Here is a 284,791-nt window from a genome sequence, read left to right as displayed (position 1 = left end):
ATTTATGATTTACCCTCGACGACGCTGTTTCCTGTGTTCCGAGCCACACCCTGCCACACTGCATATTAACTCCCCGTATCGTTCGCTGCCAGTGCTGCAGCATTCCAACAGTCTAAACCTTTGCCAAAGCTACTGCCCCAGCAGAGCGTAACACCTCCATTAACTCTTTCGCAGGGATTAGAGCATGAGATAGTTTCGTGCTGTTTGTATGTGTGTGTGTGAGGAGCCAAAAGGAGCAAGTCGGGAAAAGCAATCCCAAATATCTCCCAGCGTAGCCATATTCGAATGCAGAAATCCGGCAGAATCCTTCGGACTGTCGGTAAGATCCGTATCTCGATGCTGCTGCTGCTGTTGGCTGACCCTTTTCGACTGCACGGTTTGCACGGATGGGAAAACTGGGTGCGTAATAAAGCAATCGTGGTTATGATGATCCCGAAATAAACTACTTAACTCCTGTTTCCAGACAAACGGAACGAAACGATAAACCCCCGTTTGATGGGAATGGTAGCAGTATCGATTATCTTAATGAAATTGTAGCTAAATTGCTGGGCACAGCAGACGTACAGTAATCAACTCAAGTAAAGTACACACACAACATTTGTTCTGGATGCTTCGGTGAGTCTTTATATCATTTGTAAATAATATTTAAGCAATGAGAAAGGGGGTTTAACATTTTTTTCTTTCAAGTGCTGGAGCTGTGATCGGTATCCGTAATCCCCCCTACGGCATGTTGTAGCAAAGGAGAAGTATAAATATGGATAAAGCAAGCAAAAGAGAGAAGCATTTTTAACATTTTGATCGACACAAATTCATATTCGACTATCCGTTATTGATTAATGTAATAATTCTTACAGGTTCCTTGTTAAGTTAAAAAAACTGATATTTTGCTAATTTATCGTTAGCTCATGTATAATTTTCGTAAGCCAATAAAATGTTTGCTTATTTACTAGTTTAAAGCTATCTGCGCCTATTACTATGCAATTATTATGCATCAAGCACTGACTGACAGCTTCATTGCATACCTCTAGGCGCTTACACTTAGGGAGGAACATGGTATTAATCAGACAAAGGAATCTACCGAATATTGGATACTCTTTTTATATGTTTTGCTAGTACTGAATCAAAATATTAGTCCAGAAAAAAGTACGAACTTTTTCCTCGTCCTTAATCCACTTCACATTGGTGTCGAAATCCTTTCGTAAAAAACTTTAAGTACAGCTCGAATTCTTTATTATGTCGGCTGTAACAAAAACCGGGAGTCTGAACATACACTATCCCGCCCTAGGATTTTTTTATTAACATGCACCATCCCATAATACAATCAAAACTCGCAAGCAAAGACCCGCTAGGGAAGATTTAATCACTTGAGACTCCGCCACCATTTCTTCACGTTTTCTACTGCTCTAGTGACAGCTTCTCGTTAGCCTCATCACCCTTTCCCGTTGATCATCAACCGATGATGTAACTTTTTCAAGAGTCTACATGAATTGTTCCCGTTTCACAATGTGCGCGACATGTACCCGCTGTACGATGTTCTCTGCAGCACTTGTCAATTATGCAGACAACAGCGTAGATCCCGAAGCTTGAGAAAACGAGCCATTGCAACGCGACGCAACTCCCGCACCGATGCGACGCTGAACATTCTGCTCCACCCTTTTCTATTATCTCGCACGCACTGCTTCCACGAACATATTTGCGCTTCCTGCTCCGTTGCAGACACATGCCTATTAATACACCAGAAACAACCCTTAAGACACTTGAGGGAGACGGAGAAAGTAAAAAGCGAACCCAAAGAGTGTAAAATGTTGTTTGATAAGAACCAGAAATCAAGCGCTCTAGCACCAGCAGGAACACAAAAAACTGCGTACGATAAAAGTACCGCAAAGAAATGAAATTAAAATGGCGAAAATTACAGCTCCCGGCTCGGCAGGCCGGGGATCGATCCGCGTCGTCTACACTCACACATCGGCTACTTCAATCTGGCTTCAATTATGGTTCTGACAATGTTGATGGTGTATGGTGAAACCACATGTGGAAATCCTTTCGAGGGAAACGCAAAAGAGCCTTTGGTTTTTTCTTCTGCTTACCATCCGGTTCTCAGCCTGTTTAATATCTTTACGAGAAAAATAAGGCAAAAAGTGTCACCTTCGTTTTTGCTCCTTTCTTTTTCTTAATTCGTTTGTTTCTAACTTTTTTCTGCCTTCTGCATTGGTTTTCTTCGTTTTCTTACGGCTTTTCTTACATTTTCTCATTCCATGTTCCAGCCTTTCTTCAACACTTTTGCTTGCTTTCTCCCCACAGCCTCCGTTACTTATTGCATTCCTCTCGTTCGTTCTCTGGTAAACTTTGACAGTTGTTCCATTTATCCTTATACCCGTCGCGCTGTCAACACGCGTTCACCACTTTGCAATATCAACCCGCATTCTGAGACAAGAGCCGAAAAGCCATTCCAACTTTCATGCCAGTTTCGGATGCTGGCTCGTCTACCTCTTCCTGCCCCCATTCAACGCCACATCCCGCCGTGCAATGTATGACAAATTGAGAACATGCTCGAGAAAACTAACTGGGTAAACCTCTGCCGTCACATAAATGTCTTCGACGCCGCGATCCCGGGTAGTAGCCGCCAGCTGTCAGCGATACCAAATGGTAAGTAAAAAAATGGAAGAAAAGAAAGAGCGACGATGGGTGGAAAAAAAAACGCAAGTAAACGAATAAGAAAATGAAATAACCTTACAGCCCACCCTTCTTCACGGACAGCTTGATTCGGCTTGTAAGGTTATGTTGAGGTTTTGTACGGGTACGCCCCCGTGCTTGCCCGGGTGATCTTTGATTCCCATCTACTCGATCCACTCGTCCAGACGGGGTAGAGCAGCACAAGAAACTGCCGGTTCATTCCGTTCCGATCTTTCGGTGAAAGTTTTTGCACCGACACCTCCCAGGGAAACGTGCCCTTCCCCACTAATCGGGCATGTTTCTTGCTTGCCAGACAGCTTTTTTGACGTATTACTGTTTTTTTTTTTTTTTGTTTTGTTTTTTGGCCACAGTTTCTTAACACTGGTGAGCTTTTCTGGGTGCAAACTTCAATTCCGTACCGCGCGTAGGATTGGCTCGCGTAGGAGCTGTACTTGGTCGAAGAAGCGAATAACCTTTGAAAGTATAATTGAATGCTTCCATCAGTTTTAAGGTTTGAAATAAGGATCGATAATTTAGTGTAAATGCCTAAAGGGAGCAGCAAATGTCAGGGTAGAAGGTTAAATTATGTAGCAAGAGCTAGTAGATTATTTCAAACGCCCAATTATCTCCAATTAATCATTCACCTTCTCTCAATCCAAGGATCAAGATGCCTAATTATAGCTATCATATTCAAAAATTCATATTAATTAACTCAACACTTCGTGCTGACGTACAGAAACATAAAATTGTAATGCATTTGCATAAAATTAGGCGTTTTCCTAAGGTTTTCCAAAGCTGTACCGATATCTATGCCATGCACAATTTAACTTCTGTTCCTTTAGATTGTGCAATCTATATGTAATAATAGAAGAAAGAGGTAGAAAGCGGCTCAAAATCTCTATAATTATACAAACAACAACAATCGATTTGTTACGCCTAAAAGTATGCAATAGTTGCAAACAACATTCAACACCATGCCAACAAGATGTCAGGAGATGGTTGAATATTACACTGCTACAAAAAAACACCAACTGCATACCTTCAGGCGTAGCTCAGAGAGGCTCAACCCAAAAGAATAATGTCAAAATCGATAATACACGGTGATGCAAGATCAATTATTCGATTGTGTTGCTTTCAACCTTTTTTCCCAATCGACGAATTCTATTCATCTCAAGGTTGTGTGAAATTCAATGGAACGGAAAACAACACCATCAAATCTTCTGTTTAAAAATCCTAATTGAATCCGGTGAACAAAAGATGTGAAAGTTACCATTCCCGACATCAAACAAGCTGCAGGCGCTATTGTTCACGATTTTTTTTTCCTCTTTCCAAAACGTTAACACGAATCAATTGTACTCACCGTATCGCTTGAAGTGTGGTGCAATCATTTCCGGCGCAACGTTCTTTCAACGATAATGATTTAGCGCCTTTTTTAAAAGCTCTTTTGTGTAAATTTCCATTTCCACCAGTTTGCCCTCTCTCCGATTTTATGTCTAATAATCAAAAGGATCAAAGCAAAGGGCACGAAACCTTCGTTTGATTACCCTTTTCTTCGCCTCACTCACTCACTCACCAGACGAAAAACGGTAAGCAAAATCCACCTTCGAAGCAAACATATTTTCCAGTGCAAGATTGACCAACCTACCCAGCCCGAAGCTGTCGTTGCCGATGTTCGTTGATGCGTGCAGTAATAGCTAACCAGCCAAACACCGGATCCCTTACGGTCCGGTGCGGACCGAACGATCTTGGACGGATTTTATGTATTTGCACCAATTTGTTGCCAAAAAATAAAATACTATCAACCAAGCAGAGTTGCTGTACAAACGGGGTGCACAAACCTTTCGTTTGCAGCGAAAACAGAACAAAAAGCGAGAGCAACCATCGGCCCCGTCCCAGTGAATAGATTCCATTCTGCACCACAACAACAACGCCACACTGCCTTTTCATGACAGTTTCACGTCATGCGGTGCGGGTTTTGTCGGTGAAAGTTTTAACCCCACTCCGTCCGAACGCTCCCGAACGCTTCAAATGACGGTTAATTAATTTTCAACCAACGTGCACGGTGACGTGCAAACCGTGCCATCCTTCACCGGACAGTAGCAGTAGCAGCAACAGCAGTAACAGAAGCAGAAATTGCTTTTTGAAAAAAGGATTTTTATTTTACGTTTTGGTTTTTCTTGATGTGAAGGCTGAAGGCTTGTAATCAGGCGTTTTTTTAAATATAAAGTGTGTCTTCATCCGTTGATCTTAATAGCTATATTCGTTTAACATAACAAAATTGGTAAAATCAAATAAATATATTGTACCAAATACTTATCAGTAAATTATGCTTTAGAAACATTTTTACTATTTCAACGCAAAATAAACCATTCAATATTTTAATCTAGTTACTGGTCTGTAACTGCACAAAAACTGCTAACAATATGGCGAATCATATAATTTTAGGTGGATGGTTCAGGGACCGAGGCTCAAATCCCATCCAGACTGCCTATCCGAAGGGCTCACTACCTTGCTCCTGGTGAAATCAAGTAATAGAAATCCAGAAATGGCAGGCCGACACCCTTCGAGGTTGTGGTGCACAAAAAGCAAGAAGCATAAATTTAGGTGAGGCGTCGATAAAGTAAGTGGCAATGCGTTTAAATAGTTTTTGTTCGACAAAAAATCTTTCTTTTTTTTATAAAACCTTTTGATTTACATTTATTTTATGTTTCTGCTAACTAACTAAAATACTATCTTATTTATGCTGACAGCAAACCCAAATATCAAATGTTGATGGCGTATGAGTTTTCGATGGTTTTCAAAAAGATTCAAGCCATGGCATTCGTGGTATCAGTTCGTAGTTCGAGTAATGGACGTATTTAAAGAAGGATTCAATTTGTTTCAACATTTGTTGTTAAAAAAAACAGTAACAGTGTGTAACAAAAAAGGGAAAATAAAAGATTAATATGAAAGCATAGCAATAACAGACACAAAGGATAATTAAAAAGTAAATGCCTTTTTTTTATTCATAAAGAACGGCCTGGCCGTATTGCTTAAATGCCATATTATAATTATAAATTTTTTATTTAAATATACAAATATTTAATTTATTTGATTTGTTCGAAACATAAAAAACAATAAAGCTCCAAAGCATCAGGTTAATTCAGTGACCACAGTGAATATTTTTTTAATAGCAAAAGCATCAAATTAAGCGTGAGCTCTGACCAAAATTCAAGTACTATAACTCTGTATTCTTATTCAAAAAATAAATTTAAACATAAAACTCAAATCTCTTAAGATTATCCTTTTAAAGACTTGTCTCGATTTTCATCCTCCTTAAAGCACCGTACGCCAACCATCTATCGATTAAACGAATAAAAGCTCGAACGTTCCATGTAGAACATGCTATAATGGTTGGGAAACCACATAAACTACCATTGAGCAAGGTTCCGATGTTTGTTCGTTGGGTTTTTTTTCGGTTCAATTTCCTCAACCGCACGTAACATTTCCACAAGGATATTTAGTTTGCTCTCACGATTTGTTCCACTAGAGAAGCAGACAACAAATCGTATCACCGTACTGGTCAAAGCTGATGGTAGGTGTGATGTTATCAGTGGTTAAAAATGGTATCACGGACGGAATTTGCTTTTTCTTCTTCACCATCGGAGCAGCTTTTCCGTAGTCATTTCCCAACAACTAACCATCATCCCTACACACACACACTCTCTCTCTCGCTCTCTTCACAACCATTTATCTCCTGGAAACCAGCCCTCTTCCTCTCGGCATGTCCCCAACAAGCACACCACCATGATAAACATCCCTAATCAAGTAATAACGACATCACCGCCCGAACGATGAGAACTGAAGCACCCAAAATCACCATTTGCCAAAAATTACATCGTCCCCCCCCCCCTTACCCGGCCAACCCCCCGACCCACCACGGTGCAACTGTGTGGTAAGTCGACCGAGCTGGAACCGAGCACCCGGCCGGAAAACCCGGAGAAGGGAAAATTTATAACGCTCTAATTAACCAAAAACCGGGAACATTCTTGCCCATCCCTGGGTTCGCAGATTCTTTTCATCCTTGTGGTACTGTATTAAGAGGAGGAGGAAAAAGAACCGAAGGAAAGCTGTGAGAGAACAAAAAAATACGGCATGCTCCCTTGTACCTTTTTTTTTCTTGGGTGAGAGAGGTTTGGCTGCAGAGTTTTTTTTTTCCAGCAACTTATCTACACGCAAAGTGATTCTGTATTTATGCGCCCATGACGTTGTTGTTTGGGGCAGCAAAGCAAGGCAAGCGTCGTCTAGAATGTGGCTCGAGCTTTGGGGGTTTTCCACTTAGGCGCTAAATTACATTGCCTTCGTCCAATAGGCTGCGCCCTCCTAACCAACGCCACACAGACCCGAGCGAAAATCGAAGCTCACACATAACAGGGCGAACAAGTTGGATCGCCTTGGTTTTGTCATTTTAATTTCTGCATTTTTGAGTACCCCCACCAGCCGTTGAAGGACGTTGATAGTTAATTACGGCAAGTGTGTTTCCGGGCCACCCGTTCGTCTCACGCACACTGACGATCGTCGGTTTGACAAATTAGCATCATAATGTTTTTTTGCTGTACAAGGAATCAAATTAAGACACCGATTTTGTCACTTTTTGTTGGCCGACAGCGGTAGTTGCAAATCAACAACGATTTCGACCAACAAAAAAAACGAAAAGCCCAGAGTGTCCTGATAGAATATGCTTCCTTTCCCGGTCCAGGAAGACGCAAGGGTTTGGGAATGGATGAGCCGAGGAAAAAAAAGCGATCTTTCTCTCTCTCCTCCCCATCGAAACATGAACCGATCCAAAAGACACCCCCCGAAACGCAAAGAATGTCATCAAACAGCAACAAGAAAAACCGTACACAATTTGTCAAAGCGGCAGAATAAATCACTCGGTTGTAAGCACAAGGCACAAGGAGCGCATCAGAGTGGCTGTTTTTTTATTGTTGGTTCCTTTCCCTCAGCATAACTGATGCCCGTTAATACAAATTTGTTCAGGGTTTTTTTTTTGTTAATACATTCCAGCATGCTAATGCCGTGACAATATGGATTTGGTACAATTTTTCCGAGCTCTTAATTTGTTTTGCCCCGGCGTTTTTTGTTTTCAACCAGTTACATAACTTTTGGCGGGAAGGGGAGGGTGGGGGGGGGGGTTGTTTCGGGAGTCATCTCAACAAAGGATCATTTTCGTTTGAAAAATAACTGCAAAAATAATAAAAGCAAAAAAACGCGCTGTCACGAGTGAGGCACATTTTTCTGAACAGTACTTAATGAATTCTACAAATTGCATTGGAGCATGAAGCATGAACGTTCATAAGCGTACATTTGCAATTAACCAGACCCGTTTACCGGCCACAGTTCGGTGAAGTAGTTGCACCATGTTCACTCGAAAAGCTTCCCCGAAGGTACTTCAGACGCCATAAGTGTTCAACTACTTCCGAGCATTCTGCTCCGACTAAAGCGGTGCAACCGGTGACTTATAATGGATTCATGTTCTACCATCAAACAACAAAACAAACAGCTTTAAATGTCCCCTTCCTAGAAAAACGCCCTTTTATATGGGTGTGAAATGGATTTTATCCCTTAATTAATAAATTTTCCGCAAAATTTCGTTGTGAACGCTAATTATGGTATACTGTTTTTAAGCTAGATTCTTACCTTACCGAAGTGGGCATTACATGGACTGAGTCTTTTTCTTAGCATCTGTGGAAGTGATATGGGCTAAAACCTCGCCAATACCTCTTATTGCAGCTCTTAATTGTGCTCCAAAGTCATTCTTTCCAAACCGATGACTGACGAAGACATGGAGCATCTCCTAAAATATCCTTATCTTCAGCCCTTTTGAGTTAATGTTTCCAGAGATATTCTCCCGAATACTGACCGGGAGATGAGAAGATTCACATTGCGTCAAGGATTCATAGTGGAGTCTAAGTGATCTTAGGGAACATATTTTTGTTTGTCTATGAATATGAATTTTTAACTATGTTATTCACAGCAAATCTCCTAAATCTTTAATCACGTACCCCTCTTGAGAAGTACCCGTCGTCTCTATCGGCGGGTCGTCAAGAATCCCGTCCAAGGTTCTAAATTCAAGGGACCTCACTCAGAGAACTTGTCTTGATTCTGGAACTTTTTTCTAGAAGCATCCTACAGAAATTTTCCGCATCGATCACCTGTCGTTCAATATTGTATTTTTGAACGGCTCGTCAGGTTAATGACAACCTATAGCTGCTCGATGGAGCTACAAACACAAGCTCTACGTTAATCTTGCAGTACAGCTGTCTGCCGTGAAATACAGCAAGAACATGGACCGTGCCTTAACCTTCAATGATGTACCCTTGAGACATTTTCAGGAAGTCCCTCTACTTACATAGTGCTTACCACTGACATACTCCAAAAATATACTTTAGTCTCGTACTTCAACTTTCTCTACTGATCGTATAGACTTTTACAATATTGAATGTTCGATCTGTTTCTAAACGCTCGACATGGCATTATGGCGTCGTGCGTAAAACATAATCCCACACTAATGCCATTTTGCTCGTTAGTCTTCGATAAAACGCAACACACGCAACCGCTTATGTAGGAGTGTTATGCGTCTCATTAAAAAAAACATGTCGTCTCAGTCACACACCTTGTAACCTGCCACCCCTCCCCTTCCACACTTCCATGAATGATATGCAAACACTGCTTGCTAAAATAGGAACACTCGGAAGCACTTTATTGTTCGCTTGCCGGGAAATAGCTCCCCGCGTTATTCAACAGCACACGGTTATCGCGACGCAACATTTCCGTGCCGGAAATTTGATAAACGTTCCAATCTACACGTGCGCACGATGCCGAAGACGGTACAGCAGCGTCAGGCTACAGGGCCAGACGGCAAATATTTTTGCGGAGAAACGGTGTGCGCTGTGCTTTTAATTCCGTGCTACAAATTGAGCGCACCTTAACGGAAACGGGTCTCCACGTTACGAACACACAGAGAGGCACAGTGCCACACCGAGCCACCGAGCAGTGGCTTACATGCAGCCTTTGGTTCCCGTTGGGTGTAAAGCAGGTGGAAAAAGGTGCCACAGAAAAATGGACTAATAAACTTGTCAATCTCGGCTCACGATCGTATCATAATTCAATCAACTCGAAACCCCCACCAACGTGCGGGGTTCTCATTATGCCGGTTCGCTTATCGGTTAAACGAGATCGTGTTGCGGTTGTGCGGGCGATAAACAAAATGAGTCACAAAACCACCGGCCCAAACGTTTACATGGAAACCGTTTGGAGAATTTCCATTTTTTTTACTTCCTTCAAGCAGCTGTTTCCAGCTGGACAATCATTAGCACTTCTCGTCGGTTCGGGTGTTGACAAGAGAGCAATGAAAGGTGCCCAAGCAGGTACCGGGTTTCCGGTGCTGTCGAAATTACCTTCAGGGAAAGGAGCAGTTCAAAGACCGGCCGGCAACAGGAAAGTACCAGTAAGGAAACACATAATTATGGTACGCGTTCGTCTTACGTTTGCTACCACCGAAGGTGCTTGACCATCTTCAAGCGTGGACGCGCCACTCTTATCAGATTTGAACCACTTCCGAGCAGGAGCATATTGTGTCGGAGCTCCCGGGGTCATGGTATACATAAATTGTGTCATTCATAAATTTCTTCCCTCTTCACCGTGTTTGACCCGCGTGTTGGGCTGAGCAATTGGAACCATCTTCGCAGGAAGGATAATTGGTAGCCACGGTAGGGGCGAAGCAAAAAAAGAACCGCCACCCTAGTGAAACTAACTGATAAAAGCCACCATCTTGATGTATGGTGCGACGCTTTCAAAAGGCACCGAAAGACGAATGGGACCCCATGTCTAGCCGGTCTAGCAGCGTCGGCAAGGAAAACCCGCCCATCCTGACAGCTGGAATCCCGCTGTCAGAAAGGCACCCGACCGTGAACGCAACACGCGTTCAGCCGGGCCACTAGCAGCAGATCTTTATCATAATTAGCGAAATATATCAGCAGCTTAGTGCGAGGATTTTGCGTGGAAATTGTCACAATCACTACTACATGGACCTTTTCCCCACAGCTGCCACAGGACTGCAAGAGCAAATGTAGCGGACGGCGAATGGTGGTCTCTCATTGTTGCTCTGTTTTTCCATTGTTGGCGGCGACTCCTAAAAGCGGAGTGACGCTTCTAAGTGTCTACGCGTGTGGAGTTGTGTTCGTGCTAGTGTGAAGCGTAATCCTCTCTAAATTATGGTTATAAATTATTTAACAATTGTCTCACAACCACCGTAAATCCTTACAAATCGTACCCTGGTCACCCAGAAGAAAAAACGGGTACGGGGTGTTTGGTAAATTGTTTAGCACAAAGCACACTTTCAGCACCTTTAATAGCGTCGTCATTAAATGTATAATCAAGTCCTGGATGGGTGGTAGTTTGTCGGGAAAAGGAAAGAAACAGGAAAGAGCTATAAATAAAAAGAGGCCAAAAACATACGGCTAAACACAACACATTAGAAGAAATTCTGAGCCAATTTTTGTTTTGACGATTGCATACATTTAGGCGCAAACTGCTCAATTGTTCTTTAAGCTTTTTTTGGAAAATTTTCCTTCAGCACAGCTAGAATTCCAAACATTAAAGTCAGAACCAATGAAAAGGAAAAATTCAATACCAATTCACAAAACGCACACACACCAAAACAACTGCTACGCTTAAGACTGCCATTTACGATCCACTTCAAAAATGGAAAGCCTCAATGGCAGCAAGACACGGTCGTAAATAGAAAAACAATCCACTGACCAATCTCGACGATTCTCGGTCCCTTTCACCGTGTAGGCTTAGGACTCTTGTCAGAGGGCTTAAGCGTTTGTTGCCCGTCCTAAGACCTTCCCCCTTCGCATACTTTCTATGCCGTTTTATGCCCACACTTCACACGAGCCTCAGTGACTTATGTTTCTGGTTCCTTTGTTTTCCACTTCAACTCGCACCGCTTTTCATGGCCACAAACGATAAAGGAAGAAATATGTGTGTGTGTAAGTGTGTGTGGGGTTCTTTTGAAAAAGAAAGTGTCCCATGTTGTATCGATTTTCCAGATGGGCTTTATCAGTACGGAAGAGTTTTCAAAATATGGATAAAATGGTAAGTACGTAGGAGTTGTTTACGAAAATAAGTTCAATAACTTATTTAACACTGTTTTCTTTTTATGGAATGTTTAGTAAAAATTCTACGACAGATAGCAGCTTATTAAATCCTAATTGCGCCACTTGACTCGCTTTCCACCGATTTCTATTTCTGTTTGCCAGACTACCCATTTCCAAGAACAAAAAGCCCCATTTCGTATCGCCCTGTCTCCCGCTGTCTAAGTGGTATCAACTCGTTCGACTTTGCAGAAATTCCGGGGCGCCATCATTGTTCGAATTGCCGCACGATTCCCGTTTCAATTCCTCGCCCATCACGGCTGAGTGATCCATCAAAATCAAGTGTCTGACGGCGGTCCTCTCAACCGGGAGGATAGAAAATAATGATAGGCTTTCGCTGTGTTCGGCGCCATAACCTCCCGAACTACCCACCCTTTACACTCTGCATACAGGCGTGGACACATTTTTCTCCGAACCTAGCGTACGCCCCGGCACGGTTATTAGCGCTGTCAAGGTGCTGCTTTTTGTGTGCGAAAAACCAACCACGGTGCGCAGCCACGCGCACCGTTCGCTCTGCACATTGCGGGGCTGAGCTTCATTCTAGCGGATTCATTAATGCGCTTAGCAGCCGGGTGACGTGTGACCATTGTGCCAGAAGCGACATTTTGTAATGGAAATTATAGGTAGTGAGCCGTGTCACACGCGTGGTGCACTGTGCACTGACCCACGGAAAACACATTCCGTTTTCCGGGTTAATTTGAAGGGATTCGTTCGAAATCGATGAGGGAGGGGGCTGGCAGCTAAAGTGGTTGTTGCGAGAAAAACACCAGTCATCAGTGTTTCGTTGCGCTCGAGAATGAACTGGTTGGATCGGAAAAGCTTCTTGGAAACAATGCATAAAATACGCTGTTTGCCCTTAAACTTACAGTCTAAGTTCTGTTGAAGGATGGCATGTGTTTTTTCCGCATTAAAAAACGTAGGAAATTCATGTGAAATCAATGAGATGAATATTTAAATTTGGAGGCTTTTCTCGCAAAAAGCATTATCCAAAAATAGAAGGAAGAATGTAAACATCGGATATATTTAAATAGTGAAGAGATAGTAATAAACATATGAAATTCAATCGAATTCAATCTGTGCTGTTTGCTTTAAGAGAGCTAGAGTTAGAGCTGTTTGCTTTAATACTAATAAATCCGCAGTACTCGTTGCGAAAGCTTCACAGTGTGCTTTCAGTGTGGTCAAAAATGGTTTAATAAAGTTGAATGAAATATTTCTTATTATTCAATAAAATCCTCTCCTCATCCCCTCCTCCTAATTCTGAGCAGTCGTTTACCCTTTTATTCATTTAAATGTGGATGATGAATAATTTAATTATTTTAAAATAGATCTTAATGTGTGTGATTTGTATACACGTGCACAATTCAAAAAGCCAGGCTACATGATGCGAGATGCCAAAAAGATTTCGCTAAAAAGGCGGGGGCTATGCGAAATCTATCCATCAAAAAGATTTCGCCTCCCCGAGCTGAAATCTCGGAAAGATTTCGCTTCTCTCTAGCCCTCTCTGTCACTTTCCATGCGTTGCCATGGTAGTTTTCGGTTGAAGAGAGAGATTCGCGGATAGATGAACCGAGATGATTTTGACGGAAAAATTTCGCAAAACTTTCCCTTTTTAGCGAAATCTGTTTCGCATCTCGCATCATGTAGCCTGGCTTAAATGTTTTCAAAAAACTCCCCAAAGTATGCAATCCGCATGGCAAACGTTTGAAATGACAGTTTGCAAAATCGATTTGCTCACACAAATTGATATTGTCGTCGCAAGTCAAAAAACGGTCAAAAGAGCAAAGAACCTGTATTTTATTGTGAACTTGTCACCGTACTAATAAACGCTTTAAACACGATAATTTAATTTCCTATTATCGCTGGCATCATATTTTTATTGCACCCCAAACGATGCAGCTAAACTTCAAAACACATAAGAGGTTAGCAAGCTCTGTTTGATCGTAGTTGTCGTCATGCCTTGCATATGCTCCACCCTAAGCCATCGCACTGTGCACACCATGCAAGACATTGAAAATCAATTTTAACTAAATTCTACATTTTGCAATCTACTCGCAGAAACACGCTTCGCCCAATCATGGAACTCAATTCTTATCCCATTTTTCGACCCATACCCCAACCATACCCCGGTATAAACCACCGATGGACGTGCTGTATGAATCCGGGCATAAAGCACACACCAGCTTCCGTAGCGGTACAACAGCAATACCGCATGATAGAATAAATAAATAAACTTTAAGCGTACGGTGGCACAGCGCCCGACAAACCCCGTTGGTAACACAACGAACGAACGAACGAATAAAAAACTACACATCTTGAGCGATCGGAAATCGTCCGGCTAACGGTGGAAGGAAAATGCCGGAATACTTATGCTATTTCTTTCTTCTTTCTATGCATTCCGCTTTTTTCGGGCATTCTACACCCCCCCCCCCCCCCCCCCCCCCCGGTCGAAGCACACCGGCACCACTTTGGCACGTCAAACCACCCCGCTTCTGGAAGGAAGTATAATATCGAACCCTTATTTATTTTATTGCTGCCCGATCAGATGCAACGGAATTTGCGGTACGTTCGTCGGCCCCGGTATGTATCGTCGAGTCTGGCGTGAGCGCTGTCGATACTTTTGCGAACGGCAACAAGCGTCTCAAGCTCGGCGTGGACATCGGGGCCAAAATATTCGACCCCGTGGGAGTTGCTGTGTGAGACCGGTGCGACCATTCCGGCACACGGAGACCCATGAGACTCTCGGCTCTACTTCATTAGATTCGGTTGTCACCGGTTGTATCCGGATGTGTGGTTGACGGTGATTGTGCAGAATTGTGGCAAATATTTCGTGCTTTAACCCCCTGTGCCACAGACCCTGAGAGACACACACACACACCACTGCACCACACTTTATCGACCGGTGTGTTTAACTCGTTTTCGAACAGACGATCGTTGCACCCGGGACCGTGCGACTGCTGGCCAGGGGTGATGGGTATACACGGTTGATGAGATTTTGGACGACACACGAACAAATTCGACGGTTTGTTCAAACATTAGCGTCCATGGTATGGTGAAGCTTTTAGGAAATGTAAACAATTTGATGGATGCTCTCAGAAGGGAGTTGCATTTTGTGATGTGGTGGTTGGAAGCTTTCTTCAATTTTTATTCCCGAATGTTTAATGTTAATAGTAAGTTTATTGTTTGCTTAACAATTTATTTATTTATTTGTTTTGTGTGGTAAACTATTAAACTAAACATTTATTGTCTCTTCTTCATTTTGATGATCTCCTTAAATTAATTACAAAAGCTTTCCGACATTGTAAACTATTCGTCTGGTTTTTTAATAACTGTCCATTAAAAGAGAACAATAAATCTCAACAATACACGCATGCCAACCTGTAGCTATTTCGTGTTATGTGCTTATAAAATCGAATCGGTGTACAAAACGAATCAAATAAACAGTCATAATAAACCGATCTTTTTACATCGTGCAAGGATACTCGTACCGCACACAGCACACACACTCACCAAAAGCCATATTTTACGACACAAACTACACACGGACCGGGGTTTTAAACTTTCCCTCCCTTCAATCAGCTAATTAAATCGTACGGAAAAGCGGTACTCCGTCTAAAGACGGACACACACGGCACGGCACGCTACGTGACCGTGTCCATCGTGCTGCACCGAAACTGAATCGTCCATTTTACGACGCTCCGTGCACCGGTCCGCGGTCCCAAATCCTATCGAAACCCATAATTAAACCGAATCAACTGAACGTTAACCGAAACCGCAATCGATCGGTACATTAGAGCGAGGCGGGCGGCCACCTGAACGCGATCGAACAACCGCGCCTACCGAGCGGGCCCGATCGTGCGGGAAAATCGTTTTCCACGTACGCCCTTCATTTACCTACCCACCAAACACAAAACTTCACTGTAACTAACGTCCGAAACACGATCCCGTACTGCTGAAGCACATGTGTGCGGTTGAAAGGTAAAGTACCACCACACGCACACACACACACGCTCGTGGAGCCGCGCTTCGAACCCCAAAAACCCAATCGGTTTCGGTATTTTCTAATTAACTTCAAAGTCAATTTATGGACACCGACACCGTCACTTTAACTAGCAACGACAGCTCTCATTTAAACTTCTGCACCTGGTTCTGTGCAGAGCTGGGAAGGCGAAGCAGGATGGACGAGGTGAGCAGTGGGAGTTAAGTAGAGAACCCCCCCCCCCCCCCCTATTCAAAGCGAATCGCAACTGAAAGTGAACTAATCGCACCCGTGTACGTTGTATCGACTTTGACCCACACTAATCGAGCATAATGGGAAGCCTCGCGGCAATGCTAATGAATCGAGGCGGACCGAACGGATGGTAATGTGATGCCGTGTTTCCGGCTGTGTAAAATCCTGCCTGGGTAGGTTGGGGAAGCTGTATTTATCATTCAGCACCATCGGTCTGCTATGAACTGGTTTAATGGGATTCAAATGTTATGTCCAACCGGGCTAACAATTGTAAAATGAAGGCGAAAAAAGCAGGTGTGTCCTTTACGATAAAAGCGGAATTGATTTCCTGTAGCGCCTAAATACATGCAATAAAATGGCAAATCAATCTGCAAAAGGCTAGATCGGAATCACCATCACCAAAAAGGTTCGCTTTTTATAAATTAAATACTTTTGAATGGAGAAAAGTATAACTTTGACCATTAAATTAAAGAAGCACATTATCTTTTATAAATTTTTGACTAGCTTTTTTATCCCTTTCCACCTAACATTTGATGGGAATTGTTTGCTCAATTAGAAGGATAGTCTATTGTCTCATACTTACTCACCTACTTCGAATGACAGCCTTGCCTGCAAAAGCTCTCGATTCGGTGCAGCCATCCGCTAAACAAGAATCCCAGCCACTCTAGCGAACACAGCAAAGCTATCACGCTATCTCAACTCTATTCCTTTTCTATATGTCAACGACTAAAACAAATTGCGGGCTAGGTCGTCCGGTGTCATTTTCATGATGGGATCTCCGTACAGTACAGTTGAGCACGTCATTGTAACATAATCCACACATACGATGAAAAATCCTTCTGAACATCTTCCCTACGAACAAAGCAAAGGCGTCTCAGAGGCGTAAGTGAGCACTAGGAATATAACAGATCTCTATTAAGCCTTATTCTTTTATTTTACCACTTAGGTGAAGTTTTGGATAACTCCGTAAATGTAAACCCTCAAGACTAATTCAATATTTGTTAGTAGCGCCGATCTTTAATAAAAACTAAAAAAAATCCTGTATTGAAATGTTCACTTATGCCGATAAATGAATACATTTCTTTGATGAACAGTATCTTCCTACATTCTTCTCTCATAAATTTATCTATCTATAATTTTGAAGCATAATAATTGAATTTAGTTCACGAATAATAACCAAAATATTATTAAAAAAAATAATTTTCAAACATCTGATCAAGTTTTTCCATACTTTTGATCATCACAAAATGTTAAATAGCGTCAACTCAAGAAACGCTTTCCACCGCAAAACTTTCCATCCATCTCAACCAGTTGGATCTCCGCAGTAAATTATTAACGTTCGCCTGCTTTCAAAACATTGCCATTAAACGCACCACCCATTGCCCACTGCCAGCGCAAGGGGCCACACTTGAGCCGAACATACTCATCACCTGGACCTGAGCGTACGGCGGTCATCAATTGTAATTCACGTTAACACTCGGGAAATTAACCATTAAACATAAGCACGGGTGTACCACACCGGGTGCTTGGTTGGAGGATCGGACGAAAAATAGGGAGGGGGGAGGGGTGTAGGATGTGGGCTATGGGAACGAAAGCCATGCAACGGGAAACATAATTTCCGTCCGACGTGACCAATGATTAGCCGCTGAAAGGCGTACCATGCATAACTCATGCCACAGTTGGCTGTACCAGGATGGTGTGATGAAGAGCGCGATAAATAGTGAGAGAGAGAGAGAGAGAGAGAGAGAGAGAGAGAGGAAGGCCCCGATGATAGGACACATTCAGCGGTGTGGCAGGCAATCATGCCAGTCCCGGAAGTCCGTTCATCAAGATCGTGCCCTTTTCAGTGGGCTAGCTAGGAGACCTTTTAAAGATGAACACATTAAGCGTCGATCCAGCACATTTTAAAGGTGTTCTGTTACATTACACATGAACAAAAAGCATTTCTATGCGATGCTTTCTAATTATGCTTTACAATCGCCAGCATGAAACTCGCCAACATCAAGTTGTTTCTATTTTCCATTCACGTTCAGCTTGCGCGTTGCCTTCTCTACAGTCAAGTTCGTGCTATTATAAACATTTTAAATTACTCCATAAAACGCTACAAAAGCGGCACGGGAAACATGTTTCCTACACACACAAAGTATGCTATTTTTACCAACCAAAGCACAAAACCCAAAACAATACTTAAATACAAGCAATTTTCGTAACAAACGTACGCTGCGTACAAAACCAAACAGCAAACTCACACCACTATCGCACAAAACGAGCTTATGCAGCACATCACACAACAACAGGAACAGGAACACATACAAGCTGGAATCCCCACATTTAAAATAAACACAATAAACAGCGTCAATGTGAGAATCGGGCGGGTTCCGTTCCTAAACTTCAACTCCCCCTGCTCGGTACTCTCACGCGCAAAACACGCGTCAGCATTTCCCGAATTACTAACCCGCTTTTCCGAGCGATTTTCCAGGTGCGTTGCGCAAGAAAAAATAGCCTCACCCCTCCACACACACACACACACACACGTTCATGACCATATCCATTTTATCCAATTGCCTATCAGAATTGCCTTACTTTCCTTTGCTGGCATATCCAATCTGAGGTGGCCATGGTGGTGGATGGAAGGTAACACAAAACAACACGTACTTTAATGGTGGCTCAAAATTTGTCTATCTGAAGGGCTTGTTTCTTTCGTGCTTTTCTCTCTCTCACACACACACACACACCGAAAACAAAAACAAGAGGGGTCAAGTGTTTATTTGTGTTACTCGACAAGCAGTAGGAAGCCACGAATTCGAATTCGCACTGTAACGGAAAACTGGAAAATAAAATCTCCTAACCTTCCTCCCTAATACCCTTGCACGGATGGATGTGTGTATGTGTGGATTGGTACGTGTCGCCGTTGGAATATGGAAGCGTTTGACATCGTTCGTATCGCCTGTCCTCTCACCGTTTTCTGCCTGTAGTAACGTTCGCTCGCAAATTGTTAGCCTTCAACCGCGGCACGTGTCGCTAATGGCCAAACGGTGTCGCAAGGCCACGGGTACACTTGTCATCGGTGTCACCTGGACACGCCTTTACTGAAAGCCACCATTCCCCATCTTCCCACCGACTCCCCCCACCCCTCCTCTTTGGATCGCAAGCTAAAAGGTTAAGCAGCACCAGCGAACGGAAGGATGGTTGCGTGGCGAATATAAAACAAAAAACTCTCTAACAAACATCACTCGCTAGCGTTCTGTGTAGCGGTAGCGAAGGTAAGCCTGGTGACGCTTATCCGACTTCCGGTGATACGTCAGATGTTGTGTTCGTTTGATCAAATGCAATAATTGTCACTCGTGGGTGCATCTGAGTGGTTCCATGAGGCAAGGCAGGTGTACATATTGTGACTAACTCACTGTGAGATGGATATAAATAAACTCCTGTCAAAATTAGCTTAATGGGGAATTATTATTCAATTACAGTGATAAACGATGTTTCGAATATTTTTAAATCGTTTAAACTATTGATATTATTTTTTTTTGTTCTAGAAAATTTAAACGCCTTATTTAATTTTTAAGTAAAAAATTTCTTTTTACAACTTTTTACCAATTTTTTTTTTGAAAAAAAAATCTTTAAATGCTTTTAGATTAGATAGATATTTTCCTTTTTAAGATAGAATAAATAAAATTAAATGAAAAATGTATGTTATTTACAATTAAATAAAAAAATCGTTTCATGCTTGCTTTATCCGTTGTTATTGCGGTTATTAGAAAGCTTAGGATAAAATATTTAGATGATATTTTTGCTCGTTTTAATAAAGTACCAGGCGCCTCCGTCCACATAACAAATCAGAAAATTTAATTATTCTGTCACTGTATAGGCACACAGTAGCTCAAAGCTTTTTGTTGATTTTAACCATCCTTACCCAACAGATAGATAGTGTACATGCCACTTTTTTACATTTTCCACCCTTGCTCGGCTGAGGATCCGTCTTCGTGATCCTGCACAGAGCGAAACCGGTACCGGGAAAGCTGAAAAATAGCTTAAGGGTGCCTGTTGGACGCCGTTTTTTTCTACAAACGATACCAAGCACCATCAATGCTCTCCGTTACTTGATCGGTAACGACAGCCTGCTGCGATTCCACTTCCATCAACCAGCCAGCATCACGTACGCAGCCACACCTAACCTCAAACAAAGTAGTGCTCCCGCATGTAGATTTAGTGTTTGAGATTTTCTTAACGGTGTCCGCAGGCTACTAGCGCTTTAACGGCGACTGTTGCTATGATGATGATGATTACTCACACTCGCGCACACACAGCCACACTCAGGCGCTGCTTTCCACGTGTTTCAATTCCGGCCAATGCATTCATTCACTAACGCGCCAGCTCAACTCTCCCTTCGGGGGTTGCAGTGATTGTAGGGTTAGCATTAAAAAACAAACAAACACACAGCAGCAGCAGCAGCAGCAGCAGTAGCAACAGCCATCCCTTTCGATGTAAGATGTGAGGCGAAGGGGGGTCGTGTGGGGGTTTGCTGCTCGTGGTTCATAAAACACGATTCACAACAATACCGAAAGCAATAAAGATAAGAGCAAAACAGGATGAAAATGCAATAAATAACTTTAAAAGCCACGGCCACGGAAATTTCGACACGGCCACGGATTTCTACCGGGCACACCGGGGTTGAACCCGGTCTGGGGGAGGTAGGTTGTTTCGCTTCCATCGGTTTTTTCCCTACCATTTTTTTTCTTTTCTTGTTTGTTGCTTGCCATTATCATTAGTGTTATTATTGGGCGGCGTATCAGGGTGCTACTTCCTCCGGCAGGAAAACCCACACTGAGCTACTGTTATTGTTGATGCTGCGTAGATCGCTTTATATGTACATATATTTTATTTGGTGCCGCTTTTCCCTGTTTCCTTCCTTTCACACCGCTGCCGAACGTGGCCAGTTGCCGGAGGAAATGGTTGAAGCGATTTCGGTTTCCTTCCCACCCCGTTTTCCGGTTCTCCCCATCCGACTGGACACCTCACACACGTGTCACACGTGCTGTCTTATGCTATTACACCAGCAATGCAAGCAGCCGTCCCGCACCACCGACACCGGCAACCCCGAGAGATGAAAGTAACATTTCAACACTAACCCGGTATTTTCCGGTTTACAGTTTTTGCACATTAAGCTGTCAACCGCTGTCGGGGCTGATGCCACACGGAAAAACAGGCCTAAGAAAAGATGGAAAAAAGCACTCGCAGGAGAGGAACCAAAAAAACGGCACAACGCGGGCCCGCACACCAAAGCATAGTTTGCGTTTAACTGATTTCTCTCCCGGCTGGTGTGATATTCAGCTTTTTTCCCGTTTCCTTTTTTTATTATTATTTTGTCTCTGCGGTACGCTTCCTTACTTTCTTGCCTGTCATGCTGGATGAAAAGACTTTGCCCGACCGGCCCGGACCGGTTGCGAAGCACAGTGTGTCGTCATGGCCCCGAGATAGCGTACCCCGGCCGACAACAACGACGAGGCGTTTGTCAGCGTAAATCTGATTGAATTAAATCCCATAAATTTTCCGTTCAATTTCAGTCACCGGCCCCGACCGGCTGACTAAATCGGATTGATATATGCGTGCGTGTGCATTGTGTTTTATTTACCCTCGTGGCCGTGGAAGGGCAGGCGGGTGGGAGTGTTTTGGGAATTGGGAGATGGGAGGGAAAAAAACAACACAACAGCACAACAGTTTGAGAAGTGTAATGGAAAGGTTGTGCCATCGTCGACCGATACGCTGATCAATTCCATTATCACTACAGCATTCGAGCGACTGGTGAAGAGTACAGCTGGGAGCGTACTGTACGGATGCAGCCAGTTTCGTACCATGAGGTACCAGGCGCCTCCATGCTAAAATGGTTGTCATGTTTTATTCCTTGCACCACCGCTACATACAATCAGGAACGGATTGTGTTGGCTGTCTAGCAAAGGAAAGATCATAAAACGAGCTTATTTTACCTGATCTTCTGATACAAGGTATTCTTACGAAGAGGTACGAGCCAGCTCCATCTTTGGATATTTGCAACAAACTGCTACCGAGCTATTGCGTCAAATTCCATAGGATATTTGTACGGCCAGTTGTATACCACTGAACTTCACCCCGACCTTACTAATTGCCTAATTTCATTTCATATCAATAGTTGGGTATGTAAGTCATGGTCCTAGCTAAGAAAACATTTTGCTTTTTTGAGACGAAAACTTATAAATTCACTTGTTACATTTTGGAAAAATAGACGGCCATCAACCATAACGAAGATACTTAATTACGTATTTTTATTTGTTTGTTTGTTTTTAATATTTATTTATGGTATCATAAGTCTGCCATCTAGCTTACAAATACAACTATAACTTAAACCTAATCACCTTCATATTACAAAACAGTAACTGACTGATACTGATAGCTTGGTAAACTGATAGCTTGTTTACTATCGAAAGCTCAAAGCAAGAGTAGATATGATATTTAATCAAAGTGTTTCACTAGGGTAAGATAAAACACTATTTCTGCATAGAGTTTAACAAACACAAAACTAAAAATACCTATTTTACTTAATCGACTAACAAAACATCAGTGGTAGTGTGAGGTACCAGGCGCCTCCATTGAAAATACATATTTATTTAATTTCTCATTTTTATTCCACGGCAAACCCACATTCAACCACACTAAGGTTGTTTTCTAGTAAATTTTCATTTACTACCCTCGCCAACGCTTCCGCTAATTACATACTTTCAACGATTGAGCACCAGACGTGAGGTACCAGGCGTCTCCATCTACCAAGAAAAATCCTTCATCAAGAAATAACACTGTTTTCCATTTACAATTTTCCAAGTTGAAAAAGCATTTTTTTTACCCTGTGCTTGTGTTTGTATGCTTTCGCTCACTCAAACTAACTTTTCTCGCACGTGTTTCCACTCTCGAACCAATCGTACCCAATTCCCGAAAAGCGAGCCAGATTATCCTGTAAACAAGAAGCCTCCTTGAGGAAAAGAAAAACGTTTCACAATTACTGTGCAAGAAAACATTCTCACCAGTATCGGCTGAAGGAGCGGTGGAGCGGGTGTACTAGTTTATCTACGCCCTAAGTGCCACAGTAAACATCCACATAAGCACACATCAAACAGCAGCGAGGAGCAACGGCAACACAACAGACGTAGCTTAAATTAATTTAAACAAATACAACCACTTCAGCACCACTTCCGCCACCTCCGCCACAAATCGGCTCTGTTTTCGGGAATGTTAGAGGAAGAGGGGAGAGAGGGAGAGGGGGAGAGAGGGAGACAGAGCCTTGAAAGCATGACGGAAGCATCACTTCTTTTGCAACGTCATGCTCCTTTTCGCTGCTGCTGCTGCCTGGTAAGTGACGGCCGTTTGGTACAGGAAAACTCGACCCGAGAACGAGAACGAGTGTGGCCGCTTGTAGTGGCAGTAATGATCGGATTTAGCTACGCCTTTTGCCTATCGAGCGAAGGTAAATGTTTGTGTGAGATTAAATAACACAAACCACTGACGCAAGGATTCACCGATTCCCAGGAGGTATGCACGGGGAATGCTCGACCCCGGCCGCCTTTTGTTTCGGGCTACAGAAGGGCGGGATACCCGGACCGACCTAACCCGGGTCCCACTGGTTCTGCTTAAGCGTGGTCATTTGCGTGGTCCAATCGAGTTGGTCACCCGAGCAAGGTGCGGACCAGGCGGAGCACAAGGCACGGTATGGAAACTGGTAGCTTCTGCTTGCTTGCTGCGTACCGGAATCGGAATGAACGTTGGTTCGCTTCTCAAACTGTCTGTCCAATTATTTCACCATTTGGTCGTGTACCGTGTACGAAGCTAATTTAATTTATTTATAGACAGAATTCATCTCATTGTGTTCTTCGCCCGGTGGTGCCTGTTGCAGCGAGCGAATGCCTTTGCAGCAAAAGAATGGCACAGTGAAAAGACCATCTCCGAAGGGGGAAAGGAAAATTGTTTCACTCAACGTTTAGCTCCGGAATCGATGGATGTACCTGTGCCCGACACGGACGCTGCCTGTTGAAAGATACACTGAATAAACACCAAAACGGATAGCAATGGTACAAGAAAACCCGCTCCAAGGAAGAAGCGGACACCGGAGCGAGCTGTAGAGATTCCTGAGTACGCCGGAAAAGACGTTCGATGCAAATTCGCTTCCGAACGTTTTCTGCCACAGAACGGCGGCAGCGACAAGATAACGGCCGAGAGCAATCGAAAGCCTGATTTCCCTGGAGTTCTTCGGTGGTTCTTTATGCTCGACCCACACCACCAGGCAAGCTTTCTTGCTGGGGCAGCATGGATGAAAGCGCCAGATAAGATCGACCACCAAAAGCACACCTTAGCGTGCTTCCTTTCCATCTTAGGGACCTACCTGACGGGGAAAATGTTTGACGAGCATCGCTCATCACATTCCAACTGGGGCGAGGTCGGGAAATAAAAGGAGAACGGGAAGACGGGAGAGACCGCTCTCGGTCTTGATTCAATCGGTGACCGATTCTATGGGTGCCACTAAGCACTGCACTCGTAATACCTTACCGCGTGGATCGTAGTTTCATCGTTCCGGTCGTACAATCAGGGTACGATGGTACGTCGGTTTTTCCGTCGTATTTGTGGGCGCTCGTGAATTTGCGACCACAAAAGGCAACGGAAACATATTTATTACAACAATAGAATGTGGAATGTGGCACAAGCCGCAAATCGTTTCACAAGCGCTGGCTTAAATGAGCAATTGAAATGATTGATTGCAAGCGATAACATTTTCCTTATATCGTGCTTGAACTCGCTACTCGATACAACGGTAGAAAAAAACATTCTTTTCACCTATAAAACTATACAACTTACTATAAAAAAATGGAAGCATAATTTAAATGCAATCAAAAATGTGATTAGAAGTTTGTGCTTGTGTGAGATTTTTTTTTCCACCTTCTGCTAGATTTTTGCAATCAGCAGCCTCCGTAGCAGGAGGACCAGGATGATATAATTGGAACGTTCGAAACATGCCCCGTTGCTTTGGCGTATCGTGAAGTAGCTTTTAAAATGCTTAATTAGCTTGTCATAACCCGGCCCGCGTCCCATTCATTGCTTAATGTACTTTTTTATCAATCTTCCCCGTTTCCACGTTTCGCCCCGGTTCGGTGTAAGGTTTCGGGGGTAATGGAAAATGGTGGGACAGAAAAAAAAGGCAAACAAACGTTCAAACCGATCCAACCAGATAACGCAACACTTGAGTGTGTGTGTAACCTGTTACCACTCGGCAGGCAGAACGGTTAAGCTCAGTTTACATGGAAGCAGCATCGGAAGGGGGCTCATTTTATTTATCTCATATTATGTCTCGATGTTAAATTATTAAATTGCATATGAAAGGATCGCAAATAAATTAAAATGTTTGCATTTAAAGCAACTGGACAAACTCGGGACGGCAATTATAAGAAAATTATTAGCTCGATTTTTTACATTCAAGAAGCTTTCAACAACCATATTTAATCGCTTGGCGCTTCTCACGTCTTGGATTTCTTGTGAAAACGTTTTGGTTTTCCCTGCTTATCTTCCTCTCCCGTTCTAACCTCCCCTTGAGCTGTTTCCCTCTCTGTGTCTGATAAAATAGGTCTAGGAAAAGTTGTATGTTTCCCTAAAAACATAAAATACAAATCAAAATATTGCTAGCAAACTAAATGGAAACCTTAACACAGTTAGTTGTCTGTTAAGTTCAAACAGTTTTTACTCTTTCTGTCGGACTGTTGCTCTACCGTTTTGTCCTTAGAAAGATTAAAACCTTATCAAACGGATGCTGCTTCGATCGACGACTGGCTCACTGTTAATATAAAAGCTGGGTAAAAGACTCGGGGCCCTGACGAAATTTGTTCTTCAATGCACGATACACGCCTTAATATATGCAATCCGCAGTACACGTTGCGAAACAGCTTCACTGAGTGCTTTCAATGTGGTCAAAAAGGGTTGAACAAAGTCGAATGAAATATTGCTTATTATTCGATTTATACCCCCTTCCCCCTTTTCTGTCCATTCATTTTGGCTTACAGGGGCTACGTACTTATTTTCGGTTACACTAGGACTGGACAATCGGGCTTAAAACACACACACGGCGTTCTCGGACAGTAGCAGGACATTGGTTCAATGATTACTTCCTACCGGGCATAGGTATTTGGAAAAAGAGGAAATATAAACATGTCGCGTTCGGTGTAAATGGTTCTTAAGCATACGAAGAGCTTGTATTCAATACTGATTAAAAAACCCGAAACAAATAAAAACCCGCCAAAGAATTATTGCCATAAAGCAAATCCTTTTTGGGCGAAAATGGTTGTTGACGTTCAACAGCACAATCTATTGAAAACGCTTAATTAGTAGCACTGGTCGAACAACGATCTTTCATTTAACGTAAATGCAAAACAAAATCATGTTTCACCATTCGTAGATAACGGAGCTTTTTCAAGCTGATTGACGAATCAAGTTCATGATGTTTCAATAGGTACTTAAATAAAGAGGCATTTTTTGTTGTTGTTAAAAGAATCCAATATTATTATCCCATTTACAAACCAAACGCAGCGAATCAAAATTACATTCCGCTGTGCGTGTAGTTAAAATTTAATTTCTCTTTGCTCTCAGTCTCTCACATTCTCAGTCTGGCATTTCTATAATTAAAGTTTCACGCAAATGGATTAAGTTAAGAATAACCATTGCTTGATAAAAGTCCTTCTGTAACATCTTTAAAGATACATCATCTGTACAACTTCATGCCACCAAACTGCAGCGTAAACAGTAAACCAGGTGCAACAAAGTAAATACAATTAATATTACGCTCTTTCTTTTGCAAACGTTCGAACGAGGCGATTAAGTTTTATGACCATTAACCACACTAACCACACACCCGGCAGAAAGTGAGATGAAAAGCTTCGAGCACCAACCGAACAGCTCAACCCGAGAGGAGGGAGTGGACCAATTTTCCCAATCCACAATCCACCGTCGGCAAACAAACGCGCAAACTAATGCAAACACTGCCCCCCCGGGGGACGGTTGTCAAGTCGGGCTTCAAACAGAATGGGTGATAAATTTACGGTGGAAATAAAATTGAAGTGAATTAATCAAATGAAGTGACCATTTATTATATACAGCCTTGCGACGCAGCACAGCGCTCGTGTCGGGCGCTTCTGGATGGACGGTGTTGTTGTTTTCAGCTTCACCGGAATTGATCAACCGAACTCGCGGGAATGGTTAATAATTTTATTAATAAACATAAATAGGTTGAATTTAATACCGTACTGCATTCTGAAGACCGTTCTGCATGCTATACAGTCTGGAAATATATTAATAATGATTCCAATGGTAAAACCCATTTAAAATTAAACATTTATTGAAAAACGAGAAATTTTTCCTCTGAAAAATGATTATAAATAATTGATTTTAACCCCGTAATATAAAATTAATATCTAAATAAAACTGTAAAATGACAGTTGAAAACGGGTAAAGGATTACACAAATTACTCAATGGGTATGTGCGGATTGCATACTTTCAGGCTGATTTGTAGTTTACGCCTTAATTCATGCAATACGCTCAACAAGAGAAGTTTGCTTTGAATTTATGATTTTATAAAGCAAATACTGATCAACTAAGCATACAAAAGCTTCTGAAAATATTTGTCATCTTTGCTTCACACTTTTTAAATGCTTTTATCACAAAGCTTTTGCATTCTACCAATGCACCATTTTCTAATGTTGCAACTGGCATTGAAATACAAATAAACTGTGCCATTTCTCTGGCCGACTGAAATTGAAAGCAATATCACTATCTGAGCAAAGCTCGGCTCTGTTGTTCATTACATATCCCAGAGTTTTTGCATCCCTCCTCCGACGCTTATCATCCCAATCGTCAGCCCCTCGATTGTAAAGTGCAATAAAAACTAAACTCACTCCTCAAGTAAGCTGCCCATTGTGCAAATGCCGTTAAAGCGTGAATTGTATCCCGTGTATCCTGTCGCTTTTTTTCTAACCCTCGTTGTGCTTGCTCCCCCTTCTTCTCCTGCCCCGAAATGAAGCATGCTTCGCACACCACACACACACACACACAGCGCGAAGGGTTTTACCAGCAACTTCCTCCGTCTAGCTGTCACCGTCGGGGTTGGCTTGCGCTCTGTGTTGTGCAGGTGTTGTTTACCAAGGAGCCCGTAAATAATACACCAAACAAACGGTGTACGGATTTTGTTGAGGAAAAACTGTTGCTGATGCTGCCACTTCCGGACAGCGCACCACTTGCCGGGTATTCGTTTCTCGTGTGTGTGTGTCTATGAGAGTGTATAGAAAGCAGAAGCATCACCATCACTAAACCGTCCGGCTAGTGTTACACGTGAGCAAAAGCAAAACCGTTAAATCGCAACTTTTTCCTTTCACCATTCAGCCAGCGCGTTGGTCACTCGGTATCTTCTCGTAACAACTTTTCGGCGGAAAACTCAACAACACACACACAACATTTCCATCCATCCACTAACTGCAACAGACAGTGCGATACAATGGCGAGTAAAAGCTTTCGCAGGCAAGCTTGTTGCTGCTGCTGTATCTATGTTCAACTGTTGATGTAGCTAATATCGCTACAGATAAATGAGCATGGTAATGAGACGTTACGGAAGCACTTTTACTTAGAATTACGCTGAGAATTGTAACGCAGCATTGTAACGCATTTTGCTATCAGTTCAATCGTTTCGATCACATTGTCTTTGGTAGCGCTGCAATAAATTCGATAGCAAATGTTCGCCGCCTAAATGTAGGCAACAGTGTAACATTTTATGATTTTGTTTTTCTTTTCAATCTTAAGAGGCGTTAATAGATCACATGAGAAGTCGCTCAGTTGGTAGGGTTGTCTTTGGAAATTGTAGATAAACCCATATTAATTGATCACTTTGTTATTAGTTTAGTAATTTTCTTCAAAGAATTGGAGCTTGGCTGAAAGTATGAACAACTGTTAGACAGGGATTATGTTAGCTTTTTGTTTGGCTAGTTCTATTCACTAGTCATCCCGTAAGTCAGTAACCCTTAAGCGATTTTGAGAATTAGATTGATATGTTTAAAAATTTCATATTGCATACTTTTAGGCGCAAAACTTAGGGCAAATTAGACGATTTTTTTCTCATTTATTGACTTCTTCCTGCTAACGCGTCTTGATCGGCGCTATCTATTAATTAGTAAGATCCATTCGTTTGGAACCCATGGCCGAGGCGCCGATCTTCACACAACAGGACTGGGGTTCAAATCCCATCTAAACCGCCCCTCCCCCCTCGTTCATAGGGCTGACTACTTTAATACGCCTACGAGACGGCACGCTCGAAGTTGCAGTGCCAAGGAAGAAGACGATTAGTATGAGTCTATTTTACGAGAATTTTCAACGAGTATTGCATACTTTTGGGCGCACCTTTAAGACACATCTCACCGATTCATCCTCTGATTGTTTTTAAGTTAACAAAATTTAACCTTGTTTATACATCAATGTACAAAAACTACCCATTAATCTAACAGTTCCATGCAATTTTTAACATCTTTTAGCTACGATAAATAAATAACAGCATTTTAAAAAAATCCCAAAAAATCGAAGTAAAAAATAAATCTCTTTCGCCTCGCTTATGCTCAAAAGTTTACTCTCAAATGTTCGTTTTAAACCAAAAATAAAATAAACTTCACCACTTTTTGCTGCATCCTTTTTTGACGAAATAAATCTTTCCCATCGCACGGAACGGAATCTGTTGCTCGTATAAAACTTTTGCCACTTGTTTCACCTTAGAAAGCGTAAGCTCTCTTTCCCCAGTCTACTCGTTCCGTGTCCCACGCCGTTGTCCTACCCCTTCGGGACGAATAAACGCCAACCAATCTGATCGCAGCGCACACGCTAACTAAACGCCGGTGAAATGTTACGCAAATAATGGTGCAGACTTGGTGAGGCGCGCGGCACAGTAACGAACAACCATTCCCGGACAAAGTAGGCGAGGGGTGAGTGAGCGATGTTTGCGCAGTTTTTTTGTTGTGTTTTAATGTCAACTGCATAGTTTCATTTGCTTTATGCAGCTAGCTGCATACCTGAATAGCACCTCGCAGCAGGGAAGCCTCACAGAATGGTCCCGGATGACTCCCGAAACAATTGCATACGCTTCTCTCGGCACAGCGTTGCTAGCCATTTTTTGTGCGACACTGACCTTCAGCATTTTTATAGCGTTTGTGCACATTCGCTGTCGCCGATTTTAATGCTGCAATTTTCAGAAAAAAAAAGTTAAGCCCAATCTAAACAACGCTATAAAAACTATTAAACTATGCCCCACCAAAAACAAAACGCAAACTTCAAATGGTGAAAGCATTAATCAAATTTCCCTAAATTGTTGCACTTGACGGCACGAAGCATTGACCAAATGAAATCAAATCAAATATACATTCGAATCGGCCCGCTCCCGCTGGGCAACATTTCAATTGCAATGACAGAATGTAAAAAGAAAGAAAACAAACAAAAAGTATCACAGTATAACATATAAAAACAACATAACATCACTCCGTCCTCTGCCCGGAGTCCGGCACGTGCCGCTCCCTACGAGTCTACTTGTGGCAATCTGTCCCTAGAAAAAGGGGGCTCCAGGGTAACATCGATTAAAATCCGAGATTTGATTAATATAAATGTTCTCCCCCTTGATTGATTGCGCCGTGGAGGGTAGGCAATAATACTCTGTACGCTCACACGGCGTGCGCACCCACTGTCGGTCAGTTCATCAATTTAATGCATTGCGAACACGAGCGGCAGTGCAAATATAGGCTATATGAATATGGTTTTACTCGTCGGGGTTTGTAGTGGCGTTGCAGCACAGCTACGGGTGTAAAAGTAAAATCAAAGCTAAACCATTTAGAATGATTGTGAAACGAAGTGCAAAAATAAACTTCAAACGAGAGAGAGAGAGAGTGAGGGAGAGCTGCGAGTAGGCTTACGAACACCTGAAGGTATGCAATCCCTTTTGTTCCTACAGTTGTTGGGCTAGATATGTTGGCATCGGCTACTTGATCAGTTTCCCTACAAATATGATGAAGATGTCAAATAGACATTGCATACCTTTAGGCGTACAAGTCTCATCCTGAGACTGAGCAGTTCTTCAAACACATTATATTAAACGTACTTGCTTTTAAAAGGGAATTAAGAAACATTCCTCAACTTCACCCAATACTGCATACTTTCTTAAGCTTAAGGATTACTTTAAAAAACAACTGCGCCCTGTTCGCCATTTTGCTACATTGCGTTAGAAAAGAAAAACCACATCAAACGTAAGGCTTTACGTGAAAAATGATAATTTAAGACCGAGTCTCGTTTGATTAATGATAATGCTGCATTGTGCTTGTGGCGGAAGACTACACAACCACACAAAAAGCATTAAACCGTCTTATTCTTCACTCAAATGCAAAAGCATTTTGGTTTTACTTTTTTCTCTCCCTACAATTGGAGGACAAAAAAAACAACTGAAAAATCCACCCGCTTCACAATAAGCTTTCGTCACGTAAAGCGCGTACTCATGCACCGCACTGAAAAAAAACGCAGCTTCGATCTCGTCCACTTTCTTCGCAGGTTACTTGCCAAAGCAAGATCGAAATCTCGTTTCACCCTCACTGTTCACCCAGCATCGACCAGCTGCTAGAGCTGGCTTGCAAGAACGGTAACGGTAAAAAATCATAAACGGATGAACGGACACAGTCCGGCTGTCCGTTCACCACCGGACACATCAGTTTATGCATGAAATTATCATATCGTTAGCGAAACGGACCGCAATTGTGCTGCTGTGGTCAGTTCACCGCACCGGTTCGGTTATTCCATCCACCCATCTTTGACTCTCGCTGTGACTAGCCTCACGCCCTCCCACTCCTCCTTCCCCCCCCCACCCCCTACACTGTTCATGTTTAAATGATGATGCTGTTGTACCTACACCTTATGTAGTACCCTGGATGTTCGGACGGACTCGATCATGGTACACGTGTACGATTTGTCCCAGAACGAGGAACTGCGCCCGGCGAGTCGATAAATAGCAGGCGTAACATCAAAACAACAATAACACGGGGCAAAAAAGGAAGAAATCTGTATTCTAACGCACGTACACACAGTGACGGTGGGTGTGATAACGTTTGGGGAGGGGTTCTTTTTTGTGGATCGCACATGGAATAATGAATCCTCCCGGGGTAGCAACGGGTTTCACGAAGGTCGCACGCAGATAGAAGGTTTGTTGGACGGGGCTTACTCTTATAGGGTTCCGTGGTGGGTTTTTCCATGTTTTTTTAGTATTTTAAGAGAGACATTACTAAATTTAAAATGTTTCCATAACTCGAGGTAGCTTTCTCTCAAAAAATTATAGCTGAAAGGACTCTGAAATGTTTCAGCCTGAAAGTATGCAATAGTGTGACACGGCACATCAGTTCTCAACAGAGTCTTGCTCACTTGTATTTCTTCGTTTTTGCTGTTCTTCTTAACTTTTGTATCATTAGAAATCCTAAAAAAAATTCAAAAATATAAAAATAAAACATATAAAATATAAAATACACAAATATTCATTATCGCACAGGTACACATGATCCAAACATATGAAATGACTTTTGCGCCCGATGTGAAGTAATGACATGACGATTTTCCTTCATGCTTGATTGAAAATGCATGATTCTGTAGCAAATGATTGTACCGTTACGTGTGTCACAGTCAAGATATTCGATAAAATTGCAAGTGACATGTGCCAACAGGTATCTGATTATGATTCGTTGATCATTGTAAACCATTTTTCTATGCTTCTGATAAGCTCGGACCCATGATGATGGTTCATCATCAAACACCTTGACGATCATCTTAAAAACGCTCTTTCCTACGGCTTCCGAAGCTTGCCAAATGTTAATACAACATTATTTTATACACTTATTTGGCCAAACAAAATCCTGTAGTGCAGCAAATTTAAGGATAATATGCAGTTTTATAACCAAATTCTAAGCTAAACATTATTGCCACTTTACGAGAGCATGCTGTACATTGCATATCTTTAGGCGTTAGCAAGTTGATTTAAGGCAACATTATGATTTGATTTTTTATTCTATTTTTTCACACAATTTTGATTACAATACTCACACAATTTACTACCTTTATCGCTTTGTTTGGTATACATTTTTTACACACGCAGAATACCGTAGTCTGACGTTAAATCCCACTGAAACAAATCACTTCCCCAAGCAAGTGCTTCGTACACACACAGAAACTATTTATGCGCATACATTGCCCAGAAAATCATTCTCGCACGTGCCTCCATGCCACCTTTACATCTTTATTTCCCTCCTGTTTTCCCTACTCTTTTTTTCTTCTCCAAACGACTTTTCCACTTCAATTGCTCATTGCCGTACCGTTCTACCGGTAGAATGTGATATGTGCCTATCTAAGTCACTACTGATCCTTCTCCTGACCTTTACAAGGTACGTCACAAAACCACCGCACTGCTTTCCATGTGTAATGCATTGTGTTTCTCGCGTGCCCTCTTTCCCTGTACACGTGCTGCTGGCGGTGCGGCACATTTTTATACCATGATGATTTAATTTCATTATAATTTTATGGTAATGATAACAGAATAAATTGTTGTACCTTCCGACCGACTGCGGGTACATACGGTACGGGAAGGCCGAAATGAAAATGAAATGGCCGACAGTAAATGGCCCATTCACGACGTGTTGTTGTTGGCGAGGTCTCCTAACGCGGGATGATAACAGCCGATGATCAAGGCGTGTAACCGTTTACTCGCCTTTGGCTTCCAATCCAAACTAAAAGATGAAACGGTGAATGTGGACAAAAAAATGCACAATCACTTCAAGTGGTCGCAATGAGATGCACACCGCCAAGAGGTACGGATCCTTGCGAACGATGATGATGTGGCTGGCTGTGAAACGGTTCGGCTCACGGCAAATTGTTTGTTGATTGTGCTCCCTGGCTCTTCCCGAGCTTTACCGCATTTGTATACATCTACATTTCAAACAGCCTTACTGAGCTGCGAATAGTTGTTCCAGTGCTTTAGTGGCGCACGCTACACTACCGCAGGCTATCCCACGCCGTAAGTTGCAACTGAATCTTTTACTGACGGCGGTTAATGTGTTCGCGTTTTTATGTGCAACAAAGAAAGTGTTGAGAGAAAAACATGGGCTCACCTTTCCGGGGGTGGAGGAAAGCCGAAAAGCCGGAAGATGAGCTCGGCTACGAGTGTGGTCAGCTTGAACGAGGTGGTTCGGATGAAGTTAGCAGGCAACAATGATTATGCTAATCAACGGGCACTGTACAGTGAGAAGCCATTATCGTTCTGTTTATGTCCCTTTTTTGTTGGTTGTATGAGTATTTCAAGGAAGTAACAGTGGTATGAGCTGTAGAAAGATGTCATTTATGTAAGTGTATTACTTCCTTTAATTCGTCACTGAAAGCGTTGGCTGGAGACGCCTTAAATTATACAGTAGTTTATGTTAAAATTGCTTTTAAATCCTTTTTTATAAGGGTAAAATCATGCAAAAAAACCTATTTTTCTAATAAATACCCCATATACACTAGAAAAGTTGACTTTATAGCCTACAGTTCAATAATATGTGTCTCAGCGACAACTCTGTTCTATCCGAATCTGGAGTAATTTGAAACACTTCGAAGAGTACTAATTGTAAGGTTAAATTTCTTTTTAAGTCTCGTTACATTACATTGAGTCCTTTCCTAACTGTTAATAATAAAAAATAATAAAAAGTATCGATAATGAAGAAGTTTAGCGGAAAACCCTCGGTCAACTCTGCTGATGAGAAAAAAAGAAGCCAGAAATGATGATAGTTTTGCTCAAATAAGGATTTCGTTTTTATACTGCTACATGCTAAGTGTAATAATTTCAAACTTGAATAAATTAAATTATATTTGGGCTATCAGCAAATCAGCAAGCAAGTTCACTCAATGTTTATGTTTGTAATTTACATACCTCAATGTTTTTTCCCCTTAAATTTGTTATCAAAACAGCTTTTCTAACTCATTATGCTGATTTTTCCCCGAAATTAACGTTCCAATTGAATCAATTCTGAGAGTTTTAACGTTTCACATGCAGATGTCGCTAGCATCGCACCCTATATTTAACCCCTGCTGGTATGCAATACGCGATACAAACATAAATCCTCCGCTCAGCATAACGAGCCACGATCGCTACACGCTAAGGTATCACCGCACTGTCAAATCGTACCTGTCGTCCGACTCTACACACCTCGCACACGAAAAGTGACACCCAGCCTGACAGATCTCCGCTTCGTGGCTGCCAACAAATCAACGAACGAAGCGAAAGGAGGTGGTGTTTCGGCAGAGTTGTGTGGTTCGCGTTGGATATTTTATTTGCCGACCGCAAGACCAGCACAGCGAAGGTGTGCTGTGGTTGTCCAGCTAGCCTAGCTCGACAAAACACGTAACGAAAACAGTTTATTTACCGCTGGAAAGTACAACGAAACGCAACACAGAACCGTGCAGGCGAGCCTTGTGCCGAAACCGTGTGCGTGCGCGAGTTTTTGATTTGTGAAAAAAGCCCACCAATTCCCATCGACCTGCATCGCCATGGGAAGTAAGTATCGTGTCGGTTGCCAGTGAAGAATTTTCCGTTTTCCGAACTCGCCACAACACGTTGGCCGTGGTAGTGTAACGAAGAAGAGCGCGTGCATCGAATAATCCCCGCCGTGATAAATCCGTGACAATTTTCACGGCTTTCCCCGGTTTTTTACTTGCCATCTCGCTCGGTGCACGGCGTGATTCGCCGGAGGGTGGGTTCGTGCCATCTCTTTCCCTCGCCGACACAACGTGCAACGGTGGCTGGTGTTGTGTACACGTAGACAGGCAAAAGCTCCAAGTTGGAACTTTCGCCTCCAACGGAACACCGACACTCGGTGCGAGTCGGAATTTGTTCCACTTCCAGCCCACCGTTGTGCCCTCATTTATTTGCCATTCCTTTTTCGCAAATTAAATTTGGAATGTTTTTTTAACCGCAAAAAAAACCCCTTTTCATTCTTTTTGCAGTAAAATTCCTGGAAATAATTAAACCGTTCTGCGGCATACTGCCGGAGATCGCGAAACCCGAACGAAAGATCCAGTTCCGCGAGAAGGTACTATGGACGGCGATCACCCTGTTCATCTTCCTGGTGTGCTGCCAGATCCCGCTGTTCGGTATTATGAGCTCCGACTCGGCCGATCCGTTCTACTGGATACGTGTCATTCTCGCGTCGAACCGTGGCACACTGATGGAGCTCGGCATTTCCCCGATCGTGACGTCCGGTTTGATTATGCAGCTGCTGGCCGGTGCGAAAATCATCGAGGTCGGTGATACGCCCAAGGACCGGGCCCTGTTTAACGGTGCGCAGAAGCTGTTCGGCATGGTGATCACCATCGGGCAGGCGATCGTGTACGTGATGACGGGCATGTACGGTGATCCGGCCGAAATCGGTGCGGGCGTGTGTTTGCTCATCATCATCCAGCTGTTTGTGGCCGGTTTGATTGTGCTGCTGCTCGACGAGCTGCTCCAGAAGGGATACGGACTGGGCAGCGGCATTTCGCTGTTCATTGCCACGAACATTTGCGAAACGATCGTGTGGAAGGCGTTCTCGCCCGCCACCGTCAATACGGGCCGTGGAACCGAGTTCGAGGGTGCCGTCATTGCGTTGTTCCATCTGCTGGCCACGCGCCAGGATAAGGTGCGAGCACTGCGCGAAGCGTTCTACCGCCAGAACCTGCCGAACCTGATGAACCTGCTCGCGACGGTGCTCGTGTTTGCGGTGGTCATATACTTCCAGGGCTTCCGCGTCGATCTACCGATCAAGTCGGCCCGGTACCGTGGCCAGTACAGTAGCTACCCGATCAAGCTGTTCTACACGTCCAACATTCCGATCATTCTGCAGTCGGCCCTCGTGTCCAATCTGTACGTTATCTCGCAGATGTTGGCCGTTAAGTTCCACGGCAACTTCCTAATCAACTTGCTCGGCGTGTGGGCCGATGTGGGCGGCGGTGGTCCGGCTCGCTCGTACCCGATCGGAGGGCTTTGCTACTACCTGTCGCCACCGGAATCGCTAGGCCACATTGTGGCCGATCCGATCCACGCCGTGCTGTACATTGTGTTTATGCTCGGATCGTGCGCATTCTTCTCCAAGACGTGGATCGATGTGTCGGGCAGCTCGGCAAAGGATGTGGCCAAGCAGCTGAAGGAACAGCAGATGGTGATGCGTGGCCATCGGGAGAACTCGATGATTCACGAGCTGAACCGCTACATCCCGACGGCGGCCGCGTTCGGTGGACTGTGCATCGGCGCTCTGTCGGTGTTGGCCGATTTTATGGGTGCGATCGGTTCCGGAACCGGTATTCTGCTGGCCGTCACCATCATCTACCAGTACTTCGAAATCTTCGTCAAGGAGCAGTCCGAGATGGGTGGTATGGGCACGTTACTGTTTTAGAAAGGGTGCTTCCATCCTTCCATCCATCCTCCTTACATCTTCCTTACTTCCCCCGTCCCACCCTCCCCCTTTTTTTCGATTATGTTCCACAGTTTTCTTGTTTTTTGTTGTGACCTTACACATCCCCCCCTCACAAAATCCCTTCCCTCCTACCTGTTTCCTTCCACGGGACAACCATTAATTTAAGCTTATAATTCTCCTTTAGCGGTTTAGCGTTTAAGTGAGAGGCAGGTTTAACTAACAATACTGCTCTGGCGTGGCCAAACGTGGCGTACAGTACAAGACGACACGGCCAGAGTGAGAGAAACGAGAGCGTCGACTGAGCGAGGGTGTACTAGATTGATAAATGATAATAAGAAGAAAAAAAACAGAAGTGCGAAGAAGAAGACGAAGAAAAACGTACGTGTGCGTGTGTGAATATAATGGGTTTTTTTTTTCTTCTGTGAATCACATTCGTTTCCCCCGCTGTGTGTGTCGGTTTTTGTGTTGGTCCAAAAACAAACGAAACAAAAAAAAAACAAATGACACGAAAGAGCGAAACGAAAACATACCTGAAAAGTTTAAATAAATCTTTCATTCACACAATACTCACATGAAACGGTTAAGTAAAAGGGCGCAGCTTTTCTTATAAAGAAAGCGATAGTTCATACAAACAAAACGGAAATCATGTTCCATTCATCAATTTAAGCGATCTTCATTCGGGGTTTTTCTTTTCTCCTGTTGTGTCACACCGAACTACTACTAGCAAGCAATTCGTGCAGGCTGCAGGGACAGGGACATAGACAAAAATAGATAATTATTATTCAGCGACACACGAGACTCGCACTACTCTCTGCTTGGGTGTGTATGGGGTTCAAGGAATAGTTTTGCTTTTTCGTTTTCGTTCACGGTACAAGGGTGGAACGAAAATAGAGGAACACTAGCGAGACGGAGCGCGGATTCTTGATGATGAAACGCGGGAAGTGGGCAGCGCGAGAGAGAGTTTGTGTTTTTCCATGTAGAGGCAAAGCGTTGGAGATGCTGTGTAATCATGTCGACCTCATACTTTTTCACCTTGACTTGTATAAAGTCGCTATATAAAGATTTTTTTTCAGTACAGAATAAACAGACAAGAAGAAAAAGAAACATACACAAAAACATCTTGGTTTATGGTCCGTACCTGAAAGAAAAAGGGAGAAGCCCCCACATCTTATCGCCCTTATCGCTCAGCATGCTGTTAAGCGCCTTGAAATATGTTTTCAGGTTGACACGAGTGACGGTTGAAATTTTAAATAATGCTGGTACTCCCATGATCACCATGTGCCTCAACGAGGAAGGAGATATCCTGTCGGACGAGCGAGAGGTGATCGACAGACACCTGAACGGAGCAGATGCAGGAGACGATGAAGCGTCCTGTGCCGGGAGCACCAGATCCAACCGTCATCGACTTCAAGGCATGCTACGACACAACATCAAGCGGCTGGACGGTTTCCCTGCGAAGCTGGTAGGGCTGTTATGGGTTTACTATGGACGGTGTGCAGTGCAAGGTGAGAGTGTCGAACATGTTGTCGGTATCGTTAGAATCTCATCGGGAGCTGCGGCAAATGGACGAACTCTCCGGTTTACAATTCCTTGGCTTCGGACGATCGGACGGACATCTGCGGCGGTGTGCGAGGTGATAGAGCCCGACTACAACGCACGAAATACGCCATATATCGCACACTGATACGGCCAGTCCAGTCCACTGCGGGCATGAGTCCTGGACTATGTTGGCGGAGGACACCCATGCACTCGCCATTTCCGAGCGACGTATACTACGGACTATCTTTGGCGTACGATAAAGGGAGAATTTTGGAGAAGGAAAATGTACCACGAGCTAGCTGAACTGTTTGACGATGCAGACATCCTGACGGTTGCCACAGCCGGAAGGATACGTGGGTTTGGGCAAAAAACCTACCAGGAAGGTGCTCAGCGAGCTCGTTGGCTTGATCAAGTGGAGTCAGACCTGAGGGAGATCGGATGCAGCCAGGGGGTGGAGGATGGGAACGTGTCCAAACTGGAAACGAATTGGAAACAAGGCCATGACTTTAGGACATGCTCCATAGGAGAAGGCCATGAAAAAAGAAGAAGAATGCTGGTAACGGTCGGATGTTGGACGTCTAAAGGAAAGACCACCTTCTAAACTCTAAAAACTCTAATTCAAAAAAGGATGACCAGCGAGAACAAGCCTCAAGGGACGATTTTCATCCGATAGCCTGCGCGCCTGACTTTGGCAATCTTTTAAGTCGACCAGACCCAGCCACGAACATCGCACCGAGTATGGCGCAGCAATGGGGGCGTTTAAAAAGCGCCTGATGGCGATTCTAGTAAACATCCGCTGTATCATATCCAATCTAGCGTAGTCCAATACAGCACGGCAATACAATGCCTTCAAGCAGAGCAGATCGCGGACCTCAGACGCCATTCGGGTGATGAGGCCCAACAGTTTGTAGGTCCGCCCGAGAACTGGAAGTCTGAAGACGAGAGCACATCAAGATAGAACTTGACATCGTCGGCATACAACAGACATCCTTTGGGAGGGAAAGACCTGATGCAGTCTAAGATGAAAAGAGAGAACAATAAAGGACTTAAGATGCTACCCTGAGGAACCGCTTGACTTGCCTACGAAAGGATCAGTACACCGTCAACCCTTGCCCTTTAAGTGAGGTTCTTCAGAAAGGAACAGAGCCATAGAAGCAGTGGACCATCGAAAGCTTAAGCGTTTAAGCTTATCCAAAAAGCAGTCTATGAGTCCGTGTAAATGACGTCGACCTGACTACCAGCAATCAAGTGCGGAAACACATCAAGCATTAGAGACATAAGATTCGACATGGTTAAAACCATGCTGGGAAGAAAGGATAACCGGATGAGGACTTTACACGTAGCACATCACCCATCATCTTCTCTGTCTATATGGACGTCCATCAAACAAAGGCTTCAGCGGGCTGGGACGTTCGGTGCCACTCTCATGACATGACCAGCACTTCCCCGGAGGCTGGCGAGACTTATGTGCTGTAAGATCCCCGTACAGCTCGTGCATAAAGGGCTTCTAAGCATCGTCCTCTCGAACGCGGCTAAGAGGGTTACATCAGTTTCGGACAGAGCCCATGTCTCCAAGGGCGTATGTTAGTACTGGCGTATGTTAGATAGGTCTATAGTTTGAAATTATACGATAATGACGTCCTTGCTCATCATGACCCTAGTAATGAGCCTAGTGAAGGTCCAGACGTCTGGAGCTGGAATTGATTGTAATTGTTGGGTAATTGTTGCCACATTACCTGGACGTTTCTTCCCAATTGTGACCTTCCGGAATTCAGTGTTCGGACTGGCGATATCGCACCGTAGCATTCATCTAACATTTGTGCTCTCTTCGCTTCACAGTTTGATCATTTCATTTCAGTTTATATTATTTTAATATTTCACTCGTTTGCATCCATTTACAGTGTGACAGTGTTCATCCAAATTTGAAGATACTGCAATCTCGCTAGAGTACAACGTTTGTTCAGCTTGCTTTTTGTCGGTTTTGTTTGTTTGTTTGCTTGTTTTTCCACTATTATACACTACAATTACTAGAGCAAAAAGTACTTATTTTCACATGTGTGTTCGTGAGTATGTTGATGTGTTGTGATCAAATTTGAAGTGCCATTCGAAGGTAGGCTATAGAGCCGGCTGTGGAAGCCTACCAGGGAGACCAGACTGTGTTGTGTTGTGTTTCGATGATGAATGGTTGATGATGATTGATGATGACTGATGATGGTTCTTATGTGTTGCTGTTACTATTTTGTTTTGTTTCTAAAGATATATTTTCTCCTATATTCTCCTTTGTGTTTTATCTTCCTCTCGCACTCGTTTAATTCTTTTAGCCTTTGAGGCTGTTTGTTATCATTTTTTTTTAATGCACACACACACATGTTTGTTTTGTTTTTCTTTTTGTTTCGTTTTGTTTTTTTCCTCCCACCAATTTCACTTCCAATCTAAAACATGTATTTTTCTTCTCTCTTCTCCTTTGTATTGCTTCACTTGTCAAATGCTTTAGCCGCTTCATGTTTATGCGGGTTTTTGCTTTCTCTTTTCTTCCTTTCGCCCTTGCATATTGTTCAAGAAAATACATATTTGTTTTGAACATCTTTAATATAAATTCTGTCAGTGCTTTTCTGTTAGGTTTAGAGTTTTTCATTTTTTGGTTTACTTCAGTGTTACATTGCCTTCAGTTTTCTTACTTTCTTTTCTCCCTTTTTTCTTCCTCCTGGATTTTTGCCAACTCATTTCGCTCGCTGTTTCGAATTCAAAATACACACACACACACACACTTTTTTGTTTTTCTTTTTGAAAGCGAATCGAAATGAAACACTTCTCAATTGACACTTTTTTGCAGGTAAATCGGTTACAGGATTATTACATCTTACAGAAAAGAGAGTATAATGGAGGGTAAATAATATAGCGCTTACAATAGAGTTAGGAAGGATGAAGCAGGGAAATGGGAAAAACAGTAAACACAGTTGTGTAACGGATGTGTAGGGAAAAGAGAATTTCATTTTTGCCCGCATCCACCGCGACCAAAGTCTTTGTGGCGCACACCCCCGTTCTTCTCACTAAATCAATCACCTCAATGTTTTAAATTCTGTAAACTAAATACTTATCTGTTGTTTTTTTCTTTTTTTTTTGTGCTAATCAGTTCAGCTAGGTACGCTCTGCTAAGTTTTGGGGGTAGTTTTCGATCACTCTCGTGCGCCATTTTTTGTCACGTCACACTTAGATAGCTCCTTCACTTACACTACCCTCCCGCTGCTAATGATGATGAACGTCTCGTACTCGGGAGTGTGTTGAGATCTTACAAACACGTGTGTACTAGTGATGTGCAAATTGAGTCAGAATGAGTGAGTGAGTCAAATCTTAGCAATGAATTAGATGATTTAAATCATCACGCCGAGTTACTGCCACTCATTTGTAATTTCACTCTCCGTGCCGACTAACCACTCACTCACTTGCGTTTTAACTCACTCTCGCTATGCATTACACTCACTCGCGAATTAAAGATTGCTCTCTGGCAAATTAAAACACGAGGCCAACATGATTGCAGTAAGTACAATTTACGTTTCAGATAAACATAATGATAAAGCGAGCGAATTAAAACAGTACTGATTACGCAGGGCTAACTACTTTGCTTATGGGGGTAAAATCAAGTCACAGAAAGCCAAAAATATGGCAGGCCGAGACGAGACCTCTCGAGGTTGTAGTGCCAAGGAAGAAGAAGAAGATTGTGTCAAAACGAGGTAAGTGAGTTTAAAACGTAGTAAGTGAGCCGACTAGCCGAGCACGGAGAGTTAAATCATTGCTCGAGATTTAACTCTTGAAGAGTGAGTATAAGATTCAATTCTAACTCATTCACGTTACGGAGAGGCTATTCCCATCACTAGTGTGTGTAGGTGTCCAATCAATCCTGCTCCCGTTTTTGGTAGCCAGTGCCACTCTCTAGCTTTCATCTAGCGTTTGGGGGTAGGGAATTGATCTACTTACTAACAGCGATGCGATTTAGTGACTTCATGTTAGGTTTCGCTAGACAGTCTGCAGAATTCATTTCTCACACAACCCTCTTCTCGCTCGATGTAAAACAACGCTACTTATTTTACAGTAGGAAAGCAGGAGCTTTCCCACAATTTCGAACTAAAAACCGAATTGTAAAAGAAGCGGATCAACTAAAGCAGGAAAACGTATAATACGGTAAATATGAAATGGTTATAGGATCTAATGATATCACTAGTTTAGTATTCGCCAGTCCTAAGCACGGTCAAGGAGCTTCCACGGCTCTTGGCTTTCAAAGCGTCAACGGATCATGCATCGATAAAATAAAATGATTTCGAATCACCAACATAAATTCCATCACTAACCCATCAGTAACAGAATTCCTTGAATTGTCCTCCAAAATGTGTTCACCACGTGGGACGCCACGTTTCACCAATGCATGCTTGATCCTGTTTGGCTCCATATTCCTACGATCGTCTCTCAGTACTCTCTGCCCTTCTGGCTAAGTATCTTTTCCCCTCATACACACCACCATATGTAACTCCGGGCGTACTACGATCACTGTTCAAACTATACACTTACAGGAAACTTAATTGCTACTACTGTTGCTTACTTATCTGTTTAACCAGCTTTTTCGGTCGGTTTTAAAACTACGTTCACGCATAACTCAATATCACTTGCTGCATATACAATGTAAAATAGAAAAATTCAAACAAACTACACACACACGCACACACGCATTCGTATTAGAGTAATTGGGGTGTAAGAAAACTGTGGAAAATCCATCTGTTGAACATCGCTCACATCTACACACGAAACAGTGGGACAGGAAGAGAGAGAGAGAGGCGCTTATTTTGTGTGTGTGTCCCCCATTCCAGGTCTGGAGCTTTTGCTTGATTGCGATTATTTTAGATGATTTGAAACATTCACAGGATTCTGTCTGCTGTTCATTAAAGCCAATACCAAACAAATTTACAATCGAAATCGAAAGCTCCAAACTCGCGGAGGACACGCGACAGACAGGGGGGTTCGCTAATATCTCGTCCTACGAACGTGATTTCGTAGCTGTAAGGATCGGTAGGTTCGTGTGCTTGTATGGAGAAGGATAAAGGATTCCCGGATGGTTAAATATGTATATATGTAAATATATATATAGATATTGCTGAGTAAGGGGTTCTGCAGATGCAGTAAATATGTTGTGTCCTCCCGTGCTTGCTCTCCCCTGTACAAAAGGGGAGCTAAAACGTTAAATGAATCCTATCCTCTCTCTCTCTCTCCCTCTCTCTCGCGCCTTTCTACCTAATCATCTTAGGGAGGTTTTCATGTGGTGTGTGTGTGTCTCGTTCAACGACATACGAAAGGATCTACCAACCCAAAATACCGCTAATTTGCTAAGCGCCTCGGGCGCGCAACGCACTCAATCACGTGTTTTCGCTTAACATCCTAACGCACGAAAAAGCCCCAAAAATGTTCGACATACAATTCAAACCCCAAAAGGGGAAGAGGGTGCAAGCACGCCCGCCCTCCTTAAGTTTGCAGATCGTTCACCGAGGTGACGATGTAGATCGAGCTCACCTTTGCCCGCTGGATCGCGGTGACCGTGTTTTCGCCGAGCATTTTAAACAGTATGTAGCCGATGATGATCGCGAACCCGGCGACCAGGACGCGCACGAACGAGTCTTCGTTCAGCTGGATGATCACCCAAGCGCCCGCACCGGTGATGCACATCAGCGTCACGATGATGATCGTTTTCGCCCAGTGCTGGATCGTGAAACCCTTCTCCCAATCGAGCCTGCAAACAAAGCGGGCAGAACAAGAAAAGAAAACAAACCGTGTCATCAGCAAACAATCCGCACGCGCGCCCACCCCCCTCCCACCTACCTGTTCGATCGCTCGATTTCGTAGGGCGAGTCACACACTTTGCACTTGAGCACCGCGTCACTGTTGGCACAGCTGTCCACCAGCCAGCGGCGCAAACACTCGTGATGCACCGAGCTCACGTCACCGATGCACTTGCACGGTTGGATCAGCGGTTCCGGCTTCTCCGTGTCGTAACAGATCCAGCAATCTTTCTTCGCCAAAAACGATTGTCCCTCTTCCGCGGTGGTCGATGGTTCGGCCGGTGCTTCGGCCGTTCCCGCCGCACACGAGCTGCCCGCAACCGGATCGATTTGGCGCGTGAGCAGCTTGCGCGGGTTCAAGATCCACAGCTGCTCCGGTGCCATCGAGTTCCAGAGGCAGCACGGGAACCAGAGCGCAACGCCGACCTCCGCCAGCCGGAATACGATGTCGTGCCAGTTGCGTGAGTATACCGGTACCCTGGAAAGCGAGTAGATAGAAACGTTACAATGCCTTGCTGATCCTGCTGAAATGGTTGGCGTTGCCAACTCGGGACACTTACTTCTTCTTCCAGAAGTCGCCCAGTGTTTCCGAGGTGAGAAACCCGACGATCACTATCATCATGATCGCCTGGCTGAGCAAACCGAAGCGCGATTGGTGCAGCTGGGAAGCGTTCACATTTTCGCTGTTCGGCACTACGCCAAAGTCATAGACGAAGCCACCGCGCACCTGGGCAATAGAAGAGAGAGAGAGAGAGAGAGAGCAAATGGTTGTGAATCGTATCCAGCATTGATCGTCAACTGATTCACGATCGAAACCACTATCTTCGAACTTACCTTGAAAAACACCTCCACACCGTAGATGAGGAAAAAGATGACCACGATCAGCAGCAGCACCGCGTAGCATCCGTTAAAGAAGGACGTGCTGCGCCCGGTGAACAGATGCGAGTACGCAATCTCCGCCAGAAACAGGCTGTACGGCAGCAGATTAAACGCCAGAAAGCCGAGGAAGCTTTTCGACAGGAACTGCGACCGTTCCCAGCGGATGCCTTGCAGGTGGAAGATCTACGATTGGAAGGAACGAAGCAGAGAGACGATTGATGAACCGCTGGACAATTGACTGTGTGATGGTGCCGGTGGGTTCTTGAAGACTAGCATCTCAATTCCGCGCAATGGTTGGATTGGCAGTCTGGCAAGGGTGCGCTGTGTGCGCTTAGCTAATTTGGATAGAGCTTTTTCAATTAGCACTTCCATCCATGTCCGCCCCGTTTGCACGCCTGCTCTTCCAAGCCGGTGCAAAATCTTCGCCATCATCACGTCAAGGACAGACCCAGCACAATAAAGAAAGCATTATTACCTGCCGCAAATGGTTGCCCCTGCCTATTCGCTCTCTGTACGCTACACTTATTAATGCGAATATTCACAAGACACACGCACGCACACACTGTCCATTTGTGGCGGACAGACCAGCAAACCTATATCCGGTGCGGCCAACTCCCATTCCCCTACAAGAGGGATTTCAACTGAATCTACGGCACACTGGCACGTACCAGACGGCACAAGCGGCGGTAGAACTATCTTGCGAACCGAATGCGACTGCGCCTCCCTGCCGGAGACTACTGAAAGGAAGCTTGGTTGAATAATGCCACCGGACAACACTAATAATGTGCGACATACACGTAAAGCCGCTTTGGCCGGTACTTACAAATATCTACCGGTTATCATCAAACTCATTGGACATTTGAAAATAAGGGGACAGTTAAAAGCTCGTCCCATATTCTCAAGTACACTGTTTTGCTCTAGATGCTTCACAACTATCCCCGTCCCATTCCATCCACTGGGCATCCACTTTAGGGCTATAAAACGACGCCACTCGTTGTACTTGTTGCGGCTGAAATAGACAGGAACGAAACCAACCCAAACACGCGAGTTGTTCATCTGTGGTTCGTGATTTTACGGGGCTTACCGGCGGAACAGTTTGTCCGTAGTAAAATGCATCTTTTACTGCCGTATTGATAGGACGGCCGGCTCTCATCTGTTACGTTGCGAGGGCGATTGGCGAATGGGTATATTAGCAAGCTTAAACAGACACTTCGGGGCCGTCTGATAAAGATCGTACTTGTGTGTACTTTAGTAAAGTGCCCTGAAGGAAGTACTGGGTGACCCAATTACACCGCCTAGAAACATCAATTGAACCTGCTCCATTTTTTTCCCCGTGAACCTGTTTCACGATTGCTCACGTGTTGATGCAGCGGGAGCGCCACACTGTACTTTGGTCTGTGGTAGCTCCCCTAAAGCCGCTAACTATCCCAAAGATGGAGCTGCAGGCCAGCTTATTGGAAGTGCGAATGCTGATTGCGATGGAGCATCCGTTTCGCGCCAAGATATGGAGGAGTGCTTTGGACGGATAGCACGGTGGAACTGTGCTGGATGGATACAGGTGGATCCGAGGAACTACAAACCGTTCGTCCAGTGCACAAAAAGGGAGACAAATCCTGTGCCTGTAATTACCGCGGCATCACATCGCTTCGGGCCTGCGCTAAGGTTTTCGAGCTTGTTGTGTACGAACACCCCTTCTCGCTGCTGCCTCGAACTACCTCAGCACTACTGAACACGGATTCATCCCCAAGCGCTCAACCACCACAGACTTGGTTCAATTTGTCAGCCTATGCCACAGGACCATCGACTTCGGCTCCCGCGGTGGACGCGGTATATACGGACATCAAAGTTGCCTTTGATAGTGTCCCGCATTCCTTGCTACTCGCCAAGCTCTAGGTGTTGGGTACGCCCGTCCAATTGCTGACTTGGATGCGTTTGTATCTCGCCGGCCGATCGTACCGCGTGAAAATGGGACTCCATTTGTCGCGTTGTTTTCCTGCTTCTTCAGGGGTGCATAATGCGAAGCTATTCCTGTCGATCCAAGACCGGTCCAACCAACTCCGCCTTCAAGCTACACTCTGTTCATTCCAATGCTGGTGTTCAGAGAACGGTCTTGAATTGTGTGTTGAGAAGTGTGTTGTCGTAACGTTCACGAGAAAGCGCTGTCCTCTGGTGTACGACTACACATTAAACGGTTCTGCTATTGTCCGCAAATGCTGTGTTAGGGATTTAGGAGTACTCCTCGATGTGATTCTGAGCTTCCACGAACAGCTCGAACACGTCGTCACCAAGGGCAACCAGCTGCTAGGCTTGCTCAAGCAACTTACTCGCGACTTCACGGACCCGGTCTCCATCAAGCCGCTCTACTGCTCCTTGGTTGCTCCTGGAGTATGCCTCCATTGTATGGTGGCCATCTGCTGCTCGGCCCCTAGCCCGTTTGGAATCCGTCCAGCGCAAATTCACCCGGTTTGCATTGCGCTGCTGGAGGGTCCAAATGGACTACGACGCTCGCTGTGCGCTTTTGGGTATCGAGTCGCTGAACCAGCGCACTGGATGCCCAGACTAACTGCAACGCCCAGAGACTATTTGTTGCGAGACTTTTGGACTACCGGATCGACTCCCCAACACTACTCTCTGGGCTCAACTTATACGTTTCAACCAGGCCGCTTCACCCAAGGACGCTGCTTGACGTAGAGGATCTCCGAACCTTGTTTTGGTACCTTTGATCACTTTCTCCGTATGTGCCGTGAATATAATTATATCAGTAATCGTCACCAACCGGACATGTCACGCGCTGCGCTTTTAAATTGTATTTGATATCCGTCCGTCCTTATAACTGTTAAGTGTATTAGCTAACTTAGCTAAGTCTTAGTGTCTTGAATTATAATGACAATAAACAATTAGAACCCGTTCGTCGCTAACCGAGTGGCGGAAATACAGGGTACCCACTCACGCCAACCCGCCGGATGAGACGGCGCGAAATGGAAGGGACGGACAAATTTCGGCTGGGATGGCATTTGGTTCCAGGGTCCACAGCGTTTCTACTGCTGAATGTAACATTGTGGCCAGCGAAGGGACAGGACTTCGCTACTACTCCAGAGGATACGGCGATACGGCAGGTTCATCTTCATCCTGAGAAGGTGAACTGTGGACTCCTTCCTCTCAACGCTTCAACCGCGTAGAGAGAATGCCTCGGACATCGGCTTGGGTCATCAGGTATGTCTCGACAAACCTTAATAGAACGATGGAGTCCAGGCATGTAGGGCGGACCCCAGGCAAAATATGGATGAGGAAACGAGATGCCCCACAGTATCGAAGGACAGCCCTATCTACGGCCTTTCGTCCCTAAGCGGATGAATTCACAGTCTTGCGGATGAGGAGTCTTGCATTTGAATGGCTTCCGAACTGTCCTATCCTTCTGCAAGGACCCGTCCCGTCGTACTATCGCGTGACTCACGGATCACGCTTTTGTTGGTGGATTGGTTTCACCGACCGTCGATTTCGACACGCCAGCAACGAAACCGTGGTGAACGAACTAAGGCACTACTACCAGATTCCCAAGATGAGACGGTTAGTTGAGAAGGTGGCCCGATGCGGCGTGTTCTGCATGATCACGTCGTTCCCTACCGCAGATACACAGAATGGCGCCACTACCGGAACAGGCACACGGTTTACGGGACACGTGAGAGCATTCACATATGTGGGAGTGGATTACTTTGGTCCTCTTTTTGGTTCGCAGAGGCAGGGCCACAGAAAAGCGTTCGGTAGTCCCGTTTCACTTATCCAACCATTAAAGTCATTCATTTGGATGTCGTTAGCAGTCTCTCTAAAGATTCCTTTAGTATGGCGATTAGACGATTTGTGGAAAGAAGGGGCACCCCAGTCAAGTTCTTCAGTGATAACCGAACCAATTTCGTGGGCGCTAGTTAACAGCTCAAGAGGGACATCGACGCGTGCAATGAAGCCCTGGCCACAACCTTCACGAACGCGAATGCTCATGGTGGGACATGGGTGCGGTATTGGAGTGCATGGTGCGTTCGGTGAAGGCAGCTATCGGTACGGTAACGGAGCTCCTTCACGTACCTTCCGCTGGACTCGGCGAATCAGGAAGCCATTACTCCCAACCTTGATGGGTAGCTCGTCGGGCATTGCACAACGACCATCGACGTCAACAAAGTATTGCAGGCAGGACTCCGAAGGAAAGAATACCTTCCGATGTTCCGGCGCGACAATCCAAGTAGTTCGAGCCAGTAAGGGGACTCAGTGACCGGTAAACGCAAGCAGAGCGCATCCGACGGCGTACGAACGGGAGCCTGCTACTAAGTCGAGGAGTAGTGTGCGTGTCCAGGCAGTAGTGCTACTGGCGCACCTTTGTAGTATTTTCTTTTCGTCCCTCTTTCCCCCTACTATCTTATTCGTAGCAGTAAGCTAAACAACTTCATCTTCTCTGCACTATCTTTTTTCAAACCAAAACGTAAGACGTCAGAGCAAGATGGTTACGTTCTAGTAAGAAGCACTCGCTTTGACGTCATTGTGCCTACAAGCGATCAATCCTCTTTTATTCGAGCATTATAAATGAGTATTGCCGTACTGCAATACGACCGTCGAGGTGAAAGAATAAATATGATGTCATTTATATTTCGTTTCACTTACCTCGGCCCACAGGCACACCACGAGCGAGGCGCAGGTCATGACGAGCGGATAGTACAGGGACATCAGATACGACACCCATGCCGGTTGTAATGTTTCCTGTGGGGAATGGTGCAAACGAAAAGGACAAAGGTTTAGCATTCGGAAAGGGGGGAAGGACTGGGGCTTAGCGACTAACCGGCGTGGTAAAGTAAGCGCCACGCAGCACGGCCGCCACAAAGACGAAGAAGTACAGCAGCTTCTGGGTCGTTAGCCGGCAGGCGGCCAAAAAGCTGGGCTGCTTCAGCCGCTGGTACTCCGCGATGATGCATATCATCAGCTGCACCAGCGAGACAAAGCCGACAAAGTAGAATACGGCCGAAATACCTTGCGAAGAAAAGAAAGAAATGGATTATTATTTGGTGTAAGTGAAAGCAGTGTGAGCAGGCAGCTCCGGCGACCCAACTTACCGGCATGGTAGGGCAGATTAAACCCGGAACACTCTTCGCCACTGTAGCGAATTTCGCACAGACACGTACCGTTCAGACAGTCGCCCCGGCCCGAGCATTGTGCCACCGACTCAGGCGAGGTCTCTCCTATCGGGATAGAGGAGCACCCCATTAGGCGTTCGAACCGTGATACCATACTATTACATTAGAAATCTGCAACGGGAGAGAACGCGGTAGCGGGAGAAAGCGATCATTAAACGAAATAGAGACCTTTCTTATTGCGATGGGTTGGAGAACAACAGGTAAACATGACTTCTTTCTACGCAATAATGTTTACGCCCGTTGGTCCCAGCCTGTGAGGGGTCGGAGATGTGTTGCGTGGTGCTATTTTCGTTGTCACACAAGGTCGTGCTAGTTGAACGATCCTCTTTACCCGATGCGGTGTGTTAGGGCAGTTGTCTGGGAGAGTGTCGAAATGTTTCCCCCAACATCAAGCAACCAATAGGCTTTAATAAAACCTTAATTGAACTGATGCGGTTCTAGCAGGTTCTAGCGGTCGTGTAAATAGATATGTTTCATCTAGCGCTACGGGATACAGTTAAGCAGGGTAAACATAAAGTCACCGCCGACGGAGGACCCTTTCGCGCGTCTAACCTTTACAGCAATTTAATAATAGATGATGGGCCACAGTACTGCAGTACGAACGACGACGACGACGACTGGCAAACTGGTAGGGTCATAACAGGGAGTCGAACAGCGCGATATCGAAGCCATAAGCCGCGAGTGGTCCGCACGTGCGGAATCGATTCATCGCCACCAACTACACCACGTGCAGCTAGCCGGGAAAGTGCTAACGAGGCACAAAAGCTAGTGCGGCTTCAATTAAACGAACAACTGACACGTTTAACGTAGCAAAAATTTTATAAAATATTCAACTTGATTAAATATAACTTAATTAATTGCATACGCTGTGCCGAAGAACTTACGTCCCTAACATGTCATCCGATCAATTTAATAACGGTGCACATTTAACCTTTTCCACTCCTTTTCCATCATGTGGTTCACGCAAATTGCATCTCCCTTTCGCTGCACGCAGAGCTGCGCAACATAGGCGGGTCCAATGGTGTAGGGGGAGCAGAGAAAAGTTAGCAATCGCCCACCCCTACCAGCAATTGCAACCCCCACCCATCCATCCATCCATCCATTCCAGTGCTGACCACTTGCTGACTTGCTTCAGTACTTCCTGCTTCGCGAGTGTGTGTGACTAATGGCGAAAAGAAACGCCACGGACGGGTACAATTGCACTCGGCTTCGCGGGTCACACTTAACGACTAGCCTACATTGTTTGTAGTGTTTTGCTGTTATCGTTCCGTTTCTTTTACGCAGCCTCGCACGTCAACTGTGAGTGCGGGTGTACTGGATTGCCCTCCCCCGTCCAGTGCGAGTATACATCCCTTCTTCAGGTGTGTCAAACTCGATCGCTTTCGTTGGAGTTTTGTAAAAAGAGGGTTTAAAAATTAAATTAGTCGCTTCCAAGAACTGAACCGAGTTTAGTTTGGTTTGTGTTGGATGTAAGGACAACTAACTTAGTAATGGCGGGTCAAGACCTTATGAGGTGTAAAACGACTTTAAAAAGAAATTACAAAAATGGATTTTTTTTATGTTCTTTAAGCTAGGATCTTGTCTATAAATAAAAAAACAGATGCCGGATGTGACATTCTGCTAGATCTATCAGCATCATTTGGATCTAAACATCGTCCCACGCCTAAGCCAGCCCCCCGGTAGTATGTGTTTGTACCGGAATCCTCAATCAATTTTCCATGTCTTGTGTTCGACACTTTCACCCAAACATCAGTCTGTTGGATCAAGTGCAGATACGATTTCACAGCAATAATAGCTGAGTTGAAAAAGTCCAACACGGATCCTGAATTAAAGAAGCCCAAATAATCATCCAGACTTTTAGCAATAGCCAATTCGGCTTTGAAAGCATCTTTTCACTAAAGAGAAACCCTCAAACTTTAAATGAGTACTAGATGCAGCAAATCGGCATTGCAACATATTCGGGATTGTTATAAAAAATCCCTAGTCGAAGCCATTCATATCTAAGAAGTAGTTAACAAGCTTTTGACCAGAGGAACAGTGCAATTTATCAATCACATCTCAATTGAAACACCTTTTTCCGATCATTCTGTAGTCAAGATAGAGAATCAACTGATTGTTAAGGCTTCAAACCTTAGCTGAAGACTCTATCTGATTCGGTGGAATGCTTTTTTAGCGTAGAATTCGATTAAAATTGAGATCACCATTTGATCTTTTTTTTTTAATTATAATCTTTCATTCTTCCTGACTCACAAAAAATCAGAAAAAACGCCTCTTATTACAGGCTTTATTGCTGTTTTAAGCATACAGTTAACTCGAGCTTTTCCTTTCAGGCTTATCATTTAATGTTTTTTGTTCGTTTATCCACCACATCCCGTCCAAGCTTGGTAATTGCTTGATAAGAAGATTAGAGCATGATAACAAGGTGCACATTTAGTTTTTTGCATTAAATTTAACAAAATCAAGCATTACGATATGTTCAGTTTAGAATGTAGTTCACAGTACAGGTACGTACAAGGCTGCCTTACCCAGGTTTTCATGGAAAAACCAACGTTGTCCGCTTTTGAGCTCATTCGTCTCGTTGCATGCAACGAGATAGAGAACGCGCGGTGTGACCAAATAGAGCCAGCTCGTTGGCATTGACTTCAATCGACTGTTACTGCTTGAAAGATGTTCAGTAGCAGGTCAAACCTTAGCAATTGCTACGGTTCATTAGAAATCTTTCAATCACCTTAAGTCGTTAAGAAAAGAGTAGTATTGCTATCGCAAAGCTTCTGATAGCAAATAAGAAGGAGTTCTTCCATGTTTGACACTCCTGGTGTACCTATTTTGCGTATCGTACACGGCTGAACGCAAGGTGTCAACCTCGTGCAGGCAACAACAAGGCTGCCATTAAACGGTTAATGGTCAACAGAAATTGCAATGCTACCGTGGAAACCGACAGTCTGTTGGTAATTATTGTGCTACGGTTCGTTATGGAGGCAGTTAAAATAAATAAATAAAAAACACACACACGCACTCTCTGTCGCTTTCAACGGTTATCAGAGTGCATATGGAACAGTAAAAAATGCAACCCACACCAAGTTCATTGACCAGAATCATAGTTTTTTTTGTGACACATCCTGCTAACCAACAAATCAAAAACAGCCCACAATACTAACTAATAGATTTAGAATAAAAGTTGAACAATGTACTAATTTTTGTAACAAATTGCTCTTTCCACGAACAGGGACTGATCTACTTAGATAAACCTAAAACCTAATAAACTCCACCGTATCTCACCGCCCAATGCGCAGATAAAGCACAGATAAACATAATTTCCGCAATATCATTCCAACTTTAACTGCTAGCACGAGCAGCAGCAGCAGCAGCAGCAACAGCAATCCCCATATCTGTGTCCCGCACCAAACGATGATCACAGTTTGGCCGATGATTACCTCTGGAATGTTCACCATATAGGCACGATAAAAATAAACCATTCCCTCGGAACCGCGGTCAGCCTCCCCCACATCGGTTGTTGACGGGGGTGACCTAACCGTTCCGTTCTGATGAGGTTCATTCCCAGTAAAAAAAAAAGATCTACGGTCCCGATTGTGATTTGCATTTGTATATGTTGATCATCGCTTCTGCGAATTCTAGTTGAATATTCTTGAGAATGGGAAATGATTCAGAGACGTATGACAGACAACCCTTCGCGGTCCCTTTCGGTAGGTTTTTTTTCGCTGTCGAAAGGGAGTAAAATTAAAATTGATCGCATTGCTGCAATTGCGCATCGGGTGTGTGCAAGCTAGATGACGCGAGGTGTTAGGTTTAAATTGCTCCAAACCCGGTGATCGTCGCGTATATCACGTGAGGGGGGATGTTCTGAAGGGGGTAGCTCCAAGGGTTTGTGTGTGTGTGTGTGTGTGTGTGTGTGTGGTTACGGGAGGTAATAAACAATAAAACATATTACTCTGCGGGCACGGTTTACCCCGTTCGCGCTCCCTCATTTGCGCACACACAAACATACAGCCTCCTATGTGATCAACAAAGGGGTGGATTTTTGAGCCGAACCACCCCCCAAAGCGGCGGTTGCTACGACACCTTCACCTTCACCGACTGTTGCTGCGTTTGGAGTTGGGTTTTCTCCCTTTACCCCGCACCGCGCCTGTCCGTCATTTGTCATCGTGACGGTCTAATCTGTTTTTGGTTTTGGTCGGCTGCAAGGAACACGCACACACAAACGCGCGTGTCCATATCCACAGCTTACACACATCGTCCGTCGTTCGAGTGGACGGACGTACGTGGATTGCATATCAAATCGAGGGTATATCAATTCTACTCTTGCCGGGCGGCCATTAATCGTGTGGTTCGTGCTTTTCGTGGGTTCAAAATACGTCGGGCTTCCAAGGCGCCGGAAGTAGAGTTTGTACGGAAGTTCATCTCATCAACGTCACCAAATATCCACCAGCCAATGTGTGTACCATACACGCCTGGCAACAGTTTTTACCCCTTGGCACACCTAAAAGCTGATGATGCAAAATTTATTAATTATCATTTAGCAAGTGGAACGGTGTGCTGGCTCAACACTTTCCCTTCCAAATACGAACTATTAATAGAGCTATACTTTTAACCTTTTAGCTTATTCCCATTTGCAAAAATCGCACAATCATTGTGCAAAGTTCAATCCTTCGAGCAAAAATCGAGTGTATCATCGCATCGACCTCCGCGATTGACCCCAAACACTGTACTCCCCGATACCCCCCCTGCTGCATCGATCCATTCACCCCAGTTCCAGCTTTGCACGCACATCCGTCAGCAGCACACATTTTCACTGATAATCGAACCCCACAGAACAGCACCGCAAGCGATGTGGGGTGTGGGGGGGGAGGATTATGGAAATCCTATCCTCCTTCACCAACCACCTACCAGTGTTGGGTTGAGTTTGGTTTCACAGAACAGCATTAACCACCAGACTGGCAGAAGCTATCAAATGCACTCGTATTTTCTTCCACTGGCGAATTTTCCTCAGACACAGACTGGGACTGTGAATTCGACTTTTCACATCCTCTTTGTACCCCCACTGAAAAGCGCATACACACACACGCACACACACACAGTTTCCCCTTTTGAACAATCTCACAAAACAATACACACCGTGCAAATAGGAACACACCGTCATACAACAGAACTGGCCTTCACTGCTGCATTTTCCAACACCTTTTTCACGATGCCACGAATGAACGATGATTCACGACTTATCGGCAGTAGTTGCGCTTTTCACACACACGCACGGTGAAGGGCAAATTTTCAAAACAACCAAAATCGACCAGCAAACTACGGCACCACTGCACGGAGCTAACTTTCGTCAGCAGCCCTTTTTTCTTTATGCTGTGTTTTCTTTGTGTGCGCGGATATTACGCACACCAGCGGATGTTCGGGGCTTTTGCTACGAATACGTATGGGGGATGTCTGTTCTCCGTTGCGGATGAGTTGAGCGTTTGCGTGAGCGTTGGTAAATTGCGTAGCGCTTACCTGCAGCAAGGCATACGCTCGCAGATGGGTGAGAACTAAACCCGGTGGTATACACAACTTTCGGGTAGTTTCATTTTGTTGACAGCTGACGAACAGTCCAGTGGTGCCAGTTTTTTTAAACTTTTTTTCGTCTATTTGCCATTAAAAAAAGGGAAAATCTCGTATTATGTTCGAGGTATTTTTTCTTCTATAGCATCGGAACCTCAAAAGGGGAACTATTTTCGGTCTCTTCGATTTAGTTTGACCCGCAGCTAGGCTGCACATGTTAAATACGAATGACCAAGTCCCTCCATGTTAGCCTTAGTTCTCCTCGTTATTGCCATCCAGTTTGTACAAGAGTATTTTTCAAGCTTTTTTGTTTGAATGATATGAAATTCCGTTCTCTCCTAGCGTAATTTTCAAATTGTTTATACAATATGCCACCTGGGCAATAGTCCCTGTTCACTCGAGTTGCCAAATTGAAACTGTCAAACGTGATTGCAAACGCGCTCGCTCTCTCTCTCTCACTCACTCGTTCACTCTCGCACTACCGTTGACGTTGACACAACTAGCGAAAAAAAACGCAAACGAAACGCGTACGAAAGAGAAGCACGAGCTTGAGTTTGTTGGAAAATCAAACCGAGAGCAGAATCCCAAGCTGACATACCCCTAGGTACTTGGTGCGCACGGAACAAACGGTGGTGAGAAGAAACAGAAAAACATTAAAAAACTGCCCAACAAAAAGGAAATAATCGCTGCAGAAGCGGGCTGCCATAGATTTCCTTCCCCGGACGGCACAAAACGCAAAGTGGGAGAGAGCAGGGAAGGAGCGTTTTCCGTCCTGTCGCTGTGCGCCCCAAAGCGGAGCAAGGTGTCCCTTCATACAGACATATACGCACGCACATACACAAACGCGCATACCCTCCGTGTGACCACCGCTCGCCGTGTGACACGCGTTTGTTTGCATTCGGTTGTACGGACGGAGGCCAGCAAGCAACCAGGAGCCGCGTTAGAACGATGGCCGATCAGACAGAGCTGCGGATGAATCTGGTGGCGATCAAGCGGGTCGACCCGTACGCAAAGGACATCGTCAACTCGTCCGCACACGTCGCGCTGTACGTGTTTAACAATGCCGAGAACGAGTGGGAAAAGACGGACATCGAGGGCGCCCTGTTCATCTACAGCCGCTTCGCCGAACCGTACCACAGCATTTTCATCAACAATCGGCTCAACACCAACTCGCTGGTGGAACCGATCCGCGGCCAGATCGAGCTGCAGTCGAAGCCACCGTTTCTGCTGTACCGGAACGAGCGGTCCCGGATCAGAGGCTTCTGGTTTTACAACAACTCCGAGTGTGATCGCATCGGTGAGGTCATACAGAAGCTTGTGACGGATTGCGGTGATGGTGGTGGCGGTGGACCACCGATGAACGGCGGCGGCGGCGGTGGTGGTGAACCGGCACCGTCTGGCATCTATCCCGGTGCGGGTATGATGAATGGTTCTGGCGGTGCGCCGGAAAACGAAAGCAACAATGTGGACATATTCACGATGCTCACGAAAGCGCAGGAGGATTTCCAAAACAATGCGACCGTCCCGCCTAGCGCGCCGAAAACGATGGAGCAACTTCCGGTGATGAACCATCACTTGGTGATGATGGCCAACCATCCTGGGGCGGGTATAGCGATCCCGCAGCAACAGCATCCACACCATCAGCAGCAACAACAGCAACAGCAGCAGCCAATTACGAACCAGAATGCGCCGCGCAGTGTGGTCAACTTTTTCGCCGCGGCAAAACAGCCGGCCGCTTCGGAGGTGCCACTGTTCAAAACGCTTGCCCCGGTGCACACGCTCGAGCAGATTGAGAAGCAGCATCGTGCCACCACGCCCCAGAAGGAACACCCGAACACCGGTAAGGTGACGCCGGACGTGAGCGAGCTCGAGAATAGCTTCAAGCGGATGGGCATTCCAATCGTGACCGGTGGTGGTGGGAGCAACGGGCCACAGACACCGTCGGCCGGGATGCCCGAGCTCGGCACCTCACCGCTGGCAACGTTTATCAGTGCTGCCAATCTGTCCGCGGCGATGCGCGCCAACCATCATCAGCCGGTCGTACCGAAGACGAAGCTGATCGAAATCAGCGAACTAGAATCCCGACAAAGCGCTCAGCAACAGCAGCAGCAACAGCAAACGCCACTACACGAGCTGCTGAAGAAATCGGATCCGATCGGTGGAAACGGGACGACGGGTGGTGCAACGGTCGTGAAACCGGCCCTCATGCCACCAACCATGTTTAAACCGACGGCGTCGCCCGCTGCGACGCAGGAAGCGCTAAGCAGCCTACTGCTCGGTGCCAGCGGCACTGCGAACCTGAACTCACCAGCCGGTGGTGGTGCAACCAAGCAGCAGCAGCAGCAGCAGGGCAACGGCCAAGGAACACCGGGAGGCCAATCGAAAGCGGGCAGTACACAGGGCAGTACAACGCTAGTCGGTTCCACGGGCAAGCAACGATCGACGGGCAGTAGTAAGCAGCGGGATGGTGCGTCCACTGTGGTCACTCCACCGAAAGCCGGTGCCCCCGGGACGGCAACCTCGAACAAGATGTACGATATACTGTCCGACGCTAAGACGAACAGCAGCAACAGTAACCTGATCAACAACAACAGCAGCGGCACGGCTGCCACCGGTGGCGTGGAACCGCTCACGCAAAACCAGCTCATCCAGGCCGTCAGCTACCTGATGAAGCACGATCCGGACTTTGTGCGGAAGCTGCACGAGGCGTACGTCAAATCCTTCACCGAAATGATATCCAACTAGAGTGGCCGGGCCTGCTGGTTTTGGGTGTGCGTGCGTGTGCGTCCGTGGCGTGTAGGCGCCGCCCTCGGAATATCCCCGACGTGTCTTTCCGCTTCATTATTACGCCTAGCCCGAGGGGGGGGGAACTCTATTCTAGTTGCTAAATTGTTAAGGATCAAAGATAGACAGCAGAACGGACACCAGGCTACTAGATCACGAGCAGAAGGGAGAAAGAGAGCGCTGGCGAGAGAGAGAAAAAGAGAGAGTGATAGAGGGGGATTTTTATTACGTTGCTTTAGATTCAATTTTTTTTCTATCCCATTAGATTTGTTTGCATATTTCATTTGGACTCATTTAATTGTATAAATACCTGTTGTCCCTTCTTTCCAAAATAACCATCGATAAGGAAACCCCAAATTCGCTATTTGTTAGAATTAATAAGAATTATGTTTGATTTGACAGTGTGTGAGAGAGAGAGAGAGAGTAAGAGAGAACCTAAAGCCCTTTAAAGTTAGTCTACTTTAGCATTAAAACCATTAACCGATCCTCGTTACGCTGTCGCCGTGTGGTAAGCTTTTATGGGGTTTTTTTTAAGCTTTCATTCCGGCCACTTCCGGAGCGTATGTAAGTGTCCGTTTTAAATGTATTACAAAAAGGAAGACATGCGAAATGAAATTTGAACTAGCCCAGACAGATTAGAGTGTAGTTTAGTTTAGCAGCTGTACATTAGAAAATCTTTGGAAATTGGAATCATTTTCATGAACCGTTCCCCTCCGCTTTCTTCTCTTATCTCTCCTACGACCTCTCCTCCGCGGAAGCTCAGAAAGCACACACAAACACTACAGCAGCATCAGGGAGTAAAGGTTCAGGCAGCGAATATCCCGTCGATCCCCCGAATCACACCATATAGAGCGTACTCCTCTAAGTTCGCAATCATGATTGTTCTATCCCGGTTTTGCCAGGAAGCTCGTAAAAGTTAGTTGACCGTTAGACCCTCAGGACGATCGAAAGCTGGCGGGGCAAGCAAGAGGGGCCCGGTGGTTTTTATGTAAACACTTCAGCAAACACGATTCGTTACAAATATAAATATATATACATGTATTCGGGGGGGGTACAGAGCGTGTAACCGCAAGCTGGCCACAAACAAACGCACACACACACACGTGTTATGATGGTCTCTTATCTGCAATATGCGTGGCATTTGATGACGTTGCCTTGCCGTTTGTTTTCCCTCCGGACTGCACCGTGTATCCTGATTGATCGGAAAATGTATGAGGACTTGGCAATTTGGATCCTGTAACAGAGCGATCACCGCATACCGATTCCGAATCTATCCATTAAAAGTGGGCGAGAGAGCAATGGTCTGGACTGGACTCAACTAAACCAGCCCCAGCAGCTGGATGTTTAACACCAAAATCGCCAGACTCTCCTTCGAATGTTCCTCTGTCCAACGTACCTGCGCAGCGATCAAATAGCTTCACATACGAAAAGACCATTTGGAAGACAAGATCCTTGGGACAAAATGTTCCTAGGGTAGGTGGGATATCTGAGACGCCTCTTGAATTAGGAGGGCATTTGATAACTGAAGCCACTTCGGCCTCTTTGTATTGGTATCGTAGATGATGTCCTTTTCAGTATGAGGACCTCATCGACCACTAGGTATATTGAAGGTGCAAGGTCACTCGGAGAAAACCAAAGATTTATGTCTCGACAAGTATCCTTTGACGAGGCGATCTTCTACAGGGAGATCAGACATCTCGGACGACCTGGTACCTTTGTACGTCAAGAACATTCGGTTCGGCTAAGTCTCCTGAACAACAACAACGACCTCTTAAGGTCATGCCTGCCATTTCTGGCTTACTTGACCCTATTGATACCGCATTAGTGGGATAGTCAGTCCTCACTACGAGGGGACGGTCCGGATGGGATTTGAATCCCGGTCAGGTGCCTCTGTCGCATCTACCACCACTAGTTTGGTAGTTAAGTTTGCCTTCCCAGATCCTTAGTGAATCGGCTACTCGACAAACTTGGAGCCGGCTTATCTACGGAATATACTTCCACCGGGTCGATCAATCCCATCAATTTACCGGCATCTAGCGTTCTTAACGATGCGGCTGCATCTCCACTTCTACCATCTCTTGATTGATTTTAAGGCCGCCTATGACAGCATAGCCAGCGTAAAACTGTACGACGCAATGAACGCTCTTTTGGAATCCCGGCCAAGCTTACCAGACTTATAAGAACGACAATGGCCAACATCACATGCCAGGTGAAGGTGGATGGAAAACTCTCAGGGCCCTTTGCTACCACCAAGGGCTTGCGTCAGGGAGATGAGCTTGCCTATCTCCGCGACTCGGAGGTGGAAACTTGCGGGACCATCTTCTATAAGTCAATCCAGATCCTGGCATACGCTGATGACATAGACATCATTGGGTTGAGGCTCTCCTATGTGGCAGAAGCTTATCAAAGGATCGAGCGTGCGGCACAGAACCTCGGGTTAGAGATCCGTTGGCGACCGCACCTTCGAAGTCGTCCAAAACTTCACCTATCCGGGGTCAAAAGTCAGCCCACCGACAACAACATTGATGTTGAGCTACGCGCACGGGTGCTGGCTGCCAACCGGTCATACTACAGCCTGAGGAAACTGCCTTTGAGACATGGACTCTGTCCAAAACTGACAAAGCCCTCTTAGCCGCGTTCGAGACGAAGATGCTCGGAAGGATTTTGGCCCAGTATGTGTCGAAGGACAATGATCTCACCATCCGTGCAGCGCATTAGACTCGCCAAGCTCCGGTGGGCTGGTCACGTCATGAGAATGACACCGAACGACCCAGCCCTTAAAGTACTTGTTTGCCGTCCTCTCGGGCAAGTGAGGCTCAACCGATTGACAGATTGGCAGACGAAGGCGCTAACCCGTGAGCGGTATCGAGGATTGTTGCAACAGGCCAAGACCGCAAAGCGATTGTTGCGTCTGATAAGTAAGCGTTCTTTCAATAAAGCCTAGCAGGCCAACAAAAAAACACACACACAATAGGAATGTTTGAATGTTTTGTTCTGTACCATTGTTTCGTTTGTTTTGTTTTTTTTTTTTTACATTATTTCCAACAGTTACGTTCCGCTCTTTCATTCACAGCTTGTTGTTTTCGTATTTCGTACTCCATTTCCCAGCTTTTCCGCGTTTCTTCTTCCTTTTTTGTTGTTGCCTGTTTTGTTCTACCGTTCAACCGTTTATAAACTTTTCTTAGCAAATCCTCTGGTTTTGTTTGTTTTTTTTTTTTGTTGTTGCCACTAATCTCAACGAATTTCATTCTTCCTTCTTCTTCAACATCATCTCCTTTACAGCGTACATATATATATGGTTTTTTTTTGCTTCGCTCTGTATATATATATAATATATCTCTCTTCATTCTTTTACTTGTGTGTTTTTGCTTTTCGTTCGCTCAATCCGCTCTTTACTCGGTCGTTTTACACAGTTACACAATTTCTTACACTGCTTGGTTGGGGGGGGGGGGGGGGTTTGGTTTTACATAAAATCTTGTATATAGTACAACATTGTTTACGATCGGATCGCGCCTTCCTGTCTCTTATACTCTCTGTTTTGCACTGTTGGGGGGGTGGGGCCTTTAAGGAGCGAAAGTAAGTGTGCACTCGTTCGATCGCGTTAAAAATGAAACAGGCGCAGGCCGCAACTAATCGACCAGTCTCACTTTGATCCTTAAAAGCCCTCTCTCCCCGTGATTTAACCTGTGATATCCTCTCGCCACCTCCAATCGCTCAACATTCAGCTAACCCAATTCCCCTTCTACATATTCACACACACACAACCAACCGATCGCACCGAATGTACACAGACACAAATATGCTTCAACAAATTGCAACCTCGCACACAGTTAAATCTCGTGCGTGTGGGGCATTTTAATTATTGTTTAGCTTCCGATCAGCTCTTACCGCTCACATCGAATCCCACCTATAAGACCACCTTGTTCGGCTTCCTGTTTCTTTTCTTCTTAGTTGTTGGGGGTTTTTATTTTTCTTACCGTTTATCCGCCTATGCTTGTTGCTGCTGTGTATAGTATGCTTTCTTTCTTCTTACCGGACTTGTTCTTCCCTCCCCTTTGAGGCTTTGTTTTGTTTTGTTTTTGTTCTGTGTTTGTATCGTAGTAGTGTTGTTAGTGGTAGTAGCAAGTAGTAATTGTGCCTTACTTTTACCTTGTATAACATACATACTTATTTACACATAACACATTCACATAGTTACACAATATTTCCCTTTTCCTCTGTATGCGTGTGTGTGTGTGTGTGTTGTTTATCCTGCTACGACTGCCAGCTTTTCCAGGTTCCAGATGTTCTTCTAGTGCTGCTCCGTATTATAGTTTCTAACGATTTCATCACCATTTTGTCTGTGTTTATGTTCCATTTTTGCCTCGTAGAGTAGCTCAAAGCTAGCTCGCATCCTTTCGGTCCAAGGGGTTCATGCGTGGTTCTGCGGCGAACTGGTTTGGCTTCCCTGTTTTGCTTCTTCCTACACCTTTCAGCCCTTTACCCAGTGTTTGTTCTGGCCGGTGGTTTTGTGATGTTTTCTTTTATGTTAATGAGATGTTTGTGTGTGGTGTAGTATTACTGACTTACTAGTAGTAGCAACATTTATTGTATTAATTTTGTTCCTGCTCCACACGTATGCGCGTGCCCCTATATAAACATCCTTCACAGTTCGCGCGTTCATCAAAATTCAACACATACTAGCATGAAACTGTTAAACGATGTATTTAAACCAAGCATATTTACACACACACACACACCTTCACTCACTCACAGTGTATTAGTTTGTTGTTGTTTCTTCTCTTTCGGCCCATTCGTTTTGTTTTTGGTTAATCATCATGTTCCATATAAAACAGCTACATTTTACACAACAATGAACATTTGTTCTGTACTGCACTGCCGACTGTATGTGTGCTCTTCCCCCTTCACTTAGCTTTTGTGTATGCCTGGTTAGGGTATAAGGGGGTTTGGCTTGGCCGTTTATCATACTGAGGGGGGGGGGGGAAGGGGGTTCAGCTTCCTCCCAACATGGTTCCGTGGTGAGATTTAATCTCGACGAGGGGGCGTCGTGGGTAGTAAGTTGGGTTAGTGAGCTCGAGAGCTACCGGGAGGGCTCTCAAACGGGCACTCTTCGCCGTCCGTGAGTGCGGAGCTACCGGGAGGCATCACATTCTCACATGTTAGTGAGCAGTTGCCCTCTTCCTCTTTAAAAAGAGCTACTTCACCCAACACTAGGGTCTACACTTTTACTATAGCGCATTTGTTTGTATTGTTATATCCACATCCATCCGATACAGGCTGCTGCGGCGTATACTGTGCAGCGGCATATTTGGTCGTCTGTAAGTGTGTGTGTGTTTGTTTCTTTTTTCTCGCTTCCACCGTTTACGTTTTAAAGAAAAGAATTACATGCACAATTGCATTCCTTCGAGACCATAGTATAAGCTCAGCATGAAACACTAGTGTGCAACAACAATAGCATGAAAGGAGCACACACACACAGCGCTTTACACGCTTCAAACCGGAATACTTGCAAAAAGGTGGTGGTGTTGGTGGTGGTTGTACTACAACTACTACGGAACACTTTGGAAACAGAGAGATGTAGAAGCCAGGCTACATGATGCGAGATGCCAAAAAGATTTCGCTAAAAAGGGGGGGATTTGCGAAATTTTTCCGTCAAATTCATTTCGGTTCATCTACCCGCGTTGTTTAGAGCACTATCATGCTATCTCTCTCTCTTCAACCGAAAACTACTATGGCAACGCATGGAAAATGACAGAGAGGGCTCGAGAGAAGCGAAAACTTTCCGAGATTTCAGCTCGAGGAGGCGAAATCTTTTTGACGGATAGATTTCGCATAACCCCCACGTTTTAGCGAAATCTTTTTGGCATCTCGCATCATGTAGCCTGGCTTTAGGAAATGAGAGTGTGTGTGTGTGTGTGCCGAACCGGTTGGCTACTATGGCCAGTAATATTCCGCGAACAACACAATTACGAACACTGCTATTAATAGTACACTTCCCAACATGTAGCATGCCAACAGGGAAAATAAACAAGGTAACGCCACTGTTACAGTCTTTCAAATGCACACACACACACACACATACGCCCCTCTCACGATTTTAAGTATTGCAAATCCACCGGCGGCCGTCCACCAATCCCACAAACCAAAGCACAAATCGATTCGTTTGCAAGAGGTTCGAACCCATCTTGTCTGTACTAATACTTGCGCCTCTGCTGCGCATCACACGGTCGGTGTTTTGCCGCAGTGTGTCAGATAAATGTTAAAGTTTAAAACGCAAACACTCAAACTAAAAAAAAACCCCCCGGTAACACTAGAAACAAAACAAAACAAAAAAACACTCATCGGGGAGTGCTGTGCTGTCGTGGCGGAGGGCATACGCTAGTTAGATAAAAGAAAACGCTAAAAGGTAAAAAAAAACAATACCGCTCGTATGGCACACACAGATTCCTTAAATGCAATCATCCTCAAACCTCCGAAAGTCGACATAAAAAGGATTCGGGTTTGTTGTACGTCTCTGCTCTCTTACTATGAACGCGACACAAGTTCCATCCAGTGGTCCGGGCAAGGATTCCATGTCCTTCCCTTCGAACAGCGGGGGCATATGTGTGCTTGCGAACAACACTGATCGCAATCGCTGCATAGGCTGCTAACGAATGAAGTATCTTCCACAGCCGGGACTGCTACCGTTTGGTCAGTTCGTACTCGGGTAAGGAAACATCGTACGATCTGCAAAAGGAAAACGGGACGGAACCAAAAGGAACCAATTCAGTTAAGGCAGACCAATTTTTCCAACAATCACCCCACACAAAACGTACCTGAGCTGATGCTGTTCTGTTTCGGTTTAGGCGGTAGTTTTGGTGTCGTTTCACCGGGCGAAAAGCGTGGCGAGATGTTTGTACTACAAAAAACCAAGGGATTGTGTGTGATTAGTACACCCGCACTGCATACCTTTAGGCGTTTGAACTTACCTGGCCCTTCGGCAAAGTACATTAGGCTGCTGCTGTGGTGGACCCGAGCTCGGGGAATTCTGTACCGATTTGTTTTTGATCGCCGACGGACTGCTACCGACCGATGTACCGGCAACGGAGGAACCACCGCCAGCATTCATCGTGGTATTGCCCGGACCCGCCCCCAGCACAGTGCCGGCCGCGATCGTCGACAACCCCGACAGCGAGCTCGAGGTGGCAATGTTCGGAATGTTTTCCTTCGCCGCACGATCCATGGCCGAGTTGCGACGCATCATGATCGTGCTGGTGTGCGGCAGCATTAGCAAACGCTGCTCCATACTGCTGCTGCTGCTGCTGGCCGTCGTCCCGGCGCCACCGTGCTGATTGTACTGGTTCAAATTGTCCCTCGTTAGCGTCGACGAGGAGGACGACGATGACGTCGATTCATCCTTCTGCAAACAAAGAAGAAGAAGCGAAATAGAGCATTTCCTCCCTTGCTCAGGGTCACACAGCGTCGCCTCCTGTCTGCACTTACCGCCGCATGCATCGAGGAATGGTTCCAGTTGGTGCCGTCCATTGGGAAACCACCACCAACAGTTGCGCCCGGGCTTTGCGTGTAGTTAAGCAGGAGTGTCGTACCGCTCTGGCCGGCGACACCGAAATGGTAGTGCGACTGGGGGTAAATCCTTGGTGGTATCGGAGGTGGACTAACGTCTCTCGGTGGTAGCTACAAATAGGTTTAAATAATACAATATTATTGCACCAATCAGTACGTACCCCACACAACCATGGTGTTTATGTGCAAATCTTAGAACTCCCTCATCTCTTGCCCAACTCATCTTGCCCAACTTTAACCGATAGCACCAAGCAGAAAGCTACCGTTTCCCTCGCTACTCACCGTCGGAGCATCCGGTGCTTGCCGTATCTGAGACGACTGGGACGATTCGATGGAAGATTCTTTTCGCTTAACCCTAGGAGGTAGTGGTGGCGGCATGGGCGGTAGGACGTTGTGTGTATTTGGTACGTTGACGTGCGGTGAGATCGGGATCGGACCAAAGTCGGCACTGTTCGGCAAGCCGCCACCACCGCCGTCACTAGCGCACTGCTGGCACGGATGGCCGCTGCTGGCGGATGGTGACGCCGCGTTGCTGCTACCGCTGTACTGGTGCGCATGCTGCACATCGACTGTCGCCGCCGTATCGGTGTGATGTTGTGTTGCGGGATGGTGATGGTGATGATGCGGGCAGGGCGGAGTCGTACCCGCGGTGGGATGATTCTGCTGGAGCTGGATTTTGGGACTGGAAGGAAATATGGGCGAATGCTCACAGGACGACGAGCGGCCGGTGGTGGCGTTCGTGGGCGGTGGTGCGCAACCACTATTACTGGTTGCGGAACTGCAGCCTGGGATGGTGTAAGTAAAATCACAGTTTTGATTTCTGCAAAAAGGCGTGACAAAGCGTGAGAAAATGGTGGTTGGAAGTGTAGCTGCTCTCGTGCAGCATCGACGTCGATCGTCGCTACTTACTTGATAGAATTGGATGTATTATGTCTAAAGTTACTGCTAGTACTGTTGACGATGGATGCTGTAGCGTTCGTCGCGCTGGCCAGTGTTGTGCCGGTGGTGCTGCTGCCGCCGACACCCCCCCCGTTAGCCCCCGCCCCCGCGTACTGGGGCGGAGGAGGTGGTGGTGGATGCAATGGTTGTGGTTTGTCAGTCCGTGGGCTGATGGCTGGCGGAATGTCGGGTGGTTGGGTCAGCGCCACCGCCGCAGCAGCGGACTGCTGCTGTTGCACACTGCCATCGTTGTGCGAAATTGAGACAATACTGGCCGCGGACGAGGACGTGACTGAGCTAGCCGTACCGTAGCCCGATGCTGCAGCAACAACACGGTATAGAGCAATTAGATTTCATAACGGAGAAGCAACAACTCGTACAAATCGTCTTACCTTCACTGCTGGAACCACTGTACAGGCTGCCCCCGATGGAGTAGCTCGAGGCCCCGCCGGCCATCCCTCCGGTGCCGCCCGCGGAAGGCACCGTTGAACCGCCAGAAACCGTCGACAGCGTCGACATCGAGGCGGAAGGATAGCGGGGACTGGGCAACAGTTTGCCACCGTTGTAGCTACCGCTGCTTTCCGACAGGCAACCGCTGCCAGCCAGCAGCTGGTTCGTGCTGGTCAGTATAATACTATCCGAGCGGCGCGGTATCTCCGGCGCCATCATCTGGTTGTCGCCGCCGGCCGTCGTCAGGTTCGCTATCGACTGCGAGAAGCTCGGCTGATAGTGGTGCGGCTGGTTGTAATGGGGATGGTGATGGTGGTGCAGGTACGGCGGCTGCTGATGGGGATGGTGGTGCGCACCGTGATGTGAGTACGAACTGCCACCGCTGGTACCTGCTGCTCCGATGGCACCGCCCGGCGGCTGGCTGTGGTAAAAGTTGGTGGATTGCTGCTGCGTAAACTGTTGCTGCATTTGCAGTTGCTGCTGCTGCTGCTGCTGCTGGTAGTACAGCGAGGAGAGCGAGGATGTGCCGGAAGAGGACGAGTGTATGTTGACCGAGGCAAAGATGGAATAGTCGTGCACGGACGAGGACGATGAGGCCGGCGGTGACTGTTCGCCCGTATCGCTATTCGCCAGCAGGGACGTTTTGCTGTACGGCAGCGTGCCCGGCAGCGTCATCGACGAGTTGGCCGAGCTGTTGTTGCGTCTCGACGATGGCTTAATGCCGGGCGACTTCAGTGGAATGTCCGGCCATTTGCGTTGCTGTGGATGGAGGACCCAACGGTATTAGATATTGAAAACAAAAAAACCCCACCCTCAGTCACTTACGAATTTCAAAGGCTGGCGACAATTTTTCGGCTCTATCCGTTTGCTCTCCTCGTACAGATAGTTTTGAATTTCCGTTATGCTCATTCCTTTAAAAGGATCTAAATTTTCTAGAAAATGCTGCACCACGACAGAGGCACAAAGCAAAACCCAATAGTAGATTAGAAAATGCTCAGGGCGTAAATAGGGTTCACCACACAGCCAGACACACGCGGGCACTTACCCTTATGCTAGGATCGACCTTTAAACAGTAAGGTTGATTCTGATATTGCTGTATTTCGCCAGTGATCTCGGCCACGCGTCTGCGCTTGGAGAAGTTGATCAGCTCGGTGTTCGGCAGGAAGTCCGGGTTGCCTTCCTCGATGTGCAGGATGTTGGTGAGGTACATGCCGAAAAATGGCACACAGGGCGGGTTGATCGAGCGCAGCTTCTCCTGGTACTTTTTGAAGTGCGAGTTGTTCAGCTCGCGGCACTCGCCCAACACCTGCTGATGGCGCTTCGGAATGTCCTCCAGCGTGAGCTTGAGCCGGTGGACGGCCGCCCCCTGAAAGGCGGACACGATCGACAGCACGCCGTTGAAGTTGTTCAGATCCTGCAGCACCATCATCACCTCGATCGCGCGGCTTGCCATCGCCACACGCTCTTCGAAGTTTTCTGCCTCGATTATCGATTTCTCGATCCACCGTGTAAACTGCGTGGTAAAAAAAAAAACGAGAAAAGCGATTAGTGATAGTGTCCCTTGTTCAGAGCTCCATTTCTCCGTACGTACATTTGTGGTGTGATGCATTATTTTCAATAAATTAGGACTAGTCGTTTCTTTATCCTTCCCCGTCCACACCGAGCCAACCAGTTCGGAGGGTTTGACCTGCAACAAAAGCGTAGCAAATTTGTGAAGATGAATCCTCCCTTATTCCTGCACGCAAGCTTTGCTTCCACTTACATTCTTGTACATCTCAAACTCCAGCAGCGTCAACTGTCGGGCCAGCTCTAGCGGATGTAGCATCAGCAGGTTAAACTCATTCTCGCTATTCAGCGGCAGATGGTGCTCAATCGCCGGCGGACTGTGACCGAACGCGAACGTTATCTGCCGGTGATTGTCCTCACTTTCGTTCTGCAAAATGGAATCGAAACGAATGATTCACCGCCGAATGGCGAAATCCATTCCCATTCTCCACGCACTGCTTACCTTCCGCTGGACAATCTTCATCACCGAGTCAACCCACTTGCGCATCGATTTGCCGCGCACCGTCTCGAGAAACCGTTCGAGTGACTCGAGCAGCTCGCCGTCCCGCTCAAAGTCGTAAAAATGATGATCGACCCAGTGCCGCAGCACGTTCAGCACGCGAAACTGTACCGGCTGCACGTACTCCTTCTTGTACCGCTTCCAATCCTCCCGCTGGGAGTTCTTGTGGAACTTGTCCGTGTCGCCGGCCGCCTGTTCCTTTTCCGCCGCCGGATCGTACACGACCGCCGGATCGGGAATATCGAACCGTTCGACCAGCAGCTGCAGCAGCTCCTTGGGCGAACAGAACGACCGGTACGTGGTCAGAAACGTGCGCACAAACATTGGATCCGCGTAGATGTGGTACGTCAGGCGCTCGATCAGCTTGCACAGCGTTGCACCCTTAATCAACGGCACACCGGTACCTTCCCGCTCCTCCAGCACAATGTTTGCCGGACTGTCCGGCACGGCAAACTTGTAAATCTCCGGGCTCGGCAGCTTTAGCGGATGCTTCTTCTCGATGTCCAGCAAGATGCTGTCCAGTATGCGCTCCAGCATCGACTTGGTGTTCAGCATGATCAGGTCCGCCATCCAGTCGTTCTTGTGCTGGGCGTTCTTGGTGATAAGTACAACGCTCTGCTGCTCCCGGGGCGAGATCTCGAACGCGTGCTTCAGCTCGTCCGTGTCGGGCCGATCAATGATTTCGACCTTCCGCATGAAGAACCGCTCCTTCTGCCGGTAATCGTAGTTGTTGCCCGGCACGATCTGACGTCTCGCCTTGCACAGCACCAGCAAGCCGTCGAAGAGAAACACCTTCCGCTCGGTCTGGCGCTTGCCGGAGCTTAACTTTGCCAGCGTATCCTCGCGGATAAACTCGTTGCAGCACTGACCCACGTCCTTGTCCCAGTGTTCGACCGTGTTCTGTAGGTCGCGCGTTTTCTCTATCGCTGACTGTCTGCGGGCACGGCTGTTCACGCGGGTAAAGTATTCTCTGCAAATTTTCGGACAAATGTCGAAAGCGAATTTCATCAGTCACAGTTGGACGACTGAGACGCAAACGCCACGGGGGGGCGAATTTAACTCACTTTGGCAGGAGCGATGAAATGCTCTGCAGCTCGCACTGCAGAGGTTTCAGCAAGCCTTGCACCTGCTCGAAGCTCTCCTTGTCCTCCTGCGAGGGACTCAGCTGTAGTAAAACCTTAATATAATCCAAATATAACTGCGCGTGCCCGATAGGCCCTAATAGTAGTTTTGGTAGGTAAAATTTGACCGCCTCCTTGAAACCGTGTCCGGCCGACATCAGTGAACTGGCCTGAAATGGAGGAAGGAAATTGGGTGTCAAACAAATGCTTCTCTTTATCAAGGTTCATTAAGCGCTTTATCAGTTCAGATCGATTACTACTACCTCCGGTCGTGCTAATAAATTGGCTAGTGCTTCCTTTGCAATCACCGATGTAATATCCATTGCATACTTGGCGTACACGTCGAACTCAGCCGCTTCCGCCAGTTCTGTGACGAGTGAAAGTGGTATTGCGTTAAAAACCTGCATCATACTCGCAATCCTCCGATGCCCGCCATTATACATACCTTCAAAACAGCTACCAATACACGGTGGCGTTTGTTCCTGGGACATTTCTATCACATCTTCGAGCGATCCCAGCAACGTCACCGAAACTTCATAAATGTCTATTATGTTGGAAAATATTAAATCCAGCTCCTGGGGGGAAACGGGCGCGTTAGTATCCTCCGTAAGTCGTAAAAGCAACTACCAGGCCATACTCACTTTTGGATCCTTAACTATCTTAACTAGTTCCTCCCGGAATACTCGGATGATCATGTGCAGATCCCGTTGATACTGTTTCTCGTCGTGGATCAGCTCCTTCACGACCTCCTCGTAGCTGAGGCTGGCACGGGGCGTCGGTGGAAGCGGACTCGGTGCCATCGAGTTGGAGCTTTCACCCTGATAGAACATGTCCATCAGTACCTGTGTGGCGGGGGGGGGGGGAGGGATGAAACAAAAAGGCACGGTTACACATTACAAAATCCCCATTTTGCGGACACACTCAAAACAAAAGCCATCCATTTCGTTGGAATTAAGCAACAGGTGATAAGGATCTTACAACACTGTCACTGTGTTTTGTGCACAATTACAGAACGGAAGAACAAATGGGGGATTTTTCTGTTTTAAGTTAATGGCATAGTTGATGGCGGACTTTTGGAAGGATGATACCAGAACCGATTTACATAAAAGAAACGACTTTAAATTCTACAGCTGCAGTGCACAGGCAATTTGATGATCACTAGTGTGGTGAAATAGATACATCAACTGAAATACATCACATTATCTACCTTTAAACACATACAAGTATGCTTGTGCTAACATTCAGGCGCCATACACTTAAAACCAAACAACGAAAAAGTTACGAAAGATGAGAAAATTTTACCAACAGAATTGTACATAGCCATAAACGTCTACGAAACATTGCAATACGGCCTACTTTAATGGAATACAAAACTGAAACAAAACAACAGAAAGCTAGTCCCAACGAAATGGTGTGAACGTTTATATAGAGTTCTAGGTAAGGCGCCATATCTGCGTAAGAATAATGCGGGATATTGTAGACGATCCCTTCTTTTTAAACTGAAATTGGTTGGTACATAGATAAAATAATTATAGGAACAAATGAAGGATCTCATTGAACCTCATCGGAGTGGGAATCCCTTTTGTTTGGTCGGATATGGAAGAAAAGGCAAAACGGGTTTTGATTCGCAAATTTCCTACCAATATAAATAGAAGTAATATAACTTAGGGATATTTTCTACATACAACATTTTGGCTAAGTAGTAGAATAGGCCCACACGCAAGCTTTCGTGGAAGTGCACATATAAATTATTGTTATGAATGCTAACAATTACCATTTTATCTAGTTTTTTGGGCAAAAGTCTGAATAGATGCCCCCCCACTCACGGACACTCATTTTTGAAACTGAAATACCCAAAAGGGTATATTTTTCAGACTTATTACTGTAAGTATTTATTTATTTATTATTTTTAATTATTATACATAATTATAACAACGATTTCTCTCATTTTTGCTTAACTTTTACCTAAATTTAAGGTAACTCAGTAGCGAAAAGTGAGTGCCGTGAGTGGGGGGGCATCTATTCAGACTTTAGCCGTTTTTTAGGCCTTTTAGCAAAATTTTTAACTTTATAGTAAAAATATACTTAAATACAAAATTTATTCATTTTTTTACTTTCAAAAATGATACAAATATATGGACCAGTGATGATTAAAATTATAATTAAACTTATTAAACCGATCGAAAATATTAAATTAAAACTGATAAAATGTATACTGAAAACTTTAACAAACTTTCATGACAACTTATAATAAGTTCTAATATTTTTTTAACTTAATTAACGCTTCATTTAAATATTTAACTTTCATGTCCTAAATACTCATGCACACATTTCACCGTGAACTTGCATGCAGTTGCGAGCCCCGTACAAGCTGTGTGATCCTCTATTCTGCTCCTTAGCCCAATATTTAACACAGCCACTACTCCATATAAGGAAGGCGGTACAATTTAGAAATGAGCACGAATCAAGTGCAGAAATGGTATGTAATTTTAGATCTTTAACTTAAAACGTGGCGTTTTACTACTACTATTACTTATCGTTGAGGGCTTTTAGTTATTTTTAACAGGAAAGACTAACACCCTGAACATGGTGGGACATCACTTAATGTTGTTTACTATGAGCTGCTCCCATTCCTAATCGCTCTGCATGATTAATTAGATTAATTAGATGCAACAATTGCAGTCCACTAGGACGTTTAATAATTGATAATTGATTGTCGAATAAGTGAACATTCTCCGCAGAAGCTCGGTTTCAAATATTTTACCTTCAGTATCTACTATTCCAACACATACATATAGGGGAAGATGTGTATCAACAAATGTCAAAAGATGCACTACTAAGAGGTGGTCTCATGTCGAACCGTATGGCATACGGCCATGAGCCACAAACCAAACCACAGTAACATTTTACAATGGAGATACGAAAAAAAAAAACCGAGATAGAAACTATCGAACGCAAAACATAAAGTGTAACGGAAAACTGACTACCCAATCATCTTTGAGCCAAAACAAAAAATGTACGCAGAAAGTCACTACAGCAGAGACCACCCAGTGGGGGTTGGAAATCTCTCGTTACACTACTACTTACGCTAGAAACACTACTAGGAAAAGATAGTCAAGAACTAGAAAGAGACATATCGACGGCAAAGAAGAAGAAGAAGAAGAGGAAGAAGTAGAAGAAGAAGACGGGGACCAAATAAAATGATTGGTGAGGTGATTGCCAAATGCTGGCATGAATCGAATGTAACAGGAGCAAGGATAAGAGAGGATGAGAGAGAGATACACATGATGAGATTGTTTATTGTATTGCTTTCAGAAAAGCATAACGAATTGTATAGTTATAGCTTAACACAACGGGTTACGGTTGGGTTTCAGGGTGGGTGTCGGGAAAGGAAGGAGAGGAAGTGGATATTAAATTGTAATACATAATAATGAAATTGGACAATCTACGTACCACCTTTTCGTTTTTTGCAGATTTGATTTTTAATTTGAATTTGAAGGATTTTGTGAATTGTGAAACGTGAACGGTTCCCCGTTTCGGTTTTATGTTTGATTTCAGTTTCGGGTGTTTGAAGATTTGAAGATTGATTTTGATTTTTCGCAAAGGTTTTTGATTTTTTGTTTTGGTTTGAGTTTTTGATTTTTGTTTTGTTTTTGGTTTGTTGGGACAGCATGAAAAAAAAACATAAAATAACATTTTTTGTGACATATAGTAAACCGAGACACGAGAGAGCGAGAGAGAGAGAGAGTTTTTGTGATGTGTTGTGAGAAAGGAGTGTTAGTTAAAGTCAGCAAATGTGGCTGATATTTTGGAAATTAAAACCAATTCTGTTGTTTGACGACACAGAAGTAAAACTACATTTGAAAAACGAAAATTTTGGAGCAAATAGAAACAGAATCAATCATAATTTCAAACACACACACACACTGTTAAATGGTTTATAACACAAGAATGATTAGGAAAGAAAAGAAAGGTAGAATCCGTACAATAAGCCGTGAAAAACAAGTGTCAACAAAACTATGCTCTTTGCTATAACAATGCAGCACAAGCAACAAATATGAATCTTCATAACCTCTGTTCGGCCATATCCAACTAAAACCGGTCATCCGACCCTATTATCTTCGGCGAACTCTAATTTAAGCATATTGGAGCTCTATCTCATCTCAACGTCTAGCTTTGCATAACAACAGGCGCATTACTATCGTACAAACAAACACAACGAAATGTGGCCTTTTGGCTTGTAAACTGTGTTCGTGCACTTTCTACTCTAGTATAGCTAAATGATTCCCCAACGTGATCACACCACCATTACAAAGCGCGTGAAGTAATGGTTTGCTTGCCAAACTGTTGATGAACGCTGCAGTGATGTTGATCAGCTGTATTCATCAACAATACACCCAACTGCTACGGATCAATGAACAGGGACATTCACAAACAGTCGCTTCAATCAATTAATACACTATAATATGCCTTTGCTTCTACGTAGCAGCGCTTGCTTTACAAAACAAAACACGAGCAGATGAGTGTAAACTGACACAATCTCCCCCCTTTTTCACCGTAACGCCTATGTATGTACAAATGTGTAAGCAAAGCTAACGAAACCAATGACTATACAATAAGATGCAAAAGCAATTTCTGCGTCGAGTAACTTCCACGGCAGGTAAGTTCCATTAGAGAATTGGTCCAAAAATATTAATCATAACCAATATGTAAACTGATTTTAATTTATTATCTTTCGTTTTGGTTAGAAGTCTAACTAGCTTTGAACGTGAAGCTCGATTGTACAAGTTGCCAATGTGTAACACAATCCAATGAACAAAACCAATTAGAAAGCAAAAACAAAAAAAGAAAACAAACAAATTGTATAACACATTCTAAACTATAAGAAATGGAACCATAACTTGACAAAAAAAGATAGTAGTAAAACCGACATGTGAAATGAAAAGGTAAAAAGGGAAAAGCAAACAACACTAAGCAACAGCGAGAAAGAGAAAATCATAGTGTGTGTGATAGAACGAGATGGAAAGAAAGAGATAGAGAAGGATATAGAGAAAAAGAGAGAGAGCGAGCGAGAGAGAAAAATGCGTGTATAGTTAGGCAGTGTGTGGAAAATGGTTGCAAACCTTGTCAGCGCACATGGCGACCTCGATGTCCTCGCGGGTGATTTCGATATGGCGTATGTTCTTCACATAGTACCCGGCCAGCTTCAGGATGTCGGCGGATATGTACTCGAGAACTGCCACCAGAAACAGCGATACGGAACTGTCGATTTTGTACTGCAGCACCTCCTACAATGGCAGTAGCATTAAAAGTGTTGGATGAAGAGGTCTCGCATCGTAAACAGCGCCTAAATGTAGGCCAATCTGCACACCGTAAACGGGACTTACCTTCTGCAGTAGCGTATGCACACGATCAACTGGTAGCACCGGTTTCTTCTTCTTCGACTTGTCAATCGTTTCGCGTGCCTCTCCTAGTGCCCACCTATCGATCGGGTTCGGAAAGGTACGGCTGATACGTTCCTCCACATCCTGTTGAATGAAGCAAAGCAACAAAAAAAAAGGCAACCAATCAACGACACGTACACACGGACACGACGAACACAAAATTTCACGCCAACTAGGGGGGGGGGGGGGGGGGGAAACAAAAGTCCCAGGATCCGCGTGGCCAGTATGAACAAGCTAGCTTCGCTCTGTGCGGGACGACCCACGGCAAAGATGACTTCTGCCGGCAGTAGTGTACTTTAATCGAGCGGGAATGAAAACAAAAGCCGACACAAGCTCGGCCCGAAGAAGGATGTTTTATGCTACAATGCTATCCACGAGTGTGATGCCGTGCATTGCCCGGAAGGGGTCCCGTATAGTTGAAGATGTGGATGTGGCCTGTCATTCTATTTAGTGGATATGCGCCCCTGTGGGAGTCACCGCGGGACGAGATGAAGTTTTACGCATTCTTCCCCCCCATCCCAACAAACTGAGCACAGCCGGGAGGATGAAAGCAGGAAATGTCAATTAGGACATTCCCAGGCACCAGCAAAACCCACCGGACGACACACGATCGTCCCGCCCGGCTGTACCGGCAACCAGGCTCTTCTTTAAATGTCAATGTGTTACTGTTGCACAATATTGCTGCCTTCTGTCCGTACTCCCGCGCGTACGCTCATCCTCTTCCGTCGGAAACGGGAAGCGCATCTTCGAGGTCGGCAACACCCTGTTGCATCATATGCACACACACAATCCTTCTTCTGGTGGAACATTCTTCATCAGCATCTCACTCGAACCAGCTGGCGGGAGGTAAAAACGGGGGGTGGGTCGCTTTCCCCTTACTTACCATTACCGTGTGCGGCGGTGGCTTCGCACACAGTGTCGCTAACAATCGCAGGCATAGGCTCTCGACGTACAGCAATGCATCCTCCCGGGCCTGCAGCGAAGGATGCACCTGCTCCAGCACCTACGTGAAAATAGGAAAAACACATAAAACAAATAGCTATGTTGAAATCGTAAAACACACACACACACACAAACATATGTAGCGTTGGCGGTTGACTTGCTGGTATCCTGTATCAATCTTTAAATTAATAAAATTAACAGTCATTTTTTATAGTAGTCCAAGAACAGTCTTCTAACTCCTTAATACTTCAAGATAAAAAATCGCAACCATTTTTTTATCATTATTTGAACTTTTGTGTCAGGTAATTTTTGCTAAAGCCTTTAAATAGGCCCAGGATTTGAGAATAATATTTCAACGTTTGGCACGACGGTAGTCAAAGTAAGGCTCCCTTTGACGAAGCCCTCTTAGCCGCGTTCGAGAGAAGGAGATGCTCGGCAGGATTTTTGGCCCCGAATGTGGGGAAGGACAATGGAGGAGCTGCTACAATGACACGAGCTCTACGAGCTGTACGATGGTCTCACCATCCGTGCAGCGCATTAGACTCGCCAGGCTCCGGTGGGCTGGTCACGTCATGAAAATGACACCGGACGACCCAGCCAGTGAAGTCCTTTTAGGCCGTCCACACGGACAGAGGAGGCGTGGTAGGCCCAAATTGAGATGGAGTGATGGCGTTGATGCGTCTGCTAGAACGGCCGGGATAACGGATTGGCAGACGACGGCGCTAACCCGTGAGCGGTATCGAGGATTGTTGCAGTAGGCCAAGACCGCAAAGCGGTTGTAGCGCTTGATATATAAGTAAGTAAGTCAAAGTAAGGATATGTTTTAGCTACAAAATTCCCCTAAAGCATAATAAAATTAAATAACTGCTAGGGGCGATTCGGTGGCCGAGGGGATAACGGCGCCGGTCTTCACATTGCAGGACCGGAGTTCAACTCTCATCCAGAGCTCCCCGTACGCAGGGCTGACTACTTTGCTACGGATATAATCAAGTCACAGAAAGCCAGAAATGGCAGGCCGAGACATCTCGACGTTGTCGTGCCAAAAGCCAGGCTACATGATGCGAGATGCCAAAAAGATTTCGCTAAAAAGGGGAGGATTTGCGAAATTTTTCCGTCAAAATCATCTCGGTTCATCTACCCGCGTTGTTTAGAGCACTATCATGCTATCTCTCTCTTCAACCGAAAACTACTATGGCAACGCATGGAAAATGACAGAGAGGGCTCGAGAGAAGCGAAAACTTTCCGAGATTTCAGCTCGAGGAGGCGAAATCTTTTTGACGGATAGATTTCGCATAACCCCCACTTTTTAGTGAAATCTTTTTGGCATCTCGCATCATGTAGCCTGGCCTCAAGAATGCTATAATGCATGACCCGGTATCAACTTCAATCAAGTATCTGAGCGTTTTAGCAACGAACATATTATGTCCAGGAAAACAGCTAGAACTGACTAAGAACTCCGGATTCATTAGATTTTTCCTAAACTTAAGAAAACGTCCTTTATTATGTTACAAATGCAAATGCAATAAAATAATAGTTCTATATTAATAGTCGGATAGTTGTTACAGCACAACATATGTGGCTCGTACGATAACTCTTTGTCAAAATAATTTGTTTTGAAATTTTCTCATAGTTGTTAAAAAAACAAAACAAGACTTTCCTATTAGAAGACACACTTCGATGAAGCATACAACAATTTAAACCCATTTTCCGGTGTACCGGTAATTGACTTCCAATCAATTATTTCAAGTGCCAATCGCTCGATTGCAAATTAACAAAAACAAAACAAAATCTCTCCACAATTGCATTTCCCGAAAAAAAACCGCTTTCAATCTTTCCCAGTATGGTGGATCGATCGATTAAGCCCATTTTTGTGTTGTTGTTAGTTAGGTAGGAGGTATGCATTTGCACCGATATCATCATCGCCATCGTCGTACCATCAATACGCGCATATCTCCTGAAAACAACGCGGAACGACAATAAACCCCTGGTCGGCACATCGATAAGCCCTTCGGCTCACCTAGCCAGCTAGAACGCGATGGAATCCAGTGGGGGAACTGGAACTGGAAACACATACAAAATCCCCGTGACATATGAATTGCCCGAAATGGGGAAGGATGGTTCGCGCTATCTCCTCTACGCGAAGGGGGCAAAACGTCGATGGATTTTACGGAATCGAAGATAAACACACACAAAAAAAAAAACATAGCGGACCACATTCGCGAGTTTTCGAAAATATATTTTGCAACCGACGACCGGCGTCGAAGTGACGAATGTAGATGATTGCGGAAGAGAGTGAGAAAAAAGTGACAAATACACACATGCAGCAAAATGGTGTGCCCCCAGGAGCACTGATGGCACTGTGACTCAACAATCAATGTTTTTCGAATTGCCAGTGAGTCACGGTGGATTTGAGATAGCACCATCGCGCTCCAATACCTCTCCTCTGCCATCGGCCGTTCATCGTAGGGCTTGTTGTGTGTGTGTGTGTGTCACTTGCCATCATGTTCAATGTTTGGCCGACTGTAATGTAAAGGATTGTTTAGAAGGCATTTCGCTGGTTCTAGCATGTGCTTATGACGCATCGTTTTAGGGGATGATTAGCACTTTCGTTTGGACAATATTCTGATGCATAATGAACGAGGATGGAAGTCACTAAAGTGTTCCCTATCCCGCAGAATGTTTTCAGCTATGAGTTAATAAATTCTAAGCTTCCATTAACAAAAAGCATCGCTAACACTAGCATTTTTCTAGAACTCTTCACCGTTTACAATTTAAATATGACAAATCCCATTTGGAACGACTCATAACGATTAAAGTGTGTGATTACAATCATGCCTAGGCATTGGAATTTCCCGATCTGTTTGGGTTTCTTCCAATCGGTTCAGAATAATCGAAACAAAAACTATTCTACGATGTGCTAATGACTGGAGCGATACCGATACGGCAGAACCGGGGATCAAATCTCATCCGGAACGCCACCCAGTACGCAGGAAACTAGCTACGCGTAAAATCAAGTCACGGAAAGCCAGAAATGGGAGACCCAGACCTTTGAGATTGAGATACGGGCAAGGTTGCTTTCATAAAAACTGCTCATGAACCCACAATCTGACAAGCTTGCCTAGTAAGTTTTGCCAGAATGTCAATGGCAAATAGCACGTGTAAGGTTGAAGGTGGTGGATTGATTGGGTGGACATCTCTCCCAGGAAGGGGAAAACTTCGAGGACTATTTTGTATAGGATATTCCAGACCTTGGTAGGCGCTAATAGCTAACAGATATCCTACCGGTGATTAGGAGCATTATTGTAATGATTGTTAGGCTATCGAACCTATTCCTCATCAGGATTGCCGGACGACGGCAAGGACTTCTGCAGCAGGTTAGCAACAGATTTCAGCGCCAAATAACTATGAAATCTAGTCTTTAAAGGTGGTTTACTTTCTCCTACTTTGGCCCTTCAATATCGAGAGGTCCCTGCCTTCTGTCGTATGCAATCAATTACTTGGCTGTAAACCAATAGTATGCCTTGCCCAAATCACCCATCAACAAAATAATCTCAAGTCTCACGACATCCTTACCTTCCGCAACGATGAGATGAACAAGCCCCTCCATTTGGCCGCATTTTCCGCATTCTCGAAATCGTAATCAGCCGCATCCGTGATCGATACGTGCGAACTGCCAGAGAACATACTTTAGCCTTCGGCACCGATCCAGTGCGTTCGCCCAAGAAGCAGCAGCAACAGACACATATATACTCCCGTGTGTTTTTTGTCGCCTTATTCCAGCACCCGGGTGTGAATTAATGTGTTTATGGGCTTCGGGTGTTTTTTTCACCGCCCCCTTTGAACGGCCACCACGCCTCGTCCACACCTCCGCGGTCTCGTGTGAACCGTTTTGTTGGCTTTTCTGTATTTTGCTGGAGTATATTTTCGATTTCGTTTCTTTCTTTAACTGCTAACACAGGCCAGTAGGCATCGTCGTTGCTATGCCTACAAGTCTTCTTCGCACGACGCACTTGCTTCAATTTCCTGGTAAATGCACACGTTTTCTTCACTTGCTAATCACGCTTGGTGAGATCTTTAGATCAGCCTTTTTTTGCAACAGTGATTTGACATCAGACATTTGTTGTTTTGAACGATTTTTGCTGTTGTAGGAACTGGGTTCACACACAGAACACGAATTTTCATCCGAATGGTCGGATGGTTTTTCCTCTATTGCACTTTACCGTATTCGCAACACACAACGCACACCCACATGCACAATACACGCGCACACACACACGCAATATTCGCTACATACTAGCAGCCACACACACACACACGACACGGTTTTGCACAGGTTAGAAATGACGGTGTGATGTTTCTCGGTGTGAAGTTTTCCGCGGTTCGGTCAAGAAAGAAGACGAAGCCACCACAAGAGCGCGCGCGAGCAGCTCGCTGTTTACACGTGAAGAAGCCGCAACCGGCACTGCTGTAACATGATCACCACCAACATGCAAAACGCAACACAACCGTGCATCGTCGTCATCACCATCCTCTTCATTCGGGGGGGGGGCCGTATCATCCGTGGATGGTGGAACCTGCCCGCTGCACCATTGTCGTCGAGTGCATCGAAGAGGCGACAACACTGACAACACCGTGACTGCTGCTGCTGCTGCTACTGCTAAGCGCCATTAAAACCACGGCTTATTGTTATTGATTGTGGCAGCGATAAACATTTTCTCTGTGGTGGTGATTTTCGCGCGCAGCAAAATGGCATAGAATAGAAAAGAGAACTTTTATTAGTTGCAGAAAAATGGGCTAGGCTAAGGGCCGTTGTTTTGAGCGGTTTATTCGGTTTGAAAAAAAAAAGAAAATATGAGTATTATGGACCCCAGATATCCCACTTCCGACCGTTCTTGCACCGATGTGAAGCAGGACGTATGGATCCTTTAGCATCACATGTCTACTAGATGCCTAGATTGGCCACTTTTCTTGTCTGCCGTCCCAGTACGTCAACGCGGCAAGCCACGAACACAATTGTTTTTGTTTTTAGCCGTTTTTCTCCCGCGGTAACACAATAAAGTGTAGGCGGGTAAATAATAAAGCAAAAGAACAGTGCACGAGAGCGCACGCCGGAGGAAAGCTGCAATCTGCGTTTCGTGGGAGGGGTGAGAAACATAGACAACAAACAACGACAACAACGACCGACGCACTAGCAGCTTTACAGGGTGGTTCATATGAAGATCTAAAACCATATAAACCAAGGCTTACTAGATGTCATAAGCGAAAGATTCGATGAGAGTACTGGTTTTGCAGGGTGAAAGATCTGTGGCGCTACCGAAACCGGTCACCGAAATACTCTGCACGGTCCATTTAATCTCAAATTTACCAAAAAGCGGCTGTTCATTCATTACAAAAAGAGCATGAATCTGTATAGGTCGTAACAAGTTATATTTTAATCAATAATAATAGTGCCTGAAGTGTCATCCTAGAGACCTTCAGCAGAAGTCGACATCCTTGAATTCGTATGCCTTGTAGTTGCTCGATTTTGAATACAATTTGCTTAGCCTAGGCCCTTTCAGGCAGGGATCCCTATTGATGCATCTCATTTGAAACTGAATAAATTAATTATTCGAAAACTGCCAACATTTTAAATTTCTATTAACTTGTAAAGTGTTGTTAGATTTTTTTTAATATTTTCTACACATTTTAACACTACATCTAATCTGGAAAGCGTCAGCTTCGCTCTGAGAACTAAACCGATGCTCATCTCAACCAATGATAGTCGTCTTTGTGTTAACGGTTTATGGTAAACTGCAACAAATGTATAATAATTTGCAACAAGACCATGGTTTACCAAATTACGATTATTTTAGCAGACAATCGTCGTAGGAAAAATGTCACATATGATCCAAATGCGTCGACGTTATAATAGGAAGAGTCTGCAAGCAGTCTCTTTGCAAAATATGCTCAGCAATTTGGATACAGCCTGGAGTTTGTTATAACTGGTTAGCAGTAGGAGTTAGTAGAAAAGAATTTACTTTTTCCAATCAACTTGGAGTAAAAGTTAAGGCCTCATGCTACCAGGTGGAATTTCCAAAAAAAAATTGTATCGAAAGCCAAACATATTGACTTCGGACCATGACCATTCCAACCAAAATCTTTTCAGAAAAGTTAATCTTTTACAAATCTACAAAGGGGACTCCAATTGACTACAGTAAATCTTATCTTCAAAGCGAATAACATTTAAAAAAAAATCTAATTAACTGTGACGTTTGAAATTAGTAGCACTACATGTTATGTCAGCCACCCTTGTACAACACTCTGCCTGTCTGCCTGGTGGCATTGCATTTTTCCCCAGCTGCTCAAAGCAAATGAGAGCAAGTGAGACAGAGGAACAAGGGGACACCAAAATATCATAAAACACACGTGCAAAAACACAACTACACACGCACAACCGTACACTCTTCAGTAGCAAGAGCATCGGGGTTTTGCAATCTTGTCTGCTGCTGCTGCTGTCGGCGATGTTGCTATTGTTGGTTGTTGCTATGGAATTTCCCACACCTTTGCACTTTGTACCTTCGAGCTGCTCCCGTTCTAAGCACAACACTACTTGCGTTGCACTGGAACAACTACTATTTTCTTAGTGATTCTGATAACTTTTAGCTACTTGTTTCGGACACACGCGCATTTATTGTGCGTAAACTTTGTGAGCGCTGTAAGCAATCCTTCGATACTTCTATTTCGCAGTAACTAAAATCACTTCCTATTGCATCGCAATTTGTTGTTGGTGCTATCTGGTACGCAAAAAAGAAGGAAAAAAAACACGACGAGAAGCAGATTTTTTCTCACGGATACGCATCATTAAATGGATGCCCTTATCACGGTCATGGCCCAACACAACAAATAACAATAACAACACCAAACCCGTTACACACACGCACGCATTTTCTGTTTCTTTGCTTCTGTTATGCTCTCTCACACACACATACACACATGTACACCTTCCATTGTGTACTACGCGGAAGATTGTCATCGAAAGTGGGGTTTTTGTGTGTGTGTGTGCGGGAAGGGATAAAGGGACGCGAATTCCGTCATATGACAATATCGGATCTTCCAACCGAGATTTACGGGACCTACAGCCACACACCGTTGCGCCGTGCAAAAGAGGAAGAAAAACAATACACGCAGAGACGACAGATCGGTGCGCGTTCCGGGCCAGACAAAATAATGCCCTCTCGCACACCAACGTACCGACACAAGCGCACGGAAGAACGCACACACTGGCACGCACGCACTCTAATGAAACTTCTAATGCTCTTTCTGTGTTACACAGCATACGGACACACACACACACAGACGCGGGCGCATTAACCCATGTTTTCGGGGGGGAGGTTGTGTTAATCATTGTTCACGAAACGAGACAAAACAAAACGGTACGAGACGATGATGATGATGGTGCAGGCCTCGTATGTCACACACCGCCGTCTTTGCTCATTATTATTTGCTCATTCGCCTCACCTAACCACTCATTGCGAATCACCGAATCGCACACCACTGTACCACACACGGGAGACGATCACATTACCGATGGCTTAAGCAGCAGCTGCTGTAACCCAGACAACACCAGACAGACAAATTTTCCTTCATCTCATAAAAAATGTCTCCTCCGCGCCCTTCTCCCTAGCCCCTATCCTTTTCTCCTCCCACAACCGCCAGTGTCGCCTGGTTGTGTGAGACGTTAGTGAGTAGTAACACAATTAGAAGACGTTGGTTGGCTCACACTCCACCTAGAAATCACCCCCAGACGGAACAAGAACAACAAGAGGAACCGTTTTTCAGCGCTGGACATTGCCGTATGTTTCGATGCCGAACTCCTTTTCGGGGGTTCGCCGAGCCCACCCACCACCATTCGCGCTCTTCCTTCTTTCTTTTTCGCATCTTTGTATTGAAATGATTATTATTATCTACATACACACACGCGCACACATTCGTTCTCACTCCCTTTTTCTCTCTCTCTCACTCTCAAGCTTATAAGTGCACATACGCACGCATACACACAGAGGAGCGCACACTCGATGCATAGAAGAGGTTCGATTCTTTGGCAACACACACATTCGCACAGGCACGCACGCACGCACCTTCTCTTTCACGCATTCCTTCACACACAGGCGCACTCCTGTTTTTCCCTGCTTCGTTCTTTCTTTCTTGCCCCTTTTCTAATGCAAAAGCAAACGTACGGAATCGGTATCGAGGATTCCATCGTTACAAGTGGATATCCTTGCTGGTCCAATCATGCTTCCAACACCATCAAGTACCTCACAGCTTACACGAATAAAAACATCGCATTTTTCCTTTCAATTAACTCGCAACGATGTGAAAAATTGTGTCGCTCTACCGTATGTCTCCAGTGAAAGAAGACAAAAAAAACGGCACAACTCGGCGGCTCTTTTCCTGGAGCTTGGCAATTGTAGTAGGCTTTGAGCCTTCACACGGTCATCTTCATCACGGACACACACACACACCTAGTTTTAATTTACTTCCTATTTTGCTTTTTTGGGGTACGGAATATCTAGTATTTGTACTAAAAAGAGGATTTTTTGAAGGAAAAAGACACACCAACGCATTCACAGCTTCTCGTAAATAACAGCACACATACGTTAGCTCTCGCTCGCTCTCACTCTCTCTCTCTTTCTTTCTCTCTCGAATACACACACGCGCACAACACGCACACACCAGTAGTACGCGGTCGGTAATCGATCAACAGCAACCAACAACACGCAAGGGCACGGTCAATGATAGATTTTCCTTCGACTGACGGAATTTTTCTTCTCGGCTCGCATCTTTCACTATTCACAGCGTTTGCCCCACAAAACAACACTTGCTTGCTACCAACGTTTTGTGTTTGCTGCTTTGTAGCTCGTTAAGCAAATAATGGCTCACACACGCACGCACGCACAATTTCGGCACATTAAACATACCACAAACATCTTCTGTTTTTTAAGATGAAAATAAAGCCCCGTTCTTTTCACCAAAACCTTGCAAATTCTCCGTTTTGCCAAATATCACAGCAGATACAGGGAAAATGCACGGGCCCCAATGCGATTTATTCTTTTTCCCTATCTCTTTCACGCTTTCGTCTACTTCTGCTCTACGCGAGCTAGACGCAGAAGACAGGGAAATTGCCTACTATATGGGCCGCGCCTGTGAGCTGCTGCTGTTGCTATTATTGTTGCTGATGTTTCTTCTGCTGAAGATGATATGGTACCACCGAGAGATGGTGATTTAACACAGCGCAACAGAAAAGTAATACTTCGAATACACTTTCTACCCAGCGACTCTACGTACGTTTAGGTTTTGATGCGTTTTTCTAGCCAATTCCCGTCTTTCTGATGTGATTTTTCGCGTTTTCTATCCCGTGCGTATGACCACCACAGCCAACTTCACTCGAGTTTTGGGGGAGATCAAAACAAAGTGAATGTGGAATAAGGTCGGTGCAGGTACGGACCCAAGTGCTATCAAGGACGTTAGAGTGAGGGTGTGCGTCACGTTTGACAATCACGGTGGAGATGGGGAATTTTACAGGTGTTTTACATGTTTCATGTTTGTGTTGAGTGCTAATAAGTGCTTGAAGTTTGTGTTTAGTGCAAATAGACTATTGTTAACTGATTTTCAGAACAGAAATCGTTTTGTTGAACGTGATTATTAGCATCTTTTCCGCATCTGTGATGGTTGCTAGAAAATTGCAATGACCGAACCTGGCAGTCGCTCAATTACTCGTGCCTGACAAATGTCAAATTTAAAAAATGAAATAAAAAAAATCGTTAAGAAATGTGAATCTGAACAAGCAGGTGCTTCTTTTATCCTGGAATATACTAAAAAGATCTATTAAAATACCAGACGATACATACCGAGCAAAGTGAGTGAATGTTGACTGAGTTAAGTTACAGACTCACATTGAAAACGATTCTAGATATTTATCTACCTGTAGAGGCATCGTGCTACAGACGAGGAGCAATCGATGAAAGATCAATTTGTTATTCAAAAGCATCAACAACCATATTATTTAATTTAAATTTTACTCATTCGCGTTCACATCCAACACCGAGTGGTGATAAAAACAAAATGCTGTCAGTGTGCACACCTCATCTATAGCGTTCGTAGGCGAAACAGTGACGGCTGTGGTGGAATTTCGGGCGAAAACGGCAACGTCAACACAGCACAACCACAACAAACCATTATTGGTTCCCGAGAAAACACGTGCGGAACCGTTGTGTGATTGTTATTTATCGAAACAGAACAATGAACAAACAGAAGCGCAAAGCCCGCGCCAGCCTACCACCAGCGGCAAATGGCAACGATTCCGATGGTTCGGACTACGAAGTGGAATGGCAAGTGAAGCCCACGCCGCCAAAGATCAACAAAGCCGAACTGTATCCGTTGCCGCCGCAGGTTACCAAAAATCTACAAAAGCCGGCACGCGGTGCCCGGAAAGCTTCCATCTCCTCGGAGGAGGATAACGATGATGGAACCGGACAAGGTCTGCCGACACTAACCACCGAACAGATTTCCGGCATCCTGGAAACGATAAAGAACAACAAACGGTTTGTACTGATCGTGAAGAACGTAAATTTCTCCACCACCAAGGAAGAGATTTGGGAACACTTTGATCAAGCCGGCCGTGTGAAGGGTGTCCGCATACCGAAGCATCGTTCGTCCGGGTTCGCGTTTGTGGAGATGGAAAATGCCGATGGGTTTCAGGTAAACCGGTGGCGAAGTCTTGTAGGCCAGCTCCAATATCAACCTGCTAATCATTCATCCCTTAATCCAACAGAAAGCTTTTCTGCTCGATGGTTCCTTTATCGATGGAAGGAAAATCAGCGTAAACCTATCGGAGAGTGGTAACAAAAAGTCCGCTACCCGTATCCAGCTGCTCGAGAAGAAGAATGCCGAAATAATGAAGCTGCGCAAGAAAAATAGGAGAAACGTTGAGGCCGCAGAAATAACGCTCGTGCCCGATGCGAGTTTGCTGGAGAAGAAAGTGCCTCCACCGGACAAATACCTCGACAAACCGAAACGGAAGCAACCGACGAAAAAGGAGCGCAAGGAGCTGAAGCAAAAGACTTCGCTGCGAGCCAAGTTTAAGAATTTAGAAAAGAAAGGAATAAAGGCATAAAGAGATGTCAGGATAAGATATAGAACTGCAGAATATTAATTTTAATTAAAAAAAAGAGAATTTAAATTGATGTCTTCAAGTGTCACCACTGGCTAACCAAGGTATATGCATACATACACCTTGATTATCACCCTTCTTCACCATGTTGCGAAATCTGTCAAACAGCGCCTACTTTATTATTGTTTACAAAGCTCAATACCCCGACGGTGCGTGTCTGGCTGGCTCGGTGTGGCGCATCACACTGCTTTGCCCCGTAATTTCGCAGCTTCTCGGCCATGGTACTCGCAAACTGCATCCGCTTTACTGCTGCAGCAGCCGGCAAGCTTGGGCCACGGGATATATTCGGTAACTTTCGTAACCTAGCAACCGCTAGCACCGTCTCGGCAAGCTCAACCACATCGCCACCGACCCAGGAACAGCCGCGCCGACAGCATGCTTCGTACGGGAAAATGTCCGGCTGGCAGATACACGCGTACGGCGCGCCACAGGAAGAGATACAGTTCAACGATGGCATCAAAATGCCCATCCTGCGGTCGCCCACCCAGCTGCTGGTGAAGGTGAAAGCGTCCTCCGTCAACCCGATCGATGTGGCCATGATCAGTAAGTTCGTTCGTAGTTCATTACCATTTATGTGTAACCGGTTTCTGTCCCCATTTTCCCGCAGACGGATACGGTGCATCGGTGCTGAATGCGATGCGCTGCAAGGACGGTGGAATCGAGTTTCCGCTCGTGCTCGGTCGAGACTTTAGCGGGGAGATTGTACAGAAAGGGTTGGGCATTTCTAGCCGTGAGCTCGAAGTAGGCGATGATGTGTGGGGTGTTGTGCCCGTGCACTTGCAAGGTTGCCATGCCGATTACGTCGTTGTGGAAAAGTATTGTGTGCGTGTTCGTTGTTTGGCCACCGTGGAAAAGCATGGTGTAATTATTCGTTCATTCTTGTAATTTCCCTATTTTCTTCATGCTTTAGCTGTTTAAGAAACCTTCCAACCTAAGCAAAATCGATGCGAGCGCTATACTGTACGCTGGCCTAACGGCCTGGTCGGGTTTGTACATAACGGGCCATCTGGGTGATTTGCTTGGAGCGATTTCACCCGTCGGCGGTGGTGCAGGCAAGAAGGTGCTCGTGCTTGGTGCAGCCGGCGGTGTCGGAACTCTCGCGGTGCAGATGCTGTTGGCGGAGGGTGTGGAAGTGTTTGCCACCTGCTCGCCGGACGCGATGCAAATGGTTCACAATCTGGGAGTGAAATACGTGCTGGACTATACCGATCCTGCGCACGTGCAGAACGTGGCCAGTGTTGGAAGGTACACCGCGGGCGGGGACGGTGTGCTGCGACCGAACAAACTGACGGGCTTCTCTTACCTTTCTTAGGTTCGATATCGTGCTGGATTGCGCCGGAAAAGGCACCGAATACGCGAACGAGGTACCATGGTTGTACGATCAGTACATCACGTTTAATTCGCCCGTACTTAAGAACATCGATGCGGATGGCTTCGCGGCAGGAATGTACCAGAATGCGGTGAATCTCGTGCGTAATAATGCGGCCTCACTTAGCACCCGGCAGGGTTTGGTGAAGTGGGGTTACTTTGTGCCGGCGCCACAAGGTATCGCCTACCTGCAGCGTTTGGCCGAGAAGGGTAAACTGTTGCCGGTGGTCGAGAAAGTGTTCCCGTACACTGGTACGCCCGAAGCGTACGAACGTGTCGCGCAAAAGCATTTACGAGGGAAGGTTGTGATCGATTTCGAGTAGACCGAGACGGCGGGCACCACCGCTTAGAACGATAGACGAACGTAATCCGATCGAAAAGGTAGATAATGAAATATTGTAGCGAATCGTACACATCACGTTGCTACGTGTGATTATACAATGCTAGTAATTAAAGAGAATTCAATTATCTTTCCTCAATTTTTCCTCCGCGACATTCACCACGCAACAAACAAACAAAAGTAAACCGTAACGATCGTTTTGAATTTTATTTGACAGCCAGTTGACAGATGACAGCCGGTTTGGGGCGATGCGGATTGCAGGAAAAAAACAGCAACAAAAAGGGTGTAAATAAACACAACCGTCCCTACGGGCAGGGCAACGAATCGTTTTATCGATTTTATTCCGTAACTGGAAAATCGGCAGCTCGGTTTTTTGGGTGAAAACGCGGCCATGAGTGACGGTGGTGGCAGTGTGAGACAGCGCAAGAAAAGTTCCGGCGATGGCACCGGAAGTCGGCCCCGTAAACCGTAAGCAGAAAAAAAACAACCCAGGGAAAAGGATTATTGGACGTTATTGGATGGAAGAGATCTTTTTTTTTTCTTCCTTCCTCTCTTTAAGGAAATCAACTACCAGTTCCGGCGGTAGTTCGTCGCCCAGCACCGCCCAACAGCATCAGATGTGGGCCCGGATAGTGCTGATGGTGGGCATTGTGGCCATCGTGTACTTTACCACGTTCCGCACGCGGGAGAAAAAGTTTGCCACCCAGCGGGAGGTGCTCGAGCTGCGCACCCAACCGCTCGACTGTTCCCGACCGTATCTGGAGGAAATTTCCAAATTTGCCGGCTGCATCCCGAACCGGTGTGGACGGTTCGTGAGCGACAAGATTGTGTCGCCGGCCGAAGCTGGCATACTGCTCGATCTGGCCCGGGCCGGGTTCGAGCTGGGCCAATCGTCTGGCGGTGCATCCATACTCGACCTTCACTCGGGTGCCCTCTCGAAGGGGACACAGTTTGTGAACGTGTACCGGTTGCCGGAAGCGAAACGACTGTTCACCAATCAACATATCAATGTGTACCGGCACGTAAAAGCCAAAGTACAGCAAGCAGTGGCGGACCATTTCCGACTAAGTGTGGACGCCCTGCACCTTACCCATCCGACCTTCTTCTCGCGGCTGACGAACGCGACCGCCAAAACGATCCACGACGAGTACTGGCACGAGCACGTGGACAAGGAAACGTACAGCTCGTTCCACTTTACCACGCTGCTGTACCTGACCGACTACGGGAAAGATTTCACCGGCGGACGGTTCGTGTTTATCGACAACGAAGGCAAGCACAACCGTACGCTCGTGTACATCGAGCCAAAGCGGGCCCGCGTCAGTGGGTTCACGTCCGGGGCGGAAAATCTGCACCACGTCGAGCAGGTGACCGGTGGCGTACGGTACGCGATCACCATTTCGTTTACCTGCGACCGGGAGATGGCCATGGCGGATCCAAAGTTTGCGCTAGACGACGAGGAGGAGGAGGAGGAGAAGGAGGCGGCGACAGAGAACGGTGGTACGAGGGAGGGTAGGGTGCGCGAGCCCTGAGATAGGGCCGATACTGTGCTCGTTATCCGTACGCTGGAGGAGTTTAGTGCATAGTGGATTGCATTCCAGTCCCCCAAACAAACAAAAATGTTCCTTTTCTTGATTTAACGTATTATTTGCAGTAAAGGCAAGCCGTATTATGCGCCATTGATTTTGTTTTTTAAGTATTGTAACAGTATTTAGTTGTGTTGTGCATTCCGTTTAAAGCCACAGGCCACAGAAACCTCCCAGTAACTGCAAGCAATACGAACTAACGAACAAATGTAACTTTAATTACAAACTTCTCTATAAAACGTGCTGCACTAAACGGTTGCGTGATTAAGTGTAGCATTAATTAGATTGCCATTGCCATTGCTAAAAAGCAAACGAACAAAACAAATATCAAAGAAAATTCAAATAATTAAGTACGTTTAACTGTGCGTTTGCAAAACCCGAACTATGCGCCTGACGCCCCGGGGGTCAGAGTTCCAGAGTAGGGCCACACATCAGGTGTACAAAATAAATACTTTTAACGGTGTGAGAGTTAAAGCTTTTGCGAGTTTTTTTTTTGTTGAATTTAAGCTTAATCGCACACTGATTTGATAAATAGTCCAGTTTGTCCAGCATCCGAAGTCTTCTAGAAAATTTCGCAAGCACTCCCCTATTGAACTCCTCAGTGGCCGTGAATCGTCTAGACGACTACCACCAGAAACGGCTTGACTGAATGGGTTGGTCCGGTGACCGAGGCGATAACGGTGCCGATCTTCACACGGCAGAACCGGGTATCGCGAATCCCATTCGGCGGTGTCCCCGAAAACGCAGGACTGACTATCCAGCTACGGGGAAAATCAAGTCACAGAATGCCAGAAATGGCCAAGGAAGGGGAAGAAGTCTTCAAGGAGGTGTGTTTCAGGAGTGTTTCTTCAAGGAGCCAGAACTAGGTAAGTAAAAGGGTTTAGCGTCCTGAAAACGAGCTAAATTAAATTGAATTAAAATATCTCTCACCTTTCCTTGGAGCCGGCTGCGCAAAACAGAGATTTTCTCGCTTCAAGTTGCTGTCCCCCTCCATCGCGTGTAGAATTTGATCAAACCGGTAGCGATGTAGTCAGTATTCGATTGCTCCGTTCGGTATACTACGCTATACTATTCGGACTGATTCGGAGGACGGGCTTTGGAGTAATTCGCCATCACTTCTCTTCTTCTTCGGTGGCACTACAACCTCGATAGGTCTCGGCCTGCCATTTCTGGATTTCTGTGACTTGATTTTACCCATGGCGAAGTAGTCAACCTAGTGTATGGATAGGATTTGAAGACCGGCGCCGTTGTCGCCTCGGCCACCGGAACCGCCCCCGCTTTCACTTACTTTTGGAGCTTCCGAAATGCTGTGAAACGATGTCATCTTGCTATTCCAATTAAGGTTGGTAGCAGTTTAAGCAACACAACTAAACGTTCAATTACCTCACACACACACATCGAGCGGTGCCGTATGTACATCTCTCTCGTCATTTCCCGGTGTTTACACCATATATTCGAAACTTTGCTCCAAATTTGGTCACATAAGCCACGTGGTTTGCTTACAAAACTGTAACTTGCCTGTCTGTCCCCTCCTCCGCGGGGCGCGCATCATCCCCCATTACAAGCTCTCGAACGCGCTCCTTTTACCTAGCTGCGTCTAGGATGCGCGCTTATACATACGTGTACAGTTAGTATTAGTAGTAGTAGTGGTGAGAGAGTAAAATTAGTTGCTCGCTAAAGTGCGCTGTAAACTGTGTGCGAGAAGAAGAGGAAGTGTTCTCGCGCCTCATACGACGATTGTATAGTGTATAAGTGCAATTTTTGTGCAGACTATCGGTGTGTGTGTGTGTGTGTTTTCTTCACATTTAAGGGTATACAATACACTAGGGAGATATCTCGATTACTGCACGCTGATGAGGCTTCATTCCTTGTGTAATGGCCAGTTGTGCCGTATGGATTTTTATAAATATGTTTGTAAGTTTATATTTATCGGATGTTTAACTTAATTTTTTGGCATCTTCAATGTCGCAGGACAACGACAACAAAAACACCCCAAATTAAGCTAAACATCCAACAGTCCAACAGTCTTAATAGCTAAAACCTGGATGTCCCTTTTTGTTTGCTTGTTCTGTTCCACTTTCTCAACACCTAACCACACAGACCTTCCTCTTCACTTCCCTCCCTACCCTTTTGTCTTTTGAACCTTCTACGTTCCGTCCCTCCAGTGCCAACAGGTTCCACTTCCAGCCGAGAGCAACTAAAAAAGTGCACAATTTCTTTCTCACCGCCCTCTTCGGCGCACAAGAAGCAAATGTCTTAAGCCTTAAAAACAAAAGGAAATCTTATAATTGATCTCTCCTTCCTTAGTGTCATCCTGAGAGATAGGGAGAGAGAGTCGAAGCAAAAAAAACAGAAGCGGTAAGCAGTGACATGGTGTGATGTTTCTGTTAACTATTTTTTAACGTGGTTCACTTCGCATCTGCAGCTGTGCTACAGCTAAACAACCACCCCCCGGTTTTTTTATACGGTTTCTTTCACTAACGCGCTAAAACTGTGTAAACTACACTACTACATCGTCAGAAGTGTTGCATTTTTTAAACGCAAACCCCCGCCCCTTCCCCCCACATCCGCTTACAAATCTAGCTGCCCTTCTGCGGCGCTGCTCTAATAGTCTAATAGCGGGACGAGCCAATCACCCCCCATTCGTTTACTGCTCGTCCTTTGGGAATGTTGTCCTCTTTTTTTGCAATCATATGCCTCAACGCAATGGGAAAATTCAACAGAATTCAAATTCGATAGACAGGTAAATGAGGGTGAGTTTGGGTGTGTGTGTGTGTGTGTATGTACAAAAGAAGCATTATGCATTGTGGTTGTCTTAGCGGAAGAAAGATGTGGTTTTAGGCGCGTACAAGTAATAGGTACGCGGAAGGGGAAATGAAATCACTGGGCAAAAAAAAAAGATCACAAAATTTAGACTGGCTTTCCCTTCTCCTGCTCCTCCTCCTTCCGTTCACCCTATCTCTCTCTCGATCCGTGATCCGTAAGAGTTCAATAAATTACACCACCGTCCGAGGGGGGTCAGGATGTTGTTCCACAGCTCCACAAAAAACACCCCCCTTCCCAAACGGACTAAGAGAGAGAGAGAGAGGGAGCATAATATGAAGTCGGTTATCGTCTTTATCGTCGTCCGTTTAGAACAGCTGCTGCAAAACGGTGGCAATCTGCTTCATCGAATCACCCTTCAGCATCGATCGATGGTCGCCCTTCACGGTGAAAATCTCAACCTTTTGCTGGCAGAGCTGGAAACACAGGGTAGCATTAGCACCGAGAATGGTTGTGAACCACGCCTTCGTCGTATATACTTACATCCGACAGTCCATAGTCACCCTGCAGCTTAGCGTAGTTTTCGGTCGGCTTGACCAGCTTCACCGTTGCCTTTACCTTGGACGACGGTTTGTACATATGGCTGGCAACGATTTTGCCCACGAACGACTTAGCGGTGGTGGCAAGCTGTAAAAAAAGGAAGAAAAACGATCCCAATTATAACCACGCGGCACAGGTAAACGCTGCAAAAATATGGAAACTTACCAGCTGCCGGGAGTACTGCGGATTCTTGGCGTGCACCATCTCCGCACACTTAGCCACCCGGTCGTCCCACGATTTCGCCTCGACCAGCTCCTTCGCCGTACGTCCATAGTCCAATCCACCGCAAACCATCGCGAAGTAGGCCAGCGCGTACGCCTCGTCGACAGCCTGCACAACTTCCCCGTTGGCGTTACGCTGCTTCTGTGCCTCCGTGTACCAGCTCACGTACCGGGGCGATCCGTCCAGCAGCAGCAGCTGACACGCATCACCAGCCTTCTCCAGCTGGACCACCATTTCGTACGCAATCGAGGCACCGAACGAGTAGCCGATGATCGTGTACGGACCGCGCGCCTGCACCGTGCGGATCTGCTTGATGTAGTACGCCGCCAGCAGCTCGAGTGAATCGAGCGGTGCGGCCTCCACGCACTGCAGCCCGTACACCGGCACGGGCAGCGTTTGGGCCAGCGGGATCAAAGCCGTAATGACACCTTCGATTGCGTGCACCGCAAACACCGGTCGTGCCTTGCTGCCGGCCGGTGCAGCCGATTCCAACCGTACCAGGCATTCCTTCGGCATAAGCTCGGCGCTAAACTTGACCTGCGTGCCGTCACCGATCGCATGCTCATCCGTTCGCTTGCCATCGGCACCGCCTGCTGCCACGGGCGATCCTGCACCGCCTGCCGCACCACCGGCCTCTCCACCAGCCGCAGCAGCACCACCCTTCTCGAACGATCGTAGCTTGCCGAACGTTAGCAGCCGGATTTCGGCCGCACTCAGCACCAGATCGAAGCTGCGTTCGAGCGTCTGCTTAATTTCGGCCCCCATCAACGAGTCCATACCCAGATCGGCCAATGTCGCACCGTCCGAAACGTTCTTGGTGTCCTTCAGGCCGAGAATGTTCGCGATGCAGCCGACCAAACTGACGCCACCGGTGTCGGTTTTGCGCTTTTCGGCAATCACCATCGACGCCAGCACCGGGCTCGGTTGCTGCATGAACAGATCCATCGTCTGCAGACAGGACGGCATACGCTGGGGTAGCGTACCACCCACCACCGTATCGTTATCGCCCAAATTCTCCAGCACCAGTCCCGTGTCACCGATCGCGCCCCACTGGATGGCGGTGGCGGGCAGACCGGCAGCATGGCGCGCCTCGCAAATACGTTCCATCGCCGAGTTTGCCAGACCGTAGTTCACCTGGCCCTGGTTCCCGCGCCCGCAGGAAACGCTCGAGAAGCACACAAAGTAGTCCAAATCGGGGCAAAGTTCGCGCGTCGCAGCGTCCAGATTCTTCGTGCCTTCCACCTTCGGTACGCAAACCGCCCGGAAGTCGGCTTCGCTCGAGTTCTCCAGCAGTCCGTCACGCAGCACCGCAGCGAGATTGAACACTCCGCCGACCGGTCCGTGGCGAGCGGCCTCCGTCAACAGCTGCTGGGCGCCCTTCAGCGTCGTCACATCGTTCGTATCGATCACCACCTTCACGCCGCGCTCCGTCCAGCGACGGATCATGAGCGATTGATAGCCCGTCCGGACACCGCTTCGGGACGTCAGTACGATAATCTTGGCGCCACGCGATACCAGCCAGTTGGAAAGCTCCAACCCAAAGCCACCCAGCCCACCGATCAGGATGTACACCTTCTCCGCGTGCATGTACGTGCGTGGGATGGCGTTGATCAGCTTCGGGGCCGGCTTGACAATCTTTGCCTTTTCCTCCTCGCGCACGCGTACCACCACCTTGCCGATGTGTTTGCCCGACGCCATAAAGCGGAACGCCTGCTCCACCTGCTGCTCGGTGAAGACGCTGGTCGGCAGCGGACGAACGGCACCACTCTTGATACCGTCCGCAACCAGCTTCACCACCTCCGCGATCGTCTCGTCGTCACCCTCCATTACGCTGTCGAGCAGAATGCCGTGGAAGGAGGTGTTCCTCAAGAACACGGACATTCCGAGCGGGCTGTTGTTGTTCAGATCGAACTTGCCGATCTCCAGGAAGCGCCCGTTCAATCCCAAACAGCGCACGGAAGCTTGAAGCTTCTCCTCGGCGAGCGAGTTCAGCACCAGATCCACACCACGGCCTTGCGTTTCACGCATAACCAGCTGCTCGAACGAGCAGTCGCGCGAGTTGCCAATGTTTCGGTCCGTCAGCTGCGGGAAGGTGCGCTTCAGGAACTCGCGCTTCTCCTTCGACCCGACCGTCGTGTACACGGTCACGCCGGCTGCCAGGGCCACGGAAATGGCCGCCTGTCCGACACCGCCCGATCCGGCGTGAATCAGGATCGACTCGCCCCGCTTCATCCGGCCGCGCATCACGAGCGCGTAGTACACGGTCGAGTACACGCACGGCACGGTCGACGCCTGCTCCATCGTCCAGCCGTCCGGAATCTCCCAGATCATGTTGCGCTGCGCAACGCAGGTCGTGGCAAGCGACTTGGCCTGCACCATCGCCATGATGCGCCTGCCGTTCGAGTCACGTCCAGCAAACTCCAACCCAAGGATGCAGTCCTGTGTGGCCAAATCACCGGGCAATGCGTCAGCGCCCAGCTTACCGGAGCTAAGCATCACGTCGCGGAAATTGATCGGTGCGTAGTAGACGGTGCACAGCTCCGTACGATCGCTCTTTGCGTTCGTTGCATCGGGCCGTTCGCGAGACAGCGAGCTTTCGATCCACTTCAGACTCGCCAAATCACCCTTCGTTAGGGCGTTTATATACGCGTGCTCGACCGGGAGTGACGGTGCGTTCGACTGGTTGTCCAGACGGAGATGGCGGAATGTGCCCCAGGCAGGGGCGGGCGTCCCGTTCGCCGGACGCAGCACGTTACAGATCAGATCCTTCGCTACCTGCTCCTTGTACAGTGCGCCGGTGAGCGAAAACTTGTCCGCTTTGCGATCCTGGATGAAGAACAGGCGGGCAAACTTCCCCCCCACCTCGTTCTTCACGCAGTTCATCAGTCCTTGCGCTCCGCACAGTTCTTCGCCCTGGCAGACGATGTACACGAACGTGGACGTTTCTTCGGCCTTTGCCAATGCGGCCTTCAACTCCTCCACCCAGCTGAACGAGCGCTCGGTGATGGTAACGAGTACGCTCTTGCGCTGCGCCAAATCACCGACAATCGGGCGCAACAGCACAAACACCTTCTTATCGCACACCTGCGTGCTGATGAGGGTGAACCCTGCCCGCGCAAGCGTTGCCCGCGAGCGCGCATCGAATGTGCTGCGCGATTCTTCCAGCAGCACGAACCCGTCCGACTTGATCGAGTCGCGCAGATTGCACAGAATCGCTTCCGGATCGGCACGCCCGAACGCGTCGTAGCCGATGGCCAGATGACAGTTCTGCTCGATCGGACCGGCCGCCGCGTCCTTGCTCACCACCCGCACGCCCGACTCGCCGTAATGCTGCACCAAGGTGTCCGGCTGGTGGGTGGTGACCACCGCCACATCACTAGCGAGCGTTGGTTCACCCTCGATGATAGCTTGCACCGTACCGGCCATCGTGTTTTCCGGCGACCGTTCGAAGCTTGCCTCCGCCACCTTGATCTTCAGCGCACCGGAACTGTTCTCTATTACCAGATGCACAGCGGCCGTAATGGAGCGCAGGCGGGCCTTCTCACTGTTACCTTCCGCGAGGTCCTTCTCGTTGCTGTTCGGCACAAACACGTACTTCTCGAGTGTCGGTGGTGCTTGCGTACCCTGACGACGGGGAGCCAGTGTAGCGCGCAGTCCACGCATCTCCACACCGCCCGACTTGATAACGTTAATGTCACGGTACATGTACACCGGCAGCGTCCGATCGTCACCGGTCTGCGTAAGATTGCTCACCAGCTCCATGTGACGGGCCGGATTGATTACGATCTTCTCGATGCGCGTCGGTAGATACAGCTCGCGCAGATCCTTTCCGAGAATGCTAAACTGAAGCATCGTGTCCATGAAGCTGACCCAATTATCGCGCCACTGCAGCTCACCGGTAATGGCTCGCGGGTCGCTGCGCGTTACACCACGGAACATATCCGCGTAATCGTAACCGCGCAGACGCAACTCTTTGTAAACGTCGCCCATGTTCAACGGCAAGCCGGACTTGTCCGCCTCCAGCTTGTTGAGCGGCAGCTCTTCCAGTTCGATCTTTTCCGGGATGGTAAGCTTGCCGGATACGGCCAGTGTGCCACCTTCACAAATCTCAAACGCACCGGTACCGTCGAAGAAGTTAATGCCGAACTTGACCGATCCATCCTTCGGCAGGATCGTGGCACGATGGAACACCGCGTTCTCGATCACGACCGGAGTTTTTTCAATGTCCGCTCCCTGCATCTTGGCGTACGTTCGCCAGGCGAGTGTGAGATATCCGGTGGCAGGGAACAGCACACGGCCATCGATCGTGTGTCCGGCCAGGTAGGCATCTTCATCCTTTCCCAGGTTAACGTCGATTATCGTTTCTCCCGATTTATCTGTAGGGCGAGAGTGGGAAGCGAAACAGATTATTATCGTTGGTCGGAAGATTTCGAAGTGCGATTGCTTACTTTCAACGCCAATCCGAGCCAGGAACCAGTTGATCGAATGGTCCCATTTGACCAAAGAATTCAACATAGGCGTACCACGGCCCACTGGATACGTGATCGGACGGTACAGCTTTTGAACTTGTGGCTGAGCACCGGCAGCGTACAATCTGAAGGGGAGGAGAGAAATAAAAAAGGGAAATAGAGTAAGGGACAGTTCTCTTCTCTCTTTAAACGGGGCAGCACACTTACTTGCCAAGGTTGCTCAACAGGAAGATCATGTTGTTCGCATGATCACGCTTCATCAGGCTAAGGTTGGTGGCATCCTTGCCAAGGGCACGCTTCAGGATCGCCTGCAGCAAACCGTGCGGTGCAATCTCGATGCAGATCGCATTGGCCGGCACGTGCTTCAGCCCTTCGGCAAACAACACCGGCGACAGCAGATTGTTCACGTGGTACGCCGACGACGATTGCTGCGCCAACGGCGTTGGCCACGATTCCTCCGGAATGCTCGTACTGATCCAGCGCGGCGTACGGTTCTTCGGGTTGGGAATGATCTTGTCCAGCGATTTGCGTAGCTTCGGCGCTGCATCGGCAATGTACCGGCTGTGGAACGCAATGCCGGAAGATTTCACACCCTTCGCGAAGATGCCTTGTGCGTTCAGATCGGCGATAACCTTGCCCACGGAGCTCACCGGACCGGAAATCGTAACACTGTCCGCGCTATTGTGACACGCGGGTATCACATCCTTCGGAAGCTTCTGCTTACATTCCTCCCACGAAAGGCCAACCGCTGCCATCTGGCCAGCAATTAGGTCCGTATCGAGGATGCTACGACCACGCCAGTACGCGGCCAGCACGGTCTGTTCCGGCGTGAAGCATCCGTCGGCATACGCACAGCCCAGCTCACCGACGGAATGGCCCACCATACCGTCCGGCGTGATTCCAACGTGCGTGAGCACATCGGTAAGCGCTACCTGCACGGCCGCAATCGAAATGAACGAGTTCAGGATGTTATCGAACTTGGTCTCGTCACTCTTCGTCAGTACATCGATCAGATCGACACCTTCCGGACGGAGCGCTTCCGCACAGCGGTAGATGCTACTCTGGAACACCTCCAGCTGCATCAAATCCTTCGCCATGCTGGCCCACTGCGAACCCATGCCAGAGTAGATGAACCAAACCGGACGCTTATCGTCCACGTTCACTTCCGACACCTCACGCACAGTCTGTGCCTGGGCATCGCCGCCACCGGCCACCACCGTGTATCCTCGGTGGTTGTGCAGCGGAATGTTGCGGCTGTGGATTTCGTTCACGATGCCCACAAACTCTTCGTCGTCCTTGCTTACTGCCGCCTGGTCGAGGAACGATTCCACCGCTTCCGGCGTCCGGCCAGACGCAACCATCAGCTTCGGGAACCCGTCGTCCTTCGGGCTGATCGGTTTCGGTTTCGGGTTCGACTTCAGGATTACGTGCGCATTCGCTCCACCGAACCCGAACGAGTTCAGCCCAATGATGCCACCGTTCCACGGCAGATTACGATCCACCACCTTTAGCCGCCCGTCCAGCAGACCGTACAGGTCCGGGTTCGGGTTTTTGTAGTGCAAATTGCCCGGAATGACGCCCTCCTCCATCGCGATCAGAATCTTCGCAATCGAGCAAACGCCCGACGCTGGTTCCGAGTGGCCCATGTTCGATTTCACCGACCCGATCAGCAGTGGCGTTTTGCGATCCTTGCAGAAAAAGTCCGTAATCGCGTTCACCTCCTGCGGATCGCCCACCTTCGTGCCGGTACCGTGCGCTTCCACGTACACTACGTCGGCCGGGTTCAGCCCAATCTCGTCGTACGTTTCCTTGATCAGTCGCTTCTGCATCTCGCCGATCGGGTACGTGATGCCCTGCTCCTTGAACCCGTCCGTGTTTGTCCGCACGTTCAGCACGCTCGCGTAGATACGGCGCGAGTTGGACGCACGCTGCAGGAATGTGACTACGCAACCGTCCGACCGGACGTACCCATTGCCCGACTCATCGAACGCTTTGCACATACCGTCCTTGCTCAGCATGTTCAATCGTTTGAACTGCAAGGACATGGTGGGTTTCAGGATGAGACCACAGCCGGCCACGATCGCGGCATCGCAGTGTCCCGCCTTCATGTCGGCGAACGCCTGCGACAACGCAAACAGCGAGCTGGAGCAGGCGGTATCGACCGCATAACTCGGTCCCTTGAAGTCAAAGGTGTAGGAGATGCGGTTGGCGAACATTGCGCGCGCACACCCGGTGAGACCGTATCCATTCACTAGGTCCGGATCGGCACACCAGTGCTGTTCGGTTTCCGAGTTTGAGCAACCGATGTAAACGCCGGTACGGCTGCCACGGATTTCTTGTGGATTGATGCCTAAATAATGAAAGAGAATGTTTAGAAATGATATACGTGTTCCTTATCAAGTATATCAATGCTAGATGTTAATTGAGTTCAACCGATCCACCCATCTTTTCATCTGGATTTGAAATAGCTATGGCCAAAATAGTCAAGGAATTGCAACTGATCATCTCCAAGATCTATGGGTTTTATCCCTGAACTAAGAAGTTGGAAGGTTGTTTGAGGCAGAACGTCTTGTTAGCGTTCTCTCGATGAAATGAATTGAAAATTTATCAGACTGACACCACCAAACTTAATTGCCAAAGATACAACCCCTTAATCTTGTGACGCAATTTACGGTCAAACGCCACAAAGCTCACTTGTGCTCCTCCGCCAATTCAAAAGCCACACGCGCTTAAATCCGGTACTTCCCGAAGGTACTTTGCTCTTACATCGCAAAGCGCACAAAACGGCGCTCGATACACACCACCGCAAAAATCGACGTAAATGAGCTATTATTTGTTATGGCCAATTGCTGGGGACAAGCCTTGCGCTGCGCCACACCATGTTAGAAGAGTAGCGTAACGAAACGGATACGTTCTTTAAAGCTCGCACCTAGCCACTGTATTGCCTTGAATGGATGTTAGAAAAAGAGCAATTTTACTGCAAAAAAAGCCAACCAGGGTTTGGAGGGAAAAACTGCTTCCCCTCAGGGCGAGAGCTCTTCAAACAGGGTCCGTCCACACAACAAAATGCTGCTGTGTAATTTTGCTCCGTACCTTCAACGAGACGTCCCCATCGATCGTGTACCCAAAGCCAAAGTCAAGAAGCGCGGACCGACGACGTCATCAGACCTGCCCGATCGTTCGATGGGACGAATGGAGTAAAATCAAATAATTCGTTCGTGGTGGGTAATGGCGCAGCGTGTGTGACTCCTCTGTTCCGCGTTGTGCGTCATTTGCGGTCGGTGCAAAAAGAAAGAGACTGTGTAAGTACACCAGGCCTTTTTTTGTCTTATCCTATCGAAAATTGCCAATGATCGTACGATCTGACAAACTTATTTTGCTTATAGGTTGAAGGAACCATCATTAAACGATAGGGGGGAAAAAACGTCCAGAGTATGACATTTCCGAAGGCATTCGGCAGTGCTTGGAGAACAGGTTTTCTGAACGTCTTAATGTACAGATTTGAAGACGCTATTGTTGCGGCAATGCACCATTGCTCTATCACGTCGAACTTACCAGCATCAATGATCGCCTCGTGGGTACACTCCAACAGCATGCGCAGCTGCGGATCCATACATTCAGCCTGCTTTTGGTGAATCTTGAAAAACTCCGCATCCAGATGCTGCAGATCTTCGTCCTTAATTTTACCGATGCGTGTCGGGAGATCGTACAGGCCGGCGGGCCAGCGGCGATCGTCATCGTTTACCATGTCGACGCCCTCCAGCAGGTTGCGCTTAAATTCGGCAATGTCCGAACTTTCCGGCAACCGGCCAGAAAAGCCTGTGATGCAGATTTCATCCACGATGGTGGGCCGGGGGCCGCCGTGGCCACCCACACCAGCGCCTACATCGTAGTGTCCCCCGACGCGGTCCAGGGGGACACTGCGGCGGGTGTCAGAAGCGGTCACGTCCTCGAAGCGGGCCGGCATGTTGCTGTTGTTGCTTTGATTGCGTCGTTGTTTTCGTCTGTTCGAACGTTTGCCGCGCGAAGGAATGGCTGCGCTTCCGCTGCTGACCGCACCCGGAAGCCGGCGTTGATGTGATGCTTTGCGGCCCGGGTTGTGGAAAAACCGGGACCTCTACCACGCACTGGGATGGGACAGCAGTTGAGATTATATTCTGTAAACGGGGAGGAAGAAAAATAAAACCGGTCGTTAGTATCACATTTGAGAAAGAAAGCGACGATAATTAATTGCACGATTTCACCGAAGAAAAGGAAGCCTTAAAAGAACTCCCTCGGGTGGGTGTATAGCAATCAACACGAATCCTTTGCCATGGCAGCGCTGCTAACTAAATTTAAACGATTAGATCATGCTGGGGCATTTGGCGCTATGATGCCATATGGAACGTTGAAGGAATGCGCTTTTATAAGAGTAAATATAATCTCACCCTAGTCTAGCTACGATGCACGCGAGCTCAAATTTAATTCGATTAAACCAATTCAACTAACCAATTATTTACACATTTGAGAATAGTGCAAATGGGCAGCTGGGGGAACTGATTGAGGAAAGTCCTTCCACCAGAACATTGGAAGGATTTTTTCCGCAGCAAACGATTGAGCTTTCTTAAGACAATAAATAATGTTTGTGTGTGTATATCGGCTAAAAAAACCAAAAGATAAGATACCAAAAAGGAAAGTCGGAAATAGGCTTCACTCGTCGATAAAATGTGATAACAAATTGATGCAAAAAATGTTAAAGGTATTATCTATCGACATAACAACCAACAAATCTGTTAAACAAGGCTGGTGGTTATCGGGGAGGCCAATAATACTTTCCACAAAGGGGTCCAATAATAGCAACAGCGATTTTTTTCCCTTGCCCCATGCGATAAGGTTTTAGCCGATTGGTTATTATCATCTTATCTATATCTGTGGGGTGTTGTCTCACGCTATCATGGCAACAACCAGCGGAAGAACGGACGTTGACGTGGACTCAAGACAAGCCCCCAACCCCCGTTGAAATACGTTCGACCGTTTTCCAATCGTTCGGTCAGTCAGTACACGCGCATCGAGTGATACGGCAGTCTCAGAATATTTATTCTCATTTCCATACATGACCGTTCGGGATTGGTTCAATTGACGTAAGAAGCGACAAGCGTTGTCTGGATCTCGGAAGACAAATAGAAAGACATTTCATTTTTTGTACCAATGAGATCCTCTAACATATATTGAGTGGCGTATATACTTCTCGTATGAAAATGACTTTTAAAGTTGTAAAAAAAACTAATAATTATGAAAGATCTTTCAGACATTGGTACCGTTAAAGAAGACATCTCGAAAAAAAACAGGTCAATTCGATACTTCTCCTATTATTAGTACAAAATCTGAGAGACAATAACTGAGAGATGAAAAGCTCTATCCTCAATAATGAATAATCCTCGCGATAGTAAGACATAACTACGAACTGTTCATTAGAGGACCTTCATTAGAGTCCTAAAATTGGAGAATTTGATACCTCCCTGTGAGCGTCAACGACCTAGAATTTCGAAACCCTTCAAGTCGTTAATAGAGATGCGATCTTACTAGTGTCTGATACGCAACTAAGTTTCTTATCGCTTCGAAATCAAGGATTTAGTCACATGCTTTGCTTGAAGTGGATGTTGTTGATGTTGTGGAATTTCTTATGTTCATCTGTAAGATCACATAAGAGTCACAAATAGATGATTTCTTTCGCGAAAAACAGTTTATTGTTACTGCCAACAAAAAAACAATAACAAAACCCCCCAAAAACAACAGCCCACGACGTAACCAGATCATTCGAGTCTGTTTTATCAACGCTGATGTAACACCACGTGCGGCAACCTTTTGTTGTGCCGTCGGATATGCAACGGACCGGGACCAGGGCCATTGGATTTCCCCTTCTCCAGAAACCCGGTTCTCATTGGGAGAAGTTAAGGAAAGTTCAACCCCAACTTCGGCGAAAGGTTTGGTGGGGTTCCGACATCTTTCTCAATAAAAGCCAGCGCATTCGCTAGGCTTTCCTGAGGAATTTTGCACAAAAGCTGACCACCCGAATAGAGGGCAAAATTTCATCGCAATCACATATACACCAAAAATGCTGTGACAAACAATGCAAAGTCTCTGGCGAGCGCGTATGCGACCTAAATAAGGAGCGCATATAAAATTGCAAAACTCCGCTCACCACCCATTAGCGAAGGTCCACAACACAGACCCAGTACCATCGAAAGCAACCCTTCACCGCCAACCGGCAATCCATTACAAGCCGCAGTAGTTACAGGTGTCCAAGCTCAGTTCGCTGCTCACCCTGTGAAAGATATTGGTGCCATCAGCTTTGGAAGACGAAAAACAAAACCGAAACAAACAAACAAACAAAAAAACTCCCCAGAAGGAAGTTGCCTGGTACATCGTTTCACGTCACCCGACGCGAGATCAGGCGATCCCAGTTGCGAAACAGAAATACGCATTAAAAAAAAAAGAAACATCAAAATATCGACTGATCATGACTAGCCAATAGAGGGAATGAGGATGGGGAGTGATAAAAACGCGAAACACGATCCAGAGACAACACCGGGCGGATGTAGGAGAAGATGCACAGCTTCCAAGAAAAAAGTTTGCTGAAGTAAGACAAAAAGCCAATGTGGCAAAAGAATGATGATCGAGGATCGTACAAGACGACACGCTTGATTATGTAGGGGCTTGAACAGTGTACGAGCCGAGCAATGATTTGCTTTTGTGGCTGCTGGGCTCTGTTGTGCTACACAAATCAGCGCATTATTCTCAAGCTGTAGACCACGGGCCGCATATGATCAACCGCTTTATTCCCTTATTGTACACTCATTGACGCGGTACTTTGTAGCGCCAATGTTCGGCCAGGAATACGGAAGCAAACGGGGGGGGGGGGGGGGGGGGGGCGAATTATTTGTGCCGAAGGAACACTGCGCTTACTTGCGATGAAAATGTTGGCTGAAATTTGGAGAATCCTAGCCAGCCTCCTAGCAAGTCCCGAAACTCATGGTGGAGTTAATCATTCGGTGGTTTTCTCGATTCAACTGTCGATTCTTCCAGTGGTGACGTCTTTTTAAATGCCGATTAACGTCAACCGTTGAAGAGATGCGTGATCAGGTCACTCCCTCACGATTATTACCCTCCTCCTCTACATCCCATTTGCAAGGTGTTGATATTTGCTTATCGATTGGAAGAAGGTACAATAAAAACAACAAAAAAAGGTAAAATCGTCAGCACGGGATAACGCAAGCTGCTATCAAATCGACCTCTAGGAGGCTGGTACTCTGGAGGAAGAGGCCTCTCGGTCCGCAGATGAGACCGCGCACAGGGGGGACGGTTGTTTAATGTTTTGCCTCTTTCAAGTTCATGTTTACACTTCCGACTCTCTGACACGCCACCATCATACAAGGTGATGTACGCGGCCAGAAAAAACTGCATGCACCAACGTTGTAACAACGTGCAATCGATGTTAACGTGTACGTTTTCTTCTTCGCCGCCTGCCGTCCGTCACGGTTGTCTAATCATACGCATGGGAACAAAATGTTAACATATTGCTAACGTGAGAATGCCCACGTGGAGTGGTTATCGATTCCAATTACGAGTCGTATAGCTGCGTGAGCTGATTTGATGAGGCCTAAAAAATTACTTTAGAGCACAGTTCAAAAATTTGCAAATAAAATCAGCTGCTGCTCTTTTATAGGTAGCTGATTCCTACTGGCTGCATCGCAACTGATTATAGGTGCGTTATCATGTCTTGTTACAGCTCACAGCTATCGCACCCTGGCCATGGTCGATTCAATATCACAATCCGTTTTGCACTTGGCAACTTCGAAATCAATCCCGTATGATCTCACTTGAAATGGAAAGGCATTGGTGTTTGTGTATAAAATAATATTTTGAACTCCTCTCTAGCTCTTCTTCCCATGTTTGGGACGTTGTTAACCTGTCTATTATCAGACTCTTCTGCTTTCAAGTGCTAATACGCGTGTGTACTCGTTCTGGAGTCGTAGTCAAACTTGAGCAGATGTCGGAACGTTGTGTGCCGAATGCAAATATTGTAACAGTTGTTTTTCTGCCAAAATCGTTCCAAACGACTGCTGCAAGAAGAGATCCAGAGATCAAGGACTTTGCTGTTTGTCCATCAGTCCTCTAGATCCTCCTGTTATAGATCACAGACCGTTTTGCGTTGCTCTCGGTCTCAGTGCACGATAATGTACCTAACGCACTACGAAAATCACCAAGTGCTCGGCAAGAAAACACAACCAAAAGCCCAAAGGATTAACTCACTGCTTATCAAACCAAACACTTGCCGCCTACAGAACGGGAGCTATTATCACACACAATTCTTCCACACACGCACAGTCTCTCTTGTATTTCTGTTCGTTCGTTCGCTTGCACCGAGATGAGGATGAAACACGGGTGCCAAAAAATCTCGTCCGCTACCGAGAACTATGCGGCATCGAATGAGCAGCAGCACCGATCGGGCTGGAAGCCAGATCAAGATCTGCCCCGTTGCAGCGCGAATCTCCACGCAACGCAACGTGGGTTGTCAAGCTTGCTTCCTTCGCTTCACAACACATGTATGCGCTCCCGCTCGCTCGCACTTCACTCCAATGGGGAGCAGCACCACGCAGACGCCACAGTTTCTAACACTACCACCTGAACGCCGTATCTCTCACCTCTCAAACACACTGGCGCAACGGACGATGTGTGCGAAGAATCGGATGATCTCTGGACAAATGCTGAACGCGCGTGTCAATTCGCCGAGTGGTCCGATTAGCTCGGTACTGCTGCTGCAACAACACGGACTCCGCAACAGACGTTAGACGATTTCGGAGGGAAGGCAAAAAAAAATGACACGGAACCGGAGGTCAACTCTGGACCGAACGCGCTGAAGCTTCGCTTTCGACTAGCTTGCGCCCTTCGCCAGTGGGTCCTACTTATGCTGGTTCTACCATCGGCAGGAAGAAGATCCCTGACGTCTTTCCTCCACCCCCCTCTTAGTGCAACCTTATCGCTGGGCCCCGTCTCTGCTGTCCTTTCGCGACCGTTGTTGGGTGGTGTTTGTGAGAGTACGCCTCGAACGGTCTCTTCTGACCGCGTGGAGCCAAACGTTCTCTCCGTCCTTTTGCACATGACATCCTGACCCTTATCAAGAATCACGCACACCCTAGTGATCCGTACGTTTGGTGTAATGCCCTTCTTTCTCCTTTACGGTGTGATGCGATCGGTTGTTGTCAGTTGCCGGTGGTGCATTTGTAGGAGGGTGTGGAGGGTGTCTTACGTGTGTGTTTGTATGTGCGTCGGTAGGCCAAGACGATCGGTGCCACACAGCATCATCAGCTGCTACCATGCTCCCGAACCATCATACCATCTTCTGGCTGGTAATCACGCGATCGGCCATCCTGGGGAGTATTGTGCTTGTTGGGCTAGCATGCATTATTTCATATGCTGTTTCGGGTATGGAAGCCTCATCATTTTGGTGATGATATGTAGTTTTTCTCACAGGGCCCATTAATTTTAACGGCAAGTTGCTGGTTAGTATGATAAACAACACAAATATTTGCATTTCCCTTCGGTACTTTTTTTATTCATCTTCAGCTGGTCCTGTCTTTGTTTGGATCCTTCGGGCTTATCGGGTTACTTTGCAGATGATCTCTGAGCTGTTTGCCAACACAAACGTTTATGACAGAATTTTCCAAAATGAAAACCCTTCAAATTGCAGAGTTTGAAGTTGAATCCTCCATCATGATGATCTTGATCATCAGTTCTTCTAACTATTTTCCGCCTAAAAGTTCTAATTCTGCTTTGGACAAGTCTCCGAGACATTCATGAGGAACATTATTTTTTTCTCTTTAGTCCCAGCTACCTCCATTGCGCCATGTTATTCAAATGTCATTGTTTTGAGGGTTTAAAGATAATCTTATTTGATTTTACGCAGAATTTTATAGCGCCACAAATGAAGTTCACTGCCGAATAGTTTACGAGCGGTACGCATTCGCAAAAGAGCATTAATTACACCCTGTCATTGTCAGATCATTTATCGGACACAGTCTCGTCATGACGTTCGTGCAAGCCCAAGAACACGCTCGTCAGAGATTTAGAAGTGATTAGCGCGACATACTGCAAACGTTGGAAAATTTTCCAATCCAACGCACATTCTCCCATTGCAACGAGATCCAGGGGTGCAACGTATGCACCTCACAAACTTGTACGATTGACAATACATTCACAGATAGAGCTAGGCGATAGGTTGGTTGGCCAGCGCCCTAGGAAATGGAGCAAAATCCTGCATCCCACGCTATTACGGTGACCTTGGCAAAATGACGACAACGGGCAAGGTCCGGCGGGAAGGAATGCGAATAATGATGAAGTTGCACCAGTCGCTGTGACGAGTTGGTGCGTCCGTGTTCTGGCTGTCCTCTTGCTCGGACGATGATGATAATGACGAGGAGGCAGCACTCAGTTACTTACCACCTCGCATCACACACCACGAGCCCACTCTCATGCTCAACGTGTCGAGCGCGTGTTCGGCCAGTGCATTTTTAGCGTGTGCTTCCTCATTTGTAATACTGGCCACGGACCGAAACACTCACACTGCGCCACACATGGCCACCTTGCAAAAGATGACACGCGATCATGCGATGGTTCGTCGTGCGATCATCTCACCGAAAGATGGCCCATCGTTTTTGACATGATGCTAGCGTTATGATGCAACCACAACACGGCTGCACGAATCAAGCAGGCACTGGGCGCAGTAGGTCCATTTCCAGCGTTGCGAGCGTGATGGCAGGGGCTATTGTGTCTACCCACTATCGACGGTGGTTTGTTCCCTTCATAATTCGCAACTTATTATCAGAAAATGGGAAATTGTTTGCTAAATTGCTTTATCAGTGTTTTACAGTACAACAAAACCCCCATTTTGTACTACAATAGTTTACCATCTGGAAGTTGTGAAACTTTTCCCCTCAAACAATCGAACTTTCCAGACGTGTGGTGTGTGAAGAAAAAAAAAATGTGAAAGTGAAAGTTAGCGAAATAAACCAACAACCATAATTCGAGTTTTAGGACACCCGCCTCAGCTGGAGCTGTGACTTGTCTGTGACTTGGTGTGCGTCCGTCATCTAGAAGGTGCCGTTGTGTAGTGACGGAAAAGCAATAGAAAGAAAGAGCAGAGCCCGCAGAATTTCCAACAACCACCAGGAGTGACTCTAACTCCAAGGAAAATCTAAATTCTAACGGAAATTCTAACTCCACACAAATGGGAAAGGCAGCAAATCGATTCCAGTTGCAGAGCGGAAAACAAGCAAATGGGCCACCCCAGCAAGAGGGTGTGGTGGTACACACCGTCCTCCTGGATACGGTGGAAAAAGGGGGGGGGGGGGCTTGGTCGAACTAATTACGGATTTTGCGAAACTGTTGCGGCCTACTTCGCCGATTCCCATTTCCGCCAAGTGCGATCCACTTCCAACAAAGGTGGATGTATTGTGTGATCGCTGGAGGTGAAGAGGAACGGACATGTTGGAACTGAACGGATCCAGCCCGCTTCACAACACACACACACACCTCCCCCCTTCTTCACGCAGTTTTTCGTTCATTCATATGGATGCGTTCGTCCGAGACGTCGTAAAGAGATGGGGCCAATGTTGGAAGCAAACAGAAGAAGACACCCAAAAGCATCATCTCCCCCCCACTCCAAGGTTTTTGGTTGAACGTACGATTGGTAGCGAAAAGGTTAATGACCCCGATTTTTTGTGTGTGTGCCAAAGCAGACAAGGGTGAAATGGAAAATTTGGCAGGTAAGCAACGAAAGCTAAAACTAGAGCGCGGAGGACATATCACGGTGAACATGCGATGGCTACACACACACACACACACACAATCTATTGCCGGGTGTGCGTTGAGGTTATCTTTCTAATGATCTGGGAGTGTGTGGTCGGCACTATAGCGGACATCGATTTTATGCGAATGTTCCAGCAAACGGGTATCCTTCTTTTTTATGCGTTTATAACGATCGATTGGATTATGAAACACAAACACACACACACTACTAGTTCCTCGGTTCACAAACCACCAACATACACACACAAGGGACAGAGGAAAACTAGACGTGGAAAATCGATTTCCAGCTAACAGCCACAAACAGATCCGTTGCATCACGACCCGTGTTTTAGTGAGGTGAAAATAGGAAAACTACACTTACCCTTATTGCTAGGTTGGACCTTGGGGATTTTTGTTTTGATATATCAAAGTCCCTGGTCTGGCTGTTTTGGTTCCAAAAACTTATCACTATTCGTTCCGCACACCGGCACAACTGCACTACAGATGCACTTTTAGAGGGTTTAAGATGGGGATGGGGATGTACGGATGCAGTTCTTAAGTTTATACTGTGAAGAACAATCACCACTTCCGGCAACACTTGAACGGCGCACTAGCAGTAGTAGTAGTCAATTCTGCTCACTCAGCATCACCACCACCGAAGAAACGTCAAAGGCAACTTTGATGATAGCTTCACACGTCACTTCACTTGGTATTGTTTCACTGGGGAATGTGCTTTTTTTAATGGAAAATGTATTCGCTTCTTAGATGATTTTGCACTTGATATCGGATATGGGACTGTGGTTTTGTTGTTGGTCACCTTTGTGATAATGAATTTTCCAGGAATCTCTTCTTCCTTTTTTCTGTTCGGATTCGGTGCGCGTCGTGCTGCAGCACGAGCAGGAGCGTAAGGAAAATGCTTCCGCCGATGGTGAACACTTTTGCTGAAATGCGTTTTTCGCCGTGTGTGAAATATGTTGAGTTTGCAAAACCGCGGCTCTCGGTTGACCCATCCGAAACGGGACCAAAAGGAAAGCCGCACTACTGACGCTCCCGTAGAGTGGGGAAATGCGATCGAAAACTCGAGACGCGCAGTTTGCTCTCTCTCTCTCTCTCTCGCTTGCTCCACCAATATCGTCGGGTGGCCTGTGCGTGTGACGGCGAACGGCTATATCCAGGCGTAAGCGAGATGGCATGAAAACGAAAAGATCGTACGATATGCACTAACACACGCGCACACACGGAGAGAGAAAACATGGGACGCGCGTCTTGTTCGTCGGTTTGCCGGTTGTGTGTACAAAAGGAAGAGAAAAAAAATCCGTTGATTTATCTTTTACAAAGCAGTTGGCGTTAAAAAAGAACTTTTAAAATTATTAAATATAAATTACTTAAGGTCAGCTCGTTTTGGCAATTGTTACGGAGAGAGATAAACAAACGGTGGAACACCGATAAAACGCACGCTTTTCCATCGCCGTGGAGTTAAGAATGGTAAAGCGAGGCATGAATCATATGATGCGCCATGTACGGCCGGCAGCCCATCATCAGCTCAAGGTGAGGGAACACCCCCTAATCGGGCAGTGTGTCGGTCAGGTCAGGTTCCGAAGCAACTGATGTAATCCGGTGACAGTCGCGGTATCACAAACCCCGGGAAGGACACGCTCGACAGGCGTGCAAATTCCAACCGCGGACATTCCATTTAGCGGGACACCGTGAACAATCCCTTCAAGCGTAAACATTTATCATTCGCGATTGCCTAGAAAACAAAAATAAGAAACGCGGTGCGTTGCAATTCCTCTATTCCTTCAAGTAGGCTATCAGTGTGTGACGGGATGCAAACGATATTGTGCGGTTTAGGGCGCGCGAGAGAGAGATAGAGAGCGAGATGGACTCCCCTTTTCCACAGTAAATGACGTAGTGGAGGGTTCCCGGCCTAGCGACCCACGCTTGGCGGATGATTGACACTAGCCGCGAAGAAGAATGGATCGGGAACCCATGAAAGGATGGAGGGGGGAAGAGAAGTCGGTCGAAAGGGTGGAATGAAGTAACGCCGCACGATGTCAGACCACTGCGAGATATCCAATCGGAAGGTAGGCTGGTCTCTCTGTAAATATGCGCGCGATTTTCGCACACCAGCACGCATGACTCAACCGCGGATGAGAGCCCAGACTGCGTTCGCTCTTTCTGTCTGGAGATGTGGCTTTTTATTGCATGAATTTATGCTGGATTCGAATTTCCCCTTCGATAGCCGCTCGATGCCAGCGGTTTGTGCCGGAGGAAATCATATGATTTGGCGAAAGAGAAAGATGATGAAATGGAAGTAACCGCCGGGGACGCACAGACGAATTCCCTGGGGCTGAAATCATTATTTGTTCTCTGTTCGATTTGGGAAACGTTTTGCGTCACTTTTTACGTAGATAAGCTTGACAAATGTAAGCTGTTTTGTATAATGTAGTGTGTTAAGTGTTGACGAAAGTGGGCAATAATCGTCAACCTGTACACCTAACCGGTGCGTTTCACTTTGTTAGTGGGGGGAGTGTGTTTGTGTGAGAGAGAGGGAGAGTAAACAAAAGTTATGTCTCTCATCGATTTTGAAAAGGAGAAAGAGGGAGATGGCTAGAGAGAGAGAACGGCTTTTTCAAGTTCAATGTCGAGCCTGCTGTCTGTAGTACATCTGGAGTATAGGTACCGTTGTTCTTCCAAGTTCCTCCGTATGAACAGTTTGTACCGGTACATATTTAAACAAAATTTATATAATTAGGGCACCATTCTTTAATAACTTATCAGAGGCACTACAAGTGTTTCCAGGTGTTCGAATAACCGTTTGTGTTCCAAGGCCTATATGACTCCCAGTAGTCGAACAGCAAACCAGAAGAATGATGATCCTTCTGGATAATGTTGGGAGCCTCGAGAGCTTTCTCTATCGCCTGGATAGTCCAGAAAGATTATACTGACTGAATCTTCTAACTTCAGAAAATCTTGAACCGGTAAACCCAGCACGAGATGATATTTCTTAATATTGGAGGCCCCTTGGACGACGAGCCTTTCTGGACAAAGCCATCTTTCTAGATCTCTTTATGATCTCTTCATTATTTTTTGGGAGTTTTGCAGGCCTTGACGACATTGGTAAGTTAGCATTACCGGATCACCAAGTCCATCCAATGGAGATAGGTTAAGCTCAAGTTCTTCGACGGAATCCTCATGGCTCATCACCTCTACCTCAGGATATTGCTCCAGAGACTTCAAATCCTCTTGCTCCATATTAATGACCTCGTACTAAATTCTTGAATTGTTTTAATTTTTTCAACAAAATAAAATTCTTTATGTACTATTATAGATCACCGTAAAGTAATAATCAATCAGAAGATATATCACACGCATAATATCTTCCCATCTGCTAGGTTACAAATTTGGTAATATAAATTCCACTGTTTGCCGTTTTACACCGTTGCCCAGCAGGGTTACGAACTCAACCCTAGCGTAAAGTAAACGAAACCCCCAAACAACAACAAAGCGTTCCGTTATCAGCTGTTTCTGCCCTAGCTGAAACTGTACAGTGGGATCCATTTGCGGGACGCGATCGCGTTTACGTGGGATGGTGTTTGCTGCCATATGCTGACGACTCTCTCAATGTGACTTTTACACGTCCGCGAAGGTAAGCTCATCTCAATGGGAGGAAGCATTATGTTTACAGCTACGCCTGTAAATGTACGTCATACGCTAATGTTTAACTATTGCTCCAATATGTTGCCTATGCACGACAGAGTGCATTCGACGCAAAAGACAGCCGCCGGGGAGAGTGAATTCTAACTCAAAGTTCAACGGCTAAGTGAATCGTTTGACTTGACGTCAGTGTAATGGGAAATTGTTGTGGATTACAATTTTGAAATAAATGGTTGCTATGGTTCCGTGGTTTCTAATACTCTCTTCTTGGCCTAACGACCTCTTAGGTCATGCTTGGCGTTTCTGGCTTAGATGGATACTACAGGGAAAACGATCCGGATGGGATTTGAACCCCGGTCCTAGCCGTATGAAGATTGACCCCGTTGTCGCCTCTACCAACGGGCCTGCCCGGTGTAGAATTTCTAAGACCTTCAGGGTAAATAGCTTGTATTTCAACCGACTCACGCTTCTTCGTTCAATTGCAACGCTCTTTCATACTCGGACGGGATGGTTTGTGGCTGGCAAGTATGTTGGCCAATTGCGCTGCGAATCATACGATGGGCGTGCACCATTATCATATTAATCAACGTCTTTAAAAAAGCGAAATGCCACATAATGCCCCTATTAGATGCGCCGAAATTGGCCTGGCTGATCATCTGGAGCCTGCGTGCCGCGAAAGCGCACAATCAGCTGTTGCTGCACTGCCCACACCACCGGGTTTGGATCACACCACCGCCACCGGCGCGAAGAACTGATATGTTGTTTATGTCCTTACCGTGCCGGTTACAAGTTACTAGCCGTCTCCATCGTCTACCGCGGCTCTGGTAATTAAACACACACACCCTGCAGACACAGCAACATACACACGCGCGCGCCAGTGGGCTGTCCTCGCCGACGGACTTGACCTTAGCAACGGCCATAATCAACGCATCGTACCGCCACTGGAAAGCTGTCCTATCAAACGCTTTCCGCCCTGGTTTACTGGTGCGCTTGCGCCAGTTCTTTTGGCTTATCAGTTTGATTCGTAAGACGGGGATTTGCTTTTTCTTTTTCCATCAAGAGGCGCGCATTTGTTTGACCGATAATGGTGCAATATTTTGGGCATCAGATAATTGCACTACAGGGCAATACGTGTATGGGATGGGCGGATGGAGTATGTAAATGGTGGTAATGATTCTGGACATTGCTTCTTGAGCACAAGTCATGCCTCTTCGATTATTAGTTCTTTGGGTAGATGAGGTTTCTTCAACTACGAGGAGTTCAAAGACAAAATCTATTGACGACGTGCAGGTCTTTTGGAGCATAAGGCATGGTGGAAGGTAAGACATAGCGACGTAAGACTATTGAGAAGAGGTGAATTGGTAGAGGCACAAACATACCGTTCCTCTTTGCGCAGAAAAATTTGAACATGATAAATTTAGTAGAAGTAATTAACTTAAGTTCAGTTCTCAGTTCTCAGTTCTATAAGGAGAATAAAGAAAACTTTTCATATTTTCAAGAAAAGTGTTTGATTACCCGAGGATGCCATTACAAGGCCAGCGTGTTCATGATCGTGTAATGAAATATTTCACATTTCAAATGAAACGGGCGTTTCCCGTTCCGTTTGCACTTTCTAGTGTGCAGACCTATAATGAAATATTTCGCTTCAATAGTAATCTTTTAATAGAGCTCTTTTTTATTTCCGTATCACGTTTTGATAACCTATCCAAAAAATTGTTTATTATATTAAATAATTTGTTTTGTTTAACGTCATTTCTGTGGACCATGAGATATCCCACTATCCGCTGGAATGGAATCAAAACAAACATCTCCCTTCACCTGTCAGTGAACAAATGGTTCTATTTTGCTGTTGTTGCAAAACTTTCTTACTCATTGTTTTACGTTGTCGATTGACTCCCACCGATCGCTTGTGTCCCAGATATAGTATCGTGTGCTCGTGTGTGTCCTGTACTAGGAGATTAAGAGATTAAAACACATCGCAATATCTCAGATGACAATTGAGTGGTGGACACTATTCTAAAGGACGATGGTTGATTCGGTAAGGAACGACGAAATGCTGCCTCCTAATCAGTCCCACACCACCGATTCGTCCTTGAGTAACGAAATGCTTTGGTTTTGCCCGTTCCCTCCCCCCTCGGTGCTTCAGCATGACCCCGAGTCTGCAGAATCCTGCAGCTTGACGGAGGATGATGTGGAGCCGAAGCTTAAATATGTTCGCCTATCGAACGACATCAAGAACATTCTCAGCGAGGAAGCGATCAGTTGCATTGCGGTACACCCGAGGGTATGTATGGGGCGACGGGGATTTAGGACGCAATAGAACTTATCCCCTGTTCCCCTTTTCCAGTTTCTCTGCCTCGGCACGCACTGGGGTCGCATACACATGCTAGACCACCAGGGAAACTGTGTGCATACGGTTATCAACGGTAAGGAAAACACGCACATTCTTTCGGTCAACAAAATCTCGGTGGACAGCCGGGGTGAGCAGATAGCGACCTGTTCCGATGATGGGAAAGTGATTATAAGCGGTTTGTACACGGACGAAAACAATCAGGTGCTTTCGACGGGGAAAATCATCAAAGCGGTCGAACTGGATCCGAATCACAATCGTTCCGGTTCGGGTCGAAGATTTATAATAGGTAAGGTGTGGAAGCTTTTTAGCTGAATCGCGATCAAATAGTTTATATTCTTATATTTTTTTTTGCGGTCCACAGGAGATAACAAATTGGTACTGTACGAGAAAACGTTCCTGAAGGGCTTAAAGTCGACCATTCTTAGCGATTCCGAGGGTCAGGTGACGGCGATCAAATGGAACGGACAGTTTGTGGCGTGGGCCAGCTCGCTCGGCATTCACGTGTACGATCTGAACGAGAAGTGCTCACTAGGCTTCATTCAATGGGAGGAACCAAAGGAGTAAGTGAAGGACGATTTGAATTTCGTTCCTCGCAAGTTGCTTATCTACGGATTCAATTACAGCGGAAAATTAACCGATTACCGGTGTAACCTAAACTGGTCCAACGCAACCACGCTACTGATCGGATGGGTTGACACGGTGCGAATATGTGTGATACGAAAACGGAACGCGGTCGAAGTGTCCACCCGAAATCTTCCCGTGCACATAGTCGATCCGAGTAAGTTGGTCGTTTTTACTTTAAAAAACACACAGCTGTATACATTATGTTTCCTCTTTCCCCGGGCTAGTGTCCACCTTCCAGACGGATTTCTTCATCTGTGGTATTGCACCGCTGGAAACGAATCAGCTAGTCGTGTTAGGGTATTCGAAGGAGCGCGATTCCGAAACGAACAAAGCGCTGCGGCCTATTCTGTGCGTGTTGCAGTACAATGCGAGTGATTACATCGAAATCTGCACCGACAGTTTATCGATGCGAGGGTAAGGCATGCGTTTTCTATATTCCTAAACTATGCATTCAATCATTCCGGTTCCCTTAAACACACAACACAGGTACGAGGAGTACAAGTGTGACGACTATCATCTGGACTGTTTGATCGATGAAAACCAGTATTTTATCGTTTCGCCCAAGGACGTGGTGGTGGCCAATCTGTATGAAACTGACGATCGCGTCCAGTGGCTCATAGAGCACGGGTAAGTCCACTCAAGCAGAGCAGCTTTGTTTTGCACTTTTTTTCTTACTATCCTCAACGGTACACACCAGGTTGTTCTTTTGGTACAAATAATTTATTTCACTTGGTTTTAAGTCAACTGGGCACAGCCACGGTGTGCGTGGCGTGGTGGTTAGGCTGCCGTGCGTATTTTGTTTTTTCGTAATTACTATAAATGGCTTAATTCTAATCCTGATCGAGATGCATAAGGCTGCCATAGCTGGTCGGTCCTGCTACTTACAAGTAGCTGCCTCGTACAAATTCGAGATTTCACACACAAGTCCTAGTTGCTCTGAAATATGTGGTTGTCCTTGGCAACCGATTCTGATCACATCCTTCAGCGCTTCTCGTGTGGTGCGTTATGTGGTTGGTGGACCCATGCTTCCCTATACTGCCGTGTTGCAGCACGTGCTCGGTGGCTGCGTCCAATCGTAATAATACTCCCTCGGTAGTGCGCCCGTGGGTTTATCTTCCTCGTGCGTACACATTTCGCCCGCGTAAAGATCACGCATGTGCCGTGCGGTACGTTTGTGCAGCAGCATGTGATAGTCCTTGCAGGCACGCGGCTTCCATGCCGTATCGAATCGAACGTCATGCCGTCGGTGGATGTTGCGGAACGGTGCCAACCACGTCCCGACCGCAATGTCCTCACTCTTGTACATACTCAGCTGGTCGGCGTAGGTAGCGATGTAGGAGACTAATCCCTTCGACAGCACATAACCTCCGCCCAGTGCGTACGGACCGTACCGATCGCACAGGCTGTAGTCTTTCTCCTGCCACGCCCCTTGCTTTTGTATGGTGGCCGCTCCACGGAAATAGCCCCAGTACAGCTCCATTGGGCCTTTGTTCGGGTGTGGCTGCTGCTGCTGCACCTGGTGCAGCTTTTCATAATAGCTCAACAAATCCTCGGCCAACACGTCCAGCTTCACGTACGTATCGTCGTCCAGCTTGGCCAAATATCGAAAGTCATACTTGGCGTCGATCTTCCGCATGCTGTGCAGCAGCTTGCTCGTTAAGTTCGCGTACGAATCCTGCAACGCTTCCAGCTCGAGAATGTCCCCAAACACGCGCTGCTCCTCGTAAATGGCGCGTCGTATATTCTTCGGCTGCCCGTGCATACCGATCGCGAACAGTGGCTTAATCTTGAAATTAATCACCTTAATGTTTTTGATCGGCTTCTGCAGCCACGCTCGATAGTTGGTCAGCAGCGTGCGTTGCACCTCGACCGATTCGTGCTGCAGGTGGCCCCGCTCATTGTACGGTGGAATGTGTATCAGCTCCTCCTGGTAGCTTTCGTTGATCATGCGCGGCCGCAGGTTCAGGTACGTTTCGCGGATCGTCGTCCGGCGTTCAAAGTTTTCGGGCGCTGTCACGATCAGCAGTATGAGAAAGTAGGAATTTTCCGGATCGTACACCCGGCCCACCGGCGCACAGGAGGGGTTAGTGTTGGCAATCAGGGCCGTCACCAGCATGCCGAGCAGGAAGGCACACAGCAGCGGCACAAACCCGACAAAGGTCCGCTTGTGCAGATGATACCGCGTGAGCGCCATTGTGCGACGCAATGACGACATTCGCGTCCGGGTAACCGTGCTTGAACGATTTCCTTCTTCACGCGCGCTAGTACTAACAGCTAAATTTAAACGCGATACGCGGAGTTGCTTGACTGCTGCCACTAGCCGTGATTAAATTGGGACATTTTGCGTTACCTTTACCGTGTAAACGTACGAAGGCGTTTGGTGCAGTTCTTTTGTATTTAATCAAACGGTGCACCGTGTTTGGGTTCGTGAGAACTGAAAAACGGGGCAATATTTTCTCAGCTGTCAAACTGAACGGGCTGCTGTCGTGGTGTGTGTGTCAGCTGATTTGAACAGGTGTAGCTGTGAAATATTTCATCCAGGGGTGCTGCACTGGGGCTGTGTATGGTTGAAATCTTTCCTTTCAAATATTCATAATTTAAAATGATTGCGGAGAACCACGCGGTCTTTCGATGGGTATTATTCACTGAACAATATCCGGTTTTAATGGATTAAAAACCCCCATGACCTTTCACAAATTACCGGCTACGGTATTACTTCAGAAATAAGAGGCAGACTAAGATGACTGCCTATAGTAACATCCAGCCCTTCGAGACGAAATGACCAACGGCTACAGCATAAAGCGCATGGGTCGGTCTTAGTAGAATCCAAAATCGTATTCGTTAATGCGAGTGAGGCAAGATTATTTGTATGATCTCGGTGATGCTCGTCAAGTTTTCCTATTTTTCCTGGAGCTGGAGTTCACGATTTAGAGGAGCATTTTGTGTGCTCCTTACAAAATGTATTGACAACCAATGATTTTCTCCAATGAAAAAAATAATAATAATGTGATATTTTTTTCGGACATGAAAAATATGGCTTGTGGCGCCCAGTACTTGAACGGAGTGAGCAATAACACTCGATCAATATGGTATAAAATGGAGAGATGGAGCCAATAGAAAAGCTTATTTAATTTTATCACCCTCTTTGCTCAGGATGTATTGTACTGCTATTTGCAAATAATCCAGTTAAATTGATGAAAAATCCTTGGTAAATGTTATAAAATTCTCCTCGTTTTGTCCTCCCCCTCCCCACAGCAAATTCGAACAAGCGATGGATGTAATATCGGCGCACGGTGGCAAATACTCGCTCATAACCGTCGCCAGGCTCTACCTGGACCACCTGCTCTCCCTGCAGCAGTTCGACGAAGCGGCCCGGCTCTGCCAGCGTGTGTTCGGCACCGACAAGCAGCTCTGGGAGGAGGAGGTGTACAAATTTGTGAAGGTAAAGCAGCTGCGCTCCGTCAGCAGCTACATTCCGATAACGGACGCATGCAAACTGAACCCACACGTGTACGAGATGGTGCTGTACGAGTATCTGCAGCTCGATCCGAATGGGTTTCTGCAGCTGGTGAAAGAATGGCCCCCGCGTCTGTACAACACGAAAGCGGTAATAAACGCGGTGAACGATCATTTCAACAAGAAGGATGCCAACATACTGCTGGAAGCGCTAGCGATACTGTACACGCACGAGAAAGAGTTTGACCGTGCGCTGACCATGTATTTGAAGTAAGTATCGGAGTGGGCTTTTGGAGGAATGGAAAGATTTCTAATCCAGCTCATTCTCCACGCTTCCTGTACAGACTGCAGCACAAAGATGTGTTTGAGCTGATCACCACCTACAACCTGTACGGCATGGTGAAAGATTGCATCGTGCAGCTGATCGAGCTGGACAGTGAGCGTGCGATCGCGATGCTGCTGAACGATAAAATCCCAGCCGAGGATGTTGTGCGTGAGCTGGAGCAGTGCGAACAGTACCTCTACCGGTACCTCGACGCGTACGATAAGGTGAAAAGCAATGAAAAGTTCCACTGGCGGTTGGTGAATCTGTACGCACGGTACGAGCCGGAAAAGTTGCTCTCCTTCCTGAAGCGCTCCAACAGCTACCCGATCCAGGAAGCGTACGATATTTGCCAGGGGTTGCGATTCTACCCCGAGATGGTGTATCTGCTGGACAAGATGGGTAGCACGCGGGAAGCGCTCACGATCATCATGCACAACCTGCAGGACGTGCAGATGGCGATCGATTTCTGCAAAGAGCATGACGATATGGACCTGTGGAACGATTTGATAAACGAATCGGTCGATAAACCACACGTCATGACGAAGCTGCTGAACGGCATTGCGGGGTTCATCAATCCCGAGCTGCTGGTGGACAAAATCAAGCCGGGCCAGGATATCGAGGGACTGAAGGAGTCGGTCATAAAGATGCTGTGCGGGTACAGTTTGCAGGTGTCGATACAGGAGGGCTGCAATCAGATACTGGGCGCGGACTATTTTGACATGCACGAACGGTTGGTGCGTGTGCAGCAGGGTGCACTGAACGTTACGACCGACCATGTGTGTGGCGTGTGCCGGCGGGATCTTATCGTGAAAGGTAAGGCGTGTAATGTTTTCCATCCCACAATTGTTGTAACACGCTTAATAATATTACCCCCCCTCTTTTTTTTGTCGAATTCGTGATTACAGAGAGCATGAAAACGGATATCGTAATGTTCAACTGTAGACACTACTTCCACGAACCGTGCCTGCTGGACAGCTACAACCTGGAGAGCTGCATAGTTTGTCACTCCAAACAGTTGGGCAGCTCGGGAGCGTTTTGAGGTGAGTGTGTGGGTGGTGCCTCCTCAAGCAGACAAAAACAAAGTACGGAAAGCGAGTTTACAGGACTTTTGTGACCGATCGCCATTTTGTGTCTCGAATTTTATCCTCATCGTTACACCTTATCGTTTTGTGTTTTAAATGCAGTTCCCACATTCGTTTTTAGTTTTAAATTTTATCTGTGTTCTAAACCAAACCAAACAAAACAAAAAACGGTATAATTTGTACAGAATAATTTCAATGTCAGTATGATACGATGTAGCTTAATTACCACCTTACAACACTGTCGCACTGTCTGTTGGTGTATGTGGCGCGCAAACGTATAAGCAAAGCATCATAAAGACGTAAGAAAAGCTTGATAAAAAGAATAGCCTTTACGTTTGTGTATGAAAGAAAAAAAAAACGTTCGCAAGATCAGATGAATGGCGATGGCTCGAACGTGAGTGTAGACAAGCATTAAAAATAAATTCCACCAATTCGCCAAATACTTGACAACAGCGATCGAAAGAACGATGACTGTGTCGACGGTTGCGTTGTTTTGCTGGTGATGTGTTTCTAACCGCGCACCGGGTCACTATCACGGGCGTCTGGCTTCATTGCACGGACCAGCCTCCTCTTATCGCTGGTCCCATTTGGCCCCAAAAGGTGCAATCGTGCGCTTCAACAATCAACCCTCGTGGTACAATGTTTATGATCCTCCTCATCCAAATCTCGCGCTCATTCAACAAGAGAGCACTCACACTTCCATCTCAATTTTCGTCGATAATTAAACCGAAGCGATGGTAATGTGTTGTGTGTGCGTAAAATGTGGGGGCTTGGCCTTTAGCGCTGGCTGTGCGTGTCTAAGTAGCATTAGCGGTACGGCACGGTGGTTGTGAAAGAGAGTGATAGTGCGTAAATGCGCGTGATAACAGCCCCATGCTGTTAGGGGCTCGGTTTTCTATTCAATTAGTACAGTGGGACACTTTAAAATTTTGCCAAAGTTTAAACCGTTTTACGTCAGAGGATCGAATACAATTTGCGTCTGTGTGATTACTCTAAGAGCTGCTTAGAAAATTTCGAAAATGGATCGCCTTGTTTTCTTGGCCTAAGCTGAAGCTGTGAGAGGTAAGATATACCTTTATTTATTTATTTATTTTATTTATTTATAACTACGTATAGTCTGCCTGCTGGCTAAACATACGAACTTATTATCTACTTAAAACATGAGACGAGGAATTAAAGAAACAAAGTGCACGCAAGCACGGGTCGTTACGACCAATCGAGGTACGGAGTCTTGGTATTATTAGAGGCGGACGAATACGAAGGGATCGGTTGGGAACATAGCACGGGATGGAGCAGAGCAGAGAAGGGGCATCAATACAATCGAGCAAGAGGGAGGCGACAAATATTGGTTTGGGACTGGGAACGACGGACCTCAAGCGTGTCCAGACCGAGTAGCTGACACCTAGACTCATAATCGGGCAGGGCGCTAGAGGATCTTCCAAGCATGTTGCCAACCACAAACCTGGTGAAAGATCTCTGCACCCGCTCGATACGTGGACATATGAAACCGAGCCGTAAGAGACCATATTACTGGGATTACTGGGATAAGGATACCCAGCGTTTTCCGGGCTCTAGCAACCGTAGAATCTGTATGGGACGATAAGGTAAGTCCACTATCGAGCCATACCCCCAAGTCCTTGACCAACGAAACTCGGTTGACCAGAACCCGGTCCAGCTCATAGGGATAAAGAAAAGGAGTGCGGGAGCAGGTAAACGAAATGACTTGACACTTTGCCGGACAAATAGTGAGGGAATTACGAGCACACCAATAGGAGAATCGGTCAAGAACATTTTTGCAGACAAACACAATCCGCCACCGACGAGATAGGGAAAAATATTTTCACATCGTCGGCGTAGCAAAGAAAGTGATCATGTGGCAGGACAGTACTAATATCATTAAGAAATAACAAGAACAAGAGATATTGGTAATGTGAAACTACTTTATGTTCTTAGCTTGGTACAGGATTTTCCAACCCGGTGGTCCAATGTCACTATCATTACATGACAAGCCCACCCAAAGCCTAGCGAATCTAATACGCTGCAAGACGGTAAGATCATCGTACAGATCGTCGTGGTAACAGGTCTTACAGGCGTATGTAAGTAAGTAAGGGGCAATAATTACAGATTATTATCCATAACCATTAACCGTCCATCGGTTTGAAAAATATGGCACGGCAGTTTAACGGGGCAGTCCGATGGCCGAAGCAACCGACAGGATCGGGGGTTCAAATCCCATCGAGATCGCCTCACAGAAAGCCGGCATTGGCAGGCTGAGGTTTGAGGCACTTGAGGGTCCGTTTTATCGGTAAGTATGCAGTTTTCATCTAAGAACATTTCCACAACCAATTGTTACTATCATTGATTCCAAAAAAAGCAATGGAGACCGCCGCGCGTTGACTTAATTTTTCAGTGTCCCAGTTTGGACGCGAACTACTGTACGTACGCTGGCTTTCTCGCGATAGAGATCGCGAGCATGTCCGTCCACACGCACACGGTGAGAGCATTCATTTTCTTCGAGCGCCATCCCGATACGCCGTCGGTTCATTCGATCTTTGCCTGCCTTCTACGTCGGTTGGTGTTGTGGTGGTGCCCGGTGTTTCGCGAATCCGCCTAAGAGTTTGGTTTTTAACACCGGAGTACTCTCGTTCCGGATCGTACAGCATCCACCAAAGAAGCATTAACTTTCACTTGATCGTGATCATAGTTACTTTACTACGAGCTTAAAGGTAAGTAAGTGAAGGATTTAACAGTGTAGCAGTCGTACACCAAAATGGCAAGCCGGTCCAATCAACGATGAAGTGTTTTGCGGTCCAGTGCACTTCAGAAGAGCTCCTTAAACTCATTGCTGGCACCGTTGCGCGCGTTGTTTATGCTGTGGCTCCCTAGACTACGTGTCACGGTGGGGGTTTTCTTTTTCTTGATGATGAAGCCTGTTCTCTGTGTTACATAGCAACGCGTTACGGGTCATGTGTACGGGTGGGATATATTTTTAGCGAGCCCGAACAAACAACAAATGTTCGATTAAAGTCCCCGTCGAAACCGGCTTTGTCGATCATTTTGCTTTTTTGTTCCTGGTTTTCCACCTTTCGACTTTCGCGGCAAGAAGAAATGTAAATCAGCTTACCCATACGAGAAAACGTTTCATGCACCTGAAAACATGACATGGGGCCGCAAATTACGTCCCACTGCCGCTTTGACATTGACCGCCCGCTATGACCCCTGCGTGAGCCGAAAAACACCCGATAGGGAAGAACAAACTTCACATCATCACACTCAAGCGCGACACACCAGAGCGTTCTTATCACATGCCAAACACGCCTATCTATTGATGATGAAAACGTCTAAGCCTCACGGAATCTCATCATCTGGCTCGGCGAGTTGTGAAGTGGGCCTTGAGTAATATAATTTATGGCATTATGGGTCTTCCCTACCTTTTACGTACAGCGTCTTCCGGCCCTTCCTTCCGTTACCTTGTGGACTCGGTTTTGTTCAACCCCCAAAAGATGGCCAATCGTATGTAGAATTTGCTGTTGTAAAAGGAAACTTTCTGTAACCCGGCATGCCCCTGTTGAAATGGAATGCTTTCAAGTCTAGCCGTAACGATTGCTGTGTGCTTTTAATTGCATGGATTTATAGTGTCGCAAGTCAGCCCTCTGTACATAGGATGAGTTTCCATGCCAACCACTTTCCCTTTCTTTCGCGGTCCATGTGTATGTAGTAGTAACGATTGCATCTCGCTCCACCGTCTCACGTCACTACCAATGGCATGCGTTCTTGCACAGCCGATCGTTATCATGCTGATAAAAGGCGCTATGGTACAACACAGTACGTCAAACACAAAATGGGACAACGTAAAAGGGACTGCAACTGTCAACTGCTGATAAAATTTGCCTCCACTGTAACAAAGGAAACGTAAATTTTTAATTTATTTGCGTCAACAAGCTCTTCGCTTTGAAAGACTGTATAATTGTTAAATGGTTGAAGCTCTGGAGCATGTGAACGATCAGTTCTTGAGGAATTAGTTTTCATCATATGGATTTGTGGATTTTTAACAATTTTTTGAATGTCCCTAACACATCCTTAGTCGAGTTTTTTTCAAATGTCCCAATCTGTGCTTGTGATACTGTATAAATGTATAAAAAACAAACCTTTTTTAACAATTATCCATAGCTACTCACTGTTATAACGATTCTGACCCTCTGCCCTTCTTAACCACTCATTAACTCCTATCTTCGCTCGTTCTCGTCGGTTAGCTTCCGCTCAAAACATGACCCAGCAAGGCCCAGCGTTCGACTCGAACTGCATGACGCTCACGCGTTTCGTGCTGCAGGAGCAGAAAAAGTACAAACATGCTACCGGCGATCTGTCCCAGCTGCTGAACTGCATCCAGACAGCGATCAAGGCGATCAGTTCCGCCGTACGGAAGGCAGGCATTGCGAAGCTGTAAGTAAAATTAGAAAATGGTCTGTAGTGGAAGAAACAGTTTTTGGTAATCCATTTGCTTCCAATGCTCCACCCTTCCAGACAAGGAATCTCCGGCGATACGAATGTGCAGGGCGAACAGGTGAAAAAGCTGGACGTGCTTTCGAACGAAATTTTCATCAATATGCTCCGATCTTCGTACGCCACCTGTTTGCTGGTGTCGGAGGAGAACGATAATGTGATCGAGATCGAGACGGACAAGCGCGGCAAGTATGTCGTTTCGTTCGATCCGCTCGATGGTTCCTCCAACATCGATTGTCTGGTGTCGATCGGTTCCATTTTTGCCATTACCAAGTGAGTGCGGTTCTCTGGGTTAAGTCGTCGTATCTGTGCCCTAAATAAATATGCTTTTTTTTGGCTTGATTTCTTTTCGCAGACAAGCGAACGAAAGTACGGACCCCTCGGTACAGGATGCACTCCAGCCGGGCAATAAGATTGTGGCCGCCGGTTACGCACTGTACGGATCGGCCACGATGATTGTGATCAGCCTCGGTAACGGTGTGCACGGTTTCATGTACGATCCATCGATCGGCGAGTTCGTGCTGACCGATTACAATATGCGCATTCCCGAGCGGGGCAACATTTACTCGATCAACGAAGGTTACGCGTCGACCTGGGATGAGTCGGTGTTGAACTACGTGAAGGACAAGAAGGATCCGGCCAAGGGCAAACCGTACGGTGCTCGGTACGTGGGCAGCATGGTGGCGGATGTGCATCGAACGATCAAGTACGGTGGTATCTTCATCTATCCGGCAACGGCTGCAGCGAAGAATGGTAAACTGCGCCTGCTGTACGAGTGCAATCCGATGGCGTACCTGGTCACGCAGGCCGGTGGCAAAGCGTACGCTGGCAAGGGTAAGGCGATTCTGGACGTTGTGCCCACGTCCATCCATCAGCGATCACCGATCTACCTTGGTTCGGCGCTCGATGTGGAGGAAGCGATCAGCTACATCAAGTAGGCTTTGTCTCCCCCGGCTGCTTCGGTTTCTCATTGTGCGTGGGTTTGTTCGTTGTCGGTTTTTTTTTTTGTAATAAAATTCCTCCACCAGTATCGGAACGGTAGTGGTCTGTGATATTGCTATTCTTTAGTGGTGTATTAATTCGGGGTCCTTCACCAGACGGCATTTTTAAGGTTAGTTCATGGACACAACTTTATTTACAAAGTTTACATTACCGCGTTCTCTCTCACCTGCTCGGATCTGCTCACCGGCATTTGATCCCTCCCTGTAGTGTATATTCTCAGTAAGCATTGGCTTTGTGTTTTGGAACAAAGTTAAATCCATCTGGAACGGGTCCAAGCAGCATCTCACTGGAATTTAAATTTTGAAATGTTACGTTAATGGAGAGTTTTGGCAGGAGTATTCTACCGCTATATATCACCTTAATTTGACCCAATCGTTACAATTCGCTGATGCCATCAGTGTTTCCAAATCATCCCTTCCGCGATACGCTTCCGGCCGCTCGTTGATGCGTTGCGGGGGCCGTTCCAACAATCCGTACGGTACGTACCGGTACAGGAATGATTGCCACTCGAGCAGAAAGCGTCTCGTCGTCTCCACACCCTTCGTATCGCTGCCCCAATGCTCCAGCCCATAGTTTACGTATCGTTTCAACATCTCGAACCGTTCCCCGCTGGACGGATCGAGCGTTTTACGCTCCTTAATCTCCTGAAACACCCACGGCTTTATGAGCGCTCCACGGCCCACCATCACACCCGCCACGCTGGGACACTTCGAGCGAATCGTTTCATAATCATCGTAGCAAAAAATGTCCCCATTACCAAACACCGGAACCGATTGTGCTTGGCTGGCACACTGCTGCAAATATTCCCAGTCGGCGCGCTTCGTGTACCGCTGCTCCTTCGTACGCCCGTGGATTGTGATCAAACTGGCGCCCCAGCTTTCAAATTTCGGTACCATTTCGTGAGCGATTAGCTTGTTGTTGTAGATGCCGATACGTGTCTTCACGGTAAACTCTTTCCCGTAGTCCGCCAACACCCGGGCACAACTCTGCACCATCACTTGCAACACGTTCTGGCGGCGGAGCAGCGCACTACCCCCACCCTGGTTGAAAATGAGATCGATCGGACAGCCCGTGTTCAGGTCGATAAAGTCTACGTCCGCTTTCTCGGCAATGATTTGCGCGGCACAGGTAACCAGCTTCGAACTGTGACCGCATAGCTGCACCCCGAACAGGTCCTCGCTCGAGTGGCGCTTCGTAAGGGCCCACTCTTGGGTAGCACCGTTTATGATCGGTATGGCACATGCCATCTCACCGCACGTTATATCCACGCCGTACTCTTTGCAGATGCGCCGGAACGGAAGATTCCCGACCGTGGTCAGCGGGCTAAGGTAAAGCTTGTCGCGGAATACGATACGCTTGCGTTCTGCGCTGCGTAGCTTTATCATGTCCTCATCCGTGACGGAACCGGCCGGCTTGCTAGTTGCTTCCGACGGGTTATTGGCCGCTTCGGCCTTTTCCTTTTTGTCCTCGTTTTGAAGTCGCTCAAACTTGCTTACGATCCGGTTCGACAGACTAAAATTATACTTCCTTTTCCGAAGCGTGTGCTGAAGATCTGCAAGAAAGATCGTTTTATTTTGGAAAATGGAATGGAACTGATTGGAATTTGACTCGGTTACACTTACCCGGATTCAACCACGTCGACACAAGCATCGCATTATCGTGCTTATAATCGTCCGGATAAATGTTCCTGCTCTGATCGTCCAGATGCGCCCCGGCAAACCGGCACGTTACGCCAAAGCTGCAATAACCCTTCGTCGTATAGATGTAACACGTGCCATCGATGTCTTTCGGTTTGAGCTGTAAAAACTTTTCCAAATCATGGGAAAAGCGGCAGTTGGCGTTGGTACACTTTTTCGTTGCGTTTTCCCCCACATTTCCATCCAGCAACGATTTGCACAACCTGAGCGCATCCTCCTCCTTGAACGGTACCGTGCGTGATTTATTTTGACCACGATTTTTCTTCTTCTTGCCACCCTGTCCTTCCCCACCCTCGAAGCGACCTTTCTTTTCCGGTGGTTCGGTGGCATCGTTCGTGGTACCATTGGTGTTGTTGTTGGTGGTGGCCGTTTCGTCCTTTTCTACGGGTACATCAGGAACCACGTTTTCCACCGGCTTTTCTACAATGCGCGGTATGATGTATCTACGGAACGGGAAATGGCGCTTATAGGAAAATGAAAGAACATTATGAATGGGTTCAAATACTTACTCCGGCTTAATGTGGCATATTCCATCGTCCATCGTGCGGCCGGAGGGTTTAATTTTTCCACTGCAGTGCAAAAATTTCACAATCTGCCGGCTGTGCAGAGCAATTGTTTTGGTTTGCCTGCTGGTTTGACATTTCTAAACACGTGCTCAAGGTGACTATAGGCCGTGGTGGCAGGTGGTGAAATTGGGAACCGTTGACGTTTCGCAAGGTGACATAAAGGATCGAGTGGTGAATTTCCCAGTTTTAGCACGTTTAGCGCCAACAGTAAACGCGGTTATGCATCTCGCTTGCTCAACAGAAGTTTGCTAGAAGAGGTGAAAGAGAAAAACCTTCAAAACGAAGTTTACTGTATTACCATATGGTGCGATTCGTTGTTTGCACTATTTTTTCAGCAAATCAACACTATTTGGAAGGAGTTTGGAGGAAACAGAAGATTGTACACTCTCCTAGCCCATGAGGGTTAAAACTCACTTCATATTCACCACGCATTCCGCCGGTCTCTATAGTCACCTTGGGCGATCCACAATCTTGAAAGTCATTTTAATAAACCTTATCAAATTCAGGCGGCTTCGGCAAACAGCAGCAAACAATCGCGGAAGGTTCGTCGTGCTTCTTTTTTCCGTTTTGGTATCTTTCTCAAATAAAAAAAAGAAACATCCTGTTGCTGACGATAAGCGAACAAGCGAACGGTACGCCAAGCTATACTCTGTTCTACGTGGAAGTGTTTGCCCGTGCGCTTTATTCTAGTCAAGCATCGAACTGTTGAAGCGGTTTGTTGCAACAACCCCCATCTGTCTGAAGCCTGCTAGTGTCTGTGGGTGCAAAAAAAAAAGTTTGCGCTTCCGGAAAAGCGTATGCACAAATTGGCCACCTCCTCCTTGCTAGTGCGTAGCTGTGCGGTTGCTTTCTCATCACCTCGTTCTTCACTGTTGCAAGTAGCTGGTAGACGGAGCGGTAAGTTGCTCCACCAAGCATAGGGGGGCGGGTGGACCGGGTGCCGGGGCGAACGGGACTTGGTGTACACGTAAGAACACAGAAACTGGGTCTCTAGGTCCCTGGCTCACCGCACTACAGTTGTTGCGGCCTTTGTGTGTGTTTGTGTCTGTGCTTGTTTGTTGTGTGTGTATGTTGTTGTTAGTTACCAACCGGCGCCTACTTTTCCTTACTCTGTTACTAGGTTCGTTGGTTGGTGATGCTGAATTACGAAAGCGAATCAAATTGACGTGCCAAACCCTTTCTGGGCTTCGTTTTAGGTGTATTTTCCACTGTTTTAATCCGCCGCACCAAGTACGGTCGTCTCGCCATGCCCGAAGCAGCTGCTACGTCCGAAACGCAGCGCCGTTTTACCTATCCGGAGGCGCGCCGTGATGAGTCGGTGGTGGAAGAGTTTCACGGTGTGAAGATTGCCGATCCGTACCGCTGGCTGGAGGATCCGGATGCGGCCGAAACGCAGGCGTACGTGGAGAAGCAGAACGAAATCTCCAAACCGTTCCTGGACACGTGTCCCGAGTGGAAGAAGCTGAACGAAAAGCTGCGGAAGCGCTGGAACTATCCGAAGTACTCGTGCCCGTTCAAGCACGGCAACAAGTACTTTTTCTTCATGAACACGGGTCTGCAGAACCAGGAGTGAGTATTCGATCAGGTTGTGTGTGGACTCTTCATCATTCGTCTCTTTATCTCTCTCTTTCTCTCTCTGCCAGTGTGTTGTACGTGCAGGATAAGCTGGATGGTGAACCGAAGGTGTTTCTCGATCCAAACACACTCTCGACCGATGGCACGATCGCGCTGGTAGGTTCACGCTTTTCCGACGACGGTAAACTTTACGCGTACGGGTTGAGCCAGAGCGGTTCCGATTGGACCAAGCTGAAGATTCGTAACGTCGAGACGGGTGAAGATTTCCCGGAAACGATCGAGCACACCAAGTTTGTGACGGCCTCCTGGACGAAGGACAATAAAGGGTTCTTTTATGCGCGCTATCCGGTGGTCGACGGGAAGGCGGACGGATCGGAAACGGCCGCTAATGAGAATCAAAAGCTGTACTACCACCGGGTCGGTGAGTCGCAGGATAAGGATGTGCTGATAGCCGAGTTCCCGGAGGAACCCTCGTGGAGGCTGTAAGTGTTTCGCCGTGGGGCGGTGTAAAGCGCGGGAGGTTAACCGATTTTTCCCCGCAGGATGCCGGAAGTTTCCGATTGCGGTAAATATCTGATGCTGTTCATTATGAAGGGCTGCAAGGACATGCTGCTGTACTTTAGCAATCTGGAGAAGGCGGGAACGCTCGATTCGAAGCTTGACTTTGTGAAGGTGGTCACCGAGTTTGATAGCGATTATGATGTAAGATTACCGTTTTCCACAGAGGGAGAGAGCGAGACAGTAAAGCACTAATCGATGAATTGCCTTCTTCCAGTACGTTACCAACGAAGGTAACATATTTTCGTTCCGCACGAACAAGGGCGCACCGAACTATCGGATCGTAAATATCGATTTCGAGCAGCCCGAGATGGAACACTGGAAAACGCTCGTCCCCGAACATCCGAAGAACGTGCTCGATTGGACGACGTGCGTCAACAAGGATCGGATCGTGCTCGGTTACATCGATGATGTGAAATCGATGCTGGTGGTGCACAGCCTGGCGGACGGTAGCTTCGTTTCCAAGTTCCCACTGGCAATTGGTACCGTGGCCGGGTTCAGTGGCAAGAAGAAGTATTCGGAAATTTTCTACCACTTTGTGTCGTTCCTAACGCCGGGCATTATTTACCATTACGATTTCGCGGGCAAGCAGGCCGATGGAGCGACCGCAATGGAGCCGACCGTCTTCCGGGAGGTGAAGATCGAAGACTTTGACAACAGTCAGTACGTGGTGGAGCAGATCTTTTACCACAGCAAGGATGGCGAAAAGGTGCCAATGTTTATCGTGCAGCGCAAGCAGGAAAGGAAGGAACACAAACCGTGTCTGCTGTACGGGTACGGTGGGTTTAACATTTGCGTGCAGCCATCGTTCAGCATTACGGGGCTGGTGTTTATCGACTCGTTCGACGGTATACTGGCGTACCCGAACATTCGGGGTGGTGGGTAAGTGTTACCGAAAGCTCTTTCGGGACCGATCAATCATTTATGCTCTTCGCTTATGCTTGTGTTTCACAGCGAGTACGGTGAACGGTGGCACAATGCTGGCCGCCTGTTGAAGAAGCAGAATGTGTTTGATGATTTTCAGCACGCCTCGCAGTATTTGGTGGAGCACGGTTACACCACGCACGATAAGATTGCGATCCAGGGTGGTTCGAATGGAGGGTTGCTCGTAGGGGCGTGTATCAACCAGCGTCCGGATCTGTTCGGAGCTGCCATTGCGCAAGTTGGGTATGTAATCCTGAGATTGAGAGGTATTCTTAGCAGTGAATGTAGCTTAGTTTTGCCTCGTAGTTTGCTATGTGAGAGAGTTGCGTTAAAATGCTAAAGAAATCGTGAAGAATTATCTCTCATATCTTTGTTAAAAAGTGCTGTTGCTATTAATTGTAAATGTCAGCTGTCAGCCAACAGATGATAGAGCGTTGGAAATGGAAATCAACGAAAAATCTAATCCAACTTTTCCCACCTTCTACTCCCCACACACACACAGCGTGATGGATATGCTGCGCTTCCACAAATTCACCATCGGACGTGCCTGGGTGTCGGACTACGGCGATATGAACGAGAAGGAGCACTTTGAAAATTTGCTCCGCTACTCACCGCTGCACAACGTGCGCACACCCACCACGGAAAAGGAGCAGTACCCGGCGACGCTCGTGCTGACGGCCGACCACGACGATCGCGTCAGCCCGCTGCACTCGCTCAAGTTCGTTGCCGCCCTGCACCATGCCATCAAAGATTGTGAATACCAAAAAAATCCACTGCTGCTGCGCGTGTACAGCAAGGCGGGCCACGGTATGGGCAAACCGACGGCCAAGAAGATCGAGGAAGCGACCGACATCCTTACCTTCATGTACAAGACGCTCGGGTTGAAGCTTTCGTTTTAAAAGAACCAACCGAACGCGTACAGGAAACACGGATAGTAGCAGCACATGGTAGTTTCAGCCCCTCAACCTTTTATGTGACATTTGTTTAGTTTTGTTTTGTTTGTTTGGTTGGCGCAACAAAATTAACTCTCATCTGCATATTGTAATAATTACTCGATTTTGTTTTGGCTTAAGATGCACTCTTTACAAATAACAAGGCGGCTTCGAGTGCGTGCGTGCGTGTGTGAACGCTTTTGCATCGTTTGTCATCATTAGCGATTGATTTGTGGAGGAAAAAAGGCGAAAAATAAAGTATTGTTTAAAACTGAATTACGAAAGCTACAATTCAATTATTTCATCCATCATATCACCACCCCCCCATTTTTATTTTGTACTTAACCGAACCCTCCGTGCCTGGAGGGTTGAAAGTAGAGCTAGAGAAGGCGCGATTGCGTAAGCACTAAACCAAAAGTTTGTAAAATAAATAAATTAACCAAACCTGGCGACACTGAACTGGCGCGCTTACAACGAGCGAAAATAGTATCAAAAAAATAGGAAACAATGGAAATATGGCACATGCATCCTTTCTACCATGCCTAAAGGTGTGTCTGTAATGAGAAACAAACAAAGAAATGGGAATCTTTTTAATTTAACAATTAAATGATTAAATTATGGTAAGGTTTGTTAGTGTGATGAAAACTGCTAATATGAGTGAAATTATATACAACATTGAGAGAGCTAACGTAATCGCAACAAAAGCTGAGAAGATGCGCTGTATTAGTATCACCAAATGTAGCTATAAAATACAAAACACGCACACTAAAACAATTCCCCCGAAACTATCATTGTGTGCACGCGTTTGTTTTTAATATTTTGAATTTCGCTTGTATTGTTTTCCCTTTATTATATGCATCATTTCCAACGGGTAATCGACCTTCCGCTATCTCCACTTGCCCCCAATTATCCCTCAATATCCGCCGATTGTTGCATTCAGTTCATCCGTAGTTGTATTCTTTCTCCTTCTCCCCCATATATGTATCATTGAATGACGCTTAAACGACAACGCTTGCTCGCCCTCACTTTCGCGACCTAATATGTGTGTTTGATTTTTGCAATCACGCTATATGTATATGTATATATATGCATCAACACGCTTTACGGCTAAATACGTACATGGCTTTAACTGTATCGGTCCTTACGTCAAAGGATTCGAGTGATGGGCTTACAACGATGATGTAGTAGTAGTAGTCGAATGTTTTACACTGTCATCCAACGCACCCAACGTGAACAACTTGAAATCGAACAAACGGTTGAACTTTCTGGTAAAAGAATTGTACGCGGTAAAGAATGAAAAATCAGGCTTTCGTTTTTCTGCAAAATCTCTTCTATTGCTGGGACTAGTTTCCGAGTGTTGTGTTGTAACACATTTTTCATAATATTACGCTTAAACTGTGATAAATTATATATTCCGAACAGTTATGCCACCCAGCAGTCCAATTGGTTCGATTTCAAGGTGTCCGGCATTGCGTTTGAACCACCAGTAGCTACGAGATTGTGATGAGATTGAGCCGTTTTCTTAATAGTTTGGTATATAGTTTGAGTGTGTGTTTGTGTGTACAGAGAGGTTAGTTGCTGTTGCTGCGTTCCGCCACGATTCATTCGGAGGGTTGATAATATTGGCATTTTCTTGCTTGTTACTATGTCCACCGCTAACCGAACGATGGTTACCAACGGAGACAGGATAAACTGACTTGCTTTGATTATTGCATTTTCCACGTTTGGATAAATTATTGCCAGTGGTTTTGTAGTATATTGGTTAAAGATGTTCCCGTGTTGGTTTGCTTTCCTCTGCTCCCGTTTCATCATTATCCATGTATGATCGTCACCATACAGCTACGACGGTTAGTGTGTATTGTGAGTTGTAAAGACGATAAATCTCAACTGTGGAGACGATCATCAGTACACTTCACATTTAACGTGTTTCCCACCGGTTCGGGTGTGTTCGGGGATTTGATTTACATATGGGGGAGTGATTTTGTCTTGGTTTTACTATCTATCTATAGCTGCTTGCCGGTTAAGGTTACGATTTAATATACTTTAGTCTATATACGCGGCCACGGATCGACGAGGTGTCCGGGATGAGGGGGGGGGGGGGGAGGAGAAGGAACAGGTGAATATAATTAATATTTAATTTCTTTTAAAGCCCGATACACGAACTTTAACACGCACACGACGCCCGACGTTGATATTATGTTTTGATTATACAGATGATCCCCGGAATCTACTACATGGGGTGTGGGATTCGAATTTGAAAACAGGCCAAAATTTAAATGCCTACATTAAACAAGAAATTGCTCATGAAATCTCACTCCTGCACGCGGTACACACATCCCGTAAACTACAACGCAGAACAGAATTATTCGGATTGTTATAACCAGCTTTGCCTTTTAACAATACGCGCGCGCGCCTTATTTGTCATTATCGTGTTCGTTTTTTTTTGTGTGGTGTGTAACTGTTTGGATAACGCTTAACTTTCTTACTTTTTGGGAGCTTCGATTGTTTCCTTTCGATGATGATAACTTTACAATAGATGATATATTTATGTTTATGCATATACGTATGTACACACTCTCTAATTAGTGGGTGTGCAGCTGAAATGTGTATGTGTGCCGAGGAAATGCGGGGGGCGGGAACAAGACGGGGCCATATGGACTAAATGCGTTTAACTGCTTTTAACATCGCTTTCCGTTTCGAGCGTTTCTTATTGTACATATCTTATACTTTAGCTTTATATGTAGTTATTGTTGTTTTTTTCGACATATGCTCCCCCCATTTCGACGCCGACGCCTTCTAACACTCGCATATTATTCCTCTTCGCTTAGAATAGAATTTAAATAGATCACAAAATAAGCTTTACAACTTCAATAATTATATAGACAAAAATACCCGTGGGAAACTGAAAAAATATGTTGACAAAACTCCGTTCCGTTTTTTCTTTCCTAGTCGGCTTATGCTCACCGTCTCTCGCCAGACACATATTTATAGGCCCTTTCAACGTAGCTTGTTTTTTTTTCTTTGCAATTCTAAACACAAATCTTACGTTACGGGTTAGGCGGAATTTGTTCCGTTTCTCGTTTAATCAAATCAAACCTCCCTCCTCTGGGGGCTAAGACGTTTGTATTCTCGAACGCACTTTCCTTTTGGATTTCGTTGGATTGATTAAGGCGTTGGAGGAAATGAGGAAAGCAAGTAACGAGAGAGAGAGAGAGAGAAATCTATGCGTGCTACATGAAGTTATAACAATAGCTAGGGATTCAGTAAAGGCAGTTGTGACTTGCTGGGTTTCTGATAGGTCGCTCCTGTCCGCCATTTTTGTTTTATTGTTGCCGGCATGTGGTGCATACAGGGCACGATTATGAAAAGGATCAAAATTATGAATTCGATTATGAAAGGATATTTTTAAAATTAAAATAAAAGCAAATGGAAGCACTGTAGATTAGATTGCAGGGTTTCTCAGGCTAGTTCAACATTGTAACACACACATGTCAGCAGCGTAAAACGCTAATCCGACATCGTATGTAATTCAACCCCGTTAACCCTCTTTTCAACATCGGAAAACAGACTTTCAACTCCGTAAATTCCCGACAATGCAAAATGGCTAGTTGACGGAGCAATCAAGCAGCTTGGTTATAGACTTCCATCTCTGGATTTCTTAGACTTGATTTTTTTTTTCCCCGTAGCTGGATCCTGTAGTCAGACCTGCCTACGGGGAGGCGGTCTGGGTTAAATTTCATCCCCGGTCCTGCCGTGGGAAGACATGCGTCGCAAGCCTCTCGACCACCGGATCACCATTGATTAGAATCAATAACAATCAATTAAAACATTGTGCCAAAAACAGCTTCACCAATTAGCCATTTTCCATTGTTGAGTTGGAATTTTGCGGAGTTGAATGTTTGTTTTCGCGTGTTGAGAAGGGTTAACGAGGTTGAATTGCATATACGGTGTCATACTAGTGTAACAATATTGAAATGGTACGAGGGATAAGATTAATGCAGTGGTTTTCAAAGTTTTCTGACACATTCTCAAACTCGGTTTTTGAATCCACCACACAATTTATTGACGCTGTCCCGTGGTTTAATTTTGGAATTGAACGCTTCTGAACGCTTTTGAAAAGTCGTTTGAAAAGAAACTTTAAAAGCATACTTTTCGAAAAAAAATCGTTTGGAGCCATTTTTCTTAAGTAAAAAATAATATCCTCGAAATAGAACGATGTCAAAAATAGCTAGGAAATAGCTTCAGTAAACTATGGGCCGGATCTCAAACATATCTGGGAAAGCGTCAATAAACTGCCTGAACCGGGATCGACGAGCGGTACCACACACCTAATGGTTCTATGGCTCATTCTGTCTCCCCGTGTCTTTTTGAAGGCCGTGGGTAAAAGAATCAAGTATCGAACGTTCTAACGTGATATAACGCTTACAGCCTAGAGTCTAATTGTTTTTTATGATTTTGATTTCCTCTTTCTATTCGTGCGTATTATCGCGTACTCCGACCGTGGAGTTACGGAGCCTTCCCGAATGAACTAAACTGAAATGGGGAGTTTTTTTGATACATATTTACAGTCTCTCGTTCCGTTGTGTTTTCACCGAGTTTTCCCACTCGGTGGAGGGATCGGTTGTTCGCTTGCTTCACACGTTACACTTTCCGGTCTCACTAATCACCACTGACAAAGTCACCATAGCGAGCCCAGTGCGATACCCGCTTAGTTGTAATCGTAATCTACTTGATATCGTAAATTTTCCTAGCAGAGCAAAACAAATTGGAACGCGATGCGGCAGTTGGTTGGTTTGTTAGTAAGTCCGCGGCCGCCCCCGATACCAAAGCGAACATCCCCCGATATAAGCGCAGATGAGTGACGAATATTTGGTGAATATGGTGGTCCGGTCCCGCGAAAAGTAAGTTTGAGTGAGTTAGAGTAAGATTTTGGTTGCGGTTGGCCACCACCAGACGAAAGACGAATGGATGATAGCGCAAAACGAGAGAGAGAGAGAGAGAGAAAAAGAGAGAAAAACAGAGATGAATCATTTACAGTGAAATTTGTAACAACTACACCAGCAGATGGAGTGCAGCAAAGCAGTTGCAGCTTCAAACCCCTGAATACATGTAAATGGTTAGTGTCGTATGGGAAGGAAAAACGGATCACGCCGTCGACGGGATATTTTAATGAATTGTTACTCGATTATCGATATTTGTAAAGAAACGGTTAATACAAACGTAAAGTTAAAAAGGAAAAAAAAAATTTAAACAAAAAACTTACATATTTCCACAAGACAATAACAATACACCTGGTCCTGAGGTCCTGCGGAAACTCCTTTTTCAAATGACTTAAAAGTAGCAGTCGGTGTTGAATGCAACACAGTGTTTTCGCACTGCACTCTTGCTTTACTTTCCAATATTTGTCTTATTTATTTTTAAATAATAATGCATAATATGTCTGTGTAGTTAACAAAAAATATATATAAATCTTTAATCGTAACGTGTTCGTGGTTCGAGCTAACTTAGTAAGTTTAGTCTGCTACGCCGTAGGGATAATAAATAAAAATCTTTATCAAAAAAAAAGAAGAAAGATGAAAAACAGAAACCAATATCCTTCTGTCTTAATCGTTTAGATTCTAGCGATTACTATTTTCAGTACCCTTTCCCCCTATGATTCTGTCTGCCTTTTAACACATTTGACCCCCTGCGAAACCTATACAATATGACGACGATGAGGACCAAACTCCAATACCACCCGCCGGTTCGAGCTTTTTTATACGAATCGTACAACACACACACTCTCTTACTACTCTTACAGTGTAAATACGAATAAGCTAACTAGTTTAGAGTATCTGGGTGGAGGAGCTACAGGGTTTTTCTGATGGTAATGTGAAAGCATCGATCCTTTTAATATTTTTTTTTTTACCGGATGATACTGTAATTGTAGCCGATGATATTGATGACAGAGTGTGTTAGCGCTGACAGGCCATCTACAATATCATCTGCTACTATTACAATATCATCTGGTAACTGCACAATAAATTGATTCCCTGTCATCTGAGCCCCTTTCCATGTCAACTAGCTTTGTTTGCCATTTGATCTGAGAAGCCTTCGAAAAAGATCGATTCCTTTAAATTATCAACAGAAAAATCCTGTAAATTATACATAGCTTCCCCCATCGCAATTCAAGTATTACTAAAAGCTGCTGAACTTACATATGTATATCTGTGTTATGCTGTTCTTTTGTGGAAGCGCTTATGCCACAACATGAGGTTCTACAGATAATAATTGTACACAACGCAACACCAACTCACACAAGAATGAGTGTGGATTTTTCATCTGGCACTGGCACAATCATCATACCAGAAGAAGACATTTTTATTGCCAATTTTATAACGAAAAATCGTAATAAGAACGTTTCCTTTTATTAGGGAAAGAACGAAATAATTTGTTCGTTGATTGCCAAAAATATCCAAAACCATATTTTATGTTCCAAATGCATAAGGCAGCACATGAATATGCTCGTTATGTGATGTTTGATAGTATAGAAATTTTGCTCACTAAATTGTTTTAATACATTCACATATTTGAACCTTCACCGATGGGGGGGTGAAGGACCCCCATCCTTTTTTAACCGGGTTGCGGTTGGAAGATTACATGTGATGGAGGTGATGGATTAAGAATAATTTCAATGTGCAAACTATAATTAAACTACGTTTTTTCATTCTTCTTCTCTTCAACCAAGTGTCTGTCCGTTTTGAGTCCCTGTCACTGTTTACACACGCATGAAGGTGTTTCGGGTATTTACTGTCTCTGTTGTTCGATTGTAGCGATGAATATAAATAATAAATACATAAACTAAATCACATTGTCAATAACCTATCTACACAGCGCCCGCCTACACTGTACAGTCGCCCACCATAATTCGAGACGACGAATCGATCCAAATAGCGCCAAAATTGTTGCGCTCATCATTCTATTCGAAAAAAGGATGACTTTGTTTATTTTTTTTTTCCACCCCTGTAGATAAGAAGCTTTTCCTCGATGGTAGAGAAAAAAAATGTCCACCCAAAAAAACAACAAAATCCCTAAGGAAAGAAGCAAACATTGCTTAAAGCCGGGACTCAAAACCGATCACTCTCCCCGAGCTTGGCGCAGTGCATTGCGATCGGTTTCGGTGAGTGAACCATTGCTGCTGCCCTCGCTACCGTGACCAGAGGTGGAAGACATGCTCATCCCATTTGTGTCTCCCTCTGCCTCCTCCTCTTCCTCCGCCCCAGCACCTTCACCACTTTGGCGCAGTTGAGTGCGATGGTTTTGGTGCTGGTGGTGGTGGTGGTGGTGATTGTGGTCCGTGGCTATCGATGACGACGACGACCGGATGGAGATAGTGGAAGCAGGTGGTCCCAAACGAGAAGCTGCTGAGACGGCATCTTTCGGCCCTTGATCATCTTGCCCAGTGCCCGAAGAATTGAGCGACGTGGTGCTTTCGCTAATCTTGGTTGATGTGACCCGACGGATCATTACCAGCGGACTGCTGCGGCCACTGCTGATGCCACCGCCACCGATCCCCAACACGGTACTGCTGCCGGCACCACCAACACCACCACCACCACCACCGAGAAGGTGAACCGATTGGTCTATGCTCGAACAGCTGCTGTTCTTAACATAGATCACTTGCTTGTGAAGCTGATGTTGCTGCTGCTGCTGCTGCAGCTGCATATGGTGCTGCTGTTGCTTCCGTTGATTATGCCCCGAAGCGGACGATACCGATGAGGTGGAGGAGGAGTGGTACTGGTACTGGTGATGGAGTTGGTGATGATGAAGCTGGTGGAACTTGTTCGAAAAGCTTACCATTTCCGATGTGAGCGAATTTAGCGCCTTCTCGACAGTGGGCTTGTGGCGATCCCGGTCCGACATCGGAGAGGAATGGCCTGAGAATGCTACGGGGAAGACAAAAATAAAAAAAAAAAACACCAAGTGCGTTAATAAACGGGAATTTCGGGGAGGCGGCAAACCGGCATTTTTTCCAATCTTACTTCCAATATCACCGCTCGAGCTCGAATCCGTAAAGCTGGGCGTTCCTTCAGTCCACGTTGGGGTCGATCCTTCGACCGACGCTAGGGCCCCCCGCGAGCCGTAATTGCTATTGGATGATGATTCGACTGCTAAATGACTTTCTAATCTTATTTCTGATATACTGTTGGCGCACAGAGCGGTTGGTATATTCGATTGGGGTAATTCATTGTAGGCAAGTTCGTAAGGCGCGGATAGAGCATGAAACAGTGCGTGACAGTATGATATGATCGTACGGTGAGGATGACACGGATCGTTAATGAAGTTCGTGATGATGACGGTTATCATGCCAGCCGTCATTTTGTATTCCATTACGGGATAGAGAGAGGGAGAGAGTGAGCGTGCACGTTTAAGAACATCATATCGGTGTTTCGGGTGAGCATCGGGACGAAACATTGTTCGGGCACACAGCACGAGAGACAGAGAGTAAGCGGCATTCACAGGAAGGCATGAAGATGGCAGGCAAAACATAGGCGCCCCCACAGATAGGCGAGCAGACGATATAGAAAGAGAAAATAAAAGAGTGTAAAGAAAAAAGAAAACAAAATTAGTTTCATGTTTTTACGCTCACGTTCGGTTTTGAGTGTGTTTTTTTTATTTATTTAGATCACTTCATGACATATAGGAGTGCCAACTAAAAAGGGGTTAAATGAATTGCTGATGCGAGGTTTATGCTTGCTTCATAAACCAGTAACGGTAGGAATATTATGAGTGATAACTGTCTAGTAAGAAGTGCGATCAGTGGCAGTTGCTAACTCGACAAGACTGCCACAGGACTCAGTCTGAGAATCCAGGTTTGCAAAAATTAGGCCAAGGAAGCTTATAAATGGGAAGCGGTCCGGTGGTAGAGGCGATAACGGCGCCGGTCTTCACACGGCAGGACCGGGGTTTTCAAATCCCATCCAGACCGCCCCTCCGTCTCCGTACGCAGGGCTGACTACTTTGCTACGGGTAAAATTAAGTCACAGAAAGCCAGAAATGGCAGGCCGAGATCTCTCGAGGTTGTAGTACCAAAAAAGAAGAAGAAGAAGCTATATAAATGGCTGATCATGTTATTTCGACGTAGTAATTGAAATTATCAAAAAAAAAAACTCTTCTTCATTTACAGCGTTTTTGTCTTACTGTAATACTCCCAGCCCTGCTGCAGACGTATCTTATCTTGTCTGCACCAATTTGATGGTGGTTGGGTGAAGAAAAATGGGATTCAATACATAAAAATAAGATATAGGCAGTACGAGAGTTTTGTTTTTAGTATTCTCAAGGTACACGGATTCTAATTTATTTTTAATTTACTAATATATCTTGGACAGTTACTACTCAGCATATTATCGACTGTTACTATTACTAGTTTAAAGAGCAATAAACCTCCACAGGCATCGAATACATTTAGACGGGCTTCACAAAGTGAGACGAAAGCCCGCCATACATGTTCGAGAGGAAAGATGGCACGATCGCAACTAGTAGATGCAAGCACGACACAATAGTATTATTGTTCATCGCAAAACACACGGAAATACGCGCAGACAATGACAATGACAAATAATAAGCAGGCATGACAGGAAAGCGAAATGGTGTTAGTTCAATATGATTAGTAACATTAAACAGAGAACGTAGATTAAGGTATAAGGATAACGAGTAAGTGCATGCCCGAACAACAAAAATCGCAAAAAGACTCATGCAATGAAAACATCATTTTAGCCAAATTTTTGACGAACCAAAAACAGGTTCCATGCCATGCCATGCGATTTATTATCTTGATGCCGACATATGCCAATGGTTCGATCGAACGTTCCGACACGGCGCTTTACCACTGCCCAACGAACTAAACCGATGTTTTTTTAAGCGAAATTACTGTTGCCTCAGTGGGAATGTACAAGGTATGGCAGTCGAAAAATGGTTGCGTTATCCACAGAATCCGATCAGTCAGTCGGGAGAATAAGTCTATGAAGGATGTGCCTTTGTATGGCAGCAATTTTAAAGTTTATGGCAGATCAGTGAGACATTTTCATTAATTATGCTTCAAATTCAAATTTTAATTGTATTGATTCCTGTAAGAGATCTCTCCAAGCTCCCCCTAAAAAAGCAACAAGTGTTCGGTTTGGTTCGCTGGGCTGGGTGGCTGGCGTATTCGACGGGACATAAACAAGGAAAGAGAGCATCCATACACGCGTATTATATAAATTTTCTCGGAAGGTGCAGTCGAGTTTTGGAGAGAGGAACAACAAAGAGACGCTCACAAAAAAAAAAAAAACGGAAAACTCAGGGGAAAAAAGGAGAACCGAAAACCGAAAATGCACTCGTGTCGCATCGGTAGACGGCGACCATCATAATATCACAACCACACAGAGGAAGGAACCGTACGATGGGGTGACATACCTTATTGAGTCTTCTTTGTAGTTATCACTGCGACAGGAAGTGCTCCGCCGATCGACGGAGCCGCCGCCGCCGAGGCCGACACCGTCGCCACCACCGTGCCCGTTGCCTCCGATGCCGCTGGCGCCGGCACTGCCGATTCCGCTGCTGCTGCCCGTTTTATCATCCGACGAGTGTCGATGGCTACTGCTACCGTGCTCGGAGATGTCGTCAAAAGCGGGAGGAGGAGTGGAAGAACAGGAAGGAGATGTGCCTAGCCAGATACGAGATACGAAGCGTCTAAGTTGTTTTCGTTTGTTCTTTTCGATTTCAATTTTTTCAGTGTTTCGACAACAGTCGTAGAAAGCTTAATTTGGTCGCATGTGTGTTAAACTAAACCATGGGAATGAAACAAAATAGAAAAATCTTCAAACTACAAAACGGAACGGAAAGTAGTAGTAGTAGTAGTAGTAGTGGTAGTAGCATCGGTATCTGCTTATCCTGCGATCAACCGACCAGACTGGTCGTATGATATGTACTGGTCGGTCGGTAATACACTCGTAGAATTAAAAAGAATTATTTTGTTTCCAAAATAAATGGTCACTAGCACCTCCAATGGAAGTATGTACAAGTCAATTATTAACTTTTTAACAAAATTCGTGGTATTTTAGGATACACAAGGTGATTTTTTGCATGCATATGGCAATATATTGAAAGACAAAATAAAGGCAAATATCAAGTTGGAAAATTTTCAGGAAAGAACTCATTTCAATATACATTTAACACATCCAAATCAGGTTTTTAATAACTTTCAATGTTCCTCAAACAAACACCACGAATTGAGTTAAACGATAACATTAGATTGACAAGGCGAACATTCGACCAAACACGGTTAGCTAGCAAACAAATGCAACCAATTAAAAAATCACCCAAAATCAAAGATCAATTATAGAACCTAGTAATAAGAAGGCAACACAACATCGTCTCAAACAAAAGATTCTAAGGATACTGATAGAGGATTTACAAAAAAAAGGAAGAAGAAGATAACCAATAGTTCAAGCGGAACACCATCATTTACGACAATTTTCGTACCACCAGGTTAGAAGTGATTTTGGGGAAATAAAGTCAACCTGAACCTAAAGATGGCTGCGCGAACCGAAACCAAAATTGTACAACCAAGCTTACAGCAAGCAACGCACGTTCGGATAAGCTTGAAGTGAGACTTGAAATAGAGGATGAGAGATAGAGAAACAGCAAGACAGAGAGCGGAGCGAAAGTAGGGAAATGGGAGCACGGTTTGAAATGACAGTTGAAAACGTTCAAGCGAATGCTACAAAATAAGAAGAGTGGGAGTTCTGGGCAGGATCGGATACAGAAGCGCCGGAACACACCGATGACTTCGATTTTCAAACGAACTCTCCTTCCAGGCTGAACTGCTCCAGGTAGCTTTCCAAGTTGTGGTTTTCGTCCAACGGTAACCCGATCTGTCGAATGATGGAAACTTTCTCCTCCTGCCGCAGAAAGCGAACATCCTGGCCCGCTTCTGTCGACTCTCCGCCATAGTCTACCACACCTTCGATCAACCCGTTGCGGTATGGCGTTTTAGGCTTCAAGCGCGAAAGGAAGCTATCGTTGCGACAGGGAACAATGGGGCGATCTGTGGCCGGCGTTGGTTTATCTGGCGCAGTAACGTGCTCCCGGCGTAACGATCTTCTGGATGGTATGCGATTAAGGCGTTCCTCGTTTTGACGTATTTCTGCTTCGATTTCTTCAATCTTTCGTTGTATCTCGTCCTGATCGATGCGCGAGGAAGGTCGTTTTCCGTGCGTCACCGATCGGGTAAGTTTTGCCTTTGACGTACCTGTTCCTGGTACGGGTTGCGGTTGAGGTTTTACGGCGGGTTCTTCTCTTTGTATAACGGCCCCATTTGGAATTGTCGGTCGCACCACGGTTCTTGGCTTCCGTTCCATCGTAGATCCGGGCGAAGTGTTAAACATTTCCCGACGTGCTTTAACTACATTTTTCAAATTTGCTAACACTAGCTGATCATTCTCGTGCGCGGTAAGATCGTCGTCCTTCTCCAATCGTTCGGCCATGGGAATAAACGTCTGACAGTGTTGGTCGTGTATGGCAGCAGAGCGTGTATTATTATTTTCATCCTCAACTAGCGTCTCTTTAATGATTGGAATTGTTAACGGGACGGTTCTGGTGGTACGAGGCACCATCATCGGACGGCCAGTATCTTTCGACCCACAGTGGCTAGGAACTCTAGAGTACATCGATTCCGATCTTACGACCGTCGTCGTTGCAGTTTGTTCAAAATTTCTTATCATTTGCTGCACCGATGAACCGCTGCCATTGCGACTGGAAAGCCTTTCAAACGTTTTCGACGCTTCCTTCACATTCGATGGAACCGGCACGGAACTGGTGGTCAACGGTTTTCTCTTCACAGCAATCACTTTAGGTATCGTTACGGATTCCTGACCCCTGTCCTCCGGTACTTCACTTGCAACATCATCTGAGAGTATGTCTCCGTTTTCCGACACGCGAAAGTCATTGCTGCTTAGCCAGCTGAGCACTTTGTTCGGTGATGGCACTAGCTGCAGCTCGCTTGCATCATTCTCCTGCAGTGGGCCGAGTGCGGTGGAACGTGCCGAACGTGGCTGACCCGCCCCACCGTCCTTTTTGCCTTCCTTTTGCTCGGATGCCGCTGCGATTCCACCGTGATTGCCACGACCGCGTGGAGACGAGCGTTGTCTCTTACCTGCACGAATTGTGTTCGATTGTTTGTCAAAAGCACGGCGTGAGATCGCTAACGAAAGCTTATATCCTCACGATCGAGATGGAGACCAACGAGAAGACGCCCTTTCTAAGGTACCAAATTGCAAATGTGTAGGATTCAGATGAGAAGGAAGGTTCTTTTTGTTGTTGTTAGACAAGCTAACTTGTACAAGGGTATATCCATATTTGAATGTTGCTTCTCGTTCGCCTCCTTCTAGTGAGTAACAGTACTGTCTGTTCTTTTTCGGAAGCTCTTTTTCTCGTACATCGCTACGTATAAACCAAGCAAACGAGGTCAAGGAAAACAAATGGCACTACCTTTTTGTTACGAAAAATGTTTACGATGTTTCAAACTTCGAACGGGAAAGAAGTTCATCAATATTAAAGTTAAAAAATTAAAACAGAACCTATAACGACACGTTTATGCACACTTTTTTTAAATAAATCGTGTGCTCTAAACCGTACCTTACAAGTAAAATAAAATTGAATGTAAACAATCCAGAAAGATGGAAAAGATAATTTTGCATGCAAATATAGGAGGGAAAGTTGTTATGATTAAAACCAAAATGTTCACGACATTTATCAGTCTTTCATTCCTCGAGAGGTGTGTGTTTCACAGCAGGAAAAAAAAGGTAAAATAAATCGACCAAGAGAGCTAGAAATACAAATATCGGAAGAAGTTCTACCACAACAATCTACTGAAACCTACAAAAATGGGCACACAACAGAACAAAACGACAACGGAAAAAGAGAGGTCCAAACTTAAATGAGCAAAAATTACAAACGACACACACACACACGCACACACCTGCACTGGATCGTCCCCGATGCCCACTGGACTGGCTGGGTAGCGAACCGGAGGTACCACCGGGCCGTCCCGACCCACCCGTCTTGTTGAACTTTGGCGAACCGCGCGGTGGAACCGGTGGCGGAACGCTTTGCTTTACGACGGTCGTTTTCTTTTTTAGCGGTGGCATGTTGGTGGGCGTGACGGACGCACCACCGGCCGCAGCTCGGGTCGCTCCAGAACCAAGACCGCCGGCCACCGGTTTGCCATTACCGCCTGCACCCGCACTGCTACTAGACGTGGTCGTGATCGTTGCCGCCGTATGCACACTCGACGAAGTATCGACATCTGTGTCGCGTGTGGCGAAACGTGTCGAAACATCGTGCAACACAACAACATTTGCAGTGACCATGATTCGGTTGGTACGAATGTTAGTAGTTTTGTTAATCCAAGCCGCAGAATAAGGGAAAATTAGACAAACAGAGAAAATTTGATTATGTTAGCACAGCGATAAGTATGGTTGTTACAAAATGGTAGAGAACATCGAAGCTGCACACTCTACTTGGGCCTTTGGGCGATGCAATAATGGTTATAATACAAGCGACACGTAGCTGCATAAAATATTTCCACGTGCCAATTACCTGATTTGGGAGTCCCCGTAGTCTGCTGATTGAAATGCGTCTGTGACGGGTTGAACTGTTGGTTTTGGTGATGATGCTGATGGGAGCTGCCGGCTACGGCTGCACGGAAGGAGTGTCCACGGAAGGAGAACAAACAAACAAAAAACTTAATTAGCTATCTGCCTTCAAACAAAATGCGTTGCTAAAATGGTGCACAACACACTACTCGGTTTGGAAGCTACTTATTCCAGGTATAGTATCGGAAATTTGAAAAGACGCTCCCTGACAGGAGCGTCCCAATAATGGAGATTAGACGATATTAAGAAGAAAGAAAAAAAGATGATAGTAAACATTAGAAGAGGAAAGAAACTTAAGGTGATAGAGTACACAAACAACGTACACGGAGAGGTAGAAGTAAACCAGTGACACTGATCGATACACTGAGAAATATTTTGTGAGAAGAGTAGGCGTGTAAAGAGAAGACTGACAGAGCACATTGAAACATTACCGGGACAGATAGAGTGTCCTGGGAGGGGGAGGGAGGAGGAAAGAGAAGAGATAGTGAAGATACACGGAATACAAAAAGTCAAGGGACAGACAGACAGAGACAGAGCTTCAAAGGTGAAAGATAGTTTTTTGCGAACGAAGAGACATTTATCACGGGAAACACAGTACGGGGGGATGTGTGTTGCGCATAATGTGAAAAACAGGGTGAACACACGAGTAGGCGTATCGAAGAAAGTTAAGGAAAATTTCCTGCATTTTCTCGCTCATGCTTAAACAAATGGTGTAACCAATAAGCTCAAAAACAAATCAACCCAAAAAATCAAAAACGGATGCTAAATCGCGTTCAACTATTTGCGACAGAAACGGCAGGCGCTAGTAAGAAAACTTTCTTACGGGTTTAAGGGTTTTTCATTTAATGGAAGAAACAACTTTTAATTAATGCTTCAGTTTAATTTAGCCATGATATGCGATGCATTTGAAGATGAGCGAAACGATAATGGGACGTAAAAGTAGCTGATGATGAGGGGGAAGGAGATACAGGGCAAGATACGGTCCGCGCAGATATCGCAATGCATAGCAAAATTCACTTCTATTACACTGGTTTTCATTTGTTACTCTCCAATTTTTTTGTTTGGAAGTTGAGCGAGATCTACATTAACTCTCTGAAGTCATTGAGAGACGCTTTTTAAAGTAAACCTCACTATGAAGCTCTGTCCTCGTGATGTAGTTCTATCTTCAATATGAAGCAATGTCCTATGGAGTTAGGGCGTGAACTATGGAGTTCTATCTTCACTTTTGTTTTACTAGTACGCCCTGCCCTAACATTAAAAATTCTCCTTAGTTTCTACCTTATGAGGTCGCTCTGTCTTAACTTTGAAGCTCTTACCACAAAAAGTAGCTCTGCCTTCATTATGTAACTCTACACTCATAGGATATCCCTACGCATTCTTCTAGTTCTTTACCCTCAGTTAATGTGAAGCGACTGCAATGTCTCACTTCACACATGTTGTAGAATAGCTAAAAAAAGCTCTTAAAAAAACAACTTGACAGTTGGGAAGTTGGGTAGATTGAATTAACCCAACTAATTGGTTATTTGTCCAAATAAACCATTTGGCCGTAACAAAAAAAATAATAGGAGAAGCGTTGTGTTTGCATCGCATATTGATCTGCAACGCTCTTTAAATGGAGGAAAAGAGATAAATACACACGCAAACACAGAATTCGAAGGGGAAAAGAAGGCCGTCGAACATATACATATGTTCAAATCACAACCCCTTGTAAAAGGGGGCCATTAAACGATTTGCGCTTACGGATTTCCTAACTTTATCACAAAACAAAACACAGACAAAGGACACATATACACGGCGAGTTACACGCGAGTACAACAAACGGGAGGATAAATAACGATGTATCGACAACATGGACGGATAGATATGAACGAACACTACTATACAAACCGATATGCAAAATATGGGGAAGTTACAAAAAATACTAAAAAGGGTCTCGAAAATGATATTTTAAACAAAAAAAGAGAACAAAACAAACATAAAATCGTGGAAAATCATGGAGAGAGAGAGAGTGAAAACGAAAAATCGGTAAAACCCAGCATAATTCCCTTCTACCAAAGTTATTCAAAAAGAAAACTTAAAACTAAATTCAAAAACAAAGGGGTAAACACTTACGTTGACTATCTGTTTCTTCATTTTTTGCTCTCTGTGCGGCTTTCGATAAACTTTTTCTCTTGGATGGTGAGTGTTTTAGCGCTTCATTAATGGAAGTTTTTTTTCCATTAAGAGATTATTTTTTGTCATTTGAGCCCGCGAGAAAAAAGAACCGATAAATAAGCGCAACAAACAAGAGAGAGAGAGAGACACACACACGAGAGCGTTGATTCGGTTTTTGGATGGAGAAGAAGTAGTAGAAGATGGCGTAAGGTAGTAGTGGTGATGGTGGTCGAAGGGTGGTTGGTAGTTCGTCAGCGATCGCATATTGGATCGGAAGGTGTTGGTGGTGGTGGTGGTTGAGACGAACGCACGGGTTCGATTGAGATTTGGAGAAGGTAAAGAAAACCAAAAAGAAAAAAAATGGAAAGAAAGAGAGAAAAAAACAAACAATACGATCAAATAGTTGTTAACACTTCCGTCGATATCGATATATGCTTGGAATAGATTAGGAGCCACGCTTCTTCGCCTCGTCTGCTGGCAAGTGATCATAAGTGGTTGAGACTTTGAGTTAAGTAACACGGTAGCACTAAAGAAAGATGGTGGTTTAGCAGCAATCATATAGTAATCCCAAAGCAACACAAACAATTCACTCCTGAGCTAATAGGGGGGTCTCAAAATTAATTCAAACAATTGTTTTTTTTTTTGCATAATAACAAAACAAAACCTTTTGTAATGTATGTAACAAAGATCACGCGTGAGGAAATTCATCATATTGTACAAATAAAAAGGGCTTCAAAACATAACAACTATTCATATCTAGGAATGGTAAGGAAGGAGTAAACTTTTTTTTTTTATTGTTTTTGTGAACTACAGCAAAACAAGTTAAAACCCCCTTTCGATGGTACTTTACATCTTCTTTATGGTTGCAACGTAAGATTAAAAAAAAACCCGCTGCTACTTAACTAAGACTTGATAATGGTTAAAAATAAAAAATAAAATTAGCAAATGTGATCAAGTAAAGAATAACACAATGAATGGACTTGTAGGGTTAGGCGAAGAAACTGCAAAAAAGGTGAAAGCGAAGAAGGCAAAGCTTTGTTTTATTGGAGATGTTTTGTGTTTTAATCAAGCGAATAGGACCAGCCAATAACGATCTTTGTCAATAAGATGTTTTTGAAAATGGATTTATTATTTATGCCCAGGCTAATAAATGAACAGATTTGCTTTTGGGAAGTGTTTTCATAAAGAAAACAAAAATAATAAAAAAATCAATTGGCGTTCGTTAAGTGATAAAGTTACAGGTCATGAAAAAGTATCATAGCTTAATTAAAAAATGGGTGGTAACAGATTAAAAAAAAAAACAATCACACACACGATTGTCTAAATGCGGATGCTAAAACAAAACACATAGAAATACCAAAAAGCGTTAGAAAGACACACACACACAGCGATCGAGTAAGTAAACAACGAAGAAAGGAAAATACTGTAGAATACTGGTTAAAGGTTCAACGCACATTCTCATTCGCATTCAAAGTTTCTGTTGATTAGAACACTACCAGATTAAAAAAAACATTTACTAATATGAAGAGAGTAAGTAACTTTAGAAGGGTAACATTCCCAGCAAAACGATAGAGAGGAAATCGGAAAGTAAACGAAAACCGAAAAGGAAGAGCGGTAGAGCGGAACACAAAAATTGATCAAAAAGTTCAAACAGCGAAAGAGAGCGAGAGGGGGAGAGCGAAAACAGCATTTTAGCATTAGAAAACCCAAGCATAAGGAGGTTACTCCTTAAACTACTGGAAAGCAAAAGAGTAAAAGCGGAACGGAAAAAAAGAGTCACTCGGTTACAGAACCTCTCGGAGAGGCAGAGAAACAAGATCAACACAAACAAACACAATGATTAACACGTAACGTAAACAACAAGGAGAATGATGTTAGATTACCTATGTAGCTGGTGACCAACGTGCGAAATTTTCTATGATTGCCCTTGATCTCGGGCAGATCCACTGGTGTGTTTACATATGTATATATAAATTTGGCGTTAATTGTATTGGTTGTTTTTGTTGTTGTGAAAAAAAGAATTATATTGTAAAATAATTTTTGATTTTTTTGGTGTTTTGACACGGACGGACGGTCACAGTCACGGACGGACGGTCACAGTCACGGACGCATTTTGTACCCAGTTTACCAATGTTTTCGGATTGTATTTTTGTTTTGTTTTGTATTTTGAAGGAACAATTTTAGCGTTGCATGAAATTGCATGTTTTTTTTTGCATACACAATATGTAAGAAAAGAGAGAGAAAGAGAGAGAGATAAGAGAACAAGAAGCAAGAAAAGAAATATAGATCAGAGATTTGATATACATCATCATAATGATAACGTAGGCAATATTCGGTCCATTAATAAACTTTCCTTTCTCTATTCGTTTTTTTTTTTGCTTGAGTACCAGCCAGAGTTTTTGTGTGAGTGTGCATTTTAGTTTAGTTTCGTTAGTAACCGCGCTCCACAACAGTACAATGAGAGAGAGAGAGAGACAGAGAGGATGGGCAAAACATATAGAAATACCTGCAAAACCCCACAACCAAAACACCCCTAAAACGGAGGCATCACACACGAAAAATACGTCACCATAATTCTTGTTCTACCCTTCCCCCGAGTATGGTGCCGAGATAAAAAGTGACGACTGTAGACGCGTTTTACATTTCTAAGTATATAAATGAATGAGAGTTTCGGTATACAAAGGAACGTAGTGACACGCAAAAAAACACGAGTAACACATAGAACCAGGAGAAAAAAAAGAACAAGAAAGAGCGTTAGCATCGTACAAGCTAATTCACAGCTAATGATTTCACTGTCTGCCAAAGAACGATCAACCGGTTTAACGGGTTTGCGCGACGGAGAGCTGGTGTTTTTAGATAGTACATTCAATACATACTGCAGCCGCTACTGATGGGTGGGGTACAGGTTTTTCTTTAATTTTTCAAAATTAGATGGACACTCACAGACACAAAAAAAAACGGGAAAACAAAAACTAGATTAGATTGCACAAATGCAGAATATGTAGTTGTTTTGGTTGCGCTGCTTTCCGAAAAAGAAGAATAGAGTTTAGTAAGAGTTGCGTTTTTGAATAGTTTGTTTTTCTTCCCTAGTTCCGGAAACAGTGTACAATGCTACAACGTTAACGTAAGTACTCATATACATTAGCGTATTATCTCAAGCGCTTGGGGAATGTTTGTGAGCTGTCTCTTTTTCGGTTGTTGTTGTTGATTGGTTGGTATTGGCATAACAAGAGCACAACCGCTTGCTTTTCGTAAAAATCTCGTAAGTTTTGTTTTCCATTCGTATTGCCTTTCGATATTGATTAAAACTCAGCTGTGTTGTTACTTACGTGAAGGAATTTTCTTGAAAACAGTTTTGGCCATGAAATCCTGAAAGCGTTGTGCATAGAAGGAAGGCCGATGCACCGACACGGTATCCTGAAGAAGAAAAAGAAAACGAATTCAAAAATTAAACATGCCTCTCGCGTACTAACGCCGACGCCAACACTTACACCATCGTGAATAATACTTTTCCACGTGTGCTCTAGCTTTTTCCTTAACCGGTACGACTGCAAAATATCAATGATACCGATGAACAGTAATAGCCGTTCGCCCTTCTCACTGCGCGCAGGTATACCACCGGGACTGTGAGAAAGAACAAAAAAACAACGGAAAGTTAATCACACCTGTGTCTGGCGCGAAATGATACACCATCGAATACTCACGGGACATCATCCTCTTCATCGATCGGTTCACTTTCGGCCTGAATACTTTCCATTGCTGTCGAATGCGCAACAAGCCTTTGCCGGTTGATGGACCTGTGGGAACGATGAACGAAGGTGGCGTGGAATAATATGTTAGCGAATTCATACAAATATTTGAAATGCATTTAGCAAACCCATAGCGCATTCGTATGCGACAAATTAACTGAGGCTGAAATACAAATAAAGTAAACCAATCTGTTTTGCTACACTTCCGACTGTTTGATACAGCTTTGAAACATTGTTTTCGAAAACCTTTGTTTCGCTATCTATTTACTGCTGTACATTAGAACACTCTGCATGAGGAAGGTTCAGTAGATATCATTTACCCCACACGCTTGCAACTTAAGCTACGCATATCGATCGATCATACGTTATTGGTGAAGAGTGTTATAAGCCCTTGTTTTCTTCCACACACACACACTGTAGCACCAGGCGTCTCCATCAGATTTTCAAATCTACTGGGCGTCTCCATTAGTTTTATTTGGTATGATCCACCAGGCGTCTCCATCAGAATAGATATGTTAAGAGGAAAAACTATTTATACGACACGGAAACGATACGATTGGATAATGTCTAATGCTAAATTTATACTGTCCACACATCAAGACGGGTCTCATCATACCTAATCAGCATCTTTCCATACGTTGTGTGCCTGTGTACCGGATTAAAAAACAATCCATTATACCGTCAGGAAGATGGAAATTGGGAGAAGAATAAAAACGAAGAACAAGGTGCACCTCGTCAGTAAGTATTTCTTTGCGTTAATTATTATTATCGGTTTTTTTACAACGCCATCCCGGCCATTGTGATACAAAACACGTGTCCAGATTCGTGCTACATCTAACCAAAAAAAGTTTAATTGAAACAGCTAATAGAATAAACAATCGCTCTATTGATGGGATTTGTTTTAGAAAACGAATGAAAATGAATTGGCAAGGAAATGTAATTTGGTTTTATGTTGTTTGTTTTTTGCTTCACTTTACACATCATCATTTACTGCGGTGTATCTGTAGAACAGAAAAGGCCAATTCCAATGAAATGGACAACGAAATTAAGACGATCAAAAATATGCAGGTACGAACAATGGAAGGGGAGAGGGGGGGGGGGGGTGGGCGGTCACAACAAGGCATTTTGTTTCATAAATAAACGATTGTACATTGCAGTGTGGGCACATTATACAGTAGGTTTCGGGGGAACAGAAAAAAAACGAAACGAAAGCCAAACAGGCGACAGAAATGGAAATGGCACATGGGGTATTTAGATGCGATGCAAATATCCTGGGAACTCAAGACATCAAGTGCAGGTGGTGGTTGTTGTTTGGTTTAATTATTTGTGTGTGTGTACGTATGCGAAGAGTGTTTTTTTTTCGTAGACTGTTTTTCTTTACCCATACTGATACAGACCTATCATTTCAACTGTCCTTGAACGCTAAGGTCAGCTATTTCGCTATAAGATCGTGGTGAAAAGTCATGGTCCCAAACCGCTCCCTGAACCGTAAAATGGCGGCCTTTTTGCCAAGCAGATCGTGTCTCGGCAGTATCTCTGCGTACATAATTTTGGGATCTGCCATTGCTCTTTACTATGTACTGTTTATCAACGGAAAAAACAAAAAAAAACATCTTTTTTTAACTTATATCATGCGGTTACCGACCCATTTCTAGTTAACAGATAGAATTTTATGAAGAGCAGGTTTTCACCACGCAGGAATATCTCCTCCAGGGATATCAGTGGTCACTAAGAGACGTTTCCTTGATTAATAATCGTACATAGTCATTGCATACTCCTTTAGATCAACAATGTTTTATGATATAATTTAGATTAAAAAATCTAATATTTAAAACTGGCTTTCTTCTTCTTTCTTGGCACTACAACCTTGAGTGGTCTCGGCCTACCATTCCTGGCTTTCTGTGACTTCATTTTACCCGTAGCAGAGTAGTAAACTCTGCGTACGGGGAGGCGATCTGGGTGGGATTTTAACTCCCATTTAACCCCGGTTCTGCCGTGTGAAGATCAGCACCGCAGTCGCCTCGACCACCGCACCGCCCCAATAACTGACAATTCTTTGTGTACTTCGATTAGTAGGACCTTGATGGTATTCCTGTAAAGTGTTCCTTTGGAAGTGTAGGTGCAAAACATTTTACTATTCTATACATAAACAGCAAAAACAAATCTGCCTAACGAAAATTTTAAATGTCAAACGAGGAGTCGTACACAAATTTGAATACAATTTCCATGGAATCTCGTACATGTAATGCGTTGAGCTGTATTTGTGAAATAACAACTTGAAGCTAAATAATATTGTTGTACTTGAAGCAATTTAAAAAAACTTCATAATTATAACTATTGCCACACACACCACGTGTAAGAGACTGTTACAAAAAAAATAATCCATTTCGAAACCAATTTGTCGCATTTAAAACAATAAGTCATGCTAATATTTCAATTTAATGCGAATAACTTAATACAGAATTATAACGTACAGTACGAAGATTCCAGCTTGTTTAAAACTTAATTTACAATGCGATTGCAAAATTAGATTCGAAACTGCTTCGAAATGCTAAGGAACACACTTTTCTTCTGCGAATTGGATTGTTACTGGTAAGCAAACAGCAGTGAAAGCAATTTTTAAAGTGTAGTACATATGTACAAAAACTATCGCCGAACAGCGGTGCAAAAGAAAAAATACAGAAACAAAATTAATAGCGCAGAACATCAGCTGAAACGGTAGCAAAACCATAAAACACGCACGCCAAAATGTTTTGCGACTAACGTTTTATCACATTCTGATCCGATCTCATCTGCCTTCTTCGCAAGCAAGTATGCATGCATACACACGTTTATCAAAAACAATAACAGGGAAGGAATCATTTATCTTACCTGCTTCTGTTTAGGGCTGTCGTTCGCTGTTCTTCCCGTTCCTGTACCATGTACTGGTCCGCTTCCGGTGCATCTTCGTAGTCCGATTCACCTTCGGATCGTGCCTTGGCCGCCGCCTCCTGCTTCTCCTTTACCGCTAGGTCGAGATTGTGAATGCCAACGAGCAGCGAGTAGTCCATGATTTTAAACGACTCAAGCACCCGACAGTCCCGCTGGATCGTTTTGATCAGTGCACTGTAAGTTTCCGCCTCCAGAAACAACCCGTTCGGGTGATGCTCCATAAAGTCCAGATCCTTGTACGTGGGCGACGATTTCGATCGTTCCGCTTTGTTGGCCTGAAAGCAGTGTGGAAAATGAGAGCTGGTGCGGGCTAACTCTTCGGTTACATTTTAAAGCAGCGAGCGGAACATTCCGTACCTTCCGTTTGTACGTCGAACCCTTGAGATCGTATTTGAGGTGCATCTTTACGTAAGAGGGAAGCAAGTTGTTCATAGCGACTAATCGAACGTTTTTACTATTGCACTGGTAGCAGTACAGGCCGAAAAACTTCGGTAACAGCGTGCGGGGATTTTGATTTAGATTCATATAGTACCTTGAAGGAGAAAAACACATATAATCCATTAAATCCATGCACAGCCCAATTCGTTGCATGCTTGTGCCTACCCTGGTAACAATTTCTGCAAAAACTCTCCCTCTTTGTGTTGCACAGTTTTAATGATAAACTCATCGTCGTCCGTCAGATAGAAGATCGAACCGGACGCACCCGGATTCGACAGTTCCCGCAACGGGGCTGAACACATAGACATCTGTAACGGAAAGGGTTTACATTAGCGCAATCAGCATTCGGCACAGTTTGGACACGCGCCAAATGGGAGCGGGAGCAACTTACCATAAAATCGTCCGGCTGTATGCCGAACAGGTCGCGAAAGTACCGAAACGCAATTGGAGCGTAAATTTTAAACTTAAACTCGCTGTAGTGGTGCGCGGGTGTCATGCTGGAACCTTCCGGTGGGAAGGATATCGTTTCCAGCTCCCAGAAGTCCATCATCAGTAGATCACGCCGCGGTTTCGATGCCAAGCTGCCAACCGTATGCTGGATGCCGAGCTGAATCGAACCCATAATCGTGGTGGTTTGGATCTTCTTGTACGTAATTTCGCCACCCTCGCCAACCCGCCGATGGCCGATTTTGCGCTCCTTGTCCGACTTGGGCCGGTGAGGCCGCGGAGCCAATGACTGTTCGCCGGACATCTGTGAACGGAGGAAATAAAAGAAAAGTGTTAATGTAATGGACGCAAAGTCAAATTATTAGACTAGTAGCAACAAAAATTGGTTCAAAAGTAGAACATATAGAACTGAGCAGCACAGTACATCAAAAACGACTTTGAGCATTAGCGCAAGAGTGTTTACAGTATATGAGTATTCAATTATTGACCAATACAACCAATACCAATACTCAACACGTGTTCATGTTTATCAAGCACCAGGCGCCTCCTTGATTGAATCCTTGGCCCAACTCGTGACTGGTACCGATCCAGATTGATATGACAAATTCCGTTTGTTTTATGTCTTCATTTAACATACTTAAGCATAAGTAGAATTACCATTTAAAGCAAAAAAAAGCTCATAACATTCACCCTTATTTTAAGGGTTTAAGGGCTTTCAAATGGTATCTGATATGGTTTTCGACCTATCACATTTTGTGATAAAGTTTGAACCCCTTTTCATAATTTGGACGCTTGTCTCAAAACCAGTAAGATGTAACAGTTTTTCATATCATAAAAAGCTTAAAGAAGGGATGTATAGATTATTCAATAGTTTTGACCGTCCCGATGTACCCTGGGAACATGCAAGAACATGTGTCGTGCGCGCTTGCTAACGAAGACTAGGGTAGGCGACATCTGGCACATTTTAAAATGTCCTTCAAGGACCACCACCAAGCAGCACCGGTCTCTTGCATAACGAGCGTCTTACAATCGTCCTACTTCAGGGGAAGGTATTAGAAAGCGAAGCATTCAAATGAATGGTACAGCAGAGGAACGGGACAACAATCTCGGCGATAACCATTTAACTTTTCCTCTGTCTTTATACGGTTTTTTTTGTGTCTAACAAAGTGTGCCGCAATTTCTTACGCAGATGACGACACAAGTGGGGGGAAAACAAACGGTGAGCAGGATTACGGGTTTATCGTAAGACAATCTAGCTGCGACACAAACTAATACCTCTTCAAGGACGCTGGCGAGGACATGTGGCGAAACGAGCATAATGAGGCTGGGCAAAGTAGACAACCGTAGCAGTAGTAATACAATTATTTGAAACGTCCCTTTCCTATACGGGTTGGGGGGGACGGGCAGAAAAGCCAGCAGAAACAAGCAATCGTTTTAAATGAGTATTTTATCCAATTTACAAATGAAAATGAAGCGTTTGAAGCTTACGTAAACTGAAATTTAATTCGTTCTCATTTGGAAAAAAATAAATGCTAAATGTATTGTGTAACTGTGTTTACTCGAGAAATTCATTTCTATTCTTTGAACAGTGTAACAAGGCAAAAAAAACAAGTAATTTCCCGGTTGATTAATGCTACTTTTGCAAAGATAAAAGCGTCTATTCCAATCTACGTGAAGCATTATTTCGACCACCAACACACGACATTCAGCGCAGCACGTGTAGCTTGCAAACGATTCGTTGTCTTTTAATTGATGCTTTTTTGTGATTGGAATTTAGATTCATCAAGCCATGTTTTTTACGTCGGTTTGTCTTGCATCCAATTTTTTTTTCAGACTCTCGCGCGCCAATAACCGCCTCGCCGACGACGGTAGCGTACTGATAAGTTAGCTTCAATTCACTTTATCGAAATGCAGATTACATTAATTGAGCTCGATCGAGAGCAAGCCGGGGCGTGGTGGTCAGGGGATGATACATCTACGAAGAAACGAGGGGAGCTAGGACGATCCAAACAATTGTGCGTTATGAATAGGCAATTTATGCTGCAACTCCACAATGCTCCGTAGCAACTGCTCTCTGCATCGGGCCCTTTGCTTTGCGCCGGTTGCGATGCTATTTAAGAAAAGTGGAAGCTACCACCTTTATCTGCGCTCAGTTATCGCATGCTAAGTATGGGGCCGTGTGTACGGTTGCCTGCAGTGTAATGTAGCAAATTTAAAACATCAAAGCCACTGATGAATAATGCAAAGGAAGCAGCCGGTGGGCACACGTGCACGCGACTCGCCAACAATGTATGCTGCTGCTGCGAAAAAAATGGATACAGCGATGCTATTTTTGATACCTGCCAGCAGTACTGTCTGTTTGGTGTTTCATGTTAAGCATAATTGCTGTTTGGTTTAGCAAAAACAAAAAAATACGGTAAATTTGTTTGGCAAAGTAAATTATTTAACTGTGTGTTTAAAATTGAGCATTAATTTACTCGGAAACAAATGTAATGTAGAGACTGTTTGAATATTTGTTGCGCCTATGAGTAGGCAAACCGCAAGCAGTATAAATATTTTAAATATGGTAGTTTGATCAAGATAAGGATTAGTAACTGTAGATCTGCAACATTTAGGTATTTCAGTCGTACTAATAAGGGTTTAATATAAAGCGTTGTACAAGAGATTATTTGACACAATTATTAAGCAGTAATATAAACAAATTCCTCACATAATTACTACTGCACATTACACAATACCAAGTCAAAACCCCAGGCCACGTTGTCAGCAGTGCAAACTGTCCGAACGGATTTCCGACAAATCAAATAAGCCGCATCCGTACCGAGATCATCAAACCTCGATAGTCAATTCTCCATTTTATGACACCTACTCCCATACTGAGCTGTGTTTATTTTATCGATAGTACGTGCACAGCTGAGAATCGAACTGTTCTCGGGCAATAGCTATCCTCGCCTGTTCAGTGCAAATCAGTTGATAAAACATGCACAACTCTAGTGACAGTACCATCATAATGGTCGGTGGCCAACATCCCACCGGGCTGGTCCTGTTGCAACGAAAAAGGCAAAGTAAACGATTTTATGTCGAATTCAGTGCTGTCCGTTAGTGGTCAGCAACATAGCAACAATACGCTCCATGAACACTCTTATCCAACCCGATCCAGCATAGTAGTACGAACTAGCAGCAGTAGTAGTAGTAGTAGTAGTAGTGCCGGTGAATAGCAAATGAAAACTAACCATAGCATCATAATCGATTCAACAATCCACTTCCCCGCAATCGGGGCTCGGGAAGAATCAACAGGATCGAAAAAGCATGAAAAAGCTTTTCCCGCTCTGGACCCGGACACCGTTGCCGATTCGATGCCTGCGAAGGGAGGCAAGAGTTGTGATGCATGCAAACAGAATTCACCCACACAGGCACACAATAAAGATAGGACAGAAAAGGTGTCTGGTTTGGTGGATCCCGAAAGCAAGCAGCGCCAAAACAACACCCCAACCCAGACCTAAATAAATATTGCATGACCATCGACTAGCAGCAGCAGCAGCAGCATAAATGAAATTCACCATCGCCTAACACCCTCATGACCACTGCCGTTCAAAATAGCATAAACCAACAAGTGGTTCACAATGAGGCCGAAATACTCAATATGCGCTCCGGTTGCGTATGCACGTTGTAGTGTATGGGCCGAGGTAGCCGTTCCATTCGTAACGAGCTTTGGTTGATGATGAATTATTGCCAGCCTCAGTACCGCCCCGTCTGTCGTCGGGTTCGAGTGTCCTCGTCGGGAGATTAAATTGAAATTTCATTAAGGTAATTTCTAGTGCGCTTCAATGAGTTCAAACATTTCCGAACGGCTCTAACCGGTGGCCAGCAGTAGGCAGGTGGTTAGACATAATGGATGTATTTTTAGCCCAGGATTTAAAAGTACAAAAATAATACATTAGACTGATGTTTTTTTATAAACCTCCAAAAAGGAAAAAAAGACAAACCCCGCATCAAGCATCTGCGTTTTTTGGATGGTTTGCCAAATAATTTCCCACGCAAGTGTACCGCCCGCGGGCACCGAAACGGCACCGGGAATCGTCAGGTGTGCAGGCAAGCAAGCAAGCAAAAATCAATCCCCTGTAAACATGCTTCAATACCGCGCCAATCAACAACAACAACATCAGCAAACCCTCGTCTAATCCTCCCTTTATTTGGATGTGAAACGGCCGTGCATGAAAGGGCAAGATTTGACGTAGGAAGTTCGATGCACGTTGGGCAAATATTAGGTTTGAGTGATTTTGTGCCCCTTCCCCCATGTGGGAAGTTATGGTAGAACATCGGAAATAGATTAATAGCAGGGATCGTACCGGTGCCCGGATAGGTCAGGGCATACCTGATAACAATCTTGAACGTTTCTGTGTGGTTTCCTGACAACGTTTTATTCGGAATTCGGAAAAGAAGTTTTATACATTACGTTGTGTTTTAAAGGTTACGGTGCATAGTATTCCTGGATTATGTTGTTCAGAATAGTCCTTGATATCATAGCATAGTGAGGAGTATGTTGTCGTGTTCTGAATATAGACACGACATACGATTCAAAACATCCTGGATCTCTGTACAATCTGAATCTTCTAATAACCTGTAGAACATCAAGAACAAACCTCAAAACCATTGATTGCATACATACAGGCGACTCTTATTTAGACACACTATCTAGATTATTTTAGTAGAGTAATCAACTGAATGTTGTTTTCTATTCCCACTCGAAATAACAGTAATTAAAAAGGAAATATTTTAAACCTTGAAGCTAATAAGCACTATTACGTTGGTGGCATTGCACCGTAACGTTTCTCTTGATAGACGAGTAGCATTTGATAGTGTTACTACTGATATCATCATCATCATCATCGCTACACGTTCGCAATCGTTCTGAGGTGTTTACCTACCGGCAAATGTTTAGTTTATTTATTGGAAAGGCACATCTAACCATGGTCACGTTTGCTGTGGCTAGTCAAAGTCGTTGAACCGTAACGGCCTATCACAATCACTTTGCCTAAAAGTTTGGTTAAGTTTAAAGGCCTAACAATTACTGGCATGATAGAAACCCTGTCTTCTGTTAAAAAAAGTCTCATCATTCCAGTTTTTCTTTTTCCCACTTCTATTTACAGTCATAAAAATGCTACTCCACACGCGCGTGTCACGTTTGCGCTTTAGCCTTGCGTAATAAGCAATGTCACATATCTTCACGATTCGCACCACTCTATCCACTTGGTTACTAACACACACACACACACACACACACACTTTCGGAGCCTTCAATCTTTCGGTGCCAATTTTTGCTGCCAAGTCAACGCTTGCCCAGATTCCATTTATTAAGCGAAACTTGTGACACAACGCGACAAGTCGTTCGGGGTCAGACTACGTAGTGCCATATACGCTCAGGAAGGAAGAACTGACGTAGGCTTCTTTAGACCGTGTCCTCTCCCGCTTGCTGACTTTCTTCTAATTCCCCCATTCGAAAACTGATTTAGAAACATCAACTATGTGCGAAGGAACCAACAGCGTACGCTCACATCAAATTCCGGTCACGATCTTGCCTATGCGCCAAACGAGAAGAAGCACAAAATAAAGACGCTACGGTCAATTTTTGGAGTGCTGGCGATGACGCCGGACAGTAAAGCAAAAAAAAAATCACTATCCGATCATGCACAAACATTCCATAAACGCTCCGCGCGTTCGTTCGCCGATGATGAATAAAATGGTAAATAAAAGTTGTGCATGCAATTGGAAACTGCCAACGCCAGCGTTGTGGAACCTGCCTCACTCACCGCTGCGTCTATTTGGATAAACATTTTACAGCCGACCGGTCGCGCGGGTCCTCTCCCGACCAAAATTGCGATTATGTCCATAAAACGATGTTGATGATAAATATTTTTGGATCACAAAATATCGCAAATATGGAGGGAGACGTGCGAAGTGATTGGATGTTGTTGCCAACTGGATTCGAGTGGTGACTCGGTGCTGCTCATCAACAGCTGTGCGCCGGTGAGTGTTGGCTGTGGTGCGGTACTGTGTAACGAACGTTACGTAGTTTAATTATTGTTTTTAACAAGAGTATAAGAGTTAATTATTTGTACAGCCCAATTATTGGTCAGTGATCGTTTCAAAGAGGTAACCTCGCTGAATGTAAAATAAGCACGGTGAGAATTGTGCCAACGTAAAGTTACAGTCCATCATTGGATATTTAAAGGAGGATTTATTATCTCTCAAAAAATACATCAAAGTTGCTTGTAACCTCCAACGCCAACTTCCAATCCTCCTCCAACGCGACGACCCCTAACAGCAGTTGCACTTGACGTTTAACTTCTTGCATCATTGGAATGCCATACCGCGGCGGCTGCTGCTGCCGGTGTTGTACTCAACACGCGTTTGCAAAAGCTGCATTCATTAAATCTTTATCAACGTGAAGCCACTGAGCACCAGTCACCAGCTTTTTTCTGTCTCTCTCTCTCTCTCCGCACCGATATTTCAAATAAGCTATTCCAATGCACGGCCTACCCAAACATGGAACTCACCACCGTAGGTTTGCACGAGGAAATGAGTTATTTATCTTTACCACCGGTTGATTGCACGTCTCACTCCGTCGTTCCCGAGAGATCCGATGATGCATCGATTAAAAAGGTGTGCAAGCTGGCAAATCGTCTTCTGATGCGAGAGATCAGCGAGGCACTACTTACTCTACTGATTTCCCTGATGATAAATGTATCAATTATTCATGAATAATCGCACAGTCCCGGGCGTGTGTTTCGCCCCCCTGTAATCGTTTCCCCACGAGCGAGAAAAATAGATTATTCTTAGCCCGGAATGTGTACTCCATCAGTGATTGCAGTTGAGAACGTTGGATGGATGGAACAGAGTGTGATGGATTTTTGGTAAATCCACCAGCTTTAAATTCGTAATATTGAAGCACAACTTGCCCACTAATCGCTAGCGAATGGGAAAAAGTTTTTGATACAGCCGTTATCTACGACTAAGAAGGTGCGTTGATAGACGACAGCCCGTTGAACGGTGTGATAAGAGGCATCCACACAACACCGCAATGTGGTTTGGTGGATGACTTTGGAACTAAGCAGCTGATGACATTCAATCAACTCTTCCTCCACAAACCTAGCGCATTGAGCAATTGGACGCTAGTTGTGAGGAACGCGAATGCAATCCATCGTTAGGGGGCTCTCTGTCAATATGCAACGTATGTGTGCATTAACAACGAATCACACATCACAAGATCCGTGGGACCAAGTGCAGTCGCGAAACGTTTTTGTTGGCACAAGTTGTGAGTTATTCGCCGTGTCCTCTCTATCGAAGAAGATTGAACAGTAGTCACAGCTAATGTGCAGCTACCGGTAGAGAGGACATTCGATACTTACAGTGTGGAGTGCATGTTTGCTGATCGTTTTTGTATTGTAGAAAAATTAAATCAGTTTTGCAATTGTCAAACCTTTAAATGAGGTATACTAACGCACCCTGGCACAACTTCCGAGTTTTTCTTATTCCTCAGGGACGGCCTGGCCGTATTGCTAACAACCGAACTTTATAGTTGATAAAAAATAAATAACTATATATCACTGCTTCAGTCGCACACAAACCGCGAGATCTAATGCTTTGATTGATTGATGCTTATTGTCACGTCAAAATCATTGCTAGATCGATCGTTACATACAAACCAGCAGTCATACACTGGAGTAATCCTCCCCGATACATTCGCTCGTAGTGCTACAAATCATCGAAATGTGCTATTGCTTTGTACCACACTGTCTCCCCATATTGGACACCTTCGGTAATCGTGTGACCGAACCAACCGGGAACACACGCTGTACGGTTTGTAGCGGAAAGGCAACAACACACACACACACAGCATGGCCATGGAGGTGATGATGACTGCCTTGGAGACGAGTGACAGACAAGCAGTTTGTGTGCGCTTGTTCGTGTGTCGTTCGTGGCCAGCCGCACGGAGAAGTTGGGCCGTCGACGACGGTATGCATAAACCATGCCAAGGTATGGCACCGATCCGTTTGTTGGGCCTTTACTTGCTGAGCTTGCCAGTGTAACGCACCCCCTATTTTCCCCCCCGCTTCCATTCAACGATCATAGATGCTTTAAATGGACAACGTTTGTGCAATCGGTGACCCTCCCTCGGAGTGGGTTTTTCGCGCAAAAAAACTTGCGGGTGCGCATATGGAGATAGAGCACTGATATAGACGAGACCCGCGAGCCGAGTGGTCTGCAGATGTAAGGGGACACAGATCCCAAACATTAGGCAGTAAACTATAGCTGCAGATTGCTGTACAAACACGAACAACACTATCAGTTTTGCAAAGTACACAGTCGTGCAATACTCACAAAGTCTAGCGCCACCAACATCTCCCCTGCTAAATGCATTTCGTATCTCTAGGAATGCTGACCACACTTCAATCCTTTAACTCTGCTGTGCTTTCCAAAACTATTTCGCGAATCCACACTGCTTCAAGTATCAGGTCGTCCGAACCACCGGTAGATGACTGAATCAAGCCCCAAAAATGTGAGGCCACATTTTTATCGTGCATTATATTGGCCTTGTTCAGCCATAGACACCATCAGCGGGCAGTACGGCACCACTACTGCAACAACTCAACAAGTAGCGCGAGAACCCAATTCCTGGCCTCGCTTAATATGGGTGCGCGCGGTACGGTGAGCCAGCCCAGTTCTCCATCAAATCTACGGACACACACTATATCTCACGCGCTGTTGGCCAAACTTGATAAGGCAGCTCGTGACGTCGTGTGGTTGCTGTTGTTGTCAGCACGCCACAGACAGCCGAGCTTTCGTAAAGACCCCGCACGTCTCTCGGTGTAGGTGGATATTTGTGTGATGTCTGCTCCATCTGATGCTAACCGCACCCAAACGGCTACATCTTATCGCCAGGAAGCGAACTATTTGTACCAGCTGGTGCTAATTATGATGTCAATTATGGTGACAATTCGTACACAAGCGCACTTCACTCTGGCAAGATGGAATGTGGAGATAGCAGAATGCATATCTGACCAAAGTGATTCCAAAATATCATTTACTGAGAAAAACAATTCATACTTTCTGGAGACTTGGCTTTGAATTAAAACAACGTCATCTAACCTTTCAAACATCAAGCAAAAAAAAAAAGCAAATCTATAACGCCACCAGTGGACTGGACATTGCCACCCCGATCCCTGGTCTACTCCAATGCGCTTCATCGAACAGCATTAGATTATATGCGGTGCTGCTGCTATTATTAGCAGCAGTTTCAAGTAATAAAAAGAGCTTCAGTTGGAATATTGCCACCACCATACTCCATTAGATCGAACAATCGTTCGTTGTTGTGTTAAAAATGGAAATCAGCTTGTGCCTCAGCAGTTGCTGTTGCACCCTCAGAACAAAGCCGGCCACCGCTAGCGGACGACACATTGGCTGGACCGAAGGGAGACCGATGTCCTTCGGATGGAAAAATTTCATTTTCGTCCTTGCGCGCTTCCACCAACACGGAGAGAGTCGCCATTGTGACCACAATGAATTAAAAATAAATCTGTCACGTATGCACATACAGGGACAATAATCGCCGCTGCCAGCCGGACAGCACAAAGACGCCTCGGGGACAAAAAGTTTCCCTGTTAATATTCCAATGGCGCTAGATGGTTACAAAATTTCAGAATCTGTCTCTCTCGGCTCGATAATGGTATCCCATATCTTGAGGGATGAACGTTGAATCGCAGCAAAGTTATGATAGATGTTTGTTGGCATAGAGCCATGTCTGCATACCAGCTATGATAGCCGAGAGCTTTCACCATACATTTCCATGAGTCATGATTGTTTGCCGTTGGTTAACGCACAGGTGTGATGAGATTGAAGATGAATTGTGCCTTTTCTGCTCCGCCGACCACGCTGTTGGACGTTAGATAAAATGACAAAATCTGATCAAAGTTGTTTTGTCGATAAATCATACAGACAGTCCTGAGTCGTGTATGTGCTTCAAGCAGTTAAAGACAGTTGAAGTTGAAGTTCTAGTCGTGCGTAAGCTTTGTTGCGTAATATGTAAATTTTGTATGCTTAAATGACTAACAATCTTGGTATTAATAAAACTTCAACATATTGAAACAATGTCTTCTGTCTTAATTAACAGTTTCTTGAAGTACTTATATCGTTTATACGATTTTCACACGAGAACCCATCAGAAAAATGCCATTGCAGCTGTTATCAACGTCATATCTCGTCCTTCAACTTGTTTTTTTTTTTGCCTCCAACACAAACGCCAGTGACAGTTCATTTTGCTGCCCTTTTCCACTAAGCATATCCTTCTGTTCCGGCGATGCTGTGGATGCTGTACTTTGGAGACAGGTCTAGAAGAGACAGCTCTACTCTAGGCATTCAAAATAATGACTTTTCCGGGCAACTGCTGTGAAACGGCAGTATCATCACCATCATCATCATCACCGTCCTGCTGCTGCCGCTACTGGTGTGCCTCCTCTCGACCGGATTCGGTTGCGGATCGATGGATGTCAGGGGCACCGGAACAAAATCTTTGCTCTGTTGGCGCCGATCCTAAATGCGGTAAGGTTTGGCGTGCATTGCGTTCATTTCGAACCGAAAATCTTTGGGGAGGGAGAAATTGTTTGAATTGAATTTTGGAAGCCATGCCTTAACGATGATGCTTATGAGGAGGGTACACAAAAAAAGCGAGCAATAAATTTATGTTGTGGCATGCCGCTGAGGAATTCTTGCGATATGGCGATATGAATAAAACACGCATAAAAAATGTATGATGCAGTGCAGTAGGACAGCATGTAACTTATGGCTCATTATACGGAATAGTAAGAAATGACCTTTTAAAATTAAATCGATCGAAAACACCATGGCGTTTCAGTATAAAGCATATTACTTTGAATAAAGGAATTGATCGATGTAAGTATTGATTAAGTGAGCAGCATTACAATAATTTATAATTAAAGACTCTTCATTCAAAAGTCCTCTTCTTCTTCTTTCCTGGCCTAGTGTCCTCTAAGATCATGCCTGCCATTTTTTGCTTACTAGACTTAATGATACCTCGCAGGTTGGATAGTCAGTCCTCGCTATGGACGAACGACCCAGATGGGATTTGAACCACGATCTAGCCGTGTGAAGGCAGAGAAAAAGAAGTTCTTAAAATAACAATTTATAGTTTTTTGCTGATTTAGGCTGATAAGCCCTCAGCTTCCAGAAAGTTTTAATGGACAACACCAAATCATCGATCACAAAACACCTGCCGCTTGCAAACACATTTTAAGCTGATCGCCTCTCGTTTAAGCCCTTAATGCAAAAATTAGTGATACATAATTGCGTATCATAAATTGAAACCATACAAACCCGCAAATCCCACCATATGATTCACGCATCAGAGCGCCAAAGCACAGCTTCATTGCTCACTTTCCCCCAGCGAACGGTTCACACATGAATGGGATGTTTGTGGTGCTGTTGCTGTGACATTTATACATTTATCACTCTGGGGTTAACGCAGATTTGATGGATGACATTAATTATTTGCTTCTCTGGATGATGATGGGGAAGCCAGAAGGTAAGGCCTAAGGAAAACCAAATTCTTTAACCTTGTAACGATCGTTTTTGTGCAAAGAGACACGTGTTGACGGATTAAAGTCATATTCATGTCTCATTACAATCGATGAAATACTTACTACATTTTACTAAATGTTCTAGCGATAATCTAATGATCTGTAGCGAGATAAATTTGTTTAAATAAGACACGGCGTTACCCTACTCAAGCACTACCAAGAACATCTTCAAAGACACACTCGGATGGATCAAGTTTTCACCAGACGAGTTTTAGCTTCATCCTTAACGTCCTTAAGCAGTTTCCACATCGAATCATCTGGGTACTGGCAAACCAAGCGTTAACATTTATCCTACGTGCCAACAAGTGCCGGTGGCGCAACATCAAAAGGACATGGAGAGGTCTCGCCCGAAGAAGAAGCTGAAGCACACATAAAGCAAACGACGTGTTATCTTTCGTTTAGAATAAACGTTTGAACGTTTTGAGCAAAACATATGATTTTATTCCATAGTGCACCCCACAACCACACACACACGTGGATGGTTTTAATTTGTTAGATAAATATGTTCAACATATTCGGTGTGCACTCTCATGCGAGAAGGCAATTGAACCGGACGTATCTTTTGAACGGTTTATCGTTTTGTTCTTTATTGTCCATGGCTGCGTCTTGCGCTGGAGATACTCTAGAGACGCTAGCCCAGGAAGAACAGAGAAAAAAAAGAGAGGTAACAAAGCAAAATCTACCTTAAGAATGGCGAAAAGCCGGGTGCTGCTGTAAAATAGCACTAAACAGGGACGGAAGTATAGAGGCAGGAACCGGTACGAACCGTTTCGAAACGGAACCACCGAATGGAACCACAGCGCGTCTGACTGACAGCAACCTATCCGGAACAGCAAAACCGCGAAAAGCTACCGTTACAAGCCGACCGCCGACCATCCAAAACACCCCGCCGCGTCTTTACACCGTGCTCTTCGTACTCCGCCGAATGCCTCGGAAGCAACCTGTGCAGCCATCGCAGCGTGGAAGGTTTTACAACTTTAGAGTAAATTGTGTTCAAGTGGTAGAAGATTCTGACCGACACACACACACACAGTGGCAAAAGCGCACCGTTCGCAAATTCAGTCCATAATGACGGGGTGAAGGGGGCGTCCCATCATGAACGCGAAATACCCACTGACCCGTGGAAGTGTACGGGATTAGCAATGCTTTAATTGGCTGAAGCTTTTTACGAATTAACAGCAATTCAGTTTGATTTGTTCTTATTAATAAAAGTAAAATTACTGTATTCGCGATTTTTTTCTTTTTGTTTGCTGCCGGCAAACTCCACCAGCTTTCAAAGCTGTTTCTATTTTTAAATTTGCAATATAATGCAATAAAAGGTTGATGATTTCATTCTTACGTGATCGTTTGCCGCGCGGTTTTAATGCCAATTGAAACTCATCCGAGTATCGTCTTTCTCGCCACCCAACAACTCGCTGGACAGTGCTCTGTTTTTTTTCTGTGATCTTTACCGGACTCTGTGTGTTTGGTGGTAACCAGATCAAACCGAATCATGCATGACGGTTGAGTATATCATAACAATATCATGACCGTTAAGGGCAGAAACGATGGCTCGAAAGGAACCGTCTCGAAACAAGGCGATAAGCGCCCATCCGTCTTTTTCTGGTCTGACGTCTGTAAATGAAATCTGGCGGGCAAGGAAACAGCAATCGCGTCTTCTTTTGCACTACTCGACACATTGAGCAGATGAGATATGTGAACTAGTAGGGAGCAGTGATAATAACTGACGATTGCCACAACGTAATATAACTCTTTGCCCTTTCTTTTGACCTTTCTGTCAGAAGAATACTTAATTTTCATTCAAATGTGGTCGGAACTATAAAGCGTTTGTTAAAAAAAACACATGGTGATTGTGGATTGTAAATATTTTGTTTAGTAGAAACGCTTGTTAATATATTACGTTATACAAAATTGATAACCTTTTGGCCGGTTTGCGGTTTGTTACCGCTGTGACTAATCTTAATCAGACTTAGTGGCTCCACACAGAATCAGATCTCCGCAGGGGATTTTAATTGATAATCAATCTTGACGGAAACTTACAGCATTCTTGGTGTAACATTCGTCATTTGCAATGTACTAGAATTATAGCTAGCAATAATAGCCATTTGACCTAATTTTATTACGAAATGAAATATGTTTACATAATTCAATAAATTATAAGGAACTCCTTTCTGGAATGGGAGCCATGTTTACAAAACAAAATTGATTTATTTCAACTGGTTTTAGAACTGACTGCAAGCTAAGGAACTCAAAAAAGTTCACTGAGTAAGTCTAACTTGGGATTTGATTTAGATGATGTATGGTTATGAACCCCGGTCCTGTTGTGTGAAGACCGGCGCCGCTGTCGCGTTGACCACCGGACTGCGCCATGCAACTTAATTACTCCAGTAAAATTATCAGAGTCATGGTACCTGTCTAATAATTGTGTTAATAATTTTTCAAAAATACTTGCGTGTTTGGACAGGGTAGAATAGACATTAAAACTCTACTACATCAAAAATTTGTCGCAAAGCCAAAAAGCAGAGCGAAGTAAAAGCTCTTACGCATCTCCTATGGAACTTCCAGACAGTAGAAGGAAAATATATATCTTAAATCCTTAAAAGCGTCTAACCATTCTTGTTACTTGTACTCAATTTACCCGGAAGACTATCTGGATGGATTATGAACGATTTCCATACAAACCCCGACCCGGATTCAATAGTTGTCTTAAAAGTACTTTTAATAGTATTTTTCTTCTAGTAGAGCAAGATTCTTAAAGAATACTACATCTTGATACAATTTACAAATAGAGATAGAGTTTTTGTTTGTCTAATGTCTCACCGCACTATTCGTCACGCATTGACCCGGCCAAATGCTTTTCGCGTCGAATTGCACGTTTTGCAGCAAACATTCCAACGCACCGTTATCACTCCCACAGCTGTCCGGGTTATCGTGGGCGTACCAGTTAGCTAAATCACACCCATACTAAAACCCACCCTCGGTGCGTTATGATTTGCAAGATCACACACACTCAACCAAATGGTACGCCCGTTGCGATAGAGTACATCCCCTGCTGGTACCCGCTGGACTGGGTAGATGATTGGGGCAAAGAATGTAGTACCACCGCTGTTGCTAGAAACAATCTGTTCCTGCCGTATCACAGCGCTCTTGGAGTGTGCGTGTGACCGTACACGATTCGGGCAGATTGGACCAAGCACACGGAAGCAGGAAAAGATCGCCCTGATGTAACACTTGCCGGGCGGCCAGGATGTGTAGCGAATTCTAGAACAAACTACCACCAAGCCAACAACTTTAATAATTTCATTCCTTGCGGGTTTGCGAGACGAGAAGTTCTGAGTGAAACAAACAACCGAGATTATGTCATGTGACGGGAATCGGTAGTAGAGCTCGGTGAGCCGTCGTTGCTTATCGTTTGCAGCAAATATGTTTCGACTTTTACGACTTGCGTCTTCCAACGACATGCGCCAGGGAGAGGACGCACATAAACTGTATGTGTATTGTCCTTGCGACTGCAGACTGGGTAACCTCTTCGCGGACACCTAAATTGCGTCAGGGAACTTTAAAAAAAAAAATAGCCTTTTATTACCAGCGTCGAAGCCATCTTCGAAGCGCGCGGACATGGTGTACACAACGGTCGGTTACAAATTCGACTTCACTTTTTCGGACCCTGCCGCATCATTATCGCGCCGGGTCCGCTATCTGTTTTATCGTGGTTTATGTGCACACAATTTCCAGTCGCTTGTTTTATACTGGCCAATTTCGGTGGTAATCCACACGCACACTGGTGAACGCACGCCGGGGAAGTTTTATTCCGATGACGCGTGAGAGAAAGAGGCGGTTTGTTGTATGCTCGTTAAATGTTGTGGCTGGATATCCACCCCTCTCTTGAGGAGATATTTGCCGAGCTGGGCTGGAATAACATGGTACTAATGAAATAATTACAAGCTTTAAGATAAAAATTAAATTAAAAATGATTACAAAACTAATCTGTTCTTTAATAGGAATAAAATCGAATGAAACACACAAGATGAAGTAAAATTTAGCAACAAAGGTTTGCTAATGGTTTAACTTATGGCCAACGGTTAAAAATAAACCTCTCAACCCGTGCTGAATAATTTAATCCTCATTTCATCAACTTCAGAAATTCCGAGCAACTCCGTGCTAGTGAGAGCGCTATATTGCTCATTTCCCAAATGTTGTCCTTAAAACCCTAAAGCTCGTTCGCCCCAAAAGGGAAAGGTTCTCAATAAATCTTTCACAGCTCCGTTTACAGGAAGAGAAGGGTGATGAGAACGCAAAGGATGAGCTTGATTTTATCTACTGAACCAAAGAAACTAAAAAACAAAAAAAACACTTTATACAGCCTGCCGCTTGTCACAATGCCCTGTTTCGCAGACCAAAAGTAAAAAAAAAACTGCAGCAGGAGTCACCATAACGCTTTGGGCCTAATATTTAGCCACTTTATGGGGTGCCTTAGTCGTTAAATCTTTGGGTCTTTCGCAAGTATTATTAGGAGGCAAACGAAAAGAAAAACACCGTCCGTGTGCAAATGATGGATTTCCCCAAACCTAGCCAAAGCAGAGAAAGAGAGACCTTTGAAAATGGAGTGGCAGTGCCGGAAGATAGTAAAACAAATGTATACGCGTTTGTGTTATGCTTTAAGGCTTCTCTTCTTCAAAGCATTGTTTTGAATGGCCAATAATGTATGCTATAAAAGTGCGCGTGGTAAAAATATCTCTTTACACCAGGTTGTACGCGGGTTCGGTTACGGTACGTATGTCGTCATTTAGTGGTAAAGTCCAATGGCATCTACAGGCAAACCCAACATAAAACAGCCATTAGAGCATATAAGCGACGGACAGGACTTGAGGAGATGCAGTTTTTTTGTTCTTGCTGTAGTTACCCTTTTTTGTCCCATACTGCCCCCGCTCAAGTGGTAGAAGAAATTGTTTGCACTAATGAGCACAGAAGCAGCCACTTTTCTGAAGCTCTCAAGTGGTCAAGATCCTTGACCGACCATCGGGTACTTGGTGGAGGGCAATTTGAGCAAAAAACTACAGGTACATAAATTAGGATGTTTGCTAAATGTAGCAAATCCAAGTACGGGAGAGGATTTATATAGAATGCATTGCTGTAGTATTCTAGATGATCTGGTGTAGCTTTTAACGAGAGGATTTAGGAAGTCATCTATGTCGAAAGGTCGTACCCGTGAAGAGCTTTTTGGAACTGATTTAGACACCACAGTTTCCACCGGGTAGATAGTGTAATTGATAACGTAATGCTTTTAATAACCCACCCGGTCCGGTTTAAAATCTCCTCTCCTGAATTGTCGTTTCCCATAATCAAATCTTTGAACTGTCTCGTGAGGAACATCAGTACAAAAAAACATAAATAACCTTTATCACTTGCTCATTCAATTAAGATTAAAATATCAGCCTCTTCATTGACGTTATGCTACACACAACAATCGTGATCAATTAGGGGTGATGAAATCGTGACACTATTAGGTGATCAAATCTATCAATCTTGAGTATCATTCAAGCATCAAACCGTTGTCCTAATGGCGCATTCTACCCCTAATTAACGTAGAGCCTCCACGTGAAGAGCGTACTGCACTTCACGACAAAAGAAGCCCCGGTAATAGCACAACAACAACAATATTGAGGAAGAGCTTTTCCTATCAAGAGCTATTTGTTTCTAAGCACTTTAACATGATTATGATAATTTCCGCTTAACTTTAACTCCCTTCCCCCTCTCTCCCTCTCTCTCTCTGCTTTTTTTCTCGCTTTTGTGGCCCATATCACTTGATCGTGGTTCTCACCAGAGCTTAGCATAAAACTATTGTTTTGATTTCCACACACAAACACACCAGAAACCAGTAGCAGCTACGTGAGGTTAAAATCGCAACGCACGCCACCCGTTCCCACACCGTTGGGAAAGGTATCAATGTCCTCGTTGGGTGGTTGGAATTGAGTTAGAAGTTGAAAACCATGATCTCAAATCTTGCAGCAGCAACAACAAGGCAAGCTGTTCTTTTGTAGAATAGTGAAGAAATGCACGGTATGTCGTCAGGCATGAGAACGCTGCTTCCAGTGAGACCAGTCTGTGGGACAACTTATATTTCAGGTTCTCCGACAGCAACTGTGCAGCTTCCTATCTGATCAAAGGTCAGCTAACGCTTCATATACCAATAGAGCGAGAGAGCTAACGAATTCATTGACTTCATTCGCTTGATGGTTGGTGTGTTTAGATAACAGAATGATTAGCCTTTGTCTTGCGTTACCATTTCTACGGTTCTCGAATATTATGAGAACCTTGACCGGTTGTTACAATCAACGGCCATTCATGAAACAAAACGCTAATAGATTCTTCATTTATACACTGGCTGGCGCTGAAGGACGGTTATGATCTTTATTAATATGCTAGCCAATATTATTTGCTTGGACCGAATTTTAAGACCTTTGCACAACTCAGCTTGGAGAATCCAAAGATACCCCGCGGCTGGCGTTCTAAGTTGCCTAAAGTGACCAAATGGCGTGAGTGCGCAACTGGTAGCATTGATCTCCCCCCGGCTATGCTCCCACCATTGTTGCTCCACAGCTAACTGGCCCCACATAGCATTCCATAAATAGCTGTAACGTGAAACGCAGCACACCCTTCCATCTACATCCCCTTATTCGTGCCCCGCCGAAGCGTCTTTTCATCTAGCGGCAGTTCAAAAGTTCGGAACAGATATTAAACGCGCTATTCGGAAGATTTCGCTAAAAAAACCCCGGGTAGGTCGGTCCACAGGCCGCGTTCGCGTTTGATATGAAAGTGATAGTAAGCGGGCGGGTAGTGGCGTGTATTGTTTCGTGACATGACCCACACACACACGACACGTGAGAAATTGAAGGGAGAATGAGGGGGGGGGGGGAGTGCCACCCATTTCTCCTCGCCCAAAAAAGGAAGGGTCCAGAGTCCGGCCTGCAAACAACCGCTGCCATTCGGGGGCACAACCATTCGTTAGCATGCTTTTCGCCGACCGTCTAACAACGACGACCGTCTTCCAAACAGGTGGAGGAGCAGGAGAGAGAGAGAGTGGTCCGCTAACCTTAGCAAGTACAGAGTCCCATAGAAAACAGGGTCATCGTGCTAGTGCTTTCCCGTAACACGACCTTGTCTGCTGCGCGAACAGAACTTATCAAACATACCTAATATGTTGGGAGCTGGAAACGGGCGTACTACTCTCCCGAGCGGAAAGTATATTCCCACCGGAGGTAAACTTTGGCCCTAATGTACTTCCAAAAATTCTAATTCTGTTCACTTTTGCAAAAACAAAGACTGCGATAGAAAGACGAAAGGTTAATGTCCGCCCAGCAGTGCCACCGGTACGTACGTCTGAAGGGATGTTGATAAACTAACCGTGGGGAATAGATCGGAAAACACACATCCCAATCTGTTTCATTATAGCAATACACTTACAAAATTAATCTCGGTGGCTCGATAAAATCGGTAAGGACAATTTTATCGAATGGGTCCAAAATAAATTCGACATGCCGGCGGATAACATCAGCATACTAATGATGTAAGCATAAAGGTAAACTAAACTAATGACGGCCCGTTTCTATCGTGAGCTTTGGGTCGTCTCATCATTCCGGTGAGTGAAGGCACAGTTGGTCGTTTTTTTAATGATTTGTGAACAGGTTTTATAAAAAAAAAATCCTTAATAAACTGCCCAGGCGACTCCTCAGCAGTTATTTGAGACCTTAGCCAAGTCTATCCTAAAAATAAATGATCGCTTTAGTATAGTTGAGCCTGGATAATCAGTTACTTCTCCGTCTTGACGGATAAGGTGGTCCTTCGTTACAGGTTTACCCAAATAAAGACTTTTCGTCGCTATTGAGGTCAGGTACATTAAGCAAATTTTCATCTGACGTTGGCCTCAACTTAAATTGCCATAACTAGTCCAATTTAAATGAAAATAAAATCACTCTTTTTTCAATAATACGCTTTTTACCTAAAATCCTCAATAAACATGATTCCTTAACTCGCTACAATGTCATTCAACTGTGTGGTTTGTAAAAACCTTGTCAAGCTTAAAAGACGTTTACCTTTCTTACTACGCATTCCGATACGGATACGGATCGAATATTTCATCTGGAGCGAGTTTAATTTAATCTTCCCACAACACGTCAGCTAGTGCAAGGACAGGTACACAAGCGTCCAATAACTTACAACTGAATTTTACAAACACAAATTCACCAACCACCTTCTGCTGCCCAAAAGGACACCAGAACCATTAACCTTCTTCCCATTGGTGTAGCGAAATTGCTTTACAAATATTTAGTAGCACTAAATTATGCATCCAGCGTACCAGCAAACTTCATCACGAGCAGCGCGGCCTCTACCGCGGGTAAAGTTCGCACACCTCAACGCTCCGAACTGGTTCTGCCCGTTGGGTCAACGAAGCAACGAAATCGAAATCTTATATGCCCGGTGATTTTATATATTCCCACCGAAGGCCTCCGAACAACCGGTGAGTGTGCCGTCCAGCTTTGGTCATTAAGAAAACGAAAGTGATGTGCGGAAGGTTTGTACCGCAAATATGGGTCAATCAATACGTTCTTCCCGTTCCCGGCTTTCGGGTCGGGGTTTGAGCGTCCTTTTCAGGACGCTTGCTGCCTAACGCCAGGAACGGACCGTTCCTTAGGGCTTCACACACAACACTTCTTTTAATGCCACACGGCGTTCACGTTCATTTGCCCCGTGATCGTAGGAGTGGTGCCCCGGCAGGCATATATTGTGTACGCACGCAAACAGCAAACATAAATTTTGCATATACCATGGTGTTGAAATGGAGGTATGATGACGTGATGGTGAGACGTCCGCCGTTAGCACCATTTAAGTCTTCGCGTCCCCTCATTGTACGAATGAATTAAAACTTACCCCGTCTGCCATGATGAATTTTCCCGGTGTATCTTTGATGAATTTCCCTAGAAAAAAAAAAGAAGAAATGCGATTACAATCAATGTTTGAGGCTGAGACGCTTACTTCAAAGATTTAAAATGCAAGCCCCTAGAGACTTACCATATTCGTCTAGCTCTATTTGCTGATCCTTGCTGCTGCCGGTAAATTCGGAGTTTTTCGTAGATAGGGCCGACTCGACGTCGATCGTATCGATAGCGGCCGTATCCCCGGTAGCCATCGCCGTTGCTTACTACGACCCTTATTTACCACACAAAATTACTTGCTGATGGTGTGTGTGTGTTGGTGTGTTGTATTTGGGGATACGTTTATACTTTTTAACACAGCTACCGAACCAAAACTACGGAAGTGGTTGCTTCCCGGTACTCTGCTAGCAAATGATTCGATCGTTCACTTTTGCTGGCGAATCTCGAATACTCTCACTCACTCACACACACGCACGGGGAAATTACACTAGTCGCAGTGAAATCATGAAATGCACTCTAGGATTGTAAATTTACATGCCGTCGACGTGGAATACTTGATGATTTCCAGTTGCCGGGGTACATTCATTTATCTAGGCTTATAACTTAACAACGGCGTTAACCTTCTGGTACACTAAGGATTAAGTGTAATGCAGCGGCTGCCACTTTTTCATACGTTTCACTTTACACACTTTATACACTCGCAAACGATGACGCCTAATTTCGCTACTACTAAAGACCCCCCGGTTGATGTGCGCCGCCCCCTCGTTTTCCTCTATTTTACACGATTCTACACTATTTTACCCGATCTGAAAGGCGAAGGAAATGTCGGAAAATTATATAAATAAATTGTGTACCTTAGAACAAGGTCAAACTTTTCGAAATTGGCCCGATACGACACGAGCAAAGAGGTGTTTTCCATTCGCTTTTCTTTCCCTATTGATAAGGAACCGATTCGGAAATGTCACATCCAATCCGACTGGCAGGTGATTCTTCCTTGACAAGGGAACTGTTGCCTGGAAAACCCACCTCCCGTACTGGGCAAGAGACTCTGCCACTGTGAGAAAATGTAAATTGATTTCCCTAACAAAAGCACACACACACACACACGGACAACCACGTTCACAATTTTTCACGATTGTGTTCCAAAGCTAGCCCCCACCCGGTTTGGACATAGGATGGAATATTGTAAGCAAATGTAACTATACTTTCTGCCGTTTTGCCGTCGACCGCCGTCGAAGGATTTTCCTGCACGCTCCAGTGGATCGCTTTTCCTCGTGCCGAACAGTGCCGCCGCTGAGGCCGGCCCCAACCCGACCGTGTTATCAGCCTGCTGCTGCTGCTGCCGCTGGGGCTTGGTCCAACAAACGCTTTCTTCCATACAGCAAACGCTGCCGGAAAAGCGAAAACTTCACTTTTTTTCTCTCTTTCGCTAGTTTGTGTGTGTGTGTCTGTGTGTTACATATCGGTTCGCTGTGTACCTTGTTGGTTTCTTATGCGAATTAGTTAGGAGCATAGCACTGCCAGTGGCCAAACACAAGAGCCGGCAGCAGGCGGTTCCCCTTTCTCTTCCCGCGAAAGAAACGCTGGAGGGGAAATCAATAAGTTTTCCGCTCGATATTTTCCACCTTCATCCGCGGGGCGTCCACTGGATGGCTGGGGGTGAGGATTGCGGTTGGCATGTGTTACATGAAACACGGGCGACAAGTGGACGTGTGGGTGTGCACATACATGGCGACAAGGTGTACACTACCGCTCCCGCAGTACATCGGTCAAAGAGCTTGCTGGCATGCTACGAGCGACACACCTTTGCCGTTTTTACGCCCAGCAATTGCAAGGGTGCTTTTCCATTTTCCACACAGTCGCCATAATCATTGGGTGCTGCGATTTTAAACGGAAGGTTGTTCTTAATGCTCGCCAAATGCTAGATGCACATCATTTGCGGTTCCACAGAGGAGTCCAGAAAGTCAGTGCGCGAGTGATGAAAGTGATGGCAAGTTGCAAATTATGTTGGCCCCGATTCGCTGTACGAACCGATGCTTTTTCCTTCCATGCTATCCAATTGCACACACACACACACGCGCGCACACGCACGGACAGTTTTGAATGAATCACGACGGATGGTGGTGGTGCCTGGCAGCAACAATCGAGTGTGCAGCGCCGTAAGTGACGAATTTGGCTCGTTGTGACTGCAATTTTCCCATTTGTCATCAGCGACTGGCCTTTGGGTGTAAGGTGAACAACACCGGTGTGGTGTTGGTGGAATGGTTTTCATTTTCTCACAATCACGAACGGACGGAATGTTATGCCTGGTGGCCCCGAGAGTCACCCCCTTCAAGAGTTGACATTGTGGAACGCACTCGAACGATAATTCTTCACCAATTCTTCACAATCGAAGAGGAAACAGACACAAAGTTACACACCACTGTTTGGATTGCGCTGTCTCGCGGAGAGAAAAATCCGATCACGACGACGACGACGATGACCCAGCCCCGCGACCAGCACAAAACTACACTTAATTCCCGGAATCAATTCCACGGGCACGGGAGGGTTTGTCTCGTGTCAGATTTTCCCCGTCGTGAAGCCGAAACACATTCACACGCACGGGTTTTTGCCTCGGCACGGCACACGGCGCACATCCGAAAAGTGCCTACTACACACCCTAAAAACTACGTTGGCTGCGATGCACGAGCGAACATTGTGAAAATAGGACCCGTCCGTAAAAAAACGTCTCCTTCCTTCGCAGCGGGGACTGAAATTTGCTATCGAATTTCTGTACGCTGGAACAAAGTGTATGGAGCGAAGGTGGCGCCCTGACAGCGCTTTGACAGCAAGCGTTTCGTTCACGGTGTGTATATGACGGTGGCGCAAATCTGACCAAGCGTAGCATTTTGATGAAATGGAAACATATATTTTTTGTAAAAAAACAATGAATTTATGGTAATGTTTGCTATGCTATTTGATAAAAATGCCAACTGGGTGTATATTAACCTTGACATTTAAAAAAATAGTGTTTAAACTTTACTTTTAATGCTGTAAAAATGTGTTAACAGTATTGCTTACTCTTGTAGCCATCGTTTCCATGCTGAAAAATCGATTTGTTATCGTAAATTTATGATACAACAATATAAAATCCCATTTACAGTTTCACACAGGACTAGGAAGCTACCAATTTGGCCAAAATTCAAGCCCTTGCAAATTTCAAATATTTTAACGGTTGGGAGTGCTTGAAAATTAACCAGCATAAATAACAACTCGAGCAAAAACAACAACAACGAACTGCATTCTTAATCGTAAGGCACTATTTATTATGTGTATCATTTTTGTGCAGAAAACAGAGTTCAACAATGCATTGCGAAGTTTGTAAACACACTCACATACACATCATATTACATGCAGGGGGCGTGTTTTTGCCTACTTTCACATCTAATCAATACTAGCGTTCTATATTGGCCTGTGAGGGAGGAACTAGTGGTATACGGTACTGCAGCCTGCGCTTTCTGCTTCCATCCAGTCGCATCAATGCTCTGCAACCACAGCATAGGAATGTGTACGGCGGCTACATACATAACGATAGTGGATTGGTTTCATCAGTGTTAGGTATATAGGAGGGGGGGTCCATAAACAGCCGATTGCGTTATTAAATACATTCTCTACTACATTGTAACATTCACGCTTTTGCCAACAGGTTTCGGTTTTGGTGTCATCCGTTTTATCTAACAACCTCAGAGCGCTGATTCTCGAAACAGCGATTTTGCCTTTTGCTACTGCTACTACTACTACCACTACTAAACTGTTTACAAAGCTGTAACATTCTCACGTTAATTTAAACTATCCCTTTGCTGTAACACGCTTTCAGTCTAATGCACCGATAAACGCTTTCATAAGTTAATAGTACGCAGTGTGGATGTTGTTTAAATAGTGATATATGTCTGGCTGCATATGCGTCCACTACTTTGCATACCACCCAGTTTTATGCACCTATTAGAACACGCTAAAAAGCTATGCATCAACACGGAAAATATACACCTAGGGATAGTAGGGTCTAAAATCACAATTTGAACAATATTGTTGCTGTTGTTTTGTGTTTCGTTTGTCTATCATCGGTTCTCTCTTATCAATCAGAGTTTTACAAAACGTAACCGCTTCCCTCACTCAGTCGCTCAGTTCTATCATGTATCGTACAATATCAATCCTTCTCGTTAAATATTTGTTTGTTCATAATGGCCTTGCCTTGCTGTGGGGGCTACAGGAAATCCTAAAAAAAAAAAAAAACAGCGGACTTGCACACACGCACCAGTTTGTGGATTGGTTTCGAACCAACTAGAAATGGCAGAGAATCTCATCTACATAACCTACTCTACGATTAACAACTAAAATAAAATCAAAGTAAAGGTATCGTGCGCAACTCGCTTATCCCATTTCATGTTCGCGCACCGTCGCGAGCCGTTTCTCACGTCGTCATTTCTGGTGGTGGTGTGGATGATGATGATGATGATTCTGGCGACGCTTTAGCAACGTTAGGCTCGCGTTCGGATCGCTCAGCGAGTACGTTTCCGGCTCAAACACCGGTGGATACTCCATGTTGGGATAGTCTGGAGAGTTGCGTGCGACGGCTACCAGATTGGGACCAAAGTTTGGCATCAGCACGGTGGTGGAAGGTGAGCTGGAATCAGAGTTTGATTGTCCAGATCCGGGCGGCATGGGAGTGCTGCTGTTTGAAGAGCCTCCTTCCATTGAGGGAGGTGCTTGTACCTGGAAAAGAGGTTAATGTATTATTATTCCAGCTACAACGAGCCGGGACCACCAAGCAATCTTTCGAGAGCCTCTCCGGAGCTTGAGAGGCACAGTCATGACCAACAGGTATTCGAAGCCGCTTAGCGTACAGCATAACACGCGAAACAATTAATCCTCTGGAATGCTTTAAACTCTCTAAAAAGACCTCGGTGAGCTGGTCATGTCATGAAAGTGGCACCGAACGACCCAACACACAGTCGATACGTCAACCCGTAAACCCGGCATAGGCGTACGTTTGTCAACGTTTCGTGATTAAGATTGAATCCTTAAGTTGGGCATATAACTACGTCATTATTTCCCCATTTAGCGTACATACCTTCGGGAAGGAAATCGGCGAAAACACCTCATGATCGATCACAGCCGGTGGACTGTCGCTACTGCCATGGGTATGATGGTTCTTGCCAAATATCGCCCGATGCAATCCGGGCGAACCGAGCAGCTTCTTCTCCTTGGCGGTTTTCGTAGATCCGAAGCTAAGCTTCGTAAAATACGAAGCACCCCCATTGCCGCCAGTGCCACCGCTAGCACCCCCGTTCCCCCCGCTAGCACCACCGACACCTCTTTCGGGGGCAGAGTTTTTGCGCATGTTTTGCAGTTTGCTCGAGTTCTCCTTAAAATCCGACGAACTGTTGCACGTGTTGGATTTTTTAATACCACCACCACCACCACCACTCGTGCCACCACCGCTGTTGCTCCCCGCCACTGCCGTCTGCTGAAAGAGCAGCGCGGAATGGTGTTCCAAGGCCGCATTTAGCTCGTTGTTGTTTTTCTTCCCACCAAGCCCACCGACGATCGCGGCGAACGGTGCCAGCGGATGCGCCTGCGGTGGATGGGAAGGTTGATGTTTCAGATTCACGTTCACCAACATCGTACCCGGTGCGGCCGGCTTATCGAGCTGCTTCGTTTTGAGCGATTCCTTATCGTTATTGTTGCTGGTGCCAGCGGCCGCACCGCCGGAACTGCTCGATTGCTTAAACTGGAAGAGCTTCTCACTGCTGGCCTTAATGTTGTCGAGCCGGGCAATGACCGCCTTGTTCTTGCTGCGCTTGAAGCTGTCCCGCAGCGATAGTGAGGCGGACAAACCGCTCGATCGGTGCTGTTCGGGAGCAACGCACGGTCCGGCGGTGCTGAACAACGACGAGGAACTGGTGGCCGATCCGATCACAACCGTGCCTTCCGGGTGGGTTGTTGTATCGCTACCGGATGCTGCAGCCGCCTTCCGATCGGAATTTATCCAATTAAATGTTTTTTTCTTTATCGAACCACCACCACCGCTACCGTTACTGCCACCAGGGCCATTGCCACCGTTTCCATTCGCTCCGTTGCTTCCACTTCCTCCAGCACCACCATTCACACCCGTACCAACCCCGGCAGTCGGTCCAACCACCGTCGGCCGACCCGGTTTGTTGCGCTGATCGAACGCATCATCACCGGAGATCATTTCGTACCCAAAGTCACGCAGCTTTTGTCCCTCCTTGCTGCGCGTGTACAGAATGTCCTCATCGTCCAGCTTGAAACTTTGCGCGTAGTCGGGCGTGATCGGGAGCTGACGGCGTTGTATTTTGTTCACCGCTTCCGGGATGGCAGGCGCTGAAGGACCCGGCTGTTCCGATGCTCCTCCACCACCACCACCACCCATCACCATCATCCGTCCCTTACGGTCATCGAGCTTCTCCACACCGAGACAGACGCGCTTGTTGTACATGTCCTGCGCTTCTTCCGCCTGCTTCTGCAGCATCAGATCCTTCAGCGTGATCATCGACTGCAGATTGCTGTGCGAGTGTGTGCTCGTGTCCCACGTGTTGCCCGCGTGTATCTTTGGCACGGAAAAGTCCATCGCTTTCGACGTTTGAAAGTCAAACTCGACCAGATTCGGGTTCGACGCGTGGATGTAGTTGTGGGGCGAGATACGCTTACTCTTCCGGGTCTGGTTTAGCAGCTGCTCGGTATCGGCGAGCAGTGTCGGCGTTGCCGGTTCCCGGATAACCACCGATGGGGGTGGTGGTGGTGGCGGTGGTGGTGGCGTTGGTGTAGCCGTTCTTGGTGGTGGCTGTGGTGGTGCCGGAACCGGCGGAGTGGCCGTTTTTTCACTCGCACTCGACACAAGCGATAGCATGCTGATGCTAAAATTTTCACCATCGCTACCCGCAGCACCCATCGAAAAGCCGGCAATGGCAGCGGCAGACAGTGGGAAAACTTCCGTCGAGGCGGAAGCCGTCCCGATTTGCAGTCCGCCCGCACCGGGCACTTTGCGATAACTTTTAAACTGTGATGTCGGTACGGGCATCTCGCTCGAGTTGCTCTTCTCCACGTTCCGGTGGGAGGAAAAGAAACCAAAGAATTTGCTACCTTCGCTGGTGGTGCCGCCGCTTGTACTTGACGCCGAATGGGACGTGCCGCCACCTCCGGTTCCATTGCCATTTTTACCACCGCCCGACGATCCGTGGCTTGCATCGGAACCGATTTTGGTGAACTTTTTTAACGAACCAAAGTTTAGATGGTACCGATGGTCCTGCTTCGAGGAGGTCGGTGTTCCATCCGGACCACCGGCCGTACTGCCGTGGGATGATGCTGCTGCTGTACCGGGCCCGGCTTGCGGTGATGGTGTGCACAGCAGATTTAGCTTCGTGGTGCTGTCCATCAGCCCGAGCTCATCGTCTGAACTGTCCGTTTCGGTAAACAGTTCCCGGGAGCTGTGATGGTCGGCTGGCTCGCCCGCTATCAGGCTCGCCGCACCCTTCAGTGTCGCCTGCCGAATGTACTCCATCCACTGGACGAGCGCTTCCTGCGTTTCGGCCGCAAAGTAGAACGTTTTGCTCGGATGGTACACCTTGAAGGCGTGCGGACGCGAATGCACCTCCTTGGCGAGCGAAATCGTAAACCCGGACAGGAATATCATACAGTTCGCTTTCGTCGACTCTTTCCGATTGAACCCGTACAGGGTGGTGTCGATCAGGACGAAGTAGTACTTCGCCCAGTACGACATACCGCTCCGATCTTTCGTGCGACGGTACAGGTGGCCCTGGATGTCACTGACGCAGAGCGTTTTCAGCGAAACTTTGCGGCGTTTCGACAGCAGCGAGTTTTTCTTCTTCAGCGTTAGACTCTTGGTTTTGTTCGGTGTTAGCAGCTCGGAGCTGGTGTCCGTGGGTATGCTCGGTACGGCGGACGAACTAACGGTCGAAGGAATGGAAATGATTTCACTAGAAGGTGTGAGCTTTGTTGGTGGAATCGCTGCCGCTGGCCGGGAAGCCGGAACCGGTGGAATGGCTGTCCGTTCGGCCGGTTTCGGTGGTGTGGTGACGGGCGTTCCCTGTGCCATCGGCGGTGCTAGCGGTTGGGTGCGGTTTTGCTTCAGATCGATCACATTGGCCAGCTTCGACTTGTTCGGGCTGTCCTCGCGGCTGTCGAGCGTGTTGCTGAGCGAGGACACGAACCCGGGTGCCGTTTCGGGCTGATGCACAATTGCCACCACTGTCGCTTTCGATGGTACGGGTGCGACCGGTGTTGGCGGAGGTTTTTCCGGGCCCGGACCGCCGATTGTGTCGAGCGTACGTTTCGGGCGTGGCGGTGGTACCGGTGGTGCTTTAAGCAGATGCTCTTTGCGCGGTTCAATGGCCGGTGGAACATCGGACAGCTCGTCGTCGTAGGCCGGCGTGCTGTAGCTTTTATCCAAGCGACCACGCTTTACCATTTCCCGGTTAACCACAACCGTATTGATTGCTTCTGCCACTTCTGGATCTTTCGCTAGTTGCCGCTGCATTGGAATTGGTTTCGTGGCGGGTGTTGCTATATGGCTTCCAACAACCGGCGTGGAGCTAACAGGGGAAAAAATGGGAAAAAAACATTGGTTAATATTGTTAATTGGTACAAACCTTTTCTGGTGATCATCTTACCTTCCCGAGTGTTGTCCGTTGGTAAGCGAAGATGTGGCTGGCGTCGTACGCGTCGCGAACGATTCAAACCGCTTGACGCGCTCGGTAACGGTCGGTGGACTAACGACTGGCGGCAAATCTTCATCGACGTACGGTATCGGTTCGAACGTTTCCAGCACCGTACTGTCCACCTGGCACGTGTACTTCGTGTCCACATGGCACTGGTCAGCTTTCGAGCTTGACTCAAACCGTACCACCTTCGAAACACCCGCCTTGTACGCTTCACTATCGCCCTGCTCCCTGCTACCACCAACCCCAGTGGGTTTTGCACCCACGATCGACCGATCGTTCGGCGGCACCGCGGCACAACATTCAATCTCCTGCGGAACAATGTCGGGAAGTGAACTTTTCAGCCCACCGAAACTGCTACACTTTGCCGAACCACTGCCCGCCACACCCGACGATCCATCAACGCTACTAGCAGCACCACCTCCGCCTCCAACCAACCCAAGGCACGTGGTCGTTGGTCGTGGCGCCATTTCCAGCCCAAACCCAAACGAAACCGATTTGTCACGCAAACTTTGCAGTTCGCTCGATAGCAACGGTTTCCCTTTGCGCTCCTCCCGCCACGACGAAACACCGACCAAATCTTTAAAGCTCGACAGCGTGTGCCGCCGTTGCAGTACGGCGCGCGGTTTGGGTAGATAGAGCCGGATCTCTTTCTCCGTCTCCTTTACGTCGGTTGGCGTTAGGATATCGCTGCCGTCCGATTCGGAGTCGGATGGAGCGTGCTTTTCCGGGACACGGTCGAGCGGGAGCGAAAAGTCCTGCAGCGCGAACGTGTCGGTAACGCGCGGACTGGGCAAACTTTCGCCCCACCTGTACGGGATGATTCGTTTTTTGCTCGGCAAGCGGTACGGTTTGATGTAGATTTGGCCGTAGATTTTCATATGTTTTGGGCGCTTCTTGAGCGTCAGTAGGACATCTGTAAGAGGAAGAGAAGAACGGTTGTGATTATAAAAGTGTTTTTAAGTCATGATTTTAGCCATTTATTCGATAGAAATGACAGAAAAATGGCAAAAAAACTAATGCAGAAAGGGGCTAGGGAGCAGCACAGGGGTTGCAGCACAGGTACTACGGTGTTGAATACCGCCTACAAGATCTTCTTCCTAATCTTACAAGATCGACTTGTCCCACTCGTCGAAGAGATAGTCGAAAACTATCAGAGGATTCCGAAACGGAAAATCAACCACTGACCAGATCTTGGAGAAGTTGGCGGAGCAGCAGCTCCACTCCTACCATCTCTTCATTGATTGTAAAGCCGCCTATGACAGCATAGTCAGGGTAAAATTGTACGACGCAATGGCCAACATCACATGCCAGGTGAAGGTGGATGGAAAACTCTCAGGGCCCTCTGCTACCACCAAGGGCTTGCGCCAGGGAGATGAGCTTGCCTGTCTCCTTTTCAACCTGGCGCCAGAGAGAGCCATCCGCGATTCGGAGGTGGAAACTTGCGGGACCATCTTCTATAAGTCAATCCAGATCCTGGCATACGCTGATGACATAGACATCATTGGTTTGAGGCTCTCCTATGTAGCAGAAGCTTATCAACGGATCGAGCGTGCGGCACAGAACCTCGGGTTAGAGATCCGTTGGCGACCGCACCTTCGAAGTCGTCCAAAACTTCACCTATCCGGGGTCAAAAGTCAGCCCACCGACAACAACATTGATGTTGAGTTACGCGCAGCTGAACAAACTGCCTCTGAGACATGGACTCTGTCCAAAACTGACAAAGCCCTCTTAGCCGCGTTCGAGAGGAAGATGCTCAGAAGGATTTTTTGCCCCGTATGTGTGGAAGGACAATGGAGGAGCCGCTAAAACGACGAGCTCTACAAGCTGTACGATGATCTCACCATCCGTGCAGCGAATTAGACTCGCCAGGCTCCGGTGGGCTGGTCAAGTCATGTGAATGACACCGGACGACCCAGCCCGTAGAGACCTTTTAGGCCGTCCAAACGGACAGAGGAGGAGTGGTAGGCCCAAATTGAGATGGAGTGATGGCGTTGATGCGTCCGCCAGAATGGTCGGGATAACGGATTGGCATACGACGGCGCTAAACCGTGAGCGGTATCGAGGATTGTTGCAGCAGGCCAAGACCGCAAAGCATATAAATGCATATAAATTATTGTTATGAACCTAAAAATTTGACTATACGGCGTCTAGCCGTCATACTTTAAATAAATAAATATATAAGGCTAAAAATAATATTTTATCTACTTTTTGTACCTTTTAGCAAAATTATAAATTTTTTAGTAAAATTTAAAGTAAAAAAGATTTTTTTTTTCATTTTTTTTACTATAAAAATGATACAAATAGGGATCAGTAATGATTAAAATTATAATTTAACTTATTAAAACCATTAAAAAATTAATAAAAAAATGATAAAATGGCTAATGAATACTTTAACTAACTTTCATGACAACTTATAAGAACTTTTAATATTTTTTTACTTAATTAACGGTTAATTTGAATATTACTTTTATGTCCTAAACACTCATGCACACGTTTCACCGTGAACTTGCAAGTGAACACAGCTTGCATACAGTTGCGCCCCGTACAACTTGTGAGCCTGTTCTACTCCATTCGCCATTATTTTTTGTTTATTCTGCTAGAACGGCTTGGCCGAATTGGGAAACAATTGTATTTATCGTTAAAAAATAAAATCCGAATTTCGTTTTTTTGTTGCCACAGTACACTTCTCCCTTAAGAACTCGTACACAAACCGCAACACAAAACAATAGGATAAACAAAAAACCGAAAAGCGTCCGCCGGAGGAGGAGGATCCGTTCGAAGGCAAATAATGCAATAATTATCCCAAACAGAAGTGGTCCCGAACAGAAGTCCCGATCCTTTCTGCTGCTGCTTTTCGCTGTCTTTTCTCCGTTTACGATCGACTGATCAAACGGCACTCCACACGGAATAGGCTGTGTGGACCCGGTACAGCGATGCAAGCGAAAAGGATAATAAACACACACAAAAACCGAATAACACAAAAGGACAACGCTGCAACGAGCGGAAGAACAAAGCACATATGCCTCTCTACCTACCTGGTGGTGATTCCTGTAGCTGCTGCAGGACCTTCTTGTACTCCCAGCCGACCACAGTCTGGTAGTTGATTTGCACTATTTCATCGCCGTCCTCGACCTTGCCGGAGTTGTGGGCGGGTGAGTTGAACTTTATTTCGGTAATGCTGTTGCCGTCGTCGCCGGTTTGTCGCCGTCGTAGAAATGTTGCGCCAGCATCCGAAGGACATGGAAACGAAGAGAAGGAAGAAAAAAAAACACCCCAAAGAACGGATTAGCAACGGATGACGTATTTTTCGGGAGAGGCATTTGCGCGCCTAATTAGAAAGGAAAAGGCTTTACACGGGCTCCCGGTCGTGTATTGTTTGAAGTGATGGCAAAATAATGTTTCTTTTGGTACCTACCGGTGTACACCGTGGAAGCTTTGCATGATCAGAAAGCCGAGATCCGACTCACGCTTCTTAAGCGTCACAAGATCTAGCGAGGCCGGCTGCAGTATGATAGGATCCATAATATCTTTAATGATGTACTCTCCGATGCTTTCTAACTTTTTGGCGTTTTGCCGGATCTAGACGGAAGACAACAAAAGAGGGGAGGTGCACTAGTTAGTGAATTCCTTCCGTTCGGGATGCTGGGTTTCACTTACCGCCTGTACCGGCATAAGAGAAAATCGATCACGCATCGCAACGGTGGCCACTTCCAGCCCGAACCGCATACACTGTTTACGCAGCTCGTCGAACTTCTGCTGACCTGTAACCGGGTAAACGATAACGCAATTAGGTGCGGTCGAACGAAGCGAAACATTAGCAACGTTTCCCGCTTTCCCCCTTCTACCTTTAAACGGTGCCCGATCGAGCCATTCGATCAGCGCTTTCAGGTGCGTGATCGTGCGTGTAATATCCTTCAGCACCGACGTTTCTAGCTTCTCCTGGTCGGAGAATTCCAACTGTTTGGACAGCGAATGGGCCGCGGTCGCCACATGCAGCGCCAGGAACTGTAGATTTTCCTTATCCAGGTTGTAGTTCTAATAGAAGCAACGGGAAGAAGACACACATGAGGATCAAAAGCTTTATTTGCACGATTTACGTGATTTATCACCGGTTCGATGGTGGTTATTTGCCGGAGGGGCTGAACGACACGAACAAGTTTTTGGTCCCGGGGGCACTTCCGGGCGGTTCTGATGATAAGCAATCGTGCAATAGTGCGTTTGGAGCTAAATAGCCGGCACAGCTAGGCTTCTCTACCACAAAAAAACCGGGACAAACAAACGTGTTCCCGAGAACGCGGAAAAGAGAGAGGTCCGCACAACACGGTCGTTGTTGTTATGTTTGGCCGTGTGAGGTCTGTGTGCATAAGAATGTTCTCTTTTTATCTTTCGTTGCGCAACGAAACACGCTGGAATGAATGTGCGCCGTAGTAGCCGTATGTGCCACCGTGCAATGTGTGTGGCGGTCTCAGGCCGGGTGTTTGGTACTTCATGTTTGTCTTTCCAGAGTCCCCCCCCCCCTCTCAAAACGGGGCGACGATAAAGAACGGAAAAGCGGAAAAAAATGGTTGGCTGCTGACTAATGCTGATGCAAAACTGCAAAGCAAACACACACAGAGCAAGACATAACAAAGTGGTGGAGGTGTGGATGGGCTACAAACACGAGGCACCAGATAAAAACATGATGCAACATGCATGATGCAGCGGATGCCCGAGCGCAACCGTGCATTTCCAGTGGGCAAGCGCACACAGAACGGCGCACAAAGCAAACGGGAAAGGAAGGAGTTTCCCATCCCGGGAAAGCGCAACCGAGCAACAACAAAAAATGGCAAGTGTGCGTGTGTGTGTGTGGCCTATGGGAATGGGTGAGTGTTTTTGATGGGCATCATCACCCGGGAACATGGTGCCGGGAAGGTCAACGGATGAGCGTTCTGTTTTGGGGCAACGAATGCGAATTAAACGGGGTTAGCTCCGGCGAGTGCTAATTGGCATTAGGTTTATCAATGTGTGCCCGTGCCATACATTGTTGTGAGTGGTTGCGGTCCAAGCGGAATACAAACTATCAATCTTCATAATGTTTTCTGTTACGACCAAAAAAAAAGAGACCAAAATGGAACCAATTATGGGGACTTTAACTATAGAAGGTTTTAAAGCATAATTTAGATAATTGATTTGTAATAATACAATACGGCTTCATGCCGTAATACTGGAATTATAAATAAATGATTTGTAATAATCTGTTCGTCAGAATTCTAAGTCGTCTAAGCCTTCTAAACAGAGACTACTGGTATTTACTTCTTCCATCCATCGTCTATCGTGAATGAACATTTTTGTTGTTGGAAAAACGATTGGGTTTAAGACACTTTAAATCCATATGTCTGTTTTCTTCTTCCTTGGCACTACAATCTCGACAGGGTTTGGCCTGTCATTTCTAGCTTTTTGTGACTTGATTTTACCCGTAGCAAAGTAGTCTGTCCTGCGTACGGGAAGGCAGGCTCTGGCTGGGATTTAAACCCCGTTCCTGCCGTGTGAAGACCGGCACCGCTGTCGCCACGGCCATCGGCCGCCCATATGTATAAGAAGAAATATATTTCCTAGTGATCTGCTCAATTATTAATTTTTTTTTTGGGTCATTTCAATTATGTTTGGATAACATTGTACAGCATTAACCGTTGATCAGTCGAGGTGTTACTTTGGAAGATTAGTTTGTGCTCTCCGACCTCTCCAATTGACATACAAAATCCCTCATTTCAATGCAAAGCATTTTTAAACTAAAGGCAAACACTCAAAACGGAATAAATCGGAATGAGTTTGATAGCTTCGTAGGGGGAATAAAAGCTTCTTTGTATCTATTACTTTTAGTCCCTGGGAAGGACCATTGGGCAGCAGTCATAGTCACACCCATTCTGATGGCCGCTGTATCATCATGATGCAAGTTATTCTCTTCCATAATTCAGATAGATTCTTGTCATCCATCCTTTCAGAGACACATAATATACTTGAAATAGTTCTAGTCATAATGGTTGCCAAGACAGAGGGTCAATCGATCCCCTCGAAGTCCCCGATAGAGTTGAAGCTGCAGCTAAAGTTGAATAAGCAAATCCAATGGTGTACGGTGCCTTCGGCGTTCTACGCCATAAAAATTCCGTTGAGAAGTAGGGTAAAAGACTCGAGAAGGCCTCCCCCCTGACAAAATTTGTAAGCCACTGTAGGATTTACGCCTAAATGTATGCAATCCGCAGTACACGTTGCGAAACAGCTTCACAGAGTGCTTTCAATGTGGTCAAAAATGGTTGAATAAAGTCGAATGAAATATTGCTTATTATTCGATTAAAACCCCCTCTCTCTATCTTGACCATTTATATTGGCTTACAGGAGCTACGTACTAATTTTTGGTCACGCTAGAGGTGGCCAATCAGGCTTATAACATACACGGTGTTCCCGGACTGTACACCGAACATTGGTTCGATGGATACTTGTTAACGAGCATAGATATTCAGAAAAGGAGGACAAATAAGAATAATAACATTTCAAATCACTTCTTACAATGCATATTATCATGCTCTTCTCACTGTATGGTAACAGTATTAGGGAACAATGCACAATGTTTATATCAAACGAGTTATGGCCATACAAAAATTCCACTGTGCAATAAAAATGACAGGCCACAGTGCTGCACACTAAAGATTCTAAAAAAAAGCCCCCCTTCTCGAGTCTTTTACCAGAAGTAGTAAATATACCGACTATGTGGATCATGTTTCATTTTACCACACAACTTCCGAACGTAAAAATACAATAGTTGGACAAGCAAAGCGAGCTCAACAGTAACAATAAACAATTTTAAAACATTTGTATTTACGTTCCTCCACCAGTTCGTTGTGATTGCGCCCCTTATTTTTTTTAAGTTTTAACCATAAACATCATTCCCAAAAGGAAGTTTTGTTTCAAAACACATTTTGCTTTAACCCCAAAAGGTGTGTGTGTGTGTGTGTGTGTAACAAGTGTGTCCGCAACAAGTTCAAGCGATGTTAAAACGTATGTTTTAAATTAACGTTTTGTACTCTTTCCAACCCGTAAACAAGCTTATACTTACAAAGTTTTTCAGATTTTCCACCGCCTCCAGCACGATTTCTTGGTGGCCGATCACGTGCATACCGAGCTGCTCGAGCTCGTACGGCCGTATGTTGAGCAGCTGCTTTCCGCCGACCCCATTGTTGGTGAACGATTGCACATAGTGGTACATCGAGTTGTCCAGGCCTTCGAGTTCGAGGGTGGGGCGAGAATGTATGGAAGAAAATAGATTAATGCACCCGATGATCATTTTACTGCTGGCGAAAATAAATGGGATGAGCATGCATAAATCATTAATTGACGGTGGATCTCCCAGCAGCTGTGGTGGTCGGGAGACTGACACTGCCACTGTTGACAGTTTGTCCACTAATTAGAGAACCGGTGCGGCTTCCGTTCGTTTGAGGCGCACCCTCGTTTGTGCAGCCGATTATGGGTTGCGGTTGCGAAAGGTCACTTGAGGATTCTTCTTATCATCTGCCGTGCCGTACCTAAAATTGCTTCACACCCGGCGTAAAGTTGCGTGCAAAAACACACACCCAACACACTGCACTCAACGGAATTGTGCCTGGTGTGTGGGGAACCCCATGCTGACCTTATTGCTTTATGTACGAACATTGATGATACGTGTGAGCGCACGACGAGTATGATGGTGGAATGTGCCACCAGCATTTGCTGAATTGCATTTCGTGCCATTACTTCCGATCGTTCGACCAGTGCGACCTGTAGTGCATTTGGATTTTTTTTTATTAACTTTCTGGTAGATGTTCGATAAGCCTAAAAGTATGCAATCGCTTTACATTCTCTCAATGTTATCCTGCTAAAATTATACAATAAAATAATTGTTCCACCACTAATCACTAGCATCTTGTTAGCCTTACCTTTCAACCAGTCGGTGACCATGTCCGGGCTCCATTCGGCAACGTTTATGTAAGCCATCGTGGGACTGATGATTGAAGAATCGGAAATCTAATCCCGGTATTGGTATATGAAATCTAATCCGCGAGCTCCACACAGTTTGTATCTCCCGTATCCCCGAGGAACCCCCTGCTGGAGATCGAACCACAATCACACAAACACACACACACACGCGATATTGCGACGCGATCAAGGGATAGTTGGCGCGGGTCGGGGCTCTTTTTATTTTTTTTTTACTCTCCCTTTTCCCGTTTTATTCGGTCATCCTATTAGTCATCAAAGCTGCGTACACACACAGCTTCCACCAAACAGCATTAAATTGATGATGCTAATGAACCTGCCCGCTGCCGTACGGAACCACCGCGTCGGAACACTTTTCCGCTTTTTTAATCTAAATCATTCGTTGCATCGCAGCACACACACACACAAACACTCACTTGCTATACACACAAAAATCGGTTCCTAAGTAAGAACCTTCTTTTTTAACTCCGGAACAAGTGTAACGAATTGGGCCCGTCCGTTTTTGCTGTTGTTGCTTTTGCTACATTCTACCCCCACTTGTGCACTGCTTTTCTGCTGGCGTTTGGAGTCCTAAAACTTGCACGCTTTCGAGCAAAACACTTCGAACGCACGCAGTACGACACTTGTACGGGTCACACGGTTGGCACTAACATTCCGCCCGACGGCGGCCAATTTGCGATTGGCGACCAGCTTTTCAGGTCGGGAGGACCGTACGCGGATTCTTTCTTCGTTCTGTGTGATGATGCTTGCGTTCCGATGCCTTCTTTGCTCGGATGCCACCATAACACGGGATGGACATTCCACTACTGTTCTGGCGCGGAGAAAAGTGTTGCAATCTGTGGTTGTTGTTTTGCGTGCGTATCTAGACACTGCAAGATTTATCGATGATTTTCACAATAAAACATTTTTATCGTATATATTGTCTAGTTCTACGCAAGCTATGGCTGAAAATGCGGTTTAAAATCCTCAATTTATTGGATAATCTGTAGCTATTTAACGAATTACAGTCATTGTCAAGCACTAGGTGGATTCGGCAGCGGTTTTATGTCAATCTGTCAGTATGTTGCCATAATTATGGCTATTTGAAGTTAACATCGGCACTTCAATACCCAACTAACAAAAAAATTCTACAAATTATTAAATAAAATAAAGAAAAAGAAAAAACCTTAAAATAAAAAAACGTACAAAGAAAAGCATTATGAACAAAAGAAAAAGTCCCATCATCGTAAATGTGCTTACGAAAGAATCAAAGCGAATAAAATCAATATGAAATGTGGTACTTTAATCTCTGGAAGATTTGACCTCCTTATTAAAATGTCTTTGGCTTTTTGTATATCTCTAGCTTTACAGACAGTCTCACACTCTAGGTAAAGGTTAGGATAGGATTTTACACCTATTTTGTGGATTTACTATCACGAAACCATCGCGATCCATCTCCAATCTGCTGCAAGGTGTATGTATTTAGAAGGTGGATTTTTATCGATTTGACAGGGCGACATTTTAGTCGAGTTATGTCAGAGTTTGTTTACAAAAACATATGGTATGGGGCAACAAACATGAACAAACAGCCTCGATTCTCAATCCCTTGAGCAATTTCGCTAATTTATGGGTCATTTTCGCATATCAAATGTTGTTCCACAGAAGATTGACGATATTTGGTTGCATTTTTCGTCAAAAAATCGCAAGCGATACCACCACCGGCGCCTCCTCCGACGCAGCCATCACTCTTCTCAATACCCTTCCCCTTGATCACCACGGAACTGTTATGTCAGGTCGAGAAATGTCAATTTGCTCTAAACAACTCTACCTTCTATATCCATATACCTTGATCTGCTGATAATTTTGTATCGTCTTCCATTTTTATTGCAGTTACCCGTTGCACAAAACATTACAAACAAATTCCGTGTAATCGCGGCTTAATAACTGTCAAATGGTGTCATTGTTGTTTGTTTTCATTCTTCATTCGTATCACAATAGCGAAAATCGCTTTATTTATAGAACGCAATAAAGCTTCCTAGTTTCAGCTTTTCGGTTCCAATACACAGAAAATAGTCCACATCTGAACCGGTGACGACACACATGCGCCAGTGTACGGGGATGTGCGGTGAATAGGTTAAATATAGCGCAACCGGCTGCATTCTTCCGGTACATTAAAACACAACTATCGGTGCTGTGCGCCCTGCTGCAGGAGCCGAATCGAGGAGTTTCTCCGCTGGTGAACGTGCTTGCAAACATGATTAAACCATACGAAGATCCACCGCTGATCGGGGACTGGTGCCGGGAGAAACGGTTGGGCAATGGAGGTTTCGGTGTGGTCACACTCTGGAGGAACAAGCAGACGCAACAGGCAGTCGGTAGGTGGACGTGAAGCGAATCCCACTGGGGGAGGGGATCCCTTGGAGCAGATCATTTAAAACAGCGTTCTCTCTCTCGCTCTAGCGATAAAGAAATTCCACATTCTACAAGATCGCAGCGAAATCACCGATAAGCACTGCGAGCGATGGCGCAACGAGGTGAAGCTGATGACGGAAACCGTCCAGAATGAAAACATCGTACGGACGGTCAATGTACAGCCGACCTCCTTTATCCAGGAGCTGCTGCGTAGCTCGGCCAATGGGCTGCCGGTACTGTGCATGGAGTACTGTGAGGGTGGTGATTTGCGCCGTGTACTGAACCGGGTGGAAAATTGTTCCGGACTGCGGGAACAGGACGTACGGGATGTGTTGCGCTCGCTGCGTAACGCTGTTGCGTACCTGCACAGTCTAAAAATAACGCACCGGGATATAAAGCCGGAAAATTTGGTGCTTAAGCAGCAGGGCGAACGGTTCATCTATAAGGTAGGTTATCGCTGAGCTAGTGTATGATTAAGTGGTGGTGATGAGGATTATCTGTTTTTTGTTTTCGTCTGCAGCTTACAGATCTCGGGTATGCAAAGGCATTGGACAAGCAGAGCCTTAATGCAAGCCTGGTCGGCACGGTGGAGTACATTGCACCGGATCTGATTTACTGCGATCGGTACAACTGTTCCGTCGACTATTGGTCGATGGGTGTGATTGGGTACGAGATTATCACAGGCGTACGTCCGTTCATACCGCACGCACCGATAACGCGCTGGATGATGCACGTACAGCAGAAAAAATCGGCCGACATTGCGATCACGGAAGACAATCGGGAAAACTACACGTATCACACGGACATATTTCCCGAAAACCACATATCCGACTGTCTGCGCAAGGAGCTGGAGAGCTGGTTCAGGCTGGCGCTTGAGTGGAATCCAAAGAAGCGCGGATACGTCCCGTACACCAAAGCAGAACCATCATTAGCGAACGGAGAAAATGGTACCAAGGGCGTGAAGCAAACCGAGGACAACAAACCTTCGACAGTGTTGAAGATATTTTCCCTGCTCGATCAAATACTGGAAAAGCGAATTTTAGTGCTTTTCTCACTGTACGACTGCCGGTGGATCGATCTCGAGGTAACGCCGGAAACCGGCATGGAAACGTTACGCGACCACGTGTACCGAGTGACCGGCATTCCGGTGGATGATATCGAGTTTGTGCTGCCGCTGGAGCAGAAGCAACCGGCCGTAGGAAACGATACGCGCCCGTACGATCTGTATCTACCGGACTTTTACGGCAAGCCGATGGTGTACGTTGTCCATCGGGGCAGCCGGGACAGCATCGTGCAGCGTGATCTGAAACCACGCATACCGAAAAGTATTACGGACGTGTTTCAGAACATCAAGGTGAAGCTGAAACCGCACATGCTGCGGCAGTTCATTGCCAACTCGTACTACTTCATCGCACAGGAACAGCGGCTGTATGGGCAGGTGCTGGACGGCATCCGGAACTACGGGCTTATGCTGAACGACAACATTGCACGGCGAAAGGATGAAATTGGACGGATGAACAAGATTGTTTACGCGATACTGGGTGGTGTGGAGTATCACAAGCTTACCGTGTGCCATGCGCGGGATGCGCTCAACGTCGAAAAGGTATGTTTTCCACCAAATTTTGGAGGATTTCCAGATATTTTGAAATTGATATTTGAAAAACCATATATTGCAAAGTATGCTATGATTTGGTGAATGTTTTCTATACGGTGTCGTATCCCCGCGAATAGGCAGGGTTCGCTCATTTAATTGTGTAAAACGTCTTAATATTGTTGAATCCTCGATGCGTCTTATTTAAACTGTCCATACATACGTCTGCTATACGTCGTCAAAGGAGGCGTCGAATCAGAATCGAATCAGTTTCAGCGAAATCGTCACACGGAGTGCAAGCACGACTCGCACCTACCTTCTAATCCTTCCTTTTTGCTCCAGCGAATACCATCCGCAACGTTCGAGATGGCGTCCAAGCGGTGGATCGAAAACGGTGCCCGGATCGAGTCGAACGTGCGGAAGCTGGCGGAAATGGCGGACACGATCACGAAGCGGTACGAATCGGTGCTGAAGCGCAGCCGGGATGCACTGCGCCACGCGCTGCTTCATCCCCAGCTGGACCAGCACGATACCTTTGGGTTGCGCAACGTCGAGTGCCGGTACGAGCAGACACGCGCCCGGTTGATGGAGAAAATATTGAACGAAAAATCACACATGGACATGTCGCAGGCCGTGTACGAGTGTCTCAAGCAGCGGGATGTGTTGCTGCGCGAGCTAGCCTTCCTAGAGCTGCAGCAGTAAGTGTGAAGGGGGGCGGAATGGGCGTGACACACATACAATGTTAACTGCAATATGCTTTCTTTTGTAGACAAATTCTTGATGTACGCCGTGAGATACAGGAGATTGAGAAGGTGGTGTGCAAGGTGATTGACGTGACGGAGAAATATAAGCGGGATCTGGCCCGGCTTAAGCTGGAGCATCAGGACGAAGTGTGGAAGATGCTGTCGGATTACGGACGATCGGCGGCTGCTGGGTCGTGCGAAAATGGTGTCGTCCACTTGGATAACATTTTACCCCTGGGAGTGGCGCACACGGATCCACCGGTCATTAACAAACCAAACTTTCTGGTCGGTGGTCCAACGACTCCACAGCTACAGTCCACCGTTTCGAACGAAAGCTTTGATGCGAATCAGGTGTGCTGCCTGGGCTATACTGATCCAAATGTGGAAGATTTGATTGCAGCAAACGAAACGCTGATTCACACGTAAGTATCTTCACGGGGGGCTACAACTTAGCGCTTGCTTCGATGGCTGTTAATGATTGGTTTTTGTTTCTCTCTTACAGCACAACCGATCTGTTGTCCAACAGCTTCTCGTTGTTGAAGTTGGCCGATGGTGCAGAATGAGTGAATCAAATATCTGTTACGGTTAATGATATCATGAACGTGAATTCTTCGCCCGCTCTGGAGGTGTGCCTACTACCATCAACAATTGGTGCTATTGACGGTCGGCCGTCACATGTTTTGTATTACCGGAAATTATTACATTAATAGAATTCTCATATCGTATCGCACAAATAAATATCTCCATTGCTCGTTTGTTAAGTGTGTCTACGTATATTTACATTTCAAACCCATATTACAACAAAAGAGCTACTGGTTGCTGCCCGGTTTGCCTTTTTTCCGGTTTAATTCTATCGCCAATTTCGTTCGCACGCGCACCGTTCACTATGGACTAGGCTGTTTGTTTGTCAAGGCAGTAGCCACATTCTTCTCATCCTTGCCCCACGTCGAAAGGTACTGCATGAGATCGGTCAGTCCCTCGAACTCGGTACGGCTCGTCGGTGGATTGTTCCGCGGTACTCGGGGCAGCACTTTACCGACCGCCTCACGAAATTCTTCCATCTGAAATGTGGAAGTCAATTTTTGGTTTTAAGCTAGCCGGACCTTTGTAATCTAATCGTACTCACATTGTTCGCTCCGCTTAGCTTCCATATGCCGAAGCAAATGGTGCCCGTCCCAAGGATCGCATACAGTGTGCCCCAACCGAGTGCCCGCAGCGCTAAGCTCGTACCGGCCTCATGCAGCGCTATGCTACCGTGCAACCCTTTGTCGAAATATTTCGGGTCCGATTTCTTCGCCGACATGATCGCTTTGCTGAATCCTGCTACCGCTGACGTTGCACCGACTGCTGCCAGAAATGCGCCAGCTGATTTTGGGTTTGTTCGAACGAGACAAGAGGTAAGGAAATGGGATTTTAATAGCATCGGTTACTATGATTTCAGTTCCACTGCCGTGGTTCCTGTGGTTCGGCCAATGGTTACCTCGATAACGAAATTTTCGTTTCTCTTCCGATAGTTCCTCGAGGGGCGGATTTATCCGGCTGGGCTGCTCCACTGTGGATGCCATCTGGGAATGGAAAAAAGCGAATTTTCAACTTAGAATTGATCGGAAACGAGGATTACAGCACAATTATTACTTTGTTTTGAGTAGAATATTTCCGGCAGCACGCAGTACGAAAATTACATGTAAACAAAACAGCAAAATATGCAAGAATCGTTTGACATTTGTTAAGTAGCGTTTACACTGCTACAAACATTTTGTCGACATTGGCATTTATTTGAGGTCAAATAGCAGCGATCTATATTATTGCAGTTGCATGTCGACAAATCCGTTGTTTTAGTATTTTGCGGCAAAGGATAAGTACGTTTGCGACCAAAACTTTTATTTCTAGACGATTTCAATGATTAAAATAAATGTGCTGGATCGTATACGAAAAACAAATTTTTAACACGTTTTGTGCCAGGAATGTTTATTGACAATTCTTTCCCGCGTATAATAAAAGCGATAGAGATATTTAGGAGCAGAAAATCAACAAAACCTTTAAATAGTAGTAACTTCCACAATTATCTACCAGCACCATATTTAAGTGATGCAGCATTGAGCATATTAAAAGCATTTTATCTGGGGTTTCAAAATTGTTTGGCTTGTTGAGCGTCTTTTTTTAAAAAAGAATTTTGTTTTATTTTAGAGAGAAATAATGTAGGATGAACAATAAAATTACAAATATAGTGGAGTTAAATAGTACCGAAGGCGGGCAGAGATCTTCTAAAGTTTTTAGTTTGTAGCTCAGTTAATAGAAAGTGATAAAGACGAATATAACCTTTTCCTTTCTATGGAACCGGTCAGCTGAATGGCAAATTAATATAAATTAAATCGCTGAAACTTGGCCGATCAAGCTCGGAAGTACCTTTCATATGGTAGCCTCATAATACTTTTGCTAAATATTTTTTTTTATACAAAGGAAATCAAATCAGATACGTGCTTTTGTAGCAACACGTATAGCCCACGCCGTGCCACGTGCACATTTAAAAGAAACAACATAATTTTGGGTAAAAAAAACTCCCAAAGCAAAATGCAAGACGACACCCTCTTAAAGTGAACTCTTTAAAGCTTACCGCAAAAATCGATTGTACCTTTCTGTTTTCTAGTAAATATTCTACTAGATAGATTCAGTTCCGAGATATTCCGTTCTCTCGTTCGTTCAGCACCTAGCATAAAGTCACTACCGCCTGTAGAAGTTCCTTCGCCGCCTACAACAATCGCCTCAATTTGCATTTAATTTCATTCCAACAAAATGGTAACGAACCATTGCCGCAGAACTACTGCAGAAACAGGGAAAGGTTCATAATTTCCACCAAGCGAGGACCCGGAACGGTGCAGCGGGAAGCAGAAGCGACGAAAAACACTATTATATTGACGAAATGATGACATACCTAGGTTTGAAGTGTTGGTGCCCATTCGAATGATGACGAATGTGAATGCGCCACACCGCCCTCACATTATTATCACCCACTTTTCCATGGAAATGCCGTTATAATGTCATCTTTATTGTTTTATGCAAATGAGTGTAATAATGTGCTGCTAAGTAAGGCAAGATGGGGAAGGAAGCAAAATGGGGGGAAGCGTTGGGTTTCGATTTAATGAAGCCATGATGCATATTGCGTGAGCTTGTCAGCGGGGAGTTTGTGGGGTTGATAAATTGATAGGATGATAAATTGAGTCTGCTAGAGGAGAAGTTTTTTTGTTAATGTCGCAGTACATAGAGGTCGGTTTATTGAAAGGCCCCCCTGACCGGCGAGGCTCCGAACGGCTGGCTCCTTCCGCTCCTAGGTTGATCCGCCACTGATTGCGACCATTGGCTACAAAGAGACTTCGCCTTCTATTAAACCTTGTCTACCAAGACACCTCGTCGTCTAAGCGATCTCACTGACTAAGGACCTCATCTACCAAGAAACCTCGATGCCTAAAGTATCTCATCCTCCTAAACACTTAATCGTCAAGAGACCTAATGGATTTCACCGACCGTGGTTCCTCGCCTGCCAAAAGATCAAGTCGTCTAAGTGCTATCACCAACCAAAAGACTTCGCCCTCATTATAAATGCCTCTTCGTCCAAAACATTTAATCGTCTGTGGGGCCTCGTCTACCAAGATACATAAGGGATATTACCGACCATGGAACCTCACCTACAAAGATATCTCTTCGTCCATGAATCTAGCAGCTACATTTCCCAAGAATTCTCGCAACTTCGTATCAACTTCGTCCATCAAAAGACCCTATCGTTCAAAGGACCTTACCACCCTCGATGAACCTCGTCATGTAAGGGATATTGTTGTCTAAGATTAGTCAGTTATTAGCAAAATGTTGCAAGTTCCGCCATTGAAGTCTCGATACACCACTGTGGGCGACGTATGAACCATATCAAACAAGCGAAATCAAACTCCATCGAATAATGGGAAAACACGTTCCCGTGATGAGTCTTCCATTCATTGATTGCAACTAACCGTGCACTGCCTGTGTTTGTGTGCGTATGCGGTCTAATTTGAAGTATTCTGTTAACCGAAATTCGCAAACCAGTTCGTTCCCCGTTTTGAACGACTAGTCGGAAGGAATGCAGGGAAAATCATTCATACTTCATTTTGTTTCTGTAGCCGCACACACACACACACACATTCGCGGTACACATCCGTACCGTACCGGAGAATCGTATCAATCCGGTTTTGTTGTGCCTGTGAAGGATTTTCGGAACGCTGTTTGCTCGAATGAAGGAGCTCTATGCACCGTGTATCAGCATTCCGTACATTCGGGCCAATGAGTTCCTCGAAACGATTTATCGATTTCGTCCTGAGGCACACAGATGCGCCCTCGGGCGACTATCCGTTTGGTAGGGAAATGATGGTCAAACAAACATCAACGCATTCGTCCATTTATTCCAATGCACCTTTGGTAGGCTTTAGTCGATGAAAAAATGCATACTTCCCGTCCTGAAGGCACATCCTTGCTAGTTATCCAAAAACCGTCCCCATCATGACACCCCTACCACCAACCAGCCACCAAGAACGATATACTACGGCGCACTGTATTCATCCATAACTTAATCAAAAAATCAACCTCCGCTTGCTTGATTTGCGAAATGCGTAAAGCGAAGTGAGGAGCGAACGAACAGAAAAAAGATACACCCAGATACACACACTACTAAATTACGCACCCTCCCCCCTTGTGTGTGTGTGCACTAAAGAGAATGCATTCACACACGCACACAGAGAAAAGGAAAGCAGCAGCAACTTCTTGCCAGTGCACACAATGCTGCTGAATGGCGCGCATTGTATCGACGGATCATGCGCACCCACACACACATGCAAGCGTGCGCACATTCATTGTTTTGTTGCAAAGCACTATCGCCACAACAATTGCACTTTTCTGTGCAGTCATCGGGGTATGTTAAAGTGAGAGGGGGCTCGTATGATACGAGCTGCCAGAGAGAGAGAGAGAGCCACGGCATCAATCGTGGAAAAACAGTGGGCGTTACCGAATGGGGAAAATCTGCCCTAGGACCGCCCCTTTGTAAACCATACGCGGGCAGCGATTGGATGTGGCGGTTGTGTTTGCTGACGTGACGTCCTTCAAAATGGAGGAGAGCGGGCAGCAATGGGCACACGAGGGAAAACTGGTTTCTTCGTCACACACAACCACACGGGATACACGTTTTCTCTCCACACACACACACGGACGCACGGACGTGAGAGCTTGCTTGGGTTGATGCGTTTCGAAGCGCGAACGTGCCGCTGGGTCGGGTTTGTTTCGGTTTGAACAACGTGCGATGCAGACGGACCGCGTCGTCGAGCTCCTTGTACCAACAACTTCCCGGTGGCGGTGTGCCGTTAGAACAGCCAGCATCAGCCAGTGTGTGAAGCCAGTGTGAAAATCCGTTTTGCAAAACATAGTAAGCGTGTGTGCTGACGTTTGACGTGTTTACTGAGATGCGGTGAATTCATGCCCGCTTTGTCAAATCATCGAGCTGAGTGAATGTGGCTGTGTGTGGCGAAGCGTGTGTTAGCAGCGTTTAAAGCACGTGCGTGTTAAAAGTGCAAACAGAGAAAAAGGTGCGTGTTTGTCCAAAACGTGTTCGGTTGAATTTGACGTAAACAAAAAATTGAAATGGTCTATATTGACAGTGATTGTTCAGTAGGATAAAGGATTATCAGTTCACCCCACAGTGACAGAGAGTGTTCGGAAAGAAAAGCCTTCCCGGCTCTCAATCTCATCCGAGTGATCCGCCGAAAAAACAACGCCCGCGAAGTAAGTGAATTGACCCACGCCCGTTTGACATTTTCATTCCGTGCGTTGGTGGCATTTTCCAAACAAAAAAAAAACAACAACCCACTGCTGAAGGATGTGCGTCGATCAGACGGAATCGACAATCGACTGGTCGTGCTCCCTCTATCTCGTTCCCGCGCCCGTAGACCACTCTACCAAAAATCGATTATTTGCAATTTGCCCTCTGACTTTTGTGGGGCTGGTAGGAGCCGAGAACATCGGCTTCCCTAAAGTACCCGTCACCATCCTCACCATACGTCACAGGGACATTCTTTTATCGCGGGATTGTCTAGATTCTTTAGTGCGGACGAGCGCACCACCTCACTAACTAGTAGTAGTAGTAGTGGGATGACCTTTTACTAAGTACCATATGTGTGTGGGTGTGTAATTTTCGGGGGTGGATGCTTCATGCATGTGTGCGTGTGTGTCTGGGCATGGTTTAAATTGGGCAAATTTGTGCAAACCGCGGGTGGATTCTTGTAGGTGACTAGAAGTTGATCCTCGCTGGCGGGAGACGGTGGACCGAGTTATTTCAAACACGGCTATTCGATTGTGCGGCGTGCCAGATTATTTCGGTCATTTTCGTGTGTGAGATGATTTAGTTGAACTCTTAATGTCTTTGCCGTTTACGGTACCGTACCGACCTGAGGAGTATGACCTGAGCATGGGATGATCTGAGCAAAGGTTGAAGTGTTCCTGGAGACTATTGGACAATTGGCAACTGAATGAGATACATTTGCTATGGCTTTTCTCACTTGCGATAATTGCTGTTTAGGTTTAAAGTCTTTTTTTTGAGTCGGTGGTTAATAATCCGGTTACGGTAGAGTGTACTGAACATCGTCACATGATGCTCCAAACTGTGACCCTCAAAACTCTCCAAAAATGTCTGAGGAAACCTTTTACCTAACCAAACTCAATTTTTTTCTTATTTTTCTTGCGAAAAGCAGTTTTAAAATTGGCCTACAAATGATCGAAAGGAGAATAAATTGAAGAATTATTACTCAAATTACGATATAAAGTAAAGATATGATGAATTTTAAGCATTGTTATGTGAATCATGGGCATCACACCTCTCAGGGGCTTTTGAAAGGTTTTAGTAACGTATTACTACCAATTTGACGGCCGCTGCAGTAAGAGAAGGAGATTATCAGAAAGTTTGAAGATTCCTGACATATGGAGAAGGATATTGGACTGAGTCTCAACCTGCAAGTCAAGGAAGCCCTTAAGGACAGGCCTAGACCTCGTGAGCTTCTAAAATTATTGAAGAGGAGTTTAGTAAATTCCCCTCCCTTTTGGGAGCACATATGGAGCGCACTACAATACTTGATTGGTTAGGCATTATTAGCATTGATTACAGCTTGGCATCCGTTTCACAAACAAACATTCTCTGACAAAAGAACTAGCAGCTACTTCTCTTACACATACTTCGCACGCAAAGTGCGTCGATCGTTACGCTTCAAGTGTTGGCCATTTTTGACAACCATCGCAACCACCGCAACGGGTCGAATGAAGGCCCGGTGCGCGCACCATTGGATTGGGAATTCCAAAATGGCTCGTTTGCTGCATGCCGCCTGTTCTTCCTCAGCTAACGAGTACCGCACACCGGGGTAAGGTGTATCCATTACACATTACCTGCAACTCAGCGGTGGCAGTGCGGTATGTGCGAAATATAACGCGTTCAGTGTAGCGTTACGGGTCCGAAACCGAACCCTTGCAAGGATAGTGCCACCCGCTGAAGGCTAGCTCGGCAAGTTGTCTAGAAAACCGTGAGGCTTTGCGAATGAATTATTGCGTCTTACCACACACACACAGAAGGGCTGAAGCGGATTTTCACAAACAATCAAACCACGCGCCGATGACGCTAAACCGTCAACGAATGCACAACTGCTGCAGTTGCTGGTTGTCCATCAAATGAAGCATGCATTTTTAACCACCGCATAACTATCGCGCTGCACCGCACCTGATGTGGATTGCGAAACACTGCTTTCCTGTCATGTTTATCGCACCGGTTAGCGCAACCCTGGTTGGCTGGTGAAAAGCAATAATGTGCAACCACTGTGCAACGGTCGGGAGCGAGTGCTTTCTCGGAAGTACAAAATGGGGATTCTAGTGCAGTACATTTCCTTGTCTATCACCACGTACGTATATGATGAGATGTAACTACATATGCTGCCCATACATAGAAGTAACCGTATCGCCCTTATAATAAGCTCACATGGTAATGAGCCACGAGACGAGCTTTGGTGATGTGCTGCCGTTTGAGTATCATCTCTCAAAAGGAAATCCGGTACGGCCCTTGAATGGTGAGAGCGAAAAGCGACCGAGCGAACGTTTCACCTCCACGGGAATCATTCCATTGACAGGGCAAAACTTCGAGCAGCCGGAGGTGTGATAAAAGCTATGCAAAAAATAGTCTCCTTTTGCATGATTTTCCACTACAAAAAAGGAGGAAAAAAGGGCAAATGTCTTTGTTAGTAATTTTCTTCCCAGTGTTCAGTCGCTTTGCTTTGTGGCGCATTCGCAATAGATCCGGTGGCCGCTTGCACTTTGCATACTAATTACCTTTCTTTTCATTTCGTTGCTAAGAGCTTGTTTTTCGAGGCGCTAGCATTAAAAGTAAGACAAAGTTGTATGTGGGACAGTTCCCAAGGCAGGGAGAGGCAAGAAGCAGCGGTTTTAATTGTTGTCCTTTTACAGCCGGGAAGGAACGTAATCTTAACTTCACCACCAAATTACGATTTAAGGCTTTATGCTTTGCGGTTTCTTTTACTTTGACTTGATTTTTTGATTTTTGTTGCTGTGATCTTGATGCTCAATAGAGTTGGTGGCAAATGGAGGAATTTGGCATCCTAGATCTAGGATATTTTTCATCAGTTATAGACGGTATTGTACAAGACAATACCAATAATGTGATCAGGAATAGACGTAGTCCTTAGAGAAAAAACCCTCAGCCCTCACGTATGACATGTAGTCAAATCGTCTGTTAAATGATGTGATGATGATCAAATACTGATGTGTATGTAGTCCAGTAAATGTCAACTAAAATTTCTAGGGCCTTAAACTTATTCGTCGTTGTGTGTACCACCTTGATAAGTCTGGACATGGCTGGGCTTTACTGGTTTTCCTGATGTCCTGGGTTTTGTTTTGGCTGTGCAGCCATGTGTCCTTCCTAATCTTCCTTGTATATTGCCTGAATATCTGGTTTAGGCTTAAATCACCTTCTTAAGTTGGGGCTAGGAAGGGTGCAATCAAGTGAGAGTCCGATATAATTTTATGCTAAATATGGGTCTCCTGGGCAAATTTGAATTAATCTTCAGAAAATCGCTTCTCATTAATATGTTTCTTGGTAATAATTGATTGCTTGTTTTAAGGGGCATATCAATTTAAAATAATAAACGATTTAAAAATTAGAAAAGAAAACATTATTTCAAAAAATAAAATTAAATTAAATGAATGATAATAAATTAAAAAAATGTTAAAAACCATAATTTTGTGACCTAAATAAATATAATTAATAAACCCAACATGAAACCATAAAACCAACTAATTCTAAGAGATGCTAGACATTATATTCGCTTCTCTTGAAAATATTCACCACCAGAACCTTCCCGAACCGTATTTTTAACCGCACTGTTTTTTTAAATAACTCTTACCTGTTGAGCCTTTTAAACCCTTGTTTTGTGAATACCATCACGTACCGGTAAGCCATCCTGTACATACTTCGCTTGCTCGCCATGCCACTTGTCCCCGACAGTATCTACCATATCAATCAAAATCTGTTTTGCACGCAAAAAAGTTCCTTTCATCACAGCCACAGATCACTTTCAAATTCGTCGCACAAGAAATGTCGCTAAACATAATTTATGCACTGCAAATCATTTGTCCGCACGGATGAGATGTTGGTGGGGATTGGCAATAAATAAGTAGGTAGCATTTTAATTTTTCAACAACCACTTGGCGGTGGACGTGGTCGTGCGTCGCTGGCTCATATTTTACCCTCACCTGCACGTACTTGCACGGCTGTTACTGAGGCTGATGATGATGATTGCCGACGGTAAAATTTGTCAACCATGGTCGGAATGGGCTAGATGCGTTGCGTTGCACAGCGGAGCAAATAATAAACGGTAGCGTACCACCGAGAGCTCCACGAGACACAGCATCAACCGAGTTTGCTGCATAAATTTGCAACCATTTTGTCGGTTGGTTGTTTGCAGACGCAAAGGGTTGTTTTTGTTGCCCAGATCGGTGGACATTGTTAATCGGTTTTTGCTGTTTCTTGCTGTTGCTTCCTCGTCTAATCGATCGATCGATGCTGGTGAACTCGCGTGTGGGACAAGTGCGTGCCGCGCTGTCAATGAAGCGCATCAAGATGCATTTAGTTACAGGATATAAAACCAATCATTTCTACCTTTCTAATCGATACGGGGCCACACCAGTTTTTTTTTATCATCATCTTCTTTTCTCTCTCTCTTTCTCGCGTTTGCTTGCAGAGCTCCAAAGTTCCACGGGCTGTGTGTGTGTTGTAGAGTACGGTTTTCCATTCGAGGATATCTGTCGACCGGACGGAACGGTCCAGCAGCAGCCAGTTGCAATCGACGGTTGATCCATCAGCAAGTGGCGTACAAAGTGGCGTAATTTGATGCGTTTCGGGCTATTTGCAGTGTAGCTAAAATTAAAGAAATTCAGAAAACCGAATACAGTTCATAAGTAAGTGTTAGCTTAGTAAAAACTGCGCGTGAATAGTGAGGCAACAAACAGTGACACCGTGTATGCTTTGTGATCGTGATCCGTCAGGGGAGGCTTATCGTGTGCTGGGTGCTGGGTTGTGTGCAAAAGTGCGTCTAGAAGGCTCGCTCGGGTGAAGGGCGCGCTAGCGATAGGTTTGATCTTCGACGTCGGCAGAGTGAACATACACACACAGACGACAACCCTTGAGGGTAGTTTCTTGTTCGACCCGTGACAACCGGGCTAATTAGTAGTGGAATTGTGCATTCACCGAGAGCTGTGTGCAGTTGTGGAATAGTTGCTAGCTAGTGTACCTCCGCTCGAGAATCGAGAATGTTGCAGTCCAAGAGAAGCCGTCGGCCTTAGGCTAGCTCATTCTGTATACGTGTATGTGTGTGTGTAAGTGGGCCAGGTGTATAAGTGTATTGTGCCACTCCTAAACTCCTACTCTTTTGGAGAACTACTCGAAGATTCGTCCGAGGTCCTCCCTGGAAAAGAAAAGAAAGAAGGTTCCCAGTGAGTTGATGTGGCGCTAGGTGTCCTGACACCAACACCTTTGTGTTTGTGACAACAGTGTGATCCAGTCTGTGATCTATTCGACCTGCCCGAGAGGTTGTGCTTGACCATCTGTGGTGTGGTACGGCGAGTGTGCTGAGTGCGGTTGGCCGGTTCGAGCGCAATGGCAGTATCCTGCCCGGAAGTTATGTACGGTGCATACTATCCTTATTTGTACGGCCGTGCCGGACCCAGTCGACCATTTTATCAGTATGAAAGGGTAAGTGTAACAGAATCGTTTCATGAGTCACTACTACTATTGTGGGTTGGTTATCATAATAAAATGCAGCCTTGAGTGCATGACAGCTGTCAACGAAATAATGTAGCTGAATAGTGGGAACAATTGACTACGCTTCGATAAACTAGGTTTTTATGTTTCATCTTAAAAAAACTGGTTTTAAACCTTTTCTGCAACGCCCACAACCTGTTTATACTAGCGAGATCATTATTTGCATACTATATCGTGCTAGTCGACATAGTCGACATACAACTGGAAGCGTTTAAAGCAGTTAGTAACAATAACAATTACAACTTACTGAGCACGGCAAATGAAGTTATAAAACCTGTTCCTGATAAAGCAATAGTAATAGTACATTCAAATAATGATTTATTGTTATGGGCGTACCCAGCACACGGCGAATGGTGGCAGCAGATTAGAAACTAATTAATCACCTGCACACCATTTAAAGGTAGGCACTAATTTCACCTCACCGAGGACCGAGGACTGCTGGTAGCTAGCAGTCTTGTTTTGTATGCTTGTAAAGCTGTTTCTTAAAACTTTTCCTTCCCTCCCCGGTTGTGTACCGCCGCCGATAGGTTCGATTTATTTGCTTCTGTAATGTGTGTTCTCCGCGCGCTCAGTCTGCCATGCCTCCACCTTTTCTCTTCCTCAACGACACTACGGCAGGTACAGGTTTTCTTCTTCAGTGAACCTGTTCCGGCTGGTGGCGGTTCCAGTAGCGATATGGAGATGTTTTAAAATCGTAAAGATGCTACCGGAGCGATTAGTCACGACAATGTTGCCAACTCGTTTCCACTGCCGTTGGCTTTGAAACAGTGTCCAGCAGCTTCTGAGCTGCTGAACGCTCAGTTGAGTGTACATTGTCCGTAGACTGCGTAAAAGGAAGTTGAAGGTCTTCCTGGAGGTTGTAGAAAAGCTTTCTGGCAGCTTTTCATAAATCACACAATGACATACTGCCTATGTGACTCAATGTTACAATTACCCAGGAAATATATTGAAATGGTTGTTGAAGAGGTCTTCAAGCGTTCAATGGGGGCGACGCTACATAAATCTTCTAGAACACTTCGAGAAAGTTATGGCCATACCTGACGATTTTGTACCAGTGGAAGTCCAACCCACTGTAGAAGATACGTGACAGGAGATTACATTTCTAAGTACCCACTAGAGAGACCTTGAAATGCAACCAAAGAAAAACCTTCTCATGCTGCTTTCAAGTTGTGCGGTAGAAAAACATAAATTGAAATCTCTGTGAGACCTTGGATAGCCGATCCAATCGTTCCGAAGTCTAGCTGTCTACAAACCAGCTCCAATGTATAGATTGCAAATTTGAAAAAAAGCTCCAACCGTTCCTGAAGCTCCCCTGTTCGAAGGCATGGCAGTGTGTGCAAGGTGCGTTTATCGTTGGGTTTTTCAACGCTCGCGGCTCGCTCTGTCCCTCTGTCCGACCCGATGCGTATAATAACAAACCTGCATTCGTTACGCACCTAAGCTGCCACGCTGGCTCACGCACCCGCAGAAAGCACACGGGCCCCTAGACCTCGTTCAAAGGTGCGTGCAGAAAGTAATGAGCGAACGGGGCTGGTGGGTTGGTTTCAGTGCATACGGTATGTGTTTTTCTTTTTTGTACGTCCCAATCGCTCCCCCCCCCTCGAGGTAGTGCATCGATCGCACTACTAGCGTGGCTATTTATCAGTGCTTCAACAATTCCACCAATGTTGTTTGTTGTTTGTTTTTCACCGTACCTCGCGATGTGCTCGATTGGTGACGCACGGTAGGGCTGCAGCGATTGCGCGTGGTGTTTTTTTTTCTTCTCTCCTTCCATTAGCTAACCGATTTCGGACCGATCATGCCACGGATCGGTTTCGGTAGCCCTCCAGGCGAAGCGCTGGAATGTGTTGTGTGCATTTGGCTAATGAATGATTGGGCGTCTCCATAACAGCGTGTGCGTATTGCATTTTAATTTAAATTAATTTATACTCTGCCCTTCTTCGAACGATTGAACCACGAACGGGCTGGCAGCGGGAGAGATTTATTAAACCTGGGTGGAAAAAAATATAAATGAATGCATCATAGCGTTTGCACAAATGAACACACACACACAAAAAGCAACCAATTTGTTGCACCTGAGAGGATTGCGTTTGGGGGGTGGACAGAGCGACCTCCCTGAAATATACCGACAATTATGTATTTTAATTTATCAAATTTACTGCCTCATTTGGTGGGGTTCGGTGTAGCAATTGCTACAATTTATGTGCCATCGAGCGGGAATTGAAAAAAATCACCACCCCCGGATGGGGAAAGGTTAATTTTACCGAAAGGATCACCGGCGAGAGCTTGTTGATTAAATGAGGAGTTACGAACTCCCGGTGGTGCTTGTGGGGTTAATTCTTTCTGTCAACAGACTGGTACCCAGTAGTCTGGGTAAATCATCACTCAGATTGCCATCACATGGTTCGTTCGTTCGTCCGTCTCGTCTAGGAATTGATTAAATAAATCTACCTTTTTAAATGTATTCCGGCGAAAGTCCATCATTACGGACGATTCTACTAGAGCGATACCTTAGCGCATTAGCGCTTAACACTGCCCTCGTAAGTCGTGAGATTTGATTGATGTTTTCAGCAATGGTTCTCGAACACACGAACCAACCACTCCAACCGAAGAAGGTGCTTTGAAGTTGCAAAACTTCACACGCCTTCACTTCAAACGTTGGCGAGGCAAACGAACGGGCGAAGAAATCGGTCTGCTCCTCAACTGATCCTTTGGGTATGGAAGGAGGCATCTAAGCTTACCCTGGTTGCACGGTAGGCTTGGGCACGGTTAGCACGGCCGCCGGCCACCGAGATGGTATTAATATTTAATGAGAAAATTAATTATTAATTTCACCCAGAACCACGCACAGGAAAACGGCCATTTTGATGTAAGCGCAGCACGGTTCGCAACATCACCGACCGACCGTCCGTGCCCTTGTTGGGGAATATAATTGCACTTGACTTCTCGATAGCTCTGCCCCGTCGGGGACGATGTGTGTGTGTATGTGGCAGGGAATTAATTATGCTCTAATTACGGACCACCGTAATTTCCACGAATCGTGGAACTCGTTGGAGCTAAACACTGTTCGGGAGTCTCAAGCCACCCTTCTTGAGACCCTCGCCAGGAATAGAGTTTTCAAAGGTGCTCCAAGGGAAAAGGGTGGAAGATTTCCCCGACACTCCGCCTAACGTTATATCGCTGACACGCACACGCGGCCATTGTTTGCTAATTTGTCCTAGAACTCACCAGTGGGAAGTGATTAAGTTTTGCGGCCTACAAAGACAGACAGAGAGAGAGAGGGAGAGAGAGAATGTGATAAACATGCAAACTGTCCTGGTAAGACTGGTATCTACGGGTACAGCATACCCATCAATGGCAGGATTGTACGAGGGCTGATAAGACTCCCGGGAACCAGATCCGATGAGTCATTGTAGAAATCATTGAGCAGGACCGACGGATGAAACAGGAATGTTGATGAAGAACGATCGGTACACGGTGGAAGCCCGTGAAACGTTGTGTGGGGTGCTCGGGAAAATGGTGCACTTTTCTTCGTGGCCACACACGTGGAAGCCTGTACGCGCAGCGGAACTTGTATGGCAAACAGCTGAATGAAGAGAAAAACTCGAGCGAGCGAGTGTTTAAAAAACGATTAAATTATTCATTCATTGGCAGAAAACTTGAAGCAAATGGTTTGGAGAGGGTTGCGAAACGAAATACGGGAGGAAATAATTACAAAAGCTAAACATGACATGGGTGGGTAACATGAACGAGGTGCTACTATTTGTGAGACTACGGTACTGCAGCGGGGTTTGCATTTGTAAGTGGAGCGGTTAGTTTTTCTTGTTGGGAAATTTTGTAGTTTACACACGCTGTTTAATACAATACAGGCAGAACAACCGGCACCGTTATAGCCCTGAAAAGATATGAGCAGTACGTTCAGTGTAATGTTTTAGAATTGAAAACATCAAAACTTTGCTTACATTGTATGTTCCGGCTGTAGTGGCGTTTGGATGTTGTGACGAAGGTCGACTATAAACTTAGAATTACAACACTTCCTTTGGAACGTTGCTTATAACGTTAATAATAATTATAATGGTAATAAACACGATAAACACTTATATTTTATTTACACCAGTCCCGACGAATGCCCTGAAATGATGGTTGTCAACACTGAAGTGACAGTATTGATAGGGCTATAACGCTTAGTTGATTGCTTGAACATAACGCTGTCAAAGATCTAAATTTTAGTAAACAAAAGTATTCGTCGTGGTGTTTTGTGTTCTCAATTTCAAAACAAATAACATCTTGTTGAAAAACTGCATAAAAATATATTACAGGATCGAATTTGTAGATAATTCTTCCGAAACCGATTGGTAGGTACGTATTTAGGGTAAAATTCAAATCAAAAATGTCCCTCGCAACCAACCCTAGAGACCAGCTGTAAACACGATGTCCAAAGTACAGTGAAACACATAACTTCAGCTACGGACGGTTTGCAATTCCGCTGACATTCTTTGGAACAATCGTTCGCGCAACATCTGCTGCATGTGCTGCCATTGTTGCAATTTCCTTAGCACACGCGGTATTAGCTCCTTGCGCTTGAAGAAGTTCTCTTCCGGCCCGTCACGTTGCTGCACTCGACTGACCACATCATAATCGGGCTCGTAACCGATCATACGCAGAAAGTGGTCAAACTGAACCGAGCAATAGTTTTGGTAGATCATATCGATCTCAAAGTTACGTCGTTCCTCGGGCGTCATCGTGGCATCCTCGCCGAATGCTAGCCGGAAGATTTCTTCCAATTTTGTGACGTGTGGTTTCTCCACCACGACCGGAACTTCTTTCCGTCGAAGACGCGAGCGGGGTGGCTTAACTTTGTGATCCGGTTTCTTGTACGGAGTGGCTAGTCCACGGCGTAGCTGTACCGCCAGTTGACTAATTCGATGTTCCTCTTCCGCGGCTCGAACCGCTTGAATCATGCGTCTACGCCGGCGGAACCGTACCTTATGCTCGATGGAGTGCAGCAGCGCGGCGGGCATTTGATCGAAATCGGCCAACAGCTGTAGAACCATCTCGAAGATGAAGGCAAAACATGTGACACCGGACAACCGTACCGACGTACCTTCGTCACGTTCCTTGGCCGGTAGTAGCTTGCTGTAAACGACCGTAACCAAACTTTCAATCTCACGGTTTCGTACATTGTGGATGGCATCTTGGAGCGGTCCTTGTACCAACTCGTCGAACAGTTGTTTCAACTCGACGGTACGCCGCTCGTAGAACTTGCGCCTTTCGTCCATGTCCCGAATGAAGCGACGTATGGCTTGAATTTGATTCGCGAAATTTCGTTGCACTTTTTCCGATTCCATTTCCGCGTTTGACTTTACCCAGTTCATCAGATCTAGGCGTGATAGCAGCGTCATGGAGTTGGTGTTTAACTCCGCTACACCGTCCAGCAACTCGGCGGGACTGGTAAACGCTTCATGGACGGGTTTATTTTTCGCTAGGTACTGCTGTTCGAAAAATCTCTTCACCGCCCAGATATCGTTCCCATCGTCGATGTTGCGGATGTTGACCGTATCGCGTCGACTGATCGAAATTGGGTAACTTTCGAGCTGTCCTTCATCGTCCTGATGTATCCAATCGTTGCGTTCGCGCCATTCTTTGGGCATGATGAGGTACAGGAAGTTTTGCAGCTTCAGCCGCTGCACCCAGATGCTCTCGAGCCGTACCACCTGATTCCACAGACTGGTCATCCGGGTTTGAAGTTCTTTGAGGCGAGCCTCCAGCTGGGCAGAGGTTTCAAAGTATGGTTTCACTACATCCAGCACCCTCATCGTTGCACTGAAGCGTTCCTGGCGAATCGTGCGGACCGCTTCCCGAAGTTCGGTACAACGCGCCGCCAGCTGCTGGTAGCAATCGTTCTCGATGTTCTGTTTGCGCGTCTGTCCCACGATATACTCCTGCCGATAGTACGTCTCGAACTGACGGCGTCCCGATTCGCGAAGGTTGTGGATGGCGTCGATACGCATGAAGTTCCGTATCCTTGGCCGGTACGTCAGTTCATTGCGATAGTGTGCATCGAGCTGGGTTGCTAAACGGGATTGGAACTTGGCTGATTTGGTCGGTCCTAGCATTTCCTCGTCGAACGGCAGTTCTTCGACGTGTAACCGTTGCCGCACATCCTGACAGCCACGGGAGCGTGCCGTGTGGAAGCGACTTTTCCTCGCATTACGCTGTGCAATACGATCCGGTGTTGGAACCACGTAAGGATTGCTGTAATCATCCAGTTCTTGCAATTCATGTTGCTCCACGGAACTACTCTTGCGAACCGACTCTTTCGGAGGGGATGTTTCTTCAACCTTTGGAGAAATGTCACGAAAAAACTCTAGCGGAAACTTTCGCCCATTTAGCACGATAAAGCTGCCACTCGCATCACTCAAACAGTCGAGCGTTGAGGTGTCCGATGCTTGGGTTAGATCGGGTTCGGCCGCTTGCTGATGTAACCAATCGTGCTGCAAATTTCGAAAGAAGCCTTCCTGCAGAATGTCCTGATATTTTGCTCTCAATTTTTCTACTCTTTCCCGGAAAGAGTCGACCGAGGGCACTTTTGAGGTGTCGGATCCTTCGGCACCTTCAGAGCTTTCGGTGGAAGACATTTTGCGGCGTGCTGTTGACGTTTTACCACGATTCTGTCAAATCGTGGAGTCATGGATTGCTTTGCATGTTTAGATTTAGTAGTATTCGTTTGAAGTGAACGCGTTTCCATGGTAGTAGCGAACGAAGGAACATGACAGAACAATGTTCTATGGATGGCGTTCGTAAATTACTAGTGCTCAAAGTAATGTCCCGAAAAGGAGTTTAGTCTTGTCTTTTTAACTTACGCTATAAAGAAGTTAACAGTGCCGTCGACTTGTATCCGAGAGGAACATAAGTAAGCATACCAATCAACAAGCGCAAAAATAATTGATCACTCATATCCTCAGGCTCTCTTGGACATGGGCAATGGGATCAGAATAACTCCACCGAGAACCAAATGTTAATAAAGCAATACTTTGTTGCTTACCGCTGCAAGGTTATGGAATTTCAATACTAATTTCCAATGGCGGTGAGTAAAATGGCGAGCCTGTTAGCTCCGGGATCCAGGGCATAAACACTTTATGCTGTTTCACTCACGGAAACCTTCCGCGACGGGGGTTGTCAATCGTGTCAGGCTTGAGTTTGATGAATTACACCTTTTTAGGGAGCACTTGTCGAAGGTGGCATAACTTGCGGTGTATAAAATCGACCCTTTACGGTGCATAAAGCAGTGTGGAATTTATGCAAAAGCTTACCAAACCCCTACGAGTTTCTCCACGGCCACGTACAGTGAAGTTCTCTTCAGTAAAATGGTACGAAAGCAAGCAAGGCATCAAAAGCTAGCATTGCAGACATTTTCACTCAACCGTTTCCGAGCCGAGAGTCTCCCTATTGGCCAGCTTGCAGCAGACAAGTGCATGACCGCTTTTGGGATGGTTGGGCTTAATTAATTAATCAAAATTCTTGATGCCAGCTGCCGCGGACGGATAGTTCGAAGTTCTCGGTGGACCGTTTCCCAGCTATTCGCAGACCGTGGACTGTGAAATTTATATATTTTTTATTACACTTGCCTTGCACAGCATACAGCAGCTCTTGTTGCCCAGGTGTCGTGTAGTGTGATCTCCATTTATGTAGCACTATTGAGATGAATCCGCCGCGTGCAAGTGTCGCGGAGGTGAGTGCTAGCCTATCACCTACTGGTCAAGCTTAGAATTCCATCCTAAGGGTGGAATCGCTTGCCGTGGCGTGGCGATTCCGAGTCACGTTCTGCGAGATATCGCCCCTTCCATCTGCATCGGGGTAAGCGAAACCAGAGACGTGGGTTGTGGTGAGGTGGAGTAGTTTGATCGTTTCATCAATTCAAGGATTGGCACCTGAGTCGTATTTTTATGGTGTCGGGGTCTCTTGCGCCGTGGATTGCTGAAACCGATTCAACGCTCGGGTACAATACGCACCCAGCTCCTTATATGAATTGCAGATCCCACCTCCCACCGAACGTTTGCCGTTGTCCGTCTGGCTGGTGGGTCTGGTGAGGTGTTTGTGGCCGTGTCAGTGCACCTTGTATAGGGCGGTAGCCAGCGGTGGCCGGTGAGTGACAACAGTCCCGTCACGTCAGGTCTCGTTCTCCCGGTGACAAGTGGTCGTGGTTGTAGAAATGGGGAGCCTATCGGAACATTTAATATGTAACATCGTACCTTCCTAGAGCCGTTTACCTAATTGTTATGTTTTATTTATTTATTGTGGAGTCACTTCAAAGCTTTAACAGTCTAGTTTTAGAAGAAAAAAACGTTTATTACTTCGTGCAGAAGAAGCCCTTTTAAAAGTAATTCAAGTCCGAAGTTTCTACGGGCTCTTGTTCTTTAGAACATCAGCGAGAACCACTCACAACCTTGTCGGTCCTTAATGACACTCATGTAAAGAGATATTGATAATTTGTTCCTCGGAGCTCAAGGTTAGGAAATGTACTTGTTAGCTATTAATTGTTCTTGTACGGTGCTCTACCTACTCCGGCGAGGGATGTCAGCGAAAGACCTCTTTTTTCTGCACTGGGACCTCAAAAGCCATGGTATTGTTGTCCTTTTGGGAGATTCGAAGAACCGTGAAGCTGTTCTTTGGACGTGAATGAAGACACTGGCATAACGCAATCAGCAAAAACCATATCGTTGTCGGTGCGTTGTACGGTTCACTCCTTCCGTGGCATACAACCTGTACGCAGGGAAGCTGGCCTGAGTGGCAAGTCGTAAGAAAACCAGTCTCCAGAGAATTCTGACGATATTTTTTCTCTTCCTCGAGAGGGCTGATGCTAAACAGAGTGAGCCACACAAGGTAGTTCCGTCTGATCAGTCAATCAAAAGTTATTGCCTGTGTCTTCAGCTAATATATTCTCTTTCAATGTATTTTAGGGGCAAAAACACACACACTTGGAAGCGATCTCGCAAATGAACACTCGTTGAAAGTATCACCTTTAGAAATGTGTTACAAGCAGCCGGCCTGACTGTGAATGCGTTATCTCTTCTAAATTTGCGAAACCTCAATCAATCGATCAAGTGATATCAATCTTCAAACGAACCTTTCATCGCCAGACGGTTGTGGACGTCCGTTCTTGTGGATATTGCTAGCGCCCGTTTGCATCGAGGCATCGAGGCGTTTGGTGACGCCCCAGTGCGGCTGATGTTACACGTCATCCCGTACGTTCGGGTACCGACGTGGCCCTGTTCGATGGAATAATCAATTCAGCTCAGACGACGCGCGACGCACCAGATGCGGGATGACCAGTTTTTCTTGCGCCGGGGACGGGAAGCTGCATTTCGCGAACGGCGTGCAGCTTGCAGCGATTGTCATCGTTTAATCAAGATAATTGACTAATTGACTGGGTTATCGCAAGATGCGAATCTAATTGAAGAACGCGACACACGGCGTCCCGGGCGGCCGTTCGAACCACAGGCAGAGCACCTACACCGGCCCTGTACCTGGGCCGAGGACAAAACGCGGACGCCTTCGCGGACATAGTAGCGCAGCTACCGAAACAAAACAAAAAACCAATGGTGGATGTGATTAATGGGTTGTATGGGTGCAGGCGAGAAAAAACTAGACACCCCGGGCTTTGGACACCGATATGGCTAGACCGGTGAAAGTCGCGTCTCTCTGTCCAGTTTGGAATCGCATCCCTGGAATCGAGCGGTATCGAGTGGGAATTCGCTTCACTAAATTAACAATCCATCCCGATTGGTCCCTGACGGGCAAACCGACACAGGCTGCCTGGGTCAGTTTTGCGGTGAACCGTCCCATCACTAGTGCGTAGCGAATTAATTGCAGCGTGAGCGTCGTGCTGCTGATATGATTAGTCTGCTACTACCCGGGAAAGACCACCGTGATGTCTCTGGGGGATTATTTTCGAAACAAACAGCTTGGTGTCACACATCGCGCAACGTCAACGGAAGCTTCTGTAAGCGATTGTTCGATTCTCTTTTGCTCATCTTGCGAACTGATTCGTGCTGGACATACTAATTCGAATCGTATCGCACGCAACTGTGTTTCGTTCTGGTTTGTGAAAGTGGTTGTTTGCTTCCATCCACCTGATTGATTGTCATCGACTTTCTTTCATCTTCATCATTCCCAACAAATCTTTAAGCGAGGTAGAAAAATCAAGCACCGGTAGTGCTATAAATCATTTGCCAAAGAAATATTCTAAATTTGGTGCTCTATTTGGGGTATCCCGCCGTGTAAGGAATGCTGCCGGTAAGGAAACCCAACCGATATATAGATCGATCAGTGCAGCAAGGCGTTCGTCTGGGATGTCCAACATTAGATGTCGTGCTGATTTTAAACAAACACCTGCAGAGTTTCATTCCCTGCGTTCGATACCTCGATCGAGCATGATTGATTTTGAGCGCTAGGATTGATGAACGAGCAAGATTAATGTATTCCTGCGTTGGTGTAACTCAATCGCTTGATGTACGATCGGGAAAGACTTGCCGAAGAACTCATTACGCAACATTTAACATCACAGAAAAAAACGATGTAGTTATCATCCCGTCCTAATGGACAAAACAGAGCCTTATCTCGGTCGATCAAAATGCGGCATCGAGTTTCGCATCGATGACGCACTCTCCACACGCTGGTGCATCACGGGGGTGTGCATCGGTATGTGGCATGGAATGCAATTCATAAGATGCTGCACCGCGTGACCAAGCGTGAGTAAGGGAAGCTGAACAGCAAAAAAAAAAAAAAAACTGTAGCACACCAACCCTTTGTCTCCGTTGTCACATCCAAACTTCGCTGTCCACACAGCAACTTGCCATTGGGGAGGGGTTTATGTGACGCTATACCACCTTGAGCAACGCAGCGTGTGTGTGTGCGAGAGCGTTGGTAAGGTTTCAGCGCTTCAGTTATTGATGGTTCGTTGCTTTCCACCTCAGAAGCGCGAGACACTGCTGGAATGCGGTAAAGGTGCCAATGTTCGATGCGCGATACGCGAGTACTGTGCCTGTGCTGCTGAACGTTTGTGGCATCTTAAACTTCCGTTTTGCCGACTCCGTTGCAGCCCCGGTGGAAGTCATCGGGATGCGGGTTTTTATGTTTTTGCTGGCATTTAGAAAATACCCTCATTATGTTGTCATTGGCGGGTAAGGCTAGCGAGACTTGGACCGTTTTTCGGTCCCTTCGGACACGTCACGGATGATTGGGGAACGGGAACAGTTCTAGAAATTACTTTAGACAAGCCGTCATGCACGGACTCTTGAAGCTTGATCGTAACTGCTGCTGGGTAATAATAATTATGGTTTGTTTGCTTTTCTTTCCCCAGTTCAATCAAGATCTTTACTCATCGTCCGGTGTGCCGTTGGCCGCATCGTCTAGCACCTCGGCCGGATCGCACTCACCGTGCAGTCCGCTGCTACCTCCGTCGCTACCGTCGAACGTGGCGGCCGCGGCAGCCGCTGCCCAGTCCAGCTCGGCCCTTACCTCCTCGGCGACGGTTACCTCCGTCAACCAGACCGCCATACCGACCATCCCGCTAGGTGCACTGCAGAGGCACATTACCAAAGAGGAAGACATCAGCACAGCCCGAAGTGACACGGAAGGTAGGTCGATTCGAATTCTAGCCCTCCAGTCAAATTTAGCTCGGAAGACCCATTTCGATACGACCAGCTCAACACAAGGAATCGGTTTAAAAAAGGGAAAAACGAACACACGACCCTTTTAGCAAAACAATTCCCCCCCCCCCCCTCCCCTCCATTGTGCGACGGGTGCATCATTTATTATTTATGATTCGATGATTGATAATGGTCGAAGGACAATTTATTTATTGGTGATTCCTATCCGGTTCGAACAAGGCATTGAAGGTGCAAGTGGTGCGCATCTTTCCCGTGCACCGTGGACGATTCTTCGTGGGCAGCTCTTTTTGCTTGCCACCATCGCGCTGGACGCAGGTGACGACAGGCATGCATGTCGGCCAGCGGGTTTGCCGTTTTTCTTGCGCTAAATATGAATTGTTACGGACTCAACTCGTCCGGCCATGTCACCGGTTTATGTTTGGTGGCTCACGGAGGGATCAAACAGATAAATTATGAACCTGAGCGAACAATAAAGCTGCATTCGTTGTGAGGCATTCAATGTGCGTTTGCTGTAGCAATCGTTTGCCACCTATCGAGAGCTTCTGTTTGCGATTCAGAAGGGAAAACGTTGCGCAGACATATGGTGCACGGTGAAGGAAAGCAATAAAATAATCGCATAGCATAATCGAACTGGGGAAAGAAAACCCAAGTCCACCGTATGAAGAAACTGAAAGTGAGTTTGTGTGGTTGACGACAAACGTCAACCGTACGGACAGGAGGCGGACGGTTTTTTGTTGGCAATGCAATGCAAAGAAAGTGATACTTGCCACTTGTTTTGTATTGGTTTGGCAGATGACAATTGCTGTTGCTGGAGTTGATGGAAGTGGAAAAAGCTCAGGAAAAAAGTGAAATTGGAGAAAAAAAATGAAGTTATGAAGGAGGAGTTGAGGAAGCAAAATAACAGCTGTTTTGGTTGATTTCGTAGCAGAAGCTAATCGATATCGATTTTTGGTATTTCAAACGAACAACTTGACCTTGAGGCACTTTAACCAATATTATCCGGGTGCGGTCCGGTGGCCGAGGCGACAACGGCGCCGGTCTTCACACGGCAGGACCGGCGATCAAGTCCCATCCGGACAGTCGCCTCTGTAGTGAGGATTGACTATATTCAACTACGTGGTATCATTACGCCTAGTAAGCCAGAAATGGCAGGTATATGACCTAAGAGTAAGAGATCGTTACGCCAAGAATAGAGATAAAGAGAGTGAGAGAGAGAGAGAGAGAAACCAACCCAATATTATCCAATATTTCTTGTGGATTCAGCAACGCTTTTATTCCATCTCAATCTTGGAATACCATGGCTTCTCTGGTATGTGGACAGCCTGAAAGGATTTCACAGACTGGGTTGGTTGTCCGATGTCATTTTCATGACATGACAAGCACACCGTGATCATAATGGTCGTAATAGTATAATTACCGTACAGTTCATAGAAGCTTAGTCTTAGAAGAGGCTCTTCCATAGTCCTTGGGCCAACAATCCTTCTGAGCATCTTCCTCTAGAAAATGCTTTTCATCAGGTTTTGACATAGTCTATTCCTCAGAGAATTATGCGAATATGGAGACTAGAAATGTTCTTTACAGTCCCAGCTTATTCCGTTGGAATATGCTTATTGATTTTAGAAATTTTCCCGGAATAGGGTCTTCCATCATTTATCATCTATCCGATATTTCCGGAGAAGAGATCTTCGACCCAGTCAATTGCTTCATCCTATAGGATATCGATTGACTTATAGAAAATGGTCTCTGAATTTTCCATCTCCGAGTCTTGGATGCATCTCTCCAACGCTAGCTTCTTTACCTTCAACCACACTTTTAATTATACTCTTGACGAGCGTGAACAAATTAATGGCAATGATCCGCGCAAAATTAATGCCAGATATCACCTCTTCCTCCAACATTCGGTTTTATTTACAGCTGGATGATTTTCCCAACCCACCTCACTTTGCTTAATTAATTGATGTTTAATGATTCGCTCCCTATCTTCCCCACCACCCGTAGGAACCATATCCGGTGCGCACAACGATAGCTCGTGCTCTTCCGGCCCTGACTCACCGCACAATCTTAACCAGCAGCAGACGGATGCGAGCGGGTTGGCGGCGGCCGCAGCCGTGTCCGGCGGTGGCAGCGGTGAATCGTCCGGCGGCGGCGGCGGCGGTCTAATGGCCGGCGGTGGAAGCGGAAATGGCCGGGCACAGTACGTGTCGGCGACGTGTGTCGTGTTCACGCACTACTCGGGCGATGCTGCGAGCGTGGTGGACGAACACTTTTCTAGGGCGTTAAATTTTAGCGATAAGAATAATAAAGGTAAGTGGTTGCAGTTTGTGTGATTTTCTGACATCAGTCTCCAGCCGACATACCCAACTGCACAAAGTGCCCCACTGTACATCGGGCAGATTGTGTTCTGGTAGGCGCCAGCCGGATATGTGAAACAACACATTCATACCCATTAAACTAACGATGCGATCCCGATCCCGGAGCTTAATTAGCTGTTTATGAGTTTTTATGAGCGCTCCGCACGTTTGTACAGAAGCTGTCGTAAATATTGTGCGTGAGGTTAGCGATGATGCCCGCCGAGGGCAAAAGGCGTCAAAACGACCGTAAATATAAATCACGCCAGCGCCCATAAAAGCCGACACTCACACGGCGGCGTGCATAGCGCGGCGTGTTTGGTGAAGATCGGTTGCACTTCTGGCTGAAGATGTTAAGTTTACTTTCGGAGAATAAGATCGTGTAAAGCAAGGGCACTCGGAAGTTGTCGCAACTGTCGGGAAAGATAACATGGAAACCCCCGGGTGGATGGTTGCTGTTTTTCGTTTTAGGGTTAGCTGCTTGCCGGGCTTCCCTTGGTAGCGGATTCAGTTGGTGGGGTTATGTCACCGTGTCTCGGTGTTACAGCCCTTTAAATGTCATTCCCCGAATCAATCGGGTGCGTGTGTTACGGGCGTGTATAATGGGAAAGATACTTCCATTGGGATGATATGCGAGTGGGGGGGAATCGATAGGAAGAATTTGAACATGACGGAAGATGTCGCGTTGCGGGTTGAGCGCTTTTACTTTATGGTGACGTCTTTATAGGTTTGGTGGTTTTAATACAAACCACAGGCGCTGATTGGGATCGTGTCGAGTTAAGGAGGAATAAGTGAAATGCATAAAGAGGGTTTAGCCAACCAATTCATTTTGTTCAATTACTTGTAAAAAAGGGCTTAGTTTTTCATCACCCATTAAAGACATGTTTTTGGGTGTAATAATGAACCTCTTCAGTATCATTAATGTACTCAATAAATTACAATAAGTGGCATATGATTCAGCACAACTCTGACTTCGATTTGATGATCGGTAGTTGAATCATGCTTTGGAGAATTCCTACCCCAAGATCCTGTCTGATTCCTTTGCGGTTCCGAATGTCCCAAAAATATGCTGGCTGACTAATCGATCGAACTTGGGCTTTCCCTGATCAATACCACACTATTGTCCTCATGTCAGCAAGAACAAAAGATGTTTTCGCTTCTTTGGGTCAAAGGTGGACGTGAGGATCAGGATCGAGGTGCACGGCTCGAAACCGGTATAATATTCTTGGAAAGCAGAGCCCATGCTCACGCACGAACGAAGCACCAAAACGGACGTCCACACGTCTTTATGGCCACAAACTGCTTCCGTACGCAGCCGTAGACAGAAAGGGGGTTTGAACAGCTCGGCGGGGTTCCGCGTTCCAGAACGCGATGACGTCGGGGACGAGTTTATTTGTGTTATTATTTACAACATCGCTTCGCTTATTAGACCACGTCTCAGGCCCAGTTTCTTGGGTCCGCAGGTAAAGACACAAAAGGGTGCATGATTTATTAAGCTACAAATGGGACAATTATGGGTTTTAGTGATGTGTTTACTGAATGTTTATCATACACAAACGGAGTGTCCCGTGGTGTGGTTGAATGTTGCCACAATTATCGTATGCCCTGTGATGATGACTTGCCAAGTGATCTTTGGAGAAGATCGGCGATCTTGTATATATTTTTAAATTTAAATTGTTTTCATCGGAATTAAAAAGGAAATAGAGAAAAAATCTTTTAGAAATAAAAAATATTTTCAAAAGATTCAGTGGACACAGCTCGTTAAATAACTCCAGCGTTCTAATCTCGATAGCTGGACCAAACCCCCTCCAAGGTAATTACTCCAAGCAAATCCATTACAACTTCATTAGCAAATGAAGAAAGTAACCTTACTTTACCGGAAGATTTGCTCGCCATAAAAATTAGTCGGAACTTTAGCTTTTATGATCTCGGAAAGACTTACTGCCCGACCCAAACGCCCATTAAGGAAATGGCCTCCTAAATGAGCAGCAACTTTGCCACCTTCCCGATGACCATTTCTCACGAAGCTGTTCGGTGTAAACAGGTGTGAAACGACAGTCATTTTAAAGTGCAAACGATAAAATTTTATACGGCAGTAGGTTTTATGAAGGTAGCAACAAACCCTGGCCCAAGTACCGGCCCGGAACAATAAAATTGTAACAATTTTTATAGCTCACCTTCCCTATTGTTGTTTCAGTTGCAAACGCAGCCTGAGTGCATTGTGCGGGAAGGTTTTTTGCAGATTATAGATGGTAAAAGATGGACTGAAAAAAAAACCCACAAAGAAATGCATTTTAATTTGAAGTTGTCGAGTTTATGCTTTATCGAGAGACTTTCAAGGGGGGGTGTTGTTGATTATTTTCCACGGCCAATTGATGGTCCCGCGGCGCGCACGAGGGTTTTCCCCATTCGCGTTCAAGTGAGACGATGCGTAGAAAATATTTTAATGGTTGTTTTTACACATGCAAAAATTGGAGGTAGATGGAGGAGGCACAAAGGGTTATGCTTGTATGAGTGATCATAAAAATTAAAATTCTCCATTACCTTTCCGCCGTAACCTGAGTGGCCGTAATGGAGGGTAGATGGAATTCAGTCAAGAGGCTTCATAGACGAGGGGTCCTATAGCGCATGCTTAGTTGTGTAGCAATTTTAATGTTGCCATTTTGATATGTTGAACATCCTTCTCGAATATGGTCAGACATGGGAAGAAAATCTTGGAGAAATTTAGCTGATTTTATAGCACAGCATTCTGTCCTTAACTCCTAGCTGCTATAAAGGGTGCTAAATCGGAGAAGAAATCCCCGTCTATCCACACCCGGGAAATGGTGCCGAGATTTGGCGAAGCTGTGGGATGATGTGCAGATGGCGGTTCCGCACTCCGGCACTACCTCAGACAGCGAAGGAGATTAAATGGCGTCATTTAAATTTAAATTAAGATGATTAATGCCCCCAGTTGTGGTGGAATCATCGCCGGGCCGATGTGTGCCGCGACGCGTATGTTCCTCCCGTGCAGTTCGTTACGTTGTATTAGTTTGGGGAGGATGCTTGTGGGGTCACCCTGTTGGACAGGGGGGAAGATTATGTGCAGACGGACGGAAGATTTAAATGGTTGCATGATAAATGGCGGCAGCCGAAAGCATCAAAGCATCAAAACATATGTCCACGGGTAAAACCCCTTGGCGGAGGTCTGGTAGGTGCCAGTGTGGCGTTGTTTTGGCTACACGTATTTTTCCTGTTTTGATTTTCCCCTTTTGCTGTGCAGCACCAGGAAGCATGCGAGCCCAGCAGACATCGGTGCATCCGTTGTGCGGGGAAACGAAATAAAATGCGTGACTTATTACGCGCTCGCATCGCACCAAAAACCCGTAAATTATCTCTAATGATGCAAATTAAACTGATGATAATTATTTGTATTTGGATTAGGTTTGTTTTTGTGCGTTCCAAATGTTTTGGAGGGCTTTGTTTGGACTCAAGCCAGACAGGAATACTTGAATGAAAAATGTGATTCTTTGCGTGCAATATCCTTTTGTATAGTTGGTCCAGACGAAATGGTAATATTTTTGTTAAATCTTTCCCTAATATCCCCCCCAAAAACATCATCATGAGTCAGCCGTTTTTCTTTTCTTTAGCTCCCAGCCTCAGAATTGCCATTACCCACCACTTTTTGAGTTTTTCAGTTCCTCATTTGCTCAACTGCGCCGCGTACAAGCCGTCTGACACCCGGACCCCGCAAGAGAATTGTTTCGTTTGCCCGAACGAACTCGTTATGAGATAATTAATTCATTGCGTTCGGTTTGCTTCCGATTGCGCCACCGGCTTTCGGATGTCGCACAGCTCTCACGGCCCGGCTGCCGGACGTCTAATATGCGTTGGAATGTCGTCCTGCCTGGTAGTAAGCCGGTCGGTACCGTACGGATATCTCGGAGCATCGCGTGTGATTCGTCAAAAAATACGCGTGCAAAGTCTCGACCGTCCACCGCAAGTGTGACACATCTTCGCACCAACCAGTGTGTGTGTGTGTGTGTGTGTTTGTGAGCAGGATATTTGAGTGTAGTGGGTTAAAATCCCTTTAAAATTCTCTAGGCGCTAAGACCTGCATGAAGTGAAGGACGAGGTATGACGAGGAAAAAGAGTTAAAGGAATTCGGTTGCAACACACAGTGCATGATAAAAGATTGAAACTTGTTCTTCTTGTGGTTGAATTTGCGGCAGGATTTCGTTAAACTGTCAGCCTTATGAAGAAAGTAAGAGGTTTTTTTCATTTCATTGATTAATTTTACAATTAAAATCAATATCAGAACCAATAAAACAGACCGGATGAAGTTTTTCCCTTTCGAGAGGAATTGCAGATGCTATCTTTCATCTTTCATGCTAATATGTGTCAGGTGTGTCTTTGCTATAATTGTCTTTTCCATAATATTTTTTTCTACAGTAAAAATGTTTCTGATTTGACAGACGTCAATTTTAAATGTTTAGGTAAACTTCCGGGTTACTTAATCAATAACTATTCTCTCTATACACCAACAAAGGCTTAATTTTTGCCGAAGGAGTGCTTCTCCACTTTAAGAGGTGTCCGATAAGACTTAAGCTGACAACATAGTATGATTGAAGTTGTTAGAATTTTTGAAATAAAGTGGCTCAGCAATTTGAAAGCGGAATGACAGAAGTCTTTGCTGAGGAATGGTTAAATTTTACTGGCGTGAAGAAAAGGAATTGGAAGCGATGATAGCCCGGTATAAAATACTAAACGACTTGGTCGAAGAACGACGAGGTCATTCTCTTGCTTCTTAGGCTCTACAACCTCATGAAATCGTGGCCTGCCGTTACTAGCTTGATTGACTTAGTTTATAAGCTAATGGATCCTGGGTAAATCCTGTAAACAGCGAGACGAACCAGACGAAATTCGCTCTAGAGTCCTGCTATTTGAAGACCGTCTAGGGTTCTGAAGTGTCAATGATCCGGATATTATATGCCTTGTCCTGACGTATTTTTCATCAAGAAAAGCTATCATCATTTTATATTTTTTAGCTAAGGCCAAGATAATTCAGTGAGTTCTGTCGACAACAAGTTCTATATTGAATCCTTACATTAGTAAATATTTGAAAGCAACATCAATGATGTTTCGCCTTCTTCTTCGTTGGGCACTTCAACCTGGAAAGGTCTCACCCTGCCATTTTTGGCTTTCTGTGTAGCAAAGTAGGGATTTGAACCCCGGTCCTGGGATTTTTTTTTTTATTCATAAAGAACGGCCTGGCCGTATTGCTCCCGGTCCTGGGGTTGATGTACACACAATCTTATTCGTTTCTTTTTTTAAAATTTCATACTCATCTCTAAGAAGTTCTCCGAATTGTGGCTCCGTTGATGCGTAGATAAAATGGTAATAATTATCGCAAATCAATCCTCTTCATTACCTTACCGTTGACGAAACAGGCGACAAAGGTACAAGCCATTCGTATTACCCTCGTGCAAAGTTCAATCTTCATTCAATCTTCGAAGATCGAAAGACGGAGAGCAAGCGAGAGTCATTGAAAAGACGCGACGCGTAGTGACGGATGCAAATTCCTCAGATCGTTGAGCGTTTTGTAAAAATTCACCCAAAAATTGCATCGTAAATTTTGCGGTTGGCAAAGCGAAAAACAAACAACTCTTCCGTAACCCTTCCTGCTGCGCGGGTGCTTTACCGCTCTGCAAGCGGACACGAGACTGCAAGCGGACTGATCGAGAGACGGGGGGATTGTCGGCAAAATTATGTCTGGCGAACTTAATTTAGTCGTTCGCTCTTTGATCGAAGATAATAAATTTAATTTCTTAGCTACCAATTTTACGCTAAAATAAGTACTGCTGCACACGCCTAACGCGCGCTTTTGTGTGTGTGTGTGTGTTGCCATCGGTTTTTGCGACGTCGTATGAGGGTTTCTTGGAGGGGTACACTGAGTCGAGTCAAGTGGATCCACCCGTAAGAATAGTACGATGATGCTACTGTGTACGGGTAGAGCATGCTCCTGTTGAACCATCGCACTTTTCTCCAACACATCGTCATTACTGGCTAACCAATTTTCCCGTCGGGTCGTCAAAGTTTTCCACCGTCTTGTTTGTTGTGTTGTGGCTTTCGGTTGTGTTCTCGGTCGCTCTCTCCCTCGATGTAACTCTTTTAATTATGGCAAGCAAAATAAAAAGGAAACAAAATTTAAACTGTAAACCCCGGTTGGAAGCCAACTTCATTGTTGTTAATCCACGAAGAAAAACGCTTTAATGAAGCATTGGCGGCAAAGGTTTTTCCACCGCGTTTTCCACCGAAAATGGGGAACGAGCGGACGCAACTTACGGAAGATGTTACCTTTTGTTGCTTGTAACACCGGTGTTGGGTTGCTCGCGCGTCGTTCGCTCGCCGGAGGAGAGAATGTTCTTTAAGTAACTCCTTTGAAGCGAGATCATCGTCCGTCTTCAAACGTCCGCCTCCCGGAGGGCTCTCTTCATTCTAGCCCATCCATTCAACGGCATTGCTCGAATTCCATATCGATCAAACGGAGTAAGACGCATTGCTGTGTTTCGTTTCTTTTGGTGAGTTCCTTTTTTTTCGGGGTAGGGTTTTTGTGTTTTCGGAACATCTTCTGTACAGGAAAACAGTGGTGTACAACTCTAAATAGCTTCTGTGATCTTTATGGCGGTTTTTGACCGTAGTTTTCATCCAAAAGGCCTGCATCAGTCCCCACCAAGCAAGCCGAAAAATCATCAGTTGAAGTTGTTAATTTAATTTAAAGCCATGGACATGTCCTGTACTTGGGGGCACCCTTCAACCAGGACCCTTCCCGACCCTTTTCCCAAGACGTCACCAGGCGCAAAGACTGGGGAATGCGCTTGCACACATATTCATTGTTCATTTAGTGTTTTTTGTTTTAGTGAGTCTAGCGTCTGTTTGCAGATCAAATTCAGAAGTCGCGCTAAAGTAACGAGAAAACATTAATTAAAATTTCATTGAAAACTAGACCAGCGCGTCAGGACAAGAACCATTTACGTGTGTGAGTGGTTTATTTTGGGGTTCGGTGCGGTGTGCCGCGTACCGGCGTGACGGTGGCGTTCGCAAGGCCCGTTTTTCGATCAGTGTTAAATTTAGCTAAGGTTGTTAAGAATGGGTTGAAAGCGATGTAAATCATTGTGTATGGTGACAAGATGACGGCTGGTTTCAGTTTTTCTTTTGTTTTCAGTGATAAACCGAGCGACTTGGGGAGCATTTTTTTTTTGTCTTATTTTCTATCAGCGAGAAGATGCCTTATAGTTGAGCGCAAGCAAATAAGGGTGTTTATTAAAATATTGTTTTAAATTTAAATACGCTAGAGAAACACAATCAGAAATTAGTCGATCGATAAAGCAAGCGAATAATTACTTCTCGCCAGCCCTCACACTTAAGCACTGCCTACTGTTCAGTTCCAAAACGGTCCCGCTTCTCAATTCCAACCAAGGGCTACGGGGTAATGTTTGAAAATTGTTATGTTTTGTTCGGTTGCGATTGCGAGCTTCACCCCGCGGGCACGATTTTGGCCAAGCAAATAGGCGGAAAACTATAAAGCGCAAGAAAATGGTTCCCGACCCAACATACTTTTCGCCCGACGGCGGCGAGTTAAACTTTTTTTTTTCAACTCAAACTCGTCTGTCGGCACACTGGTCGCCAAGAGTATTCGGGCTGTACTGCCCTTCCGTCCAGGCGATTGTGCGACCCTTTGCTTGGACCGTGTTCGGCCGAAACGGGGGAATAAAGCACCATAACGGACGGCACGAATGGTGGAACAGAAGTATTAAGTAAATCACCCGATCAAGAGCGATTACGGTGAAGCGACACAGCGCGATTGAACCATTGAACATGTCGCTGCCCCCGATTAAGCTGCAAACAGTCCCTTCCTGGGTTGTTCCTTTGTTTTGCGGGGGAGTGGTGCGTCCACCTTTCTTCGCCGGTGCGTCGAGCTCGATCGCGATAAACGGTGCTACATCGGCAAATCGACGGGCGAGAGATGATCGTGGAATCGGGATTCGCTGGACGGCACAACGGAAAACAGGGCACCACCCTGCACAGCACAAAACCTTGTGAAATAATTTGTTTCCATTTGGTCAGCGGTTTCGCCGTTGGGCCGCGAAACACAGCTTGCATTGTGTTTGCCGCAAACGAGTTTTGCGCTTCTGCACCGCAAGTTTGGGGAGACACATTAAAAAAAGTCTTAAAAAAATGTTTCACAAAACGGTTCGAGTAAAATCGATTGTACCGTTTGCGTGAGGTGAAGGTCGTTGCATGGATGAATTTTATTAAGCAAAGTAAAGGATATATTTTGCTTTATTTTAGCCTTGATAAGTGGTACAAATAAGTGAGGCATGTGCTGTTGTGTACTCAAAAGCGTTAGGGTTCCGATATAATTTAAGGTAAATTGTAACAGATCAATGTTTTACCGGTGAAGCTCTTTCTTTATATGCTAATTAAACCGAAGTGGCATCTGGCGTTGAAACAGCATAGATGTTCACGTACGTGTTATCGACCAGCCCGTTCTGGAACAAAACCTCAACTAAACCGAATCTTTTCTAGCAGCAGAAATTGGTTATTTGGCAAAGGATAAGCTCGAGAGAGTGATAGGTGGTAGTGGTAGGGCTTCAGTTTTTCAAACAAGGACTTAGGAGGACTACGCAAGGACTACACTAGACTGACTTGACTGACTAATTTGACTATATGGCCACCTTAACCTTAGCAGGTCTTTAAGCGAAGGAGAAGCACAATAAAGTACAGTAAATAAAAGGGCTAGCCTTGCTTTGTATAACGATTCTTTTGATTTAGGATTGAATCATCAAACATTTTATAGCATAAACAAAATGACAAAATAAATAATAGGAAGGAAATTATAAACCTTTAAGAGTAATAAATATTGGAACTGATCCTTTGAACATGCTAGGATCAAATATTGAATTGCTGTTGAAAGCAAAACAGCAACATACAAACATAACCTGACCCTGACGACATAATTAATACATTGTTGTTGAGTCCTCCAAACACACGTGTGGCATTCCTGTTTCATTAAAAAAGGCCGGATCAAATTAAAAATCAAAAAAGGCACCAAACAACACGTGTCCTGACTCGCTACCCTTCTGCATTTGCTTGGGTAGGGAAAGCCTTGGCTAGTAGTGGAACCGTTTTTATGATGTCACATTACATCCTGTACATGCGCATCTATCCTTTTTTCCCCTAATAAACTCCTTATCGAACGCACCAACAACATTTCTACCAGCTGCATTTTTTCTTCCTTTGCTTTCATTTGTATGCAATACCCACCCGTTAATGGTGGAACCCTTTCAACAACAACCGAAAAAAAAAACAAACACACCGACGCGTATCTCTTCATCCATCTTTTGTCATCCATGGCCACCGGGCCACTCATCTCCACCGGAACCATTTATCTTGCCCCGGTCTTGCCTAATATTGCTTCTAATCCACCGTGGTTGCAGTCCGCCGGTGCGTATCTCATCGGCGGTATCAAATTAATTTCTACGGATATTTAACGCATGTTTTACACCAGAGAGAGAGAGCGAGTGTGTGTGCGTACGCGCGCGCGCACGCCTCTACGTACTTCACGAGATATGGGAGGGAAATGATAGGGTACGGGTGTCCTGGTTGACGGGTTTGTTTCGTTGGTTTCTGGTTGGTTGGCTAGAACCGCGCCTCGCTGCCATCAAACGTGCGATAATTTATGATTTCTGTACGCATTTTCATTAACTCGTTTAACTCGGTTGCTCGGTAGCGTCTTGGGGTTTTCGGTACCACGTACTACCGTATTGTGTGTGTGTTCCGTTCCGTAGCATCAAAGTCGACAGGGCTGGAAGGTAAGCCGTGGGGTTCTTCGAAGCGAAGCGTAACCCCGCGTTGATTGTGGAGGACTATTAAGCTCATGCTTCATCAGTACCCAACACCCAAGACGCGGTTACGGTGATGGTGGATCTTGTTCGCAAGCCGCCCGTTCGTAAGCGGACAATTTATAGGGACTACCCACATGGAGCGTCGTTTGCGTCTTCTGTGCGTTTTGGGAGATTTACCCAGAATGCTTCCAACGTTCGTCTCAAGTTTTCCCAACCTCTTGCTACGAAGATGGAGTAGGAATGATTTATACGAAGCCAAAGGTAAGATCCATCACATCCACAAGGGTATCAAGATGGATATCTCCAGCTGTAGGCAAAGTATATCATGCTCTGTAAGTGTGGTTGGGAAGTCCAAATAATAGTGCATTAAACTCAAGTCCAACATATAAGACAGCAAATTTGTACTTCCCCGTACGTAAAGGATGTATGCGGTTCACCTATTTTTGACCTCAAAACGATTCATTCTCGACGTGCCACTACGCCATTACTCAGCCTTCTTGAAGAAGAGCAGCCAGCAGAAGCCTGTGAACCTCCCATTAGAGTTGCTCCCCTCTTCGCATAAGCACCAAACCCCCATTACTCATTAATGTCATCATAATCGAGTTTAATTAAAGTGGAGCTGCATTTAGCACTGATGACTGCAACCACACCGGCTACGGTGCAGTGGGACACCATTCCGGATTGGTTGGTGGCGTTGCACGTCAAATGGTGGTAATTAAAATATTAATTAACATAATAAGCCACACCTGACGCGCTGCTGTTTGCCGAAGGGGCGTCGCGTTTGAGTGACATTAGACGCCTCGCAAGCCCTTGAACGGATCAATGTCACACGCCAGGAAGAGGTGTCGAGCGCTGAAGAAGTCATCAACCGTCTGTCATGTGGCATTTTGTCACCCTGTCACTGGGTGGAACAAATTAACCCGTTGTCGTTGGGCATGGAAATGTCTTCCAAAACAGTGACGTCCTGTCGCGTTATGACAGATGGACAGTGGAAAAAAGTGGCCTTTTTGCGTGCGATTGCTTTCAAGGGGTACAACAGATTGAAGATATCAATTAGCAATGTTTGAAAAGTGTCGCATCACCACCACCAGTCAGCCTCCGTATCTTTTGCCTTATAAATTTAATTTCCAATGTCTGCGATTGAGAAGGAAAATTTGGTCGAAATTCATACGAGTCATCGAGAAATGCGAGCAATGCACGGGCGTTGCCGGCAGTTGGGGGAAAAATATTTCCTCCCCCCCCTTATAACCTTTCGGGCTGCGCAAATATGCAAAACAACAAATAGTCTAGCGGGTAGGAGGGAAAGTGTGTCGCGCTCAATACCGTTTGGCTGTGGCCCGTTCGCGCGATCGTCGATCCCGAACCAGATAAATTATACCCCGTTTGTTGTAATCTCATCAATTCGGGTGTTATACAGATCGTTTAAATTAGAGCCGCCATGTGCCGCGTCTTGGAGTGTTTTGTGGTGCGTGTGTGTGTGTGCGCCCCAGCAGAATGTGTGTTTGAACCCGAAAATAATTTCCGCACAGCAGAAGAATGCTACCAATTCGGTGGAAAAATGTTTCGGGGCCATGCTTTGCTGATATCCGCGAACGCTAGGCATGTGTGTGACTGACGCACGGGGCGGGCCATGATCGCATGGGAGAAGGACTTTTTTTTTTGGGGGGGTAGAATTCTGTTTATTTGTTTCATCTTTGCTTGCTTTGCTTAAAACACAACCGTTGTCACCACCATTAACATATATGCAATACGCACGCACGCAGGATACGCAACCGGCAGCAAAAATGCGAAGCGCACAAACAAACGCCAAAATAGTCAAAAATGCCGGGTGGAGGCCCTGACTACTCTGTCATACTCTTAAAGCATTAAAGGAGCATAGGTTAAACAGGCACATTCACAGCAGAGCAACAAAGCAACAAAAAAAGGAAAAAAACTGAAATGAATTTTAGCGTACAGGCGAAAAATGCCTCACAACCAGCGAAGCGTACGGACGAATCCGCGACAAATTCAGCGGAGCCCCGAAAATTCTAATAATGCCCTCCGGAGCATCTCCAACTCCTTTCATGCTGTGTTCTTGAGTTTTGTTTTGTTTTTTGAAGTATGATAAATTTAATTTTCCATTCCCCCGGAGGTAATGGATGGATGGATTTAGATTTTTGTGTTAGGCTTGTGCTTTTGTTTTAGTAAAATGTGTACAACGAATAAATGATTCTGTTTCGAGTTATATTAAATTAAACGTGCATTGTTGCTTCTATATGATTTATTGTTATCTACACTCCAGCGGGATAATGAATTTTCCTGTCGAAATATTTGATTGGAGCTCAATAACCAATTTTAAATATTAAAGTTTAATTAAGAGCTCTATTTATTTATTTATTAGAAGGGTTTTATTTTTTTTTGTATCATACTATAGCAATAATTTAGAAACAAACGTAGTGAAAGCGGCTACCTAACCCATGTCAGATGCTATTACAAGATGAACAGCACTTTTAGTAGGGGAGTCTGCCTAAAAGACCACAGTATCAGAAGATATTAAAATCCGTTCATCATTAAGGCAACATTTCAAGACAATCGCTGGACATTATTTGAGGCAACTTAAGGGAAGTAGGTAGCCAGCATATTTATTCTTAAAGTTTAGTAACATAGATTGAACAAATATACCTAAATCATTGAAGAGATCATAACGGATTTACAATCATTCAAGATTCAGCAAACATTACAAACAAACATTGTCCAACTATATACGTCGATATCTCAAACGCTAGTTAGAAAGTTCCCTGGAGCTGCAGCTGAAATAATGTGTTTTGTAAAATCATCTGAAAACCTTGCCCCCGTTGTGATTGAATATTGAAGTCAACTGACACTCTCTCTTCTTCTCCTTCTCCTTCCATTCCTGGCTTTCTGAGACTTGATTTTACCCGTAGCAAAGTAGTCAGCTCTGCGTACGGGGAGACGGTCTTCACACAACGGATGGGATTTGAACCCAGGTCCTGTCGTGTGAAGACGGGCGCCGCTGTCGCTTCGGCAACCGGACCGCCGCGCACTGACAACTGACACTGTTATCCTATAATATTATGTGCTGCCGTTGCATAATATTCCAAGGATAACCCCACTAATCTTGACTGTTTTATGAGAAAAAAAATTAAAAAAATGGAAAATTAAATTCCTTTCAAGTTTCCCAATCCAGAAAGATATAAATTGATGGTTTCTTCTCTTTTGAATCAGTTGAAACCCCAACATCTAACAGTTCGGTTCGAACGGTTCGGCGCGGCTGGGGATCGTGCGGTCAAATTAAATCACGCACGTGAATCACGACGCCTTGCTGCTGTCATCGTGCACGGCACATACAAACAAGGCAGCCAGACACACGTACACACACACACACACACACACACACAGAAACTTTGCTACATAATGGTGTGGTGCCCTATTTGATAATGCTATTCAAAATATTTGCACCGTTCGAATGCATGAAATAGTCGAAATATCTGTCTACTGTTAACCATCCATCTTGGGGATGGTGGACTTCAGTAGCTGGGAGAGGAGGTTGGAGGAGGACGTGCCACATGGCAAGAGATGCCTATTTTCCGCGTTTGTCTACATCATCCGGCTCACATGCGCTGTAGTAGCGAGCTAGTACCGTACACCAGCCGACAGATGGCAGCACCGGCTTAGTGTAGTGCGAGCGGCGTGTCGCGACTTCGAGCGTTTTCTGGGGGTTTAAATTATGCGTGTAAACTATTTAAACAATTTCCAATAGTGAAGTTGGGAATGGATGGGATGAAAAACTTGCTAAATGTCTCTATTTTGTGGTTGATGCTAATTTGTCCTCGAACGATAGAAACAAAAAAGAGTGCAACCTTGGGTGCGTGATGTGTTCTGAGATATTACGACAGTCTCCCGAACTTTGATCGAGCCGATCCGCTAATGTGTTTAAATTATTTGTTTTATTTTAGAGCACCGAATCCGGTGGGTACGTGCAGTGGACAACATTCGCACCCGCATAGCGATGGTACATTTGCGCTGTCCGCCAGTAGATAAATTTGTCGGCTAGTAGTGAATACCGAGGGCAGAATAGAAAGGCACAGTGAAACGGTTGTTGCCCAAAGAATCGGGTCCGCCCGGCTGGCATTCCTGTACTCTCCGAGGGTGTGGACGGACAGCGAAACGAAAAGCTGTTCGAGGAAAAAAGCAACGTGTAAAAATTCGACAAAAATCACCCACCCCTTTCTACAAGGCGGGGTTTCTCGCGGTTGGCCTCTGAGATTCGTTTGTTGAAATTTCAATTATTGTCAGCACATTTTGTGCTGATGATGCTGTCGTACGCCAGGCAAGTGATGGGGCCAACGAAACAGTTGAATGGTGTTGTTTGCTATGCATTAACGTACTCACATGAATGTACGTAAATTAATTTACGCATCATCAGTGAGCTCGTGGCCCATAAGGAGTGTGCTCGGCCGGATGATGCTTATTTTGATTCCCATTTCATCGTGCGCATCAACGTCACTTAGTAATCATGGGCAAATCTAAGTGAGTGAGAGGGCGAGGACTGGGTAAGACTGGAAAGAAGCTGAGCTGAAGGACAAGCTACCTCTTCCAGCGATCGTACCCGAGCTCAGCTAATTTTCTCAGACCTGTATGCACAACCACAACCACCTCCTCTCTTGGCTACAACAATGCGTGACGGTTGCCATTTTAAACTTTCGATGTTCGCACTCGGCCACTCGACGTCCGCCACTTTTTCTTGCTTCTCCCGCAGTATCCCGAATCCCCGGAGACGATCGCTTGATCCTGTCTGTTGATGGGGTTTCCAGTTTGAAATTCCTTCGGCTTCGGACTTCGACAGACTTGCCGCGCTGCCGGCCTGCTGTGGGGGATAAAATAAAAACTCAATTGCCGCACCGACAGTCGTTATGTTTTAAGCTTTTTCTGCGCCTCGCCGAACAGATCGTTCACGCAAGATTCGATTGCTGCGCGAAACCAATCGCGAAACTGCGGAGACCTGGGGGTCATCCTTGCCGGAAGGAATAAAAGGCCGCCGACTTCCCCATTGGGCAGTGTGTGTCTGTGTGTGTGTCTGTTTCATCGACCATCGGTATGTCGGCCCTCTTGCCAAGTCTCTCGCTCTGATCATCTTGTACAACAAACCAAAAAAAAAAGTGGCCCGATCGAAACCTTCGGGCAAAACGTTTTGCCTTCGCGGGATGTTCTCGCACGGTACTGGGAAAAACACGGAGCCGCTCCACGGAGATGTTGGGAATTTTCGCGTGATATTTTTCTTTGCGCTTACGGCGTGCCCTCGTCCCTTCCCTCGCGCAAGGCAGGGGGTTTTTGTTTTGTTACGGCTTTTTCAAGCATCGCTTGCTTTCTTTTGTCCGCTTCCACCTGCGAAGAATGCCGTGGGCCTCAGAGCTTCCACCACCATCTGCTCCCCCTATTCGAGAGTGCCATTTCAGTTCGGGAGGGAAATTATCGAAGGCTGGAATGTCGATGCTTGTTTAATTAGATTTTTCCAACAATTTTCGGCCGAAAGCATCGCGCTCGAGGAAGGGGGCCTGTGAGTGATGAAGAAGGGAAGGGAGGAAGAAGCGCAACAGAGAAACGTCCGCTGTTGGATCTCGTCCCGGATGTGAAGTTGTTTAACAGGTTGTATGTGCACCGAGCCGAGAACCAACTGTTCCAGTAATGGATGGGATTGGAGTTGCATACAAAGTGCAGTACAGGATTTTTGGTTAGCTTGTTTACTACACTTTTGTGAGGTTAAATGCCACAGTGTGCAGTTGGGTCGTTGACAGTTTTCATGCGGACACTAACAGCATTGAAATATTTCACACAATATACTGATTCTCCGAAAGGGGGGGAACGTTTCACTCTACTAATACGCTTGCCATTTAATTTGCCTTTCGTTCCAGCAGGATACAGCTCGATGTCCAGTAGAAACTTCCCTCCCTCATTCTGGAACAGTAACTACGTTCACCCCACACCTGCCCCAACGCATCACCAGGTAAGTCCCATCGTCCGGACCTTTTTGTCTTCGCTGGCCGCCTCGATACTGATGATTGATCTTCTGCTCCATATATGCTCCACAGGTTTCCGACCTTTACTCCACCGACGGTGGTTATTCGGCGGATCCGTGGCATGCGGCCCACTACGGCTCGTACGCACACGCAGCCCATGCGCATGCCGCACACGCCCACGCGTACCACCACAATATGGCGCAATATGGCAGCTTACTGAGGTTACCGCAACAGTACGGACACACGTCCAGGTGAGAATTGAAATTGGCTATCGGAGACGAAGAACTCCCTTACTATTTGTGCGCTAACGATTTGTAATTCTCGTTTTCGTTTTCGTAGGTTACACCACGACCAACAGACGGCACACGCGTTAGAAAGTGCAGCGGCGTACACGAGCTATCCAACGATGGCAGGTTAGTTGCTAGGAGTTTGCTTTCTATCGTCGAGTCATTTAGCTGTAGTATGATTAGTAGATCTAAGCACTCCAACATCATACAGTTGCGTCATGCTTCAAGACTTCAAGTCTCCCAGAGTCCACTGTCCATGATGCACTATCTACTGTCACTTCCATCGCCCTCATGGTCATAAGCGCAACCTTTAATCGGTTCATTTCTAACATCATCGTTTGATGTCCATACGTATTGGAATCTTGCCCTTCGCTTTTCTGGCGGGGGGAGGACTTCATCATTTGCTTTTTTTATGTGTGGAGTTTTGCCGCTTTTCATCACTCCGTTGCGATCTGTTTTCCCTCCGTGGCTGGACATTCCGACGGCAATTTGGTGCTTTGTTCTTCTGGTTGCTAGTTCGTTCGTTCGTTCGTTCGTTTCGTCGCCGGTGCGGAACTGCATCCACACAAACACCGGCGGACCGGGCTTTCGGGCTGGAACGCGTTGCAACTTCTCGGAGCACGGTCTTCTGGTGGGAGAAAATCAGTTGATTTACATCTGGGAACGAGATGCATCGTGGAGCACCACGATTTGGGGTGTGATTTTGATTTTGGATGCAGGCCGATGTTCCGGCCGTATCGGACCGATGTATCTCTCCCTCTCTCTCGCTGTGCGCGTGATGTTTGTTTGATGTGTTTTAATCGCCAACATGATAAAGTAAGAGCATTGCCGTCGGTACTTTTGTTGTAGCGCTTTCGATTCGTTCGACGCAAATGATGTCTACAAACAGGAACATCGATTTGATATGAATCAGGAAATTCATAAATGGGTGCTATACGCCTATCGTGACTTAATCATGCGGCATTTAAAAAGTCTTCCATCATACCACCATCGCTCATAAGTGACTTAAAGACCGTTGCGTGCGTTGGATCGGAACTCGGATCTTACCAGATTCATCCAGTGCCGGGGGACGGGGTTCATATGTATTGCCCGATCTTGCGAGTGCATCAATTCTTCCTTCCTGTGCCGTGGTGGAAAAATTTGTTAAATTGAACCATCCGAATTCTTATTCTAATGCACTTCGGAACATTGCTCACAAATCCCTGGCCTGGCTATAGTACGGGATGTATTTAGCTTTCGCCGCGACATCACACGGCCAGACTTCTTATTTTCGATGTCCACCGCGCTTCGCCACATCACCCCAAAAGGCGTGTGTTGTGGTAGCTTCCGACGATACGCAGTGCCGAATCTGGCAGTGGAATGTGTGGAATGCGATTTGAAACAAGCGGCGCGACTACAACGGCGGGTGAACAAAACACACACACACCCGGCTAAGAACATCCTCCCGAGCAGCAGTTTGAAAAGTGGTGCAAAAGAGATCGAACTCTAGTTGGGCGAGAGGAAGGATTTTTTGCTTTTTTTTTTCGTTCGAGAGGCAACGCGCGAACCTTGCTGCGCCCGAAAAGTGCGCGAGCAAACATTATCGCCGTATGTTTGGCCGGCAGCAGCGAATCGAAAGAATGTCACCGGGAGTCATCGCTGTCGTTGTCGCTCGTCGGACGTCGTCAGGTCGGTGTTGTCGATCGCGACAGATTTTCCGATGACATCTCTACGCTACTGGGGTTTTTTTTTTCTTCGCTTGGTGTGTGTGTTTTTTCCCCCGCCTTTGAGCGCGTACCATGTGTTGTGTACCGCTTCCACTGGCTGACCGGCCGGCAGGGCGAAGCGAAATTGGGCTTTGGAATGCGTTTTGGTTTGCCGTTTTCGTCACCGGGTCGCCCGAACATTAGCTATCTAGCTAACTAATCGATAACGATGGGTCCCGCGCATGGACAAAACAGAGTCACAGTCTCACAAAAACACGGCTCAACATTGCGATGGAAAAGCGGAGGGATGCCTGCAGGGATGTCGACGTTTCCATCATAAATTATCATAAATGCTTCCCCCGATTGGACAGTCAGTGCGGCATGATTAGAACCGCTAGCCTCTAGGACAACGAGACGCCTGGCGGGAAGGGTATTATTCAAGGCAACACGAATTTACCGACGCTTTTTTGGCGTTTTCGTACGGGGCGGCGGCTTTCTTTGACGGTGGCTTGCCGTTCGGGGGATTCGGTTTTGGAGACGGGTTTGTGCGTCCCCCCCCACCGGGGGCCGTCATTATGATGGATGGCATGCGGTCAGTGTTAACTTGTAAAGTCTGCGTGGAGTGGAGCGAGATGTGATGGGTCCGACTCCGGAAAGATGAAGTGACAGGTAATCTTCTGTTGACAGCAGATAAAACTGCTCAAACTGTCAAATAAGTAGATAGAAAAAAAACGAGGAGTAAGTAATCAATTTGACAGCTGTTTAGCTGGCTTACAATATCAACAAAATGCGTTATCGTTCACAAATTTAATCGTTGTAATATATTCCAATCCCATACGGACCTTACCCCACCCAAGAGCAGTTGTGAAAAGTTGCTCACACAAGAAGGCAGGCGACAAAGTTTGATCTCATATCGCCGTACGGTCCCTTCTCCTTACGGGACACTTTGCACACACTCCGGAAGGAAGTACAAAGCAGCGTACAGCGTATCTGGCACATACGCATGAGCTCACCCTTTGCACTTAGCCAGCACAGGACAGGACACAACATCTAATAGCACCAAACCCAAACGTCGCAGCCGGGAGTTGTGTCCTGTTTGATCTAAAGTTTGTCCTGGTCCGGTGCCGTTGTCGCAAAGAACCGCCACACACGACCGACCCGATAAGGATGGGGGGGGGGGGGGGGGCAAGGCGTTGAGAGCACTGGAGGACATAAATAATTGCATTTTCCTTTTGCTCGTCATGAATAAACTTTGACCCGAAGAGATGCAAAGTCGTCCCATCCGCTCCCCCCTGACTGCTCAGAAGCTTCACATGTGACGTGTTTCGCAGGCAACCCGGGGATGCCCCGATTATACCGGTGGAAACTAATATATATCCCGGACACAACACAACTGACAACACAGCAGCAAGGGTGTCGCTTTTGTGTGTCGTCGGTACCCTGTTGGTATCCACTTGACAAGACACGGGGAGAAGTTTGCCGTACGGTCGCAATACTTGTTTTTCCCCGGGCTTTTCGGTAGACCGGGTACGGGAAAATTTATGTGACACATGAAAGAAAACTTCTTCTACGTTCTCGTCCTTTTGCGCCTTGGTTGGTTCCCAGTTTGACCAGCGATGGTGGTGGTGGTGGTGTCGTTTGTGGCGGAGACATTGTTGAAGGATCCTGGTACCCTTTCGAGTGGGTACTAGTACGAGTCGCACTGGAAAAGGACATTTTGCTTTGTACCGTCACCCATGCTTTAGTAAAGGAAGCATGCGTGAAGCAAGCTGCTTATAGTGCGTATGTTCTCCTTTGGCTGTGTGGCTAGGATGATTTGTAAGCTATTCACACATCGTGTTGAGAAACCATGCATCCTCTTTTATGATAAAATCGATTCTTTCTGTACTTGGGGCAAATAAATTACAAGGCTCTTGACGCTTCTAAGCTTACAGACGATATCGTTGCTTTATCGCAAGGAGACGTCCCGAAAATAATCGCAATAATCGAACGGCCATAAATTACCCAAAATCAAAAGAAAACATGCCCGGTGCTAGCCAACATTTAGCGTACCGAGCAGTGTGTTGAAGTGTTGGTATGCTTAATTTATGGCCACTGGAACGATATATTCAAATTAGAAATCTGACCACTTTGTTGAACGTTGTTGTGAAGAGACTTATAAGACTCGGCAATTAATTACGTGAGTTGTGGGGCCTTTGGTACATTCCAGTTATGAAGTAATGATTTTTCCTTCCCATTTCCATGCTAAATGCTGCCACTTTTTTCCATATCAAGCAGAATGAATGGTCAAAAAAAATTCTGAAATAAAACCACAATTTATCAAACCGGGCAAGGAAAATGCGTGGAAACTTATGCAAAAACACAGGCCAACCCAACCCCCCCCCCCCCCCCGCCCCCATCTGATGCATGTCTTTTAAGTTCGCCGCCCTTTTAGGTCAAGATGGGGCAGAAGAAGGAGAGAGAGAGAGAGAGTGTGTCCATCAAAATAATTTTCCTGTCCATCATTTCTCAACACCGGAACAGATGAAAGAAAATCTCATTTTCGGACCACATCGAGAAGAATTGGGGGAAAGAAAAAAATCTTCTCCTTCGACGTTTGTTTTCCTCTTCCCCCATTACATTCCCCAAAAATTAAGCAATGGTGGTAGTTTAATTTAATGTGCATCATTTCCCTTCATTCGCACGAATTTTTGGCTCCCTCGGTGCTTCTAATACGGGGAAAAAAGTACTTCCATTCTTCTATGCGAGCCGAAATTCGTTTTCCGTGGGGCGCTTATTATTTGGTTCAAAATTGCAGCAATTATTCATTTGGTTACGGACGGTTAGGGCACTTTCTAAAACTTTTGATACCGAGCACATTCGCTCGCACACACACACCCCCCAAAGAGGGCAAATCGTTGTTTGGTACACATTTTGATCGGGGAGCGGACTTCCTGCTTCGAAACTTCCTGCTCACGCAAAGGCACTGGGAGGGGAGCCTAATTAATTTAGTAAATGGTGAATATTTGCCGCTAGGAAACTAGGAGCTCTTTGCATTTTGAGCAACCCCTCCCCCCCTAAAACAGATTCAGACAAATGTCCTTCATGCGATGTAACGGCTTTGCTATAATCCGCAAGCGCAAACTTCGGACATTTATGGACACTTATGGTTGGCTTCACACAAGAAGTCTCTCAGTTGCAACCTGCATCGTGCTTACTCGTTTTGCAGAGTTCCGTTCTTTTATAGCGTTCTTCTTATCCTTCTTCTTTTTGGGTGTCCTTTTTCGGTGCCCGTTCGGTCAGTGTGGTTTGGCGTGGAAGAGAACACGCCGTCCAGATCGCGGATATAGGGGAGGAAATAAATAATTTACTGCTTCTCCCCGGGTTCGACCAATTGCAACCGAGCGGTGGCCCGATGGTGGGTTACGTTTGCCTCTTTTGCCCGTGCTTCGAGGACACGCCCTTCGATGGTGTGTGCGTGTGGTGGTCGTGAGCCACCACCGGCATTATGTTGGCGCATAAATGTGCGGCGGGAAATGGCCATAAAGAGTCTCCGGTCGATATCCGGCTGAGCATTATCGTGCGGAGTGTGAGCTGGGGTGGATATTACACTCGTGTACGGAGTATTTCGTTTGGAGGTCATTCTGGTGGATAGTATGATAACATAAAAGGCCATTGATTGTAATTGAGGCATTTTATGGGGGGAAATATACTATGAGGACATAATTTTATAGCACTAGCCATCTTGGAGTAAAATGTATTAAAATTTAGTATAAGGACTGAGAATTATGTTTGAAGAACAAAGGGATTGGTTAAGATTATGGAAAATAATGTGTTAAGTTAAATTTTACAAAATACTTGAACGTTATCAACTGATTCGAAGCAACTACAGTCAAGAATTAATTTTGAAGATATCTTCACCCTGTAAGCTCTATCCCCTGAGGAACAAAACTGGAAACCGTGTGGCTCTATTTGAGCATCGACCATAATCGATTCGGGTTTTATCAAATTCACTCCCTTCTGGAGAAAAATACGAATGTCGAATTTGGCCGTGTCCTGGTCAAGCAAACTTGTCCTGTAATATTATATAGTGCATGAAACGGAGAGAAATGCCCGGGTCCTGGTAACATAGTCAAGCCATACCTTGGACCCAGAATTCAAAGCATTAGACTAAATGGAGAAGAAGACTTCTGGACAAAAAGGCTGAGAGAGATCTCTGGTCCAAGTCTTTGGTCTAGTGAAATACACTAAGTATTATTAAGGGCTCGAGAGATAGATCTAGCTATCAGGAAACTCATCGTCGATAGAATTAAAATCACGGTTGTGCAAAACCTCAATCGATGGATCTTTTCGATGGATTCTGTTGCCAATTTATTTTAACGATAGTTAGGCTTGTGCCGATAGTTAATAGCTGAGTGTCCTAAGGTCCTCAAAACAGTGGCAATATTTTATCCAAATTCTCCTGGATAAAGCATTGGAGCAAAATTTAATCTATAACATTATCTGAAATAGATGTAACGAAGTAAAATATATTTCTCACAAGAACACTGCAAGATCTGTGGTCGATCTTGATGACATTGCAAATTTGCACTTGCCAGTAGCGCCATCTATTGTGCGGTATCGTTACTAAGCAAAGTGTCAGCCACTCTCATCCGTTGAATTTACTGCTATTGGAATACTTTTGAATGCGTGTTTATTAACCCTATTATTACTGTAAATGATTGCATTTTAATCAATATTCCTAAATATTTTATCATTTTTTCTCTTTTCTCTCTCGTTCCAGGATTAGAAGCCCAGGTACAGGAATCGTCGAAGGATTTGTACTGGTTCTAGATTAGTCAAACGTGGTGCAAAAGCGTTCATTTGCATCAACAACCAACACGAGAAAGTCGCGTTCGCTAGTTACAACAGTAAAGAACCTTCTTCTTTAGAAAATACAAAAAGGAAAACCCCGGAGAAGAAAACAGGAAAACCAGAAGGATATATACAAAGAAGATGCAACCTTATACATTTGTAAGCAAGAGCAAATGCGTGTTTTTTCGGTACAAAAACATAAATGTAAAAGAAAGCAAAGCAAAGTGCGCGACACAAAAAAAAGGAAGGATAGTGAGGAATAGATCAGTGAAGAGAAGATGGAAAGCATTCAAATGACACACACACACTCGTTGGGCGAAAAATCTAATCGACTGAAGGACACAACAAAACCCGGAGGGCGAGTTTTGGTGCTTATTTTGTACACACGGCACCATTTAACCCTGTGTATAGTAGAGATAATATCTAGAGCCTAGAATTCTGCGAGAGCCTACGAAATTCGTCTCCGGAATGTGGGTGTGCAAATGTGCTTTTGTGAGTGGAGCACCGAAACCGACACAAAAAAAAAGTCCTTTGCGCTGTGTATAACGACCCGGCATGTTAGTAGTACGTAAGCATCCATAGCACAGGAAGGAAATGTATAATCAAAATCGAATGAGCTCGATCATGACGACGACAGTTGAGTTTGAAAAGACAAGTGTAGGAAAAATAAGTGACGAACTAGCTGTAAGGACTGTGGTTATCTCTCCTTAAGACACGCACATCCACACAAGAAAAGAAAAAAAAAACCAAACCGTGCGTGAAAATATTGTTTTCAGCTTTTTTTAAATTTCTGTGCGTGACTTTTTTACCAACACTTCGAATGACGGAGGGACAGTTAAGGACTAAATGTGTTAAGTGTTTTAAGTTTCCTTGTTTTTTCGCTGCACTTAAATTTGATTAAATCGGCGTTGAAGCAACTCTTTTCCTTTATTCAGACTTTTTCCCATAAAAGAAATGGGAGCGTCAGAAATGAATTGATATGTGTTTGTGTTATTTTTCAACCACGGTAAAGTAATCAAGCATTGTAAAGGGCAAGAAAAAAAAACACGTTAACTTTGTGCATAATTACAACACGGGCGGCTAGTTATTTGAGATTGAATTTTTGAATTTAAAAATAATCGATTGATAAACGCCTCACAACGTACCGTACACTGAGGGAGGGAACGGGAATTGTAAGTTTGTCTAAAAGTTGTACCACTTTCACATAGCAAAAACGAAACCTTATCGTCGTATTTTTTAGTATCTGAACGAGGTGTTCAGGTGCTCAGAAGTGATTTAGTTATTTTAATTGTATAAAAAAAAACCCGACCGCAGTAAAGGAAATCAAAATCACCAATCATCATCCTTTCTACACAATAGTAAGAAAACTGAATAACTGAATAAAAACCATATAGAGGAGCCCATTTTTCTGAAGATACACGATAGTAAGGGGTTAAGGTAAACGAATGATAGTTGGAACGGCGAAGAACGCACTCTCGAACTTAAACTGTCACCACACACACAAACACACGAAACTATACATATTATATATACATACACATACACACAAAATTATCACTCATCCAAAATGTGCAAGTATATAAGAACGAGAAATAAATGAAGAAAGAAAAAAACAACCAACAAAAACTGTTCGGAAATGAAGAAGCAAGTGGCGTTTGGCATCGATTTGCAGCTTTGATTGAAATGTCCGAAAAGGAAGCATGTGTTTAAAATGTTTTCCACTTGTGTGGAAAGCTTTTCCTCCTCCATCCGGACCATACACACAACTCAAAGTTTTTGTCACACTAAGCGCCAGGTTAGCATCCCGCCTGATCCCACACTACATCCCAGCAGTTTCCAATTAAACGGAGAGTAGCGTACCGAACAGGGACAACCGGGCCCAATTTCGATACGGCCGTCAGATACGACCTTTCATCCGCTCATTAATCATTCGTGCACTGGGTCCCGGTGGCAGGTTGGTGTCCCTTTATTTTCTCTTTTTTTCGTCTTGGGTTGCTTGGGCACAGATCCTGACACCGCGGTGCAACCCATCTCATCTGCGTTCCCATCGAAAATCGATCTCCCGAAGAAAAAAGGTCGAAACAGCAGCAGCAGGATATGCAGCCGAAGCAGCTTCCCGGAGACGGAGACGAAAAGCAACACGCATTCCCATATAAATTAATACTCGTTTAATTGATAAAGTGTAATGCGTTGTCAGATGTCAGAAAAACTGATTTATTGCCCAAAACATGTTAATTATGGTCTGTGCGAACGTTCCGGCACATGGGTTGATGTGTGAGCAGCAGCGGAGGAGGAGGACCTCGAGGCTTGACACAGGAAACAGGAAGCAGATGAGAGAGAACAACAGAGAAACCAAGTCCGGATGGTTTTTTTTTACAATGATTCGTTTCGGGTTTAAGAGTTACATGTGTAACTCAAAACTTTAGGTGGACTAATTCTTCTGAACTCTCACCATTCAGCGAGGACGAAGGATTGGTTTATGGCTTTGCTGACTGCATATTGCAGTCCAATGTATCCTGCGAGTCCGTAAAATATTCATATCAGACAGGAGTGATAATGCTTGGAGCAATTATCACCCCGTGGAGACGCTAACCCTGTTGGGGAGAGGTTGAGATGTGCATTCCTCTTTAATATTAACAATTAACAACCAGCTGTAACACAGCCTGCACATGACGGTATCGTTCCAGTGCAAAATTCCTGTAGCTCATCATGCCTTCAAATGCGAAATGAACACATTAGATTCGATGCGTGAGCTCTGCCCTGTCAGTTTAAAATCAAAGAATGCTAAAGCGCTTAACACTAAACCTCTTCTTCGCCGGGAGAAGACAGCATGTGTGTCGCGCTCGGCGTTGGCCCGTGGTGGCCATTTATTATAAATTATGATTCTCTAAAAGATGTTTTTGTTCTTTTAGTTTTGCTTTGCCAGGCGTGCCTTACCCATTCCAATAGGCTGATGGTAAGTGAGCGTATCTCCACAGTGCCAGATATTTTATTTGCAGTTTGTTTTTTCGGTTTCGTATCGTATCTGAGGACACACAGTTGTCCAAGATGCATTCTTCGCAAAGAAATTCCATTCCCCGTGTTATTAACACATTTGGGACTAATGTGAAGTTGGCAGGAGCTGTTGCATGGTAAACTCGCTCAGCGCTGATTAGAATGCCATTAAGCATGGTCATGATGGATCGTGGAAGGGCAGCGTGGAAGGAAGGGTGAGTTTTCTGAGAACGATTTCTTCCCACGGTGTCGCTCTAGACATAGCGACTCCATGCGCGAACTTTGGACGTCTCATGCAAAGAACCAATACGGTACATTCACCTTAGAATTCGTAATAAGATTCAAATTCAAATTATTTATTAAGGAAGAGGTGAACTGTAGTTTAATAATAATTTATTGAAATAACAAACAGAAAACAAAGCAATCCTTCTCGCGTATCGTTCGGCAAAGCAAATTCGTTTACAAATTCGACACTAGCGGCGGTTTCATCATATAAAGAGCGCGCCACTTCAATACAATTAATTATAAGAAATTGGTAGCAAAACTTCATGCAACGTTACTTTCTAGCCCTGTCCTGACACTTCTTTACGCTATAAACGAAACGATAGAAAAGGATGTTAGCCAATGGTGAAGTGTGTCATGGTAGAAAAGATGTCCTGCTGCACTTCATACCGTTTGTCAGTTTCCTTTCTTGCCGTGTAGTTCAGTTCCAACAGTTGTTCGGGTTTGTAGCGTATCGGAATATTGGGTGGTGTTGGATACTTCATGATGCAGATAGGCGATTTAACGGGTGGAGCCAACGGCACTTGGCTGTGAAGCGAATGCGAAGAGATGCTGCCGTTGGTGCGCCGAAAACCATGCATACCGGCAACGGTACCGGTAGACGTATGGTTTGTTGCAGCACCGAACACAGCAGGCTGACATTGATTCTGCACATAGGTCGGTACGTCTAAGCGTAGCGGTTGCTGCTGTGCCGCTTGAGCTGACCATTTGAGCCTTTCTTGCTCTACACGCATCGCCTCAATCGCTTTCTTGCGGCGCGATTCCTTATATCGCTCGTAACGTTCAATTTCTTGCGTGCGATCATCCAGCTCGCGCATAATATCGCGGCTGGCGGGTTGCTTCTTTCTTTCCAGCGATGTCGACTGCCGTCCGACGATTTTCCTACCGCACGGGTAAACGGTGGACGGTAAGTCATGGTGCCGATATGTTCCGGAAAATTTTCCCCGCTGCTTTGTCAAATTTGCGTCGTCGTCAAGCTGTAGATTCCAGGATGATGGTAGCTGTCGGTCTACACTGCTAGAGCGAGTAGAACCAGAAACGGTACCATTAGGATTGGTTAGCGGTCCGTTTGAAGCATTGGCTGATATGGGTTTCCATTCTTTAGCTTGGACGTTCAATTGGAAAGTGGGCATCTCGTACGCCTCTGGGACAACTTTTCTTATTGCACCGGTACCGTTTGAGCTGGTGGCTGATTTTGGCTCTTGCGTTTGGGATACACTCTTCAATGTTGCACGTGTGTCTGCATCATGGTGATGCACCTTCAAATCCATCTCCTTGGCATGAGCATGTGCATTGGAAGCTTCTTTTGTAACGCTCTCTACACCTTGTGCACCAGTTCCAGGGATTTGATGTCGTGTTTTGTTGTGCATTTTCCCCACAGACATCAAAGCAAGCTGTTCCTCGAGCCGGTCAGTATCAGCAACCTGGACAGCAGCAGCAGCCTGTGGCTTTTTCATCGCAACGCAAGTATCCCTGGTAACCGATTGTGCACCGTTGCGCAACTCATCGATGAATTGGAAGGGTTTTTTACCACCGACCAGCTTCTTTTTAGCATCGTTTAAAGTCGATGCTAATTTCGTTGATATTTGTATGCTCTCTTTTTTCTTGGTGGATGATGTCTCCCCATCGGCAAACACCTTCAACCCGTATCCCTTGCCATCGTGCTGTCCATGTTTGGACGGCAGGATTTTATGGTGACCACGATTGACGTCGATATCTGCGCATGGGGCAAAGTTTCTAATTAACCATTGCAAAATGGAGAGACAATCAAGCTCAAACACTGAACGGCGGTGGTACAGCTACTTACCTCCCAAGGGTGGCCGTTTCTTCGTCGCACATTGCTTAACTACCGGCTTAACGGCATCCCGTGGCTTTATTCCAATCATTTTTCTGTACTTTTTTTAATGCAAAACTGCTCCACTTAACACCACTTGCTACTTGCGCACCTCGCTCTAGTGCAGGATGAACCGAATTGCTGGACGTTCTGAGTGAGACTGAGCTGCATGAATTGAATCATCAAGAATGGTCAATTTTGCGCGGGCTATTGGGATAGTTACCATGGAAACCGGACAAATCTGACCGCGTCCGTTCCATACGACGCGACACAGTACGTACGCAGCCATGGAAAAAGCGGGGGGGTTGGCGAACAGGTACATGACACCTGTCAGATGTCACTGAGCATTACATGGCAGGGTTGTACAACCTATGATTTCGGGGTGCCTTTATTGAAGGGACCGAGGACCAAGGGACCTTTTTCGCCGATTGCAAATCATTTCCGTGGCTCATGTCGCCATCCCAACTTCAGCCAACTAGCGTCTGACAAAGCTCGCAACATTCGGAATCTCTCACCTTTATCGTGGGAAACACATTCCCTCGGGCCATATTATTGACATCCCTGTAGTCGGGGAACGATTGCTGCTAATACTACATCGCGTCGACACGAGTTTTTAAAATCGTCGCAATATTTCACCCATTAATTGACATCATTAAGTAAGTCGCGAACGGGACCGGCCCATAGCGGCAAAAGCCATCTGGCTACTTCGCACGTACGTTAGGGCATCCGGAGCGGTCCAGCAGTATGGATGCGCGGAGGTGGAAGAATATTTGAAAAATCATCTCCGTCCTCCGCAACTCCACACAGCATTACGGCGAACCTTTCGCACGTTCTGCGCTTTTCCGCCCATATTTATCGTGGTGGCGCGCAAGATTAAGAGATGCCGCCCGAAATCTTTGAATTATCTTGCCAAATATCAATCCTGCCGAGCCGTCGGAACTGTCGGGCGAATACAGGGCCCGCCGTACCGAGCGTGACAGGGAATGCCCGAATGATCGTCGCGCTCAAAATCGCGACGATCGCTTGCTTGCCGGTGTTGGTAAAAATGGATTATGGAATGTGGAAAGCCGGGGCGTTTGAAGAGATGAACAGGTTTTTCGCTTACCTTCTTGCCGTTTCGGCGCCGGTATCGAACACATACAGCTCTAATCGTCGGCCATTAGTTTGATGCGGGAGGCTCGAACCAATTATCGATTATGGTTATTAATCGAAACCGATTTAGCGGCGCGCGGATCCGGAACGGGTTTGGAAGTGCCAGCTGTAAGCTGCGACGCTTTAGAGAATTTCATCCTCGGCTAGAAAAGCATGGCGCCTGGTATGCCGGGAACGCTCGTGTGCGCCCTTATTCTTCGAACGGTTCGAACGGTGATCTAGAACAACCGTCGCACGAGATCTTAATTTTTTCGGCAGAACTCAACTGAGAGTCCGGCTGAGCCCATCTCGCGTTCCGATGTGTGCTTGGTATGCTGGTCGGTACGCAACGGTAAGCAGCGAACGCCTTCCCTCTCTCTCTCTCTCTTGCCGGCGCTCCGTGACAACATTAGATTAATCATTGTGGCAACCTGGCCACGGCAGGACGGCAAGAGATGATATTGATTGATTGTCGGTCCATCGTTTTCCAGCGTGTAGTGCGTTACATGGCCGGTGCTGCCATCGCCCGGTATCTACGCGGTTCTTCGTCCGGAATCGCGACAAGGCGCTTGTAAATATCAATAATCGTGACGCGTACGATGAGTGGAAAAAACGCAGCAGGATAACATTTTTCGAATGCCTTCATCATCGAGCGAGCGCGCGCTGCCTTTGAGATTTCGGTGCTCGGTAGAGCTGGTTGGTCTGGTTGGTTGGAGCGTCGGCGAACCCATCCCACAGCGCTCCTTCGCCTGCATGTGTGGACCGATGGTTAGGAACGTTTCCAGTAAGTACTTATTACTCAACACACTGTCTGGGTTCTTTCAAAACCCCAATTAAGGTGCCAAATGCAAAGCGTTGTCTTCTGGGGGAGTGAGCTGCAAGAAAACATTATAGGTGCGCGTTAAGCATTCATCAAACGATCCTCATCCTCAACATTCAACGACATTTCACACCTGATCGGTACAGGGGTCCACTTACCACGATGTTTGTATCAATTAAAATTTTACATATTTTAATTAATACCTGACCGTTCGCGATGCATTTCTCTCGTGCTTTTTTCCTTTTTTTCCAGCTCACACTGCGATCGGTCCTCGCTCGGTGCGCCCATTAAAAATGGTTCCCCGTTTGCGTTATGCAGCGCGGCAAACTCTTTCAACTTGCTGCAGCGCGTTAAATAGGGAACTGCGGCCACTCGAACGCAGCACGACAAGGTCAACAAGACAAGGGCACTCCCGGTGACACAATGGGGCACACCGTTGCCCGAAACGATGTGTTTCTCCGTTTTCGACCGTTTCCGTACAGTACCACCGGCCACCGTAGAGGAGGACGATGGTGATTCGTTTTCGTTTCGATCGGTGCTCGCCCGAATTGATCGCGCGAATCGAACCCTCCCCGCGGGTTCTATCTTCTTCGCTATCTATTTATCTGCGATTTGGTGGCGGGTGTGTGTGTGTGTGTATGTTTTCCATTTTTCGCGAATCATCGAACGAACGGCGTTACTGAAAGTGTCCCGAAAGATTGGCTTGCTGTCTTGCTCTTCCCCTTGTTGTTCGCGCGCTTCTTTAGCCCGGGACGGTATGCCCGAGCGTGCATATTGGCGAGGCAAGAGTGTGGGAAAAGTCGCAGCCTTTTTGAGACCGATGCCGCCGCCATACGGAACCGTGTGTTCCGGCAAAACGCGGAATCGACGAAACGAAGCACAGGAACGGAGCTGCGAAGATACAAATGAACGAAGGACTTCTTAAGGGAAGGTTTGTTGGTAGAATTTTTGTTTTCGTTTTGGTGCTTCTTTCCCGCTTCTCTTTCCCATCCCGAGTGTCGTACGAACCTCGTTGGCTTTTCGCCTTTTGCGCGCTGGCTGGCTCGGTCCTTACACACTCTAGCGGCTGCCGCTGGTGCTGCTCCAGCACGGAAATGGTTGTGTTGTGTTGTCCCATTTAATTGACCGTGCGAAAACGAGAAAAATTACTACGAAAAATGCCGAAAATATAATTCCCGCCCGTCGATTTGCAATAAATAACAACGTGACGACGATAAGTATCGATTCGAACGGTTGTTCGGCGCGGCTTCTTCGTGTCACCTTTTTTTCTAGCATTGGGATTTCCGATGGGTCAGCAGTGGTCCGATGGGACGTTGCCAAAATGGATGCTACTACTAATGCGCGTGTAGCATCATGTTCTAATGCTGCAGCTATGCTACGCGACACCGTGCGGGGTTTTTTTTTCTGCTGGGTTTCTATTGTCCGAAACAGATATTGAATTTCTGGAAGGACTGTTGTCGCCACCGATTTTTGTTTTGTTTTGCTTCCGATAGAGTAGATACTGTAAGATATTGGTTTTCGAAGCACCGCAGGCACGATCCTCCGTAAATAACACATTAAAGCTTTTAACGCAAAGAACCGTAACATTCGAGATGGGGTTTTATTTGAGGAATAAAACTCGTAACCGATTCCAATTGGAAACAGGAAAATCCGTAAACATGTAAACAAACACAATAAACCCACTTGACAACATCGTCGAAGAATGCCATGACATTTGGCTACCGGGTGACATCGTTCAACTGTCACGCTGACCGTTAAAATTTAAGTGCCGATTTTTAGTATCAACCCCAATGCCTGATCGGAAAACCGCTATCTGTAAGGTAAGCATTGATCGTGCTCATGTTTTTATTTTCCCAAGAAGCACCACCAAAAAGCTCGTAAATAACGGCCGCCGTTTCGCTCCCAAGAACCAAGAGTTCGAGATGAGTTGCGTTGCGGGGCCCTCTCTTCTGCCACACCAGAGCTCATTAGAATAAACGATACACCATCGGTCCATATACTACCTCCCATTCGGAACTGGAACTGGAGACTGCGTTGTCTTATCTTTGCTGCACTGTCTAAACCAAACAGCGAGATTTAAGGTCTTGGAGAACGTTTATCGACGGTACAGATTTAAAATGTGCCCCGATCGGAACTCGATCGATCGAAGCCGCTTCTCGTCGTGGGATTCCCAAGCCAGCGGACTTGAGTGCGAGATTCAGTGACTTATTGATTTCATCGGCATCGTTCACCGGCATAAATTTGACGGTGGGTATCTTCTTCTGTGGCTCTCATACTCATGGGAAGATTTTAGACAACATTGGTGGATTATGTTTCCTGCCGGATTGATCACGTCGATCTGTGCTGGTAACTGTCCGAAAAGTAAATGCATTTGAGAGCTGCTACCAACAGCAACATTTGGCTCTAATTAAAAGTCGGTGACGATACCGAGGTATCAGTATCCAAAACCGAAACATTAGGAAATAAATCACAATATACGGAACGGGACGCTCAACAATGACGAATTGCTGCTCTGCATACTTATTTTTAGCCACAGTTCCGTAAAGCGTAAAGTTTGTCCCCACACTCCACGGTGAATATCAATTCCGGCCGGGCTCTGTCGGTCGCGTAAGATCTGTGTGTAGAATAGGCACAGTTCGTCTTTGTCTTGAGGCGCCAGAAGAAACTTTTGCTTTGTTGTGTGTGTGTGTGCCACATTGAGTTTTGTGGAAGACAAATATCGTCACATATGTTGTACAATGTTCCTTGCCTCCGTGCGTTCGTCTGCCTTCACCCTGTGTGTCATCCTTCCGCTTCTTTATGCCGTTTAATTATCGGCGCAATATTTCACAAAGCACTTTCTTGGCGGGCAAGCACTTTCGGTGGTTCCAATTGTCTTGCTCGGAAATCGGAGTTGCTCGGAGCGCCAAATAAATCACGCGTACGGTGCACGAAGGGTGCCCCGGTGAGGAACAGCGTGAAGGTAGTGGCAAGACAAACCGGGACCCTTTCCCGATGTTTGGGTTTCCCGCTGAGCTCTCCAGTCCACCCGCAGCAAATCAATAAATTCTTGGTAAATTGTCAATAAATTCATAAACATCATTAATTACATAATTTAAATATTTCGTTCGTGTCCCGTCAGGGTGCTGGTAGGTGGAAGCGATCGGACAGTAGAGCAGGGAGACACGCACGCAGTTCGATATGCTTCCAGCGAGCCGATTTCGTAGAATTCTGGCACTGGCTTTATCCCCTAGCTAACGCGCTCAATTCTACTGGTCCGGCTAGCGTTATCTACGAAATAGATCACCGTCGGCGTCCGATCTGGAATCTGTAGATCAATGGACCGATCGAACGTCCGATTTTTTTGGACTATGAATTTGGTAGACCTAGGACCTAGGAAGATGAACGAGGTAGGCTCAAAGATAAATGATGTCGCCACTGCTATTTACCAGGAAAAATCGATCGACATGATGCCTCCAGACGAAGATCATTGTTCTTACCCACTCCTAGAGTTAGTATTGTGATCGTAGACTTTATTTACCTATTTTGCTAAAATACAGCCACCTAAACGATGTCCAAGTTATTAAAGTAGGTTTCCAATGCCATTAGAATCGATCGTGTCGATCGTGTCTAATTTAGAGACATGTGTCTGTAATAACTTTCGATTGTCATTATCATAAAACACGCCTAGCCTTTCCAAGGAAACCTGCTCCTTCGGGGCTTCCTGTGGGGCAGAAGGTACCGCCCCGAGCCGTCATCGAGGCCGAAACAGGGGGTTAAAACAAACAAACGAACCACAATCGGTGGACCAAGCTAGAACACCGACCAAACGGAGAAGGCGCAACGTGACGGCATGGTGTCTTGATCTAATAAATCATCCACCGTGGAAAAGATGCGATCCAGACAGGGAAGGAAGAGACCTAAAAAAAACCCTCGGAGCCACTGAGGCTGCGATATAAAACTACAAACTTCTTCACACGACCACAACCCGGCGGTTCGGCGGACCAGTGCCAGCAGTTTCCCCTAGAGCTGGGTGCGATGCATTGGATAAAAGGCAAAGACAAAACCCATCGGCGGATTTGATTCACGAAAAAAAAGGAACAGAGGAATTTACGGGAAAAAGACATCGCACCCGTGTGTGGTAGCGATTCGATTCGGTGGACCGTGTGACTAAATGAGGACATGAATCGACTGCAAATGGGTCATAAATTTGAGACTGTTGTTTCCTACCCGTCACGTAGCCCGACCGGTGGATGTGGGACGCTCCAGCCGACCCCGGAAGAAGGTTACTGAGCTTTGGACCCGGGACCCACTCGACCTACAACGCACAGAAAGCGATCGATCGGTTATTAATTGATATTTATGCGATTCGGCATCAAGTAGCTGACCGACGATTTTCGCTGGAACTGTGCCGTGTTTGCTGGAGTAGGAGAACTACGACTGTCGTTGCGGCAAGCGCACATAAATCACCCAACAATTCCCAGGCCCAGGCCGTCCAGTTTGGGGCGGTTTGAACGTCGCGGGAATTTCTAGATCTTGACTAGATCTTAGCCAATGTATATGAGAGGATTTTTTTTTCGTCTGGGTGATCTTCTGGATGAATTCGCTACCAAACTAATGGAATATAGACATAACAAGGGCTCGAGGGCTAATGGTTTACGCGCGAATAAATCACCTAACTATTACGGAGCGTTCGTCCTAGCAATTCCTACCAGAAGGTGCATCGCTCTTCTCCGGACGCACTACGCATGACGGTGGCTTGTGGAATGGGCCTGAACTAATTACATCGCCACTCACTTACTGACAGTAAGTCCGAACTTTCCGCTTCCGCACGATTCCCTCCCGGGGGAAAGCTTTTCCGTATCCGTGTCCATCAACGCCATCATCATCCAGTGATTTTCCTCCAATGGTCGCGGTCTGGTTGATTGTTTCCTCAAGACATTCGACAGCTCGCGTGTCGGTAGAAATCAAAGACTTCCTCCAACGACGGGCTGCTGCCCCGCTCGTTCGAGGTTTGGGGTCGCGCGATCGACGGGCGGATTGTTGCCGCTGCCGCACTGACGGTAGTTTGCCGGTAGTGATTGCGTAATTAAATCGATTGCCCGCGATTCTCTCGCTGCTCCCACCAGCTCCATTCCCGGGTAATGGCGATCCCTGGCTGGCTATCAGCATCGGAACGGATCCGAATCAGGGCTGCAGAGAGTGTCCGAGTGCCGACGTCGTGTTCCAGTTTCATCAAAAGTCCAGCCGACCGAACAAAGTGTATTTGACTTTAATCGTTAATTAATCAAAACACAATTAATTACCGCAATTACTTCCGTTTTGGTCCGGTGCTAGCATGGCTACCACGGGGGAAAACTGTTCGGTCTGGTAAGCTTGGACGGATGGCGGAACAGCATAGCTTGGCGAGCTTGCGCGTAGAATTCAACGGCTGCAGATTGGGATGAAGTTGAGAGTTGGAGCTGTGAGATCTATACATTATCAATTTACATCATCTTTAATATCCCTTTAAAAGAGTTTTTCCTGGAGCTTCTGCCTACACAACTTTTAGTGATAAATATTAGCTGGTAATTTGATACTTCCACGTGAATCAGGGTGGCGCTCCATTACCCTGGAGCATCTCCATTAAAAGCATCCTGGCTCCTGTCAACCACACTGTCGAGCGTCTATTAATCCTCAATTCTATGCTGCCAATGCATGAGTGAACTTCGCGCGAGATTAAATACTACAAAGTATTGTTGTTTGTGTGTTTCATATTTGCCATCAAATTTACGATGTTCATTAGCGGTTTGAGCACGAAATCATTACTCAACCAGCGTTTGGTGGCATCACCCTTGCGATGGTTTGTAAATTTGTCACACCGCCCGACAAACCCAAACTCCAGAGACGCGTGTGAACTCGACACACACGGCGCAGCATCACGTCACACAGATCAATTACACATCAGCTGACATCGTGCCCGGGGGAGCTGGTTGGTAGTTGACAAAAATAAACCCAAAACTGACACGAGGCGAGATTAAGCGTACTTTGCCGGAACCATTGCTCGTCCCGGTGTCCCGAAGTTTTGGCGTCTGGCGACTATTAAATAATGATGCCACAGTGAAGCACGGGCACGGTGGCAGTGTTGAGCGATGAAAAACGTGGCAACGATCGGACAGCAGACGCGATCGCACGCACGCGATCGTGCTCATTAAACATCTGGGAAGAGCTGGTCCCGCAGAGAGGGAAAAGCGTAAGACGTTGTCTCGGTTAGGGTCGAACCTGGTCGACAAACGACACGAGCCGCCAACAAGGTGTCAAAGATTAAAACAGTGGCGATATGATCGCTGCCTGTAAATGGCTCATGTGTGGCGCGCCCTTCACCAAAGGTGTTTGAGTAAGTGATGTACATCAATTTCGATTAGAATTAACAAGCTAGGAAACTCAGGGCGGGAGGGGGGACGAATGGCAAATGAGGCTCATTTGTTTGAAGCAGCACGCGATTATCCTCACGGTTGGTTGGTTGAGCCGGCTTGACGGCGGCTTAAGACGGGCTGGATTAATGGCGTGCTACCACCCCGTACGATGTCTTCTTTAGGGGGATCTTGTAGGATATCCGGAGGGCAAAACAGAGAGAGAGAGAGCGAGTAATGGGTTCCTGGTAACGCTTCTTGAGCGTTTGTTTTCGGTCAAGCTGTCGGTGTGACTTATCTTTTCATCATACACGAACAAATCTTAATTGATGTTGAACATGAAGGCCCAGTAATTCGACGAGCAGCGAGGGCGCTTCACCAACTACTTCCTCGGGCGTTTTTCCTGTAGATCGTTGTGTCCGGTGTTCGAGCTGGGGTCAGACAAAAAAAAGGAAGGAACGAAATTACGTATCCAGCAAGGGTATTTTAAGCGATCGTATTTAAGCTCTCTTACCTTCACAAACGCTGCGGAGGTAACTCTTGCCCAACAAGTTACCGAACCAACCAGCGACGACTAAATCGCATCGCTGCTGTAAGTTGCTGTAAGGGTGCAGAAAAAAAGTGCAGCAAAACAAATTAAAAATCGTACCACATCGTACCACCAGTCGATTGCGAAACAAACGGATTTCTTTTGAAGTTTGAGGCCGAATACCGATTTCCGTGAAATGGTCCACAGTTGTTGCTGCCACAGGAAGGAGGCCTATTCTATTTTACGCCACCAAATACCTTCCTGCCCTGGTACGCAAACAGCTGAGGGTCCGTCGTCCGAATGTCGTCTGCCGTGTGTGGCTGTGTGCCGTATGTGAACCGGAGTCGGGCTCCTCAGAAAAGCGCACAGGAGGAATCGCTCGGCACATTGGAGATGTTAATGATAAGCGTATTGGATGTTGGATGGTGTACTGGTAGGCTGCCACAAAAAAAAAGCGAAGAGCTCATCGCGCTGTATGAACCCTCCCGAAGACGGTTCATTTGCGCCTTTTCTGAGTCTTTACCGTCGATGAAGAATCGATTTTTTGCTGGCTGCTGTATCGCACCTTTGGTCGGCCATCGAGATCCGCCAAGATGGGGGGCGGGGGGAACCGATGTTCGGCGAAAGCATCTTGGAAGGACAACAAAAATGGCCGACCAAATTTAGCCAAACGAACTGAAGGGGGGCCTGCACGTCAGGAGTGCCTCTATTCCAAAGGAAGCGCACCGGTGGCAATGAGAAGAAGCTGTGAGGCGTGGAACCAAACTCATTAAACGGTGCGCATCCATTTGGTCAATGAGGGCTCTGCTGTTTGTTTTTCTTTCTCGCAGTTCTTTCGTTCCGTTCCTGGCGAGTACTGGCCTGTGCAAGCCTGCCCGTTCCCGAGTAGAATTGTGGCGGCCACCGCCTATTGGTTGGGGCAATTTTCAGCGATCGCTATTCGATCGGGTACACGCCATCGGGGAGGGGAGCGTGGAAGGTGGAACGCGTCACGAAACGTTTGCCCCCGGGGGTCGGGACGGCTTTGTGTGCCGACCTGTGTTCGACCGAATCGACCGTTTGAAGTTTGGCCGCCATTAACCGGCTGAATCGCATTAGATGTAATGTTGTTGGGTTGTTCGGTTTTTGCTGCTGCTTCGCGATGGCATGGTTCTCACCGGACCGGACCGTGGACAGAATTTTTGCTGCGCGGAATGTTTCGTTCCATGCCAGCCTGACGAGGTGTGGAGAGGTTGTACTTTTGCTGCGGGTTTTTGGGAGTTTACAATTTGTCCACTGTTCAATCATCCGCAAACGGACGTTCAAAATGGAGTACTGTGTGTGTTTGTGTAATTTGCCTGCTTTAAGTACGATTGGCTAGAATACATTATTTTTCAGCATAACATGATTGAGATGCTGGTACCAAGACATAAACACGTCACGTTCTAACATATTCATCTTAGAATACTAAGAGACACTTCTGATGTCACTTACACGGTGGGTGTAATGCAGATTGCATACATTAAGGCTCTTGCGAGTACTAGAAAATTTATATTTTTCAGGGATGTAATCAAATGACTATAAAAGAACGTTTTTGACGGCTTTGTGGCACAAACTTAAGACAATTAACCTTTCCTGGAATAGTACGAAGATAATTTTTGGAGAGTGTTAAATGGCGTTTAAATTGCCTTTCACAGCATTTTTCTCTTAATCTTTATTCAGAGTTAAACGCCTCTGTGAAAAGGATTAAGCAAAGGATTAAAAAATGACAGCAAGTCCTCACTCGTTACACAAAAACACATAAATGCCACCACCTGAAACCGACCGTTGCACGTAATTACGCCTGTCGACACTGCGCGACTTCAACACAGTGCCAACGGTGACAGACGGAGGCTTCCGGGCGACTTAAGCCTTAACCGCCGCGTGTTAAGGTGTTACCGTGACAAACGCTCTTGAGCACTAATAATATTTCAGCTATCTGCAAAGGATCCGATTGGCCTGGCCGGTCCGGGCCTGTTCGTGATCGGCACCACCGGCTTGACGCGGTCGTGCTATTTATAATGTCGTCGAAGCATGCACCGGCGGTGCGGCGACTGAACTGATAATCAATTTATTTGATTGCCAAGCTTCAATTAGAGTGCGGTGAGAAGAGTTTGTGCGAAACCGCCGGATTGCGTTGCAAGCAGCGTGGAAACGTGTGGTGTATAGTTCCAAAACACGGACACAACGGGCTCGATACGCATGGATCCCTACCATCGAGGTACGGTGAACGCGTATCGAAGCATTCAATAAATTTGTGTTATTACATTTTGATTGATACATTAATTGATTGCAGGCGAATACCGAACGCCCGAAGGTACCGACCTCCCGCCGGGCAGCCGGGCTAATGCAGCGTACACAATCCATGTCGACAATCAAGTCAATCGTGGAACGTGCGGCGGACACGTTTGTTTACACGCGGCTAGAAGATGGAGTCGTTCGTTTGAGCTGAACTGGGAATGATCCAAGCTGTGCTTTCCCATCGGGATGGTTCTATTAGCTGTGATTGGAGCTTTTAGTTTGATCAAGATCGGCGAAAAGAAGGGCTTTTGTTTTGATCAGTCAGACATCCCGCTGGAGGCAGTTCCTAACAACCACACCAAAAGCTGGTCTTATTAATTCTAATATCCCGCGCTACTTAGTACTCTATTGATGCGAACTTTTAATCAATTCGTATCACCCAGCTAGCGTTTAATTATATCATATCAGCAGCAGCAGCAGCTTCTATCGAGCTAATGAAATTACACAAAACCACCGTCCGTTAATGAAGGCCACACTGCACAACGCACCGGGACGAAGCAGATTCCCTGGAGCCTGGAGCGAATTAAACCAAAGCAGGCAACAACAACCACTAAAAAAACCCCTGGCAAAGCCTTTCGAAATGCCTAGGCCGTGGCAGTGTTCTACTGCAACCTGTAAGCCACTCACCGAATGCAGGCCGATTTTCAATTAAAACCTAGCATATCTGCAGCACCTGAGGCATGCGTTTGATGTTGATGTACTGGCTACTGGCAAAACTGCATCCGGAACTGCAGGCGCAAACGGAACGGCAAATGGCAACCAACAAAACCCACCCTCCTCAGATCTGCATTTCGCTTTCGCCCGAATCCCGGAACTCTGCAGTGGTTGGTTTTGCGCTGCGGGTCCTGCCATCCCGTTCTTTGGTTTCCTTCGCCCGGTGCACTGCAGAACCGCCCGGAGTCTATAAATTAAAACATTGACTCGGTACGGTTTTGCATGCTCAGCGCGTACCCCCCGGTGTCCCCGGTAGCCTCTTCCAATCGTTCGTGGCTTTGATGAATGTTGAAGAACTGAATCCGCCGGGCGGGGGACGAATAGGGGCGAGGACGTCTAGGCCTTGGAGAAATCTTTAGCATTTACCGTTTTTCTGAAGGCCCACACTCGAAGGATCTCTGGCGGGAAAGTGGAGGAGCATGGGGCAAATAATTTACACACAATTTCAATAAAGATTTCTTCGGGATTCGCCTAGCCTAGCAGGAACCTAGGGAGCTGGGCGGTGAATTGCATTGAACCTTCTCCGGCAGGCAGGCTTCGAAGCGGGATGCCAATGGTTTCTCGTAGCGAGCATCTTATCGACACCACACGATCCGTACAGTGCCGAAGCGTCTTCCGTAGTACGGTCGGTAAAGGTACAAAAGGATTTTTGGACCCGGTATGGACTAAGTCAGGACACGGTTCCCCATCACCGCCTGCACACCCGGCCTCGTCCGCCAAGTACACCAAGATAGCAAACAAACATTATAATCTTAGTCCGTAGCTTTCCGTTGGCTGAATCTGGGCAGATGCTCAAACCGAGCTCCGATGTCTTCCCGATAGGCCCGATAGGCTGTGTAAGTACGGAGTCTCCTACGAGCGGGCGAGCGATTTTATGAGCTGGGGGAGAAATAGTTAAAGATAATTACAAAATACTAACCAAAGCCACTACACAGAGACTACCGCAGAAATATGGAAGAGAGTGGTGTGTGTGTTCTTTGGTCTTCGGGTTTGTCTTATTAAAATATTTCCTTCTTCACTCCGGAGTGGGAGTTTCAGTTCTAGGATCGCCGACTCCGCACCATTAATGCACTGAATATGGTAAAGACTTTTCCCGAGGACAGTCATCTTCTCCAGCCAACCCTGCACGCGCTACACCAGTGTTAAATAAACCAGTTTTGATAACGAATCCCAATGTTGCAGCTTTCGTGGTTTTGTGGGTGCTTTGTGTAACTTTGTGGCGGACTTCCTTGGCACGGAGTTCCGAAAATGGAGTTGACAAAACCGTACTCCTTGGCTGCACGCGCGCCCGCACTCGCTCGCGGTGTGTACCCCGAAAGGTGTGTAGTAATATTTCAGATCTAACACGATCATCTCTTATCTGATTCAATTGTTCTCCCGGAGGACACGGTCGCCACGGTCCTTTCTGATGACTCTCTTACACCGGCAAGGGTACACCGGGCATGTGCTGATGTGGCTGGCCTTTTGTAGCCCAGGGTAGGGACAGCGTAACAACGCGACTGTCAGGGCATATGGGTGCGTTCGGAGAATTTGTTCTCTCGGGGGCAGGAAAATCGACACCGAATGCAACGTTGCACAGTACGCCCGATGCACATCGTGCTAATCGGCAAAGGCCGGCGTGGCTGTCGCATCGGGTACGATCATCAATTAAGATGTTTCACGTTGCTAAATTCCACCGAATCGGGGGCTAACATCTGGATTAATAATTGTCCATAAAGTGTTGAACGAAGCGGTTCGACCTTAGTGCTGGCCATTCGAGAGAGAGAGCGTTAACGAATGGGTGTTTTTCGTGCAATTATGGCTTACTTAGCGAAACGATAGCTAACCGAGGAGTTTAAAGTTTACCCAAAGAATCAGCAAGGTTTTGAATGTATTTGAACACCTATTGGAAGCTTAGCAGCAGGTTCACTGAGCCCTCAAATACCTTTGTTTTATTCACAAAAGGAGTACTCTACTTCACCAACGTTCTTTGAGGGTCAAAGACTGGGCCAATTACTTCATTTGAAGCTAACGTCTACTAATTCGCAACAGAAAAAAGATCCGGCCATCCAGTCAAAAACCCTCAAGCAGCTTTAAAAGAATGAACCCCAAAACGCTCTGTCGCTAATACAAGCTTCCTGACCGTTGTTACTACGTCATCGGACGATTCTACCTCCGAAACAGACATGAAAATGAGAGTGCCGATCCGAGGATCCTCGGATGCATTGGTAGCAATAAAATTCAAACAAGCTCACCAAGAATGTCGGCAATTTTCCAAACACTTTCCCACGCTCTACCGTGTGGACCGTGTGCTGGGTGCTAAAGGAGAGCGACTAAGCTAAACCAAAAAAAAATCAGAAGAACTTAAACACTTTGAAATCCCATGCCGAAACGACCCTGATCGGTTGTTGTTTCTCGGTAAGTTTGGCTAACTGTGTGCGTATCTTTAGATTTTTTTTGATCATCCTTCGTGAAGAATCATCTTTTGTGGAAGTCGTAGCATCATCGACTGTAGGTCCCAAGATCCATCCAATTCGGCAAAGGGGGATAAGAATTCCACCAGTAACCCTGTTACAGTGACCAAGAACGCAGCTTCACCGGGCCGAGCTGACCAGCAAACCATCCGTTTGGTTCTCATCGAATGTTTGTGGACGAATCGAAAAGGGGGTAAATTATGTGCAAAAACCATTGTTCGACCGGCCGTCAGTCCACCAACAAGGACAAGCTCCCGTTACCATGGGAACGGATAAAAGCAGATCAGTGTGTTTTTATAGAGATGCACACACTTTGCGATGTGATGAATCATTAAGCTTTGACGATTAATTGAGGATAATCGAGCGGGAAGAAAAGCTTGATCAAGGCTTGATCGGTTCCCTTTCAGCAATATGGACACCATTGCAACATTGTCCCTCTTCTACCGGTCGTCAAACTACTCGCACTAACGGGTTATCGGTCACGAAGGGGCCGGTTTGTGCAAAACTATCGACGATGATACCGGACCGTAATCTACGGGCAGTTCCGTAATTACTTTATTGATCCCGGCGAATGCCGATACGCATTCGTGACGTTGCTGGGGAGGTTTTTCGCCAACCGGGACAGTCGCGAACCAAGCCAGGGTTGGCAAGATAATCGGTCGCGAATGTTGCTGCTCCCCGGGTTTCTGCCGGCCGGACGGTCGGAGGGAACCATTCTAGGAATCGATGTCAAATGAAATGATTCGCGCGCGCATTCATTGGCGGTGGCGGATGCGATGGACGGTGATGATGGGCTTCCCAATGGCGGCAACCATCAATCAGATATTTGCGAGCGGAGCCGTTTGTTCCATCCCATCCCGTGGCACCCGATGGCAGCGAGGAAAGCGATTTTCCTATCCGGTTTAAAGGGTCGTCGCGGAACGCGAAGGATCGATTGATCGGCTTTTTTGTTGTTGTTGTTGTCATCGGCAATACGTATGGCAGGCACTGTGAGCCGTTTGTATGTGTGTGTGTGTCTACCGTTTAGGAGATTTATTTTTTCGTCATTTCTGGTCGTAGGGATAGTTATGAAAAATATGCTGCCATGCCTTTGCACACGCTCGGTTTGTAAGGCAGGAATGTCACATATGGTTCCGTTCACAGCTCACCAGGCCCAGATCACCAGAGCAGGGGCTTAGGACTATGGGAATAGATATTATCGAGATTGGAGAAGCAAATGGAAATGATTCTAAAAGAAAGATCGAATTGTTATATGTAACATTTTAAGCATCAGTAATGAGTGCAAAGCGTCAAGCTGCTTTTTTAATATTAAAAAAAGAACACCAGTTAAAGAATCTTCTACATTCCGAATATAGGAGACAAGCAATTAAGGTACTGGACGGCCTGAGAAAGCTTCTCTATTCCAAATACCTATCGTAGCGGATGAAGATGGCTAAAGACGAGCTTTATGAACTGTACCACGATTCCGGATTCTTTCAGTAAATTGGGCTCGCTAAGCTCCGGTGGGCTGGTCATGTCATGAGAGCAACACCAGACGACTGCGAAGTTTTTTAGGCTGTGCACATAGATAGCTTATGTCTGATTTGACCTTAATGAGATTGATGGCATTGATCAGTCCCTCAGAATGCTTGGTATATCGAATTGAGAAAATAAGACTGATAAGTAAATCATCCCACACAAGACTAGGAACCAAGGTAGAAACTTGTGATGAGTATGATAATCTTATTTTTAAGTTAAGAAACGTTTAAAAGAATCACTTTAAAATCATGAAAATTATTCAAAAGTTCTCCAATTTTTCAAATATTTTTCCCCCTTGTTAATAGATACTATCCCACTGTGCACAACTATGTTGTTTGATTCATCTAGTGCCGGTATGGGTTTGGTTTTTGCTTCGCGGACCACTTTCCCGGCGTTTCAATTTTTTTTTCTCCATGCTTTCCTAGACATACACCACTGTCATATTATTTAATTTGATTAATTATGCCTAGTTGCTCTGATTATTTCCTGTGATCTTGCCTCCATACTATGGACCATAATACGTTGGAAAATTCTATTTTGTGGCTGTTTTTTTACCAAAGCTAATTATAAAATTTTCATCGTATTCAAATAATGAGCATAAAACCGTTGAAATATTATTCAATTTGTATGATAAATTGATGCTTGTTTCTGTAAATAAATATCAAAGCTAAATGAGATTTGTGTTAGAGATGTATTTTAGGTACAACTACCCCGTGCAGAGTATTTCCAGACTTGAGGTGAACAAAAAAAAAAGAGGCATTAACCAGACATTCCTTCTAGCCGTCCGTTACACCGAACACTTTGTGGAAGAAAAAAAACCTTCCCCACGGTATAATATACCCGCCGGAAAATAGCCATACCGTTCCCAGACACAATAGGCATCGGATGCATTTCAGTGCAACGAGCGTACGGTTCCACTTTCACCAACTCGGTGGCGAAAGTGACACACGTCCAATTTGATGTGAAACGATAGCTAGTATGTGTGTGATTTTTTAGTTGGTAGATTTTGTGTTTTTTTGCTCTCTCAATTTTCTCTATATTTAGTCGGTGTGACGTACTCGCGGTGCATCCGCTCGGTGCACCGGTTTGACCCGCTTTCGGGAAGGCTTGCTGGTGTAGATAAAAGTTAAGCAGTCCCACGGTTGACGGACGAACTGTAAATCCGAAATTCGATTCGTATGCGTAGATTGAAGAATCGGGTGTAAAATTAGAAACTCATCGAACGGTCTTATACGTCCGACGCTACGGACAACCGCGCGGATTGTCACCGATGTCACGTGGATCGCCCGGCACGCTGAGAGCAGCGTTTGACGATGCGAGGAATTCTGATCGGAACGTTCGGGTCCCTCTGGTCTAGTGTGTCGCTACGGTCGGCTAGGAGTGGCCGCTGCCTGTCTTACGCCGCAAGGGAAAGACGCAACGTGCTGTGATTCTTAACATTCTCGAGGCACGTTTCTAGCGGCGTATTAGAATGGACCGGTTAAGCAGACCGGAGCACACTAATGCACTTCCGATAGTGCCGGTGTGGGGGTTCGAAGCAAAAAAGTGGATTAAAGGGAAAAATATGATGAGAACTTGGGTTGCATGTGCAAAATGGGATCAAGTGTTGAGTTTCCGAAGAATTTCCTTAGCTGCGTTTAGGGCGCTCAATTACCCCGGGAGAATAGGAGGATCAACGTCTAAAATTAAATCATTTAGACTGTAATGACAGTTTGGGAAATTCTCCATACTCTTCATGAATATGAATTCACTGTTTCTAGACGATTATCCTTTTAGGATGTATTTCTAAAGCTTCTCTACGGTCATTTTTTATTAACGATTTACTAAAAAAATTTGCCTTTCTCATTGCGTGACCCACCAGAGTCACGAACTTAAATTTAAAGATAAGTTTTTAGGTTTATATGACACATTTCAAGGTTCGTATATTCATGCTGCTGACTCGGTTTAACCTATTTTTTGATATCTTAAGTCAAGTATGTTGGAAACCCTGAGCCTTTTCATACCATTCTTAAAATGTTATATTCTTTATCGTAGATTCAGAAGTAAAAGTCATTTGAATAGGATTTTAAGCTTGGAGAGACAATATCTTTATTAATAACAATGTCCTCCTCCTAATAAGATATTTGCGCTTTGCTAATGGTGGGCTCATTTCGCTAATCTATATTTCGACTGGTTTCTTCTGAGTTAAAACAGCTTATGGCACAGCTGATGAAACTGGATATTTGCGCTACTAGAAGGACCCAACCCCCAGCTGTATTCCATCTACTGTGTCAATCCCATGGCGTTTAAGAAATTATCTAAAAAGGAGTAATTTTATGCATTATACTGCAGTAAAATTATTTTTCCATAATTTTGCAACTTGCTTGGTAGCAATGGATCCTCTCCAATTTTGTGGTTTTAATTGGCCATTTAAATATTTGAAGATACTAGTTCCTTTTATGAACTACAAATACATCTGATAGAAATAAAGATCCTTCATACAAATTGTTCAATCACCGTTCCGTACCCATACGCCCGAAACGCTTCAATTCATTACACTAAAAGCCGTCCCGTAATGTCACACCGCGTTCAACCTTTAATTGTGTTTTAATTTCGTGATTTCCCTGCGGATCACGGTTCCGTGCTGTTCCGGCCGGGTGTCAAGGCATAATTCAGTGTTAAGCGAGCCGTTTATCTTCATCACTTGGGGGGGTTTTCCTTCCCGCCGATACGGAACCACACCACCGTAAGCCACTTCACTATCTCACGTGCGCCAACCATTCATTCATGGCGGCGAGTGATTTTAAGGCCTCACCAAACCAAAGCCGCCCGTCTGCGAGCTGTCGACAGCCGTGGAACACGGTCGCTACAAATAGCCGGTAATGGCTGGCCGGTTCTGTTGGGTACGGTTAAGGAGATGACACTTTCTCCTCCCCACCGCGCCCGCGTTCGAAAGTGTGTGGAAAATTATCCAACACAATCCACATCCCTCCCTTGGTTTGGGTTGCTGTTGTTATCTGGCTGCATCCCGTGGCTCTGTCCCGTGGACCGATGCAGTTCGCGCATTCATTTGTTTCTCTAGCTGTTGCCTTGCAACGAACCGTCTGCAGAAGCGTCAGCTGACTTTCACCGCGGCATAAATTGCGGCTCGTTGTTTTTCCGGCGGGTTTTAGGGATGATGCAGACGCCGCTTCTCTACTACAGTCCTCCCTGTCGCGATCGATGCCGCATTGTTTTTCCAATGGCGCAACAGCATCAGTTGCACGGGATATTGGGGAACCTCCCGGTAAGTCTCGTGCCACATGAGAACGATACGTTTGGGCTAGTTTTATGTTGATACCAGTGTTTGTGTGCAGTACCCGCAACCGCACCCGGTCCCGCCGGTTCAGTTTTTTCGCTATTTTTAATCCGAAAGGCGACAATTACCTTCTCTTATTCTGGGGACACAGGCAGGAATGCTCGATCTTGGTGATCGAAAATAGAACTAGGGTGTGAGCGTGTTTGCATGCGGGTCACGTGGCAGTAGTGAAAGGAACAACAAACCCCGACACTTAAATACACACACACACAAACGACAACAACAAACATACCGTGTCCAGAGCAGCAAAAAAAAAGGAAGTTTGGAGTCACAGACCAGTAAAATTGTTATTTTGTCATTTTGGGAAAGAAAAACAATGTAACAACCATACGGTTGTGGTGGGTTATAAATCAAGACGCAGATAAAAATTATTATTATGCAGCGGTGGAAAAATACAGGGAACTTACCGCGACGATCACCAAATTTACGACTCTCGGCTGCCGAGGAACGGCCCAATCTGGCGCAGACCGACGTAGTTTACGAGTTTTCCGATAATCTTACGAATCCCTTGGGACCCCGCTAGAGCAGAGAGGTCCCGTACCGTTGACATAGGCCACCGGTGTGTTTTGGTTCGCCCGGTGACTTTTCTAGGTGATAATTGGTCTAGTTTACGGGATGGTATCTCCGGTTACGAGGAATCGATCAGAATTGTTACCGTCGTAAACAACGGAAACCGGGTGCCATTAGGGATGGCACCAATAGTCGGTATCGATTCTCAAGAGCCGATGATCCAAGTTTACCGTAAACTAAGCGATTTCTGAACTGTATTGACTCGTATTAAACCCATATATTCTATGTCGGAGCATAAGGGCTCCAGAAAAAAAAGACAGCCAATTATTGACCGTTATAACTGCACTCCGTCAATTGAATATTTATCGTTTTGACAGCAACCGTGTCCGAACACAGATGTCCACGAAGCAGAACAGCCGACAGGCCGACACTGCAAAATGCAGGTTGATCCCCTGCGAAACAATGATGCAATTCTTCGCTGGAAGCAGACACACATTCGACGTGTGCTGGCTGCCACCTGGTGAGGGTTTTTACCGAACGAACGATTCGTTTTCGGTGCTAAAAACCCGCCTGTTAAGTACGTGGTCACAACAGCCGGATCGAGATCATACCCGGCGACCAGTCGGAAGTCATCCGGATCACCACTTTCCATTGCGATGGCAGGGAAAAAAACATAACAACACGCTAAACTGCTGAATTGTAAAGCAGGTTGGCCACGCGCAACGCAACACCGACCGGAGTGTCTGCAAAATGTGAATGTCACAACAATTGAACCGACCGGGCATCTTCAGGGCTCGATTGAGAATTCATTGTCGTTGCACGGGTTAGACACGACCGCTCAAGGGAGTAAGGGCAAAAAAAAGACGTTCCTTTTTTTGTTATTTGTTGCTTGCTATGCTTTCCAATTTTGTTTTTCCCACTAGCGGGACGAGCCTAGCTGCGGGGAAATACGCAGGCGGTACACCGGTGCATCATGACAGCGGTACATGATCATATCATGGGTGCATAAATAACTGTGTCATTATACTCATAGAAACCGCGAATCAATTATTTATGAGCGTCCGTTGAAAAACGACATGCGAATGCTTATTCGGTGCAAATAAAAATGGAAATACATTCCCCGGGGGGTAAGAAAAGGAATACACATGTGTGTGTGTGATGGCAGTGAGGGGATGCTTATGAAGGTGTTTGATGTGCAAGAGATGATCAGAAGTCTTAATTTTGTTCTTTGACGCTAATAGATCTAGTATAATATGACTTTTATTTAAAAAGCTTAATAGTAAATAAAACTAGTTAATAAAATTAGTAAATAAAATATGATATTAGGATTCGACGACGCCCATACTAAGCTATGTCTGGAGAGCAACGCTACGCGTTTACAGTACATGATTGGATGTTTGAGACCAACTAGTACGTGGGTATACACAATGCAGGGTTTGTCAGTTTAGTATACAAATACAATACATGGCTGCCCTATTTTTTATGACTGCCGTTTTAAATTTTGCCTAAAAATATATCAGTAAAAATGCAGCTTTTCTATTTTGAACTAGTTTATAGAAGGTAATACAGTAAGACCGCTTTATCTTCTTCTTCCTTGATACAAAAACCTCTAAAGCCATTCCTGGCTTTTTGTGACTTAATTTAACCCGTCACTTAAGTGTCAGTCCTGTGCACGGGGAGACGGTCTCGATGGGATTTGAACTCCGGCTCTGCCGTGTAAAGATCGGCACCGCAATTGCCGCAGCCATCGGACCACCCCAAGTAGAAATTATTTTCGGACCACCTATTTTTGAATAAACATGCCGGCCGAGACAGGCTTTCGAGGTTGTAGTGCCAAGGAAGAAGAAAAAGAAGCTTATGAAGCTGGATAGCTTGAATGCATTTCACAACATATTTCAATTTCTATAGATATCAAGAGTTTATAAATTTCTTCTGATTCTGTTAGATTTAAAGTATACAACAACAAAAATCACACTACTTAACGCCAAATACAAAGTTTTCGAACAAGAAAAACCCAAACTAGACCATAGAGTAAACGAATGTTCCTTGTATTGCGTTGCTATACGTCTTCGCCCATTTAATAAGATTTTATTAATTTTACTTTACCCCTTCATTTCAAAAGTGTGAAAATTTCCAGACACAGCAGAGCACCTCCAGACACAGCACTAATTTATCTGCTATATGGGTAAAAAACCCCCTCTGCTTCAAGATACGCTCGAAAGGTAATAGATGACATCTCCGAAGGAAAAAAAAACAACACATTTTCAAATGTGTAACTAATATTCATCCTCGAGACCGCATGTGTCCGGATTCTGCTAAGAGCATCGTAATGATGAATGTGGGGACGTTGTGAAATATGTCTATAATTAATTTATGATGTCCCAAAGCTGTATGTTGAGCATATAACTTCGTGTTTTTTCTGTCTACTTTTCTACTCAAAATGCAGCTGTGTAACAAACAAAATGCGACAAGGATTGAAAGAGAAGCGAAAGCAAGCTGAGAGAGAGAAAAAAAAAGTTGAATATGACACAAATATGTAATGAAAACAATTTTTCCATAACGTACACACCGGGCGGCGCTTTCCTATATCTCGTCGGGCCTCAGGACACTCCGGATGTCCCGGATGCTCCAGGCCAAACACTCAATCACAGAACGAAAGACACTGACACAAATGGATACGCAGCACCCAAAAAAATACTACCGCTGGTATGTTTGGTTGGTATTTTTAATGAAACTTATCAAATATTCGAGAGTTAGTAATATTTTCTCACCGTTGCACGTTCCTCCCCTCCCCTCCAGCCAGCCCGTGCTTTACCGGACTCAGCGGTAAATATATGGATGTAGTATATACACCTTACCCGGTACACCTTTCCACAAGGATAATGCGGCCCGGACAGGGCAGTGAAATGGAAATGGTAACATTATCCCCACGCCCCGTGCTCCTGTATTCACCCGTCGGACGGAGATGGCAAGACTCGACGTCGAGCTCGGTCTGTGGGGGGGGAAGAACGAGATGGCGCCAATGCTGCGTGCCAAAGTGTGCGCATATTCTTATGCATCTTTATCATTGCTGGCTCCGTTTTCGGTGGGTGTTTTCCGTGTTTCGCTTTCCCTCGGTATGAAGGAGAAAAAGGAGGGAGGGGGTGGGTGGGGAGGGTGGAGTTGCCCCGGATGGATGGGTGGAAGTCATAGGCGTTGACGTGCGTTAACTGTAGCGAATAGAGAGATGTGGAGAGCTGCGACGAGATGGATATGTTTTAAAAACGGACAAATATTTTAATTCACTGTGTACACACACACACACTTAGGGGAGGCAGTGGAATGTCGTGTGCAATTTCTTGTGTCAAAAAACCGGTGCGCGTTTTAATAAGTGTATGCTGTTTATTACTGCTTGTTACAAACAACTTTGGGTTGTAGAATGTGCAGCATGTCGAATATGCTTTTTATTGTTTTGTTGGAACATGGAACGTAGAATTGTCTAGCAGATGGGAACAATATTTAAATTCTCAGCTCAGTGATTTTATACCACAAGCTAGGCCACTTTTTGGCGATGTTAAAGTGTAGTGCAAACTATAGGATAAATTGTCGTGAATAATATCAATAGATCAAGATTTATTGTGTACGAGGAGAAAACAATCCGGTAGCTAGTTGTTGAGTTGATCAATAAAAAGTCTGGATAAACTAAACTGCTAAATTCATTAAAATAAAAGCTAATTTGTCTTTTTTTAGCTTAATTTTACTTAATTTGATTTTTTTTAGGTCCTGTAGTAACTAAGAGGTCTTAAGTTGCTTACAGAGGTTTTCGTTTCCGCTCACGGTCGTGTTCCGTCGTCTGGCAGTGTAATAATTTGGTCTTACAGAGGGATATGTCAATTCCCTCACTTCATCCTAATTTAAGCCTTCCGAAACTTCTCTGATCATCTGGGCTCAGTCTACAACTTTAAAGGTTGAGTCATCCAGCACTATTTTCACCGTGATCTGGCAACGTGACCCATGGAGCAAAATGATTAGATCTTACAGCTTATAGACTTTTTTCTAAGTTTTACATTCTGATACATTCACAAATCTAAGTAAGAGAATTTCTCCTGTTTTACATAGTACATTCATAAGCGATATTTCGAAATAGCTCAGACTTGATCGATAATTAAAAAAATTGCTCTCGTAAATTAGGTGCTCAATTGCCGTGCATCACGTTAGTAAAAAAATGACAGATCACTAACACTAAGCTGTCACTTTGACGGCACACGGATAATCCGACTGCCGGTAAATCCGTTCCCGGATAAAAGATGTCATCATGTTAAACAGCATTGTTTTTTTTATAATGATAAATGATTATCAATAATAAAACGGCCATAGCTGCAATTCAAAGTAATAAAAATAGTTTAGAAATACTTTTAACAAGAATTAAAACCTATTTAGAAGGAGAAACAATAAAGCAATCAAAATGTTAATCAAAAATCGTTACGAAGTAAACAACCACTCCTTCGTTCAATTTTCCATTAGAATTTCAAAAAAGGGAATGCATTGCACTTAATTTATACATAGTCTTATCACACAACTCTCTTTTATTAACAGTCACTAAGCATGATTTTCCAATGCATGACTCCAGGTGCTTCTCGCACATTTCGCTCCCCAATTAGACGATACCATCGCTATCAATACACCCAACGTTTCCTGCTTTCCATATACGAATGCATAGACGAGTAAGCAGGAAAAGGAGTAGAATTTCACGCATACGTTTGTAGACAAATTAGCTAGCACCGTGATGCTCCCGCTAGGGCCAAACCAACCCCTAGCCGGAGCCACCCATATTCGTGGAAGTGGTAGATGCGTGAAGCTGCGGTCTACGCACACACACACACACACACGCACCGAGCGAAGCAAGACAAATTCCTAATATTCCTAATTGATCGATCAACTGCAAAACCGGTGAGGCTGGTGGGTGCTCGAGGCAATACCCCCCTGGCCATGCCACACTGCCGTGTTTTGCAAAATGGTGCAACGTGCACATTTGGTTGTGCAATGTGAACCATCCCGAATGGGGGGCCCATATTCGGGTGGTGAAATTTTAATTAAAACTACATTTTCCATCGGAAAACAGTCTGTGGGCTGTGTTCATTAGGGCGCCGAAACCCGGGGCTGGTGTTACGCTCTTTTCTAAACCTATCCAAGATGGACACACTCCAACCCGATTCAGTGTATCAATCGTCAGGGGCGGGGGAAATTATTTATTTACCACCGACAACAACAACTGCTCGCATCGCCAAACGATGCTGAAATGTGATTTCCAGGAACACGGTCGACAAATCAATTCCACAACCAAATGGCGGAACCATGGCATTAGCAAATTTCAAATCCAATGCAAATTCCAACCGGCCTTAGCCTTAGTGACACGTCAATCGATCGATTCAGGCCTCCCCATCCTATCGAATATCGAATGCACATCAACATTCTAGTCGGTCGATTTGATAGTGCTGTGCACTGAGCACTAAGCAGCACAAAGAGCGTTGATGCACTTGATGTTGGCGTGTTTAATTGTCTCTTGTGCGTCGAGTTCTCTCGAAGACATTAGTGAAAATGGCTGCCTAAAATGCCTGAATGCAAATAGCTGATGCATGACCGATTCGCGAATGCCTGATTGCCGATGCATTATCAGCATGGTTGGTAAGGCTTGCCGCCGTGATCACTTTGGCATTGTTTTGATCATTCTAAGCGACGCAATGACGCTTGTCATATCGGCACGGTGGCACGGTGGAGTAATGATGCCAGCTGAAAGTACACGGGTTAAGGGTTAATAAAATTTTATAACCAGCCACGTGCCACGTACCGAGCACGTCTTTACGATCGTACGTCTTGCTCTCGGTGTTATACCCTTCAGTTTAATAAACATCCTGACTTTTACAAACAATTCATTAGCGCTACAATGGTCTATTCTTTTCGCTCTTTGTCGCCTGCTGTTCGACATCCAACAAGGATGGATACAAATTTCCATAGAATGTGTAGCGTGGCGCAAACGCGCGTGGGTAGGGTTGGGATGATAATTAAACCCCGAGCAGAGTGATAAGGAATCTTAACCGGGTGCACCCACGGGTAATATAAGAAGTAGCGAGCATCATAGAGAAGCAATTAAAGGAAGGCAAAGCAAAGGAAAAAAAAATCCTCCAACAGGACGCACACAAAAAAAACACGCCCCACTCATAACGACAGTACCCAGCAAGTAGATAATTAAATAAAATCAACCCTTCCAAGGTGGAGTTTGGTGATCGGAAGAAAAACAGGGTGAGGTTTCGTTGGTCGTTTTCATAAATTCTCAACCTTCAAGCGGGTTACGACACACGACACGCTCCCAGCCGTGAGCTGGCTGGTGGGTTAAAGGACTCGCTTTTCCTTGCTGAAGGAGTTTGAACGGTCTCGAGCCAACACCAAACATGGCCGAAACACACCGGGCGCTATAAAAATTCGGTTGCGTTTTCTGTACCTTAGCTCGTAAAAAGAGCCCCTTGAAAGGATGTCAATCTAAGACCAGTAGCCCCAGCTTGTGTCCCAGGTCTGTGTTTTATTTGAGTGACTTTTAATTATATTCTAATTTAAGGAGCATGCTCACGATGGTACTTTGGTGGCGTGTTGTATTTATGCTAATGGCGACATCGTCCCTATTGTTAAAGGACGCCACCAAGGAAGCAGTTGGACGTCTGGCGTCTTAAACGTCCTATGATTGATGGACTACCGTCTTCACCGACGGTGGCAGTAGTTAAAAATTTCATTAACTCGTTCGGATTATGTCGAAGAGGAAATCGCACGCAACCAGGGCAGGAAGATGTTTGCGAAAATGTTAATCGCCTTCATCACGTGGCCAATAGCGCTGCTCGGGGTAAAAACACTCTACCAACTCTCTTGAAGGGAAATTTAATAAAGCCTCAATAAATAGCTCTACCTACGGACGTTGTCTCGCTTGTATAATGGCCGTGCGAAAAAATCTCCACCAAGGGAAAGAAGTGAAAAGCGATTGAAAAAGGGGTTTACCCCACAACCGGTGGGGTGAGAAGAAACTAATCGCAACTCGGTAACACACCGTGCGTAGGTCCGCGTATGGACGTAACAAAAATGTCCAACAGCAACTACACTAATTAGTGGCAACCGCGGCAAACAGGAGCTCATTTTCTTCTTGCGCTCTGTTTGGTGTATTTTCAGCCTCTCCCCCCACCTTGAGTTTTGTTTTGTTCATGGTAGGTTATTTTTCTTTTAATTACCCGACCGACTCAACGATCGGTGCAGCTAAGCTGTGGGCAAGCAAACGAACTGCAACAGACGGTGCAGTTTTCTCATTTGCTGCCCGATCCACCAATAGGGTGAGAAAAGGTTCGGCAGGGTTTGATTGTGGTTTTTAATGCTACCCTTGCTATGGTGTGTGTTTGTGCTGTGTGGGGGTTTTTTAATGGGTACAATCGTTTCCACGAAAATGGATATCTTCGTTACCACCTACACACGCGGCAGGGCGTTCACTCAATCGTGAAGAAGCGCGTTCTCTCTTTTCTACCAATGGAAAACGGCGCTTTAATAGAGCTATTTTTCATTTTCCGTTTTTCCACCCAACCGTTGACTGGTGGGACTGGTTTGTGGGGTGGTTATCGAAACGAATACAATTATAGATAGTAAAATCGTACGGTAAATCATAAAAAGGTCGGTTAGGTAGGCATTTGATAAGAAAGGAATAAAAATACGGTTTTTAAACACGTTGCAGGAACGAATTGCGGACAACTTATCTTATCTTGGTCGCTAATATTAATAGCTTTATTAGAATGAGCTTAATTGGGGTTAGAGATTATAATTAGGTCGTGGAAGAAATGGCGACTTTAAAACTAACTTTCAAAATTCACCCACTAGATGGCGACTTCTATCGCGAACACTACGAAGTTTACAAGAAAAATGTGAAAATAATTATATTTAACCTCAAAATATTTATAGCCCTTAACTACGATCAAATACAAGGGGCAGAACTTACCTCGTTTACCGGATCGCCCCACAGCTTATTGCAGCACCGTATTACAGTTTATAAGAGATAATCTTTAACGAGCATAATCGGGTTATTTGAATTATTTTTTATTCAATGATCTTCTGGCTTATCGCGCAACCAACTTACTAACTTACTTATCCGGCGCTACAACAGCTTCGCGGTCTTGGCCTGCTGCAACAAACCTCGATACCGCTCACGGTTCAGCGCCTTCGTCTGCCAATCTGTCAATCGTTTGAGCCTCACCTGTCCGAGAGGACGGCAAACAAGGACTTTAAGGGCTGGGTTGTCCGGTGTCATTCTCATGACGTGACCAGCCCCCTGGCGTCTGGCAAGTTTAATACACTGTACTGATGGTGAGATCATCGTACGGCTCATAGAGCTCATCATTGTAGTGGCTCCTCCACTGTCCTTCTACACATAGATCTCGAATGCGGTTCAACAGTTTTGAATAGATTCCATGTCTCAGAGGCGTATGTGAGTACCGGGACTATGAATGTTCTGTACAGTCAAAGCTTCGTCCATCGCGATAGGTATTTTATGTCGAGAAGATTCCATACGTCCTCGGGCCTCTTATTTGCCAAAAGTATGGGCCTGTGAGTGGGAAGGTCGTTACTCCGACTTGAGCCACAGTAAATTTGAAAATAGTAAGACAAATCCCGATGGCTGGTAATTTCCACTTCGAAATTCGCAACGCTGAGAAAGACGGGATCGTCTATGAAGAACAAGATGTCCAACGGAAGTTTTTCGAACGAAGAGATCTGAGTTCTTATCGACATGCTTTAATTGTTGTAGAATTTTGATGTAGGACACGCATATGGACATCTTATACCAATCTTGTCGGGCATATTAAAGACAAACTAGTCAGATAGTTCAGTGACAATCAGAATGACCAGATGACGGGGCTTGTCCTACGTCAAAAAACCGTCGAAGATATCTTTTTTTCGTCGTTGGATGCGTCGATCAAAGATATTTAAAAGTAGTCTGAGCTTCGTCATCTGAGTTTTTTTGAGTAAATCTATGTTGAAGAGGTAACAACGACGCCGGTCTTCATATGACAGAACCGGCGTTCATATCCCATCCAGACCGTTCCCCGTATTGAGAATTGACTACCCAACATCTTTTAAGTCTAGTAAGCCAGAAATGGCAGGCATGACCTTAGAGCTCATTAGAATAACTAAAAAGAAGAAGATGTTGAAGAACCGTTTCCGAATATTCTGTAGCCATGATCAAGTTGATCAAGAATCACCTGATCGTTATGGTTAAGAAAGACCTGAAAATAGAGATAATTTATTTTTAAGATAGCAATCGAAGCGTTAATCTTATTGCCTCAAGACAATTTAAAACCTGATGGCAATATATTTTTGTAGTGCACCTTCTCAATGTTGCAAGAGTTTTACATTTTCACTACGTATCTTCAAAAACATACGTCTTGTAAAATGTTACCGTATAAGTTATACTCCTTCACAATTTCTCTACCAGCTAGAAATGCATTCCGATTTCACCTTTCTTGCACTGAGAGTCACAAGAATTCTTCACCCATCTCCATCACTCAAGCACAACCGTGGACTTACGACGGACAAGAATGTCCGCTAAGCGCCTAGATACACTACATACCGCACAACACAGCACAGGACACACAACGGGCCCGTGCGCGCGCCTGTGTGTGTGTTTGAACACTTGTGTGACAGAAAATTATCAAAAATGAACTGCTTCAAATTCCGATTTCCGTGCCCGGGCATCGGTAGCATTTCGGTATGTTATTTTGGTTCCGGAGAAGTTCTGGAATGTCTCAACTACTCAATTAACATGACCCGCCGCGGTTGTGCCCGTCCATTGACGGCTGTCCAGG

At 45.6% G+C, this 284,791-nt stretch overlaps 19 protein-coding genes across 45 annotated transcripts; 9 read left to right on the top strand and 10 right to left on the bottom strand.

The window, feature by feature from the left end:
- The first annotated feature begins 35,368 nt into the window (after positions 1–35,368).
- Positions 35,369–38,219, top strand: LOC118512545 (protein transport protein Sec61 subunit alpha). Its single transcript, XM_036057120.1, has 2 exons — positions 35,369–35,741; positions 36,191–38,219. The coding sequence occupies exons 1-2, from the start codon at positions 35,735–35,737 to the stop codon at positions 37,612–37,614; spliced, it is 1,431 nt and encodes a 476-aa protein (XP_035913013.1). The 5' UTR covers positions 35,369–35,734; the 3' UTR covers positions 37,615–38,219.
- Positions 38,220–41,004: 2,785 nt separating this feature from the next.
- On the bottom strand, positions 41,005–56,497 carry LOC118512544. 3 transcript variants are annotated; one of them, XM_036057118.1, is made up of 8 exons: positions 56,186–56,497; positions 50,972–51,163; positions 50,701–50,888; positions 50,526–50,621; positions 45,831–46,058; positions 45,557–45,723; positions 45,037–45,474; positions 41,005–44,947 (listed from the first exon to the last, which is right to left on the bottom strand). In XM_036057118.1, exons 2-8 carry the CDS (start codon positions 51,144–51,146, stop codon positions 44,683–44,685), a joined length of 1,557 nt encoding a protein of 518 aa, XP_035913011.1. In that variant the 5' UTR covers positions 51,147–51,163; positions 56,186–56,497; the 3' UTR covers positions 41,005–44,682. The 3 variants fall into 3 exon arrangements, with proteins under 3 accessions (XP_035913011.1, XP_035913012.1, XP_035913010.1); XM_036057119.1 differs by having other exon boundaries at positions 55,958–56,468; XM_036057117.1 differs by having other exon boundaries at positions 56,205–56,467.
- Positions 56,498–57,074: 577 nt separating this feature from the next.
- On the top strand, positions 57,075–60,495 carry LOC118512543 (mRNA-decapping enzyme 1B). 2 transcript variants are annotated; one of them, XM_036057116.1, is made up of 2 exons: positions 57,075–58,721; positions 58,941–60,495. In XM_036057116.1, exons 1-2 carry the CDS (start codon positions 57,560–57,562, stop codon positions 59,354–59,356), a joined length of 1,578 nt encoding a protein of 525 aa, XP_035913009.1. In that variant the 5' UTR covers positions 57,075–57,559; the 3' UTR covers positions 59,357–60,495. The 2 variants fall into 2 exon arrangements, with proteins under 2 accessions (XP_035913009.1, XP_035913008.1); XM_036057115.1 differs by having other exon boundaries at positions 57,076–60,495.
- A 1,879-nt stretch (positions 60,496–62,374) lies between these two features.
- Positions 62,375–87,400, bottom strand: LOC118512539 (protein son of sevenless). Of its 2 annotated transcripts, none has more exons than XM_036057109.1 (21): positions 87,244–87,400; positions 81,493–82,636; positions 77,861–77,980; positions 76,921–77,061; positions 76,657–76,821; positions 72,175–72,375; positions 71,979–72,108; positions 71,794–71,900; positions 71,477–71,703; positions 70,356–71,382; positions 70,110–70,280; positions 69,939–70,034; positions 69,393–69,860; positions 69,173–69,289; positions 68,290–69,106; positions 67,868–68,216; positions 67,241–67,778; positions 66,878–67,069; positions 66,364–66,794; positions 66,211–66,293; positions 62,375–66,121 (listed from the first exon to the last, which is right to left on the bottom strand). In XM_036057109.1, the coding sequence occupies exons 2-21, from the start codon at positions 81,601–81,603 to the stop codon at positions 66,087–66,089; spliced, it is 5,526 nt and encodes a 1,841-aa protein (XP_035913002.1). In that variant the 5' UTR covers positions 81,604–82,636; positions 87,244–87,400; the 3' UTR covers positions 62,375–66,086. The 2 variants fall into 2 exon arrangements, with proteins under 2 accessions (XP_035913002.1, XP_035913003.1); XM_036057110.1 differs by having other exon boundaries at positions 71,797–71,900.
- A 686-nt stretch (positions 87,401–88,086) lies between these two features.
- LOC118512542 (serine/arginine-rich splicing factor SC35) lies at positions 88,087–89,089 on the top strand. The gene is made up of 2 exons (XM_036057114.1): positions 88,087–88,656; positions 88,730–89,089. The coding sequence occupies exons 1-2, from the start codon at positions 88,198–88,200 to the stop codon at positions 89,069–89,071; spliced, it is 801 nt and encodes a 266-aa protein (XP_035913007.1). The 5' UTR covers positions 88,087–88,197; the 3' UTR covers positions 89,072–89,089.
- A 146-nt stretch (positions 89,090–89,235) lies between these two features.
- On the top strand, positions 89,236–91,027 carry LOC118512540 (reticulon-4-interacting protein 1 homolog, mitochondrial). Its single transcript, XM_036057111.1, has 4 exons — positions 89,236–89,671; positions 89,736–89,950; positions 90,039–90,373; positions 90,441–91,027. The coding sequence occupies exons 1-4, from the start codon at positions 89,347–89,349 to the stop codon at positions 90,817–90,819; spliced, it is 1,254 nt and encodes a 417-aa protein (XP_035913004.1). The 5' UTR covers positions 89,236–89,346; the 3' UTR covers positions 90,820–91,027.
- Positions 91,028–91,090: 63 nt separating this feature from the next.
- Positions 91,091–92,885, top strand: LOC118512541 (2-oxoglutarate and iron-dependent oxygenase domain-containing protein 3-like). Of its 2 annotated transcripts, none has more exons than XM_036057112.1 (2): positions 91,091–91,304; positions 91,396–92,885. In XM_036057112.1, exons 1-2 carry the CDS (start codon positions 91,228–91,230, stop codon positions 92,363–92,365), a joined length of 1,047 nt encoding a protein of 348 aa, XP_035913005.1. In that variant the 5' UTR covers positions 91,091–91,227; the 3' UTR covers positions 92,366–92,885. The 2 variants fall into 2 exon arrangements, with proteins under 2 accessions (XP_035913005.1, XP_035913006.1); XM_036057113.1 differs by having other exon boundaries at positions 91,113–91,304; positions 91,362–92,885.
- Positions 92,886–93,845: 960 nt separating this feature from the next.
- LOC118512534 (fatty acid synthase) lies at positions 93,846–113,311 on the bottom strand. Of its 3 annotated transcripts, none has more exons than XM_036057088.1 (7): positions 112,682–113,311; positions 104,029–104,630; positions 100,681–102,823; positions 100,453–100,598; positions 95,948–100,380; positions 95,726–95,869; positions 93,846–95,658 (listed from the first exon to the last, which is right to left on the bottom strand). In XM_036057088.1, exons 2-7 carry the CDS (start codon positions 104,438–104,440, stop codon positions 95,551–95,553), a joined length of 7,386 nt encoding a protein of 2,461 aa, XP_035912981.1. In that variant the 5' UTR covers positions 104,441–104,630; positions 112,682–113,311; the 3' UTR covers positions 93,846–95,550. The 3 variants fall into 3 exon arrangements, with proteins under 3 accessions (XP_035912981.1, XP_035912979.1, XP_035912980.1); XM_036057086.1 differs by lacking the exon at positions 112,682–113,311 and adding an exon at positions 109,158–109,404; XM_036057087.1 differs by lacking the exon at positions 112,682–113,311 and adding an exon at positions 108,766–108,981.
- A 4,476-nt stretch (positions 113,312–117,787) lies between these two features.
- LOC118510033 (vacuolar protein sorting-associated protein 41 homolog) lies at positions 117,788–129,353 on the top strand. Its single transcript, XM_036051421.1, has 14 exons — positions 117,788–117,994; positions 118,103–118,240; positions 118,304–118,595; positions 118,671–118,869; positions 118,933–119,087; positions 119,158–119,347; positions 119,420–119,560; positions 122,189–122,659; positions 122,734–123,527; positions 123,620–123,751; positions 127,241–127,309; positions 128,050–128,239; positions 128,321–128,572; positions 128,655–129,353. Exons 1-14 carry the CDS (start codon positions 117,983–117,985, stop codon positions 129,235–129,237), a joined length of 3,618 nt encoding a protein of 1,205 aa, XP_035907314.1. The 5' UTR covers positions 117,788–117,982; the 3' UTR covers positions 129,238–129,353.
- LOC118512538 (beta-1,3-galactosyltransferase 6) lies at positions 119,632–121,405 on the bottom strand. The gene has a single exon (XM_036057108.1). It carries the CDS (start codon positions 121,146–121,148, stop codon positions 119,964–119,966), a length of 1,185 nt encoding a protein of 394 aa, XP_035913001.1. The 5' UTR covers positions 121,149–121,405; the 3' UTR covers positions 119,632–119,963.
- A 49-nt stretch (positions 129,354–129,402) lies between the features above and the next one.
- On the bottom strand, positions 129,403–131,649 carry LOC118512537 (tRNA-dihydrouridine(47) synthase [NAD(P)(+)]-like). Its single transcript, XM_036057107.1, has 4 exons — positions 131,508–131,649; positions 130,924–131,441; positions 129,659–130,853; positions 129,403–129,587 (listed from the first exon to the last, which is right to left on the bottom strand). The coding sequence occupies exons 1-4, from the start codon at positions 131,537–131,539 to the stop codon at positions 129,518–129,520; spliced, it is 1,815 nt and encodes a 604-aa protein (XP_035913000.1). The 5' UTR covers positions 131,540–131,649; the 3' UTR covers positions 129,403–129,517.
- A 364-nt stretch (positions 131,650–132,013) lies between these two features.
- On the top strand, positions 132,014–135,829 carry LOC118512536 (prolyl endopeptidase). 3 transcript variants are annotated; one of them, XM_036057106.1, is made up of 7 exons: positions 132,014–132,106; positions 132,761–133,133; positions 133,208–133,621; positions 133,682–133,841; positions 133,915–134,579; positions 134,652–134,864; positions 135,124–135,819. In XM_036057106.1, the coding sequence occupies exons 2-7, from the start codon at positions 132,811–132,813 to the stop codon at positions 135,518–135,520; spliced, it is 2,172 nt and encodes a 723-aa protein (XP_035912999.1). In that variant the 5' UTR covers positions 132,014–132,106; positions 132,761–132,810; the 3' UTR covers positions 135,521–135,819. The 3 variants fall into 3 exon arrangements, with proteins under 3 accessions (XP_035912999.1, XP_035912997.1, XP_035912998.1); XM_036057104.1 differs by having other exon boundaries at positions 132,045–132,461; positions 135,124–135,829; XM_036057105.1 differs by lacking the exon at positions 132,014–132,106 and adding an exon at positions 132,503–132,684.
- Positions 135,830–135,852: 23 nt separating this feature from the next.
- LOC118512535 (phosphatidylinositol 4-phosphate 5-kinase type-1 gamma) lies at positions 135,853–183,336 on the bottom strand. Of its 13 annotated transcripts, none has more exons than XM_036057103.1 (19): positions 183,193–183,336; positions 180,671–181,340; positions 180,530–180,576; positions 159,892–160,251; positions 159,666–159,808; positions 159,420–159,594; positions 159,003–159,337; positions 156,748–156,777; positions 156,087–156,179; positions 155,874–156,006; positions 155,712–155,799; positions 154,266–154,328; positions 152,341–152,421; positions 150,173–150,271; positions 149,553–149,879; positions 145,988–146,237; positions 143,575–143,735; positions 143,390–143,478; positions 135,853–136,107 (listed from the first exon to the last, which is right to left on the bottom strand). In XM_036057103.1, exons 2-19 carry the CDS (start codon positions 180,786–180,788, stop codon positions 136,096–136,098), a joined length of 2,604 nt encoding a protein of 867 aa, XP_035912996.1. In that variant the 5' UTR covers positions 180,789–181,340; positions 183,193–183,336; the 3' UTR covers positions 135,853–136,095. The 13 variants fall into 13 exon arrangements, with proteins under 13 accessions (XP_035912996.1, XP_035912995.1, XP_035912992.1 ...); XM_036057102.1 differs by lacking the exon at positions 135,853–136,107 and adding an exon at positions 136,350–140,300; XM_036057099.1 differs by lacking the exon at positions 135,853–136,107 and having other exon boundaries at positions 140,940–143,478.
- Positions 183,337–183,811: 475 nt separating this feature from the next.
- LOC118512533 lies at positions 183,812–198,066 on the bottom strand. The gene is made up of 9 exons (XM_036057085.1): positions 197,222–198,066; positions 196,366–196,529; positions 193,121–193,310; positions 192,933–193,036; positions 192,691–192,854; positions 192,311–192,453; positions 189,225–190,188; positions 185,645–189,146; positions 183,812–185,286 (listed from the first exon to the last, which is right to left on the bottom strand). The coding sequence occupies exons 1-9, from the start codon at positions 197,277–197,279 to the stop codon at positions 184,993–184,995; spliced, it is 5,583 nt and encodes a 1,860-aa protein (XP_035912978.1). The 5' UTR covers positions 197,280–198,066; the 3' UTR covers positions 183,812–184,992.
- Positions 198,067–199,225: 1,159 nt separating this feature from the next.
- On the top strand, positions 199,226–202,759 carry LOC118512528 (inhibitor of nuclear factor kappa-B kinase subunit beta). Of its 2 annotated transcripts, XM_036057073.1 has the most exons (7): positions 199,249–199,391; positions 199,468–199,633; positions 199,719–200,116; positions 200,191–201,273; positions 201,604–201,959; positions 202,031–202,426; positions 202,507–202,759. In XM_036057073.1, exons 2-7 carry the CDS (start codon positions 199,513–199,515, stop codon positions 202,565–202,567), a joined length of 2,415 nt encoding a protein of 804 aa, XP_035912966.1. In that variant the 5' UTR covers positions 199,249–199,391; positions 199,468–199,512; the 3' UTR covers positions 202,568–202,759. The 2 variants fall into 2 exon arrangements, with proteins under 2 accessions (XP_035912965.1, XP_035912966.1); XM_036057072.1 differs by having other exon boundaries at positions 199,226–199,633.
- Positions 202,755–203,733, bottom strand: LOC118512532 (transmembrane protein 242). Its single transcript, XM_036057084.1, has 4 exons — positions 203,640–203,733; positions 203,485–203,569; positions 203,131–203,369; positions 202,755–203,065 (listed from the first exon to the last, which is right to left on the bottom strand). Exons 2-4 carry the CDS (start codon positions 203,567–203,569, stop codon positions 202,889–202,891), a joined length of 501 nt encoding a protein of 166 aa, XP_035912977.1. The 5' UTR covers positions 203,640–203,733; the 3' UTR covers positions 202,755–202,888.
- Positions 203,734–212,346: 8,613 nt separating this feature from the next.
- Positions 212,347–220,982, bottom strand: LOC118512529. 3 transcript variants are annotated; one of them, XM_036057077.1, is made up of 6 exons: positions 217,350–220,982; positions 217,238–217,282; positions 216,736–216,973; positions 216,616–216,642; positions 212,858–213,031; positions 212,389–212,484 (listed from the first exon to the last, which is right to left on the bottom strand). In XM_036057077.1, exon 1 carries the CDS (start codon positions 220,023–220,025, stop codon positions 217,848–217,850), a length of 2,178 nt encoding a protein of 725 aa, XP_035912970.1. In that variant the 5' UTR covers positions 220,026–220,982; the 3' UTR covers positions 212,389–212,484; positions 212,858–213,031; positions 216,616–216,642; positions 216,736–216,973; positions 217,238–217,282; positions 217,350–217,847. The 3 variants fall into 3 exon arrangements, with proteins under 3 accessions (XP_035912969.1, XP_035912971.1, XP_035912970.1); XM_036057076.1 differs by lacking the exon at positions 212,858–213,031 and having other exon boundaries at positions 212,347–212,484; XM_036057078.1 differs by lacking the exons at positions 212,858–213,031; positions 217,238–217,282 and having other exon boundaries at positions 212,347–212,484.
- Positions 212,447–251,753, top strand: LOC118512531 (protein vestigial). The gene is made up of 7 exons (XM_036057083.1): positions 212,447–213,318; positions 224,750–225,026; positions 227,058–227,363; positions 243,210–243,298; positions 243,384–243,562; positions 243,651–243,724; positions 250,046–251,753. Exons 1-7 carry the CDS (start codon positions 213,223–213,225, stop codon positions 250,093–250,095), a joined length of 1,071 nt encoding a protein of 356 aa, XP_035912976.1. The 5' UTR covers positions 212,447–213,222; the 3' UTR covers positions 250,096–251,753.
- Positions 251,754–253,468: 1,715 nt separating this feature from the next.
- LOC118512530 lies at positions 253,469–258,851 on the bottom strand. Of its 3 annotated transcripts, none has more exons than XM_036057082.1 (5): positions 258,186–258,851; positions 257,336–258,068; positions 255,200–257,232; positions 253,783–255,109; positions 253,469–253,700 (listed from the first exon to the last, which is right to left on the bottom strand). In XM_036057082.1, exons 3-5 carry the CDS (start codon positions 255,276–255,278, stop codon positions 253,667–253,669), a joined length of 1,440 nt encoding a protein of 479 aa, XP_035912975.1. In that variant the 5' UTR covers positions 255,279–257,232; positions 257,336–258,068; positions 258,186–258,851; the 3' UTR covers positions 253,469–253,666. The 3 variants fall into 3 exon arrangements, with proteins under 3 accessions (XP_035912975.1, XP_035912972.1, XP_035912973.1); XM_036057079.1 differs by having other exon boundaries at positions 253,487–255,109; positions 255,200–255,391; positions 256,332–257,232; XM_036057080.1 differs by having other exon boundaries at positions 253,487–255,109; positions 258,186–258,325; positions 258,438–258,851.
- Between the last annotated feature and the right edge of the window lie 25,940 nt (positions 258,852–284,791).

This window comes from Anopheles stephensi, chromosome 3 (assembly GCF_013141755.1).
Source record: "Anopheles stephensi strain Indian chromosome 3, UCI_ANSTEP_V1.0, whole genome shotgun sequence".
Taxonomy (NCBI): domain Eukaryota; kingdom Metazoa; phylum Arthropoda; class Insecta; order Diptera; family Culicidae; genus Anopheles; species Anopheles stephensi.
This window is presented reverse-complemented; position numbering and strand designations above follow the sequence as displayed.

Coding starts and splice junctions, on each gene's coding strand:
- LOC118512544 (XM_036057118.1), bottom strand. CDS start 51,146: ATGGTATCACGGTTCGAACGCCTAATGGGGTGCTCCTCTATCCCGATA. Junction 45,724..45,830: donor GTGTGGAGGTGTTTTTCAAG/GTAAGTTCGAAG, acceptor TCTATTGCCCAG/GTGCGCGGTGGCTTCGTCTA. Junction 45,475..45,556: donor GGCGACTTCTGGAAGAAGAA/GTAAGTGTCCCG, acceptor CTCGCTTTCCAG/GGTACCGGTATACTCACGCA.
- LOC118512543 (XM_036057115.1), top strand. CDS start 57,560: ATGGCCGATCAGACAGAGCTGCGGATGAATCTGGTGGCGATCAAGCGG.
- LOC118512539 (XM_036057109.1), bottom strand. CDS start 81,603: ATGTTCTCTGGCAGTTCGCACGTATCGATCACGGATGCGGCTGATTAC. Junction 70,281..70,355: donor TGAAGATTGTCCAGCGGAAG/GTAAGCAGTGCG, acceptor TCCATTTTGCAG/AACGAAAGTGAGGACAATCA. Junction 66,294..66,363: donor GTACTTTGCCGAAGGGCCAG/GTAAGTTCAAAC, acceptor GGTTTTTTGTAG/TACAAACATCTCGCCACGCT.
- LOC118512542 (XM_036057114.1), top strand. CDS start 88,198: ATGAACAAACAGAAGCGCAAAGCCCGCGCCAGCCTACCACCAGCGGCA. Junction 88,657..88,729: donor AAAATGCCGATGGGTTTCAG/GTAAACCGGTGG, acceptor TTAATCCAACAG/AAAGCTTTTCTGCTCGATGG.
- LOC118512540 (XM_036057111.1), top strand. CDS start 89,347: ATGGTACTCGCAAACTGCATCCGCTTTACTGCTGCAGCAGCCGGCAAG. Junction 89,672..89,735: donor GATCGATGTGGCCATGATCA/GTAAGTTCGTTC, acceptor ATTTTCCCGCAG/ACGGATACGGTGCATCGGTG. Junction 89,951..90,038: donor TCGTTGTGGAAAAGTATTGT/GTGCGTGTTCGT, acceptor TTCATGCTTTAG/CTGTTTAAGAAACCTTCCAA.
- LOC118512541 (XM_036057112.1), top strand. CDS start 91,228: ATGAGTGACGGTGGTGGCAGTGTGAGACAGCGCAAGAAAAGTTCCGGC. Junction 91,305..91,395: donor GGAAGTCGGCCCCGTAAACC/GTAAGCAGAAAA, acceptor CCTCTCTTTAAG/GAAATCAACTACCAGTTCCG.
- LOC118512534 (XM_036057088.1), bottom strand. CDS start 104,440: ATGCCGGCCCGCTTCGAGGACGTGACCGCTTCTGACACCCGCCGCAGT. Junction 100,381..100,452: donor GGCTCGGATTGGCGTTGAAA/GTAAGCAATCGC, acceptor CTCGCCCTACAG/ATAAATCGGGAGAAACGATA. Junction 95,659..95,725: donor GTGACTATGGACTGTCGGAT/GTAAGTATATAC, acceptor CTGTGTTTCCAG/CTCTGCCAGCAAAAGGTTGA.
- LOC118510033 (XM_036051421.1), top strand. Junction 118,870..118,932: donor CAATGGGAGGAACCAAAGGA/GTAAGTGAAGGA, acceptor ATTCAATTACAG/CGGAAAATTAACCGATTACC. Junction 119,561..122,188: donor CAGTGGCTCATAGAGCACGG/GTAAGTCCACTC, acceptor CCCTCCCCACAG/CAAATTCGAACAAGCGATGG.
- LOC118512538 (XM_036057108.1), bottom strand. CDS start 121,148: ATGTCGTCATTGCGTCGCACAATGGCGCTCACGCGGTATCATCTGCAC.
- LOC118512537 (XM_036057107.1), bottom strand. CDS start 131,539: ATGGACGATGGAATATGCCACATTAAGCCGGA. Junction 130,854..130,923: donor GTCGACGTGGTTGAATCCGG/GTAAGTGTAACC, acceptor TCTTTCTTGCAG/ATCTTCAGCACACGCTTCGG. Junction 129,588..129,658: donor AACGATTGGGTCAAATTAAG/GTGATATATAGC, acceptor TTTAAATTCCAG/TGAGATGCTGCTTGGACCCG.
- LOC118512536 (XM_036057104.1), top strand. CDS start 132,362: ATGCACAAATTGGCCACCTCCTCCTTGCTAGTGCGTAGCTGTGCGGTT. Junction 133,842..133,914: donor AGTTTGATAGCGATTATGAT/GTAAGATTACCG, acceptor GCCTTCTTCCAG/TACGTTACCAACGAAGGTAA. Junction 134,865..135,123: donor GCTGCCATTGCGCAAGTTGG/GTATGTAATCCT, acceptor ACACACACACAG/CGTGATGGATATGCTGCGCT.
- LOC118512535 (XM_036057090.1), bottom strand. CDS start 180,788: ATGGCTACCGGGGATACGGCCGCTATCGATACGATCGACGTCGAGTCG. Junction 180,577..180,670: donor AATAGAGCTAGACGAATATG/GTAAGTCTCTAG, acceptor TTTTTTTTCTAG/GGAAATTCATCAAAGATACA. Junction 155,800..155,873: donor AAAGTATTATTCACGATGGT/GTAAGTGTTGGC, acceptor TTTCTTCTTCAG/GATACCGTGTCGGTGCATCG.
- LOC118512533 (XM_036057085.1), bottom strand. CDS start 197,279: ATGGCTTACATAAACGTTGCCGAATGGAGCCCGGACATGGTCACCGAC. Junction 196,530..197,221: donor GGTCACCGACTGGTTGAAAG/GTAAGGCTAACA, acceptor TCGAACTCGAAG/GCCTGGACAACTCGATGTAC. Junction 192,454..192,690: donor AGCTTCCACGGTGTACACCG/GTAGGTACCAAA, acceptor CGACGGCAACAG/CATTACCGAAATAAAGTTCA.
- LOC118512528 (XM_036057072.1), top strand. CDS start 199,513: ATGATTAAACCATACGAAGATCCACCGCTGATCGGGGACTGGTGCCGG. Junction 199,634..199,718: donor GCAGACGCAACAGGCAGTCG/GTAGGTGGACGT, acceptor CTCTCGCTCTAG/CGATAAAGAAATTCCACATT. Junction 201,960..202,030: donor GCCTTCCTAGAGCTGCAGCA/GTAAGTGTGAAG, acceptor TTTCTTTTGTAG/ACAAATTCTTGATGTACGCC.
- LOC118512532 (XM_036057084.1), bottom strand. CDS start 203,569: ATGGCATCCACAGTGGAGCAGCCCAGCCGGATAAATCCGCCCCTCGAG. Junction 203,370..203,484: donor ACGAAAATTTCGTTATCGAG/GTAACCATTGGC, acceptor ACCCAAAATCAG/CTGGCGCATTTCTGGCAGCA. Junction 203,066..203,130: donor AGCTAAGCGGAGCGAACAAT/GTGAGTACGATT, acceptor TCCACATTTCAG/ATGGAAGAATTTCGTGAGGC.
- LOC118512531 (XM_036057083.1), top strand. CDS start 213,223: ATGGCAGTATCCTGCCCGGAAGTTATGTACGGTGCATACTATCCTTAT. Junction 225,027..227,057: donor AGCCCGAAGTGACACGGAAG/GTAGGTCGATTC, acceptor CACCACCCGTAG/GAACCATATCCGGTGCGCAC. Junction 227,364..243,209: donor TAGCGATAAGAATAATAAAG/GTAAGTGGTTGC, acceptor TCGTTCCAGCAG/GATACAGCTCGATGTCCAGT.
- LOC118512529 (XM_036057076.1), bottom strand. CDS start 220,025: ATGTCTTCCACCGAAAGCTCTGAAGGTGCCGAAGGATCCGACACCTCA.
- LOC118512530 (XM_036057079.1), bottom strand. CDS start 255,278: ATGATTGGAATAAAGCCACGGGATGCCGTTAAGCCGGTAGTTAAGCAA. Junction 255,110..255,199: donor GAAACGGCCACCCTTGGGAG/GTAAGTAGCTGT, acceptor CCCCATGCGCAG/ATATCGACGTCAATCGTGGT.